A 262182-nucleotide genomic window follows, 5' to 3' on the forward strand; every position below is an offset into this window, starting at 1 on the left:
CTGGTATTGTTCATGGGCCAGGGACGCGGGTGGCGCTGTGGGTTAAACCACAGAGCCTAGGACTTGCCGATCAGAAGGTTGGCAGTTCGAATCCCCGCGACGGGGTGAGCTCCCGTTGCTCGGTCCCTGCTCCTGCCAACCTAGCAGTTCAAAAGCATGTCAAAGTGCAAGTAGATGAATAGGTACCACTCAGGTGGGAAGGTAAACGGCGTTTCCGTGCACTGCTCTGGTTCGCCAGAAGCGGCTTAGTCATGCTGGCCACATGACCCGGAAGCTGTACGCCGGGTCCCTCGGCCAGTAAAGTAAGATGAGCACCGCAACCCCAGAGTCAGGCATGACCGGACCTAATGGTCAGGGGTCCCTTTACCTTTTACCTTTTATTGTTCAGGGTTGTAGCATCATGTCTGGTCATTACATAAATTTTTCAGCTCCTGTAAATTTAAATGTGGACAATTGGTACAGGAAACCAGTATATTGCAGAAGCTGAAAAACTAACCCACTGCAAGGGAAGTGCAAGGGAAAACCACCAGAAGTCTCTCCAGGCAATGTATGGTGGACCTTTATTATGTTTGCTAATGCATAGACTGCTGGGGTGGGGGTGGGGAGGAAGATCTGGAGCAATGGAGAGAGTTATTGGAAGTGTTGAGAGGCAACTTGCCTTTAGTTTAGTGGGTTTGCCTGGGGAAAAGCAGAGAGGTAAGCCTGGTCCTCCAAGGGATTTCTATACACAGTTAAAACTGCTGCTAATGCGTATAAGCGCCATATGCTGATCTCCATGGCCCCTTTGTGTCCTTGAGGACATGGGCATGGATACCCAGAGACGCTGGATAGCTCAGTTGGTTAGAGCACGGGGCTGGTAACGTCAAGGTTGCAGGTTTGACGGGACAGCTGCATAGTCTAAGACTAGATGATCCCAACTTTATGATCCTGCAACCTTTGTTTGTTCAAGCTTTCTTGTGCTTTGCACAGAAGAAGCAGAGCAATTTGGTTGTTTTGTCTTACTTTTACATATTCTATGTTATAAATGAGGAGAAGGTGGCATTTCCTCCTGAAGTGTAAAAATCTAGTATCATGACAACTGTAAGAAACCCACATTCACTAGAATGTCAGTTACAAGAAACACATATCAGAACTTCAGTAGAAAAGAAGTAAAAAAATAGAGATACTAGCAAGCCTTCTTTCATTATGGGACAGACATAAAATAAGACCGTCTATGAAAGTCTCTGTTCACTTTCAGAATGTAGTACAGATTTATGAAAATATGAGGAGAAAGGGGCTGTTTAGGTATATCCATTTTAAATGAGAACAATAGATTGAACAGTAAAACCAAACACAAATTAGGAGGCATAAATCTTCCTTGGTCTGAATTTTATCAGATTCCATATTATTTGAATAATTTTTGAGATCAGATATGCAGCTAAGAAATATGACCAGTTTTAGAGAGAATTTATATCTAATGAGAAGCAGGTTCTACCCAAAGCTTGTAAAATATTGCAACACTATGAATGTGAATTTGATGGGGCAAAGCATTTTAAAATGGACCTAAGATGGGAGAGACAGTAGACCTGTGGGGCAAATATGAGGACACTTTGGGAGAACAGTCCACTCCATTTCATTAAAGATGAATAAAATTGCTGAAAGCTGTTAATGGGGTGAAATGTTACTCTACTATCTATAAGTAAAATATGATCAAGAATTTCATTTCAAATGGTTGGAATTGTCAGACAATTAAAAGTGTTTTTACTGAAGGGCAGGGAAGCTAAAGAAGCTATGGAGGAAGATTTTAAAATGCAATGGAAAAATGCTGAACTATAAAATACATTTGGACCCACTGTTTTTTCTCCTAAAATATGACAACAGAATACCCCTTAAGGATAGAGAATTAATATGTGATTATTACAGCAATAGTTGCTTGATATAAAATAATGGCGGCAAATGGAAACACTATCTTTGAAGGAATTGCTAGATAATTTGTAGGAGTGTGCAATAAACAAACCAAAAAACCAAGCCCCACAAAATTATATAAAAGTCACAGAAGGCCAGTAAAAATGATATTGATTCATTTACAACTGGTGAGATCTTATTCATTTTTATAATGAAGAGGTCACTAGCTTTTCTGGGCTCATGGTCCTATTTGCAAACCCGAGAAACTGTTATGAGTACCACACATACACCACAATCATGCAGCACATGCACACATATTGCAGCCACACATGTGCCCTCAAAAAAGTCATTTTGAAGTGAACGGAATATGGTTTTCAAGGGGCAATTTCCTTCTCTCCCCAGCAATGACTCCACCAAAGTCATCAATTGGTCTCCATTCCACTTAGGCTTTTGAGAAGCTTCTTTGAATTGTAATTGGGACATGAGGGTGTTTTTTAAGGGGTTACGGCTGAGGAAAGGAACTTCCCCCTCATCACCTGCAACCCTCCCAATTACTCCCTCACATTGCAATTAGAGGGGGGATGGGACATTCTATTGGCTGAAATATATTTCTTTCCCCCCTTCAAATCTAATTTCAGCAAGAGTCAAGAACGGGGAAGGGAGGGGACCCTGTGGATGTCAGGGAAGGCCTTTGCATGCATATCTGTGCCCATGGGCACCACACGGGCAGTCCAGACTTTAATTCCAATCAGTTATAGACAGAATCTTCCAGTTACTGTGACTTTATGCATAACAGGCTGTAGCAGTACTGTAGTATGAATTCTCCAGAGCGGAGTAAATGACTGTGTTTGTAAGCTGCCAGGACAACAGATCTGTACACTGTTGCCATGTGCGTACAGATTTGTTGTCTGTACAGATTAGTGGATTTTCTGGTCTCTGAAGTATTCTTAGGTTTCTGAGGTGACAGTGCCCAGGCAGGTAGTTTGCTGAATCACACTGTTCCCTTCTCTAGAGCTGGGGTGGGGGCAGAAGAGGCAACCCATTCTTACTGGTTTCCTTTCAAGTTTGGGAACTGTGGGAAGCATGGCTGGTACCTGGAATCTCCCTTCTTACACCCATTTCAGAGCACCCGAGGTTCTGCTATACAGACAAGTATATAAACAAAGGTCAGGAACAGGAATATTCAGGATGCAGGACATTCTCGCAAGAGGACGTCCAATTACGGAGGAAAATCGAAAGAAACAACTTGAGAATATTAGAACTAATTGAATTCAAATATGCCAGATTTGTTTGTTTGGTCATAGAATCATAGAATCATAGAATCATAGAATCATAGAGTTGGAAGAGACCACAAGGGCCATCGAGTCCAACCCCCTTTTTCATTCCCTTTTTCATAAAAACAAAGGGCTTCAATCCCTAATGATGCTTGAATCCTTAGGAATTAGATCTAATGTCAAGGACTGGCTGGATGCAGAGGAGTGGTGGAAGGCACCAGCTAGGGAACCCCAAGAGAACCCCCAGGGGAAGAAGGCTCAGAGCCAGAGGATTGGTGGTGGGATGACAATGAGTGGTCAGAGGGAGAAGAGAGGGCAGATAAGGAGGAGGAGGTGTCAGAAGCTGAAGACACAACAGGGTTTAGTGAGCAGGAAGAGTCTGGGGCAGAGAGCAGCCCAGAATCAGAGGCAGGAGAGGCGGGAGGCCAGGAGACAGAAATGAGGCAGGCTGCTGAAGAAGCCAGGGAGTCTTCTCCTCCTGCTGTGACTGGGTCCCCTCCCCACTGGTCTCCCCAAACACGAAGAGGAATGAAGAGGGCAGAACAACATGAGACTAGATGAAGGAGCCTGAGGTTGCTTGGGAAGGATCCAGGGGAGGAGGAGTATTAGGGAGCAGAGGGAAGGGGGACCTTCAGTCCTCACAGCTGCCTCATTGGAGCAAGACCTTCTAAGAAGAGTTGCTGTGATCACGAGGCCTGCACTGTTTTGGTTGTTTTGAATAAAAAGTTAACTTCACTGACACTGGTGTTTTTTATTGCTGACCTAATCCTAACTCCAGCTCCTGACATCTAATATAGAGCTTAAAGGTTAAGCTTCTTTACTTTATAAAGCACCATTGGCCCTACTAATGGGCAATGGGTAGAATTTTAGAGAAGTGTAGGACTTAGGTCAATTAACTGATGAACACAAATGGAGCTCTTTATGTTCTAAACCCCACTTCATATCATTTTGGCTAAACTTCAGGAAGCCTCTAAAGGTGAGATGGCATGGGGCATCCCTACACCTTCCCAGAGTTAATGGCACTCTCTCAGCTTTATGCTGGAGAGGATGGGAGCTTAACGGTGCTTTCCTCCACATGTGGTGGGAGTGTCCACCAGTTAAAGATTTCTAGACTGTTTGCCATTACGGGGCAACATCTTGTACCTGAACCCTGTTAGCTCTGCTGTCAATGGAAAATGATATTAATTCAAATGTCAAGCATAAAGAGTTAGTCCTTTTTCTTATGACAGCAGTAAGACAAATAGCTGCTTCCAACTGGGGGAAAAACCCCTCCCACCACAGAAACCTGGACCCAATATTTGTGGAATATAGCCCTTATGGAGCACTTAATTCACCATCAGAGGGTGATCGGAGGAATAACAAAGAAACATGGGTTTGACTCAGTATGGTCTTGATTTATATCATTTATTAACAATAAATGATAAGTGGTTGCCACTTATGCTGTGGATGTGAACTGAATTCATAATGTAAAAGATTTTCAAAGTTGATGCCATGTGGATGCCTGCATGCAAGTACAAGCCCCAGTATGCACATATATGTCTTGGAAGACACTCTGAGTTTGGTAAGTGTTTTTAAAATGTTCAATAAAGTTTATACGGAAAGTTTATACTATCAACCAGTTATTAATTAATTAACAAGGCATTAAACTCATATCGAGAAGAAAACATATATATGTCCTTTTGATTTCAGTTGAAACACACGCCCCTTTAGGATTCCGTCCTTTGTTTATTGGGAATGTGTGCTATAAACAAATGTAAAGAAGGAATGTGCACTTATGGCATGAAGTACAACAGGAGGGCTAATCATATACTGAAATTTTCCTCAATGACATATCCGGAACTTAACCTGTGGCCAGATAGTGCAACTATCATTATGCACATATTGAGTACATGCTTAAGGGGAAAGCTGCATTGATTTCTTTTTTTAAAAAAATCATTTTATTAAAAGTTTTCAACATATGACACAGTTAAAACCAAAGTAGTCTAAAGAGAAATACTGAAAAAAAGACTACATAGCGAGAAAGGAAAAAATATAAGAGGAGAAGGAGAGAGAGAGAGAGAGAGAGAGAGAGAGAGAGAGATGGAGGAAATAAATTAGTAATAATGATAACAATAATAAAACACACACACACATTCCTCTATCACTATTATATCCTAATCTAATCTTCAATCCACATACAGAGAAGGGAATTCTTCCAGCTGCATTGATTCCAATGCACAAAGCACATCTGTGTGTTCATTCCATTGTGGCAGCACATGGCAGAGATGCCCTACCTGGGACCTGGGGGTTTTATGACAACATTTGCAAGCATTTTAAACCAGACTTTTGTGGTATAATTTTAGACTACCGAGGGTCTTTGTTACAGTTGTTGAGCACTATGGAATAATAACGCCAGATATGTGATTCTTATACAGATGGCAATGGACATAAAATGCTTGGCAAGGAATGTGATAAATGCAGTTACAACTCCTCCAGTGGTCGTCATCATCATTCATCTAAATTCAAACAGTTCTGTCGCATGGATTTCAACTGGATAGCTGTAGGTGTTTTTAAAAGAAAATAAACCAATTAACTGTCCGGCTTTGGCATGAATGATTAACTTATGCTCATTGAATTAATGAGTTAAATGTAAATTTATGCAGATAGATACTTCTCTGTGAATGTTCTCTACTGAAGCTGCAGGAAGCTCTTTTTGCTTTTGTTTTTTAGGCTCTAAAGTTAGCGTTCTTTCAGACTGCTATTCAAATAACTGTTATCGTTCATTTCTTCCACCATCTGTGCAACATTTCCAGGATCATACAAAGCTTTGTGGATCCCAATGTAATATTATGGAATACCCATAATGTTTAGGATGTGGGACTTTGTAGCAGAGGTAGGAAATGGGTGACTGCACTTAACGACTCTGAAACAGTCTCTTGTTTTGATCTGCAAACATAAACAGAAGTCTTAAAATAGGCTTGGGTGGATGAAGTAAAGGTGATTGAGATGTTTGGAGGATTGTGACAGGAACAGAGATGGAGAGCAGAGATAGCACACAAGGGCTCTTATTTTCCCAACAGCCCAAACTAATTCCATCCTTTGTAGGCGAGGCGGGCAGGGCGGAGTCCCTGAGAGGAGCCCGTCACCATCTGGTGGCAGCAAACACAAGCGCGGATTCTGGTTTCATTCCTTAGTCGCCGTATTTGTGACCGCCAGGATAGCACTGCCATCTAGAGGTTAAGAATAGCAACAGACTTGAATTAATTTCCCCCTTAAAGTAAGAAAGGAGAATGTTTTCTCTTGGCTTTGTTTTGTCATCATGAGCCAGTTGGAGAGACACGCACACTCGTCGCTCAAAGACTGCAACATCAAGTGACAGCTTCTATGTGTGAAGAAGCCACTCCAGAGACAGTTTCCAGACCATCCGCTAACATCTCCTCAAACAGAACTTGCATCAAGAGTCAATACTACGGTGTGGTGTATGTGTGCATCAATAATATTTTGGGAGGAAATATGGTATCTCAATGAACTGAAAGCTGAAGAAAACCTGTATTTATTTACAAAGCCCTGAACAACTTAGATCTAGGGGGCCTCAGGGACTGCCTAAACTCATACTATACCAGCTTGATCATTTGCAACAGTGTTGTTGATTGTCGCCCCCCCCCCCAAATTGGCAAGGTTCATTTGACATCAACACAGAACTGAGCCTTGAGTGCCATCAGCCCAGTCTTGTGAAATAAATATTCAGAAGGTGCTTTCTGCTTCAACTTTTAAATTCCTGCTGAAAATGTTTCTATGCCTCCAAGCCTATGCAGGCAATTTAAAAAATATATTTCCATAAGTTAGTTGATGGTCTCTGGTTTTTATTTTTTTGGTGTTACTATTATATAAAGATATTATTGTAAACTAAGATATAGCAGAGTATAAATATTGGAATAAATAAGTAAAATAAAAACTGCACAAGCACAATGCTCTGCATAGCAGTCATAAAATCTGGTGCAATGAAGGATTTATAATGCATTGGTTCTGCTTTGGAAATGATTAGTTAATTTGGTACTCAAACTTTTTTGGCACCTGCCTGTCTCAAGAGACAATGAAGTGCTCCTCTGGGGGTACTCCAAAATACAGGGAGAAATTTTGATGAAGAAAATTTTGGAAGTGTCCCTGTTCTAGAATGTATCTTGCTAGGCCATGAGTAGTAGACTGTAGCAAGCTGAAACTGAAAGGCAGTTGGGATCAGAAGGCAACTAGAGGGCAGGAGCAAGAGAATGAGTCAGAACCAAAGAGCAAGACTAGAGTTCTTGTTGCTTAAGCAATATCAAATTCCAGTAGTAGTCTCCCCTAAGCTTTTGGCTGATGCAATTGGTTTCAGCTTGCAGCAGCAATGGGTAAATGTTTCTTCAATCCTCTCCTAGCTTTCAATGCTCCTGTGCTGATGCTCACTCTTACTCAGGAGCAAAACAAGAGCAGGCTCAGGCTAACAGAGCCACTCCCAGAATTTGCTGGCTTCAGCCTGTGGTTCCTGGTATGGACTCTAGTCAAAGGCTGCTAGCAAAAGGCAAACCACTGTGAAGAGACCTTTACCTCTTGCTGTTCAGTCACATCTCAGGCAAACCCAGTGGCTTATGGACCAGTAGAGATGGCAGGAGACAAACACACACCCAGACGCTGGACAGCTACAAGCAATTTCTCCAGCCTTCACCAAGAGGCTGCAGATGTGTTTCTGGAGAACTATGGACATTAGTGGGGCAATGGCCCACACAGTTTCCACATAGTAAATGTGGGACATGAATACAACAAAGGGCTGTAACCACAGCAAAGACTTGCCTCTCTTTCCAAATTATTTTTATTAATTTTTTGACATAATAATGGCTGCAGAAGATACTGAAAATACAAAAAAATCAAATAAAAACAAAATCAACAGGATCATGAGATATCACGAAGGAACTACTTTTATACATGAGACCAACAGCAATTTTAAATCAAGTAAGTTATCATATACTGATTTCCCATTGTTGCAGCTATATCATTATTGATTTGTTTCTCTACTACCTTTATCACAGGAATCGGATGGCAGTGAATCAAAAATAACACGGCTGGTCTATACAAGGCAGGTCATTTTCTATACTGAAGGCACTTCCCTTTCTGTGTGCTTTTAAAATTTTATAAGATAATGCTAAGGAGTTGCAGAAGATTCTTTATCACTATTGTGCAATACCTGAGTATTTAAAAAATAAATAAATCTGTAGAAGTGGATATCTCCCCCCCCATGTGAAACATGATAACTGGCTCGATATACCTGCACATGTCTTGATTTTCTTAAAGGTGGCTGCACAGGCACAGAAATATCTGAGCACAAGCCCAGAATAGAAAAAGGCAGCAGAGGTTAGGGAGGAATGACGGGGTGGGGGTGGGGGCGGGGGTGGGGGTGGGGGTGGAGAAAAGCACCACCCAGCTCCTTCCTGCTGGTGTCAACAGTAAGCAGTGGAGTGACAGTGAATGTTATGATGGGGAAAAATGTGAATGGAGAGAAGCTAAGATGCCAAATAGGCCCATGGGGGGGGGGATCAGTCTCCCTCATCATGGGAGGTTTGTAAAGCAGCGACAGACCAAGAACATTGATGCCTGTTGCTAGTCATCCAGGATAAGAGGGCTAACTGGTTCTCCGGTGGGCACCATTGCTATTCTGAGAGAACAAGGGTGGTGTTCAGGGTGAGTTCCTACACCTCTTGTGCTAGAAAAATAGCACTGCATGATAAACAATACAAACTGGAGGTTAAAGTCTCTCTTTTCCCTCCCTACAACCGTACTCTCTCTTGTTAATTTGCCGTCTCTAGAATTTCCTACCAAAATTATGCATAATCATTCCATATTATTTGGAGTTAGATAGTTTTGCCACTTGGAGACAACCAAATCTCTTCTTCCTCCTCCTTGGGCAATGCTCTTATTCAGGCCATAAACCTGTGTTTGGGGTGTGCCACTTTAGACACAGAGAATCATATACTTGTAGAATTGTACAGTTGGGAGGGACCCCAAGGGTCATCTAGTCCAGCCCCCTGCAATTCAGGAATCTCCGCTAGATCAGATGACCATCAAATGCATTTGAATACAAGAAAAAAAAATCCCTGCACATGGAAACTAGCATGTCAAGGCTAGCATCTAGTCATGACTAGAATATTTCTTTCATACATCCACCTTTCTGTGCAGAGGAAATGTCTGGGGCAACAAGTGAACCAGTAAGCCCCACAATAGCCGTCTGAAATGGAGCAGCCCAGACACACGTTTTACCACTTCAGAGAGAACTAAGCTTTAGTCTGTTGAGGCAAAAATAACACACCCAGCTACCCCTCTCAAACAATCCAGCGTGATCATCCAAGTATCTATATATTTTGATAGGACCAAATAAGGCACAATGATAAATTCTAAGTAGACTGTGAAGAGCTCCAGAAGAATCTTACCAAATTAGGAAAACTGACAATTCCTGCTGCACATATATAGCAAGAAGTTATAAATGGGGAAAATATACTGATCATAGTGGGAAACTGACTGATAACATCTGTTCATTGAGCTGCATCAGTGAAAAAGGGGGAAAAATTATATATATTTTTAGGGATGATTGGGAATGGAATTCAATATAAAACAGCAAGTATTTTAATGGCAGCATTTTAATGCCAAGATCTATTGCACACTCCAATTTAGAACAGCATGTACAGTTCAGGTTGCACCTGCCTAAAATGTAGTTTATAACTAAATTCACAAGGTTAGGAAAAGGAGAAGTGAAACAGTTGGGGCATAGAACATATTCCTTTGAAGAAAGCCAGTTAGTCCATTGCAGCTTCAAGCTGGATTCCAGACGGAATTTTAGTAACCCCTTTTCCCATCAGGGGGCAGTATACTCCTTCTGAAATTGCTGTTTCATATTCCTCCGAAAGGGTTCCTTCTAATATTCATGGTGAACTCTTAGGAGCTGACTTTAAGTTACCGACCCCATGTTTAAATTATTTTTCTTGTTTTAAAAATCCATTTTATGAGTTTCCTTTTAATACTTTCTTTTTAAAAAAATGTATACTTATCAATAATATTTTGCTCTTTCCTAAACAGCGCAAGAAAAATCTGGATTATTTGTTTCCTGTTAATCTAACTGACATACTAGAACAATGTGCAAAATTGTGTTGCTAAGCCTGGACACAGAAGGGTGTGATCTGCTTGTCTCCTCACTGTGGTGATAAAAGGCTCTCAGCATTTTCACATCCTCAGAGGCACTTCCGACTAGCTTCCAAGGCTTTTCTGGCACTGAAAATACATTTCAGATCTGGGTTGTGTTGAGATCTGGCTCAGACTGAATTCTGGATTTATCTTGACACTGTAATTAAAACAACAACATCAGTTTATCTGAGGTTGTGTACAGCTGAACCATTTCATTACTTGGCTGCCTGTTTATTTCTGCCCCACTGAAAACCCTTCCAAGTGGCACCAAGTAGACATATTATTTATTGGATTCATTGGATATGTAAAACAACACATTTAGTAGGACCAATTCAAAATGCAATATGCAAGCTTCCTAATTATACAGAACTAGGGTTGTGGGGGGGGGGGATTCAATTCAGTTTCTTTTTAAAAGCAAACCTACCTAATTCACATGTTCTGAAACAAAACAAGAACCGGAACACAGCTGTCCTTCAGAAGTCACACTTCTCTGAATATTTCAGTCAAGTAATGTGTACAAAAATGCATATACCAGAGTAAGCGTTCCTAAAAATGCATGTGTTGATGGGGGAGAAGAAGATAAAAACGCATTATTTTAGGAGAAATCACTTTGTTAAAAATTGTATATTGGGCAAAAGGGGGTGACATGAAGCTGCCTTGTACTCATCCAGAGTACTGGTTCATCTAACCAGTTCTAGTCTGCTTTGACTGACAACTACAGAGGGATTTGGCCAAGGCAAAGCAGGATCTGCACAAGGCCTCACAAGCTAAATCATGTCCTCCCTAAAAGAGGGCATGTGTTGCGGTGAGACCTGGAGACTGACCTCATGTGTTGTGGGTGGGTTGGATTGGTTAGCCACGACACCCGATTGGCAGGTCCCTTGATGTTGGGTTCAATCTGGCCAATGGGACGCAGTCTAAATGGATAGAGGGACCTATATATGCCCATGCACGTGACCCAGAGCTTCCTCTTTCGGCTCGTGCATTCGGAACAAGCTGACAGCATGTCCTTTGTGCAACCGAGAGACTTACCTTCAACAGATCGTCTCAGTGATTTCTTTCCATTATTCTTCCCCTTTCGTTAATGCTTCCTTTAGTTTCCCCTTTTGAGTTGTCCTCTCCCCCCCCTTCCTTCTCCTTCCCTTTTCTAGCGGGGCTTTGTCCCACAGGGGCTCCAGCCCCTGAGCGCTCCCAGTTGCGGAGCTTGCTGCTCCACTCGGCTCCCCTTACAGCGGCTGGTGTCCCTGTAATTTGGCTGTGGCTGCAGCTTTGGGTTTTTTCAGCTAACGCGACTTGGGCAATTTGCATTTGTCACTCTCTGGGCGCTTTCGTTCAGTGCTTTGACTAGTTTCACTGCATCAAGAGTTCCCTCTCCATTGCAATATTGATTTCTGTGTGCCCCTTTTGAGGAAAGGCTGGTTGGGTATTTGTCTGAGGGTGGGAAACCCCCTTCTTTTCATTCCGGCCGCCATTTTGGGTTCCTTTTGCAAGGAGAGGTTCGTCCCTGCCTAGTTTTGGTGGGAGCGCCATCTTGTTTTGGCGGGAGAGCCATCTTAGTCTGCCTGGGTCCCATTGGTATTGTGCAAAGATGACTATTAAAAGGAATCCCAGTCCTTCTCTCCCTTCTAAGAGCTTAATTAGAGGTCCATCTCAGTCACTGCGTTCAGCTCTGGCCCCTGCACTCCCTCAGCTTACACTGGATCACTTGAGTGCAATTATGGCTAATATTGGTTCAGCCCCTGCTGCCATGACTAGGTTCAATTCAGAACTTGAGTTGCTGGCCCAGCAATTTGGGAGGCAGCCTGATTCTCAGCCTGGCCCCTCCACATCTTCTACTGTTTTTGAGGCCCATGGTCCTTTGGATGTGAGCGAAGGGAGCAAGGTTTATGACCCTTCTGGGGCCTTGCTTTTCCAATTTCAGCCTTCCAGAATCCCAGTTCCAGCTAGTCCCAGGGGTCTTCCTGGGAGTACAGCTGCTATGGTACAGCAGGCCTTTCGGTCAGGGCTGCCTCGTTCGCAGTCAGCACCCCCAGGGTCTGGGAGCTCAGGGCCTCAGCCCACACAGCAGGTGGGAGGGGGAATTTTCTCCCAGCCAAGCTCCTCACATGTTTTTAGTTCTGTGCAGGTTCGGTCAGCCCTTTCGAGGGAGGCGCTCAGTGTCCAGTCTTCGAAGGAGGATCTCCCAGTGCCTAGAGTCCCTTCATTTGGTGGCAAACAGCAGAGGAGTCATTGCTCCAAATGCAGGGTAAGAGGCGCAGAGATGGCGATTCCTCTTCATCTACTGGTACGTCTTCTCAGACCTCTGATGATGATTCAGACACGGCTCTGGGTCTGTATTGGGGCCACAGTGACGGGGCTTCAGGCCTTCCCAGGTGGGCATGGCAGCACAGAGCCAACACACACACAGGGCCAGATACGGCCTTCCTCTGGAATGCTTGGATGGTGAGCCAGTCAAGGACGTTAAAGTTTTGACCAATGCGGTCAGGGATATTATTCCTGGCGCGCACTTGCCGTCCAGGATGCGTAATTGGATCCTCATCGGTTGCTATGTTGATATCTTTAAGCTCCTTTCCCCTAATGAATACGGATAAGGATAAGCAGGTTGCAACAGGCAAGAGTAAGGCCAGCTCCCACAAGGTGGAGAGAAACTTTGAGAAGTGGCTTGATACCTTTTGGGTATTTGCTGGGGTTATTTCTGCTGTGTATCCCAAGAGAAGTCTGCACCTGTGGATTTATCAATCTTTGGTGCGTAAGGCCTTTGCATTGGCCGGAGAGGCGGCAGCTATAAGCTACGATGAGAGCTTTAGCTGTCGGGCCGCCAGGATCCCTTCTGCTCAATGGGATCATAAGGATCTGGATGTGTGGACTACTTATGTCTCACCTAATTCTGAGAATAAGTCCACTGAGCAGCCAAAATCCAAGCAAGACGTTAAGAAGCCAGGGAGGCACCTTTTTTGCTGGGAATACAAGAAAGGATCCTGCCCGCGTCAGGGTTGTAGGTATTCCCATGCTTGCAACAAGTGTTTTGGGGTCACCCTGCCACTTCATGTGGGGCCAAGTGGCCCTTTCGTGGGGCAAGGAGGAGCTCCCAGCAGGAGCAGAAGAGAGCCTCTCCTCAAGCAGCCCATGATGTTAAGGGATATCTTACTGACCCGAGCTCGCACTCCCATTAAGTTGCCTGCCTTGAGGGCGTGGCTGCGCAACTACCCCGACATGGGAGCTGCCTCAGATTTGTGGCTTGGATTTTCAGAGGGCTTTCGTATCCCAGTGGTGTTCCCACCCAGGGCCACGAAAGTTGAAAATCAAAAATCAGTGAGAGAGATGCCTGATATAGCCAGGAAAAAGACCAGGAAGGAACTAGCATTAGGAAGGATGGCTGGGCCATTTGAGTGCCCTCCTTACCTGGATTTGTACCTTTCCCCATTGGGTGTGGTGCCCAAGAAGGCCCCTGGGGAATTTCGTTTAATTCACAATTTATCTTACCACGGGGTTCATCAGTAAGGTTAAGCAAGTTAAGGTCTACTTATGAGTCAAGACTCTTCACGGCAGCATTTTCAATTGCCTTTTTTGGTGCACTGTGTGTGGGCAAAGTAGTGCTGGAGTCAGCACAGGGAAGGGCTCCCAGGGGCTCGCTTTTGCAGGACGTTCAGCTTTCTGATGCTGAACTGGTGCTAACTATTCGAAATTCCAAAACGGACCAGCTGGGCAGAGACACCTCGATGAGGCTGCCTGCCACTGGTAAGCCCGGCCCTTGTACAGGGAATGATGCCAAGAGATATTTGTCACTTTGCCCCCCTGGAGATGGTCCCTTCCTGGTTCATGAGGATGGATTCCTGTTAAGGAGGCATCAATTGCTGCAGTAATGCGCAAGGCGCTGGCAGCGTGTGGCCTGCTGGCCAGTGAGTTTGCACCTCATTCTTTCCGCATTGGTGCAGCTACTACCACTGCGCACTGGGGCCTGTCCATCAACAGGATCAAGCACCTGGGCCGCTGGAAATCTGACGCATACAGCGGTTATGTTCGGATGCGGCACTGAGGTGTAGTTATTAATGTTGTTTTGTTCATTCCTAAATCCGCCTACCCTGCACATCTGGATAGTCAGGCACAGCATTGGCCACTGGGCTGGCAGGACGGCGGCGGATCTGGATTCGGATGTAGGCTCGGACTCCTCGACCATGTGTGCATTTCCTGGGTGTCCAGATGAGGAATGTGTTGGGAGGAGCTTCTCCCGATGGTGCAGGTGAAGGTGTCTGCGGAAGGCATGCCTGTGGTGGTGCAGCTGGGTGAGAAGGATTTGCTGGAAGCTCCCGGTTTGAGCCTGGAGACCTGCATGCAGGAGGACTTGGAAGAGTTGAATGCAGTTCTTCCTGCACGCAAAATATTTTGGTTGCAGCTGTTGCAGCGACATGTGTGATGTGGTAGCCGATGCTCAGCTGCCACCGAGAGGGCCAGGAGGCGCATGCAGAGCGTAGTGGCCAAGAAGGTTCTGGCCTTGGGCAGGACAGTGATCCGTCACCTTGGCATTACCTTCCGTGATGCGTCCCTTTACAGGCTTGATGGGGTTCATCTGTCTGTAATAGGGAATGATTTGTGGCTGACCTCCGTGTCAGCGGGGTTAAGGGATTGGTTACAGGTGTGAGTGGTTGGCGGCGAGTGCGGTGCTCGTGTAGCGGATAGGCACTGGTTCAGGTGATAGGGATGGAAGAGCGGTCTCGCCATCCCTATGTGAAGGGTATTCCGTTAAAGGAATCCAGGGACTCAACTGGTTTGATCAATGCCCGAGAGGGAGTTGTGACCGTGCCTGAGTCCAGGGGGGCATCTGGGTGGTGAACATAGTCTGTTCCCGGCTTTTCACCTTCCCAAGTGTTCAACCTTGGCTGACCTATGCTGGTGCCCTGGGTCAGCGCTGCCTGCAAGGGTGCAGGGAGCTAGTCGAACCAGAGCCTATGCAACCAGTGGCATAGCGTGGGGGTGCAGGGGGGCCGGCCGCACCGGGCGCAACATCTGGGGGGGCGCTCGCACTCGCAGCTCTCTGCCCCTACCTGGCTCACTCACTCTTTCTCAGCACTGTCACAGATTTCGCAAAAATTTCGCTATTGTCACACGGATCCTCCTCCTAGCCAATCAGGAAGTGGGATCCACTTCCTCATTGGCCGAAAGGCGAATGCATGCAATTGGCTGAGCTGCCGAGCAGGAGGCGGGAGGACTCGAGGAGAAGCGGGAAACTGAGTAGAAGCCGCAGCTGCAGGTAAGTCTCTCTCATTGAAAGGGGGCACACTGGTCATTCTGCAATGAAAGGGGGCACGCTGGTCTCTCTGCATTGAAAGGGGGCACGCTGGTCATTCTGCATGTTGAGCTGACCAGATGGATTGAAGTTTGGTTGGTTCAACAGTGACGAGACAGATTTCGATCCACATGTAGCTGCTCCAGCTCAACATAAGTTGATGTAAGCCAGTGGGTCTAGCAACCTTTAATTTATTTATTTATTTATTTATTTTTGCTGAAAGAGTAAGGCAAGAGGCATGAAGGTGAATAAACATTATGTTAAGAGTAAAGAAATGGTTATACAATGAAGGGATGCTAAAAGTGCAGCAAGGCAAGAAAGTTATTTTCTTTTTTTTCCTTTTTTTTTAGAATTTTAGCAGAATACTACACCTATATCATGCCATACAAAAAAGAATCTGGTGCACAAGGCAGGAAAAGGAGAAAGATAGAGACAAAGCAACAAGCTAAGTTAGCTGGAAGCCTTCACCGGTTTTTGGTGAGTACTGCTGAAATTACAGCAGAACCATCAGCAGCACCACAGGAGACTCAGAATCCTGATCCTGTGTCGGTGGACATTCCTGTTCCTGCATTAGAAGCAGAGACAGTTTCATCTAAGGATGTTTATACTCAGCCAAATCTGCCAGAAAATATTGACCAAAAAGTTTTTACTGATATTGGCCTGAAACCATGGATGAAACCTTGAAAACTGAACTTGTCAGGCGAGGGACAGAGGAACTGCAGAATAAGGATGCATGGTTTCCAAGATACAGTAATGGCAGGTCATTTTCCAAGGATTGGTTCTACATACATTTGGAGAATGGTGAGACTATGTTAAGGACATGGTTGGTGTTTTCTCCTGTAAACAATGCTGCATATTGCTTTCCTTGCATGCTTTTTCAGAAGGCTAAAGGGAAAAGTTCATTTGGAAAGTCAAGTGGATTTAATGCATGGAGAAAGTTAAGCCCTAGATTACTAGAGCATGAGCGCAGTTCATATCACTTGAGTGCATTTACAATGTGGAAAGAATTAGAAATGCGGCTGCATAAACAGGAGACTATTGATGCAAACAATACATGTGCTTAGGGGGTAAGGGTTTCTTTAACTAATCTAGTGGAAGAGACTCGAGTGCTAAAATCCACGGGTTAGGGGGCGCAAATTACTTGCCTTGCCCTGGTTCTGACAACCCACGCTACGCCACTGTATGCAACCACTCACCTTCTGTGATCAATAAAGTTGTTTTCCTAAATTCTGCCAAAAACCAAAACTAAAATTTGAGTCAAGTGTGAATTTATTTAGGGGGGAGATCTCTGGGTCTGAACACGCAAAACAGGGATCCCTGAAGCATTTCAGCAGCACCTCAGCAATCCAGACATTTTTGAAAAATGCTGCAGAGAAGCTCCTATAAAAGTGAACCTATGGGGGCAACTTTGCTGTTCCACTGGTGGAAGCCGGAGCAAGGACTCCTGCTAGTGCAGTGGGGTTTCCCCTTCTCCCTGCCCCACATGCCCCTCATGCCTCCCCCAAATCTGGAGGGTCCAGAGATCGCCCAGAACAGTGTGCAGGAAGATGACAGGACAGGACAGGGGAGATTGTTCCATCAGGCAAACTTGTGGTGATGAAACAATCTCCTTTGTAATATATTTAATTCCACCCAATGTCCCTAAGCTTACCATAGCAGGCGACAGTGGGAGGGGGCAGACACAGGGACCAGCTTTTGTGAAGAAGACTCTGCCCAGTGACCTTTTTAAAATCACTATTATTATTTTTATTCATAATTTAAGAAAATAAGGGAAAAGAGAACAAGATGAAATAAAATTAAAGAAGGAGGAGGAAGTAGAGAAAGCAACAAATTAATAATAAGAAAAGTAATAATAACAGTAGACCCCCATCAGTTCACCTGGCTGACCAGGTGGCCTGTGTGTGCAGTCGCTTGTCCTGGTGCCAGTTGTTGATGGGCAACCTCAGGCTTCCTGCTCTCCCTCCTTGTGGTTCTGCATCTTGGACCAGACAGCTGTGCAAACGGAAGACCTGTCCTCTGTCAAGTAAGACCCTGGACCGCCCTCAAAGCCACTAGAGGGAGTCACTGGATGGTGCAGGTGGTATATAAAGCCTGGGAACTAAATATTAAACATGTTGCAGTTAATACTTCAGGTTTTGCTAGGGTATATTGAGTTCTGACAAACCTAACAGAAGCTGCCGCCACCACACCCCCCCCCCTTTTAAGTAAAATAACTAACTTTAGACAAAGCACTCTTTTTGTGTTTCAACTCTGTCTGCAGGAGCAACAAAAGATGCTGAGCCCCAGGTAACTATTTTGGGGTCACAATCCCCTGTTAAAAAGTCAGTAGCCAGGAGGTGGTCATAAATAACTTTATATATAGTCCCGTAAAATCTGAATGAGCTGTTGGAGGGGCAGCCAACTGTACATTACAAAGTGGAGAAGCTTCTCCCATTAAAAGGGCTCCCATCCTTGGTCTCTGAGCGGCTGCCAAGAGAGCCTTTCAAAGGGAGCAGCACCCACCCCATGCCAATGGGCGGAGGGCATTGGCTTGGTCTTCAAAGGAATCGCTGTCTCCTGCTAGCTTTTCTATTAAAAGTTGAGGCTGCAGTAGCAGCTGCTGGGGGTGGGGGGGGGGAAGGGAAGAGACTAAGGGAAAAAGAATAAAACATAAATCAGAGGGAATGTTATTTATTATTTGAATGCCTTCTCTGGCCCATCCAACACCAAATGGGTGGAGGTGGGAGATTTTTCATTTTATAAAGATCTCAGAAAACCCCAATATTTTTCATTTAAGAAGAAAGAAGAAGAAGAGCATGTATTCACAGAGACATCCAGTGAAACAGCAAAACCTTAAAATGGTTTAAAGAGCCAAGATTCTTATGTACATTCTTATGTAGCTTTTCATCTCAAACTGTCTGCCTCCCTTCTCTCAGTTGTCTTACCATTGCGACTGATCTTGTTCTAGACCTTAAACAGCCAGTCCTGGGACTTCTGCATGCAGAGTGCATGCTCTGCCGCTATCCTGGGAACTAAGGCCCTACCTTCCGAGGCTGAACCTTCACTATGTTGCCACAAAAGCCAGCCTCCATGACCTCAAGACTGGGCCATGTGGGAGTGACGCTGGATGGCCACTGGAAGTGTGTTTGGGTCTGGATAGGGCCTGGATGCGAGTGTGCTGGGAAGGGTCCTGACTTACTCTGCATCCACAGTAAGGCCCGCCCCTGTTGGGACCACAGCAGGGCTAAAGGGTTAAATCCATTCTCCCACCCACCCACCACATGCCACATTTCTCCTCTGGACTGCCTTTTCAACAAAGAAACACACACACACACACACTGCCTAATTATGTGCTAATATAAGGTCACCAGACGTCCCTTTTTCCCAGGGACAGTCCCCGGATTTACAAATCAGTCCCCTGACAAAATCCATCTATTTAGCAGGAAGTTGAAAAGCATCCCCAAATTCATTGAAAAAAATCTGGTAACCTAATGCTAATGTAACATACGGCTTGGCGCTTTGTCTTTCCTCACCTTCCCTTATTGTCTCCTTGTTCATCCACTGTTCCTGTGTTGCCAAAGTAGACTGCGATATAAGCCTAATTGTGTGAATATGAGTTCCAGATGTATGGCTCTGTCACACACTGGGGTAAGCAATCTAGGATGGGCCAGGAGGAGGCTATGTCCTTGAGTCATCACCTACCTTTAGGTAAAGGTAAAGGGACCCCTGACCATTAGGTCCAGTCGTGACTGACTCTGGGGTTGCAGCGCTCATCTCGCTTTATTGGCCGAGGGAGCCGGCGTACAATTTCCGGGTCATGTGGCCAGCATGACTAAGCCGCTTCTGGCGAACCAGGGCAGCGCACGGAAACGCCGTTTACCTTCTCGCCGGAGCGGTACCTATTTATCTACTTGAACTTTGACATGCTTTTGAACTGCTAGGTTGGCAGGAGCAGGGACTGAGCAATGGGAGCTCACCCCGTCGTGGGGATTCGAACCGCCAACCTTCTGATCGGCAAGCCCTAGGCTCTGTGGTTTAACCCACAGGGCCACCCACGTCCCTCTCACCTACCTTTCCTTTCTTACAAAACAATGTCAGGTTCCATTCACTACAATTGTGGAGGGATGTGTGGACTGCTTCTCCTGTGAGGACCAAAGCTGTTTGTTGCCTCTGTTACTCGCTGTTTTCACATCAGTGAGATAGCGGGTGACTGAATGGGGTCACACCCCTTTCCTGCTCCTGACCTGCATAGGTTCAGTGTCCCCTTGTGTGAGCATTAGCCCATGTGCACACAAGTTGTATATATGCATAGGCCCTCTCCATTTGATCAGGAACATTGTGCAAGGCCCCCAGTTGGGTGGAGAGTCTGTGATAAGCATGCATGCTCTACAGGCATAAGTGCTGTTCAGAAGGGGGGCACGGGATGCTTGAAGATTGGGAGCCGGGACAATGGACATGGTCTTGCTCCATCTCCACAGCATCTCCAGTGGGATGGAAATGTTATTTTGTGTACACCAGTCCTCCTATAAAGGTGAGAACAAAGCAATCAGGATACCCTCTAAAATTTCAGGGTTCCCTAAATATTTCCCCCCAAAATATATACCCATTTATCTCTCATCGTAATCTTGGGATTTTTAATTGCAAATCATCAGTGTGAAAACTCCTTCTCTTGCTGTGGCCTTGACTTCCCCCAGTCTTGCCTTTCCCAGGAAACACCAGCATGCACTTAGGCTTCAGCTGGCTTCCAAATTTGTTTTCCCCACATTAAAATCTCGAGGGTGGCTGTGTCTCCATCTGGATTCCTGTTTTCCCTTCAGTCTCTCTCTAGTCATGTAGGCTCAGGGGTGAATAGCCGTCAGAGCAGCTAGTTAATTCTGCTCTCAATACTCTCCCTGAACAGGCAGACACGGATGTCTGGCTGCCCAACTTTCTCTACCCATCTGTTCACATGGCATGGTGCCCGGTGAGAGGCTGGTGAGACCTTTGTTCTGAAGTTATACAAAGGAGGCAATAACGGATTTAGAGGGTGCACATGCAGAACAATGCAAGTGCCATCTCTTCAGCAGGAAGTCCCTTTCACTCAGATGATTAGTGGGGCTTCCTGCCGCGTCCTCCTGCAAACTTGCTTGCGAAGAGGAGACAGGCAGAATTGTACTGCTTTGCAAGCTGTGAGGGTTTTGTGTTTTGTCTACAGGTTTCAGTCCTGGCCAGTGGTGGTGACGCTTAAGCAGATATAAAACCATATCATGGTGAGGATATTCTTTTTAAAAATAAAATTAGAAAACGATACTATCCAGAGCCATGATTATCAGTGAATTTCTGCCACAGACTGTGGTTTTGGGTCCAGACAGTTGCAGAATCTACCACATATACAAGATTATGAGTAAGCATGTGTTTGGGGTGGGTACATATTCCCCCTCTCTTTGCCTCACATACGATGCCCACATATGTCTGATGCTTAAACCTCAAAAAAGCAGATAGGTTCCCCCCCCCTCCTTGCAGGAAGATAAAGTGGCAGGAAAAAGTTCCATCTGTTTAATCTCTTCAGGTCAGCTGTTATTAAAGTGCAGGAGCAGGGCCTGAGGAATGGTGGCAACCCTAAAGGCAAGAGGGATGTGGAAGCCAGAGAGGTCTGCTCTGTCTTTCTGAGATGCAGAACTGGGCCATCTTGTCATGTATAATGCTGTGAGAAGCAAAGCCATACTTGGTGAACCACAACCACATATTCCACCTTTACTCCAAGGAGCTTCTTGCAATCCCGTTTTTGTTTTAACCCCCCCCCCTGAACAATTTGTTCTTATAAGCAAAATGGAACTCTCCACTGGGTGAATGGGAAATAAACTGGCCAATTCAATGTAAGGAGGTGTAAATCAATGCAATTGGAGCAATAAAATATATGAATTTCACATATACACTAATGGGGTCAGAACTGGCAGTGAGTGACAAGGAATGAGATATCGGGTCAGAGTGAGAGCTGAATGAAGATGTTGGCCCAGGGTGTGACAGCTTTGTAAAAGGCCAATTCCATGTTAGGGATCCTTAGGAAAGGAACTGTAGATAATACTTCCAGAAACGTAATGCTGTTGTACAAATCTATGATGTAACCCCACTTGGAATATTGTGCACATTTCTTATCACTGGACTCCAAAAAGGATATTTCTGGAAACTATTTGGAAAAGGGCAGTTCAAATAATGTAGTGGATGAAGCAACTTCCCCCTGGGGAAAGGTGACAATGTATGGTGCATTCAGTTTAGAGAAAGGGCAAGTAAGATGAGACATGACAGAGGTATGTATAATTATGCAAGGCATGGAGAAAGCATCAACAGAGAGGCATTAGATCAGGGGTCAGCAAACCTTTTCAGCAGGGGGCCGGTCCACTGTCCCTTAGACCTTGTGGGGGGCCGGACTATATTTTTTTGGGGGGGAATGAATAAATTCCTATGCCCCACAAATAACCCAGAGATGCATTTTAAATAAAAGAACACATTCTACTCATGTAAAAACACGCTGATTCCCGGACCGTCCGTGGGCTGGATTTAGAAGGCAGTTGGGCTGGATCTGGCCTCCAGGCCTTCGTTTGGCTACCCATGCAGATGAACAGCAGGCAGAGAAGAAATTCCATTAAAATACAGAGAAATTCTACTAAAAATATTTGAAGGACTTTTTTGATCCCATAATGAGAACAATAAATGCAACCATTAAAGAAAGTGGGATCCCTGACACTTGGAAAGAAGCCACACACACACACACACACACACACACACGATTGATCCCCGTACCCCCCAACCAATAGTGGACTCTTGGGGCGGAACTGCAACAATAGCCTTCTGGCACCACTGCCGCTGACCAGGAGTGAGGAGAGGTCAACAATGTGCAGGCTGTGCAGATGTGCTTTTGGGAGGGCTGGATATTTTGGGAGAAGCATAAACTGATGCTTTCTAAAGCATAGGACATTAATTATTATGAGAAGCATATAGATCCAGAATATGGAAGTAACTCCCACAAAAATGCTTTTGGAAATATATTTGGTCATGCATACATAAGCATTACTGTCTACATTCTCAGTAGAGGTTCCTATTAAATTATTAGCATAATGGCATTTGACTCTAGTTAGGTTAGCAAAAATGTGTAGGGATAATTGCTGGAAGCAGAGGAGGAGAAAGGATGTGGGGTTTTTTTTTTGTCATGGTTGGTGGACTTGCCTAGAAGCCAAACAGTTGTGGCCAAATAAATAAATAAATAAATATCAGTAAATGAATACTATTCTTTAGGCTGACATACCCTAAGACCCAAAAGTCTACCTATCAATGTCTCTCAAAGTATCAGTTCCATAACATTGATTACAGTAATTATAGTGGCTCAATACTGGAGGCCAACTAGCAGAAACAAAAGATACACACACACCTATTCAAGAACAGCACATTAAATTCGGAGATCTACCAATACTAAGTAGGTCAAGCAAGGAAGAAATCAAGCAAATACTTTTGAGGAGGAATTGCAATCTTTCAGGGCGGGGATTGTCCATGTCAGCGCCCCCAGAGGCCTTTCCCGGTGCCCACGGGATCCTCACCACCCTAGCCGAAATCATGCTTGAAACAAGTATCCCATTGTAGCTCACAGAACAGTTTGTCGTGTGTGCTTGGTTGTAGGATAAGTGTGGTGCCCACAACAGTTTCTCTAATTTGCAAAATTGTTCAGACCCCCTCAAAGGCAGGAGATCACTATTTTAGAGTGTTATTGACCACTAAATGAAAAGCGGATTGTGGCAACTCTCTCCCCTTGCTATAAGCCAAAAAGAAGAAGAAGAAAAATTGACTTATTTTCCTCTTTTTTATTTTTGTCTCTTTTATTTCCATTTTGTTTTGCTCTCTGGAATACATTGGATGCTATATATTAAATATAATTTACACAACAAACAGCTGAATCACAAATATTAGGTATTTAATAAGTTCCATATTTAAATTATGTCCATCATTTATTTAGCTGAAGTTGAAATGTGATCTGCTTCTTTTTAATATTTGTACAACAATAAGTTTTTCCATATTGTAGGGTAGTTAAATTTTATTACTTAACAACGTAAGATACTAGTATTACTAAACAATTTCAGTTAATATTTGTAAAGTTGATTACTGTTATTTTTCTGTGTTCTAAATTATATGTATTACTTATACTATGTACAACCAATGTATTTTTTAAAGGAGAGGACTATTCCAATGGGACATCTATCCCACTGAACACCAGGGGGCACAAACTTGAGCATCCGGTGCGGTGTCAAAACCTATGTTAATTCAGAAGCCTCCAGTTACTGCCTAATGCCCTTCATGGTGCTCTGGCTGCTGCTTGAACTCTTTCCTGCTCCTGTTTGGAAGGCAAGGGAATTATTGTGATGCGGCACCTTGCAGTTACTAGGCTTTGCACTTCAACCTAAAAGATTAGCAACCAGAGCCAGCCCACCAAGGAGGCGGGATGAAGGACATGTCTCAGGCAGCGAAGCCTAAGAGTCGGCGCCATACCCTCCTCACCACTTCTTCCCTGTCCCTCAACCATTAGGCCCAGTTCCAAATGCCAGCACACAGAAAACTAACAGGCTGTGGAGAAGCCTAAGCTAGAAGTCCTGTCCTTAACATGCTATTTTTCCATGTTGATTTTTAAAAAAAAATTAAATGGAGGGACAATTCAGTCATATGAGCCTCTTCCTACAGTATCCTGGAGGTTTAGCACTTCTGTGAGAATGTGATTTTGCTTTCCCGCCACAGTAAGCCTGTTCTCATTTTAGATGGCCTAATGTATCCTGTATCTGTTTCCAGTCTAGTGGCGTAGTGTGAGGGGTGCCAGTGAGGCCCCGGGCGCACAGTCTGGGTCTGTGTGAACAAGGTGTTCCCTCCCCCCAGAGATCCCCATCGCGTGCCCAGCTTGCAAGAGGGCTGGGGAGTGGAGGGTGAAGAGCCCCCTCCGTGCCGCCCAGTGGCAAAGGAAGCTCTTCATCCTCCAAGCCCCACCCCCACCCAGTGTGCGAGCGCCTGCCTGGCAGTTACGTGGGCTGAGGAGTGTGGAGGGGGAAGAGCCCCCCCCCCCCGTGGGCCCCCAGCAGCGAGGGCTGGGCATGCGCACCCATCCTGGGCACTGGCGAACAAGGCCCCTGTTCCAGTCTTATAATTATCTTCTTAAGGTGACTAGATGGTGACTAGAACCATATTCAGTAGGGCAGACCCAGCAGTGCCAGAGGTCCATATCACAGCACAGTTACGTATGGGAGTTTGCTGTTGATCCCTTTGCTGTTGGGCTATACAGAAAACTGTACTGAGACATTTCCTTTTAAGGAGCAGCACTGCTGTTTTTTGGTTTCTCCCTCGTTTTCCATGCCAAGTTTGCCTGAAGCCACTACTTTCATTCACACAAAACAAAAGACCATCTGAATGACATATTCATTAGTATGTGAATCATTTCACTTTCCCCACAAAGTAAACAAAGTCATGTGCAGACTTTTCTCCTATATGATGAAGGAAATATCTGATTCCCACAAACATTGTGGGAATAGCAGGCCTCCACAAACTGTGACCTGCAAAGACAAGTATAGTCCACCTGGTATGTCCAGCAGCCCCTGCTGTGTGTGTGTGTGTGTGTGTGTGTGTGTATGTGTGTGTGTGTGTGTCACACACAGTTGCCACAGTTCACATATGTAGTCAATAGGCACTATATTTTAGATCCATACTTAAAGTATCTTAGCTGTAAACCAAAATATATGTAAAGTGGCCTACAGATTCAACACAAAAAGTCCCAAAGCAGTTGGTATATTTGCCTGCACATGAAACTGACAACATAGTCAATAAACTGTCTTGAGGTTAATGAGTTTCAACACCATGGAGAACATCTGCTCTAGACAGGGCAAGATTTTAAATTTGTCTCTCAATCTGACACTGAGTATGCTCACATTAAGGGATTCTACACATGGCTGTAATCTGCAAATGCCTAGTGTTGTATCAGGAGCCATTTGCAGCAACAACCTCAACCTCTGCAATGGAAATGGGGGGTTGCCATGCTGGCTGGCAGAGTGGGGTGGGCTTTAACTCCAGAGATAGCTGGCGGGCGGGGGGCGGCAATAAAATTGCTGGAGATCTACATTCCAGCATTGGGTGAGAGGAGTGCAGAGGCTCCAGATTCAGCGAGAGAAGAAAAAGAAATAAAACAAAGGTAAAAAATAGAGAATCCTTTTGTAAAAAAATCACAATAATAATAAAAAAGTGGTGCAGCAAAGTGCCCAAGTGTGAACTACACACAGCCAAGGACTCAATAGGTGGCCTTAATTGTGTGCGCAGGTCCTTTTCTCCAGTCACTTTTATCCATTCCTGACTCAGGTCAGATGCAGGATGGTTGAGGGTTCAGCACCCTGTTTTTGAAGCAAGACACACATCCCATCCTGCTTTATTTGTAAATGGGGCAGATGCATGAATGATGACTCCATTCCATCTGGCATGTCCCTCCGCGGTATGTTGGTCTGCCCCTCTCAAACCCCCATTTGTAACATGGGGAAAACAATACTGGGTGGAGCCTGTGCACTAGCAAGATGCTGTACATACAGTGTGTTAAGTATAATTGCTCAATTGTACATTGAAATGGAAAACAACTCTGCATGCATACTGCTAAATGCATAGCATGGAAACGTCTACTGTAGCTAAACAAAGGTGTTGCAGAAAGCTTAACAGATTGATAATTATCTTAGAATGTATCGCTGCTACTCTGTCATGAAGTGTTTAACTTTAGATCACATGAGAAAGGTATTCAGTTGCAAATATCCATTTTGTGGGACTTGGCATTTGTAAGAATTTAAATATAACAGGACTAAAGCTACTTGGCATTGCTAATCTGTACATGTTTACTCAGAAGTAACTTCCACTATACTCAATTGGACTTATTCTTAAGTAAGTGTCTAAAGCAGTGTTTCCCAGCTGGGGGGCCATATTGCCTCCTGCCCCCCTGGATATTCCAAGGGGGGCACAGGTGAAAATCATGTAAATAGGTGGACACAGCACGAGTCTTGGGGGGCACAGAGGGAACTGAGAAGTGAAGGGGGGAATCCACCTCAGCATCTAACCGAGTGGGGTCATCTGGTGCTGCTGACCTGCATCTAGTAAATAACTAAGTGTCTACTTAGAAGAAAACAGCATATTTTCTCAAGAGGTAAACCTCACAAATCAAGGAGGTTGTTTCCTTTCACAAAAGGGGCATAAGACTAAAATGTCCACACCACCAATGTGTCCTGCATACACAGAAAGGCACGAAGAACAAAACATGCTGTTCTTCCATGCATTTCAGGGAAGTGTATATTCCACACACCCTCCCAAGAACTCTGTGGAACAAGTTAATCGGAGGTGTTTGTGACTGGCACAAGGCCATCCTGTGAATGTTGTGTCCAAACTGACATTTGAACCCAGATCTCTGGAGTTGACACCAAACACTCTAGGGGTCAGCAGCTGAATGTCTCTGGGCCACGTCCCTCTCCCTCAGGGATGCCAACTTCTCACCAGTTGCTGGTAAAGAGGAGAAAGTGACATCCATAGCCACAGAAAGTCCTGGGTGGGCCAAATTAGAGTTCATGTGTTAGCCTGGTCACTCCCTAAAGTGGGGCTTCAGGAAAACTAGTTGTTGAGAAGGGCTGTACCTTCTATACAGCATGCTAGACCTCAGTGTAATGGCTGAATCCATGTCCTGGGATTCTTCTGCTCTGTCTTGGTCTTATGCAGGGGTCAGCAAAGTTTTCGTGGCTTGGGCCAGTTCACGGTCCCGCAGACGCCGCGAGTGCGCGTGCGTGCTTGTGCAAATGCTATTTTCAGTGCAGAGGAGGTGTGCACAGCTTCCCATTGGCTGCAGGAGCTTCCTGCAGCCAATGGGAAGCCGGCCAGCGTCGCGGAAGGGGGTCCCCACTCTGCTCCGCGCTGGTTTAGTGCGGTGCATGGGAGCCGACTGAGCGGGTGGCGGGGGTCCCTGAGTGGGCGGCAGGGGTCCACGGGCCGGTTAAATGACCCCCATGGGCCGCTTGTGGCCCATGGGTCTTAGGTTGCCAACCCCTGCTCTTGAGCTCTTGAGCTCTTGAGCAAGACCCCTGGTCTTGAGCAAAGAGGGAGCATTTCCTATCATTGTCAGGGGAGGGGGAGACAGACAAGGGTGAAGAATAGAGCTGTCTTCCAGACCAGTGCCGACTTTTTTCCAGTTGAAAGGAAAACATCAAGATGTTCGTTTCAATATAACATTAACTCCCTCCCACCCCCACCCCCTTTGAGAGGGGTATTCCAGGCTCATTGGCAAGTGACTAGAAGGAAGAATTTATAGTGTTGGCCTAGGAGATTTGTTGCTTGTTGTTTTTGTTTATCCACCTGTTTTCTGACTCCTTGAATAACTTTTCTCTCTGTCTCTCTCTCCCCGAAAAAGACAGGCGTGCAGTTACTGAAACAAGTCGGTACTGTCGAGCATCTGAGACCCCCTCTTTGTTTCACTGCTTGTGCGTTAGGTGGGTTTAGTGGCCAGATGCACTGAAGTTTGCAACAGACAGTCCTTAGACCATCTGTGCATTGTTTGGGTGGGTGGGGGGAGTGGACGAGTGGGGGGCGTGAAAGAAAGGCTGTTTGTGCAAGTCGTGGGAAATCTAGTGGCTGGCCTTGCCAGCATGCTCTATGAATTGAACTAATTGAAGATTAGGCTGGAGAGCTGGCCATAGCGGAGGGAGAGGATAATCCTTCATCAGTCCCAGTCGAAGGCCAGTAATTGGAGCTTATTGCAGGGCGGAGTTCCCCTCCAGTGCTGAAGAAACTGAGAAGCTTTTGCTGTTTAACTATGAATTCTCAACAGAAATTGAGGTTATGGGCTCTGTGCATGTGGAAGAATTTAAAGCAAGGGCAGGGGGGGGGACCTGCAAGAGGGGAGAAGTGGGTGGGAAGCGTAATGCAATTTTGATAGTCTAGGCTCAACTTTCAGAAAACAAAAGAAATGAAGGCTTCTTTTGTTGCCCAAACCAACATTTTAGCATACATAATGAGCCCTTGGGTTGTATGTAATTAACCCTTAAACCTGTCTACAGGAATTTGTGTGCTTTAAAAAAGCTGCCTTATCTTAAAATAGGAGGCATTACCCCACAATCAGCACAGGTAGGGAGACTTTAAAGGGATGCTCATCTGCTGTTGCTACATTTTCTCTGCCTTTAGATTTATACTGCATGTGATGTTCTTATTACTGGTATTCACACGAGTGGCTGTTTCAGTTCAGGACAGAACAAGAACCTTTGCTGGGACTCCATTTATTTGAGCCAAAAACTCCAGTAATTCTATCACAGAATCAAGCTGTGGCATCAATTTAGTTGCTATTACCAGTGCTTTTTTTCTGGGGGGACGCAGGGGGATGCATACCCCTAAACATTTTGTGAATCCAAGTTTGGCCTCATTGAGGGGCAGTATTTCAATATGAGTAGGAAAATGAGAGTACGCCTAAACTTTTTTTAAAAGAAAAAACATACTGGCTATTACAGATGTGCTTTAAAAAAAGCTTTATAAGAGGGACGGTGACTCTGTAGCTCTCCAGATGTTGTTCAGTATCAATTCCCAACAGCACAGCCAGCATAACCAATGGTCAGGGATGACAGGAGGTGAAGTTCAGCAACAAGTGGAGGCTTACAGGTTCTCTATTATTTTATAAGCAAACCTTCTAAAAATAATAATGTATGGGGAACTTAAGATTTGTGGTTACACTTTTTCCAGTATTTAGAATTCAAACATTTTTAAACAAAAATATTCCAGCAACTGTTTGATGGCCAAAACGAAAACACAAGAAGATAATACGAGCTTATGATATCTCAGAAGATGCTTTCAAACATCAGTGGAGCAATGCAATGGATATGCAAAGTCATGATTGGAAAACACTATTGTGACTTTCAGAGGATTTTTCATTATGCTGAAATGCTTATATGTAATGGTTTTATTTTGATTTCATTTTACTGACATTGCAGGGGTTGTTTTATTTGTATTCTGTTTTTACATGTTAACCACACAGTGATGAGCATGTAATGAAGGGAAGTCAACAGTTCTGGTTAATAAATAAAATAAAAGCTACCCAATAGAACAACAGAATAGCACATTTTTTTAAGGCCCTCTGAAAGAACCATTCTAGGTGGAGGCGGGGGGGGGGGGGGCAGCGGGATTGTGGAAGAGGCAGCGTCTCAATACTGCTGTTAATGCATCTTCCCCCACTTCAGCCTAGCAGCATAACTTGTGAAGGCCCAAATAACTTGCTCAGTTTCAAGAGCTGAGAAAAGCAAGGGTTCCTTCTCCTCCTGGGATTGTTGATTAAGGTTAGAGCACTGTCAGTCTCCCAGCTGGAGAGACCTTCCTAATTTAGCAAAGGGAGCACACTTTGAGACACTGTCACCGCTGCCAGGCAAGAAATGTCCAAAGTGAGGAATTAACTCTTTTTTTGACAAAAGTACACTTACGTTAGGAAAAGGCATGTCTGTGAGTCCTAAGCCTCTCAGGTACTCCTAGGTTTGCACCCAGTGAGGCAGCTGCAGCAACAGAGAGGCCTGGCCCCAGCCACAACTTATGTCCCTTCCCCACCTGAGCTGTGTGCAAAGACTCCATCTCTGTGTCCCCTGTTTCTGTTCCTCCCACCTCAATCCTCTCCTGGAGCAGTAAGTGATGCTCCTTTGAAAGATGAATCCTATGTTTATTATGTGTTATCTTCCACTTCACTTTAGAAGTGAAGGCCTGTTGAAGAAAGGCAAGGTAAGACTATTAAATGAATAAACCAGCTAGCCAGTAACTCTTTTCAATTGCATCAGGCCTGCCTGGCCCCCCATGAGTGAAATGTTTATTTCCTTAGTCAGCAACTCGAGTTCCTTGAGATGGGACTGAGTGTAAAGAGCCAATGACAACCATTTAGAAAACAGAGAGAAGACTTTTGTGCTTCGACTGGGCCACTTCACCACAGCAAGAGATTCAGAGTTTCGTCTTCAGTCCACCAAAGGGCATATAATGATTCTATACGTTGCATTGACAGCCAACGGCTTTTTGTGGAATTATAAATAGGAATAGGCAAATATTGTTTTGACTAATTTCAAATCCACTTGAAATTTAATAGGTTTGAGAACCGAACAGGTTTTGAGGTTTGTTCTGTGTTGGGAACTGGGACTTTGCCAAAGTGTATCTGTACATTTAACCTGAACTTTCCAAGCCAAGTACATATTGGTTTCTCATTATAGGTCATTTACATTTCTTTATGTTTCCCGTTGCCTTGTGTTCCAGCTGCTTCATTGGCAGCAAATTTTGGAATAAATATGTCATTAATTTCCTGTAGGACTATGTTATGTAGCTCCTTCTATGTAATCATATGGGGGGAAATGGTAGCGAATAGCATAGTGAGTGGTTGGGAACTCTTTGATAGTTGAAATTAAGCATGTGAAGAGCCTAGTTGGGAAGACCCACATTATTTGTTTGTTTAAATTTGTATACCACTCTTCATTCAGAGATCACAACATAAAAATAAAAAGTTAGAACACAATATAAGAAAACAAAACTAAGCCAATAACCCCCTTCCCACAAACACATTTAAAAGATTGTTTAATCAGCCAAAGGCCTGGCTATAGAGAAACATTTTCACCTGATGCCTAAAAATATGTAAAGAAGCTGCCAGGAAGGCCTCCCTGGGGAGAGCACCCCAAAAAAGGGAAGCCACAGCAGAAGAGGTCCATGCTTGTGCCCAGGGTGCCATGGGGGGCGGGCAGAGAGGCCAGTTAATGAGGAAGCAAGACTGGAATTGGCACAGACAGTAACACATTGATCCACCATCTGTCTTTCATATGAACTATTCCAGAGATGATTCTGAGGCCCTCATAAATGTTCCCTCACCAATGTAGGTCTGGTTGGTGGGGAGGAGGGAATCCTTTTTTTGGCTGTGATTTTTGCTTTTAAAATGAGGGTTTCCCACACCACAAATCAACTGAACACCTCATTGCAGAAGAATACATAGAATATGAAGTGGCATAGATTAAGAAGGAAAGTTTTACATTTCTACATCCCTCAGGATCCTTTCATGCTACCAGACGTAAAGCAGGGCTAAGATTACACAAAATTATTATGGAATGTTTCTCTGCTAAATTTTCTCCAACATTTCTGACTCTTGATTTTTTTATTAGCACCAGAAATATTTTCTGTATTAGGACCAGCTAACGTTTCAATGCAGTATGTGAACTTTTGAGTTACACAGAACTCTTCCTCAGGCTTTAAAAAAGGGGGGAGATAGAGGGTGTTTATGGTTAAGTGCATGGCCTTAAGCTCATCTGCAGTTTTTCCCTCTCTTCATGGAAATGAACTGTAAAGGCTGCACCTTGAGTAAAGGCTTTTGGGCTAGGCAGAGGCATGCTGGGACAGAGGCACAGATGAGACTATCACTTTGGAGAAAGAAACGGAGAACAAGCTGTCTAACTGATACTTCCATAGGTGTTCACAAATCCTTACCCACCAAGCTAAGCGTAGTTCACTGGGCATGTGTTTTGGCCTGGTATTATATTGGCAACACCCCCCTTTTCACACTGCTGGGTAGGCAGGTGGCCAAATGTATCAAGTACATACCCTCCAACATTTATCTGATGAAACTAGGGGCATCCCATTCCATAATGATAATTTTACTATTTATATCACACACATCTTACTGGGTTGCCCCAGCCACTCTGGGTAGCTTCCAACATACAAAAAAACCATAATAAAACATTAGACATCTAAAAAACCTTCCCTATACAGTGGTACCTCGAGTTACAAACGCCTCAGGTTACAAACGCTTCAGGTTACAAACTCTGCTAACCTGGAAGAGTTACCTCGAGTTGAGAACTTTGCCCCAGGATGAGAACGGAAATCGTGTGCCAGTAGCGTAGCAGCAGCAGGAGGCCCCATTAGCGAAAGGATGCCTATATTTAAGAACAGTTTCAGGTTAAGAACGGACTTCTGGAACTAATTAAGTTCATAACTAGAGGTACCACTGTACAGGATTGCCTTCAGACACCTCGGGGGTTGGGATGCTGGACGAGATGAGCTGTTGGACTGATCCGGCAAGCTATTCTTACCTTCTAAGTTTCTTACCCCCTCAGAGCTACAATTCCCAGCAGCCCTTGAAAAACTACAGTGCCCAATAAGCCATGTGTTCCCCAGCAACTGGTGTCTCTGATCTTACAGACTGCGTGTTGCCACCATGACGGGCAGCTGTTGACAGCACTCACAGGTGTAAACATGCAGACACTCTCCTCTGCAGGCTCCTCACACATTAAAAGCAACATCACTATGAAAACATTAAATACTTAAAAATATCACTTCCCTACATGTAATAAATTAGCATATCAGAGATTTTTTTATGTGTGAGGCATTCAAAGATATATACCCACAGTCCCAAATTATACCACCTCATTCTACAAGACCTGTACAATGGATTGGCCTACATATGGTATTTTAAAATGCTTTTATTTGCCCTTAAAAATAAAAGAATAAAAGAATCTAGTAAAAGTGCATTTAAATAGAACTATTAAAGTGTTCAAGGTTCTTCACATTCATTATTATCATCATTATTTTTCTATAATCCTTACAAGGTAGTTTTGTTGGCTCTGTATTATTAAATGAGGGGTTGAGGTTGAGAGACAATGGCTTCACTAAATCTAGAGGGTTTTCGGGTGAAGTAAGATCTGATTGCTGTGCTCCTCTCCTGATATTTTACAGCAAAACAGTTTGCCAGCCCTGATAAACAAAAATGCTCAGAACGTGCAGTTTCACGGGATCACTAAAATGTGACAAATAAAATTGTGTCTGCTACATACAAAGGTTAATTTATTCACTTCCTTGTTTAAAAAGGAAAGGAAAGGAAAGGAAAGCAGCTTTGAGAGAAGCAATAAGAAGCAGAGAGGAAGTGGTATTTAACTCTTGGAATGGGAAATTTCCTCCACGGTTTCCCCACCTTGCCGATTTTCAAATGTGAGGAAAGCAGGGGGAGGGAGGTATTTTGGAGCAGAGAAGAGGCAGTGGGGAATGGTTTTGCTACAACTTTCCCCCTCCCTGTTTCACACGGTCCCCACAGTAAGCTTTTTTTGTGGGGAAAAGACAGAGAACAAGTGCCACTGATTGTGAGTTTCACACATTACATGTGTACACGTAAAGCCTGGTTTAGCTTAGAAGCAAGGTTTGAGTTTACAAAATTGTAAACTGCATGGAAAGAAAGCATCAAACACCATTTGTCACCTTCTCACATAACAGCAGGGCCAAATTCACCCACTTGCCAAGTTGATTGGCAGTTAGAAGGAAGTTCTTCTCTATACAAACAGGAGATGATGACTGCCATCTTTGTGTCCTGCTAGGAGAGATGGGAAAGAAATTTGATTCTGCTTGTATTTTAATAAGAAACTACCTCATTCACACTTCTTGAATCAAAACGTGAACTGAAACCCAGCTGTCCTTCAATATTTGCACTTCTCCAAATTTTGCAGTGCTCTTCTCCAACCACTCTTTACAAAAATGTGTATGTTGGGGCAAAGGGTGAATATGAAGGCATATATTTATGAAAAAAGCATACAAAAATGCTGTATATTGTGGGATTATTTTGGCAGTAATGTGTACATTAGTCAAAACTGCATCCAAAAATGTGTTCGTTAGGAGAAATTAACACAAAAATGGTGATGAATTCTCTTGGGGATTTTTGCAGATTGTTGCGTAAATGTGGAGAAATAAACTCACATTTGCAAAAAAAGAAGATACCAAGAGAACCTGAAGCTGGCACATTTGTCCAGCCCTACATGGTCGGGACCCCTGGGAAGCTGACCTGACTAGCTGTTGCTGAAAACAGAATCCCGGACCACAACAATATTCCCCCACCTGTTGCCCTCTAGATATTTTGGAGTACAACTCTCATCAGCATGCCTGTGCTGGATGGGCCTGACGGGAATTACAGACAGTGGCCATTTTATGTGTGTCTCGTTGACTTACGACCACACACATGCTCATTGCCACGGACCTGGAAGTGGCCAGAAAAGGGGGCATAACGAGGTAGGGTGGGGATGGGAGGGGCTTATGCATGCAGGGGAGCATGGGGGGGGCAGGAATGCAACATCTGGCTTGGGATGACTAGACTAGATGGATCTTGGTAGAATCTACAAAGCTCTTCTTCTGTTCTTAAAGCATTCACAGTCCCTGCATTTTATTGTGTGTTATTGCCAGGTCCCTAAATGCCAGTATAAACAGTTACCCTGTATAGAGAAATAAACCAGTATATTTCACTCTGGTTAAGCTGAAAAAGTTAGATAGCTAAACACTGTTTATTTAATCTCCACACTGTGCTGAGTTAGAAATATGGGGATAATTATTGCATTCAAAAGTTAGCGCTCTCTGCTTCAAAAGAAACAAATGAAAGAACATATGGATTTCTTTAAAACTTCTCTTTGAAATAGTTTAACTTCACTGGGCTAATTTACAAGCAGTTTTAACATATGAAGAGTTCATTTCAGGACATAAGTTTTCCTGTGTGTGTGTGTGTTTTAAAATGTCTTCCTGTGTAAATCATGGGCGGGGGGGGGGGGGGAGAGAGAATTAGGCTCTGGACTCTGATGCTGTTGTATTTTGGCATTCTGCCTCTTGACTGTTTTATTGTCTACTTTGGCTGGACTCAAAGTTCCAGTTAGAGTTGCCTGCCAAAAAGAAAGGGGGAAAATGTTAGGTCCTTTAAGGATACTGAAAAATAAAGCCAGTTTTTAAATCTGCCACGTCCTGTAGGCAAATAAAAACCAAATCTCTATGGAGCTCAGACGTTCTTTCCTGTTCTTCTTTTTGGATTCCAAGTAGGAATGAAACCGTTTTCCTTTGCATCAAGTAAAAGGGTTCAAGTGCCTCACAGCTCTCTTACCATGCATGCCGCCCCCTTCCCCTCATTCAGTCAAGTCAAGGTGCAGATTTACAGCCTCCAGTGGCAAAATTATTCGTCAGTTCAGGTTTTTGCACATTTTAAACAAGACAAACAATGTAAAATCTATATATCACTCTTGCACATCTGAGCTGCTCAGTGTGGTTTTGCTCTCAGGCTATTGCCATATAGGACGTTAAACCTATAAATGCTTCAGGGTTTTTAAGAATTATGAGTCCAATCCTGCCAACAGTTAAGCACTTTGAAAGCCCACTGATTTCAACTGAAATTTCTCCTCACTGAAATCACTGGGGCTTAAAAACTGTCACCTTTGCTTCTTTGTTACCTTTGTTTGATTATGACCTTTCTTTTATTACACTTCTGTAAGGAAGGAGATGAAATGAACAAAGTCCCAAAACATAGGGTCAGGGGTACTCAAGGGTACGCAGTACCAGCACCTCATTTGTTCAATATATATAATTTTCTTGGTTTACAAAAGTACACACCTTGTCTCTTTTTTCAGGTTGTAGTCCTTCTTACAAATCAGTTACATTTGCTGTGAGACATTAGTGTTGAGTACAGAATAAGGTTGGGGAAGTAGAGGGGGGAGGCTTATATTCTTTTGTATGGTGTCCGTGTGGGGTTTTGTGTCAGCGTCAACTAGGTAAGTTCTCTTTCTATTCATTTATTACATTTCCTTGGTAGTGAGAGGTATTGGGGGCCAGGGTGTGGGTGGTTGTCTGTGGTTGTCTGCTGTGGGGTTTGCATTTACAAGCGGGGGGTGGGGGGGCCTTGTTAGGTCAGGTAAGCCAGATTGATTCGTATGCCAGATGGATTCAGATGGGCTGTGTATGTGATAAAGGGGAGCCATACCCTTCTTCTATTTGTTCCCATGTCAGTTTCAGTTTATTGGTTAGTTTTTCTAATAAGGCTGTTTCCCATACAATTTGATACCATTGGTTCGTGTTTACTCCTGACAGGTCTCTCCAGTGTCTGACTATGAGGTTTCTGGCTGCTGAGAGTAGGTGGGTTATAAACTCTCTATACTGTGAATGGTGATTATGATCTTGGAAGATGTTCAGTAGGGCCAGTTCTGGGTGAGTTCTAATACCTGTTTAGTTATTTTGCATATCTCTTGTAGTACTGCTGTCCAGAAGAGTTGGATTTTAGGGCATTCCTACCACATGTGGAGGGATGTGCCTGTGGAGGTGCGGCCTCTCCTTGGTGAGGTTCCTGGGCGTATCAGCGCCAGTGTCTGTGGTGTTAAGTACCACCTGTAGGTGAGCTTCAGAGTGAGTTCCCTTCTTTTGGCTGATATGGACTTAAAGGGAGGTTTCGACCACATTCTAGTCCATTCGGTGGGGTTAATTTCATTTTTTTTAAATGATATTTATTAAAGTTTCAAAAAAGATTACAAAAATAAGAAAAAGAAAGAAAAAAGAAACAAAAAATACAAAATACAGAAAAATAAAAACAATTAAAAACAAATCAATCTTTCCATATCTTGTCTTTCATTTACTTGTTTCCCTGACCTCCTCACACCTCCCTTTTTTGTATTCCAGTTCAGTTAGTTAATTCAACAAATCCTTTCCCTCTTTGTTTTTATCTTAATCCTTTATCTTTTACTTTTTGTATTCTAGCTTAATTAGTTATTTCACTGACCAATTAATTAGCTCTATACATCCTATCCATCTTTCACCATATTCTGTTATTCAATTTGCCTTACTTTATTTAACCTTATCTTACCATAAAATACCTTAAAACTTAAAAACTTAATGCTTATTTATACATAACTCCTTATATCATTTCTACTAAAGCCAGACAATTTCGTTCCAACATTCTCCCTAATATTTATTAATTTTACACTAATTCCCAAAATAAAAGTTTTTCTTTATAGACTCTTCCAATTTTCATCCAACGTCCCTTCTTCCTGGTCTCGGGTTATGTCAGTCCTTACTATCCATTCCATCTAGTCCATCAACCTGGTAACCTTATGTCCGAGGCCCTTAAATCTCTTCCATGCCCCTTCTGCAGATCTTCTTCTTCTTGTTTATATTTACACTTTTCCTTGTCTTTTGTTGGTCTCTTTCTTAGTTTCTTTCCTTTCTCATTGAGGAGTAGGTCTCCGGGGGATTTCCGCCCATACTTATCTCCATCTCCCCTCATCAGACCCACCCATTCCCCACAGTCCCACTCCCCACAGCCATCAATATAATCCAAAAGATCTTTAACAGCATATTTCAAAATCTCTACAAAGTTAAGAGCCTCCTCAGCTCCAGACTCCCTCTGGCCCATTCCAAGTTCATTCTTCCAAAACAGCGGCTTATGCTCCTGCAGGGCCTCGGGTCTCTCCATTTGTATTGCTTGAGGTACCACCGTAACTTCCTCCATTATTATCTGCCCTTGCATTTGCCCAGTCGAACCAGTTTCCTGGATTGGTCCCTGTATGATTTCTATGTCAGTATTCCCTATTTGTCCACATTCACTGATTACAACAGTCATCAAATCCACCCTCTCATGCAACTGCTCCAACAAAGCACTTGTCTTGCAAAAAGCAAGCACCAGGACTTCTTCCAAACACATTTTTATTCAAGGTCACAGTCTGGTCCCACGATGTTAATCTCGCAGCTGTGAAGTCCCCAAGTAAACTGCAGCAACAATTTGACAAGCTCCCTCTAGAGGATACAATTTCTATTTGTGTCCATCTTTTTAAAGCATGTCCAACAAAAGAAAGTTACTTTCAATTTTCAAATATTTTGTTTCTTTATAATGCAAAAGGCAACATTGGAATCAATTTGTTTCTCTCTTTTTTTTTTTTTTTTTTGCTATCTGTCAAAATGTTCCATTCACAGTCAATGGACGTCTCCGATAATTTCTGCCTCTGACACCCCGTTCCCAGGATTGAGACGGTGGAAACTTATTTTCCTTTACTCCCTCTCCTGCAGGCTTGAACAGTTAAATTTCCCCCCCTTTTCTCCTGTTTCCAAGGGGTTTTAGTGGTTATAAATGAAGGAAATTTCGACCTTTATAAAACAACTTTCCAGGCTATTAGCTTACAATGTTTTTGCTTCAGTCTATTTACAAAAAGCGGAAGGCGGACTTCCTGTTTTGAACCTTCCCGCTTCGGTACCAAATTAGGATATTTCTTGATCCAATTTTCCGTTTCTACTCACGGGTACTTATTTAGAGTCCAATTGTCGACAGGAAAAAGTCAGCGCTCTCCGGCAATGGCAATGCGGCTTCCCTCCGTGAAAATAGTAGTCAGTTCGCAGCACCACGCCGCTCACCCTACTTCGCTCCGGAGCCCCAAAATGGGGTTCCCCGCGAGTAGGGGAGGCGCTCCTGGTGCTCTGCCGAACCCCACGTTCCCAGGCTTCTTCCACCTGGGATTTCTAGCAGGTCCCCACCTTTGCCGCGGTGGGTAGACCCAGTTTCCACGGAGCCAGTTCCTCCGGTCGGAGGAACTCCGCCATTCGCTGATGGCGCTAACCCGGAAGACGGTGGGGTTAATTTCATAGCCAATGTCATGCTCCCATTGTTCTTCGATTGCGTCAAGGGGGGTTGTGGGATTCTGGAGCAGTATTTTGTACATTGTGGATGCCATCCCTTTGCTGTGTCCCTCTGCTGTCAGGAGAAGGTTTTTGAAGGTGGTCCAGGGCCTAGTGGCTGCTGATTTTACTGCTGGATTGTTTAAGAAGTGTATAGTTGACAATGTGTTAGCCAAGGTATTTGGGTGTCCCCTAGTTTGTCTTGTATTTCTTGTGTTGGTATGGATTTGTTGTGTTTGTAGAAGTCTTTTAGGCAGTGCAGGCCTTCGGCTTGCCAGGTGTTTATCTGGAGGTTTTGTGCTGTGTGTTGGAATAGTGGGTGTTAGGCCAGGGGGTTAGTGGGGATGGGGATAGTTTGCCTACTTTTCACTTCCTGTTCAGTGAACCTGTTCAGTATTGTGGGGATTTTCTTTAGTTTTTTTGGAGAAATGGGTGTGCTGTTGTGGAGATGTTTTCAACGGTGCCTCTCTCCAAGACCCGTCCAAGACTCGTTTTCTAGAATATACGGGATTATGTGGTATACTTGGTTGCCGATGTAACATAATTCTATGTTGGGGATTCCCTATCCTCCTTCTGAGGAGGGGAGGTGCAGGTATTTAGGGCTTATTCTTGGCTCTTTGTGTGATAAATAAATGAGTGTAGTTTTTTCTGCCACTTCTGGAGCTGGTTGGAGGAATCCAGATTGGGAGGATTTGGAATCAATAGGTTAGCTTTGAGAGAGTGATCATTTTGATCATGGCTATTTCTGAGAAGGTGAAGTTGGCACTGTTCCATTCAAGTAACTGTTGATTTGTCGCCACAGGGGCTTGTAATTGTGGAGGTATAATTTGTTGAGGTTTCTGGTTATTTGAACCCCTAGGTACCTCAATTTGGTGCGGCAAAGTTTTATCTTTGTGATGTTGGTGAATTCCTTTTGGGTATGCGGTGGTGTGTGTGTGTGTGTGTGTGTGTGTTGAAGCACATAGCCTCAGTTTTTGCAAAGTTTACTTGTAGGCCCGACACCATTGCGGATGTGTTGAGTTGCTGTGTTTATGGGGTCTGGTGTCGTGACCATCAGGTTGACCTGCGACCCTAGTTTATAGGTTTTACCTTTTATTTCCACACCCTTGATATCTGGGGCTGCTCAGAGTCGGATTGCAAGGGGTTCCAGGGCCAAGATGAATAGGAAGGGAGACAGTGGGCATCCTTGTCTTGTGCCTCTTGGGATTGCTATGGTATTGGAGTCCATATTGTTAATTCTGCATTTTGCTTAGGTTTGGGAGTAAATTTGTAGGAAGTTGGGCCCAAATTTCATGTTAGTTAATACTGCTAATAGATATTTCAACTCTAAACAATCAAAGGCTTTAAAGATGTCTAGGGACCTGATCGCTAGTGGGAATTTGGTCGTTTTGCTGTGTTCTATCAGATTCAGTAGTTTCCTCCTGGGGTCTGTTATGTTGCAACCAGGAACAAAGCCTGCCTGGTCTGGGGTGATAAGTTTGCCTTCCATTAAGAGTTTGGGTGTAATCCTTGACGCCTCCCTTTTCATGGAGGCGCAAGTTACAGCAACAGCCAAGGCGACATTTTTCCACCTTCGCTGCATCAAGCAGTTGATCCCTTACCTTTCCCGCCCTGACCTGGCCACAGTGATCCATGCGACGGTCATCTCCAGGCTTGACTACTGTAATTCACTCTATGCGGGGCTGCCCTTGAAGCTGTCCCAGAAACTCCAGCGGGTACAGAATGCTGCAGCGAGGCTCCTCACGGGGTCTCTGCCATGGGAACATATTCACCCAGTGCTTTTCAAGCTGCACTGGCTCCCGGTGGAGTACAGGGTCAGATTTAAGGTGCTGCTTTTGACCTTTCAAGCCCTTCACGGCCTAGGACCCTCGTACCTATGGGACCGCCTCTCCCGGTATGCCCCACGGAGAGCCTCAAGGTCCATAAATAGCAACACCCTAGTGGTCCCAGGCCCTAAGGAAGTTAGATTGGCTTCAACCGGAGCCAGGGCCTTTTCAACTCTGGCTCCGGTCTGGTGGAACGCTCTGTCTCATGAGACCAGGGTCCTGCGGGATCTGATTTCTTTCCGCAGCGCCTGTAAGACAGAGTTGTTCCACCTGGCCTTTGGCTTGGAGCCAATTTTATTCCCTCCTCCTCTTTCTTTTTTCTTTCCCTTCTCCTCCTGTGATGAGGCTGCATTTTAATATTTTAATGTTTCAATATTTTAATGTTGTATTTTAATTTTGTTTTTAAGTTGTAATCATTCATCTTGTTTTTATTATTGCTTGTAAGCCGCTCTGAGCCCGGCCTTGGCTGGGGAGGGCGGGGTATAAATAAAAAATTATTATTATTATTATTATTATTATTATTATTATTAGGAAGATTTTTAGGCGATTAGCCAGGATTGATGTGACTATCTTGTAGTCTTGGTTTATCAATGAGATTGGTTTGTATGATTCTATTTTGAGGCTCTCTTTGAGTGCTTTGGGGATAGAGACTATTTTGGAAGAGGCCCAGGTTCTGGGGATGAGGGCCATTACAATTACAATTTATTTATTTACGGCTATTAGCCCATAAAATATGTACAAACATAAAAACACAGGGACATAAAAACAGATATATCCGACAACAGGAGGTGAACACCACGATGCAAGGGTGGGTCATTGAGCAGAGCCAAGTGACAGCTTGGGGCCAGGAGAGCTCCAAGGGACAGATCACAGAAAAGGAAAACTGAAGACGAACTCCGACATGCACTCTCATCATAACAGTTCGATTAGTTTTGATGTTGTTGTTGGTTTTTGGTGGTTTTTGAGTGTGAGATAACCGCATTCAGAAATCTCGCCACCTGCAGAGTTACAGAAGGATCTGTATCCTGCAAAAGCAGTGCGGCGTGTGACTCAACAGGCCTGCCAACCAAGCGCAGTAAAGCAGGACCCAGGAATTTAGCCCTGGCTACGCTATGTAGGGGGCAGTTGAACATTATATGTGAAAGAGATTCAACAGTTTCCCCGTCACACACGCATAGCGGAGACACCAAACCCTTGGAAAATCTGTGGTTCAGCAGGTTCGATGGAAAGACATTGAACCTTGCACGAATAAATGCACGTCGGTGTGGTACTGATGAAAGAGATGACATATATGATGGAAGGCCAAGTGGTGGGGTTATTCCGTGATACCTGGGGGAGCAGACACCCCCACCCCTGGCGAGGTTGTGTTGATTTTCAATGTCCGCTAATCTTTGCTCAATAAGGCTTTTGGCTGAGCGTAAGTTCATCTTTAAGGAGTCCGCTGGGGAAATTCCGATGCTCAGAAGTTTGGCCCCTTTTATGATGTTGCTAAATAGGCGGGTCATCAGGGGTTCTTTGATTTCCCCCCCCCCCCTATAATTCTGCTGTACAGCCATCCGGGCCTGGGGCTTTGTGTGCTTTCAGGTTTTTGAGTACCGTCTCTATTGCCTCTGGGGTGAGAGGGCTCTCCGTGAATTCTTGTTCCTCTGCTGATAAGGTTGACATGGTCAGCCCTGCTAGGAGTCTTCTGATTTCCTGTTCAGGTTTAGTATCATTTAAAAAAAAATAATTGCCCCCTTTAAATTTTTATTTTCTCATTTAAAAAATTGCCTTCTCACTCTCACTATCATACATCTTATTTCTATCTTTTATTTTTTAGGTTCCAACACCTAGGCAAGCTGGTGCTCAGCTGAGGGAGAGTTCTTTTTGCTCCCCCCCCGCCCCCCCCCCCCCGCTTAACTCCAGAGGCCTTCAGGCCTTGGAGCTCCACTGGGCCATCGGTGGGGTGCTCCCGGTCCCAGCGGAGTTGGGGCCACTGGGAGGGGGGTAGAAGTCCGGCACCTCTTTTGTTGTTGTTAAAAAGTGTGGCACGTAGTGTAACAACTTCATGGCAAGAGCCAGCACCTATTTTTCTTTTTTCAAAAAGCACTGGTGAGTGGGGACACTGCGCTCCTGCCCTGTAGTTTCCCAAGATGGATATTCTGCTATTGCATCCCAAGGCAGGGGACTTTGGGATTTTACCTTCCAGGTTTTCAGTGCAGCAGCCAGAAACCACAGCACCCTCCACCTTGCTGGTTCAAGAGGTCAATTGACCCACTGACCATCCCAATGCAGCTGCAACACTTTTGCAACAGCACAAAAAGAAAAGGAAAAAAATGCATCCATTTCACTATGGAGAACTGGTCCTGCGACAAAGTTAGCATATATTGTGCCCATACAAGGTGACCAACAGAGATAGAACTTCATTGGATGTATGTCTCCCATGCATCTTTCTCATTTAGTTATCACATTTATATCCTGTATTTTCCCCAAGGTGGTCAAAGCAGCCTATGTGAGGTGGGGGAGTGGCTGGATGCTATCCTTACAATAGCCCTGAGTGGTCCAGGGGAACTTTGTGGCTGAGTGCGCATTAGGTCTCCCTGATCTGTCACACCACATTGGCTCTCGTATATTAAAATGACAAATACTGAATAATATTCAGCTAGAACTGAAACACATATCGTTGCCACAAAATTATCTTCAACATTCTCCTCTTTGAAAATCATGGATAGTAAATCCAATAAGTATAAAAAATATTCTTATACACCTTAGAATATATATATTATTGTATATGTTAAAAATACTAACATAGTCCTAGGCTACCTGTCTTGAACTGGCAGGATTTTGGGGAGGAACAGGATTTCGCTGAGAGGTGCAGCTGGGACTGGGTCACACGGGAGCAGGCTAGGAGTGGGGAAGGAGAGGTTGTTGTAGACAATACTCACAGGGTGACAGAGGATGATGAGGGCGCAGGGGGCAGTGCACAGGAAGCCGAGCAGCGGGACCCAGAGCCAGAGAGGCCCCCGTCCCCATGAACACGACAGGTCCTAAGACATAGGGAACAGCGGGCAGAGCACTCCAGGATGCAGAGTCAGGCCAGGGCCTGCAGCCCGGTTCACTAGCTGGCCAGGTGGGGAAGGAGGCATAGACTCCTCAGCTGGGGCAAGCTGGAGCAGGCGAGGGCCACATGCTCATCAAGCCCAGATGCTGCAGTCAGCAGACACAGTATCAGAAGGCAGCAGAGCTGAGGGGCTGTGGCTGCTCAACTGCTGACATTGAGGGATCTTGCCTGGGATTCGCCTTGGACCTTCACAGGTTTCTACTTTGAGATTGCCTGCTGAGCTACTTACTGCTTACTTGGACTGACTCTGGACTGCATTTCCTGACTTGGCTTGTGTGGATTGGCATCTGGGACTTGGAACTTCGTCTTGGCACACTGTCTGCCAGGTAGGCCAGAGGATCAGGACACTACCTCACCTTTGAGCTTCAATGGTTCTCATTAAACCCATAGAAGGTACTATGAGAGGGAACTGATAAGGGGTGATGGATTTCCTGGTCGTCTTGTGCATTTGTAAATAAATCATGGGTGACAAAAATGTCATAAGTCTTCCCAAAGTCAAACTCTGGCAAGTGCAGCCTGCAGAACATCTCAGTGCTTGGGGAATGGGGAGCCTGTAGCAATATATTTACTTTCACATGTTATGCCATTGTTCCCCAATCTGGTGCCCTCCAGATGTTTTGGGCTAAAGTGCCAACTGTTCTATCCTAACCATTGACTATGCTGGCCAGAACTGATGGAAATGGTAGTTCAAAACATCTGAAGGGTGGCCGCTTGGAGAAGGCTGCTTTAGGCACAGAAGGAGAACATTCTGTTAGACACAACAGTGGTCCAAGGGACAGCTCAGCATCCTGGCTACGCCCCTCCCCTCCAAGTTGTAGGTCAACTTGTGTGGAGTGAGATATTGGGCAGGGGTTGCAATCTGGAATTAAGAGGGTCAGGATTTCTGCTGGCAGAAATTTCTTCCACTTTGATCATGCCATGTAAGTTCTGTATAGATACTTTGCTCAGAATTCATGCTGGTTCTTGAGACGTTGATCTGTTAACATGCTGAGGCTTTCCTCTCAGCCTTGTGGTTCTCCTTCTGTGATTTCAGCCAGCAATTGGAAAGAAGTCTTCAGTGCCTTCTTAAACTTCCTGCGACATTCCCCTTTGCTCCTCAAGGCTAATTTGGCGATTAGGAGGGGATTTAGGCTAGGAGTTCTCCCGGCTTGGACTGCATGCCCTGACAGTGCTCCTGCCTTTAGGAGGCTACTGCTCAGTCTTCTGTTTCTTCCCTCAGAGTCTAACGCATATATTAAATTTTCCTGGCAGGAACAATGGCTTTTGCTTTAAAGGGAGTGGGGAGCTTAACTTTGTGTTCTCTAGAAGCCTGCATGCCCTTATTAGAAATAAAAATTTTAGTCTTTCAGGTAGAACAGAGGGAAGACTGGTAGGGTTGCTCCTTGCTCATAACTGTATGGCCTGGTCCCATTTCAGGAGCAATATCCATAATAATGAGAAATGTTATGAGAAAAGCTTACTTACACAGTAGTTGTTTTTTTTCTGGGAAAATTTTTGTCCAAGCAAATTTCAGTCACCATGGTGACTGCAGGGGAAAGGGACTGTTTTTTAAAGGAAAAAAAGAAATAAGAAAATTCTACTTACAATTAGTGGCTGAATGGTATGGAAGATATACAGTGCTCTGTGATTATGTATGGTGAAGCAGCCCACCATATGTAGCAGATGTTAATATTAAATTATTTATAGGTACTTCTACATGTTCAGCAGAAGGGACGCGGGTGTCCTGTGTGTCTGGGCAAAGAAGTGAAAAAGCCGACACGTGTGCAAAACAGTTCATAGCTAAGGCCTTCTCCATGCCACCACTTTGTGCTACATCATACCAGGTAAATTTCAACAAGCCTAACCCACTCCTGGTATCAGCCTGGCTGGGGGGCGGGGGGCGTGTCAGGTGCATAATGGGAGCAACTCAGTGCTTTTTTTCTAAAAGAATGTTTACGGGTACTCTCATTGTGACTCAAGAAAATCACTGGGAAAGGAAAGGAAGCCACCATCGGAGGTGGTGACAACAAAACTGATCAATCACTGTGCTAGATTCCAGCTCCTACTTCACACATTAAATGCTTGCTTCCATCTGTGACTCAGGAAACACCATGAGAGGAAATGAGGCCGCCATTGGGGGTAGCAGCGGAACTGACGATTCACCGTGCTAGAGAAGAAACTAACAATTTAAAAAATTTAGTTTCTTCTCCCGTTAGATTCACAAAATCTTTATGGGTATGCGTCCCCTTACGTTCCCCCAGAAAAAAAGCACTGGAGCAACATCACCTTTCCAACAAAGGTCCGTATAGTTAAAGCTATGGTTTTTCCAGTAGTGATGTATGGAAGTGAGAGCTGGACCATAAAGAAGGCTGATCGCCGAAGAATTGATGCTTTTGAATTCTGGTGCTGGAGGAGACTCTTGAGAGTCCCATGGACTGCAAGAAGATCAAACCTCTCCATTCTTAAGGAAATCAGCCCTGAGTGCTCACTGGAAGGACAGAGACTGAAGCTGAGGCTCCAATACTTTGGCCACCTCATGAGAAGAGAAGACTCCCTGGGAAAGACCCTGATGTTGGGAAAGATGGAGGGCACAAGGAGAAGGGGACGACAGAGGACGAGATGGCTGGATAGTGTTCTCGAAGCTACCGGCATGAGTTTGACCAAACTGCGTGAGGCAGTGGAAGACAGGAGTGCCTGGCCTGCTCTGGTCCAGGGGGTCATGAAGAGTCGGACATGACTAAACGACTAAACAACAACACACCCACAAAGCAGCACCCAGCAAACAGAGCCGTCCTGCTCTCTTCAGTGTGGTCACAAGGGGGAAATGAGATGGAGTGCCGCCTTCCTCCTGACTGTGTGTGTAACTTGCATCTTATGCTTATTTTACAAGGGCTCTGTGGAATATTCATTGCAGTCAAACCAACAAATCATGTTTTGGCAGATAGGCACATGAAGGGGCTGAGGCTCGTAGGGATCACTTCCCTATTGTGGCCTGAGGGCATAGCTATATATCTGCTCCTCCTTGCCTGAGCACACCCCCAGCCCCGCTCTTCTCCATCATACCTATGGCTACAACATTAGCACAACTGCAAATAGGAGCTCAAGCTCAGACTCCATTTTTAAGCTAGACCTTAGTACCGTATGTCTTAGTAACTCAATTAGCATTTTAAGCCTGCCTGCACAAATCTGCTGAATCTGCTATTCAAGATGTACTGTAATATTAAGGAATATTGAGTGATGTTGGATTGAAATTAAGGGGTTATTAGCTGTAATGGTACAAAAGAATATGAAAAAAATAGTTCTTTTTTGTATATAAGTAAAAGTATAAGTTATAATAATTTAAGAAGATGGATAGAAAATAAGGGTTTTTTAGCTGTAATACTATGAGATAAGGATTTGCTGGATGAACAATTTGAACTGGAATACAAGAAGGGGAGGCATGAGGAGGTCAGGGAAATATGTTATTGAAAAATAAGTTATGAAATTTATGTGTTTTTAATATTTTTTCTTTTCAACTTTTTTCTTTTTTTCTTTGTTTGTATAAAATGGAAAACCCTAATAAATATCTTTTTTTTAAAAAAATGAATCTGCTATTCAAGATGTATACTGAGTGAGTAAATGTTCTTTCTACCTTTTACAAGACTTGTTTCTGTGTGGTTATTATTTTAAGGGAGAAAAAAGGAGATAATACCAGGGAGATCCAGTCCACCTCAAAGCATTCTGGATTATTAATACCAAAAGGCTAAAACTAGCCTATCTAATCCACCTGACTGGGTTGCCCCAGCCACTTTGATGAAGAAAGGATAATAAGGCAGGGTGGATTCATTGAAGTATCAGGAAATCCTAGGAGGAAACATCATGCTGTCTGTGAGGAAGCTGAAGCTTGGGTGTCATTGGACCTTCCAACAGGACAATGATCCCAAGCACCCCTCAAATTCCACCAAGGCTTGGTTGCAGAAGAAGTCTTGGAAGGTTCTACAGTGGCCATCACAGTCATCTGACTTGAACCCCAATGTCTGGTGAGATTTGAAGAAGGCAAATGGAAAAAATATGATTGAACTGGAGGCCATTGCTCATGCGGAATGGGCTAAGATTCCTCAGGAACGCTGCCGGAAGCTGTTGTCTGGCTATGCATCTGGTTTGCAGCAGGTCATAGCAGCAAAAGGCTGCTCTACTAAGTACTAAAGATGCTTGCCATGAAGGGGTTGAATAATAGTGACACTGGAGAAGCCAGTGTAAGTTGCAATTTTAGCTGAATTTGAACCTGAAGCATCCATTGTGTTGAGCTATTTCATTTTTAAAAATAATAATTTTTATTAATTTTTCCATTTTAACAATCCAATCAAATCACATTAAATATTCCAAATTATACAAATATATATCATGAAGTCCAAATATTTTGCCAAATTATAAATTTTTTGTTGGGGGTTCCCATGCTTCAAGTTCAGTGGGGTCCAATCATCTCATATTTCTACTGCTTTGAGTGTCCACTAGTCCCATCTTTAAATCTTCTTGTTATTATCCTTCTTCTTTCATAGCCTCTGAGTTGTTTCCACAGGCGAGCTGAAATGAACAATATTATGCTTCTGTGTGAACTTTGTATGACTCCCCCCCCCTTTTTTGCAGCTGATAAGTCTTTTATTTGCAATATGTCCTCACACGCTGGTATTTATGCTGAATCCATCCCAAAGTCCTTCTCGGATGGCAGACGCCATCTTTCCTCAGTTCCGATGAAATAGAATCTAGGCGTTTGCTCATTAATTTTCTCAGACAGGTTGCACCAAACATTAGTCTTTCCAGGGGAGGATTGCCAAATCAAACTTGAGATACTGATATAATAACAAAGTAAGGGCTCGCCTCCACCTATGACTATTAATCTCTGCAACACAGTCTGTCTCATAATGGCGGATCCTGATTAAATAGTGCATCACAAGAGAGTCTTCTTCCAAATATTCTTCCAGGTAGTATCATAGTAGAAAAAGAAAAAGTTTTATCCCCCCCTCCTTTCCATTCCGTTTCAACATACCGGCTTAGATGTTATTCTTTGATGTTATCTTTCTTCCAATCCGTCACTCTTAGCATCTCAGTGGCTGGCTTAATTAGCAGATAAAATACCCTTTCTTCGCTCAAAGCATGTCCATAAATCTTATATCCAATCTTTTATCTTAAGAAATGGAACTTGGAGCGCTCATAGAGACAGCGTCCAGGAGATCCGAGCTCGCTTGAGGGCTTTCCATCCAGTGCCCCCACACCCTCCTTCTTTTCAAACTTGGGGGTGGTTCGTGGGCAGCCGCGGATGAGACTGTGTCTTCCCTTCCACCAGGAAGAAACCTGGGAGGCTGATTACTCCCATCTCAGCCTCTTAATTACCTCATGTGAGCTGGAGAGATGGTATTGTCGGCCATCTTCCGTGGCGCCACTAGCGGAGCCCCCGTGTTGAGCTATTTCAATCGCTTTTGTTTGATTTGCTCATTGCAGACAGCTGAAATTTTGATAATAAGCACAATTTACAGTGGGGGTTGAATAATTTTGATTGCAACTGTATATACTGTCCTAGTATCCATGAGCATGATGACCAGCCTAAAAATATTTTTAAAATAAAAATAAAGAAAAATATGTGAAGAATTGGCTATTACAGTGGTGCCTCGCAAGACGAAATTAATCCGTTCCGCGAGTCTCTTCGTCTTGCGGTTTTTTCGTCTTGCGAAGCACGGCTATTAGCGGCTTAGCGGCTATTAGTGGCTTAGCGGCTATTAACGGCTTAGCGGCTTAGTGGCTATTAACGGCTTAGCGGCTTTAAGAAAAAGGAAACAAACTCGCAAGAACTCGCAAGACGTTTTGTCTTGCGAAGCAAGCCCATAGGGAAAATCGTCTAGCGAAGCGACGCAAAAACCGAAAAACCCTTTCGTCTTGCGCGTTTTTCGTTTTGCGAGGCATTCGTCTTGCGGGGCACCACTGTATTTATTAAATGTCTTTACCACCCTTCATCCGAGGATCACAGGGCAGGTTACAATATATATACTTCCTTTTGTAATTTCTGAAGCTATTGCCAATAAACTTAATTGGGTACACTTGGATTCTAGTATTCTAGGGAGGAAGAAACATTTATATTTATCAGAAGTTTCCATACTAATTGTAATTGTGTATAATATGTTCCGGCATGTTCTTCCTTGTAGTGCCCTCTCATACCCTCCAACATTTCTCAGATGAAAATAAGGGCACCCTATTCTACACCAGGAAGCTTTTCCCGCGGTTGATCTTGCTGCACACAGAGACATCATGTATGGTACATCTGTCACCTTGAACCAGTTGCAACCTCTCCACCGAAGTTACCTCACAGGATTGTTGTAAAGAGAAAATGTGTGAGGGAAGGGATTGTGTACAACACCTTCCACAGATAAATGGAATGAAATAAATTTTCAGAGGTATGCCGTCTTGAGTCCCTGTCAGGGAAAAAGGCAGGTAACAATAATAACAACAATAAAAAATAGAAATTGTCAGAATGATCAGAAACACACCAGAGAGTAAATCCTACTGCACTCAGTGGGATTTACTTCTGAGTAAAAATGCTTAGGATTGCAGTATAAGGCTGCCCAGTCTTTACCCAGTTACCTGGGAGTAGGTTCCACTGAATACCGTAGGACTTCTGAGGAGAGATGTAAAGGCTCGCTGTGTAAGGCTCCATTTGCGATAAGCTTCACATATTTCCTAAGTAATGGCTGGCTGCTGAAGCATTGCAATTGAAGAGTTTAAAGTGAATTGATGACGTTTTCCTTCAAAAGTATAGGGAGGGCTTCATATGCCAGCTTCACCATTTCCTTCATTTGAGGCTAGGATTTTATTTTCGGTTTAAACAGGACTCTGTTTTTGCACCTACAAACACACACACACCACTTTCAATTGTTGGCTGTGGAGGGGAGGAAAAAGGAAAACTGGGACATTATGGGATCAATCAGAAACTGGGGTGGCTTCTGTAATTCTGAGACTGTCCTTGGAAAATTGGGACATTTGGTGGATCTGCACCCTGAAGTGGGACGCACAGTGGCAGATCCACTTCTGCTTCCAAAATTCTTGCTGGGGAGGGGCAGGAGCTGTGGGGGGAGGGGCAGAGTTCTTCTCTTTGCCTGTGTCCCCCCCCCCCTTGCCAGAATTCTCAGTCTGCAGGTGTAAGGTTAGCTACTTCCACAAGCAGCAGCTTACTGCCTGTGAAGTGATCCACTTCACTGCTGGCACAGTTCTCTGCCAGAGGAGGTGCAGCAGTTTTCCTTCTGAACCTTCTGCAGCCTGTGGATCTGGGGCCTAGAATTGCATTGCTTACAATACAATACGATAATTTTTATTGTCATTGCCCCATGCAGAACAATGAAATTGAAAATCTACATGAGACATTCAGAAACCAACAAGCCTGCTACCCCAGCTATCCCAGCCTGGTTAACCCCCTAAAAATTCTGATACCCCATAATTAAATACAATATACTCCCATAGGGACTAACTGCGTTTAAAACCTGCGCTTATCAACCTATGCCTGAATAAAAATGCTCCAAATGCTTTGGCCTTTCTTCAAAGGGAATTGCCCCTCTCCCAGCTCTACAACAGCATTATAGAGCATAGTCAGACCACAGAGTTGCATAGTAGCATTAAGTATTATTTTCAGTCCCTTTTCTTATCATTACCAAGGTTGAAGTTTGTTTGTTTAGTTACTGCATTTAGACCACTCAACAGCAGAAGCTTCTTTGTTAAACCAAAAACAAATAAAATCATAAAGCAAATACAGATTAAAGTCAGCAACTGCAGGTAAAGTTATGATAGCAAAAACCACATCAGCTCTGTAAAATTCCACAGATCTGAATACTTTAATAAATATCTTTAGTCACTAAAAGTTTTTAAAGTTTAAAAAGCCTGGGCCCAGAAATGGACAGGAAGCCACTGCTAGTGAAAAAGCACTGGTTTCATATATGACCATATTCTGTTGTCTTGTGGCCCTATTCTGGACCAATTGAAGTGTCTGGAGCATTTTCAAAGGCAGGCCCATGTATGATGCATTGCTGCAATCCAAGTGAGAGGTTATCAGCGTGGATAACTAGAGGAAGGCTGGTGCAATATACGTATCAATCAAGTACTACAGTCCAATTTCCCTATGTTCTGAGCTGGTTGGGTGAGTGCTTGGATGGTCCCCAGCTCTGCTGGCTTCCAACTACAGTGACACCAGCATAATTGAGCAGGCATGGACCTCTTTCTGTTCCATCTGCCAAACAGGCAGATTCCCACCGGGTGGCAGCCTGCAAAAATCCCCCAAATGGGTGAGGAGTGGGCAGGTCTCAGCTGGCCCAAGATCGGCTGTATCCTCAGTCAGCCACAATCACTGAGCCAGCTCCAGGTTTAGATTACACAGTATCCTGGTAAAAAAACACTCTGAGACATAGAAGCTGCTCATTCTCTCCAGCAACAAGGCTGAGGATGAGTGCAAGTCCTCCAGAACAAAATGAACACCACTTAGCTGGCAATCTGCCCATTAACAGTACCTCCATCTTAATGGGATTGTGTGCCAGTTTATTTGTCTTTGACCAGTATGTTACCATGTCCTGAGACCGATTTAAAAACACCATCATCTGGATTTGATAAAAAGGAGAGCTTCAACTGTTCCCTAGGCATATATTAGTGACATCTTGCAATATGACATCCTTCAGCAGCTTCATGTAGATGCACTACCATTGCGCAACCATACAATATTTTCTGCAAACTGTTCCACTGCTGTATTGAGATATTTCCTTAGGTAGCCACCACCAGTTCAAACTCCAACAAGGCAAGTTTGGGATTTTATTCATTGATTCATTTTTACTATTTAATAAAACAAGATTTCTAAGCCATTTACACAAGTTACAATGAAAAAATCACAAACAAAAAGTAAATGCACAATGCAAAATCAAAATATCACAAAAAGCTGATAAAACATTAAAATAGAAATACTGAGCAGTGTCATCTGAAAGTTGAGATAGTGGGGTGTGTTTTTTTGTTTTGTTTTTTATGCCAATATTTGTCACAAATCTAATGGAAATGGCCCTTGGTGCATTTTTGGCCCCAGTTCACGTCTGCCCTGTGGGTTGTTTTGCCCATTACACAGCAACAAGCCACAACCAGTCAGGGCTTCTGATGAGCATGTACATAGGTGTGCTTGAAAAACAATAGGTTGTACACCTAGAAATTATAATATATGAGGCGGCCCTGTTGGAAGTAACTCTCCAAGACCTTAAGAGGTGTTTCCCCATCCCATAATCCGAGACCCTTTAAGGAGAGATGCCAGGGAATGAACTTGGTGCGTTTTACAGGCACAGAGCCATAACCAGCAGGAAATTTTGGTTAAATGAGAAATATAATATGACATCTAGTTCAGAGATCTGATGATGTGCTATGATGGAGAAAGCACAAGGCATTTTTAAAATTCCTGCACCTGCCTTCCCCTCATCCCCTCCCAACAGTGCAGAGAATTTTAAAATATTAATGGTTCTGGCAATAGCAATTTATCTGCTTATCATACGCTGCCTTCTCTGTGCCATGTTTAAGTAAGTGTAAAAGCCACTTATTTCCAGTAACATTAATTTTTTTAATGGATTCATTTAGGGTCATGTATTTCAGCAAAAATAGATACCTTTATTTCATTTCGCACCCAGCATGTCGACTGTTGTAACATTTGACCAGTTATTAATCAAGGAGCTAAAAGGTTGACTGTTCCAATTGAGATACATTAGCTTGCATTCAATATTAATAGCTTCTGCCAATATTTATTTTGCCCGTTATTTAAGTGGCTGGTGTCATTAATACTCCAGTCTTTCACTTGATGTCAGCATTTTGAAGCAAAGCTACTGGGAGTGCAGGGGGCACGAGATGGACTGAACTCCACCTGTGGACCCACCTGAGTGCTTGGGGAATGTATGGAGACTCCTTTGGCACTGCCATTTGTGGGGAGTGAAATCCCCATAGTGGGTGCTATGCGGCCACCATGGTTTCCTTGAGTGTCCTTGTCCTTTCCTTCATGGTGACTGCAGAACCAAAGTATCCATGAAGGTACTGACCATGTAGAGCACAGAATCACACTAATGGCAGTTTTGTGTCATGTGGAGATGACTGCACTGGCACAAATAGATTTAACACACGTACGTGCACACAACATATTCAGAGGCATGCCCGTCTGCTTGCCCATGGTTCGGGACACCAGCTGCATGAATGACTGTGCCCGATCCTCTCTGCAATAGGAGCGCCTGGGTGTGTGTGTCAAACATTGGAAATCTTCACTTGTGTTTAACCATGTAGCTTAACCCCTGCAGCACATACATGATGTTCTGTCATGATCTTTGTGTTGAAGCCTTTTGCAGAAACAGAGTCGAGAGACCTGCTCATCTATACAGCTGCAAATAAAATGTTTTCACTGTGTTGTGAAGTGCAATATACAAATGTGAGCTATGGCAAATTCGATATATTTTTCAGAATGTTTTTTTAAAAGCATTTTCACAGTGTTTTTTTGTATGTGTAGATTCCACCCTAGTGCTGTGTCCACCAGTGAGAGCCAGAGCAAATACTTACAATATTTGTCTTGTTGCATGGATTACTTTGAATTGAATGTTTTTGGAGAGAAATAAGATTTGGACTATTCCTTGAATTTTAAGGCTGACAAGATACTGGAAAGCATCAAATAGATTTCGCAGGTTCTTGAATCAAGGAACAGAAAACCTGCAAACCCCTCTTTACAAGAGTCAAAAGCATACCCACCATAAGCAGCAATTATTTCTACAGTATATGAAAAAAGTGAACTATTGTTTATCTCTAGTCCTTATATTTCTCCCAAAGTCCCATAGAAAGCTTTGTTAGTCCTCTTACGAATGCAACTGTAATATGCCTGGAAGCCTCAGCTAATGCCTCATTGTTTAAAAATCCTTGCAGTTTGAATTGGAAATGAAGAAGCCTAATGCATTTTGCAAACGCTGCTTTTCCACGCTGAGCTGCTGCTGAAGCAGAGCCAAGAGAAGTCATATGTCGACCTCTGTATCCATTCTGCTGTATTTCAAAATATATGAACTGGAACTGTAGGAGCCTCTGATTGGTTGGCCATGAAAACATAGAATGTGAAGGGGGGGCTGCGATCTTCCACATTTGTACTGTATGATAGTTGTGTAATCCAATTTTATGTACTGCAGTAAAGCAGTGCAGAAGATGCTGCCTGCCAGCAGATGGCACCAAAACGGAAAAAGTCGGCACAAAGTCAGACTACAGTGGACAAAAGGCTTCAGATTTCTAGCGCTCTTAGTTCCACTAGCCTGTTTTTGATATGCAAGGTAAGTTAGGAGAGGGTTCGGTGTTCCTCAGTGCTGGACTGCACACATCTGTCACGTATTGTGTAAATTTAAGATTTCTGGTGATGATGACATGTGGTTAATTTATAGTAATTGTTTCATACCACTGTGTTTTCTTAACAACTTCTAATGTTTCAGATTGTATAATTTGCAGAGCATTATCCATCTCTGAACACACTTACACACACAACTTTTGGTAGATACCCAGAGTAAACTGCCCTAAGGTGATCTCCCCCCCCCCCCATGGAATATAAAGTTGAGCCTCTCTAGATTTTAAACATGCTAATGATTTAAGGCTGCATGGTTGCAATTTTAATTTATTCATTCATTTATTTATTTACACTGATACTGAAGCTTCGGTAGTTGCAGATAAGGCCACTGTGAGCAAATTGGTAAGAACTGTACTGTACTCATGGCAAACAGACAGATTTGTACATGATTCATTTTGTGACTGAGAAAGGTTGGATTGCACGTTCAGATGTGTGTGTTGCAGGATAGCATATTCTTGCTTTTAAAATCAAACTTTTTCCAGTGAATTTTACATTTTAAAACAAGGTCTGTGGCTGGCTAATTTGAACTGTCACCCATTTCATATTATATTCTGTGCTTAACTGGCAATAATTTCTTCCAAACTAACATTTATTTTCTTTTAAATACAGGATCAAAGCAAGAGAAGTACCAGGTGCCACTTATTATAATTCTTGTCCAGAAATAACACAAAAGGTAAGGAATTGGTTTCATAACTAATCTGTTTTGGGATTTATTTATTTTTCAAAAACAAAATTTTAAATTAGACTTTGAAAGGCTTTCTGTTTTTGACTAGATAACTGGCACTTTTTTCTTAAACTGTTATCTGCTACATAAATTGTATTCCAAATGTGTGGTTAAGTATGTACCAGATATTGTTATGTTTCCTGACATTCATTGAAGTGTGGAGAATGTGTGTGTGTGTGTGTGTGTGTGTGTGTGTGTGTGTGTGTACACACATATTTTAAACCTTATTGAAAAGATGCCAGACATTGCTAGCAAAGGAGTAGTGGCTAGTGAATCTTCATCGTCATACTGATTTTGGATCTTTTTGCATATTTCTTTAAAAATGTTCTTTTTCTTGCCCTCTTCACCTCTCCAGCAAATATTTTGACAGTTGTAGTAGCAGCATAACCCCATCCCCCCCTCAAAACACCAGCCAGTTTTCATGATGGGCTCCAGAGATCTGTGATTGCAATAGCCCAAGGGTTAGTTCAAATATGTCTTTACTCAATGCAGAGCCTGTTTGTTTCGAGAATTATTGAAGGCAAAACATCTCTCAGTGATCAGAAACAGAATCTTGAATTTGCAGATGGTGCCTGGAAGATGCAAGGAAGGGAAATTGTGTAGGCCTAGTGTGTCGGTGCCTTGAGTGGACATCACACTGGGCAAGTCTTTAGTTAGGCTGAAGATAAGAAGCTGGCAGGGCTCCACACAGCATCGGTCATATGGCACATCCTTCTAAGAGGCAAAATCCTTTCAGTCAAGTATTTTCTGGGGTTAACTTGAAACACTGCCTATCGATGCCTTGCATTACTGAGAACCTGGCACTTCTAGAGCAAAAGTCGTAGAAGTGAAGCAGTTCTGTCGACCTAGTTAATGTCATTAAGGAGGTTCAAATCCAGGCCAAGTTATCTGCATTCCCTACATAGCATCTTGGTCTTTTTTGAATGCCATTATCTCATCAGGAATCCATCCAGGCAAAAAAATAAATGCAATTCTCAGGAGAACAGATTTGCATTAGCCAGGGTTATAGCGCAAACACAATATCTAACCAATAACATTTTTCCCTTCCATTTTCAAGGGGAAATGTTCCTCTTTTTAGGATGGATTTCAGTGTATCCTTCAGTTCAAGGAGGGCAGTTTTCCTAAGCAAGCTTTCCTGGAGGTAAATTTCATTGAAATTAGTAAGATTTACTTCTGAGTTAATGTGGTTAGATCAGGCCATAGGTTTCTATGGGGAAAGGGGGGGGGGAGATTGTAGTGAGGTAAAATAATATTTTTTAACATGAGTAAATGACATCAGATTGAACAAAATACTCATTGCTTCCACTGAAGTCTTTCTCAAAGCTTGGGTTGACAATGAATTCATTCTCTATGAGGTTTTCACTTGCAGTAAGTTATTTTTTAAAATTTTACAATTAAAATTAATAATTTATATTACATTGTGTTAATGCAGACCAGACAATTGCAAAAGCAGATGCACAATCCATTCTGAGATAATAGAAAGCCCCCTCCACTATCTCATTGAATTGAATGAGAGAATTCAGTGCATCCAACAGTGGTTTTGATTTAAAACAACTATATTTTCTCTACTTTGGTTTAGCATAAAACTTGAAGCAGCTGTCAGTTTCTTCCCTTGTCATTTGAATTTATAAAAGAAGGAAGAGAAAACTTTGCGTAGCTTTGAAGTGTTTATAAAGCATTTAGCTTTAGCACAAATCTAAACAAATGCACAGCGCAGTCTGTTTTTCCAGTTCGTAAGAGCTAAGCTGGGGAAAATCATGTTATTTGATATGTGATTACTCCAAATGACAAGAAAGTATGAAAACAGCAAAAATAAGGTTGCTAGTTTCAATGTATCTACTTTATGCACTAATCCTAACTTCATTACTTATGTGGAGACATGTCAAAGGCAAATGACTATTGATCTCTAAAGCAACAGTGTCTACTGTTCTTAAGACATGTTTTAGAAAGTATGCTTCTTTTCACAACAGTTGAAAATGTTAGCTCCTCTTTACATGATGCACAGTATTTACAGAGATCAATGCATTAGATTAGCAAAGGGGAATTTAAGCAAAAATGATACCGTAGTAAAATAACATTCATCACACGTAGGGGTTGAATATTAATTTTTTTGGTTAGTTATTGTATATAAGCTTATTCCCTCTATAAAGATGATTCTCCCATTTCAATAAGGTTTGATATTTCTGAAGAGTGTTTTGCAATCCTGTGCATAATTACACGGGAGTAAGTCCCACTAATGCCAAAGAGGTTAACTGCCAAGTAAACCTGTACAGGCTCAGCTGTGAGGGCAAATTAACAACCTGTAAATGCAGCTGAAAATAACTCATATACAAGATTTCAAGTCTCTGTATTTTCAGTTTATTTGTTTTTACAGGTCCAAAGAGATCTGTTTTCTTAACAGGTTCCAGAGATCAGTTATGAACTAGAGATCTTGTTCATTTACAGTTTTAATAACTATTATGTTGCATAATAAAAGCATGGTGCTTTGCCCTCCAGAAAATTCATCTCTTTTTCGTTAGGTAACATTAGTGTAACATTTTTGGTATTATTTTCAAACGTAAAAACTTGGAAGCCTTCACTTCTGTATTCAGAGAAATCATTTTGGTAAATGTGAATGCGGATGCAGTTTCAATAGCCTCATGAAGCAACTTTGCAAAGTAAGAGAAAGCAATACTAGTAAGTACCAGTGAAGTGTGTGTGTGTTTGTGTTTTAAAAGGGGGAAAGCTTAAAATAAATAGGAATGTGGTTGACTGTATAAAACCTGCCTCCGTTTTTAATTAGCAAATAACACCTCTGAGGGAAAATGCTTGTCTTCTACTTTTTTATAAATCTAAATAATGTAATGATTTCATATTTCAACCTGAAATACAGTACAGAAATTGATATGTACAAAGTTGAGGCCTGAGTATATAATTTATGCATTTCAAACTTCTTGTTTTCCATAGGCAACAAAACAGAAAACATCAAATAAACTCATCCCCTTTTGTTCAAAAATAATTACAATTACCCTACCCAGTTGCTTACTTTAATTTTGCTTCACTTCATGTAAAATGTTTAGTTAAGCACTTTGCCTCCCATTGATTTCAATGCTGCCCTTGGTTTTTAGGTTATCTAGTATCAACAGCATTATTTTCTATTTTATATCGTTACAGAGAAATAAGAATACTGCAGTTGTGCACATTTGTGTGTCTTGTGACTGAATCAGTATCTGTGCAAACATTCAAATAAATAGACACACGCACAGGTTTTGTGATGCCTTAAATGCTAACCAGTTTTAGATATATTTGATGCATCGGATGAAGTGGACTCTAGCCCACAAATGCTTGTGTCTCATTAATTTTTTCAGTCTTTAGGGTGCCACAAGACTTGGCATTTTCTGTAAAAGCCAAAGGCTGCAATTCAATGCATATTTAGCCTAGGCTCTGGGGCGAGGGTCACTAGCCCATCACCCTTGGGTGCAATGGCATTCTTGAGGCTGTCTCCTGGATCCCACGGGTTTCTGAGCCCCCCTCCCTTCTTCACTTCAGCCTTTGTCATGAGAAGGTGAGGCTGGATACATGTTTTCTTTCTAAGAAATGATGTCCCTTCCCACATCCCCTGTCAGTTGCAACCACTTTTCAAGGCTTAGGTTGACACCTGAGCAGCTGCAGAGAGTGAAGTGACCAAGAGGAGAGGAGGGAAAGGAGGAGAGGGTAGAAAAAGGAGTGATGTGGGAGACGGAGGGGGAGGGGAGGGGATGTCACAGGAGCTGGGACAGAGGGGGAGCAGAGGGAGGATAAAGTAGCAGCAGTAGAGAGAGGTGGGTTGGGCCACACTGCTTACCTGACCTCCCTCCAGCGAAGGGAGTGGTGGCAGCGGCGGCAAGTTGTGCTGGCAGGAGCACCAGATTGACTCACCCGGTGTGTGTTTACACTGTGCCCACCTCAGTCCCAGTATGCGGCAGTGACTGGAGGGAGGTCAGGTAGGAGGCACAGCCCTGCAGTGTCATCTTTTACTGAGTAGCAGGGGGAGAATGGACGTATTTGCGCATGCACACACACACACACGTGTGTGCACACATACTGGATCCATTAAAAGTGATCCTCTTGAAATTGCGCCAGTTTCCCACTACCACCAGAACCATCAGATTGCAGATCACATCTGTCTCCACTGATGATTCATAAAAATTGTGGATTTGGTGCTTTCCCGTACTGCCGTGGTGCACAGACATGGATCTGCATCACTCAGAGATACTTATACATCCTCATAGTTGTTTTTACAACGGATCTGCTCAAAACCACTATCAAATCATAGATCACCTCTCTGCACACAGATATCCTCTGTGACACATGAAGATCTGTGCCTCCGATCAACATTTTCCTAGTGGCTGCAAGCATTGGATATGTAAATTTAACACTGTAAACTTAATTTTGTACAATTAGGCAAATGCAAGAAACTCTGTTTTAATTCTCCTCTATCCAACTTTTACTGAAACAATAGCTGACAACAGAACTCTGCAAGTGAAAGCTTTATACTGTTCTCTGTAGTCCTTGTGGGCTTACATGCCTTAATAAATTACTTCCAGTTTAGGGGTTTAGACTGAGCTGTTTGTGTTTTTCCATTCACAATATATTTCCAACAAGTGTAGCCAACAGAGACTTTGGTATTTTTCATTGTGAAATAGTTATGGAACTTGGATAATGCTTTCTCCCATGCGCTGCATTATGACCTCTGTCATGAATCAAGGCCACCATCGTAAGGATGGAACTAGAAAGGAGAATAGCAGCCCTCACTAAATCTCACTTACTGTCACGATAACAAGAAGTTATGGGAGCACTTTGCAGGATGACACCAATGTAATTTCCATTGCTATTCCTGTTCCATGTTATCAACTACTGGTCAGTACTGGGGAAGCACAGCCCCACTTTCTCTCTTGACATATTTGTTAATAGAGGGGGCGGGGACATCCAAATTGGGCTTTCCCTAAATATGGGAAGTAATGGCAAAACATGCTGGGAAGTGATTGGTCTTCATTCCATAGCAACAGAAGAAGGCAGTAACTGGGGTTGAGCAACAGCAGCCATAGAATGAGACAAAGCCAGCCACAATCATCTACACCACTTTTTAGCACACATTTATGAAGCAGACAAACTTCCTCGCATTCACTGTCCACTGTCCATGTTCAGCCATAGTTTTAGCCCTCAGCAAAATGTGTAGTTGGATTTTTTTAAAAGAAGAAGAAGAAGGATACTACCATTAGAGCAGTTTCCAATGATTTCTTGTTGTGCAGAAATAGGATGTGTAACTTCCCCCTGCTTCCTGTCCCTTTGCCTGAAATATATCTCTGTATGAGGAACTTGTGCATTTCTTAGGCAGGAGGGATGCAAATACCACATTTAAGACACAAGTTAGAAGAGCCTGGCCCCTAGTCCCCCTGCCCGGACCCTGGATAGACAGGCCTCTACAGTCGTGATGCCAAAGATGCTCTATGTCTCACACATTGCCACCATCCACTGCCCCCTGGAAGATACAGGTCCTTTTCCTGCTCCACCCTTCAAAATTGTGACCATTTTCCATGTAGAAAAGTAAACCAGGCGTCCTATTGGGAAAACCCAGTTTTCTGAGTGTATGTTCTGGAAGTTGGGCAATAGGGGCAGTACAGGATTCCTATTGGTGTACTGACCTCCCCGCTGCACCAAGGATTCCCTGCCCGAGCTGCTTCAGGTCGTGGTGGATGTTCTCCTGGAGACACCTAGTTTGGTTGTCCTAGGGGATTTTAACATCCATGCCGACACGACCTTACAAGGGGCCGCTCGGGACTTCGTGGAAAGCATGGCCTCCATGGGGCTGTCCCTGAATAAGTCTGGCCCAACCCATAGCCGCGGACATGCCTTGGACCTGGTGTTTACCTCTATGGATGTTGGTGATCTGACACTAAGTAAAAGCGAAACAAAAGAAGTGCCATGGTCAGATCACTTCCTGGTACAACTGGACTTCTCCATGACCCTTCCCCTCTGCAGGGAGGTGGGACCAATTCAGATGGTCCGCCCCCGCCACTTAATGGATCCAAATGGTTTCCAGAGAGTGGTAGGGGATGTTTTATCCCGTGTTGATGGCCTTTCAGCTGATTCCCTGGTGGCCCGCTGGAATGTGGAGTTAACCAGGGCGATTGACTGTTTGGCTCCGAAGCGCCCTCTCCGATTGCATGGAGTCCGAACAGCCCCGTGGTTTTCCACGGATCTGAGGGCAATGAAACAATCGTTGAGACGGCTAGAGCGCCGGTGGCGGATGACCCATTCTGAAGCTGACCGGACACGGGTTAGAGCTCAGTGTCGAGCCTACCAAGTGGCGGTAGCGACGGCGAAGAAGACTTTCTTCACCGCCTCTATTGCATCTGCAGAAAACAGCAGCAGGAGACTTTTTCAAGTGGTTCGCAATCTAGCGGAACCACCTGCTACATCGGGGCCCAGTACGGGCCACATGATCTCTTGCAATGATTTTGCAAAGTTTTTTGCAGATAAAGTCGCTCAGATTCGGGAAGAGGTAGACGCCACCGTGGGAGCAGGGCTGAGGCGAGAGAGTGCCAGAGTCCTGTCTAGTCAAATTGCGTGGGATCAGTTCCAATCTGTTACCTCCGAGGATGTGGACAGGCTGCTTGGACGAGTGAAACCAACCACCTGTCTCCTTGATCCTTGCCCATCCTGGCTCATAAAAGCTAGCCGGGAAGGGCTGGGCGATGGGCTTCGTGGAGTGGTGAATGCTTCCCTCCGTGAGGGAGCCTTCCCAGACCCGCTGAAAGAGGCGGTTATTAAACCGCTTCTTAAAAAACCATCTTTAGATGCGGCCACGATGGCCAACTATCGCCCAGTCTCAAATCTTCCATTCTTGGGCAAGGTGATTGAGCGAGTGGTTGCTGAACAACTCCAGGCACGCCTGGAAGAAGCGGACCATTTGGATCCCTTCCAGTCAGGATTCAGGCCTCATCATGGGACTGAAACTGCCTTGGTCGCACTGGTTGATGATCTCCGGCGGGCTAGGGACAAAGGTGAGAGCTGTTTCCTAGTTCTGCTGGATCTCTCAGCGGCATTTGATACCATCAACCATAACATCCTTCTGGACCGTCTTGAGGGGCTGGGAGCTGGGGGCACTGTCATACAGTGGTTCCGCTCCTTTCTCCTGGGCCGTGTTCAGAAAGTGGTGTGGGGGATGAGTGTTCAGACCCCTGGGCTCTCACTTGTGGGGTGCCTCAGGGTTCTGTCCTCTCCCCCATGCTTTTCAACATCTATATGCAGCCGCTGGGAGAGATCATCAGGGGGTTTGGGCTGGGTGTTCATCAGTATGCGGATGATACCCAGCTCTACCTCTCTTTCAAATCAGAACCAGTGAAGGTGGTGAAGGTCTTGTATGAGTGCCTGGAGGCAGTTGGAGGTTGGATGGCGGCTAACAGATTGAGGTTGAATCCTGACAAGACAGAAGTACTGTTCTTGGGGGACAGGAGGCGGGCAGGTGTGGAGGATTCCCTGGTCCTGAATGGGGTAACTGTGCCCCTGAAGGACCAGGTGTGCAGCCTAGGAGTCATTTTGGACTCGCAGCTGTCCATGGAGGCACAGGTTAAATCTGTGTCCAGGGCAGCTGTTTACCAGCTCCATCTGGTACCCATCTGAGACCCTATCTGCCTGCGGACTGTCTTGCCAGAGTGGTGCATGCTCTGGTTATCTCCCGCTTGGACTACTGCAATGCGCTCTACGTGGGGCTACCTTTGAAGGTGACCCGGAAACTACAACTAATCCAGAACGCGGCAGCTAGACTGGTGACTGGGAGCGGCCGCCGAGACCACATAACACCGGTCTTAAAAGACCTACATTGGCTCCCAGTACATTTCCGAGCACAATTCAAAGTGTTGGTGCTGACCTTTAAAGCCCTAAATGGCCTCGGCCCAGTATACCTAAAGGAGCGTCTCCACCCCCATCGTTCTGCCCGGACACTGAGATCCAGCGCCGAGGGCCTTCTGGCGGTTCCCTCACTGCGAGAAGCCAAGTTACAGGGAACCAGGCAGAGGGCCTTCTCAGTAGTGGCGCCCTCCCTGTGGAACGCCCTCCCACCAGATGTCAAAGAGAACAACAACTATCAGACTTTTAGAAGACATCTGAAGGCAGCCCTATTTAGGGAAGCTTTTAATGTTTGATGTATTGGAGGATTTTAATATTTTTTGGAAGCCGCCCAGAGTGGCTGGGGAAGCCCAGCCAGATGGGCGGGGTACAAATAATAAATTATTATTATTATTATTATTATTATTATTATTATTATTATTATTATTATAAATGGCAAAAATAGAATTTGCTGGGAAAGGTCTCTAAGTATGAACCAAGAAACTTTCTCATGCAGGAATAAATTATGTATTCTGTCCGTAGTCCCTTCATAAAGCCTACAGTAGAAGCACACACAAGACACTCTGATTGCAAGGACAGAATCTGTCCTTGAAGGTAACTTTAGCAACTGTGCCATCTAGGATCTTGGAGGGTAAAATATTAAAACATGCAAACAAAAGTCTTCATCTCTACATAGGCATTTTTATATTTTTTAAAAATAAGGCTCAGTTCAGAAAATCATCTTACCTTTAAAAGTTGACTTTTGCCTTCACTTTTTCCACTTTACTACTCTTAGCCACTCAAATGTCAATGGCGCTGCCCATTCCTCCTTGTTGTAACAGCTGTGTGGTGTCACCTCTTTGCTTCTCTTCCTTCAAACCCAAATGAAAACCCTGCATTTTCTGTGTAGCTTCACTTTAAGCCACTAGGGCCCATCTAAATGGAACAGAAACATACACAACAAATGTTGCTGCCCCATCCAGTCTACTATATCTGTAGTAGTAGTAGTAGTAACAGTAGCAGCAACACATTTTCCCCAATACCTCATGGTAGCAAATTTATCTCCTTTCTTCTGAGGGTAAGGCTGAGAGATAGTGACTGGCCCAAGATTATCCAGTGAGCTTCATGGCTGAGCGACAATTTGAATCCTGGTCTCCCAGGTCCTAGACCAGCACAAAATGGTGAATGTTTGTGTAGTGTTTTCCACATGAAAGTATCGCTCCGCTAACTCAAGGACAGGCCTGTGTTTTGGTCCTAGGGCATCCCACCACAACCAATGTTGCTACCAAAATTGAACATTGCTACAGAAATTGGCTAGAAGTAATAACATTTAAGATCCACTACTTTTGTCTATAAGCTTGTTTTCCTTTCCCATATAAATCCATGAGACTTAAGTGAGTCTAACAAGCTGGATTGTGTCTATAATGGCCTTTCTGGATCAGCGAAGGTCGGCCTCATTCAGCCTTCCATTTCTAGTGGTGACTAGCCAGATAATCTGGGCACTCAGAAACAGGACATGAAAGTGATAGACTTTCCCCTGTGGTTTGTCCCCAGCATCTGGTAAGCAGAGTAAATGCCGCCTCTGTGCATGCACAACCCATTTAGCAATCATAGCTAATAGCTGTTGATTGCCTCATCTTCTCATTCATTTTAGGGGGATTAATTTGGACATGAGCAAGCAATTCCAAGAACTGTGCTCTTTGTACACAATCCAAAACACTTTTAATATTGAAAATACAGAATAGGTGTGGAATGATAGACAGATAAAGATATGTTTTCTTTACATTTGCTTTTCACGTCCTTCACAAACTCCCTCAAAATTATTATTTCTCAGAGGCCACAGAAAGAAAGTCAATGGTTTAAAAAGCCATAAACTAGACCAAAGTGTCATATGGTCCATCTGAGGCTGGCAGTAGACAAAAGGTCTATTTATATGATGAGAAAGGGGTCCTAGAAGACAAAGGCATGCAGTGATCCTGATGGCAAAATAAATCATCAGACCACTAAATAGATCAAGCATCTTACTCCTTCAACAATTATACCAATTCAGTCGATCTAGTGAGATTCTGAGTTGACTTTGTAGAAGCTCAATGTCAAGGGAGGACAAGCAGATATGTTTGTCTGGTCCAGTGAGACCGTTAATGATGCACCAGGCCCATCAAATGTTGTTCAGCTGACTATTGCCACTATTAAAAGTGTGGTGCCTATTTCTCATGAAATTTAAAAAGGTGCTGTAAGTCTGCGTTCCTCAGTGCACACAGAAACACATTGCACCTCCCCTTGGGACCCTTGTCAGGTCTGCCAGTGACTGGGATGGAGGGGAATGGGGTCCTCCTCACTAGGCCCACTCTCCTCCATGTGGAGAGCCTTACTTTTCTCCATAGGAATGTAGGATTGAACTGCAAGAAAACTGGAGGGAAGCGGCTGCATCCTCAAAAATCTTTGGTTGTGGGAGAAGTCTATTGCCACCAGAAACCCTTAAAGAAACATATCTGTGATTCCTATTGTTCCCATGCCAAAATGGTACAATCTGCCCTTGCAAGAGGATCACCCCAGCTATCATTCTGAAATTTGTTAGGCTCCTGAAAGCCCCTTAATGTATCTGCCTACAGTTTTGCAGGCTTAATCCAGCGTGGAGGGGATCTGCAATGCCGGCATATTTCACTGATTTCTATGAAAAGTGGGGAGGGCGTTATAGCCATTTTTTAGATTCCTCATTATAGTGAACAGAGAAAAACATAGCTTCATTGTTAACATATCTAATTTAGTTCTGAATAATGAGTTGAATTGGAAAGATATAGAGCAGCTCCAAAACAGTTTGGGCTGCTTCCAAACCCACAGTAGATTTCTGTGTTTGCATTGTGATGACTTCTTTTGTAATCATGCAGTGTCATTGTGGAGTTGTAAGGGCCCTGAGGTTTCTCTAGTTCAACCTCTTGCAATTCAGGATTTGATTTATATATCCTTCAGTAAAAACCATTCATTTGGTTCAGGTTCAGTTTAAGTGATAAGACATCTGCTTCTTCTGTAGAAAAGCACTGAAGCCAGTCTCTGCCTCATGTGTTAAAACTTTAATTCCATATGTGTGTGTGCGTGCTAATAATTAGAAAAGTGATTCATAATAACATTTAGCCATATTGTGTCTGTACTTCACATTCCGAATGACTTCTGTATCCATTTTCCTCAACCAGATTTTTATGCTTCTTTAATGCCAAGGCTTGCAGTTTTAGAGAGGAATTAAGTAGCATAGGATACAAAAATGTCTTCAGTTTCTGTAACTATTTCTGACCAGCATTTTGGCTCTAAAGTACAGTACAGTGGTACCTCAGGTTACATACGCTTCAGTTACAGACTCCGCTAACCCAGAAATAGTGCTTCAGGTTAAGAATTTTTCCTTCAGGGTGACAACAGAAATCGTGCTCCGGCAGCACGGTAGCAGCAGGAGGCCCCATTAGCTAAAGTGGTGCTTCAGGTTAAGAACAGTTTCAGGTTAAGTACGGACCTCCAGAACAAATTAAGTACTTAACCTGAGGTACCACTGTAATGATCTCAAATTGTACTACCCACAGAAAGTTTGTCTGCTAACGAACCAATGGACCTTTTACAGAACTACTGTGTGTGGTAGAGGATTCTGAATTCTTTTTCAGAGTACCCACAGGCAGTTTAGGAGGTATAGTCTCCAGGTTTCTTGGGTCTCATCAAAATCATGTGCGACCTAGAACATACAAAATATTATTCTGCAGCAACACTTTGCATTTGGGGCCTATGTGTCTCTGAGGGGGCAAACCTGTGCCTGTATGTTGTTTTTTCCTGACACGCTAATTTTCTATTTGGAAGGATTTACTTGTATGTAGGAACATTCAATTGTGTGGCATCGCCTTTCACTCTGAAATGGTACAGCTGAGACATTGTTTTACTACCTCAGTGAGAACTAGGGCATCATCTCTGACCATAAAGAGCATTTGTGTTCACCAAACTGTCTTTCAGAGAAATTTAGCTGCCGTTGCTAAACTTCTCACTGAATAAATCTTAGTAAGTGTCCATGGAAATCCTGTGTTCTTTGGAGTACTGTTTAAAATCATAGCTGTAAAGTTTGCAGATATGGCAAGAGCCCATTTGGAAAGCTCCTTGCAATGTCCAAACAGCATTATTTTTTTGTCATGGAGGTAAAAGTCCAATCAACGTGTTTCAGTTTGCTAGGCTGCGCTGTTTCTCTTATTTGTTTCATGGTACTATTTTTACTATATTATATTTAGTGATGTTCTAACCAGTGGCGTAGCGTGGGGGGTGCAGGGGGGGCGGGCCGCACCGGGCGCAACATCTGGGGTTAGGGCAAATCCATGGGTTAGGGGGCGCAAATCCACGGGTTAGGGGGCGCAAATCCATGGGTTAGGGGGCGCAAATTACTTGCCTTGCCCCGGGTGCTGACAACCCACGCTACGCCACTGGTTCTAACTATGTTAGCCTGTCTGAGCGTCCTTGGACAGAAGAGCAGAGTAGAAATGTATAGAAATAAAAATGATGGAAAAAGATTTGTGCTTAGAAGAAGATCCACTGCAAATGGGCAAGGGCGTTTCATTTTACTGCTTCATTCCATAAAATTCCGGTGGTTTACAAGTCCTTCTCCATCCCTGGGATGGGTGAAAGAAGCTGAATAGCTCACATGGTGGTGTCGCCTGTGTGCAACCCGAAGCTGACCCAGGAAATGTCAAAGGCAGATGAGGCAAGAGGGAACAAGTTGTTCCATGCCGTGTCAATTTTCTCTTTGGTAGCTTGAGAGAGAGAACAAAGACCAACTCCCACAAAATGGATATTTGCAACTGAAAACCTTTCTCATGTGATCTAAGTTAAACACCACATGAAAGCTAGCAGAGATACATTCTAAGTTAACGTACTTTTAGGCACTCTGCTGCTCTTACTTAGCGTCAATGGAATTTTCTGATGTTACACCTCTAGCAATAGCATTTCAATGTACAATTTAACAGTTATACTTAACATGGATGAGCCCTTAGATAGGCTTTTGACGGTTGGGCTAAAGCACATGTGTAATCTTGATACTGTAGGTTATTTACACTGACACACAGTTCTGATATTCTGTGTTAATAAGAATTTTATCTATTAGCTTAACTGAAACCTGGTTTAGAACTTGCCTGTGGCACTTCAACAGTTACAGTGGCTTTATGTGAAAATATTCACCAAGTGTTTAACAGGGGACAAATGCATCCACTGCCATTGTGCACTGAATACATTTCATTGTTTAGCATCCGTCTGTATTGTGATTTATATTTTTATCACACTTACAGGACCGTATTTGATCAGTTCAGTTTGTTCCCATCAGCAAGGTTCCTGGAATAAAAAACACCAATCCCTGTGCCCTTACCTTTTGGATCCATCTAATTCCATCTACATTTTAGCAGTCTACAGGTTTCATTGTCGAAATGTGATGCAATAACTGGATTGTTGGGCTTGAACTTCGGGTTCAGATTCCTAGCCAGGTATGAAGCTCTGTGGGTGGCTTTGGACAAGTCAATGTTTATTACCATAATCTACCTCACAGAGTTGACCTGGGGTCTATGTAAGGAGGAAAGCGAATACTACTTCTAATGATGATGGTGGTGGTGGTTAATAAATAAGAATGAATTATGTACCACATATGCAGTGGGTTCAGATGAGAGAGAAAGATGGCTATATAGTTTGAATCAAATATTTGTACAGTGGTACCTCGGTTTATGAACTTAATCAGTTACGGAAGTCCGTTCTTAAACCGAAACTGTTCTTAAACCGAGGTGCGCTTTCCCTAATGAGGCCTCCCACCGGTTGCCTTCCACCGTTTGGTTCCGTTCTTAGACTGAGGTAAAGTTCGCTAACCGGAACACAACTTCCAGTTTTGTGGAGTTCGTATACCGAATAGTTTGTAAACAGGGCTGTTCCTAAACCGAGGTACCACTGTACTTGGGGAAATCTTGTGTTTCAGATATATTTCATGCACAATGTCCATGCATAGTTTGGTTGACAAGAATGCAGTCTGTGTAGTGGTTAGCTCAATGAATGTGGGTTGTTCTTTCACATGCTTTCTCTAAATAACACGTTCGGATTTACTACAAGAGGCAATAACCTGATTCAGCAAACAAAGGAAGAGCAGGAACAGAAAATTCTTTCCCAAGCAGTTGGGGTAGTCTTGGATGCAAGATAAATACTGTACCTCTTACATAGCTCACTATACCTGATCTGTGGCTGCATTATGGCTCAGTTGATTCATGGGGAATTTGAGTGAATGTACAGAGTCGATTTAGAAGAATAGCTTATGCAAGCCAATAACTTTGAGGTCTTGGTGGAGACAAGCAATTTTATCCTCAAAATGCTTTGCAAACAAGTCACAGCTAGCTACCGTTGGTTCTACCACCTCCTTGGGCTGGCCTGTAAAAGGCCCCATACATCCTGGAAAAGCTCTGCCGGACGACATAATGAGGATGGTCTTCACTGCCACTAGGTAGGCTCGATAATGAGCCCTGACCAGTGTTTGGTTGCATTCATTCAGCTCTTTCCTCCACTTTCCTAAAATGAAGTCTTTACACCATCAGTGAATCTCTTTTCCATGATACATCAGTACTTGCAGAACTTCTTAGGAATGTTTAATTCATAGTCAATGAAAACTGAATGTGGGAAAAGAAAAATATCCACTAAACCTGTATGCCAGGAAAAATCTAAGGAACTTATTGCATACACACAGCATAATATTTTTATTTTAAGTTATGAATAATATATGGATAATAAAGAATGTTAAGTTATAATCAAGAGAGCTTTATTACATTGCAACACAGATTTTTATTAGAAGAGGTATTTCTAATTAGATCAAATACTTTTTAAAATGTATCGCTATAAGTCGGGATCAGATTATATGGGGATAACAAGGTAAAGGAGTCCCCTCAGGAGTGACGAAGCAAGTACTGGCACCATTGAGATGTGCAGATGGTAGGTGATGTCCAGCTTATCACAACTTTTGCATTTCCCCCCTTCACTTTTTAGTTAGCTGAAGCCTTAGGTTTTCTGATGTGTGTGTTGTCAACCCATCAGAAAATAGCAAGTAGTTCAAAGCAGCTGGTGCACGAATTACTTGCTTGTCACCACCAGTGTCTGCTATTTAGCACAGTGTATTTAGCTATTTTAACTGCCCCCACCCCAATGTTTCAGATTGGTCTATACCTCTGGATCTTCACTAATACTCATATTTCTTCAGAACAGAAAAAGGTGTAGATTCCTTTAGTCAGCCTGGACAATGTCACTCTGCCTCCCTGCTATGCATGCTGCCTTTCTGTTGTCTGTCCAGCCAGGAGCTGTGAGGATTAGGCAGTTTATGATTACAGTATTCTGCAGCCTACTGCAGCTTGCCCATGTGAGATCAGAATTTTCTAACATGCAGATAGCGTAGGAAGAGGATTAGTCTACTGCATGTAGATGACAAACAGACTTACTGTGCATCGATAGAGCCTCTTCCTTACTGCTGATCTCAATGGAATGTGGCATTAGTTGGGACAGCTTGCCCAAATTACTTTCCTGTTCCAGTTGACTTTCTGCTTGTGTCTCTCTTCTGCCCAACCTGGTGAAGCAGGAGAAAAATCTGGAGAGATTCAGTCGTTCAGTCATACACTTGCCCAGCGATATCTGCAATATTATAGATTGCTCCCTGTGGCCTATTGTATTGACCATTAAAGAAGATGTTTGTTGACTATGACTATGACAGACTGGATAACATTTTCCACCCTGGGGCAGTAAATGCCTTCCACGTGTGACATCATAATAAGCATCATTTTTAGGCATTGGTATAGCTGGCCAATATGGAGTGTCCTTCTTGAAAACAGACTTTCATGCTCCCTCCTTAGTGATTTATACCATCCAGCAGGGAGGACATGAAGTGTAACATGTTTTCCTATTTGTACTTGTAGCTCTAAATGAGCATTTTGTAATTTGCCACTTACCTTTAAGATTCACAGATAAAAGTGTCAAGAATGCTAAGTTGCAACCCACAGATCTGGACTCTGCGCCACTGGCTCACACAGGCAGGATAGATCTGCCTGGCTATGTAGCCGCAAATGTTCTGGCTCATTACTTGAAATAGCTCTGTGGTGCCTGTGTATTGCTGATTCAGTAGTTGGGTTAATACTCTGGCAGGTGGGGGGGTGGAGGGGGGGGGAGATGATAAGAAAAACTGGCTATAATACCGTGGAGTAGATGAGGTCATTGATGGATATGATGAATACTAATATTAGGTGACTGCTTATGATCACATCTTCCCAAGCGTAGAAGCCATGATTCAGCTCTGCCCTGCTAGGAGTTGGGTGGGTGGGAAGCAGAGATTATTGAATCCTAACCATAAAGTGGGTTAAATCATAATTGGCAGTTGGCCAAGCTGCTCAAGGTCCCAAATAGAATTTATAAAAGGGTTTCAAAGCCGGGAAAGGAAGCTCTGAATTTATGCCAAATCTACATTCCTGAAACAAAAGCTTCATACATTAGCTATGTGTTTATTTAATAAGTTCTGAATTTTGGTTATGCTGTGAGTGTATGAGGGTGGGCAGACTTAATTGGTATACACCCTTGAATGGAGTTGCCACATAGAGTAATATTCAAGTGAATTTGGAGGGGCTCCTACTATAATGCGGGGAGGGGGAGACCTTTTTTCAACCTGAGGGCTACATTCTGGGTAACTTTCTGGGCAAGAAAGGGCTGAGCAATTTATCTTTGTACAGTAGGCTAGTTTCTTTGCCCCCTCGCACACCCTTTCTGTCCTCCAGAGAGGGAAGCAAGAGTTCATGGTCACTTTCTGGCCAGGAATAAAAACCTCAAGGCTGATCCATCTACCTCTGAGTTTCACAGAATTCCCGCTGCTGCTTTCAGTCTGCTCCGCCATGGGTCAAGGAAAGATTGTATTGTAGGAACCAAACCAGGGCAATCCTCAAGTGAAATGTCTGAGGAATTTTAGGGAGAAAGCAAAAGAAGAACAAGAAGAGGGGCAAGCTCTGAATTAGAATTTAATGTAGGAAAGAGATGCAGCACTCCACATATACAAATCCATTTCTACTTATTATAGACCATTTGTTTGCTGCACATTTACTTTTAAAAATGTAAATATTTTTCTTAATATTAGAGATTTTAGGGTAATGGTGGATAATGAAAATGGCAACTTGGTTTGCGGGAAGTGAAGAAGAGGCAAAAAAGAGAAAACCATGTTATGGAAATTGCCATAAATCTCTTAGGTGCAACCAGGACAGATCCTAATCCTAACCTCAACTCACCTGAAAGTGATTCCCATTGAATTCAGTGAGTAGGATTTCACTCTGGTTGTAAAAATAAGAACTGGTGTGTGTTTAAAAAGAAAAAATATATAACTGAAATGATATCAGATTAGTTTGTGAACTACTTTAGAATCAGAGAAAGAGGAAATCAGACACAGGGAATTTTTATTTATATGTTATGAGACTGAGATTTCCTGTTACAACACTTAGCCATTGTCTTTATTTTGTTGCAGTTGTGAATTTCTATTGTTCTTCATAATGCAGCTATTGGAACTTATTATGGTAAAGTTTCCCAAGGAGCGTCATACATCCTAATAGAAACATATAAGGGTTGATTCATCAGGAACAAGGGGAGAGGAATCAAACCAACCTTACTCAATGATTGAAGTGGGAATGAAAGCCTGTAACGGGGGGGGGGGATGCTCTGAATTACTTCAGGCAGCGGTGGCATAGCGTGGGTTGCTGGCGCCCAGGGCGGGGCAAGTCTTGTGCCCCCTAATGGATTGGGCAGCTGGGGTGAAGGCGCGTGTTCCCCCCTTGGGTGCTTTCCTGCCTCCCTCACTCCTTGGTGGAAGGTGGCGGCACCACCCTCCCCCTCCATCCCTCTCAGCCATGCAGGTGGGGGGCAGGCTGGTGAGCACCTGTGCTGGGAGAGCTTGGGGTGCCCTTGTGAGCATTGCCTGCTGACCATATCCCCCCCACCGCCACTGCTGCTGCCGGCAAGACCAGCACCAGGAGCACTGAGTGGCGCTGCTGCTCTGACTGCAGTGACCCTGGTGACTCCCAGCTCAGCCTCCGCTGCAGCCTCCTTCTCCCCCTCCTTGGGAGCAGGCTTCTCCCTGACCTGCGCTTTGGTCACTGCTTCTACCGGCGCCCAGCGTTCCCCAGGCCCTGCTGCCTGCATCCTCACCACCTTGCAGGCTGGGTGAACCCTCAGCTCTTGGCCAGCCGAGGGACAGGCAGGTGTCCAAGGAGAAGGAGGCAGCCCTGAAGCTGGCCTGCCCATCTCTCCGGAAAGCTGCGGGAGCTCAGCAGGGAGTCTGTTGCGGGCATGCCTGGTTGCACCCCTCTCAGGATTTTATGCCTTGGGCCACAGCCCCCTTGCCCCCCCCCCACTCCACTGCCAGGAGAGCAGCCCATGAAATTTACTCCTTAGGGGTGGGAGGAGACCAGCAGTGCCTCCTATTCGCTGCATGGAGGGGGGGGGCTGCCGAGGAGGCGGCTCATTTGGCCTCCAAGGAGTGTGCCACAGCTGTAAAAATAATTCTCATCTACTTTACAAATAATCTTTGTGAAATACTTTGAACACTCAAAATTGCTATACAAATGCTAAATATCCTCCTCATCCTTTTGAGAGTAATTTAGAGTTGTGGGCATTTTCTAACAAATTACCTCCCAAATGCATTTTATGTGGTAGAATGTCTTATGTCTTACTCAGACATTTGAATTGACTCATTGCACCCAGTGCTGCATAGCTGAGAACCTTATCAGATGTGCCCTGGAAGGTGGATTGTTGGTGATTTGGAATCTATCCTTGAAGATTCAGGATGCTAATCTTCACCCAGGGATTCCCTTTTACCATCTTATCACATTTTACCTTTGGGATTTTGGGAGCCAGTAACTGATTCTGCTGCACCCTCTTCTAGTGTTTGAAGTCATTTCTTGATGCGCAGTTGCGTGCTCCCAAATGAATAGAGCCATTCCGCTTTTCCTACCAATTCATAATTATTTATCACAGCTATAGGCAAACTATTCTTCACATTTGGTTGAATAATTTAGGGTTGGAGTTTAAAAATTACTTTATAGACCTATCAAAAGAATTATTAGTTGATACCATTTGGAGAAGCACTGTGACATATTTTGGGGTGGCCTTTTTATTATTGCCTTCCGGGCATATTACACAAAATTGATTTTGTATTTGGAATTATTTTGCTAACAAAAACTATGTTATCTTTGGGATAGGCAACTGGTTGCCCAAGTGTCCAATCCAGCCAACATGGGCTTCCGTTCTGGCTCCTGCATGATCTCATTAGGAACATCAACCAATTTCTTCCAAGCCAAGATCCAAGCTAAGGGCTCTTTAGCCCATTCCCTTCAACTATGAACAGCAACATAGGCTCTGACAGCATTCTCCTCTCTTGTACTCCAACTGCTTGCCCTTGTGTATGAGCCAAGATGTGGGGATGAGCAGCAAAGGTGTAGACCACTAGTGGGCATTTCAGGATTCTAGATGGGCGGTAGGGGGTTCTATGGCACAAGCTGAATCCTCCTTCCATCGAGCACTGGGGGGTGGCAAGGAAATTTTACCATCAAGAAAGATGCATTAGTGGGCGGTAGGTATAAAAAGGTTGACTACCCCTGGTGTAGACAAAAAAGGACATTTCTGCTAGTGCTCCAGCTTCAACTTGTGCTCACACTGGGGAGGAAGAAGCTTTTGCTTGTGGAAGAACCGATGCCGTTTGCCCTTTTGTCATTGTTTAATGCAGAATATGGTCATTATTAAAAAGCAGTTATCAACCAGGCAAGTCTGTCTTACCTCTATGGCTACTTGTTATTCAGGGGTGAGAAAAGCTATGACTTCTGAATACTCTCATATCCACAATGAAGGAGCCATCTCCTCCTTTGTAGACAGTAACCTATCACTTTCATCCTAGTCTGTATGTCTCCCCCCATCCCACAAAAACCCTTCCCATAAAGTATCTTCATCTAAAATTAGAGAAGGACTATCAGCATATTCACATTAGATGAGCATGCAAAATCTTTTCACCCAATAAAGTATGACTATGTAGTATTCATTTTGCTGATATATGGAAAAGTTGAAATATTTTGCAAAATTAAATAGTAGTGTAAAACGATATGAAGACACAGCTGAAGAACTGTGTCTAGTTTGGTGATGTATTTTGCTTTTCAATCTAATCATTTCAGATGATGGTCAGTGGGTTCATCTGCACGTGTAAGTAGTTAATTCTGAACTTGATTTTATCATTTGCAATTTTCACTCCCTCTCTGTTGTGTAAAGCATTTATTAGCACTTGAAGGGAACACTTTGTCATTTACAAATGGAATGATACATATTCAGTGAAGGATCATGTTTAATTGGAAAGGGAGGAGACAAGCAGTGAGGGGTCCAAACAATGTCCTCCATCATGCAGATTCGATAATTAGCAGAAATATGCTGGCAAATTGTGAAATGGGGGAAGTTATGTGAGATGGACCAGCATTTTGGCATACTTGAAACATGCCTGCAAGTGTAAACCTCACACAGTTCATGGTCTGGAAAGCTGATTTTTGGACACTGAAGTTAAATTAAGATAGTGTTACCTAAACTTCTGAAACCTAGTGCACAACACACACACACACACACTGATTAAAACTGGAAGCAGGCATAATTCACACATGAAAAGATTATTCAGAGAGAGAGAGAAATGAGAATAATGGGCAGATATATACCTTGCAACTGCAAAGAGCCCAGTTAATATTGTCAAACACTGAAAATTAACCTATTGTGCTGGATTCAACCGCTACCCAGTGTCTCTTAATGCTCTGATTCTCTCTTGCTCTCCTTCTTACAAATATACAGTGCAACCCTGTATTTCACTCTGTGCATGCAGGAAACATATTTTCTGCGTTGTTGTTTTCTATTCCAGTGTGGTGTAGTGGTTAAGAGCAGTAGTCTTGTAATCTGGGGAACGGGATTCGCGTCTCCGCTCCTCCACAGGCAGCTGCTGGGTGACCTTGGGCCAGTCACATTTCTCTGAAGTCTCTCAGCCTCACTCACCTCACAGAGTGTTTGTTGTGGGGGAGGAAGGGAAAGGAGAATGTGAGCCGCTTTGAGACTCTTAGGGTAGTGATAAAGCGGGATATCAAACCCAAACTCTTCTTCTTCTTCTTCTTTTATCTTACAGGAATCCAGGGAAGTTTATAACGTAATAAAAGAAAACACAAACAATTAAAATATTAAAACCACATATATAAACAAACAAAAAACCACCCAATGTAGGAAAGCATAATCAGCGGTGAAGCTTCTGTTAACCCCCCACCATACCCTTCAGGATAGTGTCACCAAGTGAGGTGACATTGATGCCCTATGGAACTTCCAACAGGCAAGACTGGTAGCTGAGCCCAACATGGTGGCTTAATTTTTCAAGGCTCACTTCAGCCTCCGTTGGAGCACCTGGTGTGTTCTAGTTCTGGTATTCAGTTTGGGAATCGTAGGCTGAACAGCAAATGCATGAAATTAAAAAGGTAGCTTATTGTACAAAAACCTTAAGTCTTCTGACAACTGATATTTGCGAAAAGAAGCACTTTTGGTTTTATTTATATCTTAATTAAAATATTTATAATCCCACCCTTCATCTGTAGTACAGATTCTTTACAGATACCAGGGCAGTGTAGGCAGTGGCGTCGCAAAGGGGGCGCGCGCCCCAGGTGCCATGACTGCGGGGGTGACAAGAAGGCACCCCGCAGGGGCTCACGGCGGCGCAAGCAGCCATCGCGCTGCTGCAGCTGCATGTGGAGGATCCTCCATTCGCAGCTGCAGCCGCGAGCAGAGGATCCCGGAACCGTCTGTATGGCGCTGGAGTGGCGCCGGCAGCAAACTGCTATGTATGGTGCATGTAAGGTGTCACTACGTACGGCGCATGTGTCATACGTAGCGATGCCGCACATGCGCCCTATGTAGCGACGCCCCGCCCCAGGTGTCATGACGCCTTCGTTTGCCCCTGGGTGTAAAGATAAAGGTAAAGAGACCCCTGACCAATAGGTCCAGTCATGACCGACTCTGGGGTTGTGACGCTCATCTCGCTTTATTGGCCGAGAGAGCCAGCGTACAGCTTCCGGGTCATGTGGCCAGCAGGACTAAGCTGCTTCTGGAGCACTTTTATGTGCTTTCGAACTGCTAGGTTGGCAGGAGCAGGGACCGAGCAACGGGAGCTCACTCCATCGCGGGGATTCGAACCACCGACCTTCTGATCGGCAAGTCCTAGGCTCTGTGGTTTAACCTACAGTGCCACCCGCGTCCCTGCCCCTGGGTGTAGGAGACGTAAAATGAACAAACTGTAGAGTCATCAAATATAAAATAATAAAACTTGTAATAAAAATAAAAAGTTGCTAAAAGCACCAGCACTAGAGCAGGTTAAACAATTGCTCATGTAAAACCCTTTGAGATATTTAAAATGTCTGGGCAAAGATGTCTTAGCCTGGCTCCAAAATGATTACAGGGTAGGCATGAGACACACTTTTGGCAGGGAGGGAGAGGTCCACAAAGAGGACACGGCTCCAGAGAAGACTGTCTTGTGTCACCAGATTGTGAATTTCCCTTAATGATGGAACATAGAAAAAAGCCCCCTCTGGAGTTCTTAAGGCACAGGCAGATTGCTATAGGGAGAAGCGTTCTTTCAGGTATTTGGGTCCCAAAGCATCTAGGGCTCTAAAAGTAAGTGTCAGCATCTAGAATCGGTCTGTGTTATGTGACTCTGCCTGTACTGGTTAAAATTATGGCAGCTGTGTTCTGTAGTAAGTGAAGGTTGAGATGCCTTCAAGGGCAGCCCTTGAACAATACATTACAGTAACCCCATTGGGGGGTTTCCAGACCATGGCTCCTCTTAGAAATACCATCCTTATGCAGGAATAGTTGTGGCTAGTGAACTAGCTCAAGCTGTTGAAATGTGCTTTGCACCACTGAGACTTCTAGCAGTGACAGTGCTGGTTCTAGGATTACTGTGCCCCCAAGACTACATGTACCTTTTTCTCCAAGGGGAGCAGAACACCACTGAGAACAGGCCATACGCTTGATTCTCAGACAGAAGGACCAGCTGCCCACAGCATTTCTGCCTCCTCAGGATTCAGCTTCAGTTTATTGGCAGTTGATTTCCAAATCCAAGCAGCAATGCAACACCTGTACAGCCTCACTAGACTCAGATGATGAAAAGAAATAGAGATGAAGATCATCAGGATACTGATCCTATCTTAGCAAACCATGCAAATTTATTAAAACAGCTTTTCAGCAAGAGTTTAGTTATTTATGTTTCCATAAATAGCTATTGGCACAAGCAACTCACACCACAACAAGTTTAATAATCAGTTGTGTATGTTTGTTTTATATTAGGAACGATTTGTGCAAAAATAGGCAGAGGGCATAGCATGTCAGTTTATCGTCAATATGTGAAATGCAGGGAAAATACCAGCTGGCACAAGAATATGGTCCAGGTGAATGGAAGCCAAGAAGGAGGGGGGAAATGGGTGGCGAGTGTGGACAGCTTGAAGTTTGAGAAAACTAATGTAGTTAACAGCATCCTTGGTTCTTAATTGTCACGATGGCATTTGTTACCATATAGGTGTGTTGGTGTGAAGTCTGCTGGGGACAGTGCCTGCTCAAGTACCTGTGACTGCTCACTGAAGTTGTCTACCTGCCCTCCGCCAAGTAACATTGAAGGGAGAGCCTTGGCAGAGATAGTCACAGTGCCTTCTTTGAGACTGTTTCATCTCCCTCCCCCAAGGTAGCATCAGGGAGTGGCTTGCCCAATGGGGTGGGCCCACTGCAATAGCTTCCTGGCAGAAACACTGCCATTTATGATAGGGGAAGGGGTATGAGAGTGGCAAGGTGGGTGTTGGGCAGATATACCTGTAGGACCACTCAGTGGGCTCCACCGGTGGCGCCTTCACAACTCAGACCTTGCCACTGCCTCACCTTCCCCTCCTGGTAAGTGGCAGTGACACCAATAATAATAATACCCCACCCATCTTGCTGAGTTTCCCCAGCCACTCTGGGCAGCTTATAGCATATCTAAAAACATAATAAAAACACCAAGCATTAAAAACTTCCTGATACAGGGCTGCCTTCAGATGTCTTCTAAAAGTTGTGTAATTCTTTATCTCCTTGACATCTGATTGGAGGGCATTCCATGGGGTGGGTGCCACTACCAAGAAGGCCCTCTGCCTGGTTCCCTGTAACCGCACTTCTTGCAGTGAGGGAACCGCCAGAAGGCCCTCGGAGATGGAACTCAGTGTCCGGGCAGAACGATGGGGGTGGAGGCGCTCCTTCAGGCTGTTTAGGGCTTTAAAGGTCAGCACCAACACTTTGAATTGTGTTCAGAAACATACTAGGAGCTTACTGCCAGGAAGCTATTATTGCAGTTCCGTCCCACTAGGCGAGCTACTCCTGGGTAGCACCTTGGCAGAGTTGTGAACTTGTATCAATAATATTGCCACACTCAGAATAAGGTTTACCAAAAAGAAAAAAGAGAGAGAGAGAGAGAGAGAGAGATTAGTGTTACATTATTTGATGCATGTGTTTTCAAAAATCCAGGCAATACAGATTCAATTCATCAGAAAGAAAAGAAGATATCAGTAAAGCTTTATAGGACTCTTTTTCAACAAAAAGAAGGGGGCTGAGTCTGTTTTGGAATATGGTAGAAAAGTCCAAGTGAGAACCACATAGTAATTTAAGAAATACAGTAGATTTTAGATTTATTAGATCATTTGTGTGGGATAGGATCATGGTATGTGCATGGGAGGGGCGGACCTTTTTCCATGTTTGGACTGGGTTCAAAAAACTCCTTTATTATTTTATTTAAGGTTTTCAATTTTATACATGTCAATAATTATATAATCATTTTAACATTTCAAAACTTGACTTCCTTCCCCCTCTTTCTGCGGTTCCTTAAGCTTATTTTTTAATATTTTCTGCATATCCAAATTAACTTAATTTATTTATTCATCTACTTTAAATATATACTCTTATAAAACTGCAGGTTATTATAATAATCCTGCCAATGTTCTTATCTGTTTACAATTTATTTGTAAATATTCAATAAACCATTTCCATTCTTTTGTAAAAATTTTGCTATATTGATTTCTTATTTTTCCAGTAAGTTTCGCAATTTCTGCATTTTCCATAAGTTTTTGTATCCATTCTTCCTTTGCTGGGACTTCTACTTCTTTCCATTTTTGAGCAAGTAACATTCTTGCCGCTGTAGTCGCATACGTGAATAAATTTCTATACAGTTTGGGTAGTTCTGTCCCTATAATTCCCAAAAGGAAAGCTTCTGGGGTGTTGTTTTTTTTTTTTACAAACAGTATTTTAAACATATTTTTCAATTCATTATTTATCATTTCCCAGTAACCTTTAACCTTACTACAAGACCAGCACATATGATGAAAAGAACCTTCTTTCTCTTTACATTTCTGGTTTTTACTTTTTGAAATATGGCAACCCTAAAAATAAGCACTGAGACAAACTGCTTTTTAAAATACTTCACCCTTCTTCCTCCCAAGCACTAGGGTTAGAGAAGGTTGGGTGAGATTCCAGCCCTGGATTAGAAGCTGGATCTATCAAGGAGCAAAGTCCAGCTTTCCTCCTCCGCCTCTCCCTCTTAAATGGTTTTGTTTTGAATTTTTGCAACACTTGGGAGACAGGCCTTTGTGCTTTTTTAGAAAGTGTTTTGAGTTCTGGGTTGGTCTGAATAAATTTGGATTAATTTGACGAAATTCAGAGCTGCCTTGACCCACTTTGAACCAAGTCCAGTTGGCTTGTTTCGGTTCAGAATTTGGATTTAATCCAAAGAGGTTGCACAACTCTCCCTGCTCCTTATATGGAGAGTTTGGGGAAATTTTACTGTTTGAAAGAATGTGAATTGCTTGGGTGTATAATTTTATTTTATCATTATTTCTGGATATGGTGCTTGAATGGATCAGTGTACTGTTCAGTTCATTTAAAATGGTGTATTATGCTTCATCAAGTATTATACTTTGGAAAATTCCATAGTGAGTTGCATTCTGATGCCATAAGTGTTTGTTGAGTCCATGCTTCTTAACTGAAAATTAAACAAATAGCTGTTACTGCCTATTTTGTACACGCACCTGCATTTATCTGAACAGAAAGAATCAAATCATTATACGAATGAACCCAGGTGCACATAGTTGAAATGTTGCTCACTCAGAGAATCCGTTCAGCACACCTGAATGCATTTGCAAGTGTAATAATTTAATAAACACCTTTAACATTAAGAAGTAATGACTTTTAAACATTTTTCAATGTTGCTAAATTACTGAGTCCAGGGTTTACAAATTGAAACAGGTCTAACAAGAGGACCATAGTACATAATGCAACTATAATCAAGAGACTTTTGAGTGACTGGAGAGCAGTAAAGTTGAAAAAGCAGTATTCCTGGGCAGAGACACTTCATTTACGAGATAATTTCTGTATTCCTGTGAACTTTCCCCACAAAATGATGCTCAAAACATATCAAATGAAGAGTGGTAAAGACAATAGTAAAAAAAAACAGAGCATGAGCAATTACAGGCACAAATCCCCATACCATTACCAAATAAATGCACCATTAAAGAATATAAACAATTCAGTACAACTGAAGCAGCATGTAAAACAAGGCAAATAAACTGATCTACATGGCAACACGAGAATGGGTCTTCTCTGCAGTGGCTCCCTGTCTGTGGCATGCTCTCCCCAGGGAAGTTCGCCTGGTGATTATACACCATTAGGCGCCAGGCAAAAGTGGTCCTTTTTAACCAGGCCTTGGGTGGACCTGATCAACATCCCATACTGGCTCTTTTGTTTTTATTTTAATTTTATATATTGTGATCCTTTTATGTGAATCTCCCTGAGACCTCCGGGTATAGGGCAGTACAGTGGTACCTCTGGTTGGGAAAGGGATCCGTTCCAGAGGCCCGTTCGCAACATGAAAAGAACGCAACCCGCGTCTGCACGTCTGCGCACGCGTGGGTTGTGATTTGCCGCTTCTGCGCATGCGCATCTGCACATGTTCGAGCGGCGAAACCTGGAAGTAACCCTTTCCAGTACTTGCGGGTCACCGTGGGATGTATCCTGAAAGAACATAACATGAAGCAGACGTAAAATGAGGTATGACTGTATATAAATTCAATAAATCATCATCATCATCTACTCTAACACCTTAAAACCAAACGGGGAGAGTTTAAAGCCTAAGAGAAATGGCATACAGGACCTTGGAGGCCAAGCCCATTATTCCATTCTGAAGTACTGGCATGGGGTTTGCCACTCTTCAGCTGCACACATTAGATGTTAGCAACCCTTTGGTCTCTCCTCTCAGCCCCTTTCCTGCTCTGTGCACCTGGGAGATAAAGATTGCCGCTCCTCCTCCGAACACCACATATGCTTGCATTTCACAGCAAGGCAGTCTCCCCCCTCCCCAGCATTGCTTCATATTTGCAGACACTTCTGTTTTAAAAAAGACCCTGAGCTTGGTTTTGCTTTCTGGACACTGTCATGCTGTCCCAGTGTGCTGGGGCAGCCTCTTGTCTTTCCCTGGCATGCCCACGCACGCATGCAGGCATTTGATGCAAAGAAACGTGAATGAAGAAAGATGGCTGTTCCCTTGTAAGATTGTGGTTTCATGTCTCAGTCAAGTGCTTTTCTAAAGCTGTTCACCCCCACCCCTCCTGCCCCAGACCATGTATTTTGCATGCGTGGGACAGTGGGCTATTGTTAGTCTGTGAGACACAACTCCGTCTCAGAGCCGTTCAGGAGTAGCTTGTGAAGCAAGTCAGCTTGATTTGCATTTGTTCCAGTCACAAAGGTTTATAGGTCAGTGGAGGCTGGCTGGAAAAAAAAAATCACCATGCTTTTGCACCATTCTTCTATGGTTGTCAGGAATTCAAACAGGCTGGTTTGTATATTTCTTCTCGGCCATGAATATATGATGGCGCAGTCTGGAGCTGCTTTGTTCCTTGGGAGCTTGGTACCAGCTGGGACTAAGATGGAGGACATGGCTTGATGCCAGCCTGCCGTCCCTCCCTCCCCCCCCCCCCCGCTTCTCTGCCTCTCACCCTCTTCCTTTTGCCCATACTAATCCACATCTGCTTGGATGTCAGTACAGCCAGAGACAGTGAGAGGGCACTGCTCACCTGTGTGCTGTGCCTCTTACATTTCTTCTCTTCTGAGAAAAGAACCCAGATGAATAAAAGGCAACATTTGCCGTTTTCATTGGGAGCTTTGCAGGAGCTTAATCTCCATGCTGTTGTTGTCACTGTGTATTTCAGTTCATGCAGGTTTAAAAGCTGAACCCGGGGGGGGGGGCTGCTTAGCTATGTAGGAAGAAAAGCCATGCTTCTGTCTCACAAGCCAGATAAATAGCACATTTTATTTAAGGCATGCATTAATTCAGACAGCCTTTTGTTTTTGGCATTGGAGGTGGAGGAGGAACCCCTTACAATACAAGATTTTTGTGGAATATAATGATATAAATGTACCATTTATATAATGGCGTTAAGTTTTGCTGTGTTGGATATAGAGGGTTCCTAGATAGAAAGAAAAAATATATTTTAAACATTACTAGACTTTAATTTTAGATAAAGCAAGAGGTTTTGAAAGAAAAATCTGCAGTTTGAAACTGTGAAGTGTCACACAGATTAAAGGAGACCATGGCAAGATGCTGTCCTATTAAATGCTGGCAACTCTGCCTCCAGGAGGCTTAGCCTGAGCTTGAAATGCATTTTGCATTGGTTTTGATGTCTGATCGCCCTCCCTCTCCGGAGTTGATGAGAAGATCAGTTTCAGTTGCAAAAACCAGTTCATCCCATAACTGTCTGAAATCTGCAGTCCAGAGATTTTCCTTACAGATACCTGAAAATGTGCCAAGCATGGTGTTTTAATGCCTCTATTTAAATGCAAGCGGTGATTCTCCCATTCTGAATCTACTTGAAAGAGGCTTTCTGTAGAATATGAATTGTTTTCCAGCCAGTGAGACTTCACTTGGTAGGGTGGCTGCTTCTGTAAACGAGTGAGACCCTGGCTGAATATCACATTGATGCCTCCATTTGAAACGGCCAGGGAAACCCATTTGAATATATGAATCGCTGCCAGGTTGGCACTGCCTTTCATTCACAGATTAGAATTCAGCCCATGTCTTTAACTCTTCAGCTGCACAGGCTGCAAAACAACATTGCCCTAAACAAATGTTCAGGTACAATTGCTTTATTCTCCTGCTGTCTCAATCAGGTCCTGTTACACTATTCACTTAGGAACATGCACCATTTACGTATTTAATACACATGCAAACAAATGCATCATAACTTTTTAAAGGATCAAACATCAGATTCTGTTATTGAAAAAATACAGTTCCCAATTTTGTTATTGCTTTTTAAAATTGGTGCTTTATTTTTATTTTAAGCACACACTTGTGTAGTGTTACATTATAGTCAGACTGCAATATTTAGCAGATTAATCAATGCCTAGCACAATCCCATACATATCTGCTCAGAAGTAAGCCCCACTGAGTGCAGGAGCACAACCCTGTTCTCGCTTGCCTTGGAGTGAGTCCCGTTGAACGCCCTGGGACTTACTTTGAGTAGGCATGTATTGTATGGAACCCCATGATTAGTTGCTGGGCACCAATTTTAATCAAGGAAATGAGGTTAAGGGCCGTCTTGTTAAATTTTTAAAGCTATTTTGGTAGTGTTGTATAATGCAATAGAGAAAAATGAAAATTTTAAGAGATGGCATTTTCTTGTGATAGTAAATTGTAGCCTTTGTTTATTAAATTTTAAGTTGTGTTAAGCTTTCTTCAGTCTCTCAAAAAGTGCTGATGTTTAGGGATTGGTAATGTACCAGTTTATTTACATTTCATGTTTTTAGTGACAATGTGGAAAATTAATCAAAGTAAAAATAATGTTGGTGGACATATCCTAGTTATAATTACTTCAATGCAAACCACTTGTTTTAATGTCCTTATTCGCTCCTTGTTTCAGACACTAAGGAAATTCATCAATTGTCTCTTATCCATCAGATCTACAGTAGTAACCTCCCATAACAAGCCCATAACATTAATTTCTGCCAAATGATAAATAATGCAAGTTATTGATATGTTGATATTAAGAATTCCTGCAGTGGTGTCCAAACTTTTTTCAAAGAGGGCCAGATTTGATGAAGTGAAGGGCCGTGAGGGCTGACCAAAGGGCCAGCCTTTTTTTTAGGATTGAAGTTGTTGTGCTTTTTTATTTTTTTACCCCAGGAAATAAACTGCCAAGGAGACAAATTAAACCGACTGGCGGCCGGATTAGGCCCCCGAAACGGACTTTGGGCATGCCTGCTAGCATCATGAGCAGCAAATTCTCATAAAATATGTATAAATGGAGAGGGGGGGGTGATATAAAATCGAGAGGGTGAAAGAATGCTTGGATTGTGCTAAAAATACATTTTGAGATTGAAATTCAACTTATAAACTTATTGGGACTGGGACTTATATGTGTTTTTATAATATTTTGTAAAGCAGTGCATGCATAATGCTAATACTAATGATGTGACAATATATTGTAGCTAATTAGTTAAACTATAAATATTTGATTTGAAATAGTGACAGTACAAAATAAAAATTGTTTTTAAGAGTAATAAATAATAGTATGACCCAGTCAAAATTAAGAACATATTAAGTCACACTACGGTCAGTTGGAGAGTTATATATTTGCCTCTTGTTTGCTATGTTGGCCCTGATGCAGCCTCCTATTGCCTCCCCCACATCCTCAAGCTACATTGAGTGGCCTGGCGGTGGCTTTGTGAACATGGTTTTGCTGCCCATCTGTGACTGTGCAGTAATTAAGGTCATGGTGATATAAGTTGTCATGGCAGGCCAGAAGACCTGTCCGATAGGCCACAAGTTGTGGAGGCCGGAGTTAAATTCTGTCATTTCACCTTTTCTTATGGAGATCTCGTAAAACGCTCTGTTCTGTGCAACATATTTGATTTTGGTCATGGTGGCATATATCCTGCTTTACAGTCCTCAATTCAAAGACATACTCTGTTTTGTTTTGTTGTGTTGTGTTTCATGATGGGCGTAAAGCCGAATAAACATTTTGATTGATTGACATACTCTGCTTGATGGCCTGCCCAATCCATATCACTGTAAGAACCATAAGAATGGAATTCAGTATACTGAACAGTTAATATGTCAATGGACATTACCATAGATTGAATAGGCACATAGGTCATCTGGTTATAGTCTTCCCAATTATAGTAAGAGATATTGTACTTCTGTTTAAATTTTAGTACTGCTTTGATGCATGTACATTAACACATACAGTCATACCTCGGGTTGAATGTGCTTCGGGATGAGCATGTTCGAGTTGCGCTCCGCGGCAACCTGGAAGTAATGGAGCGCGTTACTTCCGGCTTTCGCCGCTTGCGCATGCGCAGGCGCTCAAAATGACGCCACGCGCATGCGCAGAAGCAGCGAAAAGCGCAGATGTGCCGTCGCTAGTTACATTTGCTTCTAGATGCGAACGGGGCTCTGGAACGGATCCCGTTCGCATCTAGAGGTACCACTATATATTATGCAAAACTGCCCTCCTTTTTGATGATGGGTAGCTGCCATAACATTTGGTGGGGTGGGAGCACTGATCTAATCTTTCAGCAGTGTCGCTGTGGCTTACTAGGAGGGGTAAGGTCGGCATGGTGCAAACACACTGGCAGACCACTAATGGCCACTCTGCATGACCCACACTCATTGGAAATCAACGGGAAGTGCAAAAGAGCCCTTCAAGAATTGCACTGTGTTCTCCAGTGAAACTTGTGTAGGAGCACTTATTGCTGGATTCCACCCCATGTAGCTGATTAGTGCTTCTTTTTGCCATAATTGCACTTTCTTCCATAGGAAGATATAGGATACAGAATATTTCATGTGCTGTTGGAATGCATTATGCATTGTTGGTTGTTTCTGAGTACAATATCGAAAAGTTCTAGGAGCAGCTATCCAGGGCTTGTTTTCCTTTGAATAGGAGAGCCCTGGAGATTTACAGAGTCTTCATATATTTGCCTTATTTACAAATATAATACAAAGCATAGTTTGTCAATCCTAGAGATTCCCAGAGAATAAACTGTGCAGCCACATACCCCACCCCCTACTTCTAAGGCTGCCCCCCCCAGTTTCCTACTAACTCCAGCCAGCAACTCTCAGTCTCAGTCTGCTTCTCTATGTTCATGCAATTGACAGTTTGTATTTAACTCTCACAGTCACACACACACCACCCTGCAGAGCAGTATATCTGACAAACCGCCTCTGCAAGTAACTTGTCTAGTCAAGAAACATCCAGATCCATTAAAGGAAGATCTAGGATGGAATTCTGCACCCTTTGGGAGTCAGCCCCATTCAATGCAGCTAGGGCTACTGCTGAATAGAATTATTCTGCATTCCAGGAGAACCAGAGCAAGACAGACACAACACACCATATCTTGAGATTAGAGGAAAACAATTTGTAAAAAGTCTGCTATTTCATTTTTAATTTTGTTTAGTTTGAAGTCATATGTACTTTCTGTGGTTGAAAATACTTTCATAATCACAAGTGTATTTTAGGGTGCTGGAGGCTCCTTAAAACTGGCTTTAGATGTGGCATCAGATCAAAAGAAATCTTAGACTGTGATCCAAGCATAGGCAGCCCTTGCTTTCTTCTCACATTTCCCCCCTTTACATATTTCTTTTTTATTCTTAATGGCTTTTTGAGGCAAAGGAGGGTGTTAATTGTCCAATGTAAACATGATATTGATATGATTATAAATCATATTTCCCTCTCAAGTCATGTTGACTTTATCATAGAAGCAGCTTTTCTTGGCAAAAATGGGCTCCTAGAGCTGCAGATGATTCCTGCTTATTGTGTACGATATGCAAAGTTAATAATTTTTTGCTATTAATTCCTTAAATAAAACACATATCTTTTTATCCACTCTGTTATTCCTCAACCCCAACTGAAGCAAAGCCTAACTAGGTATAAAAGCATTTTATGCTATCCATACCTCTCTCTTTCCTCCCCTCCTTTGTTCTAAGAAGGGGGCATGATGAAGCACCCCCTCTCTATGCTGGTCTCTGGCCTGTCCTCCATCTGAATGGACAGGACACTACCATATGGGGAGCCTCCACCGGTTGTAACCAGTGTAGGGCTCAAAGTGGGATGCTTGAGGAATGGATACGGGGTGCCCAAGTATCCACTGTATTCTTTGCCAGCCTGTTGCCTAATTCGGGCCCCTCTGCTGCGGCCGCCTGCAGGTAGTGCAGCAAGAACTGTCCTCACTTCCTCCCCGGCTGGCAGAAACCAGCAGGGCTTGGGATGAGGTGGTGCCTGTGCCACTGGGATCGCTTCCTCTCTTTCCTCCTCCCCAGGCAGGGTTAGGTTTGCTCTGCTGGTCTACTTAAAACTGGGAATTGTTATGACTTAGTATTTTTCGCTTTTTCGTCTATGACTATCGCTTGCACCGTTTCAGCTTTCAGTGTTGTAAGAAGAGGTTTTGCCGGGGAGGAGACAGGATTCTTAGAAAGATAAAAACTCATTCTGTTCATATTCAAAAATGGCAGGAAAGCCTTCTAAAGAGCACTGGTTGCATACCCTTCAACATTTCTCTGAAGAAAATATGTGGTTACATTTTAATACCTCAAAATATCTAGAAATAGAGATGTTGCTAGATAATAACTTGCTCAAAAACATGGGGGTGGGGGTGGGGGTGGGGGTGAGCTTCCTGCCTTTCCCCAAGTGATGTTTCAGTGGAATGAATCCATTGCTCGGTGGTAGAGCTCACATTTGGCAGAAGACAAAACTATTTTCTCTTACCTATCTCTTCTAAAGCACTAGCATCATTTTGACGTTTTGCCTTTTAGGGAGAGGTTGCGTGTCTAGAAATCAAATCTTTGATTGATACTTTTTGACTGTAGTGCACATGTGCGCAAATGTGTGCTTGTGGAGCCAAAATGGCAGCAGATGGCCTCCCTTCCACCCTCACACAATTGCATACCCAGAAAGCAAATGTTGTCACATGTGTGTGAGTAGCAGCTAAGTAAAGCCAGATCCACTGTAAATTGAAACATTTAGTCGAACACCCTTGTGGTGGTTGTCTTTTTTAACAAAAGTAAGCTGCTATTTTTAGTTTGATAAGCAACAGCCAGAAAAGCATATTTAGTAATGTGCGAGTGGAGGAGGGATGCCCTTGCATTGGTGTGAAAATATGGGTGCTATGCACCCCATCCAACTCATGCACCCCATTTTTTATATATTAAGTGCTGGAGCGTTAAGAGGATGGAGGGTGGGGTAGGGCAGAGCCTGAGATTTCACAGAGCTTCTGCCAGTCAGGTAAAGCAGTGCTGGATTCAATGGTCTTCCTCAAGGATCGGCAGATCCCCTTAAGTCTGTCCAATCTCATTTTTCTGGCAATCATAGATCTATTTTGTCCTGCTTTGCATTTTTTTGTATGCATTGCCCCCAAAGTATGCATTTTCCAATGTGCTTTTTGTGTGTGTTAAAAACACATTTTACATGGACTTTAATCATAATGTGCATATTTGTGTGTGCACCTTTGTGCACCGAAATTGCATTGCAAAATCCAGAGATGTGTGTCATCTGATTGGGAGCTGTATTCTGATCCATAAGCAAGTGTAGGGCTGCTGTAAAAAGCGGGCTGAACAAGGTCCTCCTCCACCAAAAAGTGACTCAGAATAAGGTGACTGCGTACACTCATAGCTCTGATTAACCTTTGCTGAATTATGCTCATTAATAATAAAGCATACACATATATACAGCAGCACTTTTAAGAACACTTAGGTTGAAACATTTATCGCACAGAAAATAAGGTAATGCTGACTATTAGGGTGTTTTTTTTAATATTGTGCTTTTTTAAGGTTGTGCTTTCTCCCCTTCATCCAAATCAACAATTTAATAAACTAGAATAGAAAAAATATTGTTTTCATGACTGCATGGAACATGTATTAAAAAAATACAAAGCACAAAACCCCAGACATTCAATTCATTGCACGCAGACAGGTTCTGTCAGTTGCCAACCTCTTTGGGAAAATGTTGAATGGAAGGTGAAATTGCAGACAGAGGCCATTTGGATGCCAAGACTTCAACTGGGTGCTCTGGAATTAGCATATCCGTCTGGCCACCAGTGCCAAGCTGTAGTTTTTATGGTGTTGATAATCGATGGGCAGAGGAGAACAACAAAAGACGCTCCTTGCAGTTGGTTGGCAGCAGAAAACAAGTGGTGAGAATGAGGGAGGGGGGAGGGAGAGACGTAAGAGCATTTGTATGCAGTCTGCTTGGGAAAGACTGGGCTGCATTGAAACTGTGTTTGTGTGTGCTATGGTGGTGACTCTGGTGACACCACCATCGAGTTTATTAGTCCTGTTTCTTTCTTCCTAGAAGAAACAATTAACTCAAGTTTTGTTGCAGCAGCTAATGACCATTAGCCAGGTGGAGTGGTGTGCTTGTGTGCGCACATGTGCAGGCATATGCGCACTTTACATTGTTCCAAAAGCAATGGAAGCAAACAAACAAGTCATTGATTTTAAAAATTGATTAATAAAAACACAGAATATATCATTCCCAGGGAAATTGTTAATCTCAGGAACACAGACCAGTACATTTAAGCCTCCATGGTTTCAAAGGAAATACCATATTTTTTGCTCTATAAGACTCACTTTTTGCCTCCTAAAAAGTAAGCGGAAATGTGTGTGCGTCTTATGGAGCGAATGCAGGCTGCGCAGCTATCCCAGAAGCCAGAACAGCAAGAGGGATCGCTGCTTTCGCTACGCAGCGATCCCTCTTGTTGTTCTGGCTTCTGAGATTCAGAATATTTTTTTCTTGTTTTCCTCCTCCAAAAACTAGGTGCGTCTTAACGTCTGGTGCGTCTTATAAAGTGAAAAATATGGTTGTTTCTTCCAGAGAAATCCAATGTTTAAATTCAGCTTGATTGTGATTTAGGACTAAAACTCTCACTAGCCATATTTCTGTTGGATTTTACTTATTGGATATTACGTGTGGCCACTATAAAAGAAGCTGTTGGTGGATATTTCTAGAAGCCTTTTTCACACATAAACCAAACATTTTTTTAGAGTGTGTGGTTTACCTGTTGACATGTAGAACATTTTTGTGCTTCTGAATCTGTTGGCTAGTGTCCGATGCAGTTTTGGGAAGACAATGGGGTTGGGGTGGAAAATCACTGGCTGTCAGTATCTGTCATGTATTTGCACACCTGAGTGCCTTCAAATTGTGTCTTCTTTATCACTTCTCACAAAGCACAGTTCACCGCAGCTTTCCTTGCTCATTCAAAGAACTCTTCCCTTTGACCGCAGAAGCTGGGTAAAGGGAGACACAGGATTAGTGGTGGAAAGGGGTTGCTGTTGTGACTCCCAGGGAACCAGCTAAGACAGGAGAAAGGACAATAGTTGCCTCGCCTCCCCCCCCCCCCACTCCAAGTGTTTAAGGTGACATGATTGAGTCATAATTGGCACACTTTCCCTGCCTCGCCTTCTATACTTCTCGGCTGTGTTATACACAAGCAAACTGCAGGGCTGGGCAGTACTATAGGATGCAGGCATGTACGGTAGTTCACAGTTGGCAAAGAATCACAGAGTCTCTGTCAATTGGGAACTATGGGCAGGAATATATTTCCATTATGCAACACAGCAGTATCAGTGCATGACATTTTTTTTGAGCTGTTCCTTTCCAGAAATTGTTTCTGTTGTATTTGAGAAAATATGTGTTTGCCTCAATAAGCTGCCGTGTTTCCTGTGAACTTTGAGGTTCCTTCCATCTTCTGTTCCATGTGTCTGGTGCAAGTTTTAGAACAGCAACTGCTATGAGTCCCATGGAGAGAAAGTGTTCTCACCAATGAGCAGTCTTTTACCAATGTACTTGTGCATTTGTGTGCATTCAAGAAACACTGCAAGCAGCGTATGTACATAAAGTTTATTTTTGTTTGGCATTTTCCCAGTGCACAAGATTGGTAAAAAGGTAAAGGTAAAGGACCCCTGACTGTTTTAGGTCCAGTCACAGACAACTCTGGGGTTGTGGTGCTCATCTCACTTTATTGGCCGACGGAGCTGGCTTACAGCTTCTGGGTCATGTGGCCAGCATGACTAAGCCACTTCTGGCGAACCAGAGCAGCACGCAAAAACGCCGTTTACCTTCCCGCCAGAGCGGTACCTATTTACCTACTTGCACTTTGACATGCTTTTGAACAGCTAGGTTGGCAGGGACAGGGACCGAGCAATGGGAGCTCACTCTGCTTCGAACCACCGACCTTCTTGATTGGCAAGCCCTAGGCTCAGTGGTTTAGACCACAGCGTCACCCGTGTCCCTACAAGATTGGTACACAAATGAATCTTGATGCAATTATACATAGATCACACTGAGGTTGTTGTTGTTTTTGCAGTGCTTTTTCGCAGCACACACATATGCATTGATATCATAGAGGTAAAAATATGGTCTTCACCAAGGCTAGTAGTAGCTGTGGGATGAGGGGGGGATTTTGATCAGAGAAACAGGTGAGGGAAAGGGATTAAGCCTCCACCCACACAGTACAGTTTCCCTGGTCAAATTAGCATCAACCTGCAGCTCCTTTGGAGGGATGAAAAAGACATCAGGTCTTGTAGTATGTAGTTTGTCCCTTATTTTCATTCATCTATGATTCTAGGATGTATCACAAAATTCAATAGGAGAACATAATATAGAAGATCTGCTTCAATTTTTTTGCTTAAATATCGCCTGTATCATTAGCCCTGGTTCTTGGCTATACTTTTCTTGGGACAACTGTTCTAAAATTGTACTTTCCATTAGAGAGCGTTGATATCAATAACAATATAAATAGTTCCTCGCTATGTAAAAGAAGCACACACATACACACACACATTCTTATTTTGCATTTTTGTGCAGAATAGTTAAAACAATGTTAGCTATGCATCAGTGCAGAAGATAAGTAGCCATGCATAGAAATGCAGGTAACATAAAGATATGCAATTAGAGCAACTTCCAGAAAATCTCAGGCATGAAAACTAAGTGGTGATACAGGCTAGAGAACCTGTTGCTACAAGCAATGGTTTCCATGGAAACAAATGGTTTCCAGCATGTAGAGATGATGGAGTCATATTTTTCAGATAATAGACAGTCATTCTTTTATGCCATGTGCTACAAAAAGCAATTGCTGAAGAGTCTCCACTACAAATCAATGCCTGAAGTAAAATTTAAAAAAAAACTAAAAATGAAGAAAGGTCCTACAAACACTGCTCATCTTTTAGCCTCACCATTCCTTTTTTATTATTCATGTCCATTTAAGGCTATCCCTCCTATCCTTGGCCATGCCCCTTCTGCAAATAAATGAGTAATATTTCTAAGAAATTAAAAACCTTACAGACTATGATGGTATTCCTGGACCATCATCAAACCTTGTGACAGCACACTTCACACCTGACCTTACCTTCCCCACTGTAAATAATACAATGGAACAAATGATTGTTCATTTAGGGGAAACTGTATGCTCCCAGTTTCTTTTCATCGTTCACGAAATAGGCAATGGTAACAAGCAACCCATTGTGTGAATAACATCTGCCAGTCAAGAAAATAAGAAAAGGGTTTACTGCTAGATACCACTCCCTGTCCTGTGTGTGTGCAGCTTCTAACCTCTGTTGAAAAGCCTTCAATGAAAAAGAGTCCACTACCTCCGGAGTAAGAGGAGGTTCTAAGGGGCAAGGCCCATCTTGGAGAGCTCCCATTCATTTTTATGGGTCTTGCGAAAGAAAATCATCTCACGGATTGTGCCTATGGCTCAGATCTGCCCATTACTCCTAATAGCCCCTTGATTTGTCACCCGACAGCTGCTTCCACTAGTCTCGTGGTCAGAGAAACTGTTCTAGTTTCCTCTTCTACACTCTATAGCCATTGCTCTGTCTCGATATTGAGAATATCAGGTGATAAAAATATTTGTATTTTAAACATGGTTTGTAGAGATGAATGGTCTTTTAAGCGTGTTCAAATTCCACTGTATTAACAAGCATCCAAAGATGGTGAGCCTACAACCCTATGCACACCTACCTGGCAGTAAGCTGCATTGAACACAGTGGGACTTACTCATGAGTAGGATCAGGCTGTGGCTGCACAAGAGCTCGTGCAAAGCAATAGTTTAGAAATGTCAGAGAGGTGCATAAAAGCATTAGTCACACAAGATTATACAGTTCAATTGCAGCCACTTTAAAGGAAAAAAGTGGAGGAGTAAAATACTTTTGAGTAATTTGTGACTTTAATTTTGATTAAACCCACCTTTTCCTATTCAAATACAACGAAAGAGTGGATTAGCTGGAAAATGATGTTTTCCATCCTAACCTGTAAATTAGGGATGAGTAATCCCCAGTTTGAGGCCTACGCCTCAAAAAGAGCCCACCAGTTGTGGCAGCAGTGACAAAAAAGGGAAAGGATTTACACTGCTCCCAGTACGTTTCCAAGCACAATTCAAAATGTTGAGAGCTGACCTTTGGAGCCCTGAACGGCCTCAGCCCAGGAGACCTGAAGGCGAGTCCCGCCCCCATATCGTTCAGCCTGGGCACCAGGGTCCACCTCTGAGGGTCTTCTGGATGTTCCCTCAACGCGAGAACTGAAGCCACAGGGGACGAGACAGGTGTGGTGCCCACCCTGTGAAACATCCTCCAGTCAGATGTCTTTTTTTTTAATTAGTTTTTCCTTTATTACTCCCAAGTATATCTTTACATCATAACTTTACATCTTACAATTATACATATTCTTGTTTTCAAAGTATCTTCATAATTATTATCATAGATCGGCAAGTATTACTGTACACAAAAAAGAAAAAAGATGTAATTTTAAAATCGTAATATTCCTCATAAATAAATGACTTCCCGTCTCTTCCATTTTCTACTAATAAACTTATTGCCTATATTTGTCCTTTGTCTTTTTATTTATAATATTTTCTTATCTATCGATTTTCCTTTTAAAATTGTTATCCACAGAAACTACTCAAAGGCCGTCACCGTTTTCAGATTGCAGCAATTACTCTTCAAGTATTCCTTAAAACAATTCCAATTTGCGACAAACTCCTGTTTGGATTTATCTTTGATTCTTTCTGATAAGTAGTCTAACTCCACATACTCTGTTAGCTTTTGTATCCAGTTATATCTGGTGGGTACATACCTGCTTTTCCAATGTGTAGCTATTATAACCCTCGCAGCTGTGGTGGCATAAAGGTTTTCCTGGTTTTTGGGGGGATATCCAAACCAGTAATACCTAATAAGAATGTTTCAGGGTTGTTTTTAATATTCCCTCCTGTCAGATGTCAAGGAAATAAACAATTATCTGACTTTTAGAAGACATCTGAAGGCAGCACTGTATGGGCTGGGAATAAGAATAAGAATAAAGCATTGAAGAACTGTCAGAGTCACTTGAATCAGTTTATATCTGAGAACCAGGATCACCTGGCTATCTCCTGATATATCTCCACCCAGACATCTTCTCCTCCAGCACAATCAGCCTAATCTATTTGAGGATCTCCCGCTCTTAGCAGATTCAACCCTATTTTTGCTTCTGGCTCCAGGAACACGAGGCCACCTCTTTATCTTTCTTCCCTTTCTGTGACATCTTCGGTAGAACTTGTTAGAACTCTGTGTGCTAATCCATAGTATAACCGAAGACATGTTTTTCTTTGGCTTAACATTGCCTCCATCTTGCCCTCTCCCTCGGTTGCCTCCCTGGTGTCACATTTTAGACTAAGTGTTTTGGGGCAGGGAAGTCAATAAACATATGCAGCTCTCAGCTATATCTAATAAAACTGGTGATTCTTGCAGCGAAGAGGGAAAAGAAAACAAGATTTTGTTGTTGTTTTTACATTAAGGATGTTCCCAAATTCCATCCAATATCAGGTTGGGCCCATGGGTTTCAGTTAGAGTGCACTGATTTCCAGACTGGACACACGTAACATGCGGAGCAGGCAGCCTAAATCAGTCGTTCTGCCCATCCTGTGTTGCAACGTATAAAAAATAAGAGGTAAGAAAAGAACAAGGCAAGCGTGACGAGGATCTAGGAAGGCCTCCTCATGGAAGGACCTTTACATGCTGACTTGGCAGAGATTTTCAAGGTATGGGAGTATATCACAGAGCTAAAAATTCATGAAGTTAAGCAGTGACAGTGAGAAACCTGGATACTTGCAGTTAAATTAACTGCAGTTAACATTCAGAAAGGTCTGAATGTTACAAATTGAATAGCAGCTGCAGAAAGCAGGTTGATGGTGGTGGCAGAGTGGTGACGGGGGGGCTGGGGTTACCTCTTTTCTCCCATGCTGTTTTCCCACTGAACATCACTTTGCCTGTGCTGCTATTTTCTCTGTGATTGGAAGCATGTAGGTAATTACTCTTTCTAATAGTATTATATAACAATATTTGTTCTATACAAGTGAGCCAGCTCAAGATGCTCATGAGGATTAATCAGATGTGATCCAAACACAGTAAATGTTGTCTTCTTTTTGGAAATATACTTAATTGGAGAGACTGGATTATCTTGAGAAAAAATGAAACAAGTAGTTGCAAAGAACTTTGGTTTGGAAGATAATAACCGCCTCTGCAATTTGTCACTTGTTGCAATTAAGATGTCATTGGATCCAAGAACACAGGGAACAAGAGAAAAAATCTAGATATGTATTTTGTATACCTTATACGCATTTGACACTTTAACATCACATTGCCTCAGCCTGGAGGATAATAACTGGACATCACTCAGCTACAAGAAATGCCACCCTTCTGAACAGCCTGTCCTCCCTATCCTAGAATTGCCACCTTGGCTGCCATATCAGCTTCTGAAAACTCAGCTTTGTCAGAAGCACTGCCTCTCCGCGTCTCCCTCTCTGTGTGCTTGGGAAGGGGGAGGGAGGGATGTTTTCTGCTTCTTAATTAACCATACACTGCTCCGCAATTTAAATATGGAAATGGAAAGCCATCCGCAATTATTAATGAGCCTCCAGGCTGTCCTGTGGCCTTTTGAAGCGAAGGCTTGCCGGCCCCGCAGAACATCCCGGGCACCCTCTCCTTTTTGATTATTATTAAGAGCTTGCGTGTGAGAGGCATGGAGGTATCCGTGTGCATGTGCGCGCCCCCTCCGCCTCCGCCCGGCCCCAAGGAACCAAAGAAAGACAGAAAGAAACGCTGCTTTTTGTTTGCTTCCCTCGCAGAGCGCATGACTAGGCCGTTTCCCGGATGTCTGTTTTCTGCCGCGCGGAGGGAGCGAGGGAGCCGAGCAGTGTTTTTGGGTCCGGGGCGACGCCAGCCAGCAAACTTCCGAAGGGTCGGGGGGGATTTCTGCTTTGAGAGACGAAGGGGGGCTCCTTTGCCCTTGACTGACACCCGCCCGGGGGACAGGCAGACTTGGCCGCCCGCCAGGTTCCCAGCCGAGGCCGAGGCGGGGCGAGCGGGGCGGCCTGAGGAACCTGCGCCCCGAGACCTTTTCGGAGGAAGGAGCGAGGCGCGGGGTCGGCCGAGGCTTCTGCCGCGGGGGGATAATTCAGATGGCTGCTCGTAGGTGGGGCGGGGGGGGGGAGATGCAGCATTCCTCCCCCCCCCCCCCAGTGCTGATATGCGAACATCAGGCCGCGTTTGCAGGCTTGGAGAAAGAGAGCAGGCGAACAAAGAGCCAGGAACCTCGAAACGGAGAGGAGAAGAAAAGGAGGGTGGAATAATAAGGGCGGCCGAGTGAGGGGGGGCGGGCGGGGGGGGGCGGGTGTTGGTAAAGCTTCAAGGCCTGAAAAATAAAATAAAAAAGAGGCGGGGAAAGGCAGCCGTTGGAAAGCCAGAGCTTTTTCCTCTCTGCCGGACTTCCTTTTGCAGGAGGCGAGGGAAGCCCCTTCTTCGCGCCCTCGCCCCCCAAGTCTGCGCTGTAACCTCGCCAGGTGGGGGGCGGCGGGAAAGGGAAGGTTTTGTGTCATTTCGAGGTGGAAGAAGCGCGAACAGAAGACCGCGATTTGAGTTACGGGGGGGGGGGGACACACAAGGCTTTTGAATGCCTGGCCGAGTGCCAGCGCCGAGGCTGGAGGCTGGCAGGGAAGGGGCGGCGGCGGAGCTCGGTTTCCTCACTGCAGCATTTCCTCTCTTTCAGAAGGATACCAGCTATATTATATAAATCCTTGGAACAGTTGTAAAAAACACACACAAATAAATAAGCATTTAAAAAACAACCGCAGCAGACTTAGCTTATTGAAAGCACTTTTAAAGAATTCCTGGTGGGAAAATCCCCCCCTCCCAACGCTCCTGCTTACATTTATGCAAGGCAATTTTAACCTTTTTCTTGTCTCCTAATCATGGCCCTTTGTATCTTAAATGGCCTCCCCTTAATTTATTGACTTGCCCTTTCTTTTCCCTTCCCTCTATAAACCTCACATGAAACATAGGGATGGTTTGAATGCAGGAAGTTATAAAATGAAAGATATGATTCAAAAAAGGCAAAATCCTAGAGGTGTTTACTTTGAACAAATTAAGTACAATAAATCATAGTGAGGGCAGCCTTAATGAAATTACATTTTTGTCAATACATTTGTGTTTAAATAAGCATAATTTTTAAAGAAAATGCCTGCTGTAGGAGTATCTTGCATCACAGAAACTATATTAATGTTTTGAATGGTAGTAAAGTTACCATGCTTTAAAAGGGTAATCTCTTGTTGCTGCATTTTTAAATAGAGTATTTGTCTAGGGATCTTATAATGGATAAAATAAATCTTAGAGAAATGAGATTTGTTTATGATGTACCTACAGAGGAGAGATACTGAAGGCCTTTCAAATAACCCTTAGTATGAATGGAGTGAGGTTATTTATAAAAATGAACCTAACAACATTTTGAAAATTATCAGTCCTAAACAATCAAACACACTGAATAAGTCATTTTACAAATGGGGAAAATATTGTTAATTCATTTGCTAGATATACAGCTATTTGGTAATAATAACTTTTGACATTCCCTTACATGATAAGGGACCTGCTAGTATTTGTTTGCATTCGGTATCAGTTTGGCTGCATATGGAACCACTACAGATTTGCAATCCACAGAGAAATGCAACCTAGATAACGTTTTTCTTCCTAAATTCTATCCATTTCAAGCGTGGCGAAGTCCTGGACTTCTGCCATGACTTAAAACCCATCTGTGCTGATTTTCAAAATAGTTCTCATATATTGTTCATTGAAGCTTGGGTAAAAAAATACTGGTGACCAACTTGTACCATAGGTAAATCAACTACATTTGGTTAGAACTGAAGGCAATATAAAACTGTACAGTAAGTTTGCTTCGGAAGGTGCTAGGATCAGTTCCACGAGATAATTAGTTACTGTTTAAATGTGTTGCTAGGAGAAAGTAGTACAGGAATGGCTAGGATTTTGTATAATCTGGTGGTCTTCATCAGTTGCAGACTATTCTTCTTCTGCTATTCTTTGTATCAGGCCTTTGTTGATCTATTTAGGCCATTTCTGATGTCTGCTTATTTTATTTTATTTTATTATGAGTCCAATTTTTTGTCTTCAATGGAAGGCTTGCAGCACCTGAAAAAAGATCAAAACAGTATCATTATGCAAAGAATGCTGGTTTAAGGAAGGGGCTAGGTATGTTATAAAAAAATTATTTACTGGGAAAGCTATAGTGCCCTAAGCCCCTTTATGTAAGACACGTAACTGACATATGAAACAATTAGGAAGTACTATGGGAAGGTGATCATTGATGCCATTGTTATGATGATACGCATTTTAATGTTTTTATATGGTAAACTACCCTGTGATCCTTGGACAAATGGTGGTATATAAATTCAATTAATAATAGTAATAATAATAATAATCCAGGGCTTGGGGTATTCACAAGCCAACCTTTTAGCCTGCCCCAAATTAGCTTTGCTGAGTATTTTCTCAGGCAGCCTTGATAACTTTTTGCACAGGCCCAATAATATCCCTGTGGGGACACACTGTCTTACAAGCTGGCAAAACACTTGAAATCTGCAGGCACTTTGACCCTTTCATTGTGGGATTTAAGAATCAGAGACAGAATAATTAAGGGAGAAACCCCCTACAATGTGTAGCCGGTCTAGCCAAGCCAGGTGTGTTTTTGTCAAATGATTTTATAAAACATGACACACCCACCCAATGCTAAATATGCTTATCTCTTCTCTCAGCAGTTATCAATAAACCTTTGTAAAGGTATCCTGCTAGATAAAGTGGAGCTATATATTAAGAATTCAATACAGTAATTCACAGACAATGATGCCTATGGGAGGTCTTGCCATAAAACCAAAGGGAGCCCCATTTTCTCTCTTCCTTTGTTTTGGGGAATGGAAGGCCTCCCACACTGCCATTCTCTCCCCCATCTCCCCTTGGTCAAGGACTGAGATCTCAGAACTGCACTACATCCTAGCCTTTTTTGGTATCTCTGAAAAATGAAGACCATAAATAAAGAGAAAGGTTTTTTTAAAATATATATATATACTATAGTTATGTAAACTATTGCTTCTGACTGAGGATGCTGATTTTTAATATCTGCAGATTGTATCGATTTGCAGGGGAAAAAGAGTGCAAACTAGAGAAGGTTAATGCAGAGAATGATTTTCGTTGGGTGACTGCTATTTATTCGATTTAACAAAATAAATAATACATTCTATAGAAACTCATTGAACTTATCCTTAAACCCTATTCATTCCAGAAGGCACTGGATTGCAACAAGAAGGGATTATTAGAGCCAGATGCCTAAATTGGATGCAACCATCATTGTATGTTTTAGAGTGATACATGGAAAGACCATCCTACTTTCTGGGAGGTAGCTGTTCTTGTTCCTTTGCAGTAATCACAAGCAAGGTGTGCAATGCTTGTAGCCTGAGTCATATTTTAAATAATAGGTAACTCCACGGATTTCCACTCCCCACTGCATGGAGAAATACTGGCTTGTAGTGCTGCAGGCCCTTTTCCAAACTGAAGATTATTTTTGAAAAGTACATTAACATTAAAATACTTGTGATTATTTAGGATATTATTGACAACACAGTCAGAATTCATGCCAGATAAGCAATTACTTTAACTGTTGAACATATTAATAGCACTGTAATAATCAGTGAATATTTGCATCATTATATACCAGCTACATAAAAAAAGCAGCAGCAGAAGGATATTTTCCAAACTAAAGAATAATAGTTTCCTTTGCTGTGCTATGGAATGCTGAATATGCAATAATGGCAATATTTACCAATTATGGTATGATAATGAAGAATGTTTTTGTTAAAATATATCTGAATTAACACATCAACATATAACATCCATAATTTTCATGAATATTAGACTTGAACAATATAGCATATTTGCTCAAAAGAGAGAGAGAGAATGATTAGATGAGCTCAGATATAGAGCAAGAGATAGCAAAATATAAATTCTGCAATCCTATATTACATTTTATCATTTTGGAGATCTAAAATAGAAATTGAGCATAACCAGTTTGGACATTATTTGTACATGGAACCAGTTCTTGCATATACGTATTCTTTTTTGTGTGCAACTGAGCTGATGGAAGGAGAGAAACATGTTGACCCTTGTAATGGTGATGCAGCAGAGCCCACTGCCGCCTTAATTCAGTGTACAGTATACAGAATTTTGCTTAATCAGCTTTCTGAAACATTCACCTAAAAGTATTCCATGCTTGTCAGTATATGACAGTGTTAGTACATACAAAGGAGAACATTTCAAAAGTAAATCTTAAGGTGATAAAATATACAAGGGCAACCTCATTCATATCCTTATAGGTAGTGTGGATTTTCATCTAAATAGGATAGCATGTATGCAGTTGATTATGGAATGCAAATAATAAAATATTCTGCTCGGTGACAGTTTGTGTTTAAAGTACTTAAAGAGGAGCAGGCTTGATTGTTAAATAAACCCCTCAAAGTGGTTTGCAAACATATAAGACAAGAAAATCAAGGAAAAAATATGGCCATTCTGTAAACCATACAAAAGTTAAAATACTAAAACAGGTTAAGATTACCTCAACTTTCTAAGCATCTGGCTAAGCTTGTCTAAAGAAGAACGTTTTTAGCAGGCACAGAAAAGAATACAGTGAAAGTGACTGCTTGATCGCAATAGGCAGGGAGTTCCAAAGTGCTGGCACTGCCATGCTAAACAATCACGCTCTTACAAATGCAGAATGGGCTTTATGTGGCACCTGTAGTAGCGCCAATTCTACCAATCGAAGCAGCTGAGTGGGTACATGTGGGGTAAGGCAATTTCATAGGTAACCATTCCCAAGTTGTTAAGGGCTCTATATACAATTATACTGACTAGCTTGTGATTAAAAGGTACTTATTCAGGGGAAAACATCAAATAGCAAGGTCCCTTACCCTGCAGAAGTGTAGTGATTTCAAAAGACGGTCTTAATTTAAAGTGGTATTTATCAGCTGATATAAATGTCATTCAAGACAGCCCTTCCAGCTAGTTTGACCAACCACTTTACTTCCTTACAGTAAACATACCTGGAATTGAATCTTATTGAAACCAGTGGAATTTAATTCCAAGTGAATATGGCCACAAACCTTTTAAAATATTCTGTATTAAATGGCTTGTGGTAACCCCATAAATCCTATCTTTAACAGTAACAACACCAAAAAAAAGCAAAGCCAGTGGTCTTGATTCATCATTATACTGTAACAGTTTACCTACTTGCAACAATAGAAAGAAAATAGACTGTTTCTATTTGCAGCAGATTGATTAACTGAAATTTCTACAGAGCTACAAATATTGACACATACTTCCCAGGTGAAGAATGAATGCATATTTCAACATAATATTCCAAGTCGTACACTATTTAGTGAGCATGTGATTTGAGGAAGCGGATTCACTTTGTTAAAAGGAAATCGTTGTGTGATTATGCATTTTTTAAAAATATTGTTACAAATGTGCATGTCCGCATTGAAGAGGCAAAGTTCACAAATTTCAAAAAGTACACGAAATAAGATTTTAAATAGAAAAGATTCACAAAGTAGTGTGGCATCTCTTTGAGTAGAGGGATTCACCACTGTTTGCCTTCAGGGACCAAACTGTTATTCTGGCAAGCAAATTAAAATTTCCAAAATATCACTACCGTATTGAGAAAGAATGTTTGGATCCCAGACTCAGGATGAAGTTTTCTGTGGAAGCAAAGAACACCAAAATATTGGTGACCCGTTATCATGAAATTAACGAATGCAAATTAAGTTATGGGATAATGTGGTGTGTGTTTAACTCAGCTAAAAGTCTTCGAATACAGTCCAGTATAGATATCAGCATGCTTGTTACATTGGATGCATTTGCGCAATCATATCTGGCTTAATAAACCAGAAACCAGAATGCACATGACAGTCACCATATGCAGGTTCTTCATGTAAACAGAAAAATGAGCCAGGAAGCTGCTTCATTTACTATAGCTTCCTGTTACATGTGAACCAGGATCTATGGTTAATGGCTTCCAAACAAGCTGCAATAAAAAAGTCAAGCCATTAAAGATAGTTCCTGGTCCTCATGTAACAGGAACCTACTGTTTTTTGCAAGTTCCTGGTTTGTATTACTGCTCACAATAAAAAGTGGAGACAAACAAGAGCAAAGGAGCTGCATCTAGGTACACAAAGCTTGTATGTACCCGGCCTTATTGAGCCAGGATTGTACAACCCAGGCATGAAATCCATACTGTATTGCACGTTAACTTTTTTAAAAAGGATTTAAAAAAATGAAATCTTCAAGAAATATCAGGAGAGCTGAATGTGTGTTCCTTTATGTGTACCTTTAATGCTTCACCCATCCACCATTTCTCCATTCTCAAATCATGCCTCCCCCAAGCAGCTTTTCCTGCATCAATTTAATATGTAGCTAATAGGTACATATTTTGAACCACTCTGGCTGAAAAGGCAACTTGTGCAGCAATTTGGAGTGGATAAATGGCGAGGCAGGGAAGGGAGAAGCACATACTATTCATTTGAAGCTAGGCTGGGCTGAGAGTCACTCTACAATTTTGCAGGGCTATTTGTCTCTTTTCAAAACTGCAAATCTGTTTTCCATACTTTTCCAGGAGCCTTGAGGGGGGGGGGATTTTGCACTTACTTTGTTAATTGTATGAGGTGGTTGAATGTGCCGTTATTGTTCTGCTCTTAAAGCACTATAAATGTCCCATGCCTGTTCTTGGTGCCACAAAAGTCTCTACCTGCCACCTCCCAGCCTGGCCCACATCCTGGAACATCCATTTTGCCATACTAGGCCCCATCTGCACTATATATCTAAACCACTTTAAACACTCAAAGAACCATGGGTACTGTAGCTTGTTTAGAGATTTTTAGGAGAGCCCTTTTTCCTCACAGAGCTACATTCCCCAGAGTTCCCTAGAAAAATGAGGAGTTTGTTCAACTACTGTAGGAGTTGTAGCTTTCTGAGGGGAATAGGGGTCTCATCATCATCATCATCATTTATTTATACCCCACCCAATCTGGCTGGGTTTCCCCAGCCAGTCTGGGCAGCTCCCAACAGAATATTAAAAACAGAATCAAACATTAAAACTTTCCTAAACAGGGCTGCCTTCAGATGTTTTCTAAAAGTCAGGTAGTTGTTAAATTCCTTGACATCTGGTGGGAGGGCGTTCCACAGGGCAGGCGCCACTACTGAGAAGGCCCTCTGCCTGGTTCCTTGTAAGCTCACTTCTCGCAGGGAGGGAACCGCTGGAAGGCCCTCGGAGGTGGACCTCAGTGTCCGATGGGGATGGAGACACTCCTTCAGGCCGTTTAGGGCTTTAAAGGTCAGCACCAACACTTAGAATTGTGCTCAGAAACGTACTGGGAGCCAATGGTCTCGGCGGCCATCCCCAGTCACCAGTCTAGCTGCCGCATTCTGGATTAGTTGTAGTTTCTGGGTCACCTTCAAATGTAGCGCCACATAGAGCGCATTGAAATAGTCCAAGTGGGAGATAACCAGAGCATGCACCACTCTGGCGAGACAGTTCGGGCAGCTCTCAGCACACTTAACAGTCCTGCAAATGTTCAAAGTGGCTTGCTACCACTTTAGATGCAGTGTGTGCCATCCATGATGTGCTAGTGGACTGGAAGCCAGGAGGCTGAGGCCTTCACACTGTTGCAAGCATGCTTTCAACAACATTTTTAAGGAGCCCAGTGTTGAAATCCACCTTCCAATTTCTTGAAAGTTTTCTTCCCTCGTTCTCAGGACATTTTAGAATTCCTTTAGAATTTGGGCAGGTGGTGATATTGGAGCTTGGAGGTGGCTGAGGGTAGTGTGAGTATTTTTGCTTTCCAGCAAAAATTTCCCAAGCACTCTTCAGGCTCCCCAGACTTTAACTGAAGTGTGGGAACCCTGAGAGTGCAGACCACTGGTGAGATGATTTGTAGAAGGAAATGAAGGACAGGCACAAACACCGGGGCACCTTCAAAGCAGGGGAGGCAGAACACAGACTGTCACCTAGTATTTCACCAAAATATTCCACCCCTTTTGATAATTTTTGAATGCAGTTTCTTTTCTCATTAACTGATGGAGAATGGATGAAAAAACGCAAAAGAATTTTTTGGTACAACAGTAGTTTTAAGAGCAGAGAGCAAAAAAATAAAAATAAAAATTTGACCATTTGCTATAGCTAACGAGTAGAAAATTTCCCCTCCCTCAACAAGTTCTGAGAAATTTTAGATACCAGTACGTTATCTAAATTTCTTCTTGCTACTTGCTTGGTAAATCATAAACAGCTCCTTATTCCTTTTCCAGGCAAGTTGTTCCACCATATTACTCACAGCCACCACTCACAATTTAATACATATAGATGATATCGATGTAGATTTGGGTTAATTTTCCTTGAGGTAAGAAGATAGATTCTTTTACTGAACACTTTCTTTTTAATGTCTTTTTGTATTCTGATCTGCTGTTGCCCCATCTCTATTCCCCCACTCCCCATCAACTGGGGCTTATTTCTCAGTTATTATGTAAACCTAGCCCAGGGGTCAGCAAAATTTTCATCAGGGGGCCGGTCCATTGTCCCTCAGACCTTGTTGGGGGCTGGACTATATTTTGGAAAAAAATATGAACAAATTCCTATGCCCCACAAAGAACCCAGAGATTTACATAATAACTGAAAAATAAGACCCAAGACCCCTCAGCCGCCAAGAGTAGGCTCCTATGCTTTACTATTAGGAAGCCATTTAATATGTGTCATATTATGATTTGATGTGGCTGTTTGCAGGAGGAAAAGTTAGGTGAGGTACACTGGGATTTAATTTAGTTGGCCTCTTGTGGGGAAATTCCCGCAACAGTGAAAACAGAATGTGAAATATTCTAGAGAGCCAAGAGCCTTACTCACTTCTTGTAGAGAGCCTCTTGTGGGAGATGGATCAGAGTAGTGAAAGTCTGGGCATATCCTTCGATTTCTGAAGATTTCACTTTTGTGGGGAATCTCCAACATCAGCTTTAAGGAAGAATTTTTATTTTATTTATTCAACAAAATTTATATGCTGCTTGATTGTGTGTCAATCCTCTGAATGGTTTACAAATATATAAAACAAATTGTTAAAATTATCAATAAAAACCATTAAAAGCAAGTATTTAAAATATTCAAAAGATGTTTAAAGTCAATAGTAACTAAAAAGAAATAAAACACATGTAATTTCTACATATCTTGATACGTTGCTTTGAAAAAATGTTTTATGTAGGGAGTGCACACAGTGGAGGCACCTGCCTGATATTAAGAGGCAAAGAGTTGCAAAGTTAAGGTGTTGGCAAACTAAAAAAGCAATTTCTTGCCTGCACAGAATTCCTATTATGTGGCTCCTGTCACAGCAGCAGTTTCACAGATTGAAGTGGTTGGGTGGGCATATTTGCCATATTGAGTATTTATTTATTTTAAATAAACAACTTGGATTTATTTTTACTTTTAATTGAAGAGTGGTATAGAAATATTTTAACTGAATGAACACTGAGCTCATTCCTATTTCCGGTCAATTCAACAATTCATAATTAATTGGAAGGCGTTTCCATATCATCCTGGAGAAGGCAGGGTATTGGAACAGGCGAGGCAGGGTTTTTCTTTCATCCGTTCATTCTACACAAAAAATCACCTCTCTTATTTAGAAACAGGAACCACTTCACACTGCGATCCCAGTGCAAGATCTCCCTGTGCTGTCCTGCGCTGCAGGGCACTGCTTTGCTCTCTCCCCTGGAGTTGAATGGCATTGACACACAGTCCAGAAGCCTTGCTTCTCCTATATCTGGGGGGCAGGCCCTTCAATACTTCCCAGCCACATGTAGCAGGCCCCAAACACATAGATTCTGCTGCTAGACTTCAATAGGGCACTGCAGATCTGTAGCTCCTGGCTAGGGATTACTGGCACGGCTCATTTCACTCGCAGAAACAAACCTGGGCAGGAATGGGGTAGTGGGACCGGCAGTCAACCCAATCCAGGTGTGCCTGGGATTCAGGACTTGGTGTTATTTCATGCTGCGCTTGGCACTGCTTCCCTTTATTGGAAAATTGTGGATCCAGGTCCCAAACGTCTATTTTTTTACCGCTGTGCAGTTGTATGGCATGCAAAGGATGACAAATTATTTGTGTGTAACCAATGTTATCAGTGAATTTTTCTTCAGAATACATATAAATTAAAACTAGCCATATTTCTAACTTAATAAATGCCTTAAACTATTGAGTGTGAAGTTAGAAGAACTAAATAAATCAGCTTGCAAATTGCTCTGTTTAAGTCACCAACTATTAAAAATGAATGTTTCAGTTATTTATCTCTCCCTTTTAAAAATCACTTAATTTTGTGTGTTCGCATGTGTGTATATAAAGTTTCAAAAAACAAAAGTCAAATGATTTTGGTGGCTAAGGAGGGCTGCCACTTGTCTGAGCTGAGGATATGACCCCTTTAATCCTCTTTAGTTAATGTATTGGTGATCTTTACTTAGGCAAAGTAAACAGTGCTGATCTGAACAAAGAGGAGGTCATGCTTCCTGCATTACACTCTGACCCAGAGGTCATGGCCTTTGTTCGCTTCTCAATAGGAATTGCTCTCCGAGGGCCACCACAAAATGGAGAACTAATTTAGGCACGTGCGAGCATGGAAAGGCAGAGCATCAGGATTATATAATTTTAAACACTTCAATACCCAACATTTACACCCACAAAATTGAAGTAGGTTATTGTTAACATTCTGTGAAAAATACTTTAAACTAGTTTTGCTAGACTGGTTGTTTGCAAAGTTTAATTGTTCAATTCCTCACTGTGATTTGTCAAAGATAAACAATTATATAATAATAGTTTCTGTTTGGAACACTGAAGTGTGTGTGTGTGTGTGTGTGTGTGTGTGTGTGTGTAAAATTAAAGCAGCATAAAAACCTGAACAATGGTGCTTTGCAGATAATCTGTCTTGCAAATATATTGTTTAAAAGTGTGTGCAGTGTCTTCCAGCTTTTCAGGGAAATGGTGTATGATATTTCCTCAGCATACATTTAAATAATAATCTTGAATTGTAACATACCATGGAAAACCATCCATCTTAGGTCTTTACTAGAATGATGTCATATTGAAATGGGAGTTGTGGAAATTAAGAGAAATTAAGTGAAATGTATCTTTTGGAACTGTAGCTAAATTCTAAAGAACAAAAGGGGGGGAAATCTAAAGAAATTTTTTTTTATCCTTATATACATATAGAATTAGGGTTAGCTGTTTATTTTTCCTGCACATATGTGATCCAGACAGTGAAATACATAGAAAACAAACAGTTCAGAAGACATTTACATTATTTTTAAAATAACAAAATACTTTCTGAGTGAAAAACTAATATAACATATATTATGTAATATAACAAATTACGTACATAGAATCATCAGGGAACCTACAGAGAATCCTTCCAATACCAAATTATCAAGTTTATACTTGTATTATAATAACCTATTTTACATACTTCTTCACACATCTACATAAGTGGATCCCAGTGAAGGATTTCCTGTGGGGTGTGATAAAACAGCTGATGGAAATCTACATAAACCACACATTTTATTTTGAAGTTTAATATCACAATTTTCTGCATTTGTTCCAAAGTGAGGTTGCTTCCAGAAAAAGATTATATGATATCAGCTGTTTACAGAGCATTCCTTTCTATGATGCGGGGTCAAGCAATTGCCATGCCACACTTTCCTTACAAAAAGGCCAATATGAGAGGGGAGTGGGTTTATTCTGCAAGAACCAGTAGTGGTTTAGTGGGGCAGATTGGAATGGGGAAGTGTTGCTCACCTGGTTTCCCAATGCAGGTGACTCCCCAAAATGAGAGGGTGAGGGGAGCACAGCAGAAGGGACCCACCTCCAGCCTCCCTCACCCCTCCGTGTTTGGAGGCCTGGTGAACGCTGCCCAGCGCTGATCTGCCAACCACTTTCGGTTGCGATCGGTGCGAAATTGCCACTATGTGATTAAATTCCAAAACAGTCTGGAAAGCAGAGTCTGAGACATATCTGTAGTACCACGGGATAGAGACGGTTCTGTTCAACTGCTGTTCGCTCCGATTTTGTCACACCAAGCAATAGCCAGAATTTTTTTATTCTATTTGGTAGTATAAATAGAACCTCAAATGTACTAGCTAAGATATTCTCCATTTCAAATCAATAAATACTGTATTATGAGCTATAACTTGCTGTTCAGCATGCAGAAATGTAGAGTCTTGACATTTAATTAGTGAGGTTAAATAATAGAAGTAGGATAATATTGGAGGTCTCTTAACAACCTGTGTTCCCATTCACATGAAGAGGCAAACGTTCAGTACACCCAAAATGCAGGTGCTGTGGAAGAAGGGGAGAGGCCACGTTCTTCAGAGGCTTCACTTGGTTTGCTCACATCCTTTGCTGCCTCGTGGCCCATCCAGCAGAAGAAGAGCTGCTTAGCTTCATAAATGATTAGTTTGAGAAAGATGAATGTATTGAGGTTTAAGAGCTCTTATAGTTTGCAGTGATAATGCTGAATGATAGTTGTCATATGCAATTATAAAACTACTTTTTTAAAGGAAGTCATTTATAAATATATTTACTGAGCTGTTGATTTAATTGGAGCCATTTGCTATTAAGAAATGTTGAGAATTTGCAGAACAAAAGGCTTATAGCCCTTTTAGTACTCAGAATCTGTTCTGTTTAGAGAAAACAAAATGCTTAACTTTCAATATATTACTGGTTACTTGTTTTAAATCCCTCTTCATTTCAACTTATTGCAGCTCCTGGGTGAAGGGGAGTTCTATAATTTCACCAGCATAGTGAATAAAGGATTGAAACAGAAGATTTCCCGGCATTATGATAAAAAATGCTTTGTACAGCATATTTTTTAGAAAGTAACATGCAGAAAGAAAAACTACCTGCATGTGATGTAAAACAATACCTCTGTTCAATCATTTTATCCAAAACAAGAAAATGCAGCAGAAGTCGAGACTAATTAAAATTTATGATAATTACAAGCAAAGGAAAAGCAACGTACACTTGGCAACTCTCTTCTTGGATATATGCAATATAAAAGTGACTGCTTTTTTACACTTGCATTTCTTAGGCAGTGGGGCATTTCAGTTATTTGCTTTTTGAATTTAGTTTGGACAGGGAAATAGAACCACAAGCTTTGGTTTTCCCTCAACATTTCGTAAAAAAGCAAAAGATATACTTTTTTGAAAAATGCGGGGGGGGGGAAGGTTGTGGAAACCTGCTTTACTTAAGAGTGTAGAAAAACCTGGAAATATTTATTATATTCATTTTAAAGTTGCAAAAATTATTCTACTGTTAAAAAGACTCTGTGATGTGAGTACGCTTTATCTGGCACATAACCCCTTTTCTTTAAGAATTACTTCTATATATAAAGTGCTTAGAACTCCATGGCACAAATTTGGAGTCCTGAAAGGGTCTGATCTTTCTGTGGTTAATGTAATGCTTTCTTTTACAAAAAGGAGTCCCCTTTGTATATTTTGATGCAATATGTAATATAGAGTATTGAGGCAATGAAGCAGACCACAGACAATATTATTTAATTAATATTAAAAGTTTTTCTACCTCCTTTAGGGTGTGTCTTCTCCCTCCTGCATCAAAAAGGTTTTGGTTTGGTTTTGTATATATTCTATTAACTGTCTGTGTATAATGGATAAGCTTCTGACTTACAATTTTGGTGACTTTTTCCTATGCAGTTTTCTTGACATTTTCAGAAGCGTAACAAGAAATATTTTGTCACTGCCAATAGCAATTGTTTTTTGTGGTTGCCTAAAAATCAAGAAAGTGACAAGCACAATGAAATTGCATAAGGATAATTCTGTCATAATAAATTGCAGACAAGTTAATCTGTAGCAGCAAAAATAACAGCAATGATAAGTCCCGATAATAAATATCCAGCAGCTTTCTGAAGTGGCCATACCGGGTTTTTTTGGTTTTTTATGTTTGAATAAAGTAAATAAATAAATTAAAAGAAAGAGGGGGAAATTGCTTTCTACTCAGGGCATATATAACTTACCCTTTTAGGTGACCACTTTATGCATCTGCTGACGTGGCCTCTGGCCCTTTCCCGAGTTTCCTCATTAGTATTGCATCAGTATAGCAGGAAAATAGATTTAGCCTTATGTCTTATAAAAAGACTCATAATGATATTATTAAGAATTTTAGCTTCACAACTTCACTGAGCCAGTTCTTTTCCATAGTCTCATCAGTTGTACTAACAGCAATCTTGTTCCAACTTCACTTAGCCACGCAGCATTTTCATGCAGTGCTCCATTGTCTGGACGGAACTCAAGTCCTGCTGAAAATGGTCACATTTTGGTTGAGGCGGATCAAAATGTACCTATGTCTTCACAGCTACTGTGACATCCCTTTTGTCGAGGCAGGACTATGTCTCAGCTTTTGCAGCTGTGTGGAACATCACTTAGAATAGCTTTGCACGATAGCTCCCCACTTTTTCATTTCGTAGGTACGTATAAAATTATAGTCAATATTGGGGAGGAATATGTGTTCCAAAGTCATTTGACATTTCGTGCATGGAAGGAAATCAGATACATTTCTAGTGAGGCTGTGCCTTTCTGCTGGAGGGAGCATTTCTGCTTTGTGACCTCCTCTGTCTGCAGCCTCCCGTCTCTTGGACAGTCTCTTCAGCAGATCCCCTGGAAGCTGCTTCATTTTGGGTCAAACCGTTGGTCCATCCAGCTCAGTACTGCCTCCACTGCCTGGGTCTCCAAGGTTTCAAGCAGGAGACATTCCTAGCCCTATCTGTAGATGGCAGAGATTGAACCAGGGACTTCTGCACGCTGAGCTACAGCTCTTTCCTAAGCTTCATGGAGGGCTCAGTGAGGCTGTAGACTGAGTGAATATCAGCCAACTTGCACCCCTTCCAGCAGAAGTGGACGTGTTAGCCACTCTTGCAACCGGATCTTTGGATCTAAGACAGGTTTCCTCAACCTCGGCCCTCCAGATGTTTTTGGCCTACAACTCCCATGATCCCTAGCTAGCAGGACCAGTGGTCAGGAATGATGGGAACTGTAGTCTCAAAACATCTGGAGGGCCAAGGCTGAGGAAGCCTGGTCTAAGATATTGCGGCGCAATGGGTCAGTGCATCTGGCTGTTCACCAGAAGGCTGGTGGTTCCAACCCACCCAGGAATGGCTGCCGGCAGAATTCCTGCATCACAGGGGGTTGGACTAGATGACCCCAGGGTCTACAATTCTGATTCACATGAACTTAATCAATTATTATATTCAATTAGTTAGTTTCATAACCTGCCTTATATGACATTACCAGCAGAACCTTAGGTATTTTAACTCTGAAATGAATCTCACAGGTGGTCAAAGGTTACTCTCCAGTAAATGTGCATAGGATTGTTCCATTGAAATGAATGGAAGCTCTGAAAAAGCAACAAGCCACTGTCATGCTCTTCGTGTACAGCAGGGCTCCCATCAATCATGCTTTGAACAGCTACCAAATTCTCTTTTAAATTATACACATAACATCTAGTTGTTGTTATTTTTATAAACTAGCTCGTATGTCATACCTAACCTAAAAGAACTATTTTAATAGATTTCTCTGAGTGATTTTAAAGAGCATTTGTTTCTACAGCACTTGGCTTGGTAACAATAGATTTTTAAGCCCTTAGCAAAACGTTTCTGCTTATATTCAACTTGTATGCACACCCTGGGAAATAAATCGCCATTTTTATTTTCTTAAATGAGACGTTAGATATTAGTATTGTCAACTGTTGTTTCTGCTCTGGAAAAAACAAAAAGTGTGGTGTTTACTCATTTGTATGTAAGAAGCATTACTGATTTTTGTGGTGGCCAGAAAAATGTAGGGGGCGCATGTTTTTATGGACTTACTTGGTAGTTCTTACTGAGGTTGAAATGAAAGTACACTTCATTATACAGGTCATACAGTTCCCTTTGCCAGATCTAAGGGAAACAATTTAAATATACCTTTCTTTCAAGGTTGCATCCAAAGTTGGCAGATAATTTGTATTTGTGGGTGAAACAACAAATCATTTTTCATCTAGAATTAGGAATCACGTGTGACAGAAGTTGAAGCCAACCGCATGGATCCAGACACTGAGCAGAACCCTGCTCACCCAATGGGGCTTTCTGCTCAAAATGCTCATCGACTCATACAAGACATGTCTGAATTCAATCCATAGCCAGTATATATTAAACTTTGGGATCTTCCACAATACTGATGGGGCTTGAACTTGTTAACTATTTTAAAGCCATTTTGCATTCTGATCACTCTAACAGCGGACACTCTATATTTAAATAAATATTGAAGATAGCAAGTACTGATGATGACCCTTGCACTTTAATACCAAGGCCTCTCACATTCAATAACTATGAATTAAATAGCCACATAAATGTAGCAGTACACAAGCTCAAGTAATTTAATTTATTGGCCACCTAATTAATCCAAGACAGATGATAAATAAACTAAATAATTTTAAAGCTATGACAACTCCAAAAAATCCAAAATGAAGTGTTTGCCTTAATATTTATAATCCTTTAGGTTGTATATCTGTATATTTTTAGATTACAGAATATGTAATGTGGTTAAAGTTAATGTGTTTTAAAAAGAGGATAAGCAAAGAGAAGTTTTGTCTAAGTGGTTGAACCTGGCATTTGCTGCAAATCTGATGGCAAGGGGAAATATTCTTAGTATTAGATTTCCTTTCATTCTCTCACGTATAACCATTATTAATTTCAAATTAAGGGGTTTTGGGGTATTTTCTTTTCTATTATTTTCATATGCTTCCATTAATGGGAGTGAAGAGTTTGAGAGAATTAATATCACCATAGTGGAGACCTATTCTTATTATACATCCATTTGCAAAGTTATATTTGAAAATATATTATTGTAATTTTCCCACTGTGTATAAACTATGGTTATATATTGCATAGCTTGTTTCCTAACTAAAAAAACAAAACAAAACAAAAATTAATATTCGCCACATTTCTTTATTTCCCCCTCCCTCCCACAATGTTTTGTAACGTACCGTATATTGTGTTATAATAAAAATGTCAATGTGTTTCTATCTAACATAACACAAAGAAAAAGCAATATATGTTGGTCTCCCTTGACAGAATATAAAGCATTTTGGCTGTTTAGTAAATATGGTTTCTTAATTGATCAGAAAGATATTTTGATCACTACCTGTGCAGAAAAACTGCATGTGCCTATACAGAGGGTTAAAAAAACAACAACTAGTAGCCTGCTAAGTGTGTCCTTCTAAGAGTGTGTGTGTGTGTGTGTGTGTGTGTGTGTGAGAGAGAGAGAGAGAGAGAGAGAGAGAGAGAGAGAGAGAGAGAGAGTCTCTCACACACAAATCCAGCCAAAATTAAGCACTTTTAAATCTCATTTTTGGGATCTCTCTTGCTGGAGTCAGTACTTGGACTTTTCTGTTTATGGGGGTGCAGGCAGAGTGAAGGTTGAAGCTAGTTGTAAAACAGTCCGTGTTATAATTCCCTTCTAAATGGGGATTAAACTATTTATTGAAACAAGGTAATAAAACTTGCTCCTTATTCATAAGCAACACCACTGAAATGAAAGAGCCTTAAGCCCAAGCAAGAGCATTCAAGTTTGTTATCACAAATTTTAGAATGAAAGCCTCATGACACATTAATATAATACTGCATATAATGTAAGTGTATCAGCCAATTTGTATTATATCTTTGTCAATGCTTCCATTTTTAAAAGTTGAAGAGTCCAGAATTTGGTACTTTGTATAATTAACATTACTTACTGTGGTGAAGGCTTTTTAAAAACATTGCAGTTGACTTACTGGTGAAATTTGAATTAGGTTGGTCTAGAATGAACTGAGAAGAAATATTTACAACCTGCAGTTCTGAGCAATTTTCTGAACCACACAGTTTTTAACACATAGCACGTGTTTATTTTAAATATTTATTTATATTCTGTTATGGTTCAATGCATAAATATTTGTAAATGCTGAAAGGAAAATAAATGTGCAAGTTGCTTAAAAATACTTTTAAAATAATATTTTTTGCTATCAGCCCTACTGCATCATTTTTTTGAAGCAAGATTACAATTAGTGGGGAAATTAAGTGGCCAGGCCCAGCTTGTGTGTGCATGTGCCATTATTGGGATGATATGCAAAATTCACTGAGGAAAGATTGTAAATTTATAAGATTTTATTATCTATGTAGTTTTCAGCTTATAGATCACTGTGTTTCAAATATTAAAAGGGTTTCAAAAGTACTTGTCAAGTATTTCACCATGCATATCTTCTTTAGGCTGCTATACACAATTGTCTGGCAGTAAACTCCACTGAACTCAACGTACTGCTAAGTGCATCAAACCAGGGTAGAGTTCTACTGTTGTATAACTTTTGAACTCGCAGTGCTTCATTTTTAAAAGGAAATAAGTAAAATGTCTACCTTAAAAATAAAAGTGAGAAAGGCAAAAGCCCACATCTTATAGGCAGAAATGTGAACAGATGCAGAAAATCCTAAAAACAAGGATGAGGGGAGAAATCACATCCAGTATATTTAATGGAGGGCTGATGTTGTCTCATGCATTCATTCAGCCTTTATTGCCATAATTTAGATAATTAAATCATAAAGGGGGGGTCCTAAAACATTGGTAATCCAGACATATTAAAACACATAAAACATACAAAAGATTCAATAGCCAACATTAAGTAATATTAAGTAACTTTAGATTTGACTTTTAAAATCTCTGCTAAATATCCTGAAACCAATCTCAGTAGTTTCAAGAATACCACCCCTCAGCAAATATTGCATTACAAATTCTTTGCAAGTAGATACTTTAAACTTCAAAGGAGTCACCAATAGGTGTCTCCGAAGAGTATAAAAGAGAAGGCAGTCCAAAATTATATGGAATATTGTATCTGGTGTGTTCATACCACAAGAGCAAAGTCTATTCTGGAAGGGTATTTTTTGGAACCTTCCAAACAGTACAAATGGGGGGAATGCATTTAAACGGGTTAGCATAAAAACTCAATGATACAAAGGGTTATCCAAATTATAAAAATTAGTTGGGCATCATTCCATGACAAGGCTGCACACCTAAGTAAGCAGATGAGCATACAGAAGGCTGAGAAGGGTAAAGTTTTTGAAATACAGCTCCAATAATATTGTCTATAATTATTGAACCTATATTTATTTATTGCCTTATATGGGGAATAAAATATTAAAGGAAAAGCAAAGGTTTTGTTAAATATTAGCATAATCTTAGATGTCAGTGACGGGACTGCCATAGCAACAAGCTAAGCATAACAACAGTCATGTTAATTCTTACGTTATTTTGGAATTACTGTCCAATACACTGAAAGTGGCTGTTTTGTTTTGTAAATAGATACTAATGAAGCAGCTTAGTAAATGACAGAATATATAATGTGTCGTAAATATAGCAAGTATTAAAAATGTAGCATTGACTTTCTTATATATCAATGGGGTTCAAATGTGCTGCAGTGAAATGAGTTTTGATACAACATAATGCAAAGTTAAAGCAATGTGAAAAGATGAAGGTAGTATTAAGAGTAAATATATGAAATATATTTATTTTTATCTTAATTATATGGTACACCAAATAGCTCTTTAAACCCATGAATGTTAATATCCAGTGTTAATAGCCAATGTGTGTTGATACTGAGCAGATGTGAATCTTTACTGCTTTAGATTTGCTGAAAATGTATTTAAAGTAAGCTGTTCTGTCCCTCCCCCATTTTTTTAAAAAGGAAAGTAACCTCTCAATACTCTGTGTTTAATTCACTAATTCGACTAATTCAATGCACTGTTATTTTTATTTTTTATGTGGAAACAAATTGTGTGTTGAGGGGTGAAACTTTGTTCTACATCTGAAGTATCATTTATATAGGTTTACCAGTTCGGTGCCAAGTTCCCTACGAAATAAGATAGTGAAGTCCTATTGAAATTGATGGGAGCTGAAGGAGAGCACTACAGTTTCCTCCTTCCTTTCCATGGTGGTTGTGCGGATTGTGACCATAGTGTAGTGTTAGCAACAGCCTTATGTGCTGCACTGCCGTTCTCAGCTGTGCTTCATGTCTGATGGCTCTTTCGCCACCAGATGCATCTCACATAAGGAAATACAGCACAAGTAAAAACATGTGTAGCTAATTACATGTACAAGAGAGTATTAAGTATAGTAATTCTGTCCTTGTGTCACCCAAAATCTCAGTATTAAAAGACAGCAGCATTTAATATTTGCCATTTCAAGTGCCATATTGAAATTAATCATTTATGTAGTTTTGATTTATGAAATAGGAAACGTGTCTTTCCTAGAATATTTCAAGTCTCTATCAAGAGTTTTTAATCCTTAAAAATAAAAAAACTGTTGTGTTTTAAATATATATATATCCTGAACACAGACAGACATGAAGAGACTAAGAGACATTTTTTTAAAAAATTGCTTGAAGTAAACATTAAGAAAATGAAAAACAACAACCCCATAATATGGCTCACTGACAAAAAATCAATTACTAAATTCTCTGTCTTCTTAAAATTCTCATACCAGAGAAGATTGCTTCAGAAGTATCCAGGTAATTATTTTCACTTTCCAGAACCATTTAAGTGTTGTTTTATGTCATCTCCAAAAGATAAAATCATACAATAATTTAGAAGGAATGTATACTTCACATTTCTGTTTCTTACTGAATAAAATCAAAAGTAAACTTGCCACCATATGCTCCCATGATTAATGTAAACAAATAAAAGATAGATAAAATGTTATTGTGGATCTAGAGCTAGTAAAAGTTTTAATTCATTTGGGTGGGGCTTATATATTCATCTCGCTACTGCATTTTGCATCTGAAAATATAATTTATTAGTGGCAGATAACCAGCATTTAAGATAATATTACAAATCTGTGTCAATGCAGAAATATTTTATAGTCTACTATATACTTGATTCATGATTCTCTACTTCAGAATAAATAATGGGAAACGAGTGTTAATTGAATAGGTGGTTTAATGGTTTTATCCAATTTTCGTATCATAGTATCTCAACACAGATATTAAAAACATTCGTGTTTCCTCTCCGTCTCAAAAGCAAGCAAGCAGCAGCAGCAGCACACCAAAGCAAAGATGAGACAAGGTCCGTGGGAAGCCAAATTTTCTGAGACACTTTCTAAGGATGGCAGGTGCCTTTTTAAAATGGCCAAATGTGGACAAAGCCGGGGGAGGGGGGGAGGGGGAAATTGGCATGTATTGCAATATTTGTAACTCGCTGCTATATATACACTATCAGGCTGCAGTTCTGGTTAAGACAAATAGGCTGTTTTCCCTATACTAGCTGTTAGAGAAGATGCCCACTAGACTAGGAGGAGTTACAATGTGAGCTTTGCTGTTTCAAAATAAGCTTAAATATAGACAAACTATGTAAGTGGACAGGAGACCAGATAATTTCAGTGCTGTGAATTTCTAGTACTTCTTATGAACTTGCATTTGGCAAGGGGGACTAGCTGCGCTGTTGCCTGCCTATGAGCTGTCAAGTAAAAGGCAAGGTGGTCAGTATCCCAGAAGTGAAAAATATTTTGAAATAAAGCAAAACTATACAGTTGACTTCTTCCAGTTGATATATTTTCCTGTCAGTTCTTAGGAACAAAAGGTGCTATTTCTAATGAGAATTTTCCTCATGGTAGTACATGGGCAAATATTTGTTATAATCCTGTCAGCAGAATTTGAAGAGAGTTGAGTCAAAATGAAATGATGGCAATTCTACATCCAGGCAAAAGCACCGCTCAGGCTTCCTAACTGCTCCCTGAGGCTGCAGCCCTGTACCATTTTCTGAAGAGAAAGTAGAGTAGGTTTGGCAAAGTATCTTCACAGAAGTCAGAGATTTTGTGCTCGAATATTGCAAGGCATCCTTTAAAAAATGTGTTGGGTAATCGAGCATTATAAAGCTTGTGCGTATCTGTGTGTATGAGAGAGAGAACCCGTACGAAATACGCTGATTTACAAATACACCAATAGGGGGGAAATCTATCTATGTATCTATCTATTTAAAATATGAAAGTGGGATTTCAATTGGTTGATTGAAATGGTGAGATGTGACGCAAAGGGACACTTGGATGGGTAGAAATGCTGATGTGTGCCAAAGCAGGCACACCAAGAAATATGGTTGTTGTTGTTGTTGCTGTGTGTGTGTGTGTGTGTGTGTGTGTGAGAGAGAGAGAGAGAGAGAGAGAGAGAGAGAGAGGTGGGGGTTGTGCAGGCCTTGCACTTTCTTTTTTGCTCCCCCTTTGACTGAATATCTCAGGGCTGAGATATGTGTGATGGGTCGATCTATCTACAGAGCAGAAGAGAAAGAAAGCCATTGCAAAGTGTGGTGGAAGGGTTTGCTGAACACCTTCTCCCCCTCGAAGCGAGACAAGGTGCGCGTTCAGCCCACTTTCACCCCACTTTCCAATGCAGGTCTGTCTCGGCCCAGCAGCAGCTCTGCAGACGGGAGGCGGAAGACCTCGATCTGCCCAGGCGGAGCTGCGAGTCAGAGCCCAGGCCAGAAGAGAGACAGAGCTGTCGCCCTGGGCAGGGACACGTTCACACGTGAAGCGCAACGCCCGAAGCAGCAGAAGCAGCCCCAGCCCCGACGCCACGCTGAAAATGGGAAAGGAAAGGCGGACGCGCAGAAGAAGAGCCCACCTTCGTCCGGCGGCGGCGCAGACGCCTCGCGCGCAAGAGTCGCGAGCAGAAGTTCGCCCTGGTCGGGGGGGGCGGGGAGGCTTCTTTGGCCAAGGGGAGTTTCGCCGGGGACGCGCCGCCTCCAGAGCGCTCCGTGGGAAAAGCCCCAAGCGAGGCCGGAGAAGAGGCAGGGATGCATTCTCTATCTTTTAACGTGTCTTCCCTCATATATAGATATATGTAAAGGAGGCGGAGGCTTCGTTTCCTCGAAGAAATGGAAGGATTATCTGTGCTTGGAAAGTCGGCAGGAAGTGTCAAGCGGGGGCGGGCACCAAAGGGCCCTTTTGCAAAAGTACTGGGTCACCGGCAACGGGCTTTTGGCCCGACTCCTCGAGTCTGGGGGGGGGGAGGGAGAGCGGCGAGTCTCCTCAGGATGCCCCCCCCCCCGCGTGGGGCAGCCCCGGGGCGCGTGGCCGCGAGGGGGGCGCGCAAGGCCGCCCGCTCGCCCCGCTCCTTCCCTCCCGGCGCGCCCCGGGCAGCTGTTTCTCTTCCAGCCCCGCAGTTGAGCTGTCTCGCCCAAAGGCTTATCAGCGCTTGACTCGCTGCCAAGCTCGTTGCGAGGCTGAGCGGCCTCGGCTGGGCTGCGCAGCTGCTGGCGAGGGAAGGGCAGCAGCAAGAAGGGCTCCGCCAGGGGCTGCTGCTCCCCCCGCCTCGCCTCCTCCGCCAGCAGCGCGGCTCTTTCTGTCTCCGCCAGCGGCTGCCCTGATTTCCCCCTCCCCGCCTCGGGCGCAGCTTCTCCAGCGGGGCCTGCGGACGGCTTTGCACTGCCAACCTGCAGCCAGTTCCCTCTGAAGATGGAGTGAGTTTCTCTCCGGGCTTTGTGTGCCTTGCGTGCCTTTGACTCTTTGGCACCGAGTCGGGGCGGGGGAGACCAGGCGGAGGAGGCGCCTCCAAAGTTGAATTCAGCAAAGCGCCTTTCTGCAGCATCTGGGCAGGTCGTGCGCGCGCCTGGTGCCTGTGTGTGCGAAGCCCCCGCAGCCCCACATCCCACCCGGGCTCCCTTCCTTCTCTGCCATTGCACCAGTCCTCCCCCCCCCCCGCCGCGTCACAAACACAAGCCCGCATTGGGCTGGCAGAAGAAGAGCTCTTGCTGGCTTGCAGGGGCGGCGGCCAAAGGCAGGCGAGCAACAGCAAAGCAAAGAGACCTCGGTGCGCCGCAGCTCGGGCGCCAGGAACCGTGTGTGTGTCGGCGCGCCCCCGCGCGCGCGCGCGCGCGAGCGAGAGATGCCTATGTGCGTAAGTACGTCTGGGCCGCGCCTGCTTCATCCTGGGCTTCCGCCGCCGCGCGCTCCGTCTCGCTCGCCTCGGCCCGATTGCGCGAGTGGCTCGCGAGAGAGCGCGCGGGGAGGACAAGGCGATTCCTTTGCCGCTTGCTTCAAGGGCCGCCTCCCCTTCAGATGGCCTTCAAAAACTTTTTTATTATTATTTTTAAAACATGGCCAAAAAGGACCACTGCTCCCCTTACCCTCTGCTGTATTTTTAACTCCTCTTCCCCCTCTTACAATATTTGGAATATTTTTTCATCTCCTTTACTGCACTTTGCTTTGAGGTTTAAGTACTTCCCCAAACCCTGCTGTTTTCTCTCGTTATCTGGGGGTTTATTTCTTTTGACCAACCCAGCTATGAAAATGTGATATTTTAAAAATGTTTTTCCTTTTCTGAATAGAATGCTGGTGCATTTCTCCTTCCTCCCCCCTTTTTCTCTCTCTTTTGGATTGTCTGGAATGTATAAGAGAATCTCCTGTGTGGAGATTCACCTGCACCCCTTTGAAAAGTTAGCCTGATACAAGTGGAAATATTTACATGTTTTAGTTGCCCAAGCATCCTGGCATTTTCTTCTGCTTCTCATCCTCCACCCTAATGGAAACACAGGGCTGGTGCATTAAAAATGCTGCCTCCAGGACAGGTGCCAACTTCAAGGTAAAAAGCAGTAAAATAGGTAATAGAAGGATGGGGGGGGGAGCGAGCAGACAATCAGGAATTACAAAGTCTATCTGAAATTATGATTGAATTTTGCCATCCAAAATGGGCGAAGGGAAAAGTTGAAAAGATACTTTTTCTGCATGCATTCAAAAGGGGTGAAGAGACTCTTTCTTTCTTTCTTTCTTTCTTTCTTTCTTTCTTTCTTTCTTGCCTACTGAATTATTCAAACTGTCAGTGGTGAATCCAGGGACATTAGCATGCACCAGGCATGCTGTTTGTCTGTTTGCTAACATTCTTCATTCAAGACTTGTTAACTGCCAGACAAGCTTAACACGCTCCTCTCCTCCTCTCCCCCCTTTCCTTTCTCATTCTACCTCCCTCCCTCACAGTGTCTTTCCTTCTCTCTCATGCCACCCCTCTCTGCCTCTTCCATTGTTGTTGCTGGGAGCTGGCAGCCAGGGGGGCAGTGGTGGCAGGGGAAAGCATGTGGCTGCGAGGCTGGAGCCCTGTGGTTGCTAGGTAAGGACCGCCTTCCCATATTTGCCAGGCCTGTGAGCACTTGCAAAATCAAGAAATGCCACGGAGATCACCGAGTGTCTTCCATCTGCTTTCACAGGAGACCGCAGAACTGCAAGGTGAACACACTGTCGTCCTCTCTCTGCTTCTTGTCCTTGTGGCTGGATTCCCACTCTTCCCCGGGTAAGAGTCAGTCCCTTCCTTAGATGCTTCTGATTATTATGTTGCAACATTTCACATTTAGCAGCATTCGCAACAGAGTGGGGGAACAGAGTAAAATTGCCGAGAGGAAAACGACGTTTAATCACTCAGATTGGATATTGGTGGATTGTCCTAGGATTCACTAAGTTAGACCACCTAACCAGCAACATCTTCATTGGCCTAGCCGGGTCTCAGTCTGGCTTGCTAAAAATGACGGCTTTTAGATTTAAGGATGTTGTGTAGTTACTGTTGTTTTTTTTTCAATTTCTGTGCCTATCGTTTTCATTCTATCATTTTGTCAACCTGATTTAAAACCAGCAACCTTTCATTTTTCAGAAAATCAGATGCATGGTTTGTTTTTGAATGCAAATGTTATGGGTCTTGTGGCAGTTTTGGTTTTGCTTCACTGACAAGTTTTCATGCGTGGTGTGTTTCCTTACCTTTTGGTGCGTAGGTGGAGGTATACATACATGATACATAAAAAATATTGTATAGATGATACGCCTTTTTACCAGAATGGCACTTTGCAGAGATATGGCACTGAATCAGATTGTGTAGTCTGTTCTGACTTTTATTTGACCATGCTTTCTCTTGGAACGGGAAGCTTTATACTCTCCCTTATTGCGAAGCTTTGCGTGTCTGTCTGGGCACGCTCACATGTATCGAGGAACCAATAGGCTTTTAAAAAACGACAACATTTAAAACTATATTCTTTGGTAACACAATTCAGTGGCAATAACCTTTGCCCAAGTAGTGCAATGACATGTATTTAGGCACATCTGTACCACACGTTATTTGATAAGGAGAGGGATTAATATTATAATCATAAATGTTACATTATTTTTGTAAAATCCCCAGAGGAATCTGAAGTATGTCACTGCGCTATATATACATATTGCGTCTATGGCCAGTCATAATATATGGATGTCTACTTTTTAATTATTCATAACAAAAGCATTTATGCAAATGCTTTTCTTTTTCTTTTTCTACTGGAAACCAATGTATACATCAAAACAACATGTGGATATGGATGCTCTTTTGATGAACTTGACAGTCAGCCAGTTTGGCAAACACTGTACATTTTAGATATATTCATACTGTGCATAAGCTGAACCTCTAATATGCTTAGTTTTATTCATATTCCCAATTAAAATATGCATAGATAAAAAAGAAAGTATTGTTCTTTGCTAAATGAAAAAAATACTTTGATCGAGCTTTCGTTTCTGCTGTCGAAGCTTCTTCCTCTTTTTTTTTAGACAAGTATGGGAGATTTCAGTTTAGCCAAGGAGGAGAATGTATTTAATTGCAATACATCTGCTTGTGTATCTCCTAAATTTAAGTACACTTTAAAAAATAGGTGGGGTTGTGAAATTGCAAATACGTAGAACATACTTTCTGGTTTGTATAGAGACACTTTTTAAACAGAGACATTAGCCAATATGAGGATGGCAGCCATGTAGTAGCTCTTGTGGAGAATTGTTTAATGGTAACATAATGTAAAATGCAAGTAATAACATCTGTATCTATAGCTGGTGTGTGTGTTTATGCCGATAATCTGAGACCAAAGAGATAAAACATTCTGGAGGAAATACAGCATTGGTTTCTTCATTGTTCAGAAAGGCCTATGCCTTCCCCAAACAACTGTAATAGAAGTGTACGTATTAAATTGCTACCACTTTTTAGCATTTGTACTTTCATCTTGCATCCACGTCCAAGATTTTTATGGCTATTTTGTTTTTGTGTTATATGAAGAAAAGTTATTGTGGATACTGAGGGTAATTTATTATGTTGGAAAGTCACATTTGAAAGCATACTTAAGATAATATTCTCTTTAAATTAACTATGGGAATTTGGGGGGATGTGAGAGGAATTAAATTGGATAAATTGGTAAGAGATGAACAGGAACAACATGATTAGGTTATTTACTCTTCTGCAATTTTCATACCATTGTAAAGTAAGTACTTGCAGAGACGGTGATCCTACGCCAAGTCAGTGGAAGAAAGGCGTATTGAAATTCATGGGAATAATTTCAGGGAGTCTTTTTAGGACTAGAATTCTAGGTTAGTGCCAAGACAGAAATTATGATCATGCCTGAGTGTGTTCCTGTAATATATAGCATGTACAGATAATAATTGTGATATTTAGGTGTTGAATATGCTACAAATAAGTTGGGATTTTACCTTTCTTGTCCTAACTTTGTCCTTTTCAAGGGTTTGGCAAGGAAATACTGTGTACCAAAAAAGTATTTCCTTCATGAAAATCTACCAGCATTGCAGGTTTTGCTGTACCAAGTACTGAGCAGGAAGGGACTCCTTATTTAAAAGTAAAATTCACACCAGAGCTAGATAAAGTTGGGAGTCCTGAGCTCCATTATATGCAATATAGCCCTACTGAAGTAAATGACTCTATCTGTGTATAAAATTGCAGTCAAACACCTCAGTGAAGCACAAGTGATGCAGCCTTTTTTACAAAGCTGAAATCCCTCTGATCAGCAGTTTTGGGGGAGGACAGGAAGGACTGGATCCTTTCCTCTGGTTCCTCTCTGGAATGGCTGATCACCAGGATTTTAGCTTTTAAAAATCCACGTGTGGGAATTACAGGGGCAGCACCCAGTCCTGCACATGGCTTGCTATCCAGCCTGGGAGATGTACACAGAATCCTTCATATCGTGGCAGAAGCATGTTATTAAAGGCACTACGATATACGTAAAAAGCAGAAGGGCAACCAGCAGTAAAATAAAATGAGGCCTGAAGTGACCACTTCCTAGAAACAGACAGATTATGGTTAGATAAATAACCGCATGTGAAGATAATAGATGAGAATGGCCGTCCTGAGAGCCTTCGTTTTCTTTGAGAAAAGTACTATTTCCTATTACACCAAGTATAATGGAACTGTAGTTAAAAATTCAGCAAAAGCATTGCGGGGGGGGGGGGAATAAGCAAGATCAGGGTAGGTGTATTCCCCCCCCCCCAATAGTACATTTATTTTATTTTTGAAAAATGCACAAAACAAAGAAATAACGTACAGTAGTCCCAGAATTTCCCCACATTTAGTATGCACAAATATATGCATACTAAATGTATGTACTAGATGTATATACTATTGTACATCATCTATATATTCAGAAAACATAGATAACTTTTAAAATGATAAATGGAATTCTCTTTATTATCCACATTTTTCCTGCAAAAAAAGTTCCATTTTCTTAAAAATTCACAGCTTCTCGAATACTTTTGCTTAGCCTCTGTCTTGTCTTCACAGGATTCTTGTGATTAGGGAGGTGCCTTTCTTCAGCAACAAGGCTCAAGAGTCTTAAATTCGCACCCACAGGGTTTCTTGTTTAAGATAGACTCCTCGTACTCGTAAAGGGGGTGTATACAGAGTAGGTTCGTGGAGATCCCAAATACATAGCAATCAGGTATTGTGATGGAAAGGGAAAGATAGGAATGCGCCGCCACATAGTAAAATGTCCATATGAACTGAGTTCAGAATAGTGAGCCTTTCCCCTGAGAAGGAAGTTATCATAGCATCTTCTGGGCATTCCATGATCATATCTTGCCCTGGTCATATCCTACTGGTAATAATGAGTGGGTTGGTTTTTTATTACGCTATCTGTGTGAAAGTGCAGCCATGCATTGCTAGGTTAAAATCTTACTCAATTGTATTTTGTAAAGCTGTATCTGACTGGGCTGGGTTGAGGAAACGCACACATTTTACAATGGAAAGAGGTATTGACACCCAGTATCCCAAGAGCTGAAGGGCCTGATTGTAGCGACATTGAATTCTGTGTATGCATACACACAAACTGCAGATTAACATAACGAGAGATCCTTGTTGAAGATGACATACTGGGACTGCTATATTAGGTGTATTGATAAAGCTAGGTAGATGTATAGTAAGGAGTATGCAAAGCTAAAACTGTGATTGAAATTTGAGAAACACTTGAATTAGGCCTTGAATGACTCCAGCATTGAGTGTACAGTCAATAGATAACCCAGTCTTTTGGGTAGATCAAATGCTGCATTTATATGATTGAGAAATTGGTATTAAATGCTCAGATTGGGATCATTAAGCACTAGTAAATCTTGGCTTTCTGTAACAGTTTTTAAGAATATAATCGTAAGTGACAACAGTATGTTAAACTGCCTTCCTATTTACTGGGGCATTAGCTCTTATACGTAACAGAGGTAGGTAGCCAGCATGGTGTTCTCTAGATATTGCACCACAGCTCACATTATCCTTAGGTAACATGGCCAGTGGTTAGGGATGATTGGAGTTGTAGTTCAGCAATACCAGGAGGGTGCCATATTGTCTGTTCCTTCTCTACAGCATCCTCGTCACAGATCTTCAGGAGAAATCTTGCAGAGTATCCCATGAATTTTAGAATTTAGACAGGCTTGGATTGGAAGAGGCAGGCATTCTTTTGCTGTGACGCCACAGCTGTGGAACTCACTTCGTCAGGAGACTTGTGGGGTCCAGTTTTTGGTTATCTTCCACAAGATAATGAGGATGTTTCTGTCAGAAGTCATTATTCAGAGCAACTATGTTTTACAAAATATTTTGCCATGGTTTTTATTAATACTTTATTTTGTTGATCTGTGACCCGCCTGGAGAGTATACATTCTAGAAAGTTGGCTTAGAAACATAAATGATGATAATAATACATACCCTGTGGTAATTTGCACCCTTTTGCAAGCATTCTTTGTGGCTTCTGTTGAATCATGGTTCAGTTGAATCCATGCCTGTGTCAGAAAAACTAAGTCAGACAATGCAGGCCCTCACTTTGTAGTTAATAAGGGATTATATGCACAAGAGAGACAGCTGCAAAGTGGGTTCCCTTAATGTTTTAATTTTTTTAAAAAATCCTTTTTTAACTAGTGCTGTAATTGTTTTATTTCCTACTTTGCACACTATCTTTCTCTGGACAATTCCTGTGGATTTGATTCCTTTTAGAAGTGTATACATTGGCCTAATACAGAGGTAAATAATAGTTCCCAAACATACAGCACAGAATCATGGTTTAGGTCAGTAAGCTAAGCTGTGAGGACCTATATGTATAGAAAAGCTTCAGAGAAACCTTCCCATCACTTTATAAGCATATATATAAAGTATGGTTTGTGTGGTGCAGTAGTTATCCTTAGCCATGGTCGCTGCAGATCGTTTGTGTACCAGCCATAGTTTTCAAATGTACAGTTGAAACTCGGAAAATTAGAATATCGTGGGAAAGTTCATTTATTTCAGAAATTCAACTTAAAAGGTGAAACTAATATATAAGATAGACTCATGACATGCAAAGCGAGATATGTCAAGCCTTTATTTGTTATAATTGTGATGATCATGGTGTACAGCTGATGAAAACCCCAAATTAACAATCTCAGAAAATTAGAATATTAAATGAAATCGGCAAAACAAGGATTGCAAACAGACCAGTATTGGACCTCTGAGAAGTAGAAGCATGCATATGTACTCAGTACTTGGTTGGGGCCCCTTTTGCATCAATTACTGCCTCAATGCGGCGTGGCATAGATGCTATCAGCCTGTGGTACTGCTGAGGTGTTATGGAAGACCAGGATGCTTCAATAGCAGCCTTCAGCTCTTCTGCATTGCTCAGTCTCATGTCTCTCATCTGTCTCTTGGCAATGCCCCATAGATTCTCTATGGGGTTCAGGTCAGGTGAGTGCTGGCCAATCAAGCACAGTAATCCCATGGGCATTGAACCAGGTTTTGGTACTTTTGGCAGTGTGGGCAGGTGCCAAGTCCTGCTGGAAAATGAAGTCAGCATCCCCATAAAGCTTGTCTGCGGAAGGAAGCATGAAGTGCTCCAAAATCTCCTGGTAGACGGCTGCGTTGACCCTGGACTTAATGAAGCACAGTGGACCAACACCAGCTGATGACATGGCTCCCCAAATCAACACAGACTGTGGAAACTTCACACTGGACTTCAAGCATCTGGCATTGTGTGCCTCCCCATTCTTCCTCCAGACTCTGGGTCCTTGGATTCCAAATGAGATGCAAAAGCTGCTCTCATCAGAAGAGAGATTTGGGGAGTACCAAAACCTGGTTCAATGCCCATGGAATTACTGTGCTTGATTGGCCAGCAAACTTGCCTGACCTGAACCCCATAGAGAATCTATCAAAATATCTTAACTAGAGTAGAGCCAAACTGAGGGAACCATTTTGCAAATGTTCTTTATAATGCCTTCCCACAGCAGGGCCGCTTTTTGACTTTTTTCTTTTCATATGACTCAGAAGGACATGGAAATGCTCCCTGGGCCCAAGGGGCTGAACTGCTGATCCCTGCCTTGGCGTCCTGCTGCGCTTCCATTGGCTGCCCTTACAGCACAGCAAAGCCAGGGCGCATTGGCCTGCCCACCTCAACCACACAGGGCCCTGTTTCCTCTTGCTGAGTGGAGAGGGCAGGAAGTGGAATAACCGCAGGGTGGCGCACTACGACGGCAAGAGTTCACCCGGTTGTCTGAATAATATAAAATCCATTTCGCTGTCAGGCACTGTGACAACATCTCCTTTATGACATATCATGTCCCCTTTAAAGCATGCCTTTTGCCCTGAAAATATTTTGGGGTGAGAATTCCAAGGTATCGCTAATCTTAACATATAACTCTGAAGACGTGCTGCTTAGGATGTGCCATCATGCAGGCTTTCAAAATGAGAAATTATGTGTACTTTGAGGAGTTTGGAATGAGTGTTGTATTGAATTTAAATTATGATTCAGAAAGATGCACAACAAAGATCCATGCAGCTTGCCATCCTTTTTTCTGCCGAGAGACATTAGTAAGCTTTTTTTGGCTAAGATATCATAGCATGCTTTGATTTTCTTTTAACGTTGCTTTTATTCTTGCTATCATTTGCTATATGTTTTTGTTCCAAGCTCTCTGACATAAAGACATGTATTGGAGCAGACCCATCCACTTAGCTGCAGTTTAAGGGCTTCTTTATAACATAGTTAGATCATCTTGCAACAAACACAGTATTTCACTTTGCAAGACAGAGTTTTTGTAAAGGGAAGAAAATAGGTATCAAAAAGTTTATTTTGACAAAACAGTTCATTCTTGGTACTCTATAGTTTTAGCAGTGTCAGCCACATTTATTTAGGATTTGCGTACTTATATCCTATTCCTCAGTAAATTTCCTGGTACGTAAGACCCATTGATTTTAAGGGAGCTCATTTCAAAATGAAGAGCTTGATCTGCTCAATCCCTTGCTCTCTCCTTCCCCTCTCCAACTTCCCTGCTAGCTGATGTATGTGCGGAATTTCCTCTTCCTGACTAGGCCCCTCCACATTCGCAGAGCTGCACACAACCTGCTCACCTGGGATAGACGGAAATCATCCCCTGGCAGGCACAGGAGTGGTGTATGTTAAATAGTAAAAATTATTCTGAATATAGCCGCAAATTCTAAGTAGGGATGAAGATGCTGTTGTTGGAAAAAATACTGGTTTTGTATTTGTTACTTTTCTGAGTTTCAGTGTTTAAGTTCCATAAAAGTTGTTAGGGTTTTTGCAACCATTGCCTTATCCTAATTAACTATGGCTAATAAGGTAAAGTCAACATAATGAAAGGGAAATAGTTGCAGAAGCAATGTTCATATGTTACGTGGCAAACCAACTTGTGTTTGTGTTTCAAGTTGAGCCGTACGTTTTTTGAGACCATGATGTTGTTTTTTCTACATTACCATATATTTCTAAATGCAGTAGCTAATTTAATAGGAAATAATGTGTAATACATAATTAAAATTGTAATTCATCACAAGCTAAAGTTATGGATACGTGTAATTTCAATTCCCTCTGCATAGCATTATTGGCAGGTGTCATGATATGGATAATAATAATCAATTCAATATTTATTTTTTCTTTTAATATTTTTTCTTTTTCTTTAGGAATAGTGTTATGTAGAAGTCATAAATAAATGTAAAGCACAAAGTAAGCTACTAAAACACTTTACATTTTGGTATTGGCATATGGTGCAGAATGATATAGAATTATCTATAATTATCATCATCTCTGTTTTTGAAACCACAGTCTGTTTTCTGTGTTGTATAAAAAGAGTTTTAAGAACTATACCACAGTCCTACAATTCAGTATTGTGATATAGTATATATTACAGTACAGTGGTACCTCGGGTTACAGATGCTTCAGGTTACAGACTCCGCTACCCCAGTAATAGTACCTCGGGTTAAGAACTTTGCTTCAGGATGAAAACAGAAATCGTGTGGCTGCAGTGGGAGGCCCCATTAGCTAAAGTGGTGCTTCATTCAGGTTAAGAACAGTTTCGGGTTAAGAACGGACCTCCAGAACGAATTAAGTTCTTAACCTGAGGTACCACTGTACATCTTTGCTGCCCTTGTTTGTTTTTAAAGTCAGCAAATTTTGCTAGTCAGTTACTCTTTTGGTAAACCACAGCATATTCCATTCTCAGGCTCTAATCCGAAGTTTCTTGTGTCTCTTTATTCCGTTGAGTTTCAATTGGACTAATACATTACTGTAAAGCAAAAAAAAATTAAGCACAGATGTATGCTATCCATAAATGCAGGGATCCAAGTCCAATTTCGGAGCTACATGTCTGGACCTGTGTTTTGAATATCTGATCACTATTTTTACTAATTGAAAGAACAATAAAATGTGGTTTTAGAGAATGTTGCCTCCACATTCATGTTCTTAGACTTTGCCCTATTAGCTAGTTGTAGGATCTGAGATGTTTAAAAATAGGGAGAAAACATATTTGAAGGATAAAGAAGTTGTGCAGTCTCAAGGCTCAAGAGGCAAGTGTACCATGTTTGACATGTTACATTATTTGTAGTTTAAATTGCCTTATTTTTATTTGCTTTTTGACAAAAAAGTCTTCAAGGTATCTTAGAATGGCAACCATAAAATTCCACACCAAAAATAAAGATACATTAAACTGCAATACAGAGTTTCATTTATGTTATTTATAAAAACATTTCTATATAGCTATTCATTTTTTAAAAAATCAGAGCGGTTTAGAAAAATCATACAGAAAACCACATCATAAAAACCATATTGCCAGATCTTTTGATTGTGCTGGTGTTGAGGTGCAGGGAGAGATCCTGAGATGCTGTGAAGATGACCCAGTGCCTGGTGGGCCAGGAGGTGGCTGGGACTGGATGAAGCCTAGCAGACAGAGGAGGGATGGTGGTGGAAAAACGTGAACGCTCCCAAGACAGGCAAGAAATAACCTGTCCCACTGCTTCTCCCTTCGTTCTCTGAGATTGTACTCCTCCAACTGCATCTGCAGATCTTTAGCGGTGGCAACCATGGTACGATGACATCCAAGAGAAATGGAACCAAAGAAAACTTCAAGACTGGTCTTCGATACTTTAGAGGAGCATCACCCCACCCCACACAGAGACTGAAGCTTTTTTAAAAGCACTGTAGGAGAATGGAGGGTGATACCAAAAAATGACATTAACCTCTGAAATTTGCTGTCTGAAATAAATTATTTGTGTTGCTTCACGTTCTAGAAGCAAGTGTAGCAAAATAGTTCTAGTTGGTGACTTGAGTAATGTAGCTCTGCAACAGTGTTAGAAACTGAGATAAGAAAGCTGGGAGCTAAATGGTGCCTTAAACCAAGGCTATGGGCGCAACAACAGCACACTTTTTATAACAAGAATACAAAGCTCGAAATGAATGAACTGCAGCTGAAACCTTATGTTCATTTTTCACATGGTCTGGTCCTGATCTGAAGGCTTCAAAAAACAAGGCCACGCTATCCCCTGCCCGCCCCCTTCATATTCTGAAGAGGGTCTCTTCTCCAGTCTTCAGAGAGTGGCTGGAAGTGGGGAGGCAGAAAAAATGTCCTCCTTTCCTTCCACACTGCAGGTAAGCCCTGGATTCTCCCTACACCCCCTTTCCTTTGAAGTATGGTGTGCACACAGTCTCAGAGGCATGATGCCTCTGGCACTGGAGAGCATAGAGTTGTTGAGTTGGAAGGGACCCCAAGAGTCATCTAGACCAACCCCTTGCAATGCAGGAGTCTCAACTAAAGCATCCATGACAGATGGCCATCCAACCCCTGCTTAAAAACCTCCAGAGGACTTTTGTTTTCCTTGAATTCCTGGTCAGCGCCTGGCACTTCCCACTTGGAAATACTTAAATCTAGTTCTGCATCACACACCAGATACTCTAGGAAGCCCAGGACCACGACAAGACAGCCACCCCAGCAACTAGCATTCAGATATATACTGCCTACAAACACAGAGGTTTCTAGGTAGCTGTTATAGCTAATAGCCACAACAGACCTTTCATGAACATGCCACACACATCCTGTTAACATCATCTAAGCCTGTAGCCATCATCACATCTTGTGGCAACAAATCTCATAGTTTGACTATGTACCGCAGGGGCAGATATTGTGGCGCACCCCATATTATGTTGTTGGACTACAATTCCCATCAGCTCCTACCAGCCCCCATACCTGATGGCTTCGGTTGGTGGGAGTTGTAGTTCAACAGCATCTGGATTGTACGGGGTGAATAAATTTGTGCCTAGGAATCTCCCACCATTGTGCTTCATTGGATGACTAGTGTTACAGAAGATGCGCAATGAAGGCGATCCCCTCCCTGTGGCTGTTAATTGGCTACATTCATTAAATGCTATGCGAGGTATATTTACATTGCAAGCATATGCATGTCTACACAGAAGTGCACCCCGTGGGATTCAAGCGGACGTGCTCCCCAGCACATGGACGATTGCAAACCTCAGGCTACCAGCCTATTCACTGGTATATCCCGCTGAAAAATCCCACACGGGACTTGGGAGAGGACAGCACTGTGAAGTTGCAATGGATACACACTTTACTTGGAAGTCACAAGGCTTTCTTTCTGAACAAGCAGCTCTGGGGCTGCACCATACACAGACTGCAAAACAAAAAGGCTCCCCAAATGCAAAACAAAAGTTACCCCCAAAATGCCTTTTTTTGCCTGCCAACTTCTCAGCCACCCAAGCCGACCCCGCTCATTCTCCCCTTTGCTGCCCCCCAAGCAGCCCCGACTTCTAGCATCCCTCTCCGCAGGCACCTCGCAAAGTTTTCTCCGTCCCCCGTGGCGAGGCTTCCTCCAGTGGTACCTGCCTCTGGGCCACCTCCGAGTCCTGATAGTACTTTGCGGCCAGCAGTTCTGCCACCAGCACCAAGGCCAGGCCCAGCTGGGGCAGATGTGGTGGAGGAAGGCACTGGGAACTCCCTCTGCCGGCCTCAGCCTCACTCGGGGCCGTTTCTGGCAGGGGGGCCTGGGGGCTCCCCTCTTCTCCCCCGGCCATCGCCCACTGTCATGGCCGTTTCCCTGGACTCCTGGCCTGGCGCCCCTGAGAGCCCGGTGCCCTGGTGCCCCGCACCACTATGGCCTGTGGGTAAGACGGCCCTGCCCGCTGCTATGGGAAAGTATGCCTTAGTTTAAGAACACTTTGGTTTAAGAATGGACTTCCGGAATGGATTAAGTTCGTAAACCAAGGTAGCACTGTGTTACAGTGGGGGAACTACACTTGTGACCAGCACTTTTGACAGCTGCTACGCTTTCAGACTGCGTTCAGACAGTCCTCCAAACCATAACTGGAGGACTGGGATCTGAGAGCTCCTCCTTTCCCTTTCCTCATGCTCACAACTGAGTATATTACTTTCTAGCCTTATCAAATGCTGCTATGTCTAGGTCAACGAGCAAGTTTTGCGCAAGCCCTCCAGGCCAAGGCTGCAAACTTTCCCCATGACTGACTTCATGGTTTGGAGGATTGTCTGAATGCAGAATTAGTTTAGTATCTAAGCCGACTCAAACACTTGCTTACATATTTGTATTGTGATTGAGTTAAGTGTTTTTTATTTTAATGTTCCTGGGTTTCCCCCCACCTAATTTGGAGTACTATACGTCTCCAGTTTTACATTTAATTCCTAAGCAGATTTCCTTGGAAGTAGGTACCTTTGAATTATTTTAAAATGTATTTAGGATCACAGCCATAAGTAGGTGGAAAAATATAACTGGAATAAAGTAAGTTAATAAGGTTGCCCCAAATTTGCCTGTTTTCTTGAATAATTCCATTTTTATTTCAGACTGGTACTATTGCAATATCTGTGGTGAAAAATTATACAGGTCAAAATAGAGAATGTGGTAAACTTGTAGCAGTTCCATAGCTTTGCTTATAGTTTCAAAATGTGTAGGAATTACATTATCTGAAATGAAATATTTCTGCTCTATCCAAATGACTAGTTAAGGTCAGCATGATAAAAAATAGAAAAATCAACTAAAAAACTGAACAATTAGCATTTTTAAAAAGACATGCAGTTTCACCTTTCTTGCATAGCTCATTAAAGCATTATTTTAAAAATTAACTTACCTTGGCATTTGTGCGACATTCTGACAGCTTAATCACAAAACAAATTTCAAAACAAATAGGCACTGTCTTTTATATGGGGTCTCTAAATCCCTAGTAATTGATACCATACCTTGGTAGAGAGAAAGAGTTCAGTTCCCACAAGAGAAGGTTTTTCACAGCTACCTCACACAGAAGTAAAAGAGAAAAGTTATTGTCTTCCATAAGGTTCCGCAGCTAATCTTAGGGCCTTCAAGGTATTCCTTGTTACTTCAGTATAATACTCTGCTAGAAATTTAAAAGAATCACTTCTTTTTTCAAACCCATCATCCTTGGAAATTTTATAAAGGAGTTCCTAATTTCTCGGACTAAAATGTCAAACCATAGAGATATAAATAGCACAATAAAAGCTTTGTAGATGGTGCAGTAAACATTAGAAATAATATTTGCTATCATACCTGTTAGAGTATATTTTGAACTGTAGCCTATTTATCTACAACAATAGCACAGATAGAATAATATGTCATTAAAATAATTTAGTGCTTTTTTTCAGAACTCTGGAGCATATTTTTTTAAAATGTGGCAGCAAAATATTGTTATGGATTGAGGTTAAAATAAACAGAATAAATTTGGAAAAGTAAAGTTTGAAATAAAAATATGTACTGCCTGTCTTAAATTGAGATTATCAGTTATTTTTATTTTTTAATTAATTGGATTTATTCTTCCCAAGCCCTTGGGATGATGTGGGCATAACAATATGTTAATTATTATGATGCTTCCTTCTCTACCAGCAAGGATAGAAGTGTCTTCCAGAAGATGCACATGGTCAGGGTTGTATTGTAATGTACTCTATATGGGTCTGCCACATACAGACAACACTGTAGCTAGATGATTGATGGAAAGAGGCTATCAACAGCACATGACTCTGGCACTCAAAAGCTTGTACTATCAGATCCGATTTGTGGTTCATGTATTAATATACGGGCAGCGGTCATTTTAGACATCTCCAGTTGACATGCAATCGCTGACGCATGGGTCCTTTTGGACCCAGAAGAAGGCAGAATGGGGGTGGAACAGTTCGGGGGGTGCTTATACATGCTCTGTTGATGGGGGGGGGGCAGGAATGGTCGGCACCTGTATATGAACAACTTGGGGCCAGGATATTTCAGAGGCCACCTGATCCCTTATATCCCTGCCCAGTCACTGAGCTTCAAAGACATTATTATTATTAATTAACAGTGCTTTTTCTAGAAAAAAAGGATGCCGGTACTGCTCAGCTGCAAGTGGGGGTCAGAGGGAGGGCACTCTGCACATGCTCGGAGGCATGCAGCTCTTTCCCAACGCTAGCGTCGTTGCTTGGGCACGGACGAAGACGCTGATCATAAGTGGCCCACAGATTTTGGGAATGGCTTTGCAAGGTCAGCAGAAGAATGCTGATTACGGGTGGGCTGGAGGCTCTTGCTCCTAAGAGTGCCTGCCATTTTTGCCTTTCTCCAGCCTGTGGTTGATCTCTGCTCACAGAGCAGCGTTTCTTGCTGCTTGCCCACCCTCTTCCCTCCATGGCTGCCCTTCTGCAGCTCGCCACCCCACTCTCTGGCAGGAAAAGGGAAGGCTGCTTGCGCTTCCTCCCCTCTTCAGGCAGCACCGTGAGGCATGTCCAGAACAGCAGAGCTCCTCCAGAGCACACTTGCGCCACCCTTTGGACATGCTCAGCAGCAGTGCTTGCTGTGGCGCATGGAACCACTCGAAAGGCTGGGGGAAGAGAGTTTCGCTTGGGGAGACAGATGTGTCACTGCCCTTTCCCTCCCGCTGCTCTCACTTGCTGTTGGATGTAAAGATCAGTGCTTTTTTTCCAGAAAAAGAGGTGCCAGTACTGTGTACCATTGGGTATGACCAGAAAAAAGCACTGATTTATTATTATTAAACTGAATTCAGATTTTGTAATTGTAACTGATTTTTATTTTCGTTTTTTGTACACCCATTAGATACATTTGTGGTTAAGCTGTATATGAATTGTCAATATAAAAATAAAATGAGGGGCCTCAAGTGATCTGCCAACCTTGATTTTCAAGTCACTGGGCCAGATCCCAAGCCCTTGGACCTGGTGCACCTGGTACATTTCTGTATTTTAGCCTCAGAGGGGCTCAGCAAAAGTGCCTTGGAAGAATGGCTACTGGAATGTAATGGCAGGGAAGGAAGCTCAGTGCTCCTCATCCGTGCAACCATTTTTTTGTTTAAATCAACTCCAGGTTCCTAGTTTCTGCATGATTATTGGTACACCCAGGCTCAAAGACACACAGATCTGCAGTCACCACATCTGGTTTATTGAAAGCTGTCTGGAAGGGAGAAACTGCTCATAGCAGTTATGGGGCTTTGCTTGCTTAATGTTTCTGAATTTATATTAATAGTATCCCCCAAAATTATTTTGGCTAAAGACATGTCTGCATGTGCAGATTGACGCATGATATATAGAACCTGTTTTTCCATGTGGGCAGAGACAGAAATGTGTAGAATACTCCCCATATTTTTCAGGGATCAAAAGTTGTGGTGGTGGTAGTTGTAAAAAGAGAGAGAAACGTTTCCTGAAATATAATTCCAATAACATATATTATTATTATTATTATTATTATTATTATTATTATTATTATTATTATTACTAATAAGGTGGGAAAGGATTGTTGGAAGTACAGAAGGAAAAAACCCCCCAGCATTCTGGCAATGGAGAGCCCTTGAGAGCAACAAATATTCCCTCAAAGGAGGAAGGCAAGGAAGCTGTGAACAATGAGAGTAACAGCGTGTGCTGGTGGAAGAGAGAGAGAGAGATGATTTTTTGCAAGTTTCTTTGCTTTGAGTTTACCCTATTTATATTGCACACAGTATCTTTATTATATAATTTTGCAGGAAGGTTAACTGACTTTTGATGCACCTAGCCCTCATCCATCTTTCAGGCACGGTTTCAAAACAATCACAGCCTCTCTGGATTCAGATAGCAGAGAAATAGAGCTGGGTGTCATCAGCATATTGATAAAAACATGCCCCAGATTTCCTTAGGACTGTTTCCGTGGTTTCTATAGCACAACTGCCAGAGGGCAGACACAAAAGCCCCAGGGTGATTCTAGGTCCTACAAGCAGGAATGGAGCCACTGCAAAAGAGCACTACAGGCTCACACAAACCATTCAGGAGCATAGAGTGGTCAGAAGCTGTTGAGATAAAGCAACCAGGTGACATGCTCCATCCGTTTCTTGAAGAAGGTCATCAGGGCAGCCAAGGCCATTTTGGTCCCAAAGCCAGGCCTGGACCCTGTGCTGATGTTAAGGGAACTGAATGTGATTCATTTGCCTCCTGTGTTAAGGGAACATCATCAGCATTATCAGCATTGATCAATAAATACATCAATAAATAAATCATTAAATGTTTTAAGGTAAAATAAATATGAAAAAGAAAACATATTTTGAGTCATCCTTCATGCTTGTTTCTCACACTGAATGGGCATAGAAGGCCAGGGTTAGATCTTCTGCAGGTATGCTGAGTAACTAATAACTTTATATTGCATCTTGCAGGGTCATTTCAATCCCTAGCACTTCCTGTGCTTGGGGTTTTGTGGATGTGTGGTTGGTTGTTGTTGTTTTTTTGTTCTCTCAGTCATTTCCATAGTAGTAGAATTTGACCACAAAAGCTGAAAGAGCAAAACCACAAATGGTTCACTAAATTGAGGGCTGAAGCACCATATGGCAATTCATACCTTGTCATAGCTGAAGACTACCTGGGACGTGGAGTTGTAGAAGGATGACACAAAAGTTTTCATTGCTGTCAGGTTGCATTTGATTCCATCAATCATTAAGTACAGGCTGCTCATTTTTTTCAATCTTCTGTTCTCCACATTTCCCCTAATATAATGGATTTTTGTATGCCATTTTCACCAAGATATGCATTTTATTACATATTACTTGGCTAGCAAACTGCATTATAAAATTTGGAGAAGGACCAGTTTCAAAGGATGGCTGGGTTTCAGGCCTGCAGAACCAATGGACTCATGAGGTTGAGAAATGCAGCCTCATCAGCTGTATAGGTTGCCAAGGTCTGACAATCTCCTGTTTTTTCATTCTGAGGCAAGTAGCAAAACTAATTTCTCTACCCTAGAGACCATGCGTGCTGATGCATGGCTTGGGGGCAACAAGTTTTACAGTTCTGCTAAAAATGAACTTAAATATGTGACATCTTAGGGCTGGTCCAACACATGCACTGAACATCAGTCTACTTGATGACTCAGAGCTGAATTGTGAAATGGCAGGCTTGAAAGCAAAAGATAAAAATTATATGGTTCTCATTTATGAGGAGTCACACACGCAAGCCATTAAAAGACAGGCAGTGTGAAAAGCATTAAATGGTGGTGAATATCTGGGTTGTGTTTTAATAATTTGTGTACAGAGCACAATATTTTATAGTGTTGTCCTTAATTTTATCCCGTATCTCCCCCATAACATTCTCCATCAATAAAAAAGGAAAATAAATTGCTTTAAAAGATAAAAATTTTGAAATCATCATGGGTGGGGTGTAGAGTTTTTGTCACATTTGTCTTTCAGGGTGGCCTTCATTCTGCAACTCATCTCTCCAATTATTTATGTTCTGCAGCCTTCCTAGGTGCCTCCACTTCCTTAAACAAAGCTCTGATACCTTCAGTTTTGCTTTTAGTGTGGGAACCCATGGAGGCTGAGTTCCTGACTGCTGTTCTTTTTTTATTCTAGTGAACTCTTGTTTTACTTTCAAAGAAATTTGTGCATATTTATTTTAAAATTAAAGGAAAGACTTCTCCTGAAAGTAATACCAGTGCACACAGTGATCTCAGGCACTCAGTAGCCCTCTTCCCCAGCTTCAATTCATGCCCAGCGGGAAGATGTGATGACCTAACTCCTCCCAGGAGGCCTTTTCAGCCGGAAGGCTGCAGAGCATTGGAGAAATGTTCAGTGGAATGAATGTGTGCACACCAGAATCACAGAATCACAGAACTGTAGAGTTGGAAGGGACCCTAAGGATCATCTAGTCCAACCCCCTGCAATGCAGGAATATGCAGCTGGTCCATACAGGGATCAAACCTGCAACCTTGGTGTTATCAGCACCATGGTCTAACCAACTGAGCTATCCAGGCTCATCAGGCCAAATGTGTGCTATGCTAAGGTATGTTCAACCCTGCATTTGCTGAAATTATGAAGAAATTCCAATGGCAGCAGGGATGGAAAGTGAAGCAGTTTTGCAGAATAAGAAAATATTTGAGGACAGGTTTCAGCACAGCACTAATATTTTAGCTGCAATCTGAAGAAGTGTGTGTGAGCAAAGGGCTGTGCCCAATAAAATGCATATGCCTGATTGTGAATGTGTTGACAAGGACAAACTCAAATCAAAGAAACTTGCAAAGACTTTCTTTACAATGTGCAGATAAATGCACGAGGCACATTATGTATCTTTATTTTATAAATACCAATAAATGTGGCAGCCCATGCTGTTAGCCATTATTAAGAATTCCCTTTCAGGCATTAGAATGCCAGACCAACACACATACCTTGTTTTCTATGTGGTTGTGACAGATGCAGGTAAAAATGCACAGAACTGTTTCTGTTGTGTCTGGTTTGGTTCTGAGTTCTAGGCTCTTCACATACTGTGAAAAATATATCTCTACCATAGACTTAAATGCCTACTGAAATGAATTTGACAGACCTGCACTTGACATTTGGGTCTTGAATTTCCGATAATAGCTTTATGATTTTTTCTTTTTTGCCAAACCATGAATTTCAGTGTCAGTCTTTTGCATCATTGTAATGTTGACTCTTTTAGCCCAAAACAGCTGAAGCTATCTGGTCCTTGTCAAGGATTGTGAGTTTTATTGGTGCAGAACTTTCTTGAACTTTCTCGAAAAACACGCTTGCAGCTGTTGTTTATCTGTTTAGTCACGCGAGTCTGTGGGACTCAAGGTCACTGCTCGGCGGCGAGCAATATATCTTCTGCCTCTGAGCAGTTCTGCATCAGTCCTTTCTTTCTGTTTTCCTCTCTGTTTTTACTTCTGTAACTGGACACTCTCTTATGAGCTGAAGTTTTTGTACCTTACTGAGGATCAGTTTTTACACTTTTAAGCCTCCTCACTAAACTATTACTGAAGAATTCTGCTGCCTGTGTGTGTATTGTATTTGCACTCTGCACAGGAGATGGATCCCATGCATTTGCTACTCTGCTGCTTTCTGCCCATGCACTGGAGTTGCTGAATTCAGGCATGGAGACAGGGGGTGCCTGGATTTGCACCAGCCCTGTCAGTCCTTTCACAGGGAGAGAGAATATACATTAAAACATACAGCCATACCTCGGGCGTTGAATGGAATCCGTTCCAGAAGTCCGTTTGACTTCAAAAATGTTCAGAAACCAAGGCACGGCTTCCAATTGGCTGCAGCAGGCTCCTGCAGCCAATCGGAAGCTGTGGAACCCACGTCAGACATTCGGGTTCCAAGGAAGGTTCACAAACCGGAACACTCACTTCCGGGTTTGCGGCGTTCGGGAGCCAAAATGTTCAACTTGGGATCCAAGGTACGACTGTAATGCATTTTGCACACCTGGAGAAGAAAAAGAAAGACAGAATTAATATCTGCATATTGAATGTTCTAAACAGAGTTGTAAAATTGGAGGGGGGGGAATAAGATTCATAATTGATTGAGAAAGGGGGATATTAAAACGTGTGATTGTAGTACATCAGATCTAACTACATAGAATCTGATGCAACACCCTGTTGCTTTCTTTGAGAGCTGCGCACCCACCACCAAGGGCCAACAATGTATGAAGAGTTTCGGGGATCCATGTAAAACAGTAACTGTCCTGACCACCTATACCTATTCTGTTGACCCCTCAGTAGATAGAGCAAAACTGTTCCGTTAAATAATGCCCATGAAAATATTACAACTCCAAATTTGCTAATATAATAGCAATAACTACCTGGGGGCTGGGAAGCAACATAAAACATAAATTTTTATCTTTTGCTTTCAAGCCTGTCCAGTCCTCCATCATTTTTTCACACAAACATTAATACTCATATCAGCAATAATATTAAGGTGAACATCCTTTCTGTGAATAACATTTTGCTTCATTTGTTACTTCACAATCAACCTCCAACTTTTCAAGCAGTCCCTGTAACTGTATTTGACAGCCATTTGGTTTGCAATGATAAGCCACGAGGACGTTTATCTCCCATGCTATGAAAAGTTTATCCTACTAATATCTGCTGGTCAAGCTGTGTTGAAGGCACAAGAGCGGGCAATGCTGGATTTTCTTCTGGTCAATTGGCAGCCCTAAAGATTATGCAAAGTTGGCTTTGATTTAGCAAATAGGGTGAGAGGGCACAGGAATGGAGGTGGTGCAAGAGAAGAGGAATATAGACGAGAAAGGTCTTGTACACTGTTTCAGCTCAGGGCCTCCTGGTCTTCTTTCCAGGCAAATGGTTGCCTTGGGCTCGATTTGTTCATGATACTGAAAGGAGATGGACGGCAGCAAGATAATCCCACAGGTAAAAGCATCCTCCTATCCTGCAAGTGTACTTTCTTTTCCTCACCCTCCTTTCTGTAAACACACCTTCTCAAGGCACACTTGCTCATAGAGGCAAAGTCAGTAAAGAGAGGAGTAGAAAATTAAGCTGACTGCACTATAGTGCTAGAGATCATACAGGAGAATTATTCCATGGTTATGCAGTCTGTATATAACACCTAGAGAAAGCAAATAACCAAGAGCTTTAGCATTTAAGCAGTTTTAAAATACAGCAGTTGGGAATTACTCAGTTTCTCTTGTAATTAATCATTAGAAGCACAGTGCAAAGCAACTGTTACGTTTATTTTATTAATGATGAACTGTGATTTGATCCATGGAATAAGATGATATTTTTTTAAATAATGTTTTATTAAGTTTAACAATAAAAAAATACATCCAAACATAATACAATAAACACACAGAAAAGAAAGAACACAACACACAAAAAAGAACAATCAATAACACCACAAATGACATAAATAACATAAGACAAACACAAATCATTTTTTTCTAGTTATTCATCTTTGATTAACTTATTTTCCTGACTTCCTCACGCCTCCCTTTTTTGTATCCCTCTTTAACAGTTAGCTCAGCAAATACATATCGTATTACTTTATCCTTAAATATTTTACCTCCCAAATTTATAATTTCCAATTTTTATCTCTTGTTACTAGAACTTCTTCTTTTTATTTCAATATCATCCACATTCATACATTTTACAGTACTTCTGTAAATAAATTTTAAATTTCCTCCAATCTTCTTCCACCAACTCTTCTCCCTGGTCTCGGATTCTGCCAGTCATCTCAGCCATTTCCATATAGTCAATTACTTGCATCTGCCATTCTTCCAAGGTGGGTAGATCTTGCGTCTTCCAATGCTTCGCAATAAGTATTCTTGCTGCTGCTGTAGCATACATAAAGAAAGTTCTATCCTTCTTTGGCACCAATTGGCCAACTATGCCTAGGAGAAAGGCCTCTGGTTTCTTCACAAATGTGCATTTAAGCACCTTTTTTCATTTCATTATAAATCATTTCCCAGAAAGCCTTAATCCTCGGACATGTCCACCAAAGGTGAAAGAATGTACCTTCAATTTCATTACATTTCCAACATTTATTCTCCGGCAAATGGTAGATTTTTGCAAGCTTGACTGGGGTCATGTACCACCTATACATCATTTTCATAATATTCTCTCTTAAGGCATTACATGCCGTAAATTTAATCCCGGTGGTCCACAACTGTTCCCAGTCAGCAAACATAATGTTATGTCCTAAACCTTGTGCCCATTTAATCATGGCAGATTTTACCGTTTCTTCCTCAGTACTCCATTTCAACAGCAGATTATACATTCTTGATAATATCTTAGCATTGGGTTCTAACAGTTCTGTTTCCAACTTTGATTTTTCCACCTGAAAGCCAATTTTCTTATCTTGATTATAAACCTCTCTTATTTGAAAATAATGTAACCAGTCTCGCACCTTCCCTTTGAGCTTATCATAACTCTGCAATTTCAACTTGTCACCTTCCTGTTCCAAGATTTCACAATACTTTGGCCTGAAATAAGATGATATTTTGTGGGAGAGGAGTCAGACATCAGTTAATTAACCATGGGGATCAAATGATATCGTCCTCCTGCCCACTGCCTCCTGTGCCCACCCTTTGGACTCCTGCTTGTCCCTGTAATCTGGTCCAGAAAAGCATTAGGTATAACCTACAAACCCTCAAGTGCCTAGGGAACTCAGATACCTCATTGAATGCCTCTTGCCATACAAACCTACTTGGTCATCCTTAGAGACCTGCCTCTAAGCAGTGTTAGAAAATCGGATATATAAACTAGGCTAATATATGACTCCTTAAACCAGGGTTACTGTCGCCAAAACAGAATGCCTAGTTGCCATTTTTGGGCCAGACTGCTCAAAAGTTGTATTTTTCAATATGATTTTTTGGTTCCTGGAATTCATTCTGATTGTGCAAATAAAATATAATGGGTAGAATTCTACAGGATGTGTTGCAAGTGTCAACAGTCAATATCCAACAATCCCCAGGCATGCATCTCCAGATGGTGGAGATGTCAGGTGCAGTGGCGTAGCGTGGGGGGTGCAGGGGGGGCCGGCTGCACCGGGCGCAACATCTGGGGGTTAGGGTTAGGGGGCGCAAATCCACAGGTTAGGGGGCGCAAATCCACGGGTTAGGGGTGCAAATTACTTGCCTTGCCCCGGGTTCTGACAACCCACGCTACGCCACTGGTCAGGTGCCATCCTTGGTCACAAGTAGCCGATAGCCAGGTGCAAAGAGTGCCTGGTGCCTGGTGAATTTTGAATGCTGCCTCTAAGTTCCCCCCTCCCCCAGCAGAAGAATGTCAGGTGGCAGCAAGAGAGAGGGCCTTCTTAATGACACCCCCCCCCCCAGCTTATTGAATGCTCTATCCAAAGAATCTCACCTGGTGTTCACATTAACATATTTTTGGTGCCAGGCTTTTGAATGATTTTAAACATCTTTATTGCAGTTTCTATTGGCTATTTTTTAATCTGATCAATTCGTGTTGGTGCTGCTGCTGCTGGGGAAATGTTTCTGATTATTGCAGTGATTCTTTATAATAGCAGATGTGTTGTGTTTTTTATATTTCTTCTCTTTGACTGATTGCTATTGAATTACTATTTGGTAGTTGGCTTCAGGCTTTGGTGCAAAGCGATGAATGCATTGACTTATTGTTATACATTGGTCTTTATTGAGCTTTTGTCACTAAGGGCAAGTGACAAAGGGTTCAAGCCGCATAGTGCACATCAATCACCAGACTTTCAAATCGTAAGTAGAATAATAGAATCAGCAGAATTCGGCCCATGACTTCCTGTTCGCTTGGTTCATCTTCCTCTTACTGATGAGCTGTAGCCTATCCCCTGCTACTATCATGTTCAGCCACTTTGTTAACTCGAAAACTAACTTTCTGAAATCCATTACTGTTTCCACTTTATTGACACATACATACAGTACAATGTTAGTCTTTTGTGATAAAGATAAATGTGTTTGGCACTGGATACTAACTGTTAATAATCTTTTCATTACAAAATGGCATGGGTTTTAGTAGACAGCAACCTACTTCATCAGTTCTTTTTGGTACTTTGAAAAGGAGCTAGCTAATGCCAGTGCCTTGGAGTCAGGACTCTGCTTATCAAAGAGAACTACTTGCACCCATCCATTCCTATTGGTTCTGGTGTACTGCTGTCCAGATTTTTAACATCTCTTATGAAGAAGGCTAGTCGTACGGAATCTGTTCACAATTACAGCAGCGCCTTGGTTGTCGAACGGCTTGGCTCCTGAACAAATTGGCTCCCAAATGCCACAAACCCAGAAGTGGGTCGAACCGACTTCCGGAACGGATTAAGTTTGACAACGAAGGTACCACTGTATTCTAATAATAGTAGGAAAGTGGATCTTTTTATACCTGTTTCTGCTCTCCCTCCATTCCTTCTTGATTAGCAAATTGTTCAATAGATGACTGGGTAGAAACATAAAGTGAGGCCTGTGTATTACAGGCGTTTTCCATGTTTATCAGACTTGTATAGGAAAAATGTTTGATACAACCTGTGGTGCTGCATTTAATAGGGATATTGGACATCATCCTCTATGTGTCCTTGAATTGACATTGAGTCTGCAACTGGCATAAGTTCTCCTACAACCTTGGTGGAGGAGCAGATACTAGATGTTCCGAATGTCATTGTGGAATCTCTCCCTCCTAGTAATCTACTCCTGTGGTCACACAATACGAAAAGGCAAATCTGTGCTTTCCACTAGCTGTACAAGCAACAAGGACCTCTTGATGTCTTTTGGTCTTGTCAGGTGAGCTTGTATAGGATGACTTTCCCAGATGTCAGGCTTGGAAAACCAAACTATTCCATGCTAGGAAAAATTGGAAGGGGATTGAAAACAAAACTACTAAAATCATAATGTCATCATGCAAAGCTGTGGTATGACTGCACTTGGAATACTATGTACCATTCTGGTTACCTCACCTCAAAAAGAATATTGTAGAAAAGGCTCAGAAAAGAACAAGGTGATCAAGAAGGATGGAGGAAAAGTGGCAGCATTGGGGCCTTTTTAGCTTACAGACAAGGGAAGTAAGAGGTGACATTGTAGAAGTTTATAAAATTATGTATGGTGTGGAGAAAGTGGATAGAAGTTTCCCTCCCTCTCATTACTAGAACCCAGGACCATCCCTTGAAAGTGAATGTTGGAAGATTCAGGACAGACAAGAAGAGGAACTTCATCTCAGTGCATAATTATGCTATGAAATCCACTCCCTCAAGATATCATAGAATCATATCATAGAATCATAGAGTTGGAAGAGACCACAAGGGCCATCGAGTCCAACCCCCTGCCAAGCAGGAAACACCATCAGAGCACTCCTGACATATGGTTGTCAAGCCTCTGCTTAAAGACCTCCAAAGAAGGAGACTCCACCACACTCCTTGCCAGCAAATTCCACTGTCGAACAGCTCTTACTGTCAGGAAGTTCTTCCTAATGTTTAGGTGGAATCTTCTTTCTTGTAGTTTGGATCCATTGCCCCGTGTCCGCTTCTCTGGAGCAGCAGAAAACAACCTTTCTCCCTCCTCTATGTGACATCCTTTTATATATTTGAACATGGCTATCATATCACCCCTTAACCTCCTCTTCTCCAGGCTAAACATGCCCAGCTCCCTTAGCCGTTCCTCATAAGGCATTGTTTCCAGGCCTTTGACCATTTTGGTTGCCCTCCTCTGGACACGTTCCAGTTTGTCAGTGTCCTTCTTGAACTGTGGTGCCCAGAACTGGACACAGTACTCCAGGTGAGGTCTGACCAGAGCAGAATACAGTGGCACTATTACTTCCCTTGATCTAGATGCTATACTCCTATTGATGCAGCCCAGAATTGCATTGGCTTTTTTAGCTGCCGCGTCACACTGTTGGCTCATGTCAAGTTTGTGGTCAACCAAGACTCCTAGATCCTTTTCACATGTACTGCTCTCAAGCCAGGTGTCACCCATCTTGTATTTGTGCCTCTCATTTTTTTTGCCCAAGTGCAATACTTTACATTTCTCCCTGTTAAAATTCATCTTGTTTGTTTTGGCCCAGTTCTCTAATCTGTCAAGGTCGTTTTGAAGTGTGATCCTGTCCTCTGGGGTGTTAGCCACCCCTCCCAGTTTGGTGTCATCTGCAAATTTGATCAGGATGCCCTTGAGTCCATCATCCAAGTCGTTGATAAAGATGTTGAATAAGACCGGGCCCATATGTATACAAGATGTAGTGGTGGCCATCAGCTTGAATGGCTTTAAAAGAGGATTAGACAGACACTGGCTACCAACCTTGATGGCTGTGGTCTACTTTCAGTGCTTCTGTACTAACGTCCTGCTTGCAGGCTTCTCATCTGGTTGGCTGCTGTTAGAGGATTCTGGACTATGTGGGCCTTTTGCCTGACCCAGCAGGACTTTCCTTGGGCAATATTTGAGCTTTAAAATGTTTCTTCATATATTTCAATATGAGTTTGCTGAGGTTCAACTTCCTGAGTCAGGAAATACAGCATCTCTCTGTGTGATACAGTTGTCTGTCTGCACAGGCAGTTTTAACGTGTACAGTTTTTTACACATACAGTTGTAACATATGAAGTGGTCCTTAGGAGTTTGTTAAGTAACTGAAGAATGTGAAATAAAGGTATGGGTATACCAAGAAAGAACATCTTGGTATTAACCATTTCTGTTTTAACTTATTAATTTTGTACTTTCCTATTGATTTTATCTTTGTGTGTATATGGAAAATTTGAAATAAATATTTTTACAATGCCTATTTGGAGCTCCAGCTTATGTCAATTTGACTTTTAATTAAAAAGGAAAGTTGGTTTTTCTGTGAAGAAAACGCCATAGTAATTCATTTTCAGATCTCCCTGCTGCTTTGATCCCATTTTTGTCCTCAGGCATCAGTGTGGGCAGGTGCTAATAAAAGCTTTTTACTGTATTGGCAGTGCCAGGTGCTGTACCTCCGTAGAAGTAAGATTAATTTTCTATTTCTGGCTCTCCTAAACCCTAACCCTGCCATCCTTTCCGTGTAGGCTCCCAGATTCACCCACAATGACCTGATTGTGCTGAGCATGTGCTGTTCGGAAAACCTATTTGTTTGAATAATATGTAATAATGATTCCAAGTTGAAATGTGGAAATTATTTTCAATAAGTCTGGTGTGAAATCAAAGATTAAATGTGTGTGTGTGTGTGTGTGTGTGTGTGTGTAAATAGCCCTAGGTTTCTATTTTTATCTCTATACCACAGATCCATGGACTGCAGGATCTTGTATTTAGTGCAGAATTTTGTTAATTACTGCACTGTTTTAAAAAATAAGAAAGTTGCTGGCCTTTATAGCTGCAGCAATACACTTCAGAATGGGTGGCAGCTGGTGAATAAAATTTTCATGAATTGAGGAGGGTACATTTCAGTGCCAAATGTATCTCATTTTGCTTCCCATAAATAGAAAAGAAGAATATACAGTGCAAAATAAAATAAAAAGCATTGCAGATTTGCTCGATTTCCATGGAATTCCTGTTGTGGAAGTTGAATTTCTTGGGCACGTATTTTTTTATTCTTTAGTATGGAGTACAACAGAGATATCCTTCCTTCAGCAAAATGCAGGAAGTGCATCTGGGTAAAACCAAAGGTTTACAACATAAAGACACAAAATACAAAATACATAACAATAAAAGAACAATAACACGCACATAGACACACTCATTTAAAAGGCCATAGATCGTTTAACACTCAAAGGCCTGGTTGAAGAAATAGATTTAGAACATATTTCCTGCATTTCCGTGGGCTAAACTAGCTGATCCAACTCTACAATTCTATAGAAAAAGATATATTTGTAACTAAGCAAAGTGTTTATCTCCATCTTTGGTCTGTTCTCTGAAGACTTAGAAAGCATTTGGCTGACTGGTGCAGTCAGTGTAATTGCTAACTTGCTGTTGCCAATAGAAAGAGCACACCATCCTAGCATAGGAGCAGTGCCCACTCCTATGGGAAGTTGCTTCGTGTGCAGTAGAGCTCCCCCCCCCCATGTGTGCACACCACTGAGCCAGGCAGTGTTGTTGGGACATCTGGGTACCTCGCAAACAGAAACATGTAGCTCATCTGCATCAAGGTGAAAGGTAACTAGGGATCAGGAGTCCAGACTTTCCTTTCCTGAGAATGGCCTGGGGGACTAAGGTGTGTATATGTACTCATGCTCTAAAGGTGGGGGGTGTGTTGCTCCTAAGAGGTGCAGCAAGGCCAGGCCATGGCTGGTACCTAGACCAATGTTTCAAAATTTATTTTTTCATACTAATTTTGGTATTGTTTTATAGTGCTAGTTTAAAATTGTATATAACTTTTCCCTGCCCTAGCATGGGAGTACATTTGTGAGGCTAGAAAGCAGAGTACGAAATGCAACAGTGAATATGTAGATTAAACTATGCAGAACCAGATTTATATATTAAATTAGAGATGTCAGCAAAGTTCTCCAAACCAAAATATGAAATTATACTTGGGAGCTTATAAAAGCACACCTCGGGTGAGAGGCAAATCCTGAGATTATTCTTTAGCTCAGATCAAAATCCCACCTGGCAAGCAATTCCTCACTCTCCCCATCCACCTGACACTTTGCCCTTTCCTGTTCCCCAAATCCATTTCACCCCCGTCTCAAAACACATTGACCTCTAACCCCTTCCTTACCTTTAAGAAGCAACAGCAGCAAACGCCGTTGCAGCAGGTCCTCAGGAGAGCTCCATTTTCCTTGTTTATCCTTGTTTATATCCAGTTCGGAGAACTGAGGCTTTGTGTGGCTTGAAACAAGGTTCTTTATTCTTTCATGTACTGTATTACTGTATTTTTTGCCCTATAGGACGCACTTTTTCCCCTCCAAAAATGAAGGGGAAATGTGTGTGCGTCCTATGGGGCGAATGCAGGCTTTCGCTGAAGCCTGGAGAGCGAGAGGGGTCGGTGCGCACCAACCCCTCTCGCTCTCCAGGCTTCAGGAAGCTATCCGCAAGCCTTGCAAGCCCGGTGGGAGTTCCCGCGGGCTCGCAAGGCTTGCGGGCAGCAGCCTGTAGCCCACAAGCTTGAGGGACAGCGGGGAGGCGGAGCACCGCTTTCCCGCTGTTCCCCGGCCTGGTTTGGATTCCCCAACCTGGTTTGGGGGGGGGAAATAAAGGGATTTTTTTTCCCTTTGTTCCCCCCCCCAAAAAACTAGGTGCGTCCTATGGGCCGCTGCACCCTATGGGACGAAAAATACGGTACCTTATTTCCTTGATTTGCTATGTCTGCTTCGGAACACATATCTTTCACATACTGCAGAAGATTGAATAATCTGAAGCAGACAGTAATATTTGAGAGCTGTATACAAGAATAACAATAATACAATGCAATTGTCTTATGAAGTTATTAAATAGTTATAAAGGAAATAAAGAGCAGCTAAATTATTTATTTAAAATATTTCATTATAAAACATTTATCATTCTAGAAGAAAAAACAGTTATCATTAGTTTTTACAATTTTCCCATAATCCTCCCCCATTGGGAACTAAATTTAAAATCCCCCAGAAAAATGTGGAAGGTAAACCTAATTTTCCAATCATTTTCATGCCACCACACCCAGACCCTTATATCTATACCTCCCAGTAAAGTTTTGACTTGCACATCCAAGCCCTGCACTTCACCCCAGGCCTTACCAGCTAACAGGCTATATGCAGATTATCCGCAGAGCTGTCCTTGTTATTGCTGTCTGTCTATCTTGGTAGATCACAAGTTCTGCAGGTGGAAGGACCACTTCACAAACACTCAGGGCAGTTGCCCTAGTGGGAGACATTAGGAACTGAATTCATCTCAATTTGCAGTCTACCTCAGGTACCTAGACCATCCCCAGATTTCATTTTTTGTCACATGACAGTGTAGATGGAATCTAGGACCTGCCTTACGGTTTTGGAATGCCACTGTTACAAAGCTTTATTGTGAGCTCTTTTTCCAATTTTTCTAAATTTCAGAATACAAGTTAATCTCATTTCTACTATTCTCATTTATACTATGTCTTATCAGGTTTCAGATTCCTCCCTCCCCCCAAATTACATGTATTCAGATTAATTAGCTGCATCCAGTTCATGAAGAGCCTTGCCAAAAAAGTTTCATTCCCAAGCAAGTAATGACACAAAAAACATATGTCTATTCCACATAGCATCCTAAACAGGAAGGTGGGCCTTGTGGCCTCAGTTCCAAAAGACAGGAAATGATGCTTCTATTCCTAGCTTTATTCCCACTTTCCTGTGTGACCTTTGGCAAGTCACTCAATCTCCCCATTTATCTGTTCTGCTAAGTGTACAGTTGTGATAATTATATCTCATGTGGGCAATATAGTTGTGGCAATTTAAATTGCTGAAAGAAAAGTGCCTAGGTAAGAATTTCTACAGTGGCACAAGATATCATATGCTGATGTTCTTTTCATTGTAGAGCCAAAGATCTTACACATTAAAAAAATTATATATCAGTACCAGATAATGCTGCTGAATTCAGATCAATAATTAGAGTATCACCTTTCCCTCATTGAATATGACAACGCACAACAACAACAAAAATTAGGCATTTTCAGTGGGAACTCTTCCACAAGCAGAGAAGAGGATCAGGATGCAACAGACCAGATGTTCCAATAGGACGAGGAATACACCTAGTAGTGGGGGAGGGGAATCAAAAGCATGGCTGAAAGCAAATGAGCCATGTCAGACCCGACTGGGATTCCTCTGCAGTGAATCTGACTTGGATAAATCCTTCTTAACTCCCAAATAATCTCTAGCCAGTTTGCAGTGCATTTTTGCACATTGTCCTGGGTGCAATTTCAAATTTTGAGGAAAAAATTAAGAAATGAGAATCTAATTTGTGGTCATCAGCTTAACTATTTATGGTTTATGACTACAGTCATACCTTGGATCCCGAATGCCCTGGAAGTCAGACGTTTTGGCTCCCGAACACCGCAAACCCAGAAGTGAGTGTTCCAGTTCTTTTGGAACCTGAACATCCAATGGGGCTTCTGCGGCTTCCTGCAGCCAATCAGAAGCCATGATTTGGTTTTCACATGTTTTGGAAGTCAAACAGACTGTTTGACTTCCAAGGTACGACTGTATGTTGAATTACAACTCGCTCTTTCTTCCATAGCCTTGCCTTTCTTAGTATATAGTTTTGCTTTTTTGGCTATCAAATAAATAAATGGCTAGTATTGCAGGAATAGAATCAGAAATTTTAGATACAGTTTCTTTGGTTGTGGAAGGAGAAGTGCCAGAGATGACTAGAGCCTCTTCTAAAGCCAACAACATGTTTTTCTGTTGCACACTGCCCCGTGATCGTCAGATGAAGGGCTATATGTAAATTTAATAAATAAATAAAATAAGAAAGCTTTTCTCCACAGTTGGTACGCAAAGCAAGTGGGCTGTAGAAGGAGAACCGGGAGCTCTGTCCCTCCTTTGCCAGCACACTCACTCAACCTGGAGGGCATTTCTGGTCACCAAGTGGTTAAAAACAAGATGTTGTTGTTGTTTACTGAGCCAGTTGGTGTGTAGATAATTTCCTTTGCACTTAATCATCCGCTTATATTTCCCAGTGCCAGTCTGACATTGTTAGTCATTCTTCTGGATGTGTGTGAAAAGCACACACCCCCTCAGCAAACTAGCCATAAAATTATGTCTTCCTCACTGAAGGCAAAATTGAGTACACCTGTAATAACAGTGCAGTAAAATACTGTCCACCTATTTCTGGACGTTCGTCTGTGCTGCTTTCCAAGCACTCAGAGAAACTGAAGCCCGTGCCCTAGTATATATCATTTTCTTTAAAATAAGTGTGTTATTGTTGTGAAATCTTAAATATGCCTGACTGCATTTCCTTACAACCATTTCTTACCACCCCTCCTCTTTCTGCTATTCATTACCCTCGTTTCCTCTTTCTTTCCCTCTCTCTCTCTCTCTCTCTCTCTCTCTCTCTCTCTGTTTTCTTCTCTACTGCAATGGTGGTTGGAGCTCATTGGGACTAGTAGGGTGGAAGATAGGGGTACTTGGATCTACAGTGGTACCTCGGGTTAAGAACTTAATTCGTTCTGGAGGTCTGTTCTTAACCTGAAACTGTTCTTAACCTGAAGCACCACTTTAGCTAATGGGGCCTCCCACTGCCGCCACACGATTTCTGTTCTCATCCTGAAGCAAAGTTCTTAACCCGAGGTACTATTTCTGGGTTAGCGGAGTCTGTAACCTGAAGCGTCTGTAACCCGAGGTACCACTATAGTACCAAGAACAAGTATTTTTTTTAAAAAAAGAAAAAATTGTGCCAGTACTCACCATGAAGTTGTTACAGTAAGTGCCACACTTTTTAAATGGGGGGCAGGAGGTGCCGGTACTGTGTATCCTGGCATATCCCCAGAAAAAAGCACTGCCAATAACTAATTCTAGTTTTGTCCCCATCCTCCTCCCTGATGAGTTCTACAAAGGTAATACGGAGTCTAAGGAGGAGGAGGCGGCTGGCGGGCAGTCCCAGCAAGAGGGCACACACTTGGAGACTGGCTGAGGGCAAGCTCAAGCTGCTGAGACATTGCCCCTTTTATCCAATGTGCCAGCCTCCACTCTCTTGCTGTCAAATTTTAGGCTGTGTGCTCCTTGGGGCATGGATTTGTCCTTTTAAAAAGTTGTGTGAGAAGGCCAACATATTTGGTGAATATGTCAAATCCAGGTTATGAGGGGGCCTTACAACGCAGATGCCTCCCTCCAAACATTTGTGTTTGAGGGATTTCGTGTGTAGTTGTCTGAGATAGTAAGCAAATAAAGCACAGGTCTGATTCTGTGCTACAGCCAGACCTACAAAGAGGACCACAAACCCTTGCTTAGTTGTACGGCTGATAGAACAGCCAATAGCTTGCATTGATGGTGTTGCAGCTGAGAAACACTTCTTTTCCTAAAACCACCTTGTGAGCTTTTGGGTAGATATAATTTGAACTGGATATATGAAGCACATCTCTTCATACGTTAAAAACATGAAGGCTGTCTGTGGGATTAAAGGGGCAACAGGTGACACTTCTGGCCCCATCCCCAAGGTTGAATGGCTTTCTCCCCTGCCTTGGGATGTGCCCGGATGTCTGCCAAGGGAAGTCCTACGCATGTAGACCTCTGTGTGAGTAGATATCCATGGGAGCTGGAAACCCGATTAGAGAAAGCTATAGCTCCCAAGGAAGCCTTTGCAAATATCCATGTTCAATGCATTAATGTTGGAAGGAGCTGAAGGGTCAATGGTCATTCTAATGGTCAATCTAATGGAGCAGCCCCTTAATGCCCTGATTGCATGAGGAGGTCTGTAGTTTCACACTGCAAAGCTGGAGGTTTTGGTATTATTTTATTTTATATAACCTCAATCCCCACCACCACCCATCTGCATTTAGAGATGCTCTTGAGTCCTCTAAAGGGTTTTATAAATCCTATCTATGATTATTATTCTGTTCTTTCAGATCACTCTGGTATGCCATTAAACATTGCTAAATGCAAACAAGATATTGTGATAGTTAGATTTATGATTTCTATTCTAATGACAGTTGCCTACAAACAAAAAACTGACTGACTAACTTGATAGTCATGGTGACTTGATAGTTTATTGCTGGGGGCATGAACTCTGCTCCCTCTTCTGAACATTTTTAGCTATCATGCCAAATCACTGTTGATGAATATCATCCATGAGTATATCTAACTCATTTCTCAAAGCCATTTAAGTTGACTTTCAGCATTATTTTGTGATATGGCATGCTCACGAACCTTTGAACTGTTCATAGAATGAAATGGTCAGCAATAAAATGTTCTCAATTCACTTTCTATGAGGGAAGGAAACGGTGAAGGTTTTGCTGGAATAAACTCTGCACACAAATCTTAAAGCTCAGACAGGCTCTAGGCTGAGGACTAGGAAGGTTAAGTGAGAAGAGCCCTGTGTTTGGAGGAAGAGGGCGGAATCGGTAGTGAGATACAGGGACCTAAAGAAAAGTTAAATGAATGAACTGGAGTGTTGTGGGAGGGGAAGTGGAATAAAGAGGAGATGTGGAGTTGAGGAAAGGAGTGGGGAACAGGATAGGGCACAGAGCCAAGGTGAGTGCTAAATGTTCTATATAAAAAAGAAATGTGCTGAAGTTAGACAGGTGAAACTGCATGCCACCTCACCTCTAAAGCCCTAAATGGCTTGGGACCTGGCTACTGCCTTCTCATGAACCAACCCACTCTCTTCGTTTGACATAGGAGTGCCTTCAAGTTCCCTCACCATCTGAGGTAAGACAAATGGTAGCAGGTCAGGAAGCAGGTGTTAAGAATGCCCTTGCTGGAAAAGCTGGCCTGGTGTCAACTTTGATGCCTTCTCAAGATCGGGCAAAGATGCTCTTTTTTCATTTGCCCAAGCAGTCAAACATGTATTATAACTGTTTATAGTTTTGTCTTTGTACTCTGCTGAATTTATTGACTTTTAAGGCTGCTGTGGTTTTAAGGTTTTAGATGGAGTTTTTATGGTATTTCTTGTCTGCAACTGTACATTGCACAGGAGTCTTGCACTGAACTGCGTATAAATAGCTTGGAATAAACAAATTAAGCAAATATTAATGCAAAACATTGTGTTGTGTATCTAGTAGGAGTTTCCTGCTGCTGCTTTTGGACAAAACAGAGACCCTTATACTTATTTGATCTTCCTTCATTTTTGAAAGGAGGAGGCTGCAACAAATACTTTCTCAAATGACACAGGGCATCAAAAAATGTCCACTGTTGTAAGTGTTATCTGACATGGACAAAATTGCTATTTTAAGAGAAAGCAATATTTTGTAGCAGAGTCCCTGTAGTAAGACACTTTTAATTTCAAGTCCACCAACGCACATCTGAAAGGAACGGGAAGACATTGCATCATGTTACATTTTTAGAAAGGGCCTTATAATCACAAACTCTCCATGTAAAATTATTGTGAGGAGAATTAAAGTTAAGCTGTGATCCTCAAAGAACTTGGCATCTCCTGGGGCAAGAGCGCTATGACTATTATGAAGGTCAGCCATTTTTTGAAACTAGAAGCAGGTGCAAAAGCACAAAAGGATTGCTGAACTATTTTGAACATGGCAAAAGGGGGTGAGACAGAATGTGTGATTGACTTGCGCTTCCTGTTTCCCGCATCCTCAGTTGGGGCTGAAATTGAGCTATCACATGTCAGTGCCAGGAATGGGGGTGGGTGAGATGACAGCGTACAATATGAATTGCAAATGAAACAGAGAAGCTCCAGGAAGTGCACAACAGTTGTGCATAAAGGGGACCCTCCTCACTTTTTTGGGGGGGGGGGGTAATCTTGCAAATCACTCTGGAAAAGTTTGTGAATTCCACAAGCCTTTACTCTACCATTTGTGCTTTTGTTCCTTGTTTCCCCCTTTTGCAGTGTTTGTGTTGTGTTCTAAGAAAAAAAATGAGAGCTCATCAGCATAGTCTAATTCTAGTGTGTGAGGTGTGGGGAGTCCAGTTTAATGCCATTTTACTCAACAAAAAATGCTGAAGCTGACAAAGGCCAAGGGGACTCTGCCATTCAGACTGTCATTCAGTATACCTCTTTGAACATACCTAAAAACGCACAACATAGATATTTGTGGTAGCAAAATACGCCTTAAGATTCTAGCAAATCTAGTTCTCAAGTGGCTGTTCAATCAGTAATCATTATAAAGGATCATACACTGATCAAAAAGGCATCTAGTTAGTAGGAGTGAACGTTTTTTTGAACATGGCCATTCAGTGGAATAGGAGGGCAATGTTTAGAGACAAGATATACATAGATATATGTGAAATGTGTCCCTATTTCATCTTTCTAGCATTCTGGCTTCACATGTCCTGGGCGCTCATCTCAGAAGGCACATATGTAGTTTTAGCCATGCAGATATTCTTGAGTGTCATTATTGTCTGCAGTTGGTTTGCTTGCACAACATCTTGAACATTCTGCCGCTACTTTCCTCCTTGATTGATCTGACAGTAATGTTGAGCTGCTGCTTCTTCAGAACACTAATCAGAAACAGCAGATTTGTGGCTTTCACTCGGACTGAGCCAGCGGTTCTCCTGCTTGAAATCTGGAGGATGAAAGTTGCTCCAAAACTTGGGTGGGGGTGCTCCTCCAGGTAGCTAACTGGAAATGCTGCTGTGTGATGACACCTTGCCATTCTCTGGGAATTGTGGGAAATAAAAATGGCGGTTGCCAGTTATCCAGGAGAGCCGCTGTGGGCATGGCCCACATTTTTGTTCCTTTGCCAATAATAATAATAATAATAGTAATAATAATAACAAATTGATACCCTGCCCATCTGCCTGGGTTTCCTCCTTCCCCCCAAAATTCCACTGCCTGCAACTGGGTGAACAGTGAACAGGGGTGCCAGTTTTGGTCAGTCCTATGTTTGTTGTTGTTCTGTTGTTATTATGGTTATTATTTATTTATACCATGCCTTTTCCCCTGATGGGACTTAAGGTGTCTCATATAAAAATGAGAACTAAAAACGTAGGAAAAACATTAAAAATAAGTCAACATTGTTAGAAGTAAAACTATATACAGTGGTACCTCGGGTTACATATGCTTCAGGTTACAGATGCTTCAGGTTACAGACTCTGCTAACCCAGAAATAGTACCTTGGGTTAAGAACTTTGCTTCAGGATGAGAACAGAAATCGTGCTCTGGCGGCGCAGCAGCAGCGGGAGGCCCCATTAGCTAAAGTGGTGCTTCAGGTTAAGAACAGTTTCAGGTTAAGAACGGACCTCCAGAACAAATTAAGTACGTAACCGGAGGTACCACTGTACATTTATAAAACCTATTAAAACCATGCCAGTAATTACACTAAAAACAGCACAGCACCAGCCCTTCCATTAAAAAAGCAGCCTGTTGCCAAAAGCTTGAGGGAGCCAATCTAGCTTTTCCAGGGAGGGAGTTCCAGTGTCTGGGAGCAGCCACCGAGAAGGCCCTCTCCCGCATCCCCACCAAAGTGTAGATGTTAAGTTGTGAACATATCAGACGACACAGCGATTTTTCAAACAGCTCTTGTTTATTCACAGGCCAGAACAGAACTGAACTGAAGGGTTCAGCCAGCCTGCTTATATAGAGCTCCACTAGAACGCAACAGTAACCATTTTCTGTAACTATCCAATCACTGAACGTCACTTTCGATCCCTTATTTGCATAACTATCTACAGTATCCCCCTGCTGGCCCAGGGTGAGAACTTCAGTACATAACAGTAGACTTGCACATGGTGGCCAGCTTCCATTTTGATTTGCAATGCTCATTTGGGGCTTCTCAGAAGTATGTAAAGGTGCTGGTACCATGCTCCAGTGATCTCCGGCTGAAAAAAGCACTGGTTATGAGCTATCAGCCTCTTCAAGTTCACAGACATTAAGTCAACATCTGCAGCCTCATGTTCATCCTATCTGCAATATGAAGGTAACAGTTCTACCTTTCATACAGGCTGTTGTACGAATTAGGAAAATATGTAGGGCTAATTGAGGAAGAAGGGGCTTTGTTTTTAGGTTTTGTTTTTTGCAGACTTTCAGGAGCTTCAAAAAGCAGCCTCCCCTTTCTGAGGCAGTTTCAAGGATTGCTACAAAAGCAGCAAAACTCTTTATTCATTCAGAACGAGGACAATGATGATCCAGGTTCTGCTGATCTGATATGCTGTTTAGCCCTGGTATGATAATATTTTCCAATACGATTCTCGGATTGGCTTGGAATTAACTGCCCACGAGGCTATTCCCAGCTAGGGGGAAAACAGCCCCAAAGCAGCAGCCGATAGGGGAAGTAACGGAACAAGGTAAGGAGAGATGTGGTGGAAGATGCTTTCTAACATATTCCGAAAGCACTGTTTTCCCTCCAGAACATCACATGTTAATATTCTGGTGAATACTTGGTTCTACCTATATAAATAGTAACAAGTATTATAAGGTGTTAGCAGTGGTGCAGGTTAGGTACCAAGAGAGTTGACACTTGGATTTTCCACGATAAATTCCATTGAAGTATTTTATCTTGCATACTGTCCATGCAGTTGTGGTTCCTGAGCATTAATAAAGTTCTACCTAAACCTTTTAGGTCTTGGGCTGGGGGGGCAGCTGTGTCCTCTCACTCTAACTCTGTAACATCTGTTTGATAGAAGAATGTCAGTAAGGGAAAGATCGGCAAGGGGGGAAAAGACAATTAGATCCCCAGGGTATAGATGTGCAAAAGTCCTCTGAGAAATGCTACTGGTCTTATCAAAAAAACTCCACTTCCCTTGAAATCCCACTGGTATTTTGCCTGAACCACAGATTAATTTTGAATTTTATTTTAGGTGAAATTCGAGGACAGCCTGGGACAGTGCTCATCCCAATAAAAGTTGCTACATCCATCAAAACCCATTTTGAATTTTCTTGAAATCCTTCAGGTGGTTTGCCTGAGGAACAATGCCCAAATTAGCTCTGAATCTAATTTTAAGTGACATTTTGATGGCAAGTCTCTTCTAGGGGAAGACAGATTAAAAATGTTTCAATACTAGAATTGCTAACAGAATGCTTGAAGTTAGTATATTTTTATTTTTACCTTATTGATTACTAAAAACAAAAGAAAAATAACAGGCAGTATCTACATCCTCCATACTTTTAAAGACACCAATAAATTTAATTTTGGCGATACAGTCTATAATAATTTGCAGGGCTTTCTTCAAGATGGCATTCAATTTACATCAAGGCAAACAATTTGTAACATTTTAAGGGAAGTCTGATATTGTTTAGACTGCCAGTGAGGATTTTGTCTCCTGTCTTCTTGTCTAGACAATGGGGCGGTTTCCTTAAAACGTTAAAAATTGCTTCCTATTACCAAAACCAAAAAGCTTCTTTCCACATAATTGACTGTCTCTTTTGTGCCATGCTACAACCAGAGCTTTTATTTTGGTCTAGAAATGGCGGGTATTGATTGCTTGCTAAACCCACTTAAAAGCAGCTTCAATTGGCACAATTATAATCCATTATAAAAATGCAGCATTTTAAAAACATCAGCCCTAAAAACAGATAAATTTAGCTGCCTGCAAGCTGATTTGGTGACATATTTATGAAATTGTTCATGTGCTCAGGCTTTTTTTACAAGTTTTAATTTCAAGCTATACACTTCCTTTGAGAAGTTTCTTTTGAGCATTTCTTAGAATCTGTTGACTGAAAATGTCAGAGGAATAGGCTTGCGTAGCATTATAGGTCATGATATTCTGCTGTGCCAAGCAGAGAGAGAGCCCTCTTTTTCTTTCTTTCCTTAATGGCCCATCAGGCTACTATTGGGGGTTTCTTCTGCCTGTGGCTAAAAGGAAAGTTTGCAGTTTTGGATCTGGGAGAAAAGGCTGATAAGAGGTTTCTTGCTGGCTTTTAAAGATCCATCTTTAAAAAATGTTTTTATTAAAGATTTTATTGGGTTAAAGAAGTACATACATTGTCTCTATTTTCAGATTATAAAGTGTTTTTTTACAGATCAGTTATATTCGATGTGAGACTTTAATGTTATATAGAGGATGAGGTTGGGGAGAAGAGAGTTGGAGAGAGAGGGGAGGGGGGAGAAAAGAGGGGGAGCTGCTGCTTGGGAGGGAGGGAGGGAGGAGGGCCTGGCATGGGCTCACATACTTCCCCCATGCTCCACCTGCACTTTGGTAAATGTCATAGAAGTGCCTCATTGCCATCTCTTGCAGGGAAATTAGCCTGGTAGAGCTATCCTGGAACTCCTTATATCAAGAACTTCTTGAATAGAAAAGAAAATCATAAGTTGTTTGAAGTTGAATACAGATTTGTCTCATGCACTTTTTGATCATTCTTTTGTACGATCTTATTTGTTCCTTTTCACCAGTGTTTTAGATTTTTCTTCCTTTCTATTTTCTTCCTTACATTTTACTTTTCAAGTCAGAAAAAGCAAAAACAAAACAAATGAATACTGAATATAGTTTGGTTTTGCAGAGTAACAGAGGTGTGTGTGTGTGTGTGTGTGTGTGTGTGTGTGTGTGAGAGAATGATCGGATGATCGCTGAGATCATCCGAGGAGACTGTTGTTGACGGTGCCACAACCTGCAAACTTCCAGCTACTGGGCCTACTTTGTGTTGGTGCCTGTCTCTGGGATGTTTTCCCTGCCTGCAATACGGGAATATCCATCCCTAGTGTGTTTGACACTTACTGAAAAGGAGAGTTGGAGAGTTGGTCCTGGTCTCTGTGTGTAACATCCACCCAGGGAAAAACATCTACAGCTAGAGAAAGGAGCCTCTGAGCTTAGATAGGAAGACGGTGTTGAGTGTCTTGGGAGAGCATTCCGACAGGAGTTAACTGGAGGGCTGAGTTGGAGCCAGGAGAAGCAGAAGCTGTGAGGATACTGTCTCCTTGGGTCTCCTTCCAGTCAGGAGGGGAGAGATCTCCCAGAAAGAGAAGACTCCCAAACCAGGAAAAAAGGGGTGCGTGGGGATCCCCTGGGTCTGTTATACTGCCAGAGGTATCTCAGGAGTAGAAACGGACAGAAAGTACCACCTCCTTGTTTAAGAACCAAAGTATTAAGCTGTAACACCTGCACAACAACTAAGTTTAGGAGCTGAAGTGAAAGAAGTGGAAATAAACTTTTGTCTAGAAACCTGTAACATCTCACTGAGGAGTAAAAACTGAATTAAAGCAGCTGACATTTAAAAGAAGCTGTGCATTTATTACCTTGTTTAGAAGCCAGTATCATCCACCAGATTAAGTATAATTATTAACAAGTTAACTGTTTCCTGAAAGACCTTTTATCTCCTGACACATCCTTTGTTTTATCAACTTCGTTCTGTAAACTAAATCTTTCTTATTTGTCAAACTTCTGCCTGAGTCTCCAAGAATCTAAGTGTACTCTCACACAAAACTCATATGTTAACCCCTGGTGGTAGTGTATACAGAGGTGAGATTTGCTTCAATTGGTGGCAGAGAGAGGGATCCACTACAAATTGGTGGCAAAGGTTTGATCCAGTACAGTATCTTTTGTCCAGTCATTTTCTGACTGTTGATTGCTGGATCATACTTGTTATTTTTAGTGCTTTGTAGTCTTGAGTAATTTATTCTTAAGAAAATGAAAGTATTTGCTGATTATATTGTTTGTTTGTGTGCATTGAGTTGCTGCATGTTTTAGAGCTCTTGACTATTGTTTTAGAGTTTTTGAGTTGAGTCCTTATTGCAGGGCCTGACAGGCTTCTTAAGGACTGCTGCTGCTGCTGTTGCTCAGCAGAGAGGGCTTCCTCTTTAAAATTATTTTTATATCCTATTATATCCTTTTTTTTAGTGCTTTAATGGTTTTTAACTGGGTTGTAAAGGGTCTTGATGGGATGTGCCTGGGAGGAGAGGAGTGGGAGAGAGTGGGGGAGGCCCAGTTACAGGGGTTCTAAGTAGGGGGAGGTATGGTGAGGGAGGAGGGGCAGGCTGGGTGAGGGGCACACAGCCCTCCTCCAACCTGGGGCTGCCCTCAGGTCTGTGACTGCTGCTGTTGAGCGCCAGAGCAGCCCAGAATAAAATCTCCCTCATCCATGATCTGATTATAGATGGGGAGGCTGATCTGGCATGTATCACTGAAACTGGGTGGGTGAACAGGGTGGAGTTGGTCTCACCCAGCTGTGCCCACCTGGGTACTCAGTGCAGCATCCGGCCAGACTCGAAAGTCGAGGAGGGGGCGTTGCTGTAGTCTATAGAGATTCTCTATCTCCAGCCTCTCTATCCAGTTGTGGGGGGGGGGGCTAGAGTTTGTGTTCCTGGCGTTGGCCAATCAGGACAGATTAGGGATTCTGCTGGTTTACTGCCCAGTAGTCTCCCTGCTGACAGAGCTGGTCTCGGAGGCGGTGTTGAGGACTCCCAGACTGCTGGCTCTGGGAGACTTCAACATCCATGTCAAGGCAGCTGGCTCTGGGGTGGCTCAGGAATTCATGGCTGCCATGGCAACAATGGGGCTGTCCCAACATGTTACTGGCCCAATGCACATGGCAAGCCACACTCTAGATTGGGCAGAGGTTGATTTGAAAGTGGGGGACATTGACATCAGTCCCTTGTCATGGTCAGAGCACTTCCTGATTAGATTTAGGCTTTCAGCACCATTTCCCATCCGCAGAGGCGGGGCACCTATTAGGAAGGTCCGCCCTCAGAGGCTGATGGATCCAGTGGGATTCCAAACGGCTCGGGGGGGGGGCGTTTCCAGCTGATACGACTGGAGCTCCTGTCAAAGCCCTGGCTGACCTCTGGAACACCCAAGTGGCTCGGGCCATTGACACGATTGCCCTTGAGTGCCCTCTCCCACTTCATGGAGCCCAATTGGCCCCCTGGTATACTCCAGGCGAGGAAACAAGCTGGGAGACGTCTTGAACGCAAGTGGAGGAAAGATCCGAATGAATGCAACCAAACACTAGCAAGAGCTCATTATCGAGCCTACTTAGTGGCAGTGCAGGCAGCAAAGAAGGCATACATTGCTGCCTCCATTGCATCCTCATCATGTCGTCCGGCAGAACTTTCCTGGGTTGTATGGGGCCTTTTATAGGCTGGCCCAGAGGAGGTGATAGAACCAATGGTAGCTCGCTGTGATTGGTTGCAAAGCATTTTGAGGATAAAATTGCTTGCATCCACCAAGACCTTCACTCTGCTGTTATGTTGTTGTTGCTGTTGCTGCTGTTGTTGTTGTTGTTTAGTCATTTAGTCATTTCCGACTCTTCGTGACCCCCTGGACCAGAAGTGCCTGGCCCCATTAGCCAGGCACTTCTGTCTTCCACTGCCTCCCGCAGTTTGGTCAAACTCATGCTGGTAGCTTCGAGAACACTGTCCCACCATCTCATCCTCTGTCGTCCCCTTCTCCTTGTGCTCTTTCCCAACATCAGGGTCTTTTCCAGGGAGTCTTCTCTTCTCATGAGGTGGCCAAAGTATTGAAGCCTCAGCTTCATGATCTGTCCTTCCAGTGAGCACTCAGGGCTAATTTCCTTAAGAATGGATAGGTTTAATCTTCTTGCAGTCCAGGGGACTCTCAAGAGTCTCCTCCAGCACCATAATTCAAAAGCATAAATTCTTCGGCGATCAGTCTTCTTTATGGTCCAGCTCTCACTTCCATACATCACTACTGGGAAAACCAAACTTTAACTATACGGACCTTTGTTGGCAAGGTGATGTCTCTGCTTTTTAAGATGCTCTGCTGTTACAGCAAATGAATTTCATGGGGTGTCCAGAGCACAGTCTAGCCCCATTGTGTTGGATGAGTTTCAGTTGGTAAGGCCTGAGGATGTGGACAAGGTGCTCGGATCGGTTAGGGCGACCACTTGTGCCCTAGACCCTTGCCCCTCTTAGCTGATAAAAACCAGCAGGCTGGGCCCGGAAGGTGATCAACTACTGGCCAGTTTCTAATCTCCCTTTCCTGAGCAAGGTTTTGGCGTGAGTGGTTGCAGACCAGATCCAGGCGCTTTTGGAAGAAACTGATTTTCTGGGTCCATTTCAGTCGGGGTTTAGTTCCAGTTTTGGCACAGAGACTGCTTTGGTCGTCCTGTATGATGACCTCTGTCGAGTGAGAGACAAGGGAAACAGGACCCTGTTAATTCTTCTCAACCTCTCAGCGGCTATTGATACCATCGACCATGGTATCCTTCTGAAGCAACTGTTTGAACTAGGGGTGGGTGGCACCACTTTGCAGTGGTTCCAGTCCTACTTGGATGGTCATTTCCGGAGGGTGTTACTTGGGGAGTGCTTTTCAGCCCCCATGTTGTTTAACATTTACATGAAACCGCTGGGTGGAGTTATCCATAGGTGTGTAGTATGTTGTCAGCAGTACAGTGGTACCTCGGGTTACATACGCTTCAGGTTACAGACTCCGCTAACCCAGAAATAGTACCTGGGGCAAGCACTTTGCTTCGGGATGAGAACAGAAATTGTGTGCTGGCGGCGCAGCAGCAGCGGGAGGCCCCATTAGCTAAAGTGGTGCTTCAGGTTAAGAACAGTTTCAGGTTAAGAACAGACCTCCAGAACAAATTAAGTTCCTAACCCGAGATACCACTGTATGCAGATGACACTCAGCTCTTATTTCTCCAGGTGAGGCAGTGGGAGTGCTAGACCAGTGTCTTACCTCGGTAATGGACTGGATGAGAGCCAAAAAACTGAAACTCAATCCAGATAAGACGGAGGCACTGTTAGTGGGTGCTTCCCTAGACTAGATGGGTGGGAGATCACCTGCTCTTGATGGGGTTATACTCCCTCTGAAGCAGCAGGTTCACAGCTTGGGGTTCCTCCTGGATCCTTTGCTGTCACTTGAGTCTCAGGTGGGCTCAGTGGCCCCGAGTGCCTTCCATCAGCTTTGACTGGTGGCCCAGCTGTGCCCCTATCTGGACAGTGATAGCCTAACTCCTGTAGTCTGTGCTCTGGTAACCTCAAGGTTATATTACTGCAATGGTAATATTAGGGCTGCCTCTGAAGATGGTTCGGAAACTTCAGTTAGTGCAGAATTCAGCGGCCAGGTTGCTCACCGGAGCAAGACGGTCTGAGTATATTACACCGACCCTGGCCAACTGCACTGGCTACCAATCAGTTTCCAGGCCCAATTCAAAATGCTGGTTTTGACCTATAAGGCCTTAAATGGCTCAGGACCGCAATACCTCAAGGACCGCCTCTTTCCCTATGAACCTATCCAGACCCTGAGATCATCTTTGGAGGCCCTCCTTCGTGTGCCTCCTCCTTGAGAGGTCCGCAGGGTGGCAACACGAGAACGGGGCCTTCTCTGCAGTGGCTCCCCATCTGTGGAATGCTCTCCCCAGGGAAGTTCACCTGACACCTTCATTATACATCTTTAGGCGCCAGGCAAAAATGTTCCTTTTAAAGCAGGCCTTTGGTTGATTTGATTGACATCCTCTGCCCTTTTAAAATGTGGGGTTTGGGGGGGTTATTGGGTTGTTGTTTTTAATTTGATTATGTATTTTGTGATTTTATATTTTAATTTTTTTCTCTGAACCACCCTGAGACCTCCAGGTACAGTGTGGCATATAAATTCAATAAATAATTATAAAATAACAACAACAACAACACCAATACCACACCTAACTATTATATATATGGTAAGCAATCTGTAAACCACAGAGCCTAGGACTTGCCGATCAGAAGGTCGGCGGTTTGAATCCCCGTGACGTGGTGAGCTCCTGCCCACCTAGCAGTTTGAAAGCTAGCACGTCAAAGTGCAAGTAGATAAATAGGTACCACTCTGGCGGAAAGGTAAACAGTGTTTCCGTGCGCTGCTCTGGTTTGCCAGAAACGGCTTAGTCATGATGGCCACATGACTTGGAAGCTGTACGCCGGTTCCCTCGGTCAGTAAAGCGAGATGAGCGCCACAACCCCAGAGTCGGGCACGACTGGACCTAATGATCAGGGGTCCCTTTACCTTTATCTTAAGCAGTCTGTAAGTTGAATATACACACATAAATAGTAAAATAAACAGAGGATATTCTACATGCACTGAGTTCTGGGTCTTCCCATCCTACAGATGTACTGGACCTACATAGGAGCCTTATAGCTAACCCTTCCATTGGAAGTAATGACCAGTTATTCTGCCCATCCCCAGCTTGGCTAGATGGGGAAGGACGGGGAAGGGGCTCAGTTTGTCCCTCTCTCTCTCTCACACACACACAGGTATATGGAAGGGAATGATAGTTTTCTCCTTGTTATTTGGGCTGAGCTAAATTTCTCAACTAAAACTATGTCCCTTCTTTAGCATTTTGAGGGTGGGGCAAATTTTGACGGTGAAGACAAAACACCCCAACACTCCTTAGGTATCTCGCCCCTGCTGGCTGCCATCTTTCGTTCCTCAATACCCCTAGAATGCTACATTAGGTGTCGTGTTTTTTCCAGAGACATCAAGGGGAATTAAGATGTCAGCCAACAGCAACTAGGACTGCCAGCAAGTTTCATCCCCTTGCAACCTCAAAATTGGCCCATCCTACAAAAATAGCCAACCCATTCCTCTTTTTCACTGCTCTTGAAGGGGGTGAGAAAATGAGGGGCATTTCAGTTAAGCTCTGCATGAATAGTTCTCACAGTTATATGAGAAATATTTTTGTAACTTTAAAGAAAATTCTTTTTTGTTAGTTTTATGAATTTAGCTACTGTAAGTCATCCCACCTCAGGGGCAATCAGATGCAAATGTTTTAAATCAGTAAACCATTACAAAACCTGTTTAAGATTGTGATTTGCTCATCCCATATCTTTTAATCCAGTTGTGGCTAGTGATGTTAAATTCTCGAGAAAAATCTTTTGGAGAATATTCTCAAGAATATTCTCAAGAATATTCTTGATTAATGAGAATAATAGAGAATTTTCATTTAAAATAGGAGAATATTCATTTTAATGCATTGAAAATGATATAATTAATTAATATAGATGTTTATTCATGGGTAAACTTGTTCAGATGGCAACCAAAAACTGTACAGATATTTATTCAGTGGGGCAATGCAGTGAATTCATATTCTTTGATTTTTTGCACCAAACTTGAAATTGAAAATTCAACGCAACAGACTCAGGTTAATCACTAAGCCTGCTACTACCCGTCAGCTTCAAACATCACTGTTTAAATCAAGGCCACCTCACATGCTGTTATACATAATTGTATAGGCCTAGGTACTTTAAGTCTACAAAGAATTAAAGCTACTTTCTGTAAAAAAAAAATATCACACTGTATGTCCAAGGGTATAGAATTGCTAAGAATAAGGTCACACCAAAATAGAAAAAGGCTATTACATATAGTTGAAATACATATGAATTCAAATGTTCATCAAATTTAATGAATAGCATTTTAAAAACTTTTTTTAAAAAAAATGTTTTCTATATCTCACATTTCAGAACTGCCAATGGTGAATGACACAATTCCCAGTAATGTAACTAGATCAAAAAATCATTATTCATTACTTACACTGGCTATATCACAGCTTGACTTATTATTTACTAGATTTTTTAAATGTGGGTTATAAAACTGGTTCTTACATTAGAGTTTACAGTTTGTGGAGAATATTCTCTGGAAAATTTTCTAGCAGAGAATATTCTCAAGAATATTCTCACATCACATCACTAGTTGTGGCTGTGGAAATGGGAAAGACCGCCTTTATTTTTCATGTATTTAATGCATTTTCTGATGCTTTCTTGTACACTAAAGTATCACATATCGGATGGTTTACAAAGTACCTATATTCCTTCGAAATAAACAGAATCTGACCTCTGGACTCTGGAAGACTATCAAAGATCTTGGCAGCACATCAGACAGTCTCTTAATATAACTTTCCAGCTATTTGTGGAAGTCCATCTCAGTTTTACGGAGGGGTGGGGGCTGACCGGGCTGGAGAGAGTTGGGGGTGGCAGCTTAGATTTGCATCCTCCTTCCGGAAGCCATTTCGGCCACGCAGCCCATTATGCATCTTGGTGCCCTTTTATAACTTAAGGACCCATTTGCAGATGTAAAGTAGATCCACAAGGAAAGCCACAGCAAGTAAAGAAGAACAAAGGTCCAAGGTAAAGTGCAAGTCTTGCCTTGCTGCTGCATGTACATTTCATTTCAGAAAACTGCTGGCTTTTTTAGTCAAAGGGATTGGCATAACTATAAATGTTAATTTAATTTTTCTTTGTGAAGTGGTAAAGCAGATACCAATTCACAGCTGAGTATTCCCTCTGGCCACTTACAGAACAATGTTAGTTTCCTTGGAAGTACGTTTCACTAACATTTTCTCTGAAAGGTGAAATAGGATCCTAAAAATCTGGCTTCATTCCCAAGGAAGAAGCAATACTCTCATTACGAAACTTTCTGTTGTCAGCCCAGTTTATCTTTAAACTGTCAATGTTTAGTAAAACTTTTTATGTAAAAACTAGACACAATCTCCTGTTTATTTTAGTAAGAGATGAACATATTCTTATATTAACGTTTGCAGGAAGGTGTTAAGTGCCAGTTCACTTTTTTATTCAGGCACTCCTAGAGTATTACAAATATTGATATTTTATTTGCTTTCTTAGTTTGAGGTTGTTGGGGTTTACTTCTTACACAAAGATTTATATGCTGCACTTTATGCACCAGTCTAGGCAAATCAAAATCATACAGCTTTGTGTATCTTAAAAGGAAATTAAATGCTATTCCTGACTTCATTGACTCAAAAGGATATTGCTCTTAGTCTGAGGTTTCAGTTAGGTTTTTTTTTTAAATGGAGATTGTCACTTGGTACTAAAACCTTGGGTGGACAAAAGTGTTCATTGGAAGGGAAAGCCTAGGAATTGAAATAATAATAACAACAACAACAACAACAACAATAATAATAATAATAATAATAATAATAATAATAATTATTTACCGTATTTTTCGCTCTATAGGGTGCACTGGCCCATAGGACACACCTCATTTTTTGGGGGGAAAGTGAATAAAAAAAATTATTTCCCCCCCCCCAGCCGCGGGGCTGGGGCGGGGGAAGCCCGAGCTTTCCCCGACCCCAGCCCCCAGAATAGGCTGCTATCCGCAAGCCTTGCGAGCCCGGCGGTAACTCCCGCCAGGCGCGCAAGGCTTGCGGACACCTGCGCAAAGCACGGGGCGTCCTCCAGAGGGCGCCCCGTGCTCCGGGCTGCAGGCTGCCACCCGCAAGCCTTGCACGCCCGGGGAGAGTTACCCCGGGCGCGCAAGGCTTGTGGACACCTGCGCGAAGCACGGGGCATCCTCCGGAGGGCGCCCCGTGCTCCGGGCTGCTGCCCGTAAGGCTTGCGAGCCCGCGGGAACTCCCGCTGGGCGCGCAAGGCTTGCGAATAGCTTCCTGAAGCCTGGAGAGCGAGAGGGGTCGGTGCGCACCGACCCCTCTCGCTCTCCAGGCTTCAGCAAAAGCTTGCATTCGCCCCATAGGACGCACACACATTTCCCCTTCATTTTTGGAGGGGGAAAGTGCGTCCTATAGGGCGAAAAATACGGTATACACCACCCATCTGGCTGAGTTTCCCCAGCCACTCTGGGCGGCTTCCAATCAAGTGTTAAAAACAATACAGCATTAAATAATGCACAACCCCTCTTCAAATTTTAACAGAGGTGATGTTGACTTATGGCAGTGGAAAAGGCAGGCAGGCTGGGTAACCCAACCTAATAGTCTGACCAGTAAATTCCTTGAGGCAACAGAAATTATAGAGTTTCCAAGCTAATTGGAAAACCCCTCAAGGGGAAGCTCAGTTCCCCCCGCTTTCCCACCCTAACCCCTTTGGGCAACAACATTCCTTTCTGATATGTGGGGACAGTGGTGCTCCCTCTGAGTGTCGCCTCTTTTTCTGGTTCCATACAAGTGAATGAAGCAAAAGTATCCATTCACTTTTATGAAGCAATGAAAGGGACTCTTAATTCGGAAGATCCTAGGGGAACACAGGGAAGCAGGTGGCGCTGTGGGTTAAACCACAGAGCCTAGGACTTGCAGATCAGAAGGTCGGCAGTTCGAATCCCCGCGACGGGGTGAGCTCCCATTGCTCGGTCCCTGTTCCTGCCAACCTAGCAGTTCAAAAACACGTCAAAATGCAAGTAGGTAAATAGGTACGACTCTGGCGGGAAGGTAAACGGCATTTTCGCGTGCTGCTCTGGTTCGCCAGAAGTGGCTTAGTCATGCTGGCCACATGACCCGGAAATCTGTCTGCGGACAAACGTCAGCTCCCTCGGCCAATAAAGCGAGATGAGCGCCGCAACCCCAGAGTCGGTCACGACTGGACCTAATGGCCAGGGGTCCCTTTACCTTTACCTAGGGGAACACAATAAGTCCTAAGACTTACTTTCATTGATCTTAATGGGAGAGGACTGAGTATATTCTTATTTTCCCATTGAAATCAATAGGATCTTAAAATGCTCAGCTTCTGGCTTGATCACAGCTGGTATATATCTCAATTCAAACCTTTAATCCATGTCGCTGGTATATTTGGCAGTATGTTGTTGCAACCCTTTCCCATCACGCGCCAGTACTTTAAAGCCAATTAAAGATCCAACTAAACGGAGAACCTCTGCTTCTTAATGATGACATAGGAGGGTTTTCGCCAGGCAAAGTGCTTTTGCAGTCAGCGCCTCCCTGCCTCCCACATTCCACGCCAGAGCAAGAGCCAGGTACTAAGGTGAACTGCGAGTGAAGCCCATTCCCCCGTCCCTGGGGGGGATTTGCAAGGATGATTTACCCTCTATCGTCCTTGTTTTTCGTTCACTGACAATCCATTGCAGTCGTGGAGGCTGCCTCCATTAAGGCAGGTGGGCCCAGAAGTCTAAGGGGTGAATAATTATATGTGTGTGTGGGGGGGTACCTCCTGAGAAAATCCATTTAAAAAGCAATTGTACCAAATGGAATTGTGAGAATAATAAATGGGGGATTTTGTCTTCCCTCACGGGAGGTCCTAGACTCATTAGGGCAGACCCTCCAAGTGCCCCTATTTTCCAGGGACATCCCTGATTTAGAGAAGCTGTTCCAGTTTCTGATTTGACCCCAGAAAGCAGATCTGTCATCGCCAGGGCCAAGGGCCTTGACGCCTCCCATTTTTCCCGTGCCATTTATCCAGTGGAAGCACATGTTTGCAAATATGATCTGTGTAAACCAGTGTACCTTAGTTGCTACTCCTTGCACGGTGTAGCATGCATCTCTTGCTGCACTCTACTTGGAAGACTTCTCTGCCCTAATAGAAGGCTGTTGACAGGCAAGTCTCCCATATCTCAATCCTAGAAGTGATTATCAAATGTGCCCTCCCTCTTGGTGAACAGCAGCAACACTCAGTGTCAGGAACCCTGATGCACAATGTTGCCTTGCCCAAGTCACCGCGCTGACCAATGGTAGATATGCCCAGACTTTTGCAGGGGCCTTTCTTAATAACTTTTCACTGGCATGCTCCTGGTTCTCCCTCCTGTTACAGTGGCACACCACTTTGGAACAACCAGTTTACTAGAATACCTCTTGCTTTGAGATATTACAGTGCTGTGTTTTCCTACATGATGTAGCTTGCCTAGATTCACCTGGTGAGTTTGTGGCTAAAGTGAGGAAAGATTTCAACTTTATACTGCACTTCATACTCTTGGGCTTGGTGCTATAATTGCGTGTGTTTTGTATGTTGAAGCTGTGCAGGGACATGGGCAAGGCCAGCTTGCCATATGAGTTCTGAATTTTCAAACTAATCTACTGACATTTGATGTCACAGGGATCCTTAAGAGACCATTTTCCTTTTGTTTTGTTTTTTAAATGAGCTATTGCATTGGAGGGATGCATTGCATATGAAGGGGCAAGGTTCTTCAGACTATTACCATCTCATTCCTCTTATCCTTCTGATGTGTGGGCCAATTAAGTGATTCAAGAGCAATTGGTTGACAGCACGCGCTCTCACATACATGTGGATCATTATCATATAGATGTTTTGTGCCCACAGCCTTTGAATTTAAATGAAGTGAAACTGTAAAATGAATAAATAAAATATATGTTTTAAACTATGCAAATAGAGAAGTGTAATGTTGGCAGCATACCTCAGTAGCAGACTTGAGTGACTCACATATAAAAGTGTGGTCATGTGAAGTTACGTGGCACAATTGTCATTATTTTGCTGATGCACCAAATAGTTGTATAAAAGACTTCTAATTGGTTTCATAGTTCTGTTCCAAACTCATTTCACAGATTTTAAAGTGGCATTCAGGTGTATGGAAGTAGTAATGGGCTGCTCGAGGGTTATTTACATCTGGCTCTTCAGAGGAAGACCGGTTTCATGTTGACAACCAACATTACCCTGCCTAGAACTTGTGAACTTACTTATGCTTCCTAAGCAATAAAAATCAACACCTGAATCCATCAGGTAACAATATTATTTCCCCATCTTATAATTAAAAAGGATGTTAAATACATTCAGCTACTTCTACCAGTAATGTTTGTAGGCCTGTCTGCTCAGCTGGAATAAATTCTGCTTGTGTCAGCAGTTAAATTTGGTACAATTTCTAAAGATGAAGGGATTACAAGCAAACCCATCTGGCATGCATTACATTTTCCAAGTCAGACATTGCACTGCTAAAGATATTGGCAAATTATTTTTTAATTATTATGTAGGGGAAGCAGGGCTGAATTTTTAAAAATCTGTTTAAATAGTAGGTTAATCAGCTAACACAGGAGTGGGGAACCTGAGGCCCAGGTACCAAATGTGGCCTTCCAACCCTCTCTGCTTGGCCCTCGAGACTCTCCCCAGACCACACACCTCCCTGGCCCGGCTTCGCAACCTCCTTGAATGCTTTTATGTGACTGGAATGTCTCCTTGAACTCTGCCCTTTGCTAGCCTGAATGGAGGATAGAGAAAGGTGTTTGCGTGTGTGTGTGAAAAGTAGCTTACTGGAAAAGTAACGTGTACATTTGTTATTTACCCACCTTTGTTTCTGAACCCAACCACCACTGACATGTGGCCCCTGAGAGATTTCCCAGAAATGTCTCTCAGGTTTCCTCCCCCACCCCCAGAACTTAAAACTTTAATCAATTTCAATTTGCAAAGGCAATTTTGATCCTGGATAGGGGCTGCTGTGTAATGGCACACCTGCTTGCTTTTTGCTAGGTAATGCACACCTCCTCCTCCTCCTCCTCCTTCCGTTTCTGATATATTTTCTGTTATAAGGAATGAAAAATGAAATATTAAAAACGAGCTTTTTAATAACTAAAATTATCTTTAGTTTATTAAGACCTCAGTACTGTACAGTGTACACACTTAAAAAAGCTTCATTTGGACTTACTTCTAAGTAGGCATGTATAGAATTGCACTGTAAATTGTATGACATGTTGTTGTTTATTAAATTTCTATACCACCTTCATCCGAGGATCACAGGGCAGTTGACAATATGAAAACACAGTAATACATACCAAAGCAACAAACAAAAACTGTATTCCACCCTCATTTTAAAAGGCTATATAAAAGCAAAAAATCTGGGAGAAGAGGACTGTTTTTGCCGGTAACAAAGGCGACAGGCAGGGCTCCCTGGAGAGAGCATTCCACAAGCAGGGAGTGACTGCAGAAATTCTCCCTCCAATATCTCAGAAAGCACCTAAGTTAAGCAGTTGGTAATATGCAATTATCTTTTAAGTTAACTGATTTAGCATCTATTTAAAAGACAGTTAAATCATCTCAAAACCTTGGTTATAACCTGAATACTTCCTAGCAAAAGTTAGTTTTCATGACTTCATTGAAATCAGTGCAGTTGACTACAGCTTAGCTTAGTTGCAACTACATTCTGTTGTTTTCTGCTGTTTTGGGTTGCAATTGCAACTAATATTTGCCACAACACACACACATCTGTATATATTATAATGCACATTCCTTTGAATATTATTAACAGTGACTCTTGTCAAGAAAATATTTTTACTCCTGAAGTTACATTGCCATATTCTAAGTATAAGCAGTCACTGATCTTGTCCTGCTTCTTTCAGAACTTCATAACGACTTGTAAAAGGTGGAAAAGAAATAGGCAAAGCTGTAATTTCCAACATATTATAGATTAAAATGTTGTAAGCTTTTGAATCTGTAAGGTCTTCATCAGACTTGTGTGGAGTGGGAAAAATAAAACAAATTCATTTTCATATATGGAGTAATTTCTTTTATCCAGGTATCAGGGCTGGCCCAATATATTTTGGCACCTGAGGTGAACCACAAAACGGTGCTCCCTCCCTGCCAGGAAAGAAGGGGTGAGTGAATGTCTGCATCAGGAACAAGGGGGGAATAAAGATCTGCATCAGAATCTGCTGCCCCTGTGGAGCCTGCCACCCGGGACAGTCTCCTCACTTTGCCTCATGGGTGGACCGGCCCTTGCAGGTATGGTGCTTGTTGAAGAAAGGAAGTAGGCTAGGGGTGCAAATGTTTTTGGCATTTGCTGTGAGGGGGAGAGAGAGCTCAGTGAGTATGGGGAACCCTGCTTTCTGCAGTTGTATCTGATCTCCCTCAATTTCCAGGCAGTGCTGAACTGAGAAGTGCCTGAGCTCTGGCCTATCAGGAAATTATAACCATTGACTTTGGAACAGGGATGACTGGGTCACTCTGTCTTTTCTCCATGTCATTTCTACATAGGAATCCATGTGCAGTGTGTGATATTTGAATTGATGTTAAGTTCTGCCTAAAGTAGTTGGTCTCCATGATGCATCATTGACACATATAAGTCTTCACTGGATGTTTCAGTGACGTGATGAATATCTTTGTGTAAACAAGCCCATGAGCCATTGTGAAACAAAAATTCAAATTTCAGCACCTTGAGATCCTCCCCCCATCTTTGTTCTGGTTGTTCCAAACACTAGCAGTGACAGTGATGGCATTGGTCATAAATCCTTTGCTGTCATTTGGTTGTTGTTGTTGTTTAGTTGTTTAGTCATGTCCGACTCTTCGTGACCCCATGGACCAGAGCAGGCCAGGCACTCCTGTCTCCCACTGCCTCCCACAGCTTGGTCAAACTCATAATCGTAGCTTTGAGAACACCGTCCAACCATCTCATCCTCTGCTGTCCCCTTCTCCTTGTGACCTCAATCTTCCCCAACATCAGGGTCTTTTCCAGGGAGTCTTCTCTTCTCATGAGGTGGCCAAAGTCTTGGAGCCTTAGCTTCAGGATCTGTCCTTCCAGCAAGCACTCAGGGCTGATTTCCTTAAGAATGGAGAGGTTTGATCTTCTTGCAGTCCATGGGACTCTCAAGTGTCTCCTCCAGCACCATAATTCAAAAGCATCAATTCTTTGGCGATCAGCCTTCTGTATGGTCCAGCTCTCACTTCCATACATCACTACTGGGAAAACCAGAGCTTTAACTATACGGACCTTTGTTGGCAAGGTGATGTCTCTGCTTTTTAAGATGCTGTCTAGGTTTGTCATTGCTTTTCTCCCAAGAAGCAGGCATCTTTTAATTTTGTGGCTGCTGTCACCATCTGCAGTGATCATAGAGCCCAAGAAAGTAAAATCTCTCACTGCCTCCATTTCTTCCCCTTCTATTTGCCAGGAGGTGATGGGCCCAGTGGCCATGATCTTGGTTTTTTTGATGTTGAGCTTCAGACCATATTTTGCGCTCCCCTATTTCAAGATCCCCCAAAATGAGTACATTGAGACATTCTACCAAAGATAGACATGCATCCCTTTGTGCTGCCCACATCACTAACATTTTGGGGAAGTTATTTCTAATGTTCTAGCTAATTATGGGGGGTATAATGTCACTAGAATACTATTTTGAGAATGACTTCTTTCAACTGTGCTGAAATTATTCATTCTAGGGTCACCCCACTCCCTCCCCCATTTGGACTCATCTGTTGTATCCCCTATATCACACTTTAGGTTCTGTAAATAGCCAGTCACAGGATAAAAGTATTCTGTATAGTTTAGATGTCAGTCCTCTCATGTTGACAACTCTTGAAAGTACAAGCTCATCAAAATCAGTGAGAGCATGGGTAGCTTCAGCCTCTATTTCTTGTCTGGATATGAAATCAGTGGTTTGCCTCAAGACTAGCCAGTTACACCCTAGGGTTCCAGGTTTCTCCTGCAATACTCTTTCTTCTAATTGGCTCTGAGTTCTAGTAAAAATCAAGTTAAAAAGGCAGGATGGTAAGTAGTGGGGTAAACAGGGATATTGGAAATGCAAAACTTTTGTCTTGGATTTGCGCACCTTAAGGGTTTACATATATCACTTTTTTTGTTCAGGTAAGACAAGTTTGGTTTTTTTAACAGCTTTTTAAAAAAGTATGTAAGGTAAGGAATGCGTGTTGAACAAGACAAAGCTGGACTAGGTTTTCTTTTTTATAATTTTATTTTTCATTTTCCCATTTTACAAATATTATCACACAAATACATTTATACAACAAATTTAAAACATCAAATCCTCGACCCTCCTCCCCACTTTCTGTGGTTACTTATGTTATATATTTTATCACTGCATATCCAGTTCATACCTAATTAATTTATCTTTTATATTCTATTTAAGTTATTCTCACTACATACTTTTATGTCAATCCTGCTAATGATTTAAATTGTTTACAATAATTCTACAAATAATCAATAATTTTTTCTCCATGTCTCTCTTCCTGACTTCTTAATCTTCCAGTAAGTTTCACCATTTCTTCATACTTCCAACGGTTGTTGTTGTTGTGAATCTTCCTTGGTTGGAACTGTTTCTTCTTCCTACCTCTGGGCATATGTCATTTGAGCATCGTGGTAGCGTACATGAATAGCTTCCTTTGTTCTTTGGGTACCTCTGAGCCTATTATTCCTAAACGTCTGGTTTTTAAATAAATATTATTTTCAACTCATTTTAAAATCATTTCCCAGAATGTTTTGTCACCACCTTACAAGTGCACCATATGTGAAAAAGGTACCCTCTTTCTCCTTAAACTTCCAACAGGTATCCGATTCTGACTTCTACATTTTTGCTAGTTTACTAGGTGTGAGATACCATCTGTATATCATTTTCATATAATTTTCTTTTATCACGTAACATGCTGTAAATTTTAGCTCAGCGTTCCATAATCTGACATTTCGTTATGTCCTATATCCATTGCCCAGTGTATAATTGATCACCTGTTCATCTTTGGTTTGCCATTCTAGTAGCATCTTATTCATTTTTGACAGAACTTTATTATTATTATTATCTAGCAGGTCTCTTTCTGGTTGGGAAGTTTGAGTCATAGCCATTTTTCTTATCCAGTTTAAATACCTCATTAAGCTGATAGTATTGCAACCAGCTTCTTACCATTCCTGAAACTTCCTCAAACCTCTTTAATTTAATCTCACCATCCACTTCTGTTAATAAAATTCTAAATGTTACCCAGTCCTCTCTCATATTCCTTTTTTTAACCTCTATGCCTTATATAGGCAAAAGCCATAAGGGTGTTTTCCTTCCCATCAAGTTTTTATATTTATTCCATACTCTATACATTTTTTCCTGATTACATGATTCAGGAAACCTTTATGCATTTGAGTTTTTCCATACCACAAATAGGCATGCCAGCCAAATTTATTATCGTGATCTAGATCCAAAACCTGTGTGTTTCTCAGTGTCAATCACTCCTTTAACCAGCAAAAACAGGATGTCTCATAATATAATCTTAAATCTGGCAGAGAGAATCCCCCTCTTCCTTTAGCATCTATCAGAATTTTATATTTTATCTGTTAAATAGTGGGTAGACATAGCAGATTTCTCCAAAGCAGCTCTTGTTTATTCACAGGCCAGAACAGAACTGAACAGCCAACAGCTCAGCCGGCCTGCTTTTATAGGCAGCCGGCTGTCAACATTGTAGCAACAACAACCCAGGGTTTCCCGCCTAAAGTAACTGACGTGGACCTGAGTGAAAACTATCTACACGATACTCCTGCTGGCCAGGGGGAGAACTTCAATACATAACATTATCCTTGTCCCCCATCCCTGGCAGACAAATCTAGAAACATCCTTTTGCCATTCTTTAAAGCATCCTGCATTGCTGATTGCCAGAGCTGTTTGAAATAAAAATAACATCTTTGGTAACACATTCATTTTTATGACTGACATCCTTCCCATTGATGAAAGTTTCATCCTTCCTCATATTTCAGTATTTTTAAAACTCTTACCAGATTTTAATATTATTATATTTAAATAAATTAATACTTCTTGCTGTTAACCATATTTCTAGGTATTTAACCATTTTCTCTGTTGTTAGACCAGTACTTATCTGTAGTTCAGTTTTAACATTTTCTCTCATATTTTTCACCAACATTTTAGACTTAGTCTTTTTTAATCAGATACCTGCTACTTCTCCAAATTTTCTGATTCCTTCCAGTGCCTTTGGGGTTCTTCCCCAGATATCATCACGTGGGCTGGGTTTTCTGAAGCAATAAAACAGTCCTGTTGCATCTCGCTGAGTGTGGAGATATCCCAGGGGTTCCAGGCACTTACCCAGGGTGCAGGTTTCCTTTTGGAATGAGGGACCCTGGAGGCTGTGGTGTCTATGATATATGATTTATTTATACGTATCTACAACGTGAGCCTGCACTGCATGGGTTCACAGCCCTAACACCCCAAAAGGGTCTTGTTTCTCCTGTGCCCGCAGCATTGAATTCAAACAGAGATCGGGCATGGATTCAAACCGAGGTCTCTCTGGCTCTCTGCTTGCTGTTTTCCTTCCTAGGCCACATCATTGCTCTCAACGTTATTCCTCCTCACTATTTGCGAGCTGAGGAAGGAGCCCTGCCCACTCGCTGTCTCTCACAGAGCTCCTTCCTTGGTTCTCTTTGCACTTCACCAGGAGGCGAGCCTGACACTTGCTGAGTCCAGGGCACCCACAAACTCATTAACACCACTAATATTCTTTTAGCTAGTTCTAAAGGCAGACACTCCAGATGAACTTACCTCTTTCTTTCTTTTTTTTATAAATTTTTTATTGGTTTTTCAACACATATTAAAAAGACAATACAACACAGTACATAAACAAACAAACATATAAACACGTATAATTTCTTGACCTTTTTTCCTTAAACCTTCTTTCAGCGACTTCCCCATACCTCCCCTTTCTGCATCCCTGTTTTAAATCTTTTCAGCAACCCCTAATTTCAATTACTTATAGCACTTTCTTTAAATCTTTTTTCTCATATCCGATTGTTTGTCACTGCAATTCTATTTTGCATTACCCAAGACATTTTAACATTCATTAATTTTACAACAATTCTTAAGATAAACTTTAAATTTCTTCCAATCTTCTTCCACCGTCTCTTTCCCTTGGTCACGGATTCTGCCAGTCATCTTCGCCAGTCCCTGAACTTACCTCTTTCTTTCTCTCCCATTTTTTTCTTTTCAGCACCCTCAAGATATGTGGGCTCCATTCACTGCCACTCACTGTTCCAAGTTTCTTTCAGCAAGGCCAGTCTACATTTGTTAGATGATCTGTGTGGTACTAGGTAAGCAAACTGTACGTTTTAGATCAAAATTTACAAGTTATTAAAATGCATGTTGTCCTAGCTGTGTGGAAGCTACTTTTTCACAATACCCTCCCACAATGTTTAAATTTCAATGCTGTATTTTTAAAGGAGAAATTTTTTTGGATATCAATGTTTTCAAAGAATGTTTTTTTTTTCTAGCTACAGTCTGAACAAGGAAAGAAGCAAAATATTTATTTTACCTGTTTCGAGCTACCATCCTAACTTTACTGAACTTGGAATTAAATCAAAATGAAATTCCTTCAGAGTAATGGATATAATGGAATTGATGTCCTGCAGTTGCTTAGGTACCGCAAGGATGTGCACTTTGTTTCTGTGGGCCGGGAGGAAACACCCAGCTTGGGTAGGAACTGGACTCCCATCATACTTTTCCTGGCTTCTCCTTTATGTGCTGCAATGCTTTGACCACTTCTGCTCAGCTGGGCATACAGAAATGGAACAGGGGAAGAAGGCTTCACCTCTTCTCTGTGTCAGGTGCAGGGATATAAAAACTTTAAAAGGCTACTTCTCACATAGGCGTGTGGAGCAATTATAAGCAGTAAAGAGCCTTATTGCGTCACAGTGATGATGATATGGTCGCATAAGCTTTATATGGGCGCATTACATGTTACCCTCATTTGGCTGAAGTGTAATACCAATGCAACTAAATTATTCCACTACCAGTAATGTTAAATGTTGTGAACTCAAAAGAAACTTTGATTCTGTAGGAGGAAACAGTATTTTAATTTCTGGAGAAAAGTGAGAAGGGGTTTGGGGGAAATAGTGAAATAATCTAAGGTAAGCATCAGTTGGTGGTTTTAAATCTGTGGTGCTATACTAGGGTTTTTTTGCAGGGGGGCCGTCATGTTAAAATTAAATATATCGAACACATTTTTAATAAGAAGTAACATTTGATCTGTTTGTTGCTATTGAAAAAAACAAATGAGTGGCCTTTGTTTGGCTTTATTGTACTTGGCCAGCTTTACTGCTTTTCTTTTGAAAGGCAACACGCTTTCTGAATGTCAAGTTAAAACATTCATTACAGGACTTGAATAAAATGCCAAATTTAGTTCCACATAATATTTCCTTTTGCATAAATAGCCACTTGCCTGATTGCTTCGGGTGAACAGGAAGTCTCACCAGGTGACCAGGCAAGGTCATCCAAGAGGAAACTTTTCTTCTGGTTTTTAATCTAGGTTGTCCGTGATTTGGAGAAAGATCAGCATCATAACATCTACAACCTACATCTCTGTGTTTGGGGGGGGCTTTCTGGAAAGTGAATGACTGGAAGTGGGGTGGTTCTACAGGATTTTAGCTCAGATTTGCTTCCCAAACCTACCCCCCATGGACCCCTTAAAAATTGTTAATGGTCTTGGTGGACCACTTAATGATTTTTCTGCCTGTTATTAATGCTGTATGATTTTAATTGTGTTTTTATTGCTTATTTTATTTCTTTTATTTAGTTCTTCTATATTTTATTTTATTATATTGCATTTTGTATTCCATTTCAGATTGTAATCCACTAAAAGGCAATTTAAGAAATTAAATAAGCAACAAATTTCAGTTTAAAAATGAATGTTAATATTTACTGTGGACGTACAGTGGAGCCCTTGAATGAAACTTGTGGAGTACTAGTGGTCCCTGGACCACAGACTGGAAACCCCTGTGCTAGAAAAACCTGTTACCACTCCAGCCCTGGTTCTATTCTGCTTGAGGACAGACTGCTGTCTGTTGAATTCAGCAGAGCCATAAAGTAGCCTCTTTCCTGAAATACTCAGGTGCACAGCATGTGCAACACGGCATTGCTTGGTCAGGGTAGCAGAGTGCCCTCATACAGTAATCAGAGATGGAGAGACTAGATCAGAACTTTCCCAGAAATTGGGAATGGATTATTTGTTGTCAGAAGTGTTGAGTTGGTTACTTAACATTCCCCCCACCTGCGTCTGGAACCTGGCAGGTGGAAGAGTGGTTTAGGGAGCAAAGGTTTCTGGGTAGAGTTGTAAGGACCAGTTACTGGAGAAAACAGTTACTGGAGAGAGTGCAGTTGTACTCAGATCCTGCTTGTGGTCTTCCTACACACATCTGCTTGGCCACTGTGAGAACAGAATGCTAGACAAGATGGGTTTTTGGACTTATTGAACCCTGCTCTGAGAATCCTTACAATACCACCTTTTAACCAATTAATTTGAGTCAAAATACTTCGTAATCTAAAGATGGAACCCATGAATTGGCTAAATCTGCAGCTCTGGTTGAAATCCACAGGATTGAGTTGCATCCTAGAGTGTGTCAAAATCCCAAGGCAAAGTAAGAGTTGGACAAATATGAGAGATAGTCATCTGCCTCCATATTTCTTCTTGACTCTGTGATGTTCATTGTGTGTTGATAATTCTAAAGGTGTCATTGGCCAACAGTAAACCACACAATGAAGCTGGAGTTAACTCTTTATAAGCAAAAACACGATCTGCACAGAATTGGTGGAGTGTCGGGCCTAATAAGCACAGCAACTCATACCTGGTAGGCCATGCCCCCATGAGGCAGCTGCTGAGACGGAAGATCCCTGCCTCTCCACAGCTCCTCAAGTCCCCTCCTCTCCAGGGCCTTCCCAAGCAATTGGAGTCTGCACTTGTGTGAAGCCCACCTCTCCTCTTTTCTAAATTTGTTGGGATCCTTTCTGTTGTTGTGTGGCTCCAGTATACAAATTTAGGAGAAGGATCAAGAGAAGCAAGCTGTGTCAAAATATCACTTTTGTTTGGGGGAAGTTTAGTTTTAAGGAAGGCATAAAAGGGTTGCTTAATATTAATTCATTTTTATTTAGTTTGGGTGTTGAATGTCTTCAAGATTCACTTCTCAGTTAATCTAACAATAGCTTGATTTTTTAAAAGAAAAAGAAATATTAAAACTATTATTTTAGTTGTCAAGGCAACAATGCTTACATACATGATTATGAAAAAGATTTATATAAAATGGCACATTAGGTCGTTATGGTAACTCCAATACTTTGAAAACACCAAACTGCCACTTTGGAACATTGATCTCCCCACCACTCCCTGGCCAACCCTAGTGATAGCTTGATTCGCAGGTCGGTTTTGAATATGGCTTAACTTGAAATTTTTGAACCTGATATGGTTTTTGAGGGACGAACACAAACTCTGTCCAGTAGGAACAATCCAGCAAAGGGCAGAGCCTCGGGAAAAAGGCACCAGACCAGTTTGGGAGCAGAAAATGGCACCTGGTCAGTCAAGGTAAGACCATGGCAGCGCCGAGTGCCTTAGCCGTAGAGCTTGCGGGACAGACAATACAGGGCGATGGCTCAGACAGCAAAAGAGAGCTGAAATAGCTGAGCCTCATTTGTTCTGGGAGATTTTATTCCTCCTAGAGACCCAGAGAAAGAGAAATGTCAGATCAGGACCTAACGTGACAAACATACAACACACACACATCAAGCAAACTTTTCTGAAGAGGATATTGACCTTTAGTGAACTTTTCTATGAACCGGGGTTAGGTTTCAGGTTTTGTTGCATATGGTATTACAGGGTTTGGGGTTTTTCTAACAAACACAAAATGCAGGCTGTAATCAACATAGTGGTTTTAGAGATGTTCCATGAGCTTTGAGGGCACTATGCCAAAGCACAGGCTCTTAAGATTTTGATAGAACTGTGCATGGTTTTCCCACCTGTTGCCATAGCATTCCTGGGGGCTGCCAGGAGAGATGGAATGCTGCAGAAGTATTGTCTAAAGGAAACAGATACTTTATAAACACACAGGGGCACGTAGTATGTTTAAAGAGGGCCATTCAGCAGCTGGAGTTCTTCAAGGAGTGTCTCCTAGAGTATTTGTAGTGTGCAGACCACTATAGAGCACAGCAAAACAGCTTGGAATGGATCCTCTTTCTTGGTTAAACCATTACTTCACTGTCATGGGTTTTGCCCCTGTAATTTTGCCTCACGTAGCTAAAAATCATTTATAGTGGTACGTCTAGTTACGAACTTAATTCGTTCCAGAGGTCCGTTCGTAACCTGAAACTGTTCATAACTAGAGGCATCCTTTCGCTAATGGGGCCTCTTGCTGCCGCTGCGCCGCCAGCACACAATTTCCGTTCTCATCCTGGGGCAAAGTTCTCAACTCAAGGTAACTCTTCCAGGTTAGTGGAGTTTGTAACCTGCGGCGTTTGTAACTCGAGGTACCACTGTATACCCCACATACCTTCACACATGGTATTTTTTTAAAGTTGTTTGACAGTTTTTTTCTGTCAAGCACATGGCAAGGTCCCAAGTTATGCAAAGTCACAAGTTATGCAGGCCTGCTCTGACATAATTTGCAAACTGAATGCTTCCAGTGTGTCACAAATCTAACTAAACATGTATTTTCTATATTTCCCGTTTTCTGTATTTGAATTCAGCACCACCCTCATCCTAACCCCTTTTGACATATAGGAGGGTAGATAACTTTCCACTCTACCCAAATACTTTTTAAAACACTGTCCTGGTATTTTCCTTTGAGGGAATAATTCAAAACAGCTGAATCTTTAACCCTGAAATTTGACAAACACACAAAGTTTAATCGGTAGCATGTGGTTGCCTGTATTTTCCCCAAAGGGTTGAGACCTTGGCTCTTTTGGATCCCTCTATTCTGTACATTTCTTAACATTGGAACTGATAGTGATACAATTATGGGACTGTGTAATTTTTATGTTAATTTGTAATGGTTTCCTTAGTTTATATGTTTTCAGGCTCTACTGGCCTTAGTTTATATGTTTTCCCATGTCAGGGAAACTGTCCGATTGCCTGCCCTGGATGCAGTTTCATTCATCCTGAAGGAGCAGGTATGCAGCCTGGGGGTGTTTTTGGACCAGCTCTGTCACTGGAGGCCGAAGTAGCTTCAGTGGCTAGAAGCACATTTAGCAGCCGTACCTGGAGTGGCAGCTCTGACCGTTCCTGAATTGGGAGAATTTGGATACTGTGGTTCAGGCAGTGGTGGCTTCAAGGCTGGATTTCAGCAGTGCTCTTTGTGTGGAGCATTCCTTGCACTTGATCTGGATACTGCAGCTAGTGCAAAATACTGCAGTGTGGTTGCTGACAGGAGTGAGACCCTGTCAGCATATATCACCTCTGCTCAGAGATTGGCACTAGCTGCTGATTTGTTACCAGGCAAAGTTGTGTATCACTATTGGTACAAAAAGCCCTTAACAGCTTGCAGGGTCACCTTATCCCATATTTGCCCAGTCCACCACTTCAGTCAGCAGAGCAGGCACCGCTGCAGGTGCCACACCTACACTTTGGAGCTCCCTGACTATTGACACCAGGCAGGTGTCTATTCTTTTCAGCACCCGCTTAAAACTCCCCCCCCCCTTTTAGGCAAGGCTATCCAGACATGTAGAAGTTGACATGTTTTAATCTCTTCTTAGTTTACATGGTTCATGCTGGGATTGGGCTCATCCGAAGGGCAGATCAACTGGCTGCTACCTAGACCTTTCTGAGCTGTTGGCCAAGCCTGTGCCCAGTAAGCTGCCCATGAGCAGGTGGGAAAGACTCCCTGAGGGGTCTCTGCTGGCCCCTCTCTTAGCGGCCCCCCCTCTGCCTTTAGGGTCTCCCATAAGGGAAAGGAGAATGTTAGCCGCTTTGAGACTCCTGAAGGGGAGTGATAAAGCGGGATATCAAATCCAAACTCTTCTTCTTCTTCTTCTTCCCATATACTCTGACAACACCCCCCTCCGCTCTTTCAGCCCTAATTAAAAGTTCTTTCCCTAAGGCCAATGGGCATTTGGAGAGCTAGCTTGGAGATGAACCACATCATTTTGGGTACCTCTAAGCGCAATTCTTGAATGTAAGTTAAAATACACAGCTCTCATGTAAGGTCAGGGAAAGCCCCCCCCCTCCCCGTATGTGTTTGTCCTGAAATCTTAGCAGACTGAAGCACCTATCAAAGAAAGGGGTGGGGGAGGGAAAGTGTGGAGGAAATGGCTGAAGCACTTGGCACCCCATCCCCCCCCCCCAAGGCTTTGCTCCTTTCCTTTGATCACCATACTGCTTGGATCTTCATACTGTATTTCTTTATATTGTATTCATATTGTATTTCTATATTGCATCTTTTTCTTAGAAGACATCTGAAGGCAGCCCTCTGTAGGGAAGTTTTTAAATGTTTAATGTTTTATTATGTTTTTATATATGTTGGAAGCCGCCCAGAGTGGCTGGGCAACCCTGTCAGATAGGCAGGTATTATATATATTATATATTATATATTACATATTATGGTATATATTATATATTATATAGGATGTCCCTATTTTCATCAGAGATGTGTTGGAGGGTATGGCATGCGTGTCCACAGTGTGCATGTGCAAGGCGAGGGGGCTCCACATCCTCTTTTTTGCTCTTCAAAATATGGCAACCCATTAAGGATGCTATCCTATACTCACTTACCTGGGAGTAAGTCCCACTGAACTCAGTGCACCTTATTTTGAGCATAGATGGGATTGCGCTATAAGGCACTTTAAAAATTTGACTCGCAGTCCCTGGGTTGCCCTGGCCATTCATAATGCATGCTGAATTTCGGTATATTTTTATATGGGCGCACTGGAACTTGGGCCAAACTTACCAGCGTTGTGAGTAAAACATGTAAATTTGCTAAAATCAATGTTGCATAGATGGAACATCCTAATTAAGTACAGAAGCACTCATAGAAAAAACACTGAGGGGAATATAGAATATTAATCTTTAAAATCGAGAAACGCGTTAGCCTGGTTCCCAAACTATATAATTTCCACACTGTCTCCTTGTTGGTACTGAAAGATAGGCTCTCTCTTTTTCCTTTTTAATTGTGCATTATTATTACATGCCTTTCCCCCTCTCAGAAATAAATAAATCGCCATTTTGTGGCTGATTGATGACTAACAAAGACTGTGAGGAATAGAAAGTAAACTGTGGCATGGAAGGCATTTCAATGGGAATACAAGATTGGTGTGTTTTGTTTAGCCTTTTTATTGTTGCTGACTGGCTGCCTTTGCAAACGACTTTACAGTGTCTGGAAGGAGTCCAGGCCCAGAATCTGAGGAGCCAAACTTGGGCAAGTGCCACCAACGGTTCTTTTCTTTTGGCACTGATGTGTTCCTGGCAAGAAGCAAATACTACAGAGAGGCCTCTAACTCATTTCTCCATCAGAGCCGCCTGAGTGTACAGAGACGCTAAACCAGCTGTGCTTTTCTCTGAATATTACCTGCAACCTTTTGCTATGGAGTGCAGAGTTGGAGCTGCAGTGTCTAAGGATTTCTCCCTACCAGTCTTGTTAATTGATTACATGGTGAGATGGCAAACTCCCCCATATACAGTCTCTGATCCATTGTCACTGCAGGAAAGTTCACATTTTCTATGGGCATTGCCCTATCCCTTCCTCTCTCCATATTGCGGTGGATTTGTGACACGACATTGCACACAAAAACACATTCACACACTCAATCACCATATACTCTCCATCAATTTCTTTTTCTTCTTCCTTATCTTTTAAAATGAAAGACATACCAGGCAGCACATCCATTGCATTAGCAATTCATATTGATCTTTGATCAAATTCTAATTGCTTCTTTTATCCCCTACATGGTATTTTATTGTATTACAATTTGAATTCTATGGAATTAAATTGTAATGCAATATATCAGGGGTGGCCAACTCCCAAGAGACTGCGATCTACTTTTTTATGGCTACAGGGCCTAAGATCAAGGGGAGACAAACAGATCGCTGGGGAAACAAACAGCCTCACTGAGTGAACTCCTCTTCCGTTCTGCAGATCGTGCAACAGTGGAGGGTGGGGCAGGATTCTGTTTTACCAACACAAAGGAAAGGGACCCAGCAATCGACAGTGATCAAAACCTCACAGGGATCGCGATTGACCTGTTGGACACTCCTGCAATATAGAATAAGTAATAAAAATATAATTAAAATCACACCACATCTAGCACAGCCATATTTCAGTTGCTACAATAGGCAGAAAAATCATAAAGTGGTCCCTGAAGGCCCTCGGCAATTTTCAAGTGGTCTATGGAAAAAGAAGCTGCTCATCCACTGAGATAGAGTAAAGCCTTTGTCCTAACACTAGAGCTCATGGACATACAATCGTAGAATTGTATAAGAGGAAGGGACACTGAGGGTCATAGAGTCCCACCCCCTGCAAGGCAGGGATTGCAACTAGATCGTCCAAGACCATCCAGCCTTTGCTTAAAAACCTCCCAAGGAAGGAGAGTCCACCACCTCTCATGGGAGTCCACTGTTGAACAGCTCTTAGCGTCAGAAAGTTCTTCCTGATGTTTAGTCGGAATCTCCTTTCTTGCAACTTGAAGACATTGGTTCAGGTCCTACCCTCTGGAGCAGGAGAAAAGAAGCTTTTTTCATCTTCCATGGGACAGACCTTTACATATTTGAAGATGGTTATCACATCTCCTCTCAGTCTTCTCTTTTCTAGGCTAAACATACCCAATACCCTCAACTGTGCCTTATAAGCAAGGCTGAATTAACCATTAAGCAAAATAAGTTTGTCCTTAGTTGGTCTAGCAGTTGGTTCCTTACCTTTCCCACCCCGACCTGGCCACAGTGATCCATGCGACGGTCACCTCCAGGCTTGACTACTGTAATTCGCTCTACTCGGGGCTGCCCTTGAAGCTGTCCCAGAAATTCCAGTGGGTGCAGAATGCTGCAGCGAGGCTCCTCACGGGGTCTCTGCCATGGGAGCATATTCACCCAGTGCTTTTCCAGCTGCACTGGCTCCCAGTGGAGTAGAGGGTCAGATTTAAGGTGCTGCTTTTGACCTTTCAAGCCCTTCATGGCCTAGGACCCTCGTACCTATGGGACGGCCTCTCCCAGTATGCCCCATGGAGAGCCTCAAGGTCCATAAATAGCATCACCCTAGAGGTCCTGGGCCCTAAGGAAGTTAGATTGGCCTCAACCATAGCCAGGGCCTTTTCAACTCTGGCTCCGGCCTGGTGGAACGCTCTGCCTCATGAGACCAGGGCCCTGCAGGATCTGATTTCTTTCCGCAGGGCCTGTAAGACAGAGTTGTTCCGCCTGGCCTTTGGCTTGGAGCCAATTTGATTCCCTCCCTCTCTCCCTTTTTTCTTTTCCTTCTCCTCCTGCGATGAGGCTACATTTTAATATTTTAATGTTCCATTATTTTAATGTTATATTTTAATCTTGTTTTTAAGTTGTATTCATTCAACTTGTTTTTATTTTTGCTTGTTAGCCACCCCATTATTATTATTATTATTATTATTATTATTATTATTATTATTATATCTAGAGAAGGGGGGGCACCACAGTAATTTTCCATTGCTGGATTTTAAACATTAATGGTCACAAATTGCTCAGCTGCGTGTTCATTTTCTCAGCTGAAGTATACAGTGGTACCTCGGGTTACATACGCTTCAGGTTACATACGCCTCAGGTTACAGACTCTGCTAACCCAGAAATATTACCTCGGGTTAAGAACTTTGCTTCAGGATGAGAACAGAAATCACACAGCAGCGGAGCAGCGGCAGCAGGAGGCCCCATTAGCTAAAGTGGTCTTCAGGTTAAGAACAATTTCAGGTTAAAAACGGACCTCCGGAACGAATTAAGTTCTTAACCCGAGGTACCACTATATTTAAAATCCCAACAGAACAATTGTGCAACAAGGCAGGCAGGATGCCTTATCTCTACTAGGTAGAGGCAGAAGTGTTATGTAGGATTAGTTTTGAGGATGTGATCAAAGACTTTGCAATTAGAAAAAGGAGGATATTTTTTTCAAATATAAAGTGGAAGTATACAAAACTTAACATTATTTTCCATCTTACTGTAGGTTTTGTTTCATTTTAAAAAATACAAAATATGGTTTATTATTGTTTATATTTTGATTTAGATATATATGGGGGCACCAAGTGCTTAGTGCCTCTAAAGGTCTTTATCTAGCTCTTCTCATAAGGCTTGGTTTCCAAACCCTCAATCGTCTTCTACACACGCTCCAGCACCACGATGTCCTTCTGACCACACTCAGGGTTGCCATATTTCCAAAAGTGAGCTTTTGTTGAGTTTTTTGGGGGAACATCTCTCCCCCCAAAACTAAAGTCTTTTGCAGCATTTTTCTTTTTAAAAAATCACCCTAGTTGCCATACAGCCAGGTTTTCCTGGACATTTTGCTGAGTCAGCAAAAACCTGCATTTTGACAGTCCAATTCCTGGATGTGTGGCAGCCCTGTTAGTGCTATGACTTCCTATGATCAGGACACTAGACTTCAGTTGATGCAGCCTAGAATAGCTTTAGCTTTTTTGGCTGCTGCATCACACTATTGACTTATGTTAAGCTCGGGGTCTACAAATACTCAGAGATCCTTTCCCCATGTTCTGCTGGCTCCTGCAGCCAATTGGAAGCCACACCTTGGTTTTCGAACGGTACCAGGAGTCGAACAGACTCCTGGAACAGATTACCGGTAGGTTTGACAGCCAAGGTACCACTGTTTGGCGAAGATTAGCACGTGTTGAAATGGCTTGAGGGTTTGTTGAAATACAGGCACCATAGAACTAAGGGACTCTTGAGTGTATATGAAACTCTTCCCTTTGTAGGACTTTTACTGCTGTATCAGACCCAGAGAGGAATCAGGTCAACCATGTTCATGGGAAACAAAACTCAGGAAACAAGTCCTGTTTTGGGCATGGAAAGAAGAGCCCTTACCAGTTCCTTCCCCTTCACAGCCTTCCCACAAGTGTGGTGAATCATCTCCTTGGCTAGTATTTGCCCACTGTGCCCCAAGTAGTTTGCAGTTGATTTCCTAACACCTTTGATGTTGAGGTTAGAAAATTTGGAACACAACACCAGAGACATCCCTGCTGTGACACACATTCAGTTTCTTCTCATTATTAAATAGATAGCTAATAAACAGATAGCTGTACTTTTTATCAGTACAGTCATACCTCCAGTTAAATATGCTTCAGGTTGAGCGCTTTCGGGTTGCATGTGCAGACGCTCAAAATGACGTCACGCGCATGTGCGGAAACGGTGAATCGTGACGCGCAGGCGCGGGTTACGTTCGCTTCAGGATGCAAATGGGGATCCAAAACGGATCCCGTTCATATCCAGAGGTACCACTGTATATAAATCCCGTCCAACAATGTATGCAAAAAGTTAATTTTAGTCTGAGAACTTGGTTGCTTGAAGCTTGTTCTTATAAATAATTGAGAGTGACAGTGCTTTAATACAAGAGAATTTGAATGAGGTTGGGGTTTGTTTGTTTGTAAGCATAGCATTTCCCCACCCCAGTCTGGAGAGTGAATAGAGGACTACCTTGATGTTAAGAGTCTTGTTAATTTTATGGCCCATTTTCACATGGAGATCAGCTTTTATTTTCCGCATCTGCCTTTATTCTCTGCTCCATCATCAGTAAGGTTTACTGAGCAGAAACAGTGGGAGTATTATGGGAAGAAATCTAATCAATGCAGCGCTGAGGGACAGTCCTTCAAAATTCTCCCTCATGGCCGTGTGCCAGATTGGAGGTCATTGTGAGGTTATCCTGTCTGACTTTCACACAAAAAAACCCCATCCAACTTCTCTCTCTGTGTGTAAGAAAGAGTGCTGGCAGTCCGTGTGTAATAGAAACCTTGTTAAAATAAGTTCCTAATATACATGCACCTGTTATACCACCCTCCCTAGCACAAAAGCTGTGTTTCCTATTTTAAACGCTTTGCGTGTCCGTCTGCATTCCCGCCCGTCTGCACTTGGTCTGGTGTGGTGCAGCCAAAGCACTCGAATGCCATACCTCCAGCGAATGTCCAAGGGGTGCAGAAAGTTGCCGCAAGCAGATGTCCGCAAACCTTGCCAAGCACTAATTTTCATGTCAGCCAGTTTGAAAGCTTCACTGGCTAATCCACATTTCATGATGCAGAAGAGACACCACATAAATGTGTGGCCTTATTAAGTATGTATTTCTTTCAGAGGCCTGCCCCTTTATCAGGTAGCCATGCGGGAAAGTGCATTGACAGAAACTGATGTGGCAGATTTAGGGGGGGGGCTGTTAATAGAATAACTTATGCAAAAAGATCTTTTCCCTCATGCAGTCAGCTCTCATTCTTCTCAAATTTTAAACATTTGTCAGATCCTATACTTCCATAGGCTGTTACCTTGTGTCTGTGACTAACGTAAGTTGCCCAGTGGTGAAATTTATAACCCTCTGTGAATAGATTAATCTCCCTTTCAACCAGCAATAATTCAACTTGGTTACAGAAACGGGCCCTAGTTCAGTAAATGTACTCTTAGTACTGCCATCCCTTTGCCAAAAACTATCTACAGGTCTGCCACAACATGCCCCACCAAGGCAAATGCAGCCCACTAGTCATATGTTGCCGTCTGCCAAGTGCTTGACTGTTTTCTCAGTCCAAGGCAGGGTGCGTTGTGCCGGGTGGGTCACAGGTTGTGCAGACCTGACCTAAAACAAAATTTAACATTGTGAAAACACAGCATAACTCCTCCAGCAAGGGAGCACAGAAGCCAAAATGAAATTGGCCATTAAAAAGCCTTCCACTTTTTAGAGAAAAGAGCCTCAAGCTGATGTCAAATGAGAGTTAATTTTTAAAAAGTATAAAAAGCCCAAGGAGTTTTGATTAAAAAGTCTTTCCTGGGGCAATGAATTTTAATGCTATTTTCTTAAAGAGAAATTTTTCGATGGTTATCTTTCCATATCTCAGTCAGCACCAGTTTGAAGCTCCTGTCCCATGTGTCCCTCTCACCTTGGAGCCGCCCCTCCTCATTTTTGTTTCCCTGGTTCTTTTAAACTTTCCCTTTTAAAATATGTGCACAGGAAGTGCTCCAACCTTGGGAAGAAGAGACAGCTTTCATCTTCTCTAAACTGGACTACCAAGGTGTTTACCAGAAGGAAGAGGGCTACCTGCTGCGCTGAGCACTTTTGTGGACTCACTGCTGGTAATATCTAAGCTGCCTTTTCCTTTTCAGTGGAGGTTGCTCTTCAAGTTGCCTTCATAGAATCATAGAATCATAGAATCATAGAGTTGGAAGAGACCACAAGGGCCATCGAGTCCAACCCCCTGCCAAGCAGGAAACACCATCAGAGCACTCCTGACATATGGTTGTCAAGCCTCTGCTTAAAGACCTCCAAAGAAGGAGACTCCACCACACTCCTTGGCAGCAAATTCCACTGTCGAACAGCTCTTACTGTCAGGAAGTTCTTCCTAATGTTTAGGTGGAATCTTCTTTCTTGTAGTTTGGATCCATTGCTCCGTGTCCGCTTCTCTGGAGCAGCAGAAAACAACCTTTCTCCCTCCTCTATGTGACATCCTTTTATATATTTGAACATGGCTATCATATCACCCCTTAACCTCCTCTTCTCCAGGCTAAACATGCCCAGCTCCCTTAGCCGTTCCTCATAAGGCATCGTTTCCAGGCCTTTGACCATTTTGGTTGCCCTCCTCTGGACACGTTCCAGTTTGTCAGTGTCCTTCTTGAACTGTGGTGCCCAGAACTGGACACAGTACTCCAGGTGAGGTCTGACCAGAGCAGAATACAGTGGCACTATTACTTCCCTTGATCTAGATGCTATACTCCTATTGATGCAGCCCAGAATTGCATTGGCTTTTTTAGCTGCCGCGTCACACTGTTGGCTCATGTCAAGTTTGTGGTCAACCAAGACTCCTAGATCCTTTTCACATGTACTGCTCTCAAGCCAGGTGTCACCCATCTTGTATTTGTGCCTCTCATTTTTTTTGCCCAGGTGCAATACTTTACATTTCTCCCTGTTAAAATTCATCTTGTTTGTTTTGGCCCAGTTCTCTAATCTGTCAAGGTCGTTTTGAAGTGTGATCCTGTCCTCTGGGGTGTTAGCCACCCCTCCCAGTTTGGTGTCATCTGCAAATTTGATCAGGATGCCCTTGAGTCCATCATCCAAGTCGTTGATAAAGATGTTGAATAAGACCGGGCCCAAGACAGAACCCTGTGGCACCCCACTAGTCACTCTTCTCCAGGATGAAGAGGAACCATTGATGAGCACCCTTTGGGTTCGGTCAGTCAGCCAGTTACAAATCCACTGAGTGGTAGCATAGTCAAGACCGCATTTTACCAGCTTCTTTACAAGAATATCATGGGGCACCTTGTCAAATGCCTTGCTGAAATCAAGGTAGGCTACATCCACTGCGTTCCCTTCATCTACCAGGCTTGTAATTCTGTCAAAAAACGAGATCAGGTTCGTCTGACATGACTTATTTTTCAGAAATCCATGCTGACTATTGGTGATCACAGCATTCCTTTCTAGGTGCTCACAGACTGTTTGCTTAATGATCTGCTCCAGAATCTTCCCTGGTATTGATGTCAGACTGACTGGGCGGTAATTATTTGGGTCCTCTCTTTTCCCCTTTTTGAAAATAGGGACAACATTTGCCCTCCTCCAGTCTGCCGGGACTTCGCCTGTTCTCCAGGAATTCTCAAAGATGACTGCCAGTGGTTCTGAAATCACATCTGCCAGTTCTTTTAATACTCTTGGATGCAGTTCATCTGGCCCTGGAGACTTGAATACATCTAGACTAGCCAAGTATTCTTGTACTATCTCCTTAGTTATTCTGGGCTGTGTTTCCTCTGCTGAATCATTTGCTCCAAATTCTTCAGGTCGGGCATTGTTTTCTTTATCGGAGAAGACTGAGGCAAAGAAGGCATTGAGGAGTTCAGCCCTTTCTGTGTCCCCTGTTTGCATTTCACCATCTTCTCCTCTGAGTGACCCCACTGTTTCTTTGTTCTTCCTTTTGCTACGAACATACCCATAAAAGCCTTTTTTGTTGCTTTTAACCTCTCTAGCAAGCCTGAGTTCATTCTGTGCTTTAGCTTTTCTGACTTTGTGTCTACACGTGCTGGCTATTTGTTTGAATTCCTCTTTGGTGGTTTCCCCCCTTTTCCATTTTTTGTACACATCCTTTTTTAATCTTAACTCAGTTAAAAGTTCTTTAGATAGCCACCCTGGCTTCTTTAGGCACCTTCCATGTTTCCGTCTCATTGGTATTGCCTGAAGTTGTGCTTTTACTATCTCCCTCTTAACAAACTCCCAGCCATCATGAACTCCCTTTCCTTTTAGTATTACTGTCCATGGGATCTCACCCAGCACTTCCCTAAGTTTTATGAAGTCGGCTTTCTTAAAGTCGAGAAATTGTGTCCTAGTATGCTTGGCTGCTCCTTTCCGCTGTATAGTAAACTTCAGAAGAGCATGATCACTCGCGCCTAATGATCCTTCCACTTCTACCCCACTAACCAGGTCATCAACATTGGTTAGGACCAGATCTAAAATGGCTGTTCCTCTTGTTGCTTCTCCCACTTTCTGGACAATGAAGTTGTCTGCAAGGCCAGTGAGGAATCTGTTTGACCTTATGCTCTTGGCTGAGTTTGACATCCAACAAATATCCGGGTAATTGAAGTCCCCCATTACTACTATCTCCCTTCCTTTTGCATGCTTGGCCATCTGTTCCAGGAAGGCATCATCTATGTCCTCCGTTTGGCTTGGGGATCTATAGTAAACTCCCACAATGAGGTCTCTGTTATTCTTCTCTCCCTTAATTTTGACCCAAATGCTCTCACTTTGGCTTTGAGGTTCTAAATCTTGGATCTCTTCACAGGTATACACATCCCTGACATATAACGCCACTCCTCCTCCTTTCTTGTCTGGTCTGTTTCTCTGAAATAGATTGTATCCCTCCATTATTACATTCCAATCGTGGGACTTATCCCACCAGGTTTCAGTGATTCCTATTATGTCATATTTAGTTTGTTGCACCAAGAGCTCAAGCTCATCTTGTTTATTTCCCATGCTTTGCGCATTAGTGTACAGACATTGAAGTCCATTAATCATTCCCCCGTGTCTCTTATTTAAGGATTTTTTCCTCCCACCACTAGGTCTGCGTGCTGTTTGCTCCATTCGGTCTATGACATTTGGATGATCATCTTCATCAATTGATAGACTCCTACCTTCAGGACCACTGTCTCCCTCCCCCACATTAGTCAGTTTAAAGCCCTCCTGATGAGGTTTCTGAGATTTTTTGCAAAAACATTCCTCCCAACCGTTGTGAGGTGCAGCCCATCGCTTGCCAGAAGTCCATCTTCAAGAAACTGCATTCCGTGATCTAAGAATCCAAACCGTTCCTGTTTACACCATTTGCGAAGCCAGTTGTTCACTTCCACTATTTTTCCCTCTCTCCCTGGGCCACGTCGTTCAACTGGGAGGACAGATGAGATGACAATTTGTGCATTTAATTGCTTCAATTTCCTGCCCAGAGCCTCGTAATCTCTTTTGATCTTCTGGAGGCTATTGCTTGCAGTGTCATTGGTTCCCACATGAACCAAGAGGAAGGGGTATTTGTCAGTGGGTTTTATGATTCCTTGCAGTCGTTCAGTTACATCTTGGATCTTAGCCCCGGGGAGACAGCACACTTCCCGAGACATCTTGTCAGGCCCACAGATAACTGCTTCTGTTCCCCTCAGTAGGGAATCCCCTATCACCACTACACGCCTCCTCTTAGGTCTGGTCGGGGTTCTTCCGTGAGCTGTCCGTTCCAAGGTCACCTGCACATTCCCTGAGGACTGACTTTGCTGCTCGTCTTCATATACCTGATCGACTGTAATGAGGGAGAGATCCTCAAATGGAGTCTGCTCTTCGTCTTCCATGCTAGGGGAGAGGACCTCAAAGCGATTGTGTATTTCTAAACAATCCGAGCGAACCCTGGCCCTCCTACTTCTTTGAGTCACGTTTCTCCATATATCTGGCTCCTGTGTTGGTGAACTAGCCTCCTTCTCAGGGGAGTCCCCTGTCTCCTCCTTGGTGGAGACGGTGTGCTCTGTTGCTTCCAAAAAGAGCTCCAGCTCTCTAATTCTTTGGAGCGTAGCTACACGTTCCTCCAGTTGCTGGACTTTGTCTTTTAAGAGGGCAATCAACATGCAATTGCTGCACGTAAAGCTGCCTGCAACCTTTGGCAAGATGGCAAACATTGCGCAGGAACCACAGGCGACTGCAGCTGTTCCCTCACCCTCCATCTTGAGAACGTGTCGTTGGGGCTGACTACAGCGGTCCTCCATGATAAAAAGCGTGAAGACAGGACAAATAAATCCCCCCAAAAAACCTAGGTCTCCCCCAACAAACGTTTAAGACTAGCTCCCCTAAATCTAAAAGATTGATCAAACTGCGCGCGCCGCTAGGCGCGCGCCGCTGTCCTACAAGCTCTGATAAGCTCCTCCCACAGCTAATCACCTACTTCAACAGAAGCCCTGCCCCCTCTGACCTTTGCACAGGGAGAGCAGCTAATCAGCCACAAGAAACACACACACAAGAAAACCCTTTTTCCTCCTTCTTCAGCTGCTGCCCTACAAGCTCTGATAAGCTCCTCCCACAGCTAATCACCTACTTCAACAGAAGCCCTGCCCCCTCTGACCTTTGCACAGGGAGAGCAGCTAATCAGCCACAAGAAACACACACACAAGAAAACCCTTTTTCCTCCTTCTTCAGCTGCTGCCCTACAAGCTCTGATAAGCTCCTCCCACAGCTAATCACCTACTTCAACAGAAGCCCTGCCCCCTCTGACCTTTGCACAGGGAGAGCAGCTAATCAGCCACAAGAAACACACACACAAGAAAACCCTTTTTCCTCCTTCTTCAGCTGCTGCCCTACAAGCTCTGATAAGCTCCTCCCACAGCTAATCACCTACTTCAACAGAAGCCCTGCCCCCTCTGACCTTTGCACAGGGAGAGCAGCTAATCAGCCACAAGAAACACACACACAAGAAAACCCTTTTTCCTCCTTCTTCAGCTGCTGCCCTACAAGCTCTGATAAGCTCCTCCCACAGCTAATCACCTACTTCAACAGAAGCCCTGCCCCCTCTGACCTTTGCACAGGGAGAGCAGCTAATCAGCCACAAGAAACACACACACAAGAAAACCCTTTTTCCTCCTTCTTCAGCTGCTGCCCTACAAGCTCAGCCTGCACTGAGCCAGCCCTCACCTGCCTGCTTACTTACACCCAGCCCAAGAGGTCGTGGCACTGGCGCCCAGCTTCCTCCTCAGCGTTGCCATTATAGAACTTTGCACCAGGGACAAAACTAGAATATTTGTTGTTGTTGTTGTGTATTAAATTTGTATCATTTAAAATTTACAGGGCAGTTCACAACATAAAAATACAAAATACATAATAAAACAAAAACAAGCCAATAAACCCCCTCCCACAAACACATTTAAAAAGCCATAGAGTGTTAATCAGGCTGGTTGAAGAGATACGTTTTCACCTGGCACCTTGAGATATGTGATGAAGGTGCCAGGTGAGCGTCCCTGGGGAGAGCATACCATAAATGGCGAGCCACTGCAGAAAAGGCCAATTAGTTGGCTCTGGTGCCACCTCCTGTTGGCTTTCTGCCTTTCACTCAGTCCCAGTAGCTGCAGCCTCCACTGTTTTTGTTTAACCCTTGTACATGGACGCTTCCAGACAGGGCCCTTTGTATATTGCAAGATCCATTTTGTCTGTGCGTGCCTAGCCTGTTAGCTCCCATACATTCCCATTATTTCAGCCATAATATTCATTACTGTTCCACCACTTGCCATCTATAGCAGTGGACAAAGTTTGATTGCCTCCCATTCAGAGTGAAGGCAATGCAGAAAGGTTTCGTAGTGGGGTTTGGGTGTGTGTCCTGCTTTTTGCCCTCAGGGATGTCATGTGGCCACATCTCTGTGTTGTGCTGAAAAAGAAAGTGTATAGTTGGCTTGGAAGTTGCATAACTATTTCCTATTGGTGTTAATGTCTCTATGTGGGGTTTATTGTGGGGTGTGTGCACATGGCACGCTGATATCATGCAGCCCCGGGCTCCCTCAATCACAGGGGCAAGGCAGCGAGCATGGTTGTCTGTCTGGTTGGTTATAAGTCGTTTTGGGGTGCCCTGGGCAATATAAAGGGGACTAACAAATTCAATAAATTATAATAATATCACAGTTGTGAACAAATACAGAAAACTGAAACACCACAAAGGGAGGTGTTTTGCTATTTTAAAATCTCAGAAGCCCAACTTTTTGCATTAAAAATATTTCAAAAATAGCCTGCAGCACTAATTTGCTTGTGTAGCAATCATGCTTCAAGCTCAGTTATTAGAAAACAGTTTTAGCAAGAAGTGCATTGCACTTCTTGCTAAAACTGTTTTCTAATAACTGAGCTTGAAGCATGATTGTTATAGACCATTACTCAATTGCTCAGCTTGTTGTCATGCATTGAGTCATCTTTGTGGTTGATGTCAACCCCAATGTTTCTTCTGCTAAGAAAGCACTGGTGACTAGTATAACAAACCACACAATTTTTATGTCATAATCTTGCAATCACTTTCCCTGTGAGAGACAGCTACCATTTCCAGGAATCAGTCTTTTGCTCATGAGTAATAGCTATGAACTCTATTCAGCATCCTGGTTAAACACAGGGAAGGAAGAGTGAGCATGAGCATGCTGGCTCTATTCCCTCATTGCCTTCCACGAGTTCAGGAGCACCTGTATGACGTGAATAGCCTGCTTCTACTTGGCTAGGCTCCTCATGTCATGTAGAACCCTGATTTCCCAAGGCTCTACATCGCACAGAAGACTCAACAGGACCTGGGTGCTCTCTGGGTCCAGTAGCAACCAGTTGCCACTTGAGAGCTGTGTGCTTCCTTCCTTTCATGATTTTTTAACAAAGACCCCAAATGCCTGAATGAGGTTATCATTTCTGAGATCTGTCTTCTGTTCATAATCATACAGAACATGAGACTCCCAAAGTGGAAGCACTAGCCCTTCCCAATTTACACTAGCCCCTCCCAATCCGGTACCTTGCTCCCAAATGCTATTGGACTCCAACTTGCACCAGCCCCAGCCAGCATAGCCAACAATCAGGAATTGTAGTAGCACAAAACATTTGGATTGCACCAGGTTAGGGTAAGCTGCTGTACACACGGCTTCTGTCTTTTGTGCAATCTAGTAGGATGTTTCTATGAAGTCATAGGAGGTAATTTTATTTTCAAGCTTCAAAAAGCAGTGCTGCACAAATAAATTATTGCCAGTCTTACTGATTTAATCTATTTAAAATTTGTTGGCAAAATAAAATTTCATTTTTAATTTCATGGTAGGCTAAATCAGGTGATACCCAGTAGAACTGCACCCACCCACCCTGAACATTTTTAGTACTTGTACTGAAATGCTTTTAGTTTCTTCATGAAATTTCTTATACTTTTCACTTCTTATTTTGCTTTAGGCAACATTTCAGTGGTAACACTGAATGATGCCCTTGTAAAATATATTAGATGCAAGGTTTTGTTTTGCTTTGCTTTATACATGAACCCAGTGGTGTTTGTACATACCCGAAGTGACAATGTAGTTAGTGGGGGAAAGAAATTATTTCAGTGAGGTACTAAAAAATTAAATGTTCATTTAAAACTCTATGGGACCAAACTCATTCATTCTCAAATATCATTTTAGGCTTATAACAAACAAACAGGCAGAAAGGAAATCCATAAGCGTCTCACAGCAGGAAAAGGGAAAAGCCTGCAGAATTGTGTCACATAATTATGAAAAGGGTTCTTTTCATAATCTGGTTGTTCATACCATCAGACTGTAAGTTTATTTATCCAGCAAGCTAAAGGAGTGACAACGATTTCCATTAATCCTAAAGATAATCTTTTAGTATCTTTTTGATGCACTGTTTTAATAAAGAGCTACAAGCTGAAGGGCTTGGACTAAAAAAATAATTAGGAACACTGCCTTTAATATCACATTCTAGCAATAATGGGAGTTGCACATTGCATACTTGGATTGCACATTTGGTAGTAAATGCAGAGATGTAACGTAAGTAAAAATGAAGCTATATTGATATATTGGCCCTACTCCATTAGTGTTGATGGAGTGCCACAGAATGGCAGTCCCTTGCTTATATGGGAGATAGTAAAGGGATATCGTCAGGGACACACTTGGAGTCTGGGCTAGCTATACCTGTGCCCTGTCCCTGGTGTCCTGAGGCACCGAGAATCAATCCTGCATAGCCCCACCCTGGGTTATTTTTCTTGGTCACACTAGAGCCCTATTCAGACATTCAAAAACCAGCAACACTAACAGTGTGAAGGGGTAGACTGGAGCCCCCCCCCCTTTGAAATTATATAGGTTACTTTTCTAGAGGTACCTATACAGCATATGCCATTTTCATTCCAAAATCATTCCCACGAAAACACAAGTATGAAACGGAATCCCTCTTAGTTTTACCCATTCCAAATCAACTTTAAAGGCACCCCAAAAGTGAACAAGAGCCCCTGCATCTGTCCTTCTGATATTTGTCGCGTTTCTTGCCTAGGGGCACTTGCAGAAATATTTGTGCTATTTTCATACAAATTGCAACAAAACAATAGGAGAAATGGCATTAATCCTTTTTTATCACTCCATGGAAAAGGCTGCTCTCACAAGAAAACCACTGCAACCAAGCACTGCAACAGAGCTTGTAGGGCAGCGGCTGAAGAAGGAACAAAAAGGGTTTTCTTGTGTGAGTTTCTTGTGGCTGATTAGCTGCTTTCTCTGTGCAAAGGTCAGAGGGGGCAGGGCTTCTGTTGAGGTAGGTGATTAGCTGTGGGAGGAGCTTGTCAGAGCTTGTAGGGCAGCGGCTGAAGAAGGAACAAAAAGGGTTTTCTTGTGTGAGTTTCTTGTGGCTGATTAGCTGCTTTCTCTGTGCAAAGGTCAGAGGGGGCAGGGCTTCTGTTGAGGTAGGTGATTAGCTGTGGGAGGAGCTTGTCAGAGCTTGTAGGGCAGCGGCTGAAGAAGGAACAAAAAGGGTTTTCTTGTGTGAGTTTCTTGTGGCTGATTAGCTGCTTTCTCTGTGCAAAGGTCAGAGGGGGCAGGGCTTCTGTTGAGGTAGGTGATTAGCTGTGGGAGGAGCTTGTCAGAGCTTGTAGGGCAGCGGCTGAAGAAGGAACAAAAAGGGTTTTCTTGTGTGAGTTTCTTGTGGCTGATTAGCTGCTTTCTCTGTGCAAAGGTCAGAGGGGGCAGGGCTTCTGTTGAGGTAGGTGATTAGCTGTGGGAGGAGCTTGTCAGAGCTTGTAGGGCAGCGGCGCGCGCCTAGCGGCGCGCGCAGTTTGATCCATCTTTTAGATTTAGGAGAGCTAGTCTCAAACGTTTGTTGGGGGAGATATAGGTTTATTTGGGGGGATTTATTTGTCCTGTCTTCACGCTTTTTATGATGGAGGACCGCTGTAGTCACCCCCAACGACACCTTCTCAAGATGGAGGGTGAGGGAACAGCTGCAGTCGCCTGTGGTTCCTGCGCAATGTTTGCCATCTTGCCAAAGGTTGCAGGCAGCTTTACCTGCAGCAATTGCATGTTGATTGCCCTCTTAAAAGACAAAGTCCAGCAACTGGAGGAACGTGTAGCTACGCTCCAAAGAATTAGAGAGCTGGAGCTCTTCTTGGAAGCAACAGAGCACACCGTCTCCACCAAGGAGGAGACAGGGGACTCCCCTGAGAAGGAGGCTAGTTCACCAACACAGGAGCCAGATATATGGAGAAACGTGACTCAAAGAAGTAGGAGGCCCAGGGTTCGCTCTGATTGTTTAGAAATACGCAATCGCTTTGAGGTCCTTTCCCCTAGCATGGAAGACGAAGAGCAGACTCCATTTGAGGATCTCTCCCTCATTACTGTCGATCAGGTATATGAAGACGAGCAGCAAAGGCAGTCCTCAGGGAATGTGCAGGCGACCTTGGAACGGACAGCTCACGGAAGAACCCCGACCAGACCTAAGAGGAGGCGTGTAGTGGTGATAGGGGATTCCCTACTGAGGGGAACAGAAGCAGTGATCTGTGGGCCTGACAAGATGTCTCGGGAAGTGTGCTGTCTCCCCGGGGCTAAGATCCAAGATGTAACTGAACGACTGCAAGGAATCATAAAACCCACTGACAAATACCCCTTCCTCTTGGTTCATGTGGGAACCAATGACACTGCAAGCAATAGCCTCCAGAAGATCAAAAGAGATTACGAGGCTCTGGGCAGGAAATTGAAGCAATTAAATGCACAAATTGTCATCTCATCTGTCCTCCCAGTTGAACGACGTGGCCCAGGGAGAGAGGGAAAAATAGTGGAAGTGAACAACTGGCTTCGCAAATGGTGTAAACAGGAACGGTTTGGATTCTTAGATCACGGAATGCAGTTTCTTGAAGATGGACTTCTGGCAAGCGATGGGCTGCACCTCACAACGGTTGGGAGGAATGTTTTTGCAAAAAATCTCAGAAACCTCATCAGGAGGGCTTTAAACTGACTAATGTGGGGGAGGGAGACAGTGCTCCTGAAGGTAGGAGTCTATCAATTGATGAAGATGATCATCCAAATGTCATAGACCGAATGGAGCAAACAGCACGCAGACCTAGTGGTGGGAGGAAAAAATCCTTAAATAAGAGACACGGGGGAATGATTAATGGACTTCAATGTCTGTACACTAATGCGCAAAGTATGGGAAATAAACAAGATGAGCTTGAGCTCTTGGTACAGCAAACTAAATATGACATAATAGGAATCACTGAAACCTGGTGGGATAAGTCCCACGATTGGAATGTAATAATGGAGGGATACAATCTATTTCAGAGAAACAGACCAGACAAGAAAGGAGGAGGAGTGGCGTTATATGTCAGGGATGTGTATACCTGTGAAGAGATCCAAGATTTAGAACCTCAAAGCCAAAGTGAGAGCATTTGGGTCAAAATTAAGGGAGAGAAGAATAACAGTGACCTCATTGTGGGAGTTTACTATAGATCCCCAAGCCAAACGGAGGACATAGATGATGCCTTCCTGGAACAGATGGCCAAGCATGCAAAAGGAAGGGAGATAGTAGTAATGGGGGACTTCAATTACCCGGATATTTGTTGGATGTCAAACTCAGCCAAGAGCATAAGGTCAAACAGATTCCTCACTGGCCTTGCAGACAACTTCATTGTCCAGAAAGTGGGAGAAGCAACAAGAGGAACAGCCATTTTAGATCTGGTCCTAACCAATGTTGATGACCTAGTTAGTGGGGTAGAAGTGGAAGGATCATTAGGCGCGAGTGATCATGCTCTTCTGAAGTTTACTATACAGCGGAAAGGAGCAGCCAAGCATACTAGGACTCAATTTCTCGACTTTAAGAAAGCCGACTTCATAAAACTTAGGGAAGTGCTTGGTGAGATCCCATGGACAGTAATACTAAAAGGAAAGGGAGTTCATGATGGCTGGGAGTTTGTTAAGAGGGAGATAGTAAAAGCACAACTTCAGACAATACCAATGAGACGGAAACATGGAAGGTGCCTAAAGAAGCCAGGGTGGCTATCTAAAGAACTTTTAACTGAGTTAAGATTAAAAAAGGATGTGTACAAAAAATGGAAAAGGGGGGAAACCACCAAAGAGGAATTCAAACAAATAGCCAGCACGTGTAGACACAAAGTCAGAAAAGCTAAAGCACAGAATGAACTCAGGCTTGCTAGAGAGGTTAAAAGCAACAAAAAAGGCTTTTATGGGTATGTTCGTAGCAAAAGGAAGAACAAAGAAACAGTGGGGTCACTCAGAGGAGAAGATGGTGAAATGCAAACAGGGGACACAGAAAGGGCTGAACTCCTCAATGCCTTCTTTGCCTCAGTCTTCTCCGATAAAGAAAACAATGCCCGACCTGAAGAATTTGGAGCAAATGATTCAGCAGAGGAAACACAGCCCAGAATAACTAAGGAGATAGTACAAGAATACTTGGCTAGTCTAGATGTATTCAAGTCTCCAGGGCCAGATGAACTGCATCCAAGAGTATTAAAAGAACTGGCAGATGTGATCTCAGAACCACTGGCAGTCATCTTTGAGAATTCCTGGAGAACAGGCGAAGTCCCGGCAGACTGGAGGAGGGCAAATGTTGTCCCTATTTTCAAAAAGGGGAAAAGAGAGGACCCAAATAATTACCGCCCAGTCAGTCTGACATCAATACCAGGGAAGATTCTGGAGCAGATCATTAAGCAAACAGTCTGTGAGCACCTAGAAAGGAATGCTGTGATCACCAATAGTCAGCATGGATTTCTGAAAAATAAGTCATGTCAGACTAACCTGATCTCGTTTTTTGACAGAATTACAAGCCTGGTAGATGAAGGGAATGCAGTGGATGTAGCCTACCTTGATTTCAGCAAGGCATTTGACAAGGTGCCCCATGATATTCTTGTAAAGAAGCTGGTAAAATGCGGTCTTGACTATGCTACCACTCAGTGGATTTGTAACTGGCTGACTGACCGAACCCAAAGGGTGCTCATCAATGGTTCCTCTTCATCCTGGAGAAGAGTGACTAGTGGGGTGCCACAGGGTTCTGTCTTGGGCCCGGTCTTATTCAACATCTTTATCAACGACTTGGATGATGGACTCAAGGGCATCCTGATCAAATTTGCAGATGACACCAAACTGGGAGGGGTGGCTAACACCCCAGAGGACAGGATCACACTTCAAAACGACCTTGACAGATTAGAGAACTGGGCCAAAACAAACAAGATGAATTTTAACAGGGAGAAATGTAAAGTATTGCACTTGGGCAAAAAAAATGCGAGGCACAAATACAAGATGGGTGACACCTGGCTTGAGAGCACTACATGTGAAAAGGATCTAGGAGTCTTGGTTGACCACAAACTTGACATGAGCCAACAGTGTGACGCGGCAGCTAAAAAAGCCAATGCAATTCTGGGCTGCATCAATAGGAGTATAGCATCTAGATCAAGGGAAGTAATAGTGCCACTGTATTCTGCTCTGGTCAGACCTCACCTGGAGTACTGTGTCCAGTTCTGGGCACCACAGTTCAAGAAGGACATTGACAAACTGGAACGTGTCCAGAGGAGGGCAACCAAAATGGTCAAAGGCCTGGAAACGATGCCTTATGAGGAACGGCTAAGGGAGCTGGGCATGTTTAGCCTGGAGAAGAGGAGGTTAAGGGGTGATATGATAGCCATGTTCAAATATATAAAAGGATGTCACATAGAGGAGGGAGAAAGGTTGTTTTCTGCTGCTCCAGAGAAGCGGACACGGAGCAATGGATCCAAACTACAAGAAAGAAGATTCCACCTAAACATTAGGAAGAACTTCCTGACAGTAAGAGCTGTTCGACAGTGGAATTTGCTGCCAAGGAGTGTGGTGGAGTCTCCTTCTTTGGAGGTCTTTAAGCAGAGGCTTGACAACCATATGTCAGGAGTGCTCTGATGGTGTTTCCTGCTTGGCAGGGGGTTGGACTCGATGGCCCTTGTGGTCTCTTCCAACTCTATGATTCTATGATTCTATGATTCTATGATCCTTTTGAAATACAGCAGGATTCATTACCTCAGAAAGGGTCGGTGTGCCTGCAAATTTTATCCAATTATATCAAGGGGGGGGGATTCAGTTTGTTTTGTTTCTTTGTTTTTGTTTCTTTCTTTGTTTGTTTCTTTGTTTTAATCTCTATAGCTGTAAAAGGGGATAACAGAAGAGTTTTATTCTTCCGGATTAGGATTTGGACTTAAATCTACTCAGGCAGTCTACAAAGTACCTCAGACTGAGTTGGGCTGTGCCAAATCAGAGCCCAAACCAAATTGTGCAGTTGGTGCACACCTGCACCTCAGGCAACCAAATGTCAAGTTGGGGTTTCATTTTGGGGATATGGATAGAAATGTGAAATAATAAACTAAAGCTAATATTCACTGTTAAAGAAAGGTAATGTTGAATAATTTCAGACATGATCTAGCACATGTTTGACTCCAACTGAAATCAGTCAAATTACTGAATTTTTGGCTGGAATCTGCCTCTTTTTTATTCTGTATTCTGTACCAGCATAGTTAAAGCATGCGCACACACATATATTTGCTCTCTTAACTCTAAACTCTACAAGTTTATATTGTCCCCAAACTACCTCTTGCGAGTGAGCGTTTTTTAATTGCATTAATTTCAGTATGACATATTTAAGCATACACATTGGAATCCATGAGTTTTTGAAATGTTTTAACTTCAACTGGCTTGTACTCTCAGTTTTCAATACTTTGTGCAATATTGTGTCATAATCCTGAGCTGAATATTAGGTTATTTAGGAAATCTTGGTAAGCACTGGGAGAGTCTAGGGTACGTAATTGTTCACACTTCTCTTTACTTGCATGCCTTTTTCACAACCCAACCCAAACTAAGCATTTTGAAATCCCTTTGGTTTAGAATTGTTGATATTCAAGACTAACTCCTCTAAGTGTGTTTCCCTGGACTTGCTCGGAAGCGACCACATTATTTGGGAATCCTGATAAGGCAGAGATTGTGCATGTAGCATCACTCAGTTGGGCTTATTTGTGCCCCTAGTGGACAAAGGGAGGGGTAGCTTCCCACAGTGTTTTTTTCCTAGAAAAAGAGGTGCCGAAACTCACCATGAACTCATTCTCTTAGGTTTCCAAACTGAGTTAGAATCATAGAATCGTAGAGCTGGAAGCCCTGATGGGTGATAATGTGGCCTAGTAGCCCCATAAGGCCTTGTGTGAGACCTTGTGTGAGCACTTTCAGGGGCCTACTAGCATCAACTGACTCAAACTTTGGGCAGCTCGTCTAGCCACTGAACACTTCTTCCATAGCATGTGTCTGTCTCACATCCTAATCTGAATGGTCAACACAGGTGCTCACTCCTGTATCAACAGGGAAGGCAGGACCAAATCAGCAGATCTACAACAGGAATCTACGTTATTCCTACTCTGGGTGGAGAACCACCCCAGTGGAACACATATCTAGGAGGTCCAATACACAAGCTGACTGGTTGAGCCGCCCCACACTGTGCTCAGGGGAATGGACACTACACAAGGCAGCATTTTGACATTTTCAGGTCCATTCGACATAGACATTAATCACAGTGCATCTGAGGGAGGGACTAGCTTTCAGATGCATTGTTTCTAGTTGCCTTGAGAAAAGGGTTTAGAAAAATGTTAAGCTGAGAGAATGAAATTATTATTTAAAATGGCATTGGCAAAAGTGCAGTCAAGGCAGATAGGATTTTTCTTGAGTGGGGATGGAAATTACTAACAATATTAGTTTTAGTTGACAGACAAGGTTGTAAAGACATTGGGAAGTCCAACCTCTGCCACCCTCACCTAGCCCCCTTTCTTGGTCCATCCCAAGTTCTGGCACCCAGACAAGTACTTGCAACTGAAGAGTTGGGCACATAAAGACATGAGGTTCATGCGACATCTGTATAGCGGGGGCTGACCTATATAACGCCAGACAAACTTGAAGCTCAGCTTTGACCCCTGCCTGTAACATGCTTTCAGAAGGCTCAGATTTTGTCCTTTGTGCAATACATTTACTGAACAGAGAGTCCTCCATGATTGTTAACGCTTTTTGACGGTCTACGTTTCTCTCAGAGAATGAGAAGGATTATCTCCACAATCTGTCAAATGCCTTTAAATATGGAGTACCGGATGGGGGAGAGGCAACTAGTTGAGTTGCAACTAGAGACAAAATATGACATAGAACAGAAGTCGAACAGAGAGTTTATATCCCACCCATCTTTTTTTGCAGTTGTCAAATATGAAATCTCAAAACTTGCCAACTATCAAAATAGCAACTATCATTTACCTTCTATATGACAAACTACACTAAATAATTTTGGGCTTGTGCTACCAAATAATAATACTTTTCCATGTCTAAAAGTCTGTTGAAACCATTTTTAATGTTTCTTAATTTTTGTAATGTGATTTCCATAGATTATATTAATCCTCTAAATAGAAAATCCTGTAGGATTATCTGTGTTTAGGCCGTTTTTCTAGGGTTTCAATTATAAGTGTTACATCTGGTTCCCAAACCTTATTTTTGTTTTAAACAGGATATGAGATTTGCTGGGTATCAACACATTTCTTTGAGAAAAAATTGTTTTAACAGTTACAGTCTCACCTGTGATTGGAAAATTATGGGGTATGCATATTTTTATATACATATATTTCTTTAAAATGTTTATATCTAGAATATTTTATATTTATATTTACAAAATTTATATTTATAAAATATTTATATTTATCACAATGATCTCAGGGCAGAATACAATAAAATTACCTTTCCATGAATTTGTTCCAATAACCTAGTATATTGGCTAAATCTCTTCTTTTTTGTTATGGCAACTAAGTAATTCATCTCTACACAGTCAAAGGTCCTATAGATGTTTAGAACTATCTAGGTTTTTGAGTCTTCCTGTAATGATTTCTATTGTATTAGCAGTTCCCCAATGGAGTTTTGAGATTTGGCCGCGAAGGACAAGGCCAGCAAAAACAGGATAGATGTATTAGCTCAGTATTTGCTTTAAAAGGTCAACTAAAAGTGCTATAAATAATTTATAATAATGATTAAATAATGAAATTGGTCAGTGTGATTAAATTTTAGAGAGGTCCTGGAAGGGTTTAGGGATGACTACAATTTTAGAACGTTGCCATGTTCAGGGCAAGGTAGTTCTTCTAATGTGCCATGAAAAAGCCATGCCAGATAAGGAAAGGATTGAGATATTTCTAAATAAATGAGCTATGTAACCATCTGCATGGTTGTCTGCAGGTGAGGCACTCCTCATCCACCAAATCCTAAATTTACGTGGGGGTTACGTTCCAAGGCACTGTTCACATATGTGAAATTGTGTATAATTGAAGCATCCATTGACAAAGCCTGAAAACACCCTCTAAACCTCTGGAAAACTTAGAAAAGCTCTTTTAAAAACCAGCAGCCCTACCAGACAGGCAGTAATGGTGGCAATGGTGGCACTCAGTCTTTCTCATAATTGGAAGACGATTTGCAAGTGCAGTAGACCGGTACGGCAAAGTCTGGGTCAGATGCACTTGTGGGGCTGGTGGTGTCTTGCCACTGAACATGATGATGGGCAGATGGTACAGATGGTCAGGACATGCTTGGGGAGCCTCCTGGTCCACTGATACAGCTTCAACATGGTTGCGTCATCTGCATATCTGCATATCTGAGGTTGTTGATATTTCTTCCTGTAATCTTAATTCTGGCTTGGGATTCATCCAGCCCAGCCTTTCGCATGATGAATTCTGCATATAAGTTAAATAAGCAGCGAGACAATATACAGCCTTGTCATACTCCTTTCCCAATTTTGAACCAATCAGTTGTTCCATATCCAGTTCTAACTGTAGCTTCTTGTCCCACATAGAGATTTCTCAGGAGACAAATGAGGTGATCAGGCACTCCCATTTCTTTAAGAACTTGCCATAGTTTGCTGTGGTCGACACAGTCAAAGGCTTTTGCATAGTCAATGAAGCAGAAGCAGATGTCTTTCTGGAACTCTCTAGCTTTCTCCATAATCCAGCGCATGTTTGCAATTTGGTCTCTGGTTCCTCTGCCTCTTCTATTTTTTATTTTTTTTAATAATATTTATTAAAGTTTCAAAAAAGTTACAAAAATGAGAAAGAAAGAAAAAAAGAGAAAAAGAAAAGAAAAAAAAACAGAGAATACAAAATACAGAAAAATAAAAACAATTAAAAACATTTCCCTCTTTCCATGTCTTGTCTTTCATTTACTTATTTCCCTGACCTCCTCACACCTTCTTTTTTTGTATTCTAGTTCAATTAAATATTTCAGCAAATCCTTTCTAGCTTGGTTTTTATCCTAATCCAATCTTCTTTATCCTAATAATTTATCTTAAGATACTGTAATTTTACATTCTCTTCTTTCACCAATTAGGCACCCATTTTTACTTTATTTAATCTTACTTCTCCTTAAAACTGATATCTTTAAACTTAATCTCTTAAGACATTTCCCCTAGGGTCATAAAAATTTCATTCCATGATTTTTCCAACTCTCATCAATTTTTTTAAAAAAAATCTCCATATATACATTTTAAACTCCCAGTTTTCTTCCACCGTCCCCCCTCCCCGGTCTCGGCCCCTGCCGTCAGTTCCATCAACCTCCAACAGTCCATCAACCTGGAGATCTTATGTCCGAGGCTCTTAACTCTTCTTCATGTCCCATCTGCCGATCTTCTTGATAATCTTTGGTGCTAAAAAGCAGATTTCGGAGGAGCTCCAACCCATTGATGCTCATATTCCTTCTTAACAGGTCTGCCAGATTTCCATAGTTAAGGCTAGGGCCCATAAGGTATTCCAAATCTTGTTTCACAATTCTTCCAAATCCAATGGCCCCAAAAGCTCCAATCACCTCTTGGCTCAAATTCATATCCCAAAAGTCATTTGATCCCCGCATAAGGGGGTCTCTCCATCTTTCATTTTCCAGATCAGGCCAGACTCCCATCTTCAATGACTGGCTTCTCCTAATTACAGTCATATAAGGCCTCATCTTGTAATCCTCCGTTTGCCTCTGTAGGGTTAAGGCTCCCCCTTGTATTGCTTTATACTCCACAACAGCAACTTTCTCCTTCTCTAATTCATCAATATATTCAGTTAAGAAAGATTCCTGTGCCGGGTTCTTGTTGACTTCTATGCTGATGCCCACTTCTGTTCCCAAAATATCAATACTGGTAGCCATGGCATCCATCTGTTTATGCAGCTTTCCCAACAGATAAAATGTCCTATTCAGTACAGACACTACTTCTTCCTGAACCGACATTCTTGAGATGTTCAAGGTCAAGGCTGGTTTCTCACAGTCTTTATCTTTATCTTAAAGCCAATATCCCAGCTGCACTCTTGTAACAATGTCCCAAAACTCCCTCTAGAGGGAAACAGTCTCCATTTGTCAATCCTTTCCAGCACAGTTCCAGAAGTAAAATAGTAACAGTTCCAATTACCTTTCCTTCTTTTTTAAACGCAGAAGAGGACAGTAGAAACAATGTCTTCTTTTATGTCTTGACAGCTAGCTGTCAAATTTATCCTGTTTGCCGTCGATGGACTTTTTGCAGACCGTTCCCAGGTTCAGAGACGTGGTGCTTCGATTTTTAATTTTCCAACTTCTCCTGCAAACTTCCCCTACTTCCAAGGGGAGTAATAATAGTAGTTTCAATCAGTGGAGTTTGCTCCTTTACGAAAGACTTTCCAAGACCTTAGTTAACAACTTCTTTGCTTCAGTCTATTTACAGAAAGGGAAGGTGGACCTCCTGTTTAAACCTTCCCCGTTCGGTGCCAGATTAAATTATTTACAAGTCCAATTACCCGTTCTACTCACGGGTTGTTGTTTAAAATCCAATTGTCCACAAAAAGAAGTCAGCACTCTCTGACAGCGGCAATGCGGCTTCGCTTCGTACAAAAAGCGGTCGATTCAAAGCACCGCACCGCTCACCACCACGTCGCTCCGGATTCCCGATATCGGGCCTCCTCGCGAGTAGGGGGGCGCAAAAGGTGCCAGCCGAATCCCAGGTTCACAGGCTTCTACACCTGTGATTTCTAAGGGTCTCCGCCTTCGCCGTGGCGGTCAGACCCTGTTTTTCACGGAGCCGGTTCCTCCAATCGGGAGGAGCTCCGCCATTGCTGGAGGCGCCAACCCGGAAGTCTTCCTCTGCCTCTTCTAAATCCAGCTTGCACTTCTCAGAGTTCTCGGTCCACATACTGCTTGAGCCTTCCTTGTAGAATTTTAAGCATAACCTTGCTAGCATGTGAAATGAGTGCAATTGTGCGGTAGTTGGAGCATTCTTTGGCACTGCCCTTCTTTGGGATTGGGATGTAGACTGATCTTCTCCAGTCCTCTGGCCACTGCTGAGTTTTCCAAACTTGCTGGCATATTGAGTGTCTTTGTCCATGGAGTTGTATTTGTCCATGGAGTTTTCTTAGCAGGGATACTGGAGTAGCTTGCCGGTTCCTCCTCCAGGTGGATCACGTTTGGTCAAAACTCTCCACTATGACCTGCCCATCTTGGGTGGCCCTGCACGGCATAGCTCATAGCTTCTCTGAGTTATTCAAGCCCCTTTGCCACGACATGAAGGGGACCATACAAGTAGCAGCACCCAATATTTCTGCCTCAAAAGAGACAGAAAGTACCCAGGTACAGGCAGGGCAGGGCATGAGAACATCCCAAATGAAAATAGTCAGGCAGTACAGTACTGTCAGTGCTGTACAGCTTGAATGACGGGTGGGGGGGATAGATATGGGGAGCTACATATTGAAAGCAACTGCACTATCAGATGTGTTACTGGACTCCTACAAAAAGTTATGACTTCAGGCATGAAAGTACAGTTGCAAGATTATTTCACCATGCATAGCTTTCTAAATACTCTCCTTGGTGACTATGATCTACTGTTTTGAAAGGACCTGTATGTTACTGCATTTTATTTCCCCAGCCAGTCATATGAGGGGTACAGGTCATATTCATTACCAAAGTTTGCACCAAGAGCAAAGACTTCAGTTGTCCTGTTGCTTGCAGATACCAGTCGGGCCTAGTTAATCTTTCTCTTCACTTTGCTGGATGGGTATTGTAGGTTTCCAAATGCTTGATACAATTCCTTCTGATCTGTTTTTGAATGAAAGACTGGAGCAAATATGTCTTTTTATGCGGTTAGGCTGTAGACACATATTTGGAGGCGTGTTAGGGCTTCTCCAGACAACCTGCTTATTATGCATTCATCCTGAATTGCTTTTCAGATCGCTTATGGTGATTTTTTAAAATTTATGTACAATTTATATGCCAAAATGGCTTTGTATATGTCTTCCTTTGTGTCATTCACTCATTCCACATTTTTCAGTGCATTCTCCCATAACTTTCCTACCTGCAGAAAGCCATTTTTAATTAATTTGTTGCATTAGGGCAAGGTAGTGCTTTAATTAACTTTAATGGTACAAGCCTTAATTTTCAGGATGTGCTTGAATAATCTTATTTTTGAGGCACTCTTTTTAAAAATGTTTTTTATTAAAGATTTTGTGGGGTTACAGAAGTGCATATATCGTTTCCATTTTCAGATCATAAAGTTCTTTCAACAGTTCAGCTGTATTCAATGTGAGACTTTGAGGTTGTATACAGTATAGGTTTGGGGGGAAAGAGGGTTGGGAAGAAAGAGCAAAGGTGGGAGAGAAAGGGGGTAATAAACTTCTGTTCTTTTACATGGTACGTGTCAGGGAACTGCCATCGGAGCTAGAGGCGGAGGGAAGGCTCCAGAGGGATGCCGGAGAGGGTCCCAGTAGGGAGAGAGGCAGCCCATCTGCTGGGGAAGGAAATCAGCGTAACACCAGTGGAGGAGGGGGGCAGATGGGGGAATCGGAGAGGAGGCTCCAAGACTCCTCGCCGGAGACCAGCGGGGAGAGTACGGGTACTCCGCTGCCCACACCCTCCCTGCGCAGAAGACTTCCGCACAGGGAGAGTAGGAGGAGACTTGGCATCAAAGAACTTCTTTGCTGGAAGAAGTTCAAGAAGCGCCCACTGATGGATTCTGCCAGCGACTGAGACAGCCACGAAGCTAGAGGCTGTCCAGACAGAAAGGGTTCAACCAGGTAACCTAGCCAGGAGTGGCGGCAACTTACGCACGAGCAACCCCTAGAACCATTACAGCACGTGTGCGAGGTTTTTGTGTCAGTGTCACATGGGTAGGTTCTCTTTCTATTCATTTATTTGTTTTCATTGGCACTGAGAGATTAGGATGCCCGGAGGGTGGTTAGTTGTCTACAGTTGACTGCAGTGAGTTCTGTTTGCCGGTGGGGTGGGCTAGTTGAGTCAAGCTAGCCATATCAATTTATATGCTGTCAGTGGGTTCTTCTTGTTGTCCTGTTGGGCTGTGTGTGTAAGAAAGGGGAGCCGCACCAGGGTGAAGTCATCCTCTCTCTTTTTTTACTCCTGTGTTAGTTTCAGTTTGTTGGTTAGCTTTTCTACTAAGCTGTTTCCCCTACTATTTGGTACCAGTGGTTCATGTTCACTCCTGACAGGTCCCTTCAGTGTCTAGCTATGATGCTCCTGGCTGCTGAGAGTAGATAGGTTATAAGCTCTTTGTGGTGTGAGTGTGTGCTATTGTCTTGGAAAATATTCAATAGAGCTAGTTCTGGGGTGGCTTCTAATACCTGTTGAGTTATTTTGCATACTTCTTATAGGACTGGTGTCCAAAAGGGTTGCATTTTGGGGCAATCCCACCACAAGTGGATGCATGTGTTTGTAGAGGCACAGCCTCTTCAGCATGTTTTTGATGTTCCTGAGTGTTATCAACGCCAACATATGTGGTGTTAGGTTAGATAAGTTTCAAGGTGAATTCCCTTCTTTTGGCTGAGATGAAGATAAAAGGAGGTTTAGACCACAGTCATTGTTTTTTGATTGAGTTGAGGGGATTTGTGGGATTCTGGAGCAGCGCTTTTTATATTGTAGATACAGTCCCCTTGCCATGTCCCTCTGCTGTCAGCAGAAGGTTTTCAAGGACCTAGTGGCTGCTGTTTTTACGGCTGGGTTGTTTAAGAAGGCATGCAGTTGAGAGTGGGTTAGCCAGGACATTTGGTTGTCCCCTAGTTTGTCTTGTATTTATTGTGTTGGTATGGGTTTATTATTTTTGTAGAAGTCTGTGGCAATATAAACCTTTGGCTTGCCAAGTTTTCATTTGGAAGTTTTGGGCTGCATGATCAAATAGTGGGTGGTGGCCCAGGAGGGTTAATGGGGATGGGGTTGGAACAGTTTTCCACCTTTTTCCTTCCATGCTTAAAGCATTGTCTGTGTGAACCTTTTAGTGTTGTGGGGATTTTCCTTAGTTTGTTTTAGAGGAGTTGGTATGGTGTGGTGGGGGTATTTTCGATTGTGTCTATCTCCCTGTTTCCTTTCGTCTTCTAGGATGTATGGGATTATGTGGCACATTTGGTTGGCAATGTGGTATAGTCCTATATTGGGAATTCCCCCATCCTCCTTCTGAGGAGGGAAGGTGCAGGTATTTGGAGCTTATTCCTGGCAGTTTTTTCTGCCATTAGCAGAGTTGGGTTGGGGAAATCCAAATTGAAAGGGTTTGGAATAGGTAGGTTAATTTTGGGATGGTGATCCTTTTGATCATGACTATTTAGTCTGAGGGGGTGAAGTTGGACTTCAGGTATTTATTAATTTCTTGCCACAGGGGATTGTAGTTGTGGAGATATAGTTTGTTGAGGTTTCTGGTTATTTGTACCCCTGAGTATCTGAATATGGTGCAGCAGAGCTTTATTTTTATGATGTAGGTGAATTCTTTTTGGATATGAGGGAGGGTGTTGAAACAAATAGCCTCAGATTTTGCAAAGTTCACCTGTGGGGCTGACACCATTGAGAAGAGTGATTGCTGTGGTTGTGAGGTCTGGTGTCATGACCATCACTTAGTTTATAGGTTTTGCCTTTTATTTCCACTCCCTTGATGTCGAGGACTGCCTAGAATCAGATTGCTAGGGGTTCCAGGGCCAGGATGAATAAGAAGGGGGGCAGTGGGCATCCTTGTTTTGTGCCTCTTGGGATTGCTATGGTATTGGAGTCCATATTGTTAATTCTGCATTTTTCTGAGGCTTAGGAGTAAATTTGTTGGAGGGTTTGTAGGCGGTTGGGGCCAAATGTCATGTTGGCTAATACTGCTATTAGTTATTTCCATTCCAGACAATCAAATGCTTTGAGGATGTCCAAGGACATAACTATCAGTGGGAGTCTGGTTGTTTTGCTATGTTTAATCAGGTTCAGTAATTTCCTAATGGGGTCTTTTATGTTGCGGCCAGGGACAAAGCCAGCCTGGTCCGGGGCTACTAATTGGTGTAGGAAAATTTTATGTGGTTAGCCAAGATTGATGTGAATATCTTGTAGTCTTGATTTATCAATGAGATTGGGCAGTATGATTCTACTTTGAGACTATCTTTGACTGGTTTGGGGATTTTGAGGCACTCTTTGTGTGCTAGCAGAATAATACAATATAATACAATATATTAGACACTTGACAACCCCCGTAATTTGGAGATGAGACAGGCCATTTGATTGTGACTCTTATCTTCTCAGCTACATACTCTTGAAATTTTGGTTCAAAAAAGAGCCCCCTCTGATCAAAGTTTTTAAAGTGTAGTATGGGGATAGCCAATGCAATGCCTTCCATAAGTTGTTGGACTCCATCATCCCTGACTGTTGTTGTCCATGCTGCCTAGGACTGATGGGAAGTGTGTATGGTGTGTAATCCAGCAGTTGTGTCATGAACATGGATGGAAGGGAAAACCACAGGCTGGAAAGCAGGTTTTAGTACACATAATCATGTATGGGAGCACATGGTTGTAGGCTAGAGAAACCTTTGATGGTGTTTTCAGATCTTTGCCTGATACTCCAGTACACTGTGAGTCAGAGAGTGTGTGTACATGTGTATTCACCTGACTCATGACAAGTTTAAACAGATTTCATGTCAAAACATTTTTTTTGCTGATGTAGCACATTGGTGCATTGAGCAGCTAATTGCTGCTGATTTGTTTGTAAGATTGTTTTATGACACCTAGTGGTCATTGTGCTGGTATTTCCGACTATTGTAATTATTTCTGGACTCATATTCTAGACTAGAAGTTTTTACTCATAGTAGTTTTGTACTAGTCAGTTTCGTGCAGTTTATGGGCTAAGACTGAGCTAGTTGGGAAGTCCAAAGTTTGACTCCCCTGCTATGAACTCTCTAGCTGGCCCAAGGCAAGCTGCTTTAACTCTACTTCTGCCTCAGCAACTGTGGCATAGGACTAATTATACTTGCTTGCTTTGCTTGAAATGTTCTATATTAATACTATATTACTGTTGTGCATACTACAAGTTTTCAAATGGCAGGAGTCCAGGAGAGAATTTCCAGAAAATCCTGACAATTTCAAATAAATGTAAAAGCCAAGTGAAAGTAAATGTCCTGTAGGCACCAGGTGAAGACGTTCCTCTTTAACCAGACCTCGGGTGATTATTATCTGATGCCCTTTTACATGTGTTGTGGAAGCGGGGGAATATTGGTTTTTGTTAAGTATTTTGTGTTTTGTATAATATAATTTTATGTTGTAAACTGCCCTGAGATCTACAGGTATAGGCCGGTATGCAAATTTAATAAATAATTATAACAATGATACTAATTCTCCTTTCCATCATCTACAAGAAACAGACATATATACTGCCACAAGTGTGAACAGTGAAAGCAACTCTAAACATTTCTGTAATTTCCTGCTGGACATCATAGAATCTTAATTTTCTGACTATATTTATGCTGTAGGTGGGAAATGCATGAACATTTTACTGTTGTTTGTTTGTTTGTTTGTTTATATAGCATGGACAATGTATATAGAGCTTTACAGACAAAGTGAGACAGAGGCAGATACAGAGAGAACAGCCCATTCTAAGAAGTTTGCATCCTTTTTTCCTAAAACATATAAACGTTCATATAAAAACGTGCACTCATTATCATTGTTACTAGAAGAGAGAAAGTTTCATAGAATCCTAGAATCTTAGAGTTGGAAGGCCCCCAAGGGTGCCTTCTCCCCTGCAATGCAGCTAAGGCATCCATGACGTTTGGCATACGGTGATTGGGTATAAATAGTTGGAAAGAAAAATGCATAGATGGAGAACAGTATACACAACAGTAGCAGTTTTTCTTTTTCTGCTTATTCTATTTATGGGTTTTTCCCCTCTAAATTAAAATTGAGGAGGCTTTCCAGTTATGAGCAGAGCAGCCCTAATCCCTGGGCTGCCTTGCGGGAGGGGATTGAGGTGCTGCAGAGGTCTTCCTCTGCTGGATGGGCTCTGATGCCACAGAGGTTCCAAATGTGCCCACTCAAAGTGCTGCCGAGCACACGCCACCACAGGCTGCGTTTCCACTTCCTGTAGCCAGCAGCAGAGTAGGACCATGCCTCTGATGGAGCCAAGGCTGACTGATTTCCCACTGATTTCCCTAGTCAGCTGGAACCATCAGGGCTGTGGATGCCACAGAGAATCCACCTCTCTAATGCCAGCTGGGTGGATGCTTAAGAACTTGGAGTCACAATCAAAAACAAAGCAGAAGAGTAACAGTTCAAAAATGAAAACTTTAGTTTTAAGAAGCTGAAAAACATTATCCAAGAAGGCATGATTTTAAAGGGGGGGGGGAGTTTTGACTTGTGTAGCTGGAAATACTGGAAACTCTGAGCACTGGAGACCTTCTTTTGAAAGGCAGTTCAGGAAGATGAGGCAGGGTTGCTGGTGAGGAGGCTGTGCCCATGTTTCCTGCGGGCATCATAGAGCAGTATGTGGGACCTCAAGGCCAGGACCCTTCCTGAAGACCAAAGAGGGTCACGGCCTCTTTCTTTAAGCTGCTCTTTTTGATTCTGCATATTCACTATTAGTAACTGGGGGCGGGTACCCAATCCATCTTCACGGCTGTGTGCCACATCCCTGGTTAGCAAACCAGCAGCAGCGCTTGAGATTGGAGCTGGGATTGTCTTCTTCCCATCACCATCCTCCACTTGGCCAGTTGATTGGTGCCATCACCAGGACTATGTGCACACATCCCTCATCAAGACCACTGAAATTAAAGAGAAGTTAGTCACTTCTGTGGGGGCAGCTTCTGAACAGGAAATCCTGTAAAAAGTAGCGCAGTAAAGTGCACCTTCAGTTCTGAGTCGAGTTTCCATTTTTCCGTGCTTTTCTTAGCTGATCGTTGTAACGGTTCCCTTGCTACTTTCACTTATGTAAAATTAGAGACCTCAGCAAAAGCATCGTGAATAATTGACACTGAGAATAGCATGCTGTTGAGCGCCATGGCAGCAGCGATCTGCTTGGTTTCTGACACTTTGAAGCCTTTGTTTCACTCTATTAATGAAGGTTTAACTACATAAAAGCTTTATACTGTGAGTTAAAGACATACATACTCCATTTCAGAGCAACAGAATAGTTTTTTTAAAAAATGGAAATCACTGGAAAGCAGCATCCCTACTGCAGTTGAGTTACAGTCACGTCTCACAAAGTGCTCTTTTGTTATATGCTTTGCAGGCTCTGTGCCTCCAGGTGGCTGGATCTCAGACATTTGCACTAGGCCCAAACACCCCAGGGTTTGCATCCCTTATTTCATCTTGCTCAGTGCTATGGCCCTGTTATATGTTACTTCTTACTACCAGGATGTTGTGTTATTTTAAAACTGCTGTGTGGTGAAAACTTGATAGATTTGGAAATAGCAACTTATATAATTAGCAACTTGAAGGCAACAGTCCTTGCTAGGGGGCAGTTCCCACTGTACAGAGTGTGGCTTTCTTATGAGTTTTATGCATTGGGCTAGATAAATAATTTAAATGGTTTCTCTAACTCTTTCGTAATCCTTGGCCCGGTTTCATTCATGGCCAGCTGGATATCCAAAAGGTGTATGACTTCTACAAAATTGTCTGAAACCTTTTCTTAGTCCTCGCTCTGCTTGGCCCCTTTTTTTTTCTTGTCAGGTAATGTACACAAAGCCTTACTTTGAATTGTTATTTAAGGTGATTGTTTTTCTTCCTCAATACATTTCCCATCTCTCTTTCTTTCTCTTCTCCCCTCAGGTTTCTTATCCATCCCAAAAATTGGCTTGGTACCGCTTTCGGAACTCAGACCATCTGGTAGCCATCACAGCCTCCTGTTGAGATCATGGAAACTGGTTCCGCCATGCTGCTGCTGCTGCCACTGCCTCCCTCAGCTGCACATGTCACATTTCAGCACCATGTGGCGGTGGGCATAAAGCCCATTGGCACTAACACAGCAAAGCAACGAAGGAGCACAGGTAAGAGGGTCGTGGAAAAATTATAAGGCCACAGTCAAGTACTTCTGGTTTCACTGAAATCATTTTCACTGATTTCAGTTCCAGAGCTGAGCACGTGCTTTAACTCTCGCTCAGACACATTTGTACATGCATACGCAGAGAGAGAGAAATTGGTGGGAATTAAAAGCTCTTATCTTCAAATGGATTGCTCCCCATTTAAATCCTGTCCCATTTTATTTTGAAACAATCTGCTTCAATAGACTGGGTATAAGGAATTATTCCGTATGAGAAAAAGGATAGAGGGTCTTCTCTGTGGACCTGGCTTTCAGACTCCAAACTCAACTAGCCTCTCTGAATCCTATCTTGACCTCACAGAGCTAGACCAAAGCAGCCTGGCTCTACTTGTTCAGAACTATGAAAGGCCCCTTCTTACAGACAAGGGAAGGTGGAAGAGATTGAAGACATCAGGGTTTGCATCAGACTTTAGTAGTCCCTCTGCCCCCAACACTGATTTGAAGTTTTGCCAAGATTTGCTATAACCCCTGCCACCCTTAGGCCCCACCCCACCCCAAACTTCTCCTGGACATCCTGGACAGTTGACTTCTGGACATCCTCACCGAAGTGTAGGGTGACACTGCTTGGGTCCCATCCACTGCAGGTAACCACTATGTTGTAAAGGTAAAGGACCCCTGACAGTTAAGTCCAGTCGCAGACGACTCTGGGGTTGCAGCGCTCATCTCGCTTTACACGCTGAGGGAGCCAGCATTTGTCCACAGACAGCATTCCGGGTTGTGTGGCCAGCATGACTAAACCTCTTCTGGTGCAACGGAACACCGAAACCAGAGCAGCGCACGGAAACACTGTTTACTTTCCCACCGGAGCAGTACCTATTAATCTACTTGCACTTTTTTGCATGCTTTCGAACTGCTAGGTTGACAGGAGCAGGGACTGAGCAACGGGAGCTCCCCCCGTCACGGGGATTCGAACTGCCGACCTTCTGATCGGCAAGCCCAAGAGCCACTCGTCTGGTGCCAGCTTACTTGGAGGAGTTTGTCAAGACGCATTTGAACAGGATACCTACCACATGATGGGTTCCCACTCCAGGTGGTTGTTGATGATGGTCAGGCAAATACCATTACCCTTGATCCCTTCTAAAATTAACCAAGATGACACTAGACTTACTTTTGCATATTACAGTGTAAGAGGTTTTAACATAGGCACTATAACTCATGAGATGCATGCATGTATGTATTTAATATGCCTGGTATAAGAAATTTAAATAGCAGCCATGGGAGGGCTGGGGAGGGAGAACTCAAACATACACACACACACACACACACACACACACACACACACATACACACACTGGTGCAGCAGTCTTGATGGGGGAAGGAAATTCCCAATGCTGCTGCCCCCCCCCGGCAGGCTGGAAGCTGCCATTGGCTGGTGATTTTTTTTAAAATGAAAGGTTGACAGCCCTGTTTATGGCCATATAATTATAATTTTTTATGAAGCTTCTGATCCTGGCAGTTGTTATCCTTTGGGGTTGTATATCTCTCCTACCTTAAAACTGTCATTTTTCCTATTACATAACAAAAATAGCTGGCTTGGTGCCTTTTGAGGAGAGACTGTTGAGGTGTTTATTACCACCAGTCCCCCTCTCCCAAAGTGCAAGGGCGTTGTTCACTCAGCACTGAAACTGCTGGGAATGGAGGTGGGGGAAGAGTATCAGCTTTCCTACTGTGGAATAGATCTCTGATGGACTCCGTACGTGCCGCTTTGGTTTATTAAGCAACATTTTAACCAGTTAAAATAAATTTACAAGCACTTATAAAATCCCAAAAGTAATTGGTTTTCACCCTTGAGCAAAAACATTTCATAACAGGCACATTAAGCATTAATGTAACCAAACCTTTTTATTGTTGACAACCACAGGACAATCATGGTGTAAGACTAACAGTTTATAGTTAATATTTATGATGGAGCTTATGACTCACCTGTGGAGCAATTAAGTGCTGCTCTTAAAGACTGAGGTTTGGGGGTTTTTTTACCAAAAAAAAGTATTTTCTGCATGCCCATGTGAATTTCCTGCAACTTTAGTACATTCTTGCTTTAAACACTGATCTTTCTAAACATTGTACATTATTCTGCTGAACAGATAACAGAAATGTTAATTATTGTTGAGTTTATACTTCTAAAGACCGTTGTATGTCTGGGTCAGACCGGATAATCAAAACATCAAAACAGCACATTAAAATTATCAGATCAGCTGAGGTCAGCAGATGAGACATACACACACACATGTGGGTGACAGTACACATTATCAAAAAATGTGAGAGGGCAACCCCATGTCAAGACCCATGTATCAAACAATAACATCTTAACTGACTGGGTGTCCTTGAGACTTTCCCTGTCCTAACCCTGCATCATTGGCGCCTGCCGGCGATGCCAGTGAAATGCTCCACATAAAGTTTCTCAGGATACTAGTAAATCATATTTCATGATTTCATATTGGGGCGGCCCATACGCTGTCTTGCAATGTTGCTGGACTCTTTCCATCATTTCTGTCCCTGGGCCTGATGGGATTTTGACTCCAACAACATGTTTCTAAGCTCTGGGAAGGAATTTGGCAGAGGACTGTTATTTTTTATCTAGCCCAGAGTTTCTGATAACATGTAATTCTGCCTTGCATAATGCCACACAAATGGTTCTTCATGTTTTCAGAGGGTTTGGTCCTTACAGATTAGGCCAGGCTGACATGGAGTCAGGGTGGTGTAGTGATTAGAGAGTTGAACTAGGACTGGGAAGGCCAAAAAATCAAAGCGCCATTTGGCCATGAAGCTCACGAGGTGACTTTGGGCCACCCACATTTTCTCAATCTCACTACTTCACAGAATTGTTGTGGAGATAAAATGAGAGCTGAAAACTATGTACACCTTGAGCTTCCTGGAGGAAGGGGGAAATCTAAATGCAACAGATAAATACCATACACATCTGGGAATTAATGAATCATTAGAGCAATCACTGCATTGGTCATAAAGAAAGATGGGATCTTTTGACACCTTTTGTTTGATGAATTGTGTTGGCACAGTAGCATGCCTTGATAGTTGCATTGAAGATGCCTTTATTAAGCAGTAGAGCACAAGCTTTGCACGCAGAAGGACCCAGATTCAGCCTGTGCTGTCTCCAGTTAAAGGGTATCAAGTAGCAGTACATGGAAAGACTCTGGCCTGAGATCTTCCAGAGCAGGTGCCAAAATGGGAAGATAGAGGTAGACAAAATGGAGCTTTAATGTATGCATTAGTTTTGGCCCAGTATGCTTCTGGCATCTCTTTCAGATGCTGAACATAGTCTTTAAAGCTTGCTTCTATATGAATTAACAAAATAAATTCAGGGTGACTTGTGTGGGGTGCCATCTCAGTTGGGGCATCACAGTGTTCAGAAAATTATCAGGCCCCCTGGCTGATATATTACTAAGAATGGGCTTTGTGTAGCCTCCAGTAGGTGAACAACACCCACTGGCCAAGCCTGGTGGTGCCTGGCCAGACCCCAACAGCTCCATGCCCTGTGCATAGAATGCAGGATATTAACCCGTGTTAGTCATACATACATACTTTAAGTTAAATGTCAGGTTATAAATGATAAAGATGGACTACCTGGATTACTAACAACAGTAAAAGCTAAAGTATGATTGTTATAAATGTGGAATTTGTAGAATATTCCTAAAAGATTGTATTGTGTCTAAACTAGTAATGCACTGATTAGCAACACCATTAATTTTTCCCCCTCTAGAGATCTTTTTTGTCTTGCAGGTTACTATGATTCAACCCAGGGATTTGTTGGACCTCATCTGCATCAGAGTGAGACTGTCCTTTGGGGTGAGGTAGTAGGTTGTATAGTTTTAGGGTTATACCCTGCCTGTCAGATAACTATACAATCTACTGTCTTTCCTGAAGTGGCTGTGATAGCGGCACAGGACGTTCCATCACCGTATCAGGAAACAACATCTGTTACTGATGCATACTGAATGTATGCTTAGGGACAGGAGAGTGGAACCTTAAAGTATTTGAATCAGCCCATCCATTGACCTCGTTGAGCCAAGGACATGATTCAAGGGCCTAACACACCAACCAAATAATGTCCTCTTACTGAGTTGTACTTGATAAGGGTGGCCTCTGTGTCTAGGTGTACACATTTTGGCTAACCAAACAGTATGGTCTTCTTTAAAATGTTTTGCAAAAAAAAAAACTCTTGTGGAAGAGAGCATCTTTCTTTAGTACAGTAGTTCCATAGGAAGTTTGCACAGATCACAATATCCTCCAAATGTAAATTACAGCACTACTTGGCCACTAAAGGTTTCTAGTTGAGACAGGAATAGACCCATTTGGCAGGTGGCAGTGAAGAAGAGGAGAGGGCCCATTTGGTTATCAGAGGGTGCTACAATGTGGCAGCAGAAGTAAAGTATAGACCAAGACCACATGGTAGGAAAATCCCACACAGTAGACCTGGAGACACACAATAGACTCATGAGTGGAAGCAGAAGGCATTGCAAGGCTGCTGCTAATACTGAGGAGTGACTAGGAGGTGGGGAAAGGGCTGGTGGACATAGGGAGGAGAGCATGATGCCAGTGCCGTACTGCAACACCTGGAGAATGGCCAGCAGCACTAAATACAGGTATAGCCTAGTGGAATGAGCACCATCATCCCCTCTTTGGCTCTGTTGGATTCCTTGAACAGCAACCCCTGGTTGTCACCCAGTGGAAATGGCAGCCTTGCCTTTCACTCCAAATACATTTATGCATCACCACATGCAAGACTCTCTCTCTTAATTGTGGAAGCAAAAGCCAAGAAGTAGCTATGTTCTATCAACGCCACCCAGCGCTCTGGCAGGATGAGGTAGTAGGTTGTGTGGTTTCAGGGTAGTGATTTTGCCCCAATCAGGAGATAACTATACAACCTACTGCCTTCCCTGAGGAGCAGCTTTGCAGCTTGCCCAGAAAACCCATTTCACTTTCAAGTAGACAATCCATGCAACAGTCCTCTCAAAGTATCTTGAGAACTGTATAATTATGCTGGGAATTCTGTGTTGGAGAACCACTACCCTCACCTAAAAATGCAGTCCCCAAGGACAATATGACTTTTAAGCCAGCTTCAATCTATGAAATGGGACAGTATAAATTAGAGAAGATGTTATGGTCATCTTCAGAGTAAACCTATATGTGAAAATAGTATTATTTGGGATTTTATATTTAGAGTTTATATAATTTTATGCTTGTCAATTAATTCATATTTTAGAAAAAGATCTGATTTATCTTGTAAGTTCAATAAAATGTTTTGGGCTGTAAAAAATTTGCCTTAAGTGTCAATTGAGTGGAGTAAAATTGTTATGTTCTGAAGAGTAACACTTTGACCCTCCTATTCAGCATATTTGCAAGACCGCCACTTGGCTTACAAACAGCTACAGTGGGTGTCACTAAGTTGTCAGGCAAGGAATGTCCAGGGTGAGGATTTAACTCTTTACTGCCAAAAGTACACTTACAAGTTTGGAAAAGGCATGCCCACCCGTCCTGCGTCTCTCAGCTCTCCACAGATGTGCACCCAATGATGCTGTTGCAGGAACGGAGAGACCCCGCTCCCAACCTCAGCTTATGCTTCTTCCCCACCTGAGCTGTGCACAAGCTTCAGTCCTCTTTTGCTCCCTCTTACTGAGGTTGGAAAAATAAGGCTCCCCTCATTTAGCCCCGTGAAGCAGCCCATGATGCCATCTCTTTCAATGCTGATGACCACAGGCAGCACAAGTGATTCAGGTCCTCCCAGACCCTTGTGGTGGGTTTTTACAGGAGGCCGAGCCGTAAGGGATCTTTCGTTTCTGAAACTAACTTAGTGAATGCATGTCCTCAGGGACATAAGCCTACAAGCCATGTTTTACAGAAATGGAATAACTGCTTGTGTTATCAGCTTCACATCTGTGCATAAACCTACATATGTAAATACTAGTAACTGAGTTTGCCAAATGGTGGTTGCAGAAAGTGGGAGGGTGGTGGGTGGGAATGCCACAGGTTTGCAAGCAGCACTCAAATTCATTTCTAATAGTCTGTGAGGGAAAAGGTACTTGCCTCACAACCTCCTTTGAGGCTTGTCGATTTACCAGGTGTGAAATCTGGATCAGTTCCTGGAAATTTTGCCTGTCTCTAATGGAAAGCTTGGGAAGAGCTTTAGTAACCTTATAGCAAGTTATTTAACTGGTTGGGAGGTGAGGGGGGGGGGGAGAGAGAATGGCCCATTGCCCACCATCAAATCTGGTATCTATTATTACTGTTTATTAAAGGTGCAAGATTTTATCCAGGCCTGCCCAGCTTGGGACCCACCAAGCAGCATACAGATCACCCATTATGTGTGGCAACTGAACTTACTGTTTTTCCTGTTTGCAAGAGAATGCTGTTAAACATCAGTCAAACCGCAATACTTTGCTGTGTTGCTGGAATTGTCTTGGTGGGTCATAGGTTGATCAAGCCTACAATGGGAAACATTTTAATGGCTCTCATCCAGCCAATGGAGCTACCTCTTTTCCTTTCCTTCCCACCAGGGCACAATGAAGGAAGCACAACCTGTGACCTATCAAAGCACACATAATCCACCATCGTGGTAGAACAGGATCTTGACAAACCTCATTTTTATGTCTGTCAGAGACTACAAAAATAGGGAAGTTGCAAAGCCTTTGGCAGGCCACAAAGGATGGCTTGTGTTCAGCTTGGTGGGTTTCCCAGATGGAGGGACAAACAAACTGCTTGGCGCTGGCCATCCACCCCCCCCCCCGCCTTGCTAGAAGAACTCCCCTTTTAACCAACAGATTCCTTGTAGCTCCCTCCAGTCTTTGCCAAGCGTTAGAAAACAACATTTATTGTGATCCTGCTATCTTGGAGCATTAAGTATCAGCAACAAAGTTTCTCTCGGTTGTTTCTGACAATCAGCCACAGAGTATTCAGATAAAATTGTCAGGATTGGAATTTGGATTCCCTGTAGGCATTCAAATAGCAGCAAATGAAACCAGCAGCAGAGTCTCTGAAAGAAGAAATGCATTAAGAAGAGACATCAAACATCAGCAGGAGAATATGTGGAATTTCAAAGTATTCATTTACAGCAGAAATATCTTATTTGCATTATGATGCATTATTTATTGAAAAGCACTTTGAGTCTCTGTGAGAAAAGTGAGTGTAAAAGCTTTCTCAATAAATACAAATAAATAAACATTCCCCATCACGGTCTGTGTTGGAGGGATCCAAACAGGTGATACCAATGCATAACCAGAGCAATGGCAGCATTCTTTGATACAGTTTGTGCTCATTTTTAAATGCAGATTTTGAAGGCTAGCCTATATTTTAACTGGCAAAACATGGGGCGACTTAAGTTCTGAATGTTGGCCCACCAAACCCATGCTCATATGCTATTTTTTGGAAAACCTCCTTAACTCTGGTGGATTTCTCTTGTGACTAGGCAGGGGAAATTCACTGCTATCTGAGCAGGCAACAGTCTTAACCACCACTTAACTGGAAGTAAGCCCCAATGAACTCAGCTGGGCTTGTTTCTGAGAAGACATGCCTAGGCTGGCACTGTAAGTAAACTGAGCGGCATCTTCCCAGTGAGAAATGCAGGGAGGCTCCTTTCATTTCTTTGCAGACACAGAACAAGTCAGTCCATGATGCTCCCCTCTTCCACCGGCTGTCTGTTCTGAAGACTCGCTCAGAATTTCAAACAGGAGGATTCTATTTGAAGAGAATGGATGAATGGAAGCAAAGAGCTTTCATAAACATTGCACAAAATGAGGTGATAGACCAGAGTGGTAGAATTCTGGGATGTGCTACTTCAAACTGCAGGGAACACATTTCTGAATGCACCTGTATATAAAGCACAAACACAAACTCCCAACAAGCTGAAAACTTGGCAGAGATATGTTAAACATTTCTCCCCCAATAGGTTAGATGGCTACATGCAGGGACTGTTTTATGTAAGGATGCATAAGAAAAGCAAACCCCCTATTTGCAGTCCAGAATTCTACTCCATTCTGCATAATCCGTAGAACAGCTGTAAGTCTACCTCCCTAATGAGCCTGTGGGAAAGGAGTTGAATATAAAAACCCATTTTTTTCTGAATCAGCTGAAAGTTTACAACAGCTGATCTATTAGTACCCATCTGTAATAAACACTTGGAAGAATTAGTAACACATGCTGTATTTAAAATCAACACCTTGAAACAATACCTAGCTAGAACAATTCTCACACAAAGCAGTTGTCATCACATCTAAAATATTGATGCTACTTTTTGTTAATAAGGCACATCTGAGTCCCTCAAATTCTATCCCATACTGTCAACATCAGGGGTCAGCAAACTTCTTCAGCAGGGGGCCGGTCTACTGTCCCTCAGACCTTGTGGGGGGCCAGACCATATTTTGGGGGATAAATCTGAACGAATTCCTATGCCCCACAAATAACCCAGAGATGCATTTTAAATAGAAGCACACCTTCTACTCATGTAAAAACACGCTAATCCCCAGACCATCCATGGGCTGGATTTAGAAGGCAATTGGGCTGAATCCGGCCCCCGGGCCTTAGTTTGCCTACCCATGCTCAACATTGTCACACAGGGATGCGTTCCTCCTGCCCACAGGCCAGATGTGACATGACAGCTGGCTCAGTATGGCCTGCTGGACTCTTTCCCCAGGCCATGGCCCTAACTGGCTTCACTCCCTGCTTTTCTTAGTGTCCTGTGATTGCCAACAAAGGAGAGCATGCTATCTCTGCTTCAGCAGCACAGTCTGATTCCATAACTGGCTTCTGCAAGAGTGAAAACACTTTCTCTGCCAGTATGGAAGCCAATTGTGCTGGCAAAGTAAGGAGAAAGTGCTCTGCTTTGTCAGGCCAGTCAGGCTGGCAAAGACGGGCACCTGATCCCTGCTTGGTCAGCCCACTGGTTGCAAAGAGGCAGAAGAGGCTTCCTCTGCAGGTACGGATGCCAATCAAGCTTGCAAGACAGGAACAGAGGGAGCACTGCTCCAGCAGCACAATATATCTGGCCAGTGGGGAAGAGAGCCCTCTATTCTTGGCCAACTCACTGGGTTTCTGTGTCATGTGCTTTTTCAGGTGCAACACAGAAGCAGTGTGTGAGAGAGAAGGTGTATGTGCCTGCGGGGGTTTGGTCCCACACACTTGGGGCCTGGCCACTTTCTACCCAATGGAATGTGGCCCCAGCAATAGGAATAAATTATATCACTATTGGCCCCACCACATGCAGGAACAGAGTTGGTTTTCAATGCCTGGGTTAAACTTCACTAACAAGGGAGATAGATCCACCATACCTGTGAGGGTTTTTCACCACTTTTTAAAGTAAGTGTTTGTAGATCAAATTCTTTTAAGCAATTTTCTTTGCAGCTATTTTTGCCTGACTTTCTTAAATAACTCATTTGTTTTGGTACAAAGCAATGGCCAGGTCATGTGTAGAAAAGGTTATGTACAAGTATGCATATATGTTAAAAGAAGTAGCGCTTCTTTACCCTGGGAACTTACAGTGAAGCATAGGTAAGAAATAAAATAAAATAGTAGTAGCATGCACATCCAATTACTATTAAAGGTAAAGGGACCCCTGACCATTAAGTCCAGTCGCGGTTGTGGCGCTCATCTCGCTTTACTGGCCGAGGGAGCCGGCGTTTGTCCACAGACAGCTTCTGGGCTGTGTGCCCAGCATGACTAAGCCACTTCTGGCGAACCAGAGCAGCATACAGAAACGCCATTTACCTTCCCGCCCGAGTGGTACCTATGTATCTACTTGCACTTTGATGTGCTTTTGAACTGCTAGGTTGGAAGGAGCAGGGACCGAGCAATGGGAGCTCACCCCGTCGCGGGGATTTGAACCGCCGACCTTCTGATTGGCAAGCCCTAGGCTCTGGTTTAGACCACAGCGCCACCCACATCCCTTACTTACTATTACGCCCTGTCTAATCTGTACCACTTTAGACTGCATGTAGGGTTCACATTTAGAATTTCCTTCATGCTACAACTAAAAATCTCTCCACATAGAAAACTAGCATGTCAGGAAGATGGCCTAATTTCATATGGAGGAGTATCCTAAATCAGAATATTTATCTTTTGTAAACCACTCTGAGGTATTTTTTCAATCAAGCAGCGTATATGTCTTATGAAATTAAATAAATATATCAATATATCAGTGTATCTCACAGCAAGCTGGCTTAAGGTGTGTAAAGCAGGCTATGCAGCACTCACAGCTCCAGCATAAGAAGCCAACAATATTTTTGAAGGCATGCCCTCCAACATTTCTCCAATGAAAATAGGGACGTCTTTTTCTATTCTTATTCTTATCATACTAACTGGGTTGCCCCAGCAACTCTGGATAATTTCCCACATACATAAAAACACAATAAAACATGAAACATTAAAAAGCTTCCCTATACAGCGCTGCCTGTAGACGGCTCAGGGCTCCAGACCCCCCCCCCCAACATTTTGCTCATGAAAATAGGGACATCCTAAGGAAAGCGGGACATTCTAGAATCAGATCAGAAACCAGGATGGCTTCCGTAAATCTGGGACTGTCTCTGGAAAAGAGGGACACTTGGAGTGTCTGAATGCTACTCCTGATTGCACAACTGGTAACTCAACAGGCTGGATGCAATCAATGTTTTCTGTCTGTTTGGGACTTCTGGGGAACTGCAAAGCACCTGACATTCTGCAACCCAAGACTTGCAATACAAGACTGCAAACTGTAGAAGCCTCATCTTCCTCTACCCCCATTGATTCCCTTCTTTGGGCTATGGATGTCACCTTTTTCAGTCCTGTGCCCTTAAGCAGCAGCTTGTAATGCAGAAATGATGAGGATAAGGTTTTCCCGGTCACTTTATCCCTATGCCAGGAAAACCTTCCCCTATTCAATGTCTGCACGTCAGATTGCTGCTCAAGGTGCAGCAACAAGATACTTAGATTCACTGCTGCTACAGAAGCACATTTATTACAGAAGCAGAGCAGTTACAAAACCATCCACTTGATATGCATGCAGAGACACCTACTGGCTGACTTAGTGCTGTTGTTTTTCAAAACCCTGTGCAAACATTACAAGACCTTTGCTGGATCAGGCCACAGTTCCATCTAGTACAGCTTTCTGTTTTCACAGTAACCAATGAGATGCCTGCGGGAAGCCAACAAGCTTGTGATTCCCAGCCTTGGAAGGAAGGCCTCCAAGAGCAGAGGCAGAACAGAGCCATCAGGGCCAGGAGCTACTGATAGCTCTGATCGCTCTGTCCTCCATGGCTTTTGCCAGTCCTTTAAGAACATCTCCCTATAATCCTTTTAATGGAGCTTTGCGTATGTGTTGTTTACGACTGAGTAATTTGAACGATTGGACAGTTGTTACCTCTGCATTTGTTTTAGATTTATCACCCTAAAAGCTTTCAAATAAATTTGCACAAATTAATGCCATATCACTTTAACATTTTAAAATTAAAATATACCAGCTTAGAGCAAGAAAAAATGCTGCACCAGTAGCTAGTTAAGACAGGCAGGCAGGCAGACTTTTCCAAAGGTACTTCCTTTTGACTAGGTGAGAGTTCCAAAAACCAGCTTTGGGGTTTGATTTAAAAATAGAAGGACTTTATTTTTTTCCTTTGCACCCTGCAGTATTGGTTAGTGGAAACTGCAAATCCGTGCTCCAGTACCTGACACCAAGTTGGAGAGGTTTATGCTTGTCTCATAAAAATGTACCTATGCATGAATTAATATTGTAAGACTTGATTGTGTGAAATGCTTTGAGTTGTATTTTCTACATTAAATGCTTTGAGAAATGCTTTCCATATGAATGGAAATGACCAACAAGTCATACCCTCTTCACTACCTCACACCTTTTTTCACTAAACATTTTGTACCATTTAGTACCACTCCAACCTTGCAATTATGCTTGGTTCAGCTAGCATCCCATAATTACTTTATGGTGTCTCTTTTTAACCCTCGGAAGTTGAACCAAATCCATTCCGGAAGTCCGTTTGACTTCCAAAACATTCAGAAACCAAGGTACGGCTTCCGATTGGCTGCAGGAAGCCGCAGAAGCCGCGTTGCGCATTTGAGTTCCAATGAACGTTCAAAAACCAGAACACTCACTTCCAGGTTTGTGGCATTTGGGAGCCAAAATGTTCGAGTTGCAAGGCGTTCAGCTTCCAAGCTACAACTGTATTCGTTCAAGTGAAATGTTTTTATATTTGCTGGAAGCAGCCTAGAGTGGCTAGGGAAACCCAGCCAGATGGATGGGGTATAAATGTTGTTGTTGTTGCTGCTGCTGCTGATAAGCTGTTCGGGGATTACTAGGTCAGTGAGGAACTTTTGTCATTGAACCCCACCGTGTTTTGAGGTTCTAAGGCCACAGTCCCAAGCTCATTTGCTTAAACTTTGCTCCAATTATGTATCAGACAGATGAGGTTTCATTTTAAGAGTGATGGGGGCACTGAATCAACCCCTCCTGCTGCAATTTACCTCCCTGCAGCCCCCCACCCCCAATTGAGCTATGTTCTTGTTCTGGAGCCCCATTGAAATGGGGTCAGTGGGAGCTCTAGCAACTGATTACAATGATATAAGCCATGAGAAAGTTCAGTTCCCCTCAACCAAGCGTCCCGCTGGGTCTTCAGATCACCCTGACTTATTCTTGACAAATAGGTCTGCTGTGGCCATGTGTATTTGAGCCTCAGTCACTCTCAGCCCTTCTGCCTCTTCCTTCTCCCAACTGAAAGTTTCCTTTGTTGATTTATGAAGCTAAATGACCTCACTGGGTGGAATTACAGCCCCCTTTCGTCACATAGTGCTGTCTCTGTTATTCTTACTGTGTTCTATAGATTTATGATAGTTTTTAAGCCTGGCAGTACATGATGAAATATGATGTTTAAAGAAAAAACCCAACAGGCCAAATGACGTTGATGTGGTGGAAGCTGAATATAATATAGTGGTTTAGCATTTCCCTTTCTTTCTAGGCTTCAATCACTAGTAGGCTTTAGCTGTTTTTGCCAGCTCTATCTGATAATCAGACACACAAGGATAAATCTCTAATCAAGCAAAAAGGGAAAGGGAAAGAGAGAGTTTTCAATGCTGCATTTTCATTTTTTGCTCTACAGATATATTTTATAAACCTTGAAAAAGCAGTTCTAGTGCAGAGTGCCTCAGCACCCACCCAATGGCTACAATAGTTTATCTCCTTGTTTTATTCCTAAATAATTGCTACTGGAATAGAAGTAGGGAGCCTACGTGCTCTCCCAAAATCCCTGGCTTGGGCTAATAGGAGTCCAACATGATCTGGAGGGTGGAAGATTGCCCCTCTTACACACTGAAGGGAACAAAGCCAAACTCCTCTCCCCTCATTTAATGGAAAATGTTTTCACCAATTCACATATGAAGTTACATATGAAGACATATACGATCAGCATGCATAGTAATTATACCGACAATGGATTTTAATGGATTTCTAATGAAGCTGTTGGGAGTACATTGGCCAAGTGACCTACTATAATAATAATAATAATAATAATAATAATAATAATAATAATAATAATATCATCTTTATTGTCATTGCCCCCTCTCAGGGACAACGAAATTACTTGACTGCTCCATAAAAACACTAATTAAAACAATACAGTATAGTACAGCAAGGAAGATTAGATGACTTTCAAAGTCCAGGCTTCCCATTCAGGGCCGAGATCGCTCTGGAGAAGAAGCTGTTCTTAAGACGACTCGTTCTTGTCTTCATCGTCCTGCATCTCCGTCCCGACGGCAGGAGCTCGAAGAGACAGTGACCAGGATGCGATGGATCTTTTACTATGTCCAGTGCCTTCCTATGGCACCTTGTGGCATAAATCTGCTCTAAGGTGGAGAGTGGGCAGCCAACAATGCTCTCTGCTGCCTTAACAACTCTGCACAACCCCATCCTGTCCTGGGTAGTACAGCTTCCGTACCACACACATAAGCCATAAGTGAGCACGCACTCAATGGCACAGTGATAGAAGGCAAGCAGCAGTTTCTGCGGAAGATGGTTTTTCCTTAGAATTCTCAAAAAGTACAGTCTCTGCTGCGCCTTCTTCACAAGCCCCCTTGTGTTGACACTCCAGGACAGATCCTCTTGTAATTCAATGCCCAAACAGAGGCAGTCCTCTGTTTGAAGGTATCCTTTATTTGAATGGTTGCCCAGCCCAAGTCCAGTTTAAAGAACCATAAGAAGGGATAACAGGAGGCCCCTGGAATTGTCCATCCACAAAGTTTGCTGCATCTGATCAGCAGATGGAGCAGGCCCAGGCACACAGGTCACCTAGTCACTGACTTCTCTGATATGGTAAGATGTATTTCTTTCTAAATTATAGGAATTGTTTCCAAATTTGTATCTATACATATCAAACAGCATATACAACTTTATGCTATTCATTGTCTTCTTTTGGTGATGCATAAATGGCACCATAATTGGGAGTAAGCAGTTTGCCTAATAAAATCTATGCCGGAAGTGTATGCTCATCATAGAAGGGGAATAATTGTAATATACAGTTACTGACTTACATTTGCGTGCATGAAAGGGTTAACCTGAGCCTTGAGTTCAAGTTACCAGAGTGTGTGTAGTTTGGCAGGCTCACAGCAGCCCATGCTTCCTGGAGCAAGCAAAGAAGGAACCATGTGACTTGGCTCCCAACTCAGAAAATGCTGTAGGTGAACTGAATTACTCCAAAAGGGAGATTTTTATAGCCTGCATCTTTGCACAATCCTTTTTGTAAGGAAACCAAGTTCTTTTCTTTTAAAGTTGTTTAGAATCTCTCCCCCCCCCCCCCTTGTTTTACTGCCTGCAGTTGGAGATCTGTTTGCAGTAAAATCTGGAATCTCTGTGAGTAAAACATTCACTTATTTGCAAAGCTAAGTGTCTGTGATTTATTCTAGCCTAAGTATTTTTGTGGGGAACATTTCTTTAAAGGTGGATGAGGGCAGATGCAAATCTAACCAAGTTTTAATGTGCTTAGAACAATCACCATTGTGCTTAGTTCCGCTACTGGACAGTAGGAATCTCTCTTCCAAACTTCTCTCTCCAACAAGAAGGTATTAGGAATAAACAAGAAGCAGAAACAGGTGGCACTACTCTGAGAGAAGACGATGCAGCAGCTTCAGGATTTTAGGCACCACGAAAGGTGGCAGAGTTGGCTGTGCTAAAAGAAGGGTAGCTGCAGCCAGCTACAGCTTTCTGGTTAAGTTACCTGGATTATGTGTATGTTCGTTTCATTCACCCTAGGTATACCCTGAAAAATGCAGCATATGTGGAAAGGCTCTCAAAGGCAACCTTGAGAAATCACTTTTAAAAGTGACAGAAAGAGGAATAACCTTTAAATCATGCATCTCTCTCCCAAAGTTGGCTGATCTGGGAATATGTAACAAGTCAATTACCAGGATTCCCCAACCTGTAAATTTGGTGGTTATTTAGTTCTCATAATGTTCTCACCTTTGCAAAGAAACAGCATTAAATGTTGGTTGCAAAGCTCTGCTTACCACCTCAAAGATACAATTTGTTTGGAATTGACATTGGACTGCTCCACAGTTTTCCACTGTGGTCAACTTTTCAAGCTGACCTGGCCTAATGTGGGCTGACTTTGTGTCCCTGGTGCCAGACTTTCCCCCCTTCTGCTCATGCCATGAGCCATCTGTTCAAATTACTGTTGAAAAAGTACCAATGTGAAATATTGCAGAGAGAATATTGTGAACAGAAAGCGGGTTTCCAGCAGGGTAATTTATGTACTTTAAAACTGAAAGGTATATTATCCTTGCTTTAACAGACATCAGTTGCTTTTTAAGCTAAAACTTACAGGTATTTTCTCCCTGAGGGGCAAACAGCATTGAGGACAATTTTGATCAGGAAAATGACATTGGGGGAAGGAGGTTTTTTTAAGAAGAATTTCCCTGCTACTTCTAACAGCACCCCCTTCCCCTGCTCCATTTATATTTGTTCTTAAAAGTCAGGAAATGTTAACCCATGGGCTCTGAGTAGGGAGCCCTTATCAAAATGTTGCTGGTGGTAATTACAGTATTAAGAAAAGGGCATTTTGCATATGCTCACAGTCACTTCTTGGTGCTTTTTATCTTCTATTGCTGAGACCCGGCACCAGATCCTAGGCCTTAAAAGGGTTTTGGGGAGCTTTTCAGCAAATGGAGAAACACCACAAGGGTCAATTTTTAAGGCACCAGTTGTCACCAACTCTGGATTTGGACTTCAGCCTTCCCATGCACTGAAGTGCCTGTGTGTGGTCATTTTATTACTTATTTACTTAAAATATTTGTACCCCACCTTTCCCCATACATACAGTGTGTCTACACATACAGGTATGTCTATACAGTGCAACTTTTAAATAGGCCAGCTATGCAGTATATCCAACCCTGAAAGTGAATGCCCAATTAGAAAATCAAATAGTTTCTTTTTTTTATGTAACAATATCTTACTTAGCTTGATTTTTAAAATGTAAGCACCTTTCAGCAAAAAGCGATTAAGCCTGTCAACATAGCATCAAAGACACAATAGTTAAGTCATATAAACAAACCCTAGAAACCAGCATTCATAAACGCAATCCACAGCATGCCCATCCACAATCAAAGCTCTCTGTACTTTTTTATGACGTATCTGCAGAGATGAGTGAAGGTAGCTGCATACACATGGTGAGGGCAACACCCTGGCTTTAAATCCCCACCAACCATGCCTTTGGCCATGAGATATTGGCCTGTATTCCAGACCTTCAAAAACAGGGCCACTTACCAGAAGAGAGTCACTTTCTGAGGAAAGCCATATAATGAGAATTGATACATTGGTTCTCCTCTTATAGATGAGTAGTACTCATGTGACACAATAAACACATTCAACCATGATTTATTGGTCTGTGAAGGAGCCTCGGGCTTGCTTCCCTCTCCTCCTCCAGTCCTAGACTTGTTAAATATGACAATCACAACAGGGGCAGAAAAGAAACAGGAAGAGGGCACTGGCTGGAGAAGAAGCAGAGTCGGCCACTCAGTAGCCCCACCAGGCCCTTTGCCTCAGAGGTGCAACAGGAAGGATAGAGGAGTCCCTTTGCCAACCACCACCATTTACCACACAAGGACCACAACTGCTGCTTTGTCGCTGCAGCAAAGGGAGCTCCTGTGGGACTCTCCAGGAGTGCCAAGGCCAGAATGGCAAGCTCAGATGAAGGGTCCTTCCTCAGTGAGAGGCATTCTGGGTGAGGTGGACTCCGAGGGGACCTGTGGTGCTGCTACTTTGCCAGGGTAACTACTTTTGAAGTTTGAGTAGCAGACCATTAAACCTTAAAGTCAAGCGTCTGTTAAGCTTGTGGGATATGCCCCATGGACAGAGTGACTGCAGAGAGGATTATAGAGTTATCATTATTTATGATGGAATCTCAGAATAAGTCACTGTTAGCGTCCAATGGTCACTGCTCAGATAGTCAAGAAAACCTCTCCTGATAACATGTGAAAAATTTAAAACAAAGGGCTTGGTAACATAAATGTTCTGTTTTTTAAGAAGCTGCTCTTTTTTCCCCTGCTCCCCCCTCCCAATTTCTTCATTTTTTTTCTGGCAATCTTTATACAAAAAAATCTATCCATGCATCTTTCCCTCTTGGCTGTTGTAAATGTTTCTGTTTTAACTTTATTCTCCTTTCCCTTTAAGATTTCGGCTGCAGAGCTGCTCATTTTCATGTCAGTCCTTTCTGGAGTCCCATTTGCAGCAGCTTTGATATCAGCTGCAAGCTTCTTGGTCTGCTCTTAACTTTGCAGGCAAAGAGCCTTTTGTGAATGAATTAAACAGCATGAAATCTCAAATGCTGGAACCGGATAACACTCTGGGACAAAAAGCTCAGAAATGACATTTTCTAATGGAAAGAAACAAGAATGGAACCAAGGTGCATCTCTAACACACATACACACAAGAATTTTAAATAGGGATGTAGGGGAAACCTATTGTGGAAGGATTTTGTGTTTTGGGGAGATAGGAGTATTGGTATGTACGATACTTCCTCCTTGCTTCCTCCTTGCACATCCTAAAGGGTTAAACCCTTGACTCTTATGCATTTTGGGTTTGCATTATTGTCTTGATTTTCTGTTTCTGCTTCAGGAATAAGTGCCTGCAGCTGAAGGTTGAGTGGCTGCCCACAGTAGTAAATCTGTAGGATTAAATACCTATGCTGGTCCTGGTCTATTAGCTTACCTCCCCTGGCCAATGATGTAACATCCCTCACACCACCCCAGGAATGGTTTCTGGAACAGGTGTGAGGCTTCAACATAGGCCAGGTGCTTTGTTCTGGCTAGTTGGAGTCTCTCCATTATTGTCTCTGATAACTGAAGTGGGGATTATTTTATATTGTTTATATGCTATGTTATACTGTTTGAAAACTGCTTCCATGGCTTTTTAGTCTGTGTTTAAGCCTGCTACTTAATAAAAGCACTGAATTTCTCTCCACTAGTGTTATTGTGATTGAATAAAAAATAACTATTGCATTTGGTATTGGGCAAAGAAAGCATTAGGATATTTTGTACTGTGTTCACTCAGAAATGTGAGTAGGAGGCTGCATGCAGAATGCTGTATGACAGTGGTCAGCAACCTGCGGCCCATGGGCCGGGTGCGGCCCACGAAGACCGTTTTACTGGCCCATGAGCCGCCCATGAACCCAGCCGCCCTCTCGGCGAGTCCCCCGCATGCTGTGCTAAACAGGCACGGCGTGGGGACTCGCTGAATGGCACCGGAAATCGCTTCTGCGCAGGTGCGATTTTCAGCGTCTGGGCATGCACAGAAGCGATTTCTGGTGCCGCAGACATGGGCAGACGCGATTTCTGGCATCACGCTACGCCAGTCCGGCCCACAGACGATCTCCGTGGGAGTGATCTGGCCCATGGCCGGTAAACCTTGCCGACCCCTGATGTATGATAATGAATGTAATGATCTTAAGAAAAAATGTTGATATCATTCCAGTAAAAGATTTAGGCTGTAATCCTATACAGATTCATCTGAGGAGATGTACATAAGGCTGCATTGTGAGTTTATTCATTATTTTATTTACATATTGGATTTATTGCTGCTAAATAACAAAAGTCCTCTGAGTGGCTTACAATCTTGATCACAATGGGAGAGAGAATTCCACAGCTTGGGTGTCATAATCAGAAAGGTCCTCTCCCACTATACTTAATGTTAGGTGGTTTAAAGAAAAGGATTAGATATGTTTAAGGAGGGTAGGTCTATCAATGGCAGTTTGCCATGAAACCTAATTGGAACTTCTGTTTTGAGTCTACATACTTATGAAAGCAAGATATTTAGGACAACCAAGAGGGGAAGGCCATTACCATAATACCTTGCCTGTGACCTTCTCACATGAACACTGTGCTGATAGAACAAAGCAGTCCTTATATTTGGTGCAGACCATGTGCGTTGCAAAGTGTGCCCTTACTGGTTGTGGTCCAAGATAGGGTAGGGGTTCTGGAGTAGTTTGGCAAAGAGCTATAGTTCACATGTATAAAATCCAGGGGTAATCAAAGACATATTGCTGCTGCATGAGGCAGGCAAGATGACACCCTCACTCGTACCAGGTACAAAATAAAATCACACTGGGAGTATTTTACTTCAACACTGGTGATGGGGCTGTATCCTCCAATGTACCTCACAGCAAGCTAGCTTAGGGTATGTAAAGCAGGCTGTGAAGCACACAAAGCTCTGTCTTACAACCCCTTGCCAATGCTTCTCAGCTGCTTCTTCTGGAGGTGCATGCCTCCCTCTGCCGAATGGTAGGGCTGGCCCCAGACAAAGCCCTAGGTTCAATATTGTACTTTTATATATGTTGGAAGCCACCCAGAGTGGCTGATGCAACTCAGTCAGATGGGTGGGGTGTTATTATTATTATTGAATAGGATGTCCCTATTTTCATTGGAGAAATGTGATCTCTGTCTGAGACCCCTACCAGTCAGAGTAGATATTTGGCAGTTGTGGGGAGAGACAAAATGAGGTGGTAAGAAAGGGCAGCACTGATTTAGAAAGGGGAACATACACATTGTGCTAATGAATGCTTCCCTATTTGAAAAAAATCCTCTAGTTCACATGTTAATGCCAATGTAGCTAATTTACACTTCCAAACCCAATATGTGAACAAAAAAACAGCTATTCCACAAAACATAGGCTTCTTTCAATTTTGAAGTTCTTCAGTCCAAAAATATGTACAAAAATATATCTATTAGGGGAAAGTATTGTACTTCTCTTTAAATCCCTAATGTTCCCTCACCTGAGCAGGAACTTCCAGAACTTCTCTTCAGCTGAAATTTGGGGGCAGTCATAAATTAGAACTGTTCGCGTGTGACATAAGAAAACAGACCTAGAAAGATTTGTGTTCACCATTTTGCCAAATGTAACTTTCAGCCACTAGGTGGCAAATGCTCCCTTCTTTCTTAATTAAAAATTGCTGATTGTATACTGTACTCCTGTTACAGAATTGCAGGATAGTAACTTCTGTGGAGGCAAGAGTAGATGTTTTGCACGTCACCATGCATGGGGTGGCTCATTCTTCCCCAAGGCAGAAGATTATCCATGGGAAAGCAGATCCAACTGCCTTATCTATGTTTTTTTTTTCCCTGAGAAAGACAAGTTTAGAACATAGCAGGACTTGCATATACTTTGTCTAGACAGCTGCAGCAGTTGCTGTTCTTGCCACCCCAGCCCACCCTGCATTATTCTACTGCAGCCTTATTTCAGTCTGTGGCGCTGAGCTACCCAGGATGGTGTGAGTGATGTGGGACTCAGTAACAGGACAACAGCAAGGCAGCCCTTTTCCCTGGGTGGGCAATCAGAAATGGAGGAATTAATATATTGACAGGATGTTGACAATCTGGTGGGCAGAGGGGAGCAAAGATAAGAAGAGTGGTTTTCAGTGTTGCTTCCAATGCTTTTCTCAAGATGTTAGTGGAGGGTGACATAGCTGTTAGTTTATTTTTCATATTTAATATGATAAAATAGTAGTTCTAAGAACAGTAGTGCAGAATAGCACAAGGGACATCAGGCAAAAAAAGAGTGGTGTCCCCTGTGGTCACCTTGCTACTGGCTGACCTCTGCCTCTGGAAGCCCCGGGGTGGCTGGAGGGGAGGCTGGTGGGTGGCCGTTTGGAACTGACCTCAGTTACATTACTCTACAGTTTACTCACATTTAAGCATGCAGAGAACCCTTCCGGTTGGAATAAAGTGTACAATACATTAGTCGGATGAAAGTGCCTCAGGTTTATCACTCATATAATCCACATATTATATCTGAAACCTGAAAAAGACTGTGGAAGTGAATTTACTTTTGACTGACTATAGTATTTGCATATCAAGTGTCTGCATGGAATAAAGGTTTTTGCAAGAGCTGTTTATGTAGTGGAATTTCTTCAGTTAAACAAGAATAACTTAGGTTTATGTTTATACAAGAACTCTATTATTATTATTATTAAATTTGTATACTGTTCACAACATACAACTGGCAGCATTGGGATTTTTAACATTTAGTCAATTGAAGTGTTGGTATAGTGACTCCTCAAAGAACAGGTTGTTTATCTGTGAGTGCAAACATATATATGGGTATTTTAAAATGTACTAACCCGAAGCTCAAGGAATAATGTTAAGTATAGCCAGAGATTAAATAAAGCATATTCAAGTTCAAATGCTCACATTTACCATTATTACCTCATTCATGTCTCCGATGTCTTTAGCTTTCAGTACAACAATTATTCCTTCATTTAGATGTTAAAAATTGCAGTGCAAAGCAAGATAATTTTAAATTTTGAATTGTAGAAATAAAAGTGGTTTAATGCTGAAATGGCTCAGCAGGCAGGAGACATGTAATTTAAAAATTTAGCACTTGGTTTTAAGTTTCACCAGTGACTTGGAAAAATTAGTCAGAATCATCTGATCAGGCCTTTCTCACACAACCTGCTTTAAAAACAACAACACTGCAATAGTTGTCACTCTTACTTCAGAGGTGCATTCAGTAGCAATGAGCAATAGTCCTTTTACTTGACACCATGTCAAGTTTAAGCAATACATTTACATATTACTGAGTATTACTCCAGTTGCTTTCAAAGGCATGGTAAGAAAACATAGTCCCTACATTTTCCTCTAGAGTCCATACTTTCATTATTTACACAATCCTATTGCACTTTAATTATTGCTGCATACCTGTAGATTTTGGATTAAGGAATATAATGTAAACAAATAGCAGCTAATATTCTTTACACAGGAAGAATCCCCTTTGGAAAAGGACCTGGAGCTCCCCAAGGCAAATGTTAGGGAGCAGCAGGCCTTGTCACTGGACAACCAGGCAGCGAGGGTTCGGACATCATGGCGCCCCAACCACCTTCTCAAAACACAAAGGGTCCCTGTGCAGAATCAGAAGCAGAGAAGTCATGGAGTCCAGCAGATCACAGATGCCTAAAGGTACAGGCTTAGTCAAGCATCCTGTTGCCTGCCTGAGGGACAAAGACTCTTCACAAGTAAGGAGCGACTCATGAGTAAAGTACTACTCTTGAGTAGGCCAACTCCTCAGGCAGGCTACACAACCTGCTACTTGCAAAAGGTAATTTTAATGTGCATAAGATGCTATGTTTGCGTGCATTGTATATGAAACTTAGTTGAGGTTTGAATTCATAGAATGTATGTTTTGCTGTGGTCTAAACCACAGAGCCTAGGGCTTTCCGATCGGAATAATAATAATAATAATAATAATAATAATAATAATAATAATAATAATTTATTTGTACCCCGCCCATCTGGCTGGGCTTCCCCAGCCACTCTGGGCGGCTTCCCCCCCCCCAAAAAAATTTTTTTTAATACTCTAATACATCAAACATTAAAAGCTTCCCTAAACAGAGCTGCCTTCAGATGTCTTCTAAAAGTCTGGTAGTTGTTTTCTTTGACATCTGGTGGGAGGGCATTCCACAGGGAGGGCGCCACTACCGAGAAGGCCCTCTGCCTGGTTCCCTGTAACTTGGCTTCTCGCAGTGAGGGAACCGCCAGAAGGCCCTCGGTGCTGGACCTCAGTGTCCGGGTAGAACAATGGGGGTGGAGACGCTCCTTCAAGTATACAGGACCGAGGCCGTTTAGGGCTTTAAAGGTCAGCACCAATACTTTGAATTGTGCTCGGAAACGTACTGGGAGCCAATGTCGGTCTTTCAAGACCGGTGTTATATGGTCTCGGCAGCCACTCCTAGTCACCAGTCTAGCTGCTGCATTCTGGATTAGTTGTAGTTTCCGGGTCACCTTCAAAGGTAGCCCCACATAGAGCTCATTGCAGTAGTCCAAGCGGGAGATAACTAGAGCATGCACCACTCTGGCGAGACAGTCCGCAGGCAGATAGGGTCTCAGCCTACGTACCAGATGGAGCTGGTAAACAGCTGCCCTGGACACAGATTTGACCTGTGCCTCCATGGACAGCTGCGAGTCCAAAATGACTCCCAGGCTGCGCACCTGGTCCTTCAGGGGCACAGTTACCCCATTCAGGACCAGGGAATCCTCCACACCTGCCCGCCTCCTGTCCCCCAAGAACAGTACTTCTGTCTTGTCAGGATTCAACCTCAATCCATTAGCCGCCATCCAACCTCCAACCGCCTCCAGGCACTCACACAGGACCTTCACCACCTTCACTGGTTCTGATTTGAAAGAGAGGTAGAGCTGGGTATCATCCGCATACTGATGAACACCCAGCCCAAACCCCCTGATGATCTCTCCCAGCGGCTGCATATAGATGTTGAAAAGCATGGGGGAGAGGACAGAGGCACCCCACAAGTGAGAGCCCGGGGTCTGAACACTCATCCCCCACCATCACTTTCTGAACACGGCCCAGGAGGAAGGAGCGGAACCACTGTATAACAGTGCCCCCAGCTCCCAGCCCCTCAAGACGGTCCAGAAGGATGTTATGGTCGATGGTATCAAACGCCGCTGAGAGATCCAGCAGAACTAGGAAACAGCTCTCACCTTTGTCCCTAGCCCGCCGGAGATCATCAACCAGTGCGACCAAGGCAGTTTCAGTCCCATGATGAGGCCTGAATCCCGACTGGAAGGGATCCAAATGCTTCTTCCAGGCATGCCTGGAGTTGTTCAGCAACCACTCGCTCAATCACCTTGCCCAAGAATGGAAGATTTGAGACTGGGCGATAGTTGGCCATTGTGGCCACATCTAAAGATGGTTTTTTAAGAAGCGGTTTAATAATCGCTTCTTTCAGCGGGTCTGGGAAGGCTCCCTCACAGAGAGAAGCATTCACAACCCCACGAAGCCCATCACCCAGTCCTTCCCGGCTAGCTTTTATAAGCCAGGATGGGCAAGGATCAAGGAGACAAGTGAGGAAGGTCAGCGGTTCAAAACAACCCAGACAACCCTGGGAAGGTCAGCGGTTCAAATCCCCACGACGGGGAGAGCTCCCATTGCTCGGTCCCTGCTCCTGCCAACCTAGCAGTTCGAAAGCATGTCAAAGTGCAAGTAGATAAATAGGTACCGCTCTGGTGGGAAGGTTTACAGTGTTTCCGTGTGCTGCTCTGAAGCAGCTTAGTCATGCTGGGCATGTCTGTGGACAAACACCGGCTCCCTCGGCCTATAGAGCGAGATGAGCGCACAACCCCAGAGTCATCTGCGACTGGACCGAACGGTCAGGGGTACCTTTATCTTTACCTTTATGTTTTGCAGAGAATTACAGCAAGTGCCCCAAAGGTGCTTTTACAGCTAAAGCTACATAAAGAGGATGGAGTCTTTGTTTCAGTGTTTATGTTAATTGATGACTCAGTGCTAGAAGTCTCAGTCTCTCTCAGAAGCTGCCAGCACATTGAAGAAGAAGCTTGGTCATCTGAATCTCTCTCTGGGACCAGAGGGAGGCTAGTAGTTCTTGTATATTACCAAGTAAGATCTTAAAGAAAACTGGACTTCATTGCTAGTTGTTTAAGAGCAATGTGTTGGTTTGTATTTACAGCACTTTTTGGTCACAAGTTTAAATACAGTTTGCAGTAAAACCCTGGGACTCTTTCTTGATGTGGAGGGCTTATTGATTTGTACTCTGCACAAGGTCCAGATCAGGGCATTCCTCTCACACTGCTGTGCTCTGGGTGGGACTCCGAAAGCTGAGAGGTTAAAGTTTTCAGTTGCTGGAGCCAATATCTGGACACCAGCTCCCTGCTGAGCCTTGTGAACTTAGCATGTTTCTGAACCTTGCTCTTGTGTTTTGACTTTCAGCCGCTACCAGACCTTGCTTTTTGTGTTAACCCAGTGAGTAGACTTGGAACTGCTGCATTTGACTATGAGGGGCACATTTCAGGTGTCTGTAGCATCTTTCCTACCCCTCTAATGCATGCTACTCCTTTTCAACAGCCTTCTTAAAGAGGAGAGCTAGGATTGTCAGTGTGTTAAATACTAACTTCAGAACAACTTAACTGGAAAAAAGATCCTTATAAGGCTACACTGCCCTTCAATGATCAAACGCTGACTACTTTTATTCATCATGTAGCAGTACCCCATAAATTGCAAATGGGGAAAATTTAACTCCTTTAAATTCTATTCCTGTACAGTGGTACCTCGGGTTACATACGCTTCAGGTTACATTTGCTTCAGGTTACAGACTCCGCTAACCCAGATAGAGTGCTTCAGGTTAAGAACTTTGCTTCAGGATGAGAACAGAAATTGTGCTCCGGCAGCATGGCAGCAGCAGGAGGCCCCATTAGCTAAAGTGGTGCTTCAGGTTAAGAACAATTTCAGGTTAAGTACGGACCTCCGGAACGAATTAAGTACTTAACCCGAGGTACCACTTAACCCGAGGAACGAATTAAGTACTTAACCCGAGGTACCACAAATGTTATTTTTCTGAGGGGGAAACTTCAGCATCAGCCCTCTAAACAGGCAACTCACATTAGTTGGAATTTTACTACAAAAAGTTAAAAATGCAGACCAAGCAGACATTCTTTTGCATATGGTTTGGTATGAGTTTGAAAAATGTGTTCCAGTGATTTTAAAATCCCCCACATAACAACATTAATCCTTTCATCAAAGAGTTCCTGCTTCTGAATGTGGTTAAAACTGTGTCAGTATCGAGAGGATTATTAAGCGCACCAACCTACTTTGCAAATGTTTAAATTGCCAGTCTGTATTAGGATGAGTGTTGTATAGTAACCACAAGTAAAATATTAACAGCTTAAACTTGTAAACACATCCTGACTTTTGTATCCTTTGACAAGAACCATTATTGAAGTAGAGCATATTCTTAAAAATGGTATCCTATTGTTCCATCTCGACTGATGCTGAAGTTAAAAAGCAGTCCCAACTTCACTGCTTCTAAATTTAGGCAGCTCTGCTATGTACTTTGAACCATTTGTTTATGTCCTGATCCACCTAAGGTGATTGTTAGGCAAGTGGTCGCAGATTCCATGTTTTGATTGGGAATCTGTATTCTAATTAGATTAGGAAGCAACACAATTAGAACGGGTCTAAGCTGAACACTCAGCTGCTTCTTATTGATCTCAGCCCTTTCATGGTACGATAACAACTATGCAGTTCAAAGTACATCACTAAAGCGCAGCCGCGCTCTCTCTCTTACATTTCTATCCTACCTTTCCTCCAAAGAGCTCAAGGTGAGATAAATTGTTCTCCTTTATTTGTATCATTACAACAACCCTTTGAGGTAGGATAGGCTGAGAGACTATGACTAGCCCAAGATCACACAGTGACCTTGATGGCTGAGCAAGGATTTGAACCCTGTTCTCTCAAGTCCTGGTCCCCAGCATCCTAGCAACAAGGCCACACTGGCTCTCAATGGGTAAATAAGGGCCAGAAGACCAGATCTGTGGTGCCTCTCTCCCCTAGGGTTGCAGTTCCGTGGGTAGTTTGCTAGAAAGGACACTGGGTGATTGAATGGAGCTAAGTGAACAACCGTTCCTCGCTTTGCTGTTTTCTATCTCCTCCTTCTAAACTTAACTGATAAAGGAACTGCATGTTTTGATGATCACTGCATATTTGGTTCTGGCCATGTCCAGGTTCTGGTGTTATTTTTTCAAGTCATATAATTGGATCTGGTTCTGTCAGTGCTGGTCTCTTGGCTGGAAGTAGAGGGGAATGAACCCAGCTCCCTTTCCCACATCAAACAGGTAATGATGTCTTTCACAGGCAGCCAATCTTTATGAGTAGATATCCAGATAAAGTACATCATAGCTGGAATGGGACCATCATGGTTAAAACCTTGTACTGTACAAAATGCATTCTAGTGTTCCAGTATTAAGTTGGCATGCCTTACAGGTATTCATATGCTTAAAATCAGATATCTGGTTTGATTAGAAGTTGGCACATCATAATGTTAAGCTCATAATTATCCTAGAGTTTGCACTGAATAAACATTGCCAAATATTTTTACTAGCAAGTAGGGCATGCAATGAAGTGCTGCAGCAGGAGCGGACTTGGGTCTTTCAGATTTCAGTGGCGCCTGTGCGAGGCCCAAATTTAGCACCTTTCTCACCTTCAGTTCTGCTCAACTCACTACAACATAGTGGTGCCCCCCCACTTGGTGCCCAGTGGGGGGAGACTGGTAGGACTGGTTGCAAAGTGAAGTTGCTTCTGTTCAGAATACTCCATTCCATCCCTGCATCAGGAAGAGAGTATAGAGTTCTGCTCACTTCATCTCAAAAAAGATGTTGTGGAACTGGAAAATATTTACAAAAGGACAAGCAAAATTATCATGGAGATGGAGCAACTCCCCTATGAGGCAAGGTTACAACATCTGAGGCTTTTTGCTTAGAGAAATAGTGAGTAAGAGGCAACAGGATAGAAATTTACAAAAGTTATGCATGGCATGGAGAAAGTGGATAGGAAAAAGTCTGTCCCCCCATAAGACTAAACCTCGTGGACATCCAGTGAAGCTGAATGTTGGAAGATTCAGGACAGATAAAATAAAGTACTTCTTCATGAAATTCAGTGATATCCCCCAACTTGGGAAGCTTTAAAAGAGGATTAGACAAATTCATGGCGCAAAAGGCTGTGTTCTGCCTCCGCTGTCTGAATACCAGTTCCTGGGAATGGCAGGAGGGGAGAAGGCATTTGTGCTCACATCCTGCTTGCAGGTTCCCCATTGTGGCATCTGGGAAGCAGCATCTCTTGCCACTTGGCTGCATCTTTTCACCATAGATAAAATCCTGTGAAAAGACTAAAATTGGTAAACAGTACAAATCTTATTGCAGTTGCTCCTATGTGTAGTGGAACTCTGGCTGCAATATACTATTATCAAAGTTTTATACTGTTACTGAGCATTAATGCTATAACACCATATTTAGGTGCAGTGATACCAAAGCTAATACATCCTGGATATCCAATTACAATAATCTGCAGTGAAAACATATGAATTGCCTTGGTGGTTGAATCCAAGACCCATACGGCGCAGTACTCACCTTTTGGAAGTTTGCAGCCAGGACGCAAAGATCGCTCACTCTTTTGTACAATATCATCTCAATGGAGGCCTCTACTTGCTGCTACAATTTTTCTTTCAATCAGCACCGCAACCTAGAAAGAAAATCACCACTTCTTGCTCTTCCTCACAACTCGCTTCCTCAGGAGGTGATCAGGCAGCAATTGTCAGGAGAAGGAGCAAGGTCAGAAGGCTGGCATTAGTGGGGAGACCCCTACAGAGCTGTTGGCTGTGGCCGGCACCTAAGAAGGCCAAAGCTTGCTGAGAAACAGACTAACTCCCATCCAAGTACTAACCAGGCCTGACACTCCTTAGCTTCTGAGATCAGACAAGATTGGGCATGTTCGGGGTAGGACCATTTCTCCAAAACAAACTAAAGAAAATCCCCACAACACTGAATAGGTTCACACAGTTACAAACCCCCCTGGCCTATCACCCACTATTCCATCACATGGTGCAAAATCTCCAGATAAAAACCTGCCTAAAATACTTCTACAAAAACAAATCCACACCAACACAAGAAATACAAGACAAACTAGGGGACACCCAAACACCTTGGCTAACACACCATCAACTACACGCCTTCTTAAACAATCCAGCAGTAAAATCAGCAGCCACTAGGCCAGGGGTCGGCAAGCTTACCGGACGATGGACCGGTCCATGCTCCATCTGTCAGAGGGTGGGCTGGAACGTGTGCGCACACGCGCTCTTCCAGGTCGGAGGAGCGTGCGTGCTCACATGCTATTTCCGGCACTCCTCCAACCTGGATGTGTGCCAGAAATAGCGTGTGCACATGCGCACGGGCACTTCTCTGTCCTGCATGGGTGCGCACATGCTATTTCCAGCATACATCCAGGTCGGAGGAGCACCCATGCACATGTGCACAGGCGCCATCACCCCAGAAATCGGTCCTCGCACCGTGCCACGCCACACCGCACCGCACTGGTAAAAGCGAGCTGCAGCGGTCACCATGGGCCGGATAGACGAGCCCCTGTGGGTCTTAGGTTGATGACCCCTGCAGTAGGCCCTTGACCACCTTTCAAAACCTTCTCCAGACTGCAGAGGGGATGGTGTCCACAATATACAAAATACTGCTCCAAAATCCCACAGCTCCCCTTGATGCACTCAAAGAACAATGAGAAGTTGTCATAGGCTATGAAATAAACCCTACTCAATACGCTAAAATATGGTCTAAACATCTGTTTAGACCAGGGGTCAGCAAACTTTTTCAGCAGGGGGCTAGTCCACTGTCCCTCAGACCTTGTGGGGGGCCGGACTATATTTTGAAAAAAAATATGAATAAATTCCTATGCCCCACAAATAACTCAGAGATGCATTTTAAATAAAAGGACACATTCTACTCATGTAAAAACACACTGATTCCATCTGCAGGCCAGATTTAGAAGGCAATTAGGCCGGATTCGGCCCCCGGGCCTTAGTTTGCCTACCCATGGTTTAGACCCATCTCATCCAAAAAAGGGGGGGAAGTTACTCTGAAACTTACTTACAGATGGTAAGAGACCTGTCAGATGTGAACATGGACCACTGATACTAAATCGTATGGGAAACAGCTTTACTAGAAAAGCTAACCAACAGACTGAATCTGACATGGGGACAAATAGAAGAGGTTGCCTTCACCTCAGTATGACACCCCTTTATCAACTCAATGGGACTACAACAAGAACCCATTGACAGCATATGAATCAATATAGCTTACTTGACCCCCCCCCACTCACTGCAAACCTCACTGCATCCAAGAACAGACAACCAACCAAGCCCCCCCTGCCCCCCATCCCTCTCACCACCAAGGAAATGCAAAAAGCGAATAGAAAGAGAACCTACCTAGTTGACGCTGACACAAAACCCTCACATGTACATTATATAAAATAATATGTTTCACCACACCACCCCTCCTCTCCCGCTTTCTTCTTCCCCAACCCCAGGCTGAATACAAAACTAATGTCTCGTATCAAATGTAACTGACTTATAGAAAAGACTTGACAACCTGAAAAAGAGACAATGCACAAAACCTTTTATATATATATTTTTAAAGAAATAAACAGACTAACTCTGAACATGGAGGTTCGATTTAGCTGCCATAGCTACAGCCAGCAATAAAACTAATTGGTTGCTTCAAAACTAGCAGTAAAAAGTCATTGGTTGAGGCATGCTCTTATTACAAAATTCATATATTACAACATATATTTCTAGATCTGTGTTTATGAAACTGCATTATGAAAGGCAATCTTATTATGTTATGTTCACATAACTGCCTATTTATATATGCTTTTATCAGTTTAAATATAGTTTACATTGGGCTTCTTTCATTTTAGTTCCTTAATAGGTGTTAAATTGGTACTCAATAAACCACCATTTCTCTTACTGAATCCATTTCTAAGGGTGTGCATAACTCTTAGGTACAACTATCTTGGCATGGTGGTCAGAAGCAATCAAAGCAAAGAGATTAAGGTCATTAATGATATTCATTTGTTGAACCTCCATATCCCCTAAGTGGCCAATAATATATATTAAAATGTAATAAAATTCGACTCAGAATTAAAACACTGATACAATCAAATGCAGAAATTTAAAAGCAGTAATGTTCATGCCTATACCATCTGTTTCCTCCATTTTCTGAAAGTCATCAAATTGGGCAAGCAAGGTGTCCCCAAGATGTTTTATTCACAGTACCACAGAGATCAAATCCATCCAGGAATATTATAATGTATCTCCCTAAATGATCTCAATTTCATTGCCAGAGTTTGTTGTTTGTATCATGAAGTCTCACTGTGGAGAGCAGGATTATCTTATTCTTGTTTCCCATCCTACACAATGTGGACTGGCCTCGTTGGTCCTGTGGGGACCCACCCCCCTCCAGGTAGCACATTGAAACAACAATTAATCGCTTGCCCAAGGAACATGAGATTATATTTTGGAACGACTAGTTTCAAAAGAGGAAACTAGTACCGAAAGAGGAAATCTTTGGTTCCAGCTGCTTAAGAGGGTGGAGTAGAAAGCAGTGCCCATGAGGAAGTCTTGCAGGTCCTACATTAGGGAAGAGGCAGGTGTAACTAATCTTTTGGTTTCAATAAACTAATGAAATTCTTTTTTATATATATATATAAATTTTTTATTGGTTTTTCAACACATATTAAAGACAATACAACACAATACATAAACAGACAAACATATAAACACGTATAATTTCTTGACCTTTCTTTCCTAAAACCTTCTTTCAGCGACTTCCCCATACCTCCCCTTTCTGCATCCCTGTTTTAAATCATTCCAGCAACCCCTAATTTCAATTTCTTATAGCACTTTCTTTAAATCTTTTTTCTCATATCCAATTGTTTATCACTGCAATTCTATTTTGCATTACCCAAGACATTTTAACATTCATTAATTTTGCAACAATTCTTAAGATAAACTTTAAATTTCTTCCAGTCTTCTTCCACCGTCTCTTTCCCTTGGTCACGGATTCTGCCAGTCATCTCCGCCAGTCCCATGTAGTCAATCACCTTGGTCTGCCATTCTTCCAGTGTGGGTAGTTCTTGTGTCTTCCAATACTTTGCTAAAAGTACTCTTGCTGCTGTTGTAGCATACATAAAAAACGTCCTATCTTTCCTTGACACCAATTGGCCTACCATGCCCAGGAGGAAGGCTTCTGGTTTCTTCACGAATGTGCATTTAAGCACCTTTTTCATTTCATTATAAATCATTTCCCAGAAGACCTTGATCCTTGGGCACGTCCACCAAAGGTGGTAGAAAGTACCTTCAGTTTCCTTACATTTCCAACATTTATTATTGGGCGTATGATAAATTTTTGCAAGCTTGACTGGGGTCATGTACCACCTATATATCATTTTCACAATGTTCTCTCTTAAGGCATTACATGCCGTGAACTTTATACCGGTGGTCCATAACTGTTCCCAGTCAGCAAACATAATGTTATGACCAATGTCTTGTGCCCATTTAATCATAGCTGATTTAACCGTCTCATCCTGTGTATTCCATTTCAACAGCAAGTTGTACATTCTTGACAAATTCTTAGTATTGGGTTCCAATAACTCTGTTTCTAGTTTTGACCTCTCCACCTGGAAGCCAATTTTCCTGTCCAGTTTGAAAACTTCATTTATCTGATAGTAATGAAGCCAATCTCTTACTTTTGACTTCAATTTCTCATAGCTCTGCAGTTTCACTTTTCCCTCCTCATGTTCTATAATTTCCCAATATTTTGGCCATTTGGGTTCCATATTAAGTTTTTTCACTTCCTTAGCTTCCATTGGTGACAACCACCTGGGGGTTTTATTTTCCAACAAATCTTTGTACCGAATCCTAACATTATATAATGCTTTCCTAACAATATGGTTTTTGAAACCTTGATGAGTTTTAACCTTGTCATACCATATATATGCATGCCAGCCAAATCTGTTATTGAACCCTTCCAAATCCAAAATGTCTGTGTTTTCAAGAAGCAGCCAACTTTTCAGCCAGCAGAAAGCCGCTGATTCATAATACAACTTTAAGTCCGGCAGGGCAAACCCCCCTCTTTCTTTTGCATCAGTTAGTATCTTAAATTTTATTCTGGGCTTTTTGCCCTGCCAGACAAATCTAGATATATCTTTTTGCCACCTCTTGAAACAATCCATTTTGTCCAAAATCTGTAATGTTTGAAACAAAAACAACATTCTCGGCAAGACATTCATCTTAATAACAGCAATTCGGCCTAACAAGGAAAGTCTCAAATTTGACCATACTTCTAAATCTTTCTTAACTTCTGACCAACATTTCTCATAGTTATCTTTAAATAAGTTCACATTCTTAGATGTCAAATTAATCCCCAGGTATTTCACCTTCTTTGCTACCGTTAAACCAGTTTCACTCTGAAACTTCTCTCTTTCAACCACTGTTAGATTTTTATCCAATACTTTCGTTTAAACTAATGAAATTCTTAATGACCTGTGGGCAGCTCATATAAATACAAATCAATATACAGATCAAGTGTTGCCTTGCACATTAATTTTCATGCAGAAGATCAAGTCTTCTGTATGATGTACCAGCGTTTTGTATCTGTAGAATGGATATGCAAATCTGGCCGGCTTCCAACAAATATAAAAGCACAATAAAACATCAAAATTAAAAACTATGCAGGGCTGCATTCTAAATGTTGAATAGTTATTTATCGCCTTCTGATGGGAGGGTATTCCACTACCAAGAAGACCCTCTGTCTTGTTCCCTGTAACTTCACTTATCACGGCGGGGGAACCCCCAGAAGGTTCTTGGAGTTGGACCTCAGGCTGAATGATGGGGGTGCAATGCAGCAGCTTGGACTAGAGGACCCTTGGCGTCCCTTCCAACTCTTCAATTCTGTGATTCTCTGATTAAATGAAGCCTGTTGTTGCATCCATTTTCACATTACAAATGTGTACATTTCTTATTCATGACCACAGACATTTGAGTATGAAAATGTAATGTGTAAAACATTCCAAGAATACTAATGTTACTGAATTAGAAAATAAAAGTATATGCATTAGCATTACTCCATGTGTAACTGAACCTTATCAAGGACGTTAGCAAGCTCTTCAAAATTACATCCATGTAAAACTCTCCATGTGGTTTAATAAGCAGGAATTTATGTGCTATTTCCATTGGCTGAACTCTTACCAAATTGTCATGTTTGCTTTCTGAAAAATAGAAGCGTTTGTTTGCAATAATTGTCATCACAAAAGGTCTGCAGCAAAGAAGGAAGTCCAGCTCAGCAAGTGTGACTAAGTGTTTTTTGTTAACTTTACTCACACTTTAATAATAGAGTTGAGGTGGATCTTTTCTATGCAAATGTTTTATTGATGCTTACTGGATGAGTAATCTCTACATTGCTTGCTGTATTAAAAAAAAACCTGGTTGAGAATTCTCATCAATCAGTTGCGGGAGGGGGGAGGAATCTCTCCCCCCACCCCCGTTGATCAGTTTTATTCCCTCTCTTTTATGATGGCCAGAGATGCTGTGGCAATGGATTTACATGGTGTCCTGACTCATTTGGAGAAGCAAGGGAACTATGCGAGACTGTTATTTGTAGACTTTAGTTCTGCATTTAATACTATTCTTCCACATAGATTGGTGCCCAAATTATTAGACCTGGGACGTCCACCGTGTTTGTGCAGGTGGATATTAGTTTTTCTATCAAACCGTTCCCAAAGGGTCAGGTTGGGTTCCCACGTCTCTGCGGATCTCATCATGAATACGGGGACGCCGCAGGGGTGCGTGTTGAGCCCACTTTTATATACGCTGACTGTGCCCCCAAATACCCCAGTAATAAGATCATTAAGTTTGCAGATGATTCAACGGTGGTTGGTTTAATCACGGCTGGAGAGGGGGAGGTGGCTTATAGGAAGGAAGTTGAGCAGTTGGGGGAGTGGTGCAGGAAAAACAACTTACTCCTTAACTTAAAGAAAACAAAAGAGATTATTGTGGGCTTTAGGAAATGTAAATTGAATATTCAGCCACTTATCATTGAGAGGAAGTGCATGGAACAGGTCTCAGTGTTTCGATTTCTGGGAATGGAGTTGAAAGATGACCTAACCTGTTGAGAGTGTGTTAACTTATGGTCTGTGTGTGTGGTTTGGGAGCTGCACAGCCAGGGAAAAAACAATGCTGTCCGGGGTTGTAAAGACTGCAGAGAGAATAATTGGGTGCACTCTTCCCACCTTGGATCAAATCTACGCTTCCAGGTGCCATAAGAAAGCTGCAGAGATAGCGCAGGATAGTACGCACCCCAGAAAAGATCTCTTCCAACTTCTGCCATCTGGAAGAAGGTACAGGGTTATAAAGACTAGGCCTTAGAAACAGTTTCTATCCAAATGCAATTCTGGTTTTAAACGCAGTATAAGGAGTATGTATAGGAGTATATTGTATTTTAAAATGGGGTTTCAGAGTTTTTAGAGGTTTTTGAATGCCTTATGTAGAGTTTTCCATTTCATTTTTTTCTGTATAGGAGAATGGCAATAAAGATATTGTATCGTATCGTATCGTAGACACTGTTGGTGTCTATGCAGTTTAATTAGGTCTGGGCTTTTCACATGGGCATAGCCAAGGGGTGTTCAGGGGGGCAGCTGCTCCCCTAAATCAATACAAATCTGAGGTTCTGTCCCCCTAACAAAAGCCTGCCCCCCCACTAGCAGAAAGGCTGTCTGCGCCCATGTCAGAGCAGTGTGTTTTCCTGAGGTTGGACCGTCAGAGCAGCAGCTTTTTGACTGCTTTGTAAGGTGTCTCAGAGAGACGGGAGAATAAATATATGCTTATTAGTTCCCCTATTGAAGCCAGTAGGATTAAAATGTGCTTAGCTTTTGCTAAATCATTAAGTTAAAGTACCTAAGGCTGTAATCCACAATATCACCACTAGACCAGCATTTTATCAGGGCTTGAACCACTCTGGGGGGAAAATCAGCAGAGTGATTGCCATTTGTGGTAAAAAGCAGGTTTTCGCAGGGAAAGTGGTAGACAAACCAAAAAAAGTTCTTGGACACAGACCTGGAAAGACCAGACCTGTGCCCACAAATGTGAAGTAAAGTCAAGTGTGGAGGAGTTCTCAGAGGATGCAAAGATGATGTTCACTGCAGATCTTCTTCACTTGCACCCTTGGCATCTCCCAGACATGAGATCAGTGATCACCAACCTTTTTTGGCGTAGTGGCATGTTTGGAATTCTGAAAGAATGTCATGGGGAACCAGATACAAAGTGGCTGCCATGAGGGTGCAGCTTGACACAAAATTGGGAATACTGATTTTCTTGCATAACAAAGCATCAACTGATTGGTTGACCTGAGAGACCAGGGTTCAAATCCCCACTCAGTCATGAAGTTCAGTGGCTGATTTGGGGCCAATCACAGGATTCTCGTGAGATTATAATGGAGAGAAGGAGATGCATGCCACATTGAACTGCTTGGAGGTGGTAATAATAATAATAATAATAATAATAATAATAATAATAATACACCCTTCAGGTCATGAAAAAGCAATGAGTCAAGCCTCAAAGCAAGTGGGGAAGGTATCTCTGTCACCTCTTCTCCCCAGAGCCAGAAAAGGGGGGGAAGGTAAACTTTGCCTCCGTCTGTTCCAGTAAGTGAAAGATCATTGAAAATATTAAGGAAGCGCTGCCTGGAGTTGAAGGGCCAACTGCTGCATCTACATCTTGCTGTTCTCCCTGGCCGGGAAAGCGGAAGGCAGGCAAGTTGTTAAACCAGCCTGGAGCTGGAGCTGTGATTAGGCTCACATTGGACACATGATGACAGCAGTGAGTGAGGCCAGTTCAGGACCCAGCGCTTCCTGGGCTGGCTCAAGCCCTCCCCACAATGTCCCATATTGGGGCTTTCTGTGGTGGAGATTCCGCCAGCAACACTTCCTCCTGTTTGGCAGGCATGTCTCCCAGGCATCACCAACCAGCAGTCCTTGCAAAGCCCTGTGCTTTCACAAGCCCTGACATGATCATCAACTCTTGTACATTATTGATAATGTACAAAAATAAATCAGACCGATGCTGGAAATGTAAGGAGGTGGTGGGATCGATGTACAATGTCTGGTGGACCTGTAAAAGAATGAGGGAATTTTGGGATTCAGTCTATAACGAGTTGAAAAAGATGTTCAAAATTTCATTTCCCAAAAAACCTGAAGCATTTCTTTTAGGGATTATTGGGAGGGAGATTCCAAGAAATTTAAAGAAATTATTTATATATGCAACCACAGAAGCGAGAGTTTTGATTGCACAGAATTGGAAAAGTGAGACGATACCATCAAAAAAAGTTTGGCTGATTTAACTGATGGAATACGCTAAGATGGATAAACTGACAGGACAGAGAAGGGATCAAGTGAAACAAAAAATTAGTAAAGACTGGAATATATTTAAAAAATACCTGAAAGACCACTGTGGAGAATTAAATTTTTTGACTGGTTTAGATTAACTCTTGTAATAAGAAAGTAGCAAAAAATTGGTTACCAATAAACTAGATTTATTATGATATGCATTCAACCAACTCTAAAGGACCCAAGTAAGAAGGGGAGGGAAGTCAGAAGTAATTAGAATATTAATGAGTCAAATGATTAAGAATATATATTTGTTTTTCTTTATTATGATTTAGAAGCACATGTACATCAACAAGAAACTGAAACTTTATACTGTGATCTTACGTTAAGAAAGCATTTCTGTTGTTAAAAACCAATAAAGATGAATTGCAAAAAAAGAAGAAATGATCATCAACTCTTGCTGACTGCTTATATATGGTCAAGACAGACGGAGAGGGGAAATAGACCAACTCAAGCTATTTAAAGCAGGTTATTTAATTTAAACCATGCCTTCTAATACAAGAGATTCTCAAATGCTGCTTGCATCTACTATATATTTTGGATGGTTGTTTGCTTGTTTTTGACACAAAAAAGCCCCATGAAACCACATTGCAGTACTCCAGTCTTGAAGTGACCATCACTGGAAAACTGTGGCTAGGTTATGTCAGTCCAGGAGTTGCAGCTGGTGAATCAGCCTCAGCTGAGATATTCTTTTTGCCACCAAGGCTACGTAACTATCAAGAAATAAAGAGGAGTCTAATAATATTCCCAGACCACACACTTTGTGATTGAACACATCTTCCTTAAGAATTAAATTAAATTAATTAAATTAAATTCCTTAACCCTTTCCCAGTCTGTGATTGCTTTCAAACACCACATAAAAGCTTCTTCTGGGTGTGATTGGGGTACTGATGACACACATCTTCTGACGGCCTCATTCAGCAGCTTCATGTTGAACCAATGGGGGACAGAAGGGATCCTTGAGGGACCCCATTCCACAAAGGTCATGGAGCACAAGCACCTTGTGGGCAGCGTGCCTCCATTCCTGAGAGCATATCCTGAAGATTGCCATGGCCAATGCTATCAAGCGCTGCCAAGGATCCAGCATCATCAGCAAGGCCACAGTCTTTCTATTCCAGAACAGAACCCGTTCACATCCAGAGGTACCACTGTATTCGGACAATTCTCCCAAAGCATAGAATCTTCCTGAAGGTACTTTCCAGGGACGTTTACTACATAGGATGAGTTGTACATGCCCACTTCATTTACTGGCTCTGCTCCCGTTTCCTAGGCAGGAGGGGGGGGGGGGAAACCACCAGCTCTCCACCCTTCAGCATACCATGCTAATGAATCACCACCTAGCCTCCATCTTTATGCACCCAGATTTAGCTGCCATTATTATTTTTAATATACTCAGTGATTTTCTTACTGAGAAAAGGTGGGGAAACTCACCACAAAATTAGTTTCTTGCAAGCCCAGTCACAGTGCCACCCTGACAGGCAGTGACCAAGTGTAAGATGTGATTTAAAAACTCAAGCAGACAATGATCTGGATTAGAAATGGCCACAACTTTATTGATTACAGATATAGGTGGATTTTTGGCTCAGGCATTGGGTGTACTGTATATCCGTTCCAGGCCCCCCCCCCCCCCGCCAACAAAAAAATTAATTAATTTTAAAATGCTGAGAATATGCTGTATATGTCTTCTTCTCCCCTTATGTTTAGAAACTTAAGAAACTAAGGCCTGTTTAGTCCAACATTTGATTTCCAACAATGACCAGCTAGCTCTTCCTTTTATTTATTTCATTTTAGGGACAATGGCATCCAGCTCTTCTTTTAAAAATGGTAAAAACCAAAAGTGTTTGGGTGCTGCTAGTGTTCCTCAATTTAAGTTAGGAAGGCATTTCCCACACCAGTTGAGGAAGCAGCCAGTTGGTTATGGGGCCCCTTGAAAAGAATGGCACACAGAGTCACTGAAATCCAATGGGAGTCTAAGCCCTGATAAAGAAGATTCCAGCTAAACACCAGGAAGAACTTTTGGACAGCCAGAGTTGTTCCACAGTGGAATGGTCTCCCTTGGGAGGCTGTGGACTCTCCTTCCTTGGAGGTTTTTAAGCAGAGGTTGGGTGGCCACCTGTTGTGGATGCTTTAGGCTAAGTCTTGCAGTTCAGGGTTGGACTATATGACCCTTGGGGTCCCTTCCAACTCTGCAATTCTCCCCACACCTGAGGCCGGCTGCTTCCTTTTTGTTTCCTGAGGAGGAGGAGGCGGCCTGTGTTTCCCATAGCTGTTGACATTCTACAGGTGCAGCAATTTTGCCCTCCCTGTTTGGAAAACCCTCGCACCTGCCCAAATGAACCCTTTTGCCGCAAATGCACCTGCCGAGTTGGTGGTTTGGTTTGATTGATTGATTATATATTTCCATGCTGCTTTTCATTAAACCAATCCCAAAGCAGCCTACAAGCAATAAATAACAATAACACAACACAACAGAATTTGTGGGGTGTGAAACACAGAGCAGTCAAGTACAACATTCCTAGCGTGGACGTATTTAGACATGAGGAGGGACGTTTGTCCAGCTAGTAGATAAACTTCCTGCTTCCTCCTGGGCTGGGACAAACTTCCTCCACAGTGACCAGAGGTAGGC

General features: G+C 42.6%; 2 protein-coding genes and 1 long non-coding RNA gene across 22 annotated transcripts; 2 read left to right on the top strand and 1 right to left on the bottom strand.

The window, feature by feature from the left end:
- The first annotated feature begins 30150 nt into the window (after positions 1-30150).
- LOC310763568 (uncharacterized protein) lies at positions 30151-227570 on the top strand. 20 transcript variants are annotated; one of them, XM_083616076.1, is made up of 5 exons: positions 30151-30278; positions 55973-56036; positions 123732-123814; positions 181550-181649; positions 181830-184558. In XM_083616076.1, exons 1-4 carry the CDS (start codon positions 30190-30192, stop codon positions 181632-181634), a joined length of 321 nt encoding a protein of 106 aa, XP_083472202.1. In that variant the 5' UTR covers positions 30151-30189; the 3' UTR covers positions 181635-181649; positions 181830-184558. The 20 variants fall into 20 exon arrangements, 3 of the variants coding, with proteins under 3 accessions (XP_083472202.1, XP_083472204.1, XP_083472203.1); XR_014548649.1 differs by lacking the exons at positions 30151-30278; positions 55973-56036; positions 181830-184558 and adding exons at positions 121931-122428; positions 222025-222242; positions 223153-227570; XR_014548650.1 differs by lacking the exons at positions 30151-30278; positions 55973-56036; positions 181830-184558 and adding exons at positions 121931-122424; positions 222025-222242; positions 223153-227570.
- LOC310763608 lies at positions 99302-121338 on the bottom strand. The gene is made up of 2 exons (XR_014548713.1): positions 121154-121338; positions 99302-100548 (listed from the first exon to the last, which is right to left on the bottom strand). It is a non-coding gene; the product is annotated as an uncharacterized lncRNA (long non-coding RNA).
- On the top strand, positions 203886-206984 carry LOC310763518 (uncharacterized protein). The gene is made up of 2 exons (XM_083615967.1): positions 203886-204986; positions 206864-206984. Exon 1 carries the CDS (start codon positions 203919-203921, stop codon positions 204945-204947), a length of 1029 nt encoding a protein of 342 aa, XP_083472093.1. The 5' UTR covers positions 203886-203918; the 3' UTR covers positions 204948-204986; positions 206864-206984.
- Positions 227571-262182: the final 34612 nt, after the last annotated feature.

The sequence above is a fragment of the Podarcis filfolensis genome (assembly GCF_964270895.1).
Source record: "Podarcis filfolensis genome assembly, chromosome: 5".
Taxonomy (NCBI): Eukaryota; Metazoa; Chordata; class Lepidosauria; order Squamata; family Lacertidae; genus Podarcis; species Podarcis filfolensis.

Bases quoted from the DNA above. Each gene is read 5' to 3' on its own strand.
- LOC310763518 (XM_083615967.1), top strand. From the start codon at position 203,919: ATGGAGGGTGAGGGAACAGCTGCAGTCGCCTGTGGTTCCTGCGCAATG.
- LOC310763568 (XM_083616076.1), top strand. From the start codon at position 30,190: ATGTCCCTTCCCCACCTGAGCTGTGTGCAAAGACTCCATCTCTGTGTC. The intron at 30,279-55,972 runs GTAAGTGATGCT...TTTTAAATACAG, and splicing joins CTCAATCCTCTCCTGGAGCA to GATCAAAGCAAGAGAAGTAC. The intron at 123,815-181,549 runs GTAAGAGTCAGT...TTTTCTTTTCAG, and splicing joins GGATTCCCACTCTTCCCCGG to CACCCTCAAGATATGTGGGC.